Raw genomic sequence first — 218,213 nt, 5'->3', positions numbered from 1 at the left:
GGGCCCGCTCTGGAGGCAGAAGTCGGACAGGCGGGGCTGGGGCTTTGCCATTGCCAGCCTCCCCGGTAACCTCAGGCCAGCGGCTGCTCCGTCTGGACACCCGACATGTGGTCCCCAGTTCTGGACCCGGGAAGAAGGCCTCCCTGCTCGCCGCTCCTGGGCCGCCGCCGCCGGCAGCAGCCAACAGGCAGCTGGGCCGGTCTGGCCGGGCTCCAGAGGCGCAGAGCGGGTTAAAGTGTGCGCCAGGCCGGCCGGCGCGGGCGGGGGAGCGGCCTGGTGGGAAGTGTGAGTTCCTCCCCGTCTGCCTGACAGCTATAAAGGCGGCCGCCGGCGCAGAGCCGCCACTGGGCTGCGCCCCTCCCGGGAACCCCCTCTCTTGGATGCTCTTTGAAGTGGGAGAGGGAGGCGGCGCGGGGGAGGAGGGGAAGGGGAGAGGGAGGCCGGGCCGCAGCCTCTGCACTCACGCCGCCCCCGCACGCCCAGCGCACCTGGCGCCATCTGCCCTCCGCAGCGCTCGCCCCTTTCTCTGGGAGGACAACCTGCTGACCCGAAGCCAGGTAGGCCACCTCGTCCCAGTCCCCCTCACGTTGCAGCGTCCACCAGGCCAGCCCACTGCTCAGAGTGGGGCTGGGGGTAGGACCACCCCGCGCCCTCTGGAGCCGTTACATAACGTGGGGAGGCTTGTGGGGAGGGGTCGGGCCGCAGAGCACGGGGCAGGGTGGCCTCTCAGCACCTAGCCTTGTGCGCCCGAAGCTCTGTGTGCACGGCAGACCTATCTGCTGCCGCCAGCCGCTGCTTTTGGACCCCAGGGAGGGAGGGATCCCTGTGAGCGAGGCCTGGCCAGAAGCCAGCGGTGTCTGGAAGCCTTAATGAAAAGCAAGTGTGAGGCCGGCTGGCACCTGTCTTCAGCCGGCAGGCAGAGGCTGGGGCACCCGTTAGCCAATGGCACACTGGAGGGGGCTCCTGCGGGTGTGAGGCTGGGAGTACAGGTGGAGGTCTGCAGGGGAGGGAGGTGGGGGGCAGGCGGCGGGGGTAGGGGAGGTCAAGGACTCAGTCTCCCCACTCCAGGGTGCACTGCCCCATCGTCCGGGCTGCATCAGTGTCCTTGGAGTAATCCCTGAAAATCTGCAGGTGTCCAGCCTGCAGGGAAACTCTTCAAGTTGGATGGAGGCTGCTGAGGAGGGAGGGGCAGAGCCACAGTTGGCCTCTGGGCTTGCAGGGGTGAGGGATGACCTCCATGCTTTCTTCCCCTGGAACTGGCCAGGCATGGGGGTCGAGTCCCTGAGTTTGCTAGTGTCCTGCCTTGCTGTGTGGCTTTGAGCAAGTTGGTTCCCCTTTCTGGGCTCCAGGTTATGGGTGCAGGCTGTGTGGTTTCTGAAATCCCTTCTCACCTAACTCGTTGGCAAGTGACACTCAGCACCTGAGTAAGGCCTGGACAGAGGCCGTGGTGGATCCCTGTTCTTCCCTTCCACAGGGCAGGGTCGACGCTGAGGAGGGGGTGGGGAGGGCTGAGGGCCCAGAGGCTGGACAGTCCCTTCCAATGGGCTTGCTTTGACCTCTGGCAGGTGTTTTGAGCCAGGGTGCTGGCTGCTGGGAGGAAGTCAGCTGTGTGGCCCTGGACTGCTGACATGCTGGCACAAACTATACCTCCTCCTGCCCCGCCCCTCCCCCAATTCCATGTCTCCAGGGATAGGGAGGCGGCATAGGTACCTGGGTTCTGCCTCACCTGAGTGCCATCTGTTGCTGGATGCTGACTGTGGAGCTGCTCGTCTAGGGCGAGGCTGCATGTTCCCCTGGGACCTGGCCAAGCCCATCCCCATGCACTGACCCTCAGCAGCCAGTGGCAGAGGCCACTCTCCTACGAGGCCAGCAAGAGCTGAGCCAGTCAAAATCCCAAGGTGCTCCTGCCAAGGTGCTCCTGCCAAGGGGCTGGACTGAGCCCAGGCCCATTCCTTTGAGCCACAGCCTTTCCCCTCGCCTGGGTCCCCAGCCCCCTCAGCCGAGGCTATCTGTCTCCACAGCACTTCTCTAGGGGCTCGAGGACTTGGAGGCAAAGCGTGGCATGCTTCCCCGCATGCCCTTGGATCAAGGGTGGCGCAGGCTTAGCACGCACACCACCGCTGGGTGTCTTGCCTGCAGCAGGCATTGCTAATCATTCTCCAAGCTGCTTCTTGCTAAGCCTAGACGGGGGTGGGGGGTTCATCCTTCCCAACAGGGTCTGCCAGGCAACCACAACCAACTAGTCCCAGATAACCTTGAGGCCTGGGCGCTGGCTGGGCCCTGAGGGCTCTTCCCAAAGCGTACCCCGGTCATCTGGAAGAGGAGCGGAGCTTTCCTGGTGGTGACGGTGGTCTTGCTTCCTAGGATGGACGGCAGATGGCAATGTTCCTGCTGGACCTGGTCCCTGCTGGTTCTGGCGGTTGTGGCTGGGGACACAGTGTCAACCGGGTCCACAGTGAGTGTGGTGTTGTGGTCTGGGGGCCCGTACCAGTCCCCTCCCCAAGTGCTGTGGTCGCTCCCAGATGGACTGGCTTGGAGGGGGCTGTGTGGGCACATGCCCCAGGTCCCAGAACCCCTCCTGGCTCCTAGAAACTTCTTTCCAGAGCCAGTCAGATCTTTCTGTGAACAGGGCTCCTGGCTACTGTGGAGCCCCTGGTGACTTGGCAGGAGAGGGCTGAGGGGGCTGAGTACTTCCCTTCCAAGTGAAGGCCCCAGCATGGCCAGGGTGGGCTGTGTCCTGCAGAACGCAGATGGGCCCCGAGCTGCTCCAGGGAAAGTGAGGACAGTTAGGTGCAGCCCCAGGAGCTTGCCAAGACCCCAGGCCATCCTAGACCTTAAGGTCAAAGAGGCGCTCTTTGACCTGTGGCCCACAGTTCCTTGGGGATTCCCCTCAGTGCCACCCAGGAGATCTGAACCCAAGCTGCCGAGTGACCCTGCAGGGGGTCCAGCCAGGGGGCTGTGTCCTCTAGTCCCGCTGACGGTGATGTCTTCGGGCATGGGGTGGGGGCAGGCTGGTCCTGCTGGGCACTCGAGACCTCTATTATCTGGGGGTCCCTCTCATCCAGGACAATAGCCCGACGTCCAATAGCCTGGAAGGGGGCACAGACGCCACGGCCTTCTGGTGGGGGGAGTGGACCAAGTGGACGGCGTGCTCCCGCAGTTGTGGAGGTGGGGTGACATCCCAGGAGCGGCACTGCCTGAAGCAGAGGTGCGAGGTGGGGCACATGGCCCTGAGGGCTGGCATGAGGGCAGGGCAGCGGGCAGGAGAGGGCGGTTGGCCCTTCAGCCTGGTGGCTTCTCCCCCTGGGAGGGTTCTCGGGTTGGGGGCAGCACAGGCTGAGATCCTCCATCAGCCTCTGCTGGATGCAGCTATGGATGGGCCCCGGCACTGGTGCGCTGGGGTCCTTCATGCTTCAGGGCACCAGGGAAGCCCTTTCATGAGAGGGCAGGAGCCATTTTTAGAGATCTGTCCTGGAGGTGGAGAACCACCCCGCCTTCTCTTCTGAAGACCTGAGTGAGGGTCTTTAGAGAACGCCAGGGAGCCTCAGGAGAAGCTGAGGACTGGCAGTGAAAGCCTGCACTGCCAGATGGACCTGGCTCCTATCTGACCTGTGCTACCCCCTTGCTGTGTGACCTTGGGCAAGTCACTTAACCTCTCTGGGCATCAGTTTTCTCATCCATGGCATGGAGAGCATGCTGGTCCCACCTCATGCTTCTGAGAACACATGTGTGTGTGCACCTGGGCACAGGCCTGGCACACAACTCATGTGGTTGTTTCAGTTCTGTGTACTGAGCCCCCGTGCTGTGTGCCGCTGATGTAGAAGTGAATCAAATCTCGTTCTTCCTCGGCTCTGGTGTGTGTATGGGGTAGGAGTTGAGTAGAGAGGAAGGGAGCCCTCTGGGTCATGGGAATCGGGAGATTCTGGACCCCAGTGGCCGTGGGGCCAGCCCAGGCGACATTCCTGAAACTCCTCTGCAGCTCTCACTCCGAGCCTGCATCTTTCTGCCAGGAGGAAGTCCACCCCAGGCCCCGGGAACAGGACCTGCACGGGCACGTCTAAGCGGTACCAGCTCTGCAGAGTGCAGGTGAGGCCCGGCCCGGGCAGGGGCACCATGGCCTGCACTCCCCGTCATCATGCAGTTTTCAGGGGATCTTCCAGGTGGCTCCTGGGCCTCCTGGGCATTCTGTTCTGGGCCTGCTCTTCAAGGAGAGCCCAGGAGCAGGGTTGAAGAGAAGGCTGTGGGGGTCCCTGGGCTAGGACAGAGCCATCCACTGTCCAGAGCACTCTCTGTGTGCCCACATGTGCTCAGCAATGCTGGGACAGGCGGACTCACTGTGTTCCTGGAACTTCAAGTGCAGCCTCCAGGTTTGGGGTCTCTGGTCGCAGCTCCACTTTACTCACAACATTCGTGCACCCAGTGCTCACGGAGACCCAGCAGTTGCCAGGCTTCCCCGTCCCATGAAACAGTACCCCCCACCCCATAAAACAGTTCCCTGGGCTGCTCTCGGAGCCCTTCTACTCCAGCCCCCATCAGCTTCCTTGGGTAGCCGAGGCTGGAGAGGAGGTGTTGACTCTGACCAGGCAGCTCCCAGTGGGGCCTTGGGCAGTTGGAACCTGAGCACCTTTCCAAGGACTGCCGTGTGTGAGGCTGGGGCATATCGAGCTGGGGTCTGGGCCTTCCAGAGTGGCTCATGTGGCTTGCTTGGTCAGGGAAGGCGGAGCGGCTGGAGGTCTCTGTGCCTGTGTGTCTCAGGGGGCGTGTGCTCCCATGCAGGGAGTGAGGGGCTGGAGGGAGGCAGGTAGCCACAGCTTCTGTGTTGGCGTCACCTGGTCAGCTGCCCTCCTAGGATGGCACAACCAGGGGTTGGGGGAAGGGCATTTATGAGCTCCAGCATGAGAGGGACCTAGGTTTGAGCTCTGGCCCCAGCATGACTAAGCTGGATCCCCCCGAGGACGAGTCTCTTGTCTGCAAGCTGGGTTCCTCTTCATGCAGTCAGAACCACGATCTTCCTGATTTAGGCGGTGTGCGTGGCCACGGACCATGTGCCAGGCCCTGTTCCGGCACCGTGGACACACAGTCAGGGCCTGCTGAGGACGGGGGCAAGGGGAGCACCCTTGCCAGCCATAGTAGGGTCATGTCCCCTCCACCGCAAGACTGGGAGAAGGCGTGGTGGGGAATGGGAGGGTTGCGTCTAGAGTAGGCGGAGGGCTGGCGTGGAGGGCGGAGCTGCCCTTCCCAGTGTCCTTGCTCCCTCTGGAGAGTGTGTGGGAGTGTGCAGGAGCCCAAGAGGCCACCCCATGGGCCGTGGCCCCCACACGGCTGTCCCGGCTGCAGCCACTTCCTGCTTAGCCTGGACAAAAATGCCTTTGTCGGGCCGAGTTCCTCCTGAAGCCTCCCTGTCCCCTCACTTCCCAGGAGTGTCCGCCGGACGGGAGGAGCTTCCGCGAGGAGCAGTGCGTCTCCTTCAACTCCCACGTGTACAACGGGCGGACGCACCAGTGGAAGCCTCTGTACCCGGGTACCTGCCGCCCTGGGGACCCACCTTGCAGGGAGCTGACTGAGCTTTGGGGGTAGCCCTTCTGGCACCTGGGACCAAACTCGACGGGTGGGCAGGTGGGGAAATGGAGGTGGTCAGACAAGGAGCCAGGAATGAACCTGGGTCTCCTGAGCCCTGGCCCAGGGGTCTTTCCCCTCGCCCATGACCCATGACATCAACGCAGGACAGATTACGGGGCTGAGTTCCCTGTAGGCCTGACCTCTGAGGGCAATGGTGGCTCTCCCACTTACTGTCTCCTGGGCACGGTCAGGAACCAGCCGAGACGATCCCAAATGGAGACCACCCATGCGGTCCCATGGAAAGCAAGTAGTTCAGGCAACAGCTTAAATGCTTCATCCTTCTCCTGCTCACCCACAAGGGCCAGGGCTGGGGTGCCCAGGGCCAGCAGCACAGGGGTGTCGAGTTGGCTCAGACCTCCCACAGAGGGGGAACCCCAGTGTGGGTCTCAGGCGCTGCTCCCCACTCACAAGGAGGTAGAAGCCGGAACTCACGGGGTGTGGGCTGAGCCAGACAACCCAGCAGTTTCTGCCACTGAGACCTGGACAGGTCCCTTCTGTTCTCCAGGCCTGAGTTTCCCCATCGATGCAATGAAAGCTGTCTCAGAGGGAGGAAAAGGGATGTCCCCTGAATCTGGCATTTCCTGTCCTGCTGAGACCTTCTGTCTTTGTCTCCCTCCACCAGACGACTATGTCCACATCTCCAGCAAACCGTGTGACCTGCACTGCACCACTGTGGACGGCCAGCGGCAGCTCATGGTCCCCGCCCGCGACGGCACATCCTGCAAGCTCACCGACCTGCGAGGGGTTTGCGTGTCTGGAAAATGTGAGGTTGTTAAACGTTGTAGCAAAAGTACCGCCGGTCTCACTGTGCTGACTGCCTGCCCGCCTGTGGGAGGCAGTGGCGGCCCCGGGGCCTGGCCACAGCGCCCTCCCAGCAGCCCTCTCCCTCTCCCTTCCTGCAGCCCATCGGCTGTGACGGGGTGCTTTTCTCCACCCACACACTGGACAAGTGCGGCGTCTGCCAGGGGGACGGTAGCAGCTGCACCCACGTGACGGGCAACTATCGCAAAGGGAACACCCACCTTGGTAAGGCAGCAGCGTGCCCTGAAGTCCAAGCAGAGCTGGGTCTGGAAATCGAGGGTCCTGAGTGTGCTCCTGTCTGCAGCCTCCTGGGTACCACTGGTCAAGTCTTTCCCCTCTAGCGGCACCCGATTCTGCATCCAGGCCCAGGCGAGCTGGCCCGGTGATTGTAGGCCTCTGTTGGTTTGCAAAAACGGGCAACCCTTTGTTGAGGACCTACTGGGTACCAGTGGACACTTGGCGTGGGGATCACATTTGCCCTTTGAGACAGCCTGCAGGGAGGTGTTAACGACGCCCTTTGTTTTTATTTTTAATTTTTTTTTTCAGACAGAGTCTTGCTCTGTCGCCCAGGCTGGAGTGCCATGGCTCGATCTGGGCTCACTGCAGCCTCTACCTCTGCCTCCCAGGTTCGAGCATTCTCGGTTCCTCAGCCTCCCGAGTAGCGGGGACTACAGGCACATGCCACCACACCTGGCTGATTTTTGTATTTTTAGTGGAGACGGGGTTTCACCATGTTGACCAGGCTGGTCTCGAACTCCTGACCTCAAGTGATCCACCTGCCTCTGTCTCCCAAAGTGTTGGGGTACAGGCATGAGCCACCATACCCGGCTAACACCACACTTTACAAAGGGAGAAACTGAGGCCTGAGACCCATTCTCTCTGTGGATATGAGATTTGACTCTGGCATGCTGGATTCTGGGGCCTGAGTTTCAGAGGCTCCCTGTCAGCTCCAGGCTGACCCAGCCCAGACCCCCTCCTTCCCTTGGGCAGCACCTGTCCCCTTCCTAAGCTACAGGCATTCGGCCCGATGTTTGTGTCCAGCTCTGTCCCAACCCTCCTGGGGGCGTGGGCATCTGTGCATGGGACAGCACTTTCTACTTTTGGAGGGATGCCACTTGTAATGCTTGGCATTAGATTCAACACACTCTTGGGTCTGAAGAAATGCTTGAGGAATGGAACTGGGTTATTGCAACCTCCAGACCGGTGAAGGTAGGGCAGCTTCAGACCCACTTAGTAGATAGGGAAACCGAGGCCCAGAGTGGGAATAATCTGTCAAAGTCACAGTGAGACTAGTCAAGTCTGGATTAGAACCAGGCCTGTTAGGGCCACGGAGGATCCGGCGTGTTTTACAGGTCGAGGGAGTGACCTCTGCCTGCCACTGAGGGCTAACTGTGGTGTGAGTGTCAGCTCCAGGAGGTGCCAGTGGGAGAGGACTGGAGAGGATGGGGCTTGGACATGGGACCTAGGGATGGGCATGCCGGACTGACAAGGGACAGGGTTGGGGCAGAGCCACCAGGCAGGGGTGTGAGTAATGCGGGCTGGGTGCCCAGCAGGGTGAGGTGGGCAGAGGCCATTTCTTTGGTGGCCTCGCTCTAGGAGGCGCTAAGGTGTCTAATTTTCGTCCCTTCCTCCCACAAAGCTGCTTACATGGCCTCCTGCTGGACCCAGGGCATGCAAAGGGAGAGTGGGCACTGGGGCAGCATGTGTCTTACAGGGCATCTAGTGTGTGCCAGGCACTGTGCACACAGTGAGGCCTGAGAGATAGGGCTCACATTCTCGTGGAACTCAGCCTGGGGCCCAGGGACTGACGTGCAAACAACGCCCCTCATTCTGCATGCTCACAAGGTAACTCATTCATGCCTGGCAACAGCTCTACAAGGCTGCCACATTACTGTTGCTGAAATACACGGAAACAGGCAAAGAGAGGCTAAATAACTCATCCAAGGTCACACAGCCACAAGAGGCAGAACGGGGCCTGAACCCAGGCAGCCTGCTCCTGGCCTGTGGTCCTCCCAGCTGAGCCACACTCCTTCTCCGGACGAGCTGTGCTTGGTAACCACGCTGGGGGCCGTGGGATGGGCTGGGGTATTAAATGCTGAAGAATCTTGTGAGCTAATCTTGCTAATTTGAAAATTAAATACAACAGCCTATATTTAACTACATTATATTTAAAACAAAGTCACCACTTTCTAATCCTTTGACGTCTATAACTAATTTTCTTTCTTTTTTTTTTTTTTGAGACGGAGTTTTGTTCTTGTTGCCCAGGCTGGAGTGCAATGATGTGATCTCGGCTTTCTGCAACCTCCGCCTTCTGGGTTCCAGCGATTCTCCTGCCTCAGCCTCCCAAGTAGCGGGGATTACAGGCTCCCACCATCATGCCCGGCTAATTTTTTTTTTTTTTTTGCATTTTTAGTAGAGACAGTGTTTCACCATGTTGGCCAGGCTGGTCTCGAACTCCTGACCTCAGGTTATCCACCCGCCTCAGCCTCCCAAAGTGTATAACTATTTTGTCTGTGTGGCAAAAACACCATATACGGGTGTGCTGCAGCCTCTCTTCCCAATGCCACGCCCAGTGACATCGCATTGGTAGTGTAAACAACATAGCTTCAGTCTCTGCTTCAGGTTTATGTGTTGAAACCCAAAGAAGGGAAAAAAAAAGTTTTAAAATGAATTTTGAAGTTAGGCTGCCCAGTTACAGTAGTGTGAAACTGGCCACAGCAGGGGTGTTTACACCACAGAAACTGGCCAATGCTACAAGTCACAGCTCCTGTTTCCCCATGTCTCCAAAGAGCCTACTGTTAAACATTTTCCAGAGCACTGCTATCTGTGAGGGACAGGTCAGGATCTCCAGAGACCTGTAGGTGTGATGGTGTTGGGGGAGGAATGACAGGCGGGTGCTGGCCTGCGGGAGACACTAACCCCGGCAAGGAGACCCACGCGGAGTCCTCCACTCCTGGAGGGAACAGGTGAAACAAGCGTCAAGCCCCAGGAAACGTCCGACCCGGAGAGCCCCTTCTTTCCTGTCCCAGGGCATATTAAAATCTCTCCTTCTCCCAGGCTCCTCCCTCAGCCACCTGCCAGCAACACCTCTCCTTCTCTCAGCACTTCCCCTCCAGACCCTTGGCTTCTTTCTAGCTGGGAGGACTGCATGGCTGCCTCCCCACGGGCCTGGGGGCCTTGAAGGCAAGCTCTGAGTCGGCTGATATTGTCCGATCTGGACCTCAGCCTGGGGCCTGGCGCTTAGGAAGGGCGTAGGCAGAGTTGGAGATTCTATTTGCAGCTCTCCTTGTCCTTTCTCACCCACGTCTTTGAGTGTGGTGAGCCTTGAAAGTCAACGTGGTGTTGTGACAAGACAGGATTTTAAAATGGCAGTGATAATGCACGCAGGGAGCTGGGGCTCCATCGGCTGCTCAGGGTCTCCTGGGTGACACATGGCAGAACGGGACTGAACTCCCAGTGTGCTCCACATCCCTGTGGCCTTCGCTGTCCCTCGGGAGGGGTTGGGGCAAGCATGGACGAGCCCTCCCGTGGCCTTGTTAGGAAGGGGTGAGCCTGGGCAGGTGCCCAGCTTGGTTGGTCAGCCCCTGCAATAGGACGGGTCTGACCTGAGCTACCCAAGCAGGTGTGGGGTGTGGGTCAGCCTTTAGACAGCCACCACTCACCCTCCAAAAGCTGTGGAGTGGGCGAGCGCCATCCAAGGGTGCCTCTCCAATCCAGAGGGGCTCACTGTCATCCATTTGCCTCCAGGTTACTCTCTGGTGACCCACATCCCGGCTGGCGCCCGAGACATCCAGATTGTAGAGAGGAAGAAGTCCGCTGACGTGCTAGGTAGGTGCGCAGTGTCTGGCGGCTGCCTCACTGAGCTTTTGGTTGTGGGGTGTTGTGCTTGGCGGAGAAGGGGCACTTGACCCTGGACCCCTTCCTCCAGGACGGGGATGGGCCAGTGCCGTGGGCATGGCTGCAGGAGCCAGAACTTGAGCCAGCTATGTGGGTGTGGCTGAGGTGCTTACAGGGGAGCCAGCTTTACCTCTGTGCATGGAAGGACCTTGAACTCAGAGCTGCTGGACAATGGGAGGGTGGTGATGTTGGGTAGGGAGCTCCCTGTCATTCAAGAGCTTGGCACAGGCAGAAACTGGGGGCCGCTGCAGATGAGATCCCTGTGGGGTTCGAGGAGTGAGTCTCAGGAGGTGACGAGGTCAAGGTAGAACTGAGAGGAAGTCAGTGCAGAGGTAGCGTTCCGACTCAGGTCTGGGGGCCTCATGCTGATTAGTCAGTCTCCACTGGGAGGCTGGGCCGTGGGAGGGGAGTCCTCTAACCTGAGGATTCTGGAGTTATTGCCATGGTGGATGGGGTGGTGAGACCCCATCTTGGTGGCAAATTTTGAGTGTAGAGAGCCTTGGTGGCAAATTTTGGAAGGGCCCTTTGTGAAGCTGGATCATTGGCCAAACAACGTGCCATGTCTGCAGCCTTTGGGCCACAGTGGGCAGGTGCTGACGCCTGTGAGCTGCTCTGTGCTCGACCCTGCCCTTCACGGAGTGGGGCTGGCGACCCAGGCTATAAGGGGATGCTGTTTTTGGACACAGGTGTAGCCCCAAACCTGATACTACCTGGGCTTACTCCCCCCACCGCCTCCCACTCCTCCTGAGAACCAGAACTGGTGGGGTGAAGCCTGTCTCCTAAGTGGGTGCTGGAAGACAAGGCTTTGCTGAAGGTCTTCTTCAGGCTGGGACCCACCTCGGGTTCTCCTGTCCCCTCTCCAGAGCCCAACTGCCAGCCCTCTGGATGTGCCCTGGGATCTGAGTGCCCCCACCCCAGCAGGTCTGTGCTGCAGACGCTGGCTCCACCACCCAACACCCTGGGGGCTGCTCCCTGGCCTGAGCAGGGAGCTGGGCCTCTCGCCAGGTCGGTTGCTTTGTCGCTTGCTTGCTGGGAGAGTGGAGAGGCCAGGAAACTCCACGTTTTCTGAGCTGGCTGCAGAGCTCTCGCTTTTGAAACAGACGCGTGGAAATACCAAGGGTGGCCTCGGAGCGCTGGGAAAGCGGTAGGAAGGAAGGTCATTACTGTCAGGAAACAGGTTTTGGACGAGAGCCTCGGATTTAACCCTGCGCATATACCTGGAAACGGGGCTGAGACAGCCAGGCCCCAGCACACTCCCCTCGCAGAACTTGGACTCTAATGTGTGTTATCTTCTGACTTTTCTACGTTAAGGGGGTTTTTCAAGCAGACATGTCCTGCTTGTTGCGTCTGTCTGATAATAAATTAATTGCCCCGGCTCCTCTGTTCATATTGCATCAGGAATTTGGAAGTCGAACTCCTCTTCTCCCGCGGGCCAGTTCCTGGAACTGGCTTTAAGGACACCCTTTGGAAGACAGAGTGTCCCGAGCGCGGAGTCAGCCTCCTCCCTGCGTCCCCAGCCCTGGAGGCCCCCTGCCTCTTCTCACTCTCCATGGCCCCAGGGAGAATCAGTTCCCCCTGAAACCCCACCAACTCTCGGCATTTGTTCCAGTCTGCAGGTGTCACCAGGCTTCATGGGCCATTTGTTTCCGTTCTGAGCTTCCATCAGGCTGGAGTCAGGCCCTGGGAGTGCCCACCCACCCGGCCCCAGGAAGAGGGCAGCTGAGATTGCACCAGGCCGTCCTGGCCTGATTGAGCACCTCGGCCGGGCCCGGGTGCACGGGTTAACGGGTGAAGGGTCAGCATGGCCCTGCCTGCAAGGGCAGCAGGAAGTCTCTGCTCCTATGAAGAGGATGGAGCTGGCCAGCTCAGGGCGATCCCCAGGAAGGGCCTGGTGGTCAGCACCCCCCATGCTGGCCAGGCCAGGGCTGCAGCGTCACTCTGTGTGGGCAACGGGAGGGGCACCCAGGACTCCTGCTGGTGAAATTGTTCATCCATCCATTCACTGTGGCTAGCTTCCCTGGTGGACCAGCGGGGGTTCTGTGCTGGCCCATTTCCTGCCCTTTGGGAAGTCCACAGGGAGGTCGGGGCACTAAGGACGAGGCTGGATCCCTCCCCACCCCACAGTGGAGGGTTTATGCCCCTACCTAGCTTCATGTGTGCCTTCCACAGGCCACAGACTCTCCTGCTCCAGGCTGGGTCCCTTGGTCGTGGTGCGACCTCATTACTTTGCAGCGCCTCAGCTTCTTCAAAGGCAGCTGCAAGAACATGACCAAATGGGTCCCCAGCCAGCCGTGTTCAGCGTCTAGACAAGTCCTTCATTGCTGATTTTAGGCTGAGAGGAATGTGCGTTTGTGCCTCCTCTGCATTCACTGGCCAGACTGTCCATGATGGGAGTTTCCTGTTTCGGGGGCATTTGGGCTGGGGTTCTGGAGGGCAGGGCTGGTGGTGGTTCCCTGTGCCAGTGACACTACCTCCTCCCCCAGCCAGTTTGGCCCTTTGTGACAGGCGGTTTTGCCCTTCCAGCTCTTGCAGATGAAGCTGGCTACTACTTCTTCAACGGCAACTACAAGGTGGACAGCCCCAAGAACTTCAACATCGCCGGCACCGTGGTCAAGTACCGGCGGCCCATGGATGTCTATGAGACGGGAATCGAGTACATCGTGGCACAGGGACCCACCAATCAGGGCCTGAATGTCATGGTGCGTGTGCCGCAGGCCTTAGGGGCCCCCGAGGCTCCGGGCACTGCTTCCCCAGAATCCGGCCACAGGTGGGGGCTTCCAGCCTCTGACACCCCCAGGGCCACTGTGCGCGTGCACCCGGCAGCCTCACCACTCTGTGGGTTGGGCTTCACGTTCAATCACTGTTACTCATTCCCTTGTTCTTTCACTAACTCCCTCCCCCATTCATTCATTCACTCAGATTTTGGTTCATTCACAGTCTCCCATTCACTCATCAGTTCATTAATTCATTTACCCGTTCACTTCTCACTCAACCGCCCACTCTCTCACCCACTTCTTGAAATCATTCATTCATCCATCCATTCACTGTGGCTAGCTTCCCTAGTGGACCAGCGGGGGTCCCGTGCTGCCCATTTCCTGCCCTTTGGGAAGTCCACAGGGAGCTCGGGGCACTAAGGAGGAGGCTGGACCCCTCCCCACCCCACGGTAGAGGGGTTTATGCCCCTACCTAGCTTCATGCTCCATCCCCCGGGCACTATGGTGTTTGTGCTGGGTCCTTAGTGCCAGGGTCCAAGGTAGTTCCCGTGGCCTCTGCCTCTCCCCTGACATGGCCTCCCCAGGACACTGAGGGGTTATAGGGTGGGGCTCAGGACCCGAGCAGTGGGCAGGAGAGAATGTGGGCCTGTTATGCCCGGCTTGCCACGAGTTCTCCTATGGCTAGCCTCTGGAAATGGAGCCCCTGGTGGATTGGTGCCTCAGCCCCGAAAATATGTAAAGGACTTGTCTTGTCACCAAAGTCAGGTGACATTAAGATGGGCAGTTGTGGTAGCCATCAAGGCCTACTGGCTTTCCTGGAGGACGAGGGAACACAGCAGGGATGGCGCTGCGCACCCTCCCTGCCTGAGCTGTTTTGGTTTCCAGATATCACTGTCATGGGTTTCATTGCCTCACGCTGCAGGTAATGAAATGTAGGCACAGAGAGGCGAGTGACTTGAGCAGTCATGGAATTGTAAGTGGCACAACTGGGCTTTGAACCCAGGCCTGCCTGGTGCCAGAGCCTGTTCTTTGTTTAGTTGCTGTGCTGGAGGGGTCTCTAACTGGGGGTGCCTGTCTGTCTCCCCACACTGCTTTTTGGCTGAAGAGCTTTTCTGGTGACCCCGGAATCAAATGGGGGCCACATATCTCTGTGTCTATGCTTACCTGGCCCTGCCTGGAGCTGTGTCTGGAGGTGGACTGACCACCTGGCTTCGCCTCCTGGCTGTCGGGCCTGTTTTGTAGGTCAGGGTCCCCAGAAAATAGACTCTGAGGTGGGGGTTTGCATGCAAGAGGGCTTGGGGGCAGTGTCAGGAGTGGTCTTGGGAACACTGGTTGGTATGGGCAGGAGGGCATGGGACTAGACAGAGGGGGCAGCTGAGCTGTGATGCAGTTTCAGTGGGCTTCGGCCAGTCCCCCGGGAATCGCATTATCTCCAGTTGGGGCAGGAGGGCATCGCGTATTGCCAGGTGTAATTGCCTCTTGTTGGGGGCATGACCTGGGGAGAGAGAGCTCCCTCTGGCTGAGGGAAATGCCTGGAGTGGGGCACAGCTGTGAACTGTCGCACGCCCACCCCAGGCAGTTCACCGAAGGGTGAGGTCCGTGGTCCACCCCCGGCACGGCTTGGACCCATGCGCTTTGCATGAGTCTGCCTTGGCAGGGAACAGCTCCTCTAGAATTGCGTTGGTTTCTTTCTCCGGGAGCCTTACAGGAGGAAGTTTGATGGGCTGAACTGCAGCTGGTGTAGGGGCTGCAACTGACACTCAGTTTCCTCCTCCTGCGACGCGCTCTATTTCCCCTTAGCCTGAGCTAGCACCTCAGCGGGGCCAGGTGGCTACCTGGTGAGGTGACCCTGACCTTCTCAACCTGAGGCTGCTGCCTTTGTCCAGTCATCATCACAAGGGGCAGGGGGATACCGAGAGATGCCCAGGGCATCAGCGGGTGTTACATAGATTCTTTGGCCCCAGGGTCAAACAATGCCTTTCCTACTTTTTTTTTTTTTTAATAGAGAGAGGGTCTTGCTATGTTGTCCAGGCTGGTCTCGAACTCTGGGCCTCAAGTGACCCTCCTGCCTCGGCCTCTCAAAATTTTTGGATTATAGGCGTGAGCCACCTCCCGTGGCCTCTCTGCTCTTGATCATCAAGGTCGATCACCCCAAGAGGACAGCCACTCGTTTCCATGCTGCTGGTCTCTTAGTACAAAATGCCCAAACGGACCACGTGTGGCCACAGCCTAAAGCGTAATGAAACTGTTGCTGCATCTTTGGATGGAAACGTTCCTCCTGTGCAAACCAAGGCCTCTAGACCACAGACCCCAGAGCTGCAGGGATGGGGAACACACAGTCCTCAAGTGGTGGCTGGGAATGATCGCTACTGCTACTGCCTCTCCTGCGTCCCAGACCCATGTCGTCTATGTACTGGGCACATAGCACCAGGATGAGGCACAGGGCCAGAGGGTACAAGAGAGCTGTGTCAGCAAGGGACCCAAGCTCCCCATCCAAGACCCTCGTACCCGCATCCCCTTTCTAGCTCACAGCTATGGCTGTGTGTGGGGGGCCCTTATGATGAAGTAAGAGAAGAGAAAAATGGCCAAACTTGATTCAGAGGTGGGTCGGCTTGCCCTGAGGATGCAAGCTGGAAATGGGCTCTACTTCACCAAAGCCCTATCCAGGGCTGGCCTGGAAAAACGGCAGTGAAGGAAAATCCTTTGATTTATGTGGGTGGTACCTCATGGGGGATGCCCCACCCTCGCAGGTGTATGGCCTCTCAGCTGGCACCGTGGCTCCCCTCTCCATTGCTCCATCAGGCTGGCGTTTCTGGGTGTTGTAGGATACGGCAGGCCCAGTGGATCTCACAGTCATGTGCCCGTTGTGGCACGTCCTCTGATGTAAAGGGGGTCCCTTTGTCCAATGCCATGTTATTGGTATCCTGTCTCCGTCAATCAGATGCTCTGTGAGCCCTTGGGCGTTAGGGCTGGCTGAGGTTCTGGGGACAGGAAAGGCAACTTTTATTTAGGACCAGATTCGGCACTTCCCCTTCCAGGATGGAAGCGGTCTGTTGTGATCAGGTTGTCACCCAGTAGCTGAGTGGCCTCCTTGAGAGGCGATGCTGTTTAGAGACTTAGTGTTGAGGCCAGAGACTGGACATTCAGGAGTGGAAGGAGCTATGGTGGCTGTGGTGAATGAGAAGCTGTGTTACTCCACGCTGATTCATTGTGCCTGCAGTGGGGTGACCGATACCAGCGACTAGCCTGTGTCCGGTGGCAAGGCCATTCTGTCTTCTACTGGGGTGTTTAGTGCTTCTCGCATGGTGATGCTTCCTGGTACAAATTAACAAGTGAAATGAAGACCTCCATCCTTTATGCCCACTCCCTAGATCCAGCCACAGGTGCCTCCTCCAGACCTCATGGTCCCCAGCCTTCTGATCTTTCCCGTCCAGGCTCCTAACCTGACCAGCCAGCCGAGCCACTTGCCACCGCCTGCGATTCCGTTCATATTCTCGTCTCGGGCCGCCCTGCCTCCCATCACACCGATGCTCACATCACATGTGCTGCCTGAGGCCCGTGGGGAAGATTTTCCTTCATTGCCATTTTTCCAGGCCAGCCCTGGATAGGGCTTTAGTGAAGTAGAGCCCATTTCCAGCTTGCACCCTCAGGGCAAGCCGACCCATCTCTGAATCAAGTTTGGCCATTTTTCTCTGCTCTCCCTTCATCACAAGCCCCTCCCCGCCCCCCGCCACCCGCCAGCCATAGCTGTGAGCTAGAAAAGGGATGTGGGTGCGAGGGTCTTGGATGGGGGAGTTTGGGTCCCTTGCTGACACAGCGCTCTCGTACCCTCTGGCCCTGTCTGTGCCTAGCCCTGGTGCAACACTTTCACCTTATGATGGATTGCTGCTGGCGGAGCCGATAGAACTCATGTTGGAGGCAGCTCTGGCTGCGTGGGTCGCCTGATGTCCCGCAGCCCAAGCGTTCCATCTCTAGTAGGGCATCGCAGCGTGCCAGAAGTTTTTTGCAACTGATGTATATTTATTTGCTGCAGATGGCCTTGCTCCAGAACCACAGGGTTCTATGTTATGCTTTCCCTAAAGGCTTTCCAGAAATTCTGTCTGACATCTTTTCCTACCACAGATATCTCTATTCCTATAGGATCTGCCAGGTCATACGGTCCATGTGGCAGGCTGCTTGCCTCACAGCCTGGACGTGCTGCAGGGCCCCTTCCACTCAGGATTCCATCCAAAGCAGTACCTTTTTTTTTTTCTGAGATGGAGTCTCACCCTGTTGCCCAGGCTACAGTGCAATGGTGCAATCTCAGCTCCCTGCAACCTCCGCCTCCTGGATTCAAATGATTCTCCTGCCTCAGCCTCCGGAGTAGCTGGGATTACAGGCGCCCACCACCACACCCAGCTAATTTTTGTATTTTTAGTAGAGACGGGGTTTCGCCATGTTGGCCAGGCTGGTCTCGAACTACTGACCTCATGATCTGCCCGCCTCGGCCTCCCAAGGTGCTGGGATTACAGGCATGAGCCACTGCACCTGTTCAGCAGCAGCTTTTAATGTCATCCAGCAGATAAATTGAACATTCTTGGATGTAGAATATGCTGGCTCCAGAATTATTCTTCGTGGTGGAGGGTATGAGATGCCATCAATTTCCCCTTCCTTTCAAAGAGATGTCTGGCACGCCCTAACCCACTGAACCCTGACATTTCCACTAATGTAGGGGGCTGCTGAATCTTCACAGGGTTGAACCTCTGCTCCTCTGGAAGACAGGTGCTTCACCAAGACCTCTAGCGCCAGTGCCGGCTCCTCTGAGCCGCTAATTATGGCGCCATCAGTGCAGAGGACAAAGGTCAAGTTCTTGGAGTGGTCCAGATGCCTTTATAGTGTATTGTAATTGGGGGTGGGAGCAGAAGCGTAGCCCTGGGTCAAGACTGTAAACGTGTACTGTTGTCCGCCCCAGGGGAAGGAAATCGTTTCTGGTCCACCTTCTTGACAGGGATAGAAAAGAACATATTTTCCAGATCAGTGGCCACCTAGGATCAACCTGAGGCCATGCTCATCTGCTCTAGGATAGAGAACACAGCGGTCACGCCCTGGCAGTGGAGGGTGCCCACTTGGTGGAGGATGCAGTACCCATGTAGACTCAGATGGCAGATCCTCTGGGGTCTGTCTGGTTATTGTGGAGACTAAACTATTGAGTTAAAGGCGGGTGTGGGCCGGGCGCAGTGGCTTACACCTGTAATCCCACCACTTTGGGAGGCCGAGGAGGGTGGATCATGAGGTCAGGATATTGACACCATCCTATCTAACACGGTGAAACCCCATCTCTGCTGAAAATACAAAAACAAAATTAGCGGGGCGTGGTGGCGGGTGCCTGTAGTCTCAGCTACTCGGGAGGCTGAGGCAGGAGAATGGCGTGAACCCGGGAGACGGAGCTTGCAGTGAGCTGAGATCGTGCCACAGCACTCCAGCCTGGGGGATAGAGTGAGACTCCATCTCAAAAAAAAAAAAAATACGGGATATGATGGGCTGGCTATGTCTGCATCACTGTAGGTCAGCCCCTGCCTTCTCCGTGCTTCTTTTTTTTTTTTTTTTTTTTTTTTTGAGACGGAGTCTCAATCTGTCACCCAGGCTAGAGCACAGTGGCCGATCTCAGCTCACTGCAAGCTCCGCCTCCCAGGTTTACACCATTCTCCTGCCTCAGCCTCCCGAGTAGCTGGGACTACAGGCACCCGCCATCTCGCCCGGCTAGTTTTTTGTATTTTTTTAGTAGAGACGGGGTTTCACCGTGTTAGCCAGGATGGTCTCGATCTCCTGACCTCGTGATCCGCCCGTCTCGGCCTCCCAAAGTGCTGGGATTACAGGCTTGAGCCAACGCGCCCGGCTCTCCGTGCTTCTAAGTACCATCCTAGTAGCCTGGTAGCATTTCTCCCCACGTTCTCACCAATGTGCTAAATTCTTTGTCATGAGAGGATGCACCCAGCAGTTCCTGAGGGCTGGTCCTGACGTTCTGTTGGTGTGAAGTCCCTTCTCCCAGGACTCCCCGAACTGGGTGAGAATATGACTTAATCCGAGCTATTGCTCTGGTGGCCGGGAGAGAAGGGCAGGCCAAGTCCTGTGGGAGGTCCACGTGGCCGTGAAGGCAGAGGTCTCTGTGTCATCTTCAGGCCAGAGTAGTGCTGACTTTAATAGGGAGGAATGAGACAGACCCATTTTTTTTTTTTTTTTTTTTTTTTGAGACGGAGTCTCGCTCTGCCACCCAGGCTGGAGTGCAGTGGCCGGATCTCAGCTCACTGCAAGCTCCGCCTCCCGGGTTTACGCCATTCTCCTGCCTCAGCCTCCCGAGTAGCTGGGACCACAGGCGCCCGCCTCGTCGCCCGGCTAGTTTTTTTTGTATTTTTAAGTAGAGACGGGGTTTCACCGTGTTAGCCAGGATGGTCTCGATCTTCTGACCTCGTGATCCGCCGAGACAGACCTATTTTTTAGGCTCTGAAGGCTTGGGACGTTTGAGATTTGAAGTTTTTCAAGCGTGTGGACTCAGATCCCCACACCCCGAGTCTCAAGGTCCCCCTCTTCTGGTTGGACTCTGTCCTGGGCATAGCAGGCCCAGCAGAGTTGGGAGGAGCACACTCTCTGCTCCTTGGAGGCACCTCTGCCTCTCCTACCTTCCAGTTGCTTGACACGAGGGTGTCTTTCTCTGCTACTGTGCAGACCCTCACCTTTCCCGGCCGTCCTTTCATTCTTGGGGTCCTTTACTTCCACGGTCCTTTACAAGTTTTTAATCCCTACCCCTGCCCCAGCCAACTCTCAAACACTTGAGCTATTGCACCAACAGTGCCTTTCCTTTCACTGGCATTCCCTCTCAGTTCCCTAGTGGTGAACCTTGTTACAACAGCATTGTCTTCTGGGGGTCTTCGTGCTCCACCCACTCCCAGATAGACCCTCATTGCTTCTGTCAGCAGGTGATCCTCTCCAACACCTCATTTTAGAGTCTGCTTCCTAGGCCTCCCTGCTCCTGACACCAGCTGGTTTTGGTTGGAATCTCTGGAAAGAGCAACTCCTAGAGAGAGGGGCAGCAGGGGTCAGCGGAGGGAGAAGCTGGGCTGCCCCAGGGTCTTGACAGTGGCCTCAGGGCCTCAGCCCATTCCACAGGGAGCCCTGGAGCGGGAATGAGCCCTCATTGTTGTATCGAATTGAGGCGGAGCCTGGGTCTTTGTACTCCCGCGCTGGCCTGCGGGGTGGGGCTCTGGGTTGGAGGGTGATGGGAGGAGGACACTAATTACTTAGGATTTCTGGCACATGGTGAGGAGAAAATGCAGGCCAGGTTTTAGTTGACTTCATTACTTAAATTCTCCACATGCAGCCTGCCTCTTGCTACCTGTACCCAGGGCGGGCCATTCCCCCACCACACTCCCCCAGCACCCGCCCTGTTCTCAGGCTTTGACTTGGATGCCCCTGGGGCAGGGACGCTGTGTTGGGCTGGGCAAGGCAGTGTCATTCCCTGGGGGGACTCAACTGTGAGTCACAGAAGGCGATACTCCCAGCAGCTCTGTGGGAAGGGGGTTGGTGGGGAAGGGGCTGGACAGAGTAAGGAGGGGCTGGGGCCCCTCTTCTCTTTTCCTAGGTGTGGAACCAGAATGGCAAAAGCCCCTCCATCACCTTTGAGTACACGCTGCTGCAGCCACCGCACGAGCCGCACGAGCGCCGCCCCCAGCCGGTCTACTACGGCTTCTCCGAGCCCGCCTCCGAGAGCGCTGAGAGCCAGGGCCTGGACGGGGCGGGGCTGATGGGCTTTGTCCCACACAACGGCTCCCTCTACGGCCAAGTCTCCTCAGAGCGGCTGGGCCTGGACAACCGGCTGTTCGGCCACCCGGGCCTGGACATGGAGCTGGGCCCGAGTCAGGGCCAGGAGACCAACGAGGTGTGCGAGCAGGCCGGCGGCGGGGCCTGCGAGGGGCCCCCCAGGGGCAAGGGCTTCCGAGGTAACCAGGAGGAGGGAGGCATGGGGGTGGGGCCTGGGAGGCAGCCCAGGGAAGGAGATCTTGGGGAAGGGGTCGCAGGCCCTTTGCAAACCTACAGAGGAGATTCGTAAGAGCTGCCAAGTACCTGCAGATGTCCTCTGGGCAAGCGCAGGTTAAGTACTTGGGATAGGTCCTTCTGTCCATGCATTCTCTGAGGTAGACGTGGTTATCCCCATTTGATGGATGAGGAGACTGAGGCTTAGAAAGAGGAAGTGGCTTGGCCAAGTCACACAGTCCACTGTGGAGGAGCTGGGAGTCAAACCTGGGATGGTCTGATCTCTCGCCCATCCCATCGCTCATTCAGCAAGCACCTGGTCTTGCCTCAGCTCAGACACCACAGGGAGCAAAAGCTTCGGGGGCCCCAGGTGCCCCTTGGTTGTGACCGTGTCACTCTGGCCTCTGCCTTTTTCCTCACAGGCCTCCTCCTCTGTGACGGTGTCTCTGTGTGTCCCTTTCTGATAAGGATATTTCTCAGTCCACGATAATTTCATCTCAGGATTCTTAACTAATTATATCTACAGTGACCCTATTTCCAAATAAGATCACACTCCGAGGTTCTGGGGGCGGGGTATGAATTTTGAGGGGGATGCTATTCAATCCACTGCAGAAGTCCGTCAGCAAGAGATGGTCCAGGTGGGCTTCGTGCCTCTGTCTTGACCGAATTTTGTCCTCTACTTGGGCAGAAGCCTTCCTTCTGGGAGCTTCTTGGTTCAGCTTGGTGTTTCCAGTCCCCCTCGTCCAGGTCCCCTCTCCAGGGCAGCCCTTGCCCCCAGGGCTGGGGTGCACTCATGGTCGAGCCACCTGTCTCCTCTCTAGATCTCAACGTCACAGGGACTCCTCTCACCGGGGACAAGGATGACCAAGAGGTTGACACCCACTTTGCCTCCCAGGAGTTCTTCTCGGCTAATGCCATCTCCGACCAGCTGCTGGGTGCAGGCTCTGACTTGAAGGATTTCACCCTCAATGAGACTGTGAACAGCATCTTTGCACAGGGCGCTCCGAGGAGCTCCCTGGCCGAGAGCTTCTTCGTGGATTATGAGGAGAACGAGGGGGCTGGCGCTTACCTGCTCAACGGGTCCTACCTGGAGCTGAGCAGCGACAGGGTTGCCAACAGCTCCGCCGAGGCCCCGTTCCCCAACGTCAGCACCAGCCTGCCCACCTCGGCCGGGAACAGGACTCACAAGGCCAGGTAGGAGACACTTTCCTGAGCCCTGACCAGGGCCCTTGGGGGCAGGATGGGGCCGAGGCCAGGTAGAAAGTGAGGCCCCACTGTGGGGGGTCTGGCCAGAAGGGCTGGGGTCCTAGAGATAGAGGAGAGAGGGCCCTTTCTTCCTGGGGTTCTCCACTCACTGCCCCGTGGATCTGAGCACAGAGTCAGAGGCCTGGACTAGAGTGAGTTTTTGCCAAAAGTTACGTCCGTGGATTAGGATCCAGGGCTGAGCCCCTGTGTGTGCAGCTGATGCGGGGAAGGGAGGCTGGAAGATAACAGCTCTGAGCACTCCTTGTGAGCCAGGGACAGAGCTCAGCGTTTTATATGCATGGGCACATGCCGTTGTCACAACCGCCCTTAGCGGTGGGATGGCTATTGTGGGCTCAGAGAGGGCTAGCGGTGTATTCGAGGTCACAGAGCCCGAGGGCCTGGGACCCCTGAGTTCTAAGTCTGGACAGTCATGGCATACACGCCTTTAGGAGGAGGCAGAGCTCCAGGCAGCTTCCCAAGTGCAGAGTGCCTCAGCCCCAGGCCTCAGCAAGAGCTGGAGAGGATCTAGTGGGTTCCTCCACGACCCTGAAATCAGGGATGAAGAACAAGGTTGGCATTGCAACTGGCGAGGCCCATGAGAGAGTCCACCTGGGGCCAGGCCTCCAGAGCCAAGGCCGCAGCTGGGGCTACATGGGCAGCCATGTCTGGGGGCACCTGGGCAGTCACAGCCAGGGATGTCTGGACAGTCACAGCTGGGATGCCTGGGCAGTCACAGCTAGACCTGGGGGAGCCTGAGGTTGGGAGCGTCCCTGGGTCAGGGGCCAGCTGTGAGCAGGGTGATCCCAGACCTGTCCCTACTGGAGCACAGTCCCTGGTGATAAGCTCCCCCTACCCCCAGATAGAGGGTGGGCCCCCCTTGCAGGTCCCCACACTTTCTCCCAGCAACTCACGTGTGCCTGGGAGCTGTTTTAAACAGGCGTTGAGTGGGGGTTGGAGGCAGGCATGGGCCCACTGGTATTTGGTTTTATTTTCTGAGGTCCAGCCCAAGCCCCTTGACTTTAGACGCAAGCATGGCCTGAACCTGGCCTGGGCTGGGAGTGCTGACTGGGTCTTCTTGGGGCTCAGGGACTGAATTTGATGGGAAATTCAGGGTTCACTCTCGAGGTGATGTGGTTTGGGGCCACCCTTCCACCCATCCAGCCCTGGGACCACAGCAACAAAGCCAGCCTCCCTGGTGAGCCAGGAGTCCCCAGGGGATGCCTGCCCCTTTGCTCAAACTGTTTTCTGAGGCCCCTGAGATGCCTGGGGCTGTGGGGCACAGGGAGGATGTCCTGGACACTTCTGGCAGGCTCTGGGCAGAACCCTACTTTGCAGATGTGGACAGAGTGGGGCCCGGAGCCTCCTCCGGCTACCCCTCTTCCCGCAGGGGTGGCACAGGGCTGTCTGCTCACCCTTTACCCTGACACGCTCAAAGCCTTGGGTAGGTGGGGCCTCTGACTGGTTCTCAGGACTCGGGTGGGGAGTCCGGGCCTTGCTTCGGGTATAATGTCTGAGTCTGATAGGGGACCCTGGGCAAAGGACAGGAGGGACGGACCCAGACAGTGCCTGCCCGTGGGAATGGCACTGCTCAAGGCTACCAGTGTGTCTGCGTCTTCAGCGTGGGCCCTCCTTACCTCCCAGGGCGGTCCAGGGCATTACCTGGTATTCCGTGTGTGAGGCACGTGGTAAGGCCTCCTGTAAGCAGAAGCTATTAGTAGAAAATTGAGCCTCCAAGTGGCAGCAGTGGGGGGCACCTTTCAGGACCCATTGCCTGGGTCAGGGAGGCTAGCTCTCTGGCAGTCAGAGCCCTCTGAAAAGGTTTATCAGAGTAGCACCAAGACCTCACTGTGGAATTTGGCTTAAGGCATGGACACCATGTGAGTTGAGCATCTCTGTCTTCCTCTGGGCCTCAGTTTCCCCATCTCTCATTGAGGGGCTTGTCAGGGGGTGCCCTTAGGGCGCACCAGGTCAAATATTCAGTGATCCTTAGGCCAGGGTCATGGCACAAGCTTTCTGATCATCAAGCCGCTTTGTAAAGAGTCTCTCCTGCCCCATCTTGGTTGACTCTTACCCTCCCCTCCTAGCCCCCCGCCCCAGGATATATTGAATTTCCAGCGCCTGTCAGGGGCCTCAAGGATTGATCAACTAGGTTGTCAGGCCTCAGAAAGTCCCCGAGTGCTGAGATGCCGCTGCTCCCCTGACCGGCCTGCCATCAAAGGATGCTGCCGCACAGGGACCAAAGATGGTCTGGAGAGATAAAGGGCAGAGGGAGGCAGCGGGGGAAACCACCAGGCCAAAATAGCCACGTCTCGGCCGAGTTGTCCAAACACAGGAAGTCGTGTCTGCTCAGAGAAGGCAAAATCAAAGGGGCAGCCCAGAAAGGAAAGGCTATTTTCATCTTTCCAGAAAAGCTTCAAACAATCAAGGGAGGGGCCCCTGTCACCAGACTCTGACTTTGGGAACAAGCGTCTGAGACACAGAGACGCGGGGTCCCTCTCCGAAGCCTTAGTGGGAGAGAACAGAGCACTTTCTGGCTGGTGTATAAACAAACATGGTGGCTTCAGAGCTTCTCCTGCCTGGGGAGCCCGCGAGCCTGTGCCTGCCCAGGCAGCTGGGCAAAGGACCCCGAGGAGTGACAGGCGGTCTGGTGGTGACTCCACGGGCGTCACCAGCCCCAGTCTAGCAGCTCTGACTTTCACAGCTGAGAGGGGCAGTGTCTTCCTTCCAGATGGAGGAGAGCGATGGATTGGTGCTTCAGCAATTTCCTGGGTGTTCCACTTCCTTGTGCTACTTCCAAGAACGGAACCTGCTAGGCGTTGCATTGTTGTGCAAATATATGCAGGGTTATGTTCGAGAGTTGCATCTGCTATGCCCCACACGTGCTGCTGCGAAGAGTGTGTGGGCAGCCCCTCCAGAAATACCTTTGGTGCTTAAAATCCAAAGGGTTATTTTGAATCAGGCCCGCTCTCTCTTGAGTCAGGCATGAGTCATGCTGCCTGCTGGCTCAGAGCGTGTAATTAGATAAAGATGGCGGATCGCCTCCATGGGTGGGGTGGAGGGGCATGGGTTGGATCTTTTCGTTTCTTTTTGTTCTTGGGGAGAATCTAAAGCTGTTGAAAGTAGGTAGGGACCTGGTCGGCACAGTTTAGTGTTTTCTGAATCAAACATTAAGGACTGGTCTTCCAGGTTCTCCCTTCCCTAAAAGGACTTACTCATCCCGATCTGGGTGCTCTGAGTGGCCCCCATTGGGACAGGTTTCCAGATTTCCAGGAAACTTTTGTTCTGAGATGACAGGGTCTTGGGAAATCCCCCACCCAACCCCATTTTTTTTTTGAGATGGAGTCTCGCTCTGTTGCCCAGGCTGGAGTGCAGCAGCACCATCTCGGCTCACTGCAAGCTCCGCCTCCCGGGTTCAAGTCATTCTCCTGCCTCAGCCTCTCGAGTAGCTGGGACTACAGGCGCCCGCCACCACGTCTGGTGAATTTTTTTTTGTATTTTTAGTAGAGATGGGGTTTCACCGTGTTAGTCAGGATGGTCTCGATCTCCTGACCTCGTGATCCACCCGCCTCGGCCTCCCAAAGTGCTGGGATTACAGGCGTGAGTCACCGCGCCTGGCCCCCACCCCCGTTTTTAAAGCTTTAAGTTTTAAAGAGGGAGGAGAAGGCACTCTCCCCTTCCCCTCGAGCCCCAGGATGGGCTGGGACAGACTCTCCTGGCTTGAAGCTCCCAGGTGAGGGAGGCTTTGAAGAGACAAGCAGATCAGCCCCCAGCCTGCTGCCCTTCCTGGGCTTTGGTCCTCATGCCTTCTCCCTTCACTCGTCTTCTCCCTCCATGAGTTTAGGGAACCACGCCGGTGAACTCACTGCTGAAGCTCCTGTGGGTAGATCATTCCTGGGGCCTCAGATGTGTGGTCAAGGCAACGTTCATCCCCAAAAGTTCTGCCTGGCTTTGGGATCCTCCCATTCCAGTCCAAGCAAAACAGAAGAGCAATCCTCACCCACTTGCCTAACACCTTGTAAACGCCCCGTTCAATCCAAACGCATGTCTCTATCACGGAGTCAGTCCGAAAGTCTTTCTGAATATAATGCTCTAAGCCTGACCACCCCCAGGTGACTGAAGGTCCCGAAGAAGGACCTGTGACCTGGCCCACATTTCAGCCCGGTGACGTATGGCAGCTCAGGGTCATCTCTAGCCAGTCCCTCTGGGCCCAGACGAAAGTGGAGCCAATTGGTCAGGGCCCACCTGCTGCACTGTCCTGTTTAAAAAGGAAGACGAAGCTCGAAGGATCTGCTGTCCACCGTGCTGGCTTGTCCTCGTCCCTTCTCTGGCTCAGAGGCGGCGGGACTCCATGGCAGTGTCCCAGAGCAGATGCCCGGGCTGTGGAGCTGCCTCTGCCTCTGCTTCCCTCCTCCCCTGCTGAGTCCAGAATCAGCCTGCACACTGGATGTGGAGCTTGGGCCCAGGCACACCTACTGGTTCAAACAAGCAAACAGTCCTAACAATCGTTGGCTTTGGCTGCGTAGGCTCCAGCCAAGAATCATAGCTGGTGGCTGGCGGGGACCCAGCGTGCCTCCCCCAACCCCAGCAGGTCTGTGCAGCCATGGCCAACCCGAACTGCACTGTAGGCTGTGGCCACACCTCTGCCAGCAGCCGAGCTTTTTAATTTTGATCATTGGAAGCTGGATGCCTAGTGTCCCCCATTCCATCAGAGTCCCAGCTGGAGGAGGGGGTGGGAGAGAATTCTGGAACATTCTTAGCGCCTAAGACACCTTCTGAGGTCCCCTCCCCGGTGGGAAGAAGGAACCCACTAGTTGATGTGAGAAGGTGATATCGAGAAGCCTGCATGTGTGCAGGAGCAACTACAGTGCTGGGGACCCCAAATTCTCAGGCCACCCTGCCCCCCAGAAGGAGCTTGGGCAGCTCCCATGCAGTTATTGAGATGGAAAACAATGTCTGTTCGATCCTAAAATGTGCCTCTCTGGGGGTGCCTCATCCGTTCCACTTCAGACAGTGGGAACTCTGACTGTAGCGGGTGGAGAGTCGGCCTGGGGTCGACAGGTGGGTGCTTCAGGTGAACATACCCTCCAAAGAAAACACACACACCTGAAAAGCCAGCGCCCGCTGGTGAGGCGTGGAGCTTCTCATCACCTTCTCTGCTTGATCTCGCTTTCAGGACCAGGCCCAAGGCGCGCAAGCAGGGCGTGAGTCCCGCGGACATGTACCGGTGGAAGCTGTCCTCCCACGAGCCCTGCAGTGCCACCTGCACCACAGGTACTGGTCATGGGTGCCATGGGTGCCAAGGAGCAGCGACTGCCCGAACCCATTTCCACAGATGCGGGCTGGGACTGTTGGGCCCACCCACTAGCTTGCAACCCCAGACTGCTCTCAGGGTGCTTGTCTGGTGGCCTCCTGACTTGGGAGCAGTGTGGCGGGATAAGAGTTTGGGTGTCTGGTGAGGCCACCCTTGTTCTCACAGTGTGCTAGACCGTGGTCGGGTCCAGGCCCCCAGGGGGTCACCCAGTCCACCACCAATGATCCCTTGTCTGTTGCCAGTGATACCATGTTTTGTTAGGGCAAACATCCTTTGGGTTAAAAGTAAGAAATCTTAGGTAGCAGAGATTTTACTTTTGCTTCCAGCAAACATAGGAAGGGAGTCACAGGACCCTGTGATCTATGAAGAAGGGAAGTAGGCAATTTCTAGGAGCTCATCAGCAGGGGAGGAGTTAGGAGGGGGAGAAAGACCCTCTGCAGTGGTTCCTGGACAGACAGATGTGTGTGGTTAGTAAGAGCTGAGCTGGGATTTGAACCCACAGCTGTCTGGCTGCACAGCCACCATCGCCCCAAGACACTGGCCACAGCTGCTGGGAGCTGGAGCTGCCTCTGCTGCCCACTCTGGTACCCTCCCCTGGGGGATGCCACAAGGTCGGATGTCAAACCCAGGACCAGGATACAGGGACGTTGACAGGGGAGAAAATGTGGTAGGGAGACCCCAGTGCCGGTTCTGAGGTCACATTTTATCTATTCTTGGGGCTTCGTGTTTGGATGTAGAGGACACCCAGCTGCCCCTCAAAAGGTCTGATGCTCCTGGCCCCGCCCCAGTGCCCCCCATTTGCCAGGGCATTTGATGCCCTTACAGTCTCTGGCCAGTGAGGATTCCATGCAGCTGGGCAGTCTGAGCTTGGCTGCCCCCTCTGCAGCCCTGCTGGTATCTCAGGAGATGGGCCCGAGAGAGGAGGGGGCTGGGGCGACCATGCAGGCTCACACTGGCCTTGCCTCTCTGGAGCTGAAGAAAGGGCTCCATCTCCTGTTATAAGAGCCCCCAAGCAGGGCATAGCCATGGGGCATGCTGCGTTTGCCCCTGCGCCTGGCATTCTGGAGGGAAAACAAGTGCTGTGGGCGGTGTGGTGGGCACCCGGCTTGGCCAGGCTTGCGCCACCTGGTTGACCACACCACGGGCCCTGGGCAAATTGCCACATCCTTCCAAGCCCCCATTTTCCACAGGTGAACTGGGACACATATTTATGTCAAAGGTGGGTTGTGGGGATCCACGTGAAATAAGAAATAGCCTCTCCTGGTCAGAGGTCCATGGATGCTGCTGTTCTGAGGGTGGCTGCCACCACCTGATGCAGGGTGCGGCTTCCACCATGCCCAGGAACAGCTGGCCTCGGAAGTGAGCCGTGTGACCTGCCTTCCGGGCAGGCCCCGAGGGTAGCTGAGCTTGATGGTGGGGTGTCAGCAGGGGGGGTCTGCTTTGCCAAGTCCTTTACGGACCTGCCCTGAGTTCCTCCACACTTCCTGGCCAGGGGACTCCAAGCGTGTGGGCGTTGTCAGTAAGTGTCAAGCCTGTGGGCGTTGTCACTAAGTGTCTGCAAACATCTGTGATTCCTCCCAGACACATCACTGGCTGGGGAGGGGATGTCGCTCGAGACGTCTGCAGGGTGAGGCAGCCTCGGTGGCGAGGGGCCTGATGGGCAGCCCTGTATGGAAGACGTCCCCAGGGAGGACACAGCACCATCTCCCAACACCCAGAGAATGGCAGGGAGGGGTCTGGACTGGGTCTGTGCAGCGTGGCCCAAGGTGCAGTGGGGCAGAGGACAACAGGAAATCAGAAAGACAGGTTTTGGCTCTGGAAGAAGGAAGCCTTGCTTTAGAGGAGGCTGTTCAGAAATGGAAATGAGCCACCCTGAGAGACAGAGAGAGAGAGAGAGAGAGAAAGAGAGAGAGGGAGGGCAGGAGGGAGGGAGAGTTCCCTGTCACTGTGGGAGGTGCTGAATGGCACTGGGCAGAAATAATGGAGTCAGGGTCCACCCTTTTCATAGCTTGTGTCCGTGCGGATGTCTCATGGATGGTCATTGGCGCACCATCCATCCTGTGCTTCGCAAGAACCCAGGCACAGGGCAGTTCCATCAGTGGGGCGGGTCAGCCTGCCCTGAGCTTTGGCCACGGTGGGGAGGCTTGCTTTTAGATTTTTCTTTGAAGACACTCTTTTGGAGTCACGGCAACAGAGGGGCGTGAGTTTGGCCTCAGCTTGGGTCACAGGCAGAATTTTCTGCTGCCCTTTGGCGCTCCAGGGCACCGTGGTGAGGACAGTGGATCCCGCAGCCCCAGGGTTCATCCTCCCCTTTCTTTTGTTTCAGGGAGGGGCTCTGTGGCTCAGGGGGTTTGAAAAGCACCCTTTTCGAGATGGGTGTCATGAAGAGGGTGCCCAGAAAAAACATCCTGGCATTTGATTCTCACAGGCTCTCTGGAAGGTTCCCATTTTGGGAAGCAGCACGCTGAGGCCTGGAGTCTGGTCACGGTCACGTCACCCCAGGGAGGCACTGAGCTGGGACTTGGATTCCAGTCTCTCTTGACCAAGGCCTGCCGTGTTTCCACTCCATGACGAGGAGCGAATGAATAACCAGGCACTTGGCGATGGTCTGCAAGTCCCCAGCCCCGCACCTCCCTGGGCCCCAGAGCGGGTGTCTCTGAGGCCTGGAACATTCCGAGCAGACCTGGCCGGGAAGCCTGCCTCCCCGTCAGAGAAGGCTAAAGGCTGCACGGCCCAGCTCTGGCGGGAGAGGAACCGTGATTGCAGCCTGGCTCGTCCTTTACGGAAAAAAGAAAAAATCCCCTTGTCGGCTGCTTCCCAGGCTGTTTCGTTCCATCCAGGGCTGGGGCTTGGAGAGGCAGGAGCCGCTGGCCTGCAGACACGCGCCGCTGGGTGGCTGGGCTCTCTGGGTATGGGGAAACCGATTTCCTTCTGGGGGAACTGGCAGCTGCAGCCAAGACCGTTCCATGATGCCCGTCATCCCGGAAGGCTGGGTCTGTCTCCGGTGGCCACACACACACACACACACACACACCACACACACAGCAGAAGCAGCAAACCCTAACCCCACCCAAGGCCGTTCCCACTGCTGCCGGCTCTCCCAGCATCATCCTGCTCCTGGGCAGGGAGCTGGGCCTGTATGGCAGTTTGGTATCAGGTGAGGGTGTCAGGGTGAGGACAAAAGAAGCAAAAGGTGGAGATGTGGTCAAGGAAGTGGCACTGCTAGGTGAGGGCTGCCTGTCATGCACTGTGCCCCGATGGGATTAGAGTACGGGGCACCAGCAAAGACAGGCACACAGTGATGATTAAAGTTCAGGGCCGGGCGCGGTGGCTCAAGCCTGTAATCCCAGCACTTTGGCAGGCCGAGACGGGCAGATCACCTGAGGTCAGGAGTTCAAGACTAGCCTGGCCAACATGGTGAAATCCTGTCTCTACAAAAATACAAAAATTAGCCGAGTGTGATGACAGGTCCCTGTAATCCCAGCTACTCAGGAGGCTGAGGCAGGAGAATTGCGTGAACCCGGGAGAGGGAGGTTGCAGTGAGCTGAGATTGCACCATTGCACTCCAGCCTGGGCCACGGAGTGAGGCTCCATGTCAAAAAAATAAAGTTCAAGATGATGCTTCCTAAGTCTGGGGCATGCCATAGAGGGCAGGGTGCACCCAAGCCCCCACCGTGACCTCTGAGGGGGCTGACGGGGCTGGAGCGGTCAGGTTTCACTCCCACCTGCCCGTCCACCCAGCGATGGGTGGTTGCTGAACGCCTGGCGATGGGGGACACCTGACTGTGTTTGCCTCTGCACCTCCACGGGTGCCAGCTGGAGTGGACTCAAAGCCCAGACTCCGTGACGTGGGAACTGGGAGCCCAGCTGGGTTGGGTGGGGCGGGGTCGGGATGCAAAGAGAAGAGCTCGGTCCCGCACAGCTTAGACCCACAGTGCTGCCCTGATGCTGCAGTTCCACAAGCTGTGACTGATCCCCAAGTCAGAAAGCTGAGCTGAGAGGTCAGGTGACTTGCCCCAAGTCCTGAGGCCTGTCTGCTGGGCTCCAAGGTGCCGGCATGGCTTACAGGCCCTCCCCTGTCCCGAACCCAGGGGTCATGTCTACGTACGCCATGTGTGTCCGCTACGATGGGGTCGAGGTGGATGACAGCTACTGTGATGCCCTGACTCGTCCCGAGCCTGTCCACGAGTTCTGTGCCGGGAGGGAGTGCCAGCCCAGGTACCTGCCACCAGGGGCCCTGGGCAGGGGGTTGGAAGGGGGTGTGCGGGGCTCTGCCCAGAGAAGCAGTCAGACTTACCCCGCTGCCCCGTAGAGGTGCTTTGTGTGCAGGGCCGTGGGGGCGCTTTGAGGAGGGGCATAGAGACCTCACCTCTCAGAGACCTTTTGTGTCTTCCCAGGAGTTGCAGTTTAATCTGTCACTGTGCCTCGTATACAGTAGGTGCTCAGTAAATGCTTGCCACCATAGGTTCAGAAACCATTCTCAACGTTACTCTATATTACAGAGATGTCTTTGCCCCAGGTCCACTTGGCACATCTAGGATTTTTATAAACCCAAAGGGATTATTTCCACAATTCCATGCCTATTGGCTGTCCCTTGGACGTGGGTGGAGGCCTGTTTTCTTGACCCCTGGGCCTCGTCTCCTGCCTTGTGGATGCAGTCAGACTGAGCTGAGTGCATCCTACCCCTAGTGACAAGTGGGGTCCCCAGATGAGCCTGAGGGTGCTGGCCTCCACCGACGAGGATCACAGGCTCCTTGGAGGCTGAGCCCTCCTGCTCCCTGCGTACAGCCACACTGCCTCTTCTTTTCTGGGCTGCTCCATCCAGGGCCTCCCGTGTCCTGCATGTTTGCTCCTTTCTGGGAAGGGCAGAACGCCCAGTGTCTCCAGAATGCTGCTAAAGCTGGCCGGGGGGTGGGGTCCAGCAGGCCCTGTCTTTCCGCTCAGAGCCCATCAGCTTTGGACCTCTTATTCCAAGTCTATCTGCCTGGAAGACTTCCAAGTCTTGTTCATAACCCCTCCCAGCTCAGGCTGAGGGGAACAAGGTCTTTCCCCAGCACGCTGGCCAGGCCCCCTTTCTGGACACAGATCCGGAAATGTGCCTTCTGCTCACTTCCACCCTCATCAGAGTCCCATGGGGGCACAGCCACCTGTGTGACACAGCAGGGCACAAAGGGGCAGGAATGCCGAGCCCACACTCAGGGCGCCCCCCAACCACCTAGCTAAGGTGCTCCCTGAAGACCTCCAGGGCCATCATGGCCCAGCCTGCACCCTTGGGCCTCAACACCCTCCTGTCCAGCTTAGCTTGTGGCCTGTGGTTTTGGACCACATCGGGGAGGGAGGGAGGAACCGCGTTGTCTCTAGGGGTGTGGGTTGCATGGGGTCCCGGTCGCCACGGGGGGATCGCTGAAGGCCATCCGCTCCTGGGGCAGGTGGGAGACGAGCAGCTGGAGCGAGTGTTCGCGCACCTGTGGAGAGGGCTACCAGTTCCGCGTTGTGCGCTGCTGGAAGATGCTCTCGCCCGGCTTCGACAGCTCCGTGTACAGCGACCTGTGCGAGGCAGCCGAGGCCGTGCGGCCTGAGGAACGCAAGACCTGCCGGAACCCCGCCTGCGGGCCCCAGTGGGAGATGTCAGAGTGGTCCGAGGTGAGTGCCTGTGGGAGCAAGCCGGGGGTCAGGAAGAGCTGGGGAGCTGGGCTTGGGAGATGGAGGTGGCTACACCTTCACCACGCCCCCACCCCCTCCCCCTGCTGCCACAGTGCACTGCCAAGTGTGGGGAGCGCAGTGTGGTGACCAGGGACATCCGCTGCTCAGAGGATGAGAAGTTGTGTGACCCCAACACCAGGCCTGTAGGGGAGAAGAACTGCACGGGCCCGCCCTGTGACCGGCAGTGGACTGTCTCCGACTGGGGACCGGTGAGGCCTGCACTGAGGGGTGGCTGGGCGTGCGGCTGGTGAGGGGACCCAGAGCTTTGCCTTGATGTGCCTCAGTTTCCATTTTTTCCGAGGCAAGGGTGTGAGGTGAAGAATGTCCAACCAGCCTTCTCCCGTGTTACCATAGGAATCAAAACTTCTCTCCAAACACGTGACCAGCATCACCTTCCCTCTATCACCTGTTTATCTCTCTGTGTGTCTCTCTGCCGTTATCTCCCTATCTGTGTCTGTGTCTCTGTTCCTCTGTCTGTCTCTGTCTCCCTGTCTCTGTTTGTCTCCGAGTCTCTCTGTCTGTCTCCCCCATCTCTGTCTCTCTGTGTCTGTCTCTGTCTCTTTCCCTGTCTCTGTCTCTCTCATCGAGAGAGATGCTCAGATGCTAGCTGGGGTCGCCTCTGGGTGGTGGGTGCACAGCTCTTTTTAAGTGTGCTTTTCTCTGTGTGCTTTTCATCAAGCATGCATTATTTCTGTAATTAGAACAGAAAATGTTATTTAAAAAGTGGTTACCATGGCAACCGCTTCGACACTGCCTGGGAGCCACTCCTCTCCCTTGGGACTGACATCCAGGGCCCCTCCTGGCGTGGCTGCCTCTCACTCGATGTCCCCTGCCTGTCCTCTCCTCTGCAGTGCAGTGGAAGCTGCGGGCAAGGCCGCACCATCAGGCACGTGTACTGCAAGACCAGCGACGGACGAGTGGTACCTGAGTCCCAGTGCCAGATGGAGACCAAGCCTCTGGCCATCCACCCCTGTGGGGACAAAAACTGTCCCGCCCACTGGCTGGCCCAGGACTGGGAGCGGGTGAGTGCCCCAGAGCCCGGTGTCTGGAGGACATTTGGCCAGAGAGGAGAGCCAGGTGGCTGGGACGACAGATGGGTGGAAAAGAGGAATTCATTGCAAATTATGAGGGACCATTCCCTAAAAATTAGTTTCAAATACAAAAGGCTTAAAAGGTAGGAAAACACCTTTCAAGTCCCCAGATCCCAATTTCGCATGGCTCGGTGGTGTGTGCAGAATTGGCATTGTCCCCAGCCTGGGCCCCCAACTCCCTGGGATGCAGAAAGCTAGGGACGGGGGTTGTTCCGGCTGCCTGCTCCTGGCCCAGGGGCCTGTGCAACCTTTGATCATGACCAGTGTGTCTTCCCCACCCACCTGTCATCGTCATCAACTTGCCATTTCAGACGAGTTGCTCTCCACAAATTGCTTTCAACCAGCAGCTCCAGGCAGATCACTCAACCAGATAATCTCGGGCCAAATTGTTTTCTGCTAAATTGATTTTGGCCAAATCATCATTGGCCAAATTGTCGTTAGCCAATTTGTTTCAAAACAGATGGTTTTGTGCTAAATTGCTTTTGATCAAATCCATTTGGGGCCAAATGGTTATCGAACAAAGAGTTCTCAGCCAGTTTGTTATGCATTGGAGCATTCTCACCCAATTGCTATTGACCAGACCGTTGTCACCAGAGTCGCCGTGGGCCCTGTATAGGGTCCTGCTGGGCCCTGGCGCTGACCCGCTCCCTCTGCCCTGGCCTCAGTGCAACACCACCTGTGGGCGCGGGGTCAAGAAGCGGCTGGTGCTCTGCATGGAGCTGGCCAACGGGAAGCCGCAGACGCGCAGCGGCCCCGAGTGTGGGCTCGCCAAGAAGCCTCCGGAGGAGAGCACGTGTTTCGAGAGGCCCTGCTTCAAGTGGTACACCAGCCCGTGGTCAGAGGTGAGCTCCCAGCCGGCCCCTCTGAGGTTGCCTGAGGCCAGACCTGAATTTTGATCCCGACCCTCCTGCCTCAAGCCTCCTTAAGTGCTTCCTGCTCCTCCCTCCCTGACAGCCTCGGTGAGGGCTTTCCTTCCCGGGAAGGCTGCTCAACTCCACCACATCAGCTGGTGCCAGAGCCAGCACCTCCAGGAAGCGTTCTCTGATCTTGTCCCTGGGATCCCTACGGCACTCATCCTGCGCCTGGCAGCCCATGCGCCTGACACCACGGGACAGACAGACCCCAGGTGGGCGGGAGGAGCAGACTGGGCTGAGGCACACACAGGCTTGGCCCTCCGGGAGCCACAGCCAAGGCAGGAGCTTGGGATTTAGGGAGACCGTAATAGACATGCACCCCAGGTCAGGACACCGGCGGGGCCAGAGGAAAGGGCGGTAAGTTTCCTGCACAGGTCTGGCCCCTCCGAGATTCTTTGACTCTTGGGCCCCCAGAATGCCCCAGCGTCAGGATGTCAGGCAGGACAGAGCTGAGATCTTGGCTGTCTTTGTAAAGGGGAGGAGAGTCCCATCCTGGGGCCTTGAGGCATGTGTGGCCACCCTGGCCGGAAGGGTCTCCTCTCTCCCAGTAGTGCCATGAGAGGGGGTCCTTTTCCCCATTCCTCAGAGAAGAAACTGAAGTTCAGAGCACTCTCTGGCCCACTTGGGGTCCCACAGTTACTGGGGACTGTAGCAGACATTGGAGGCCAGGCCTGTCCGTGGCCCTAGAGTGAAACCTAGGTGGGGTGTGGCATCTGCAAGGGAAGGGGAGCCTGAACTAGCTCATCCTGAGGGGCCCTGGGCAGGGAGCCCCGAGGTGGGTGGGCAGCCCTGGTTTCACAGAGGGGGTGGCAAACTGGGCGCCCCCTTACCCCCAGTTGTCTTGCAGAGCAAACAGGTTACTTTCACCTCCCGTGCTGTTTTCCCCTTCTGCACCACTTCCTGTGGGGCCTCCAGGAGACTCCAGAGCCCCGCCCTGTGCCAGTGGGTGCCCCTCCGCCTTCTGGGCCCCACGGAGGCAGTCCCGTCTAGACTCCAGCTTGAATAACTCACATCGGCTGTGACATATCAGCCCTCCATGCCCCTTTCACAGCAGTGCCAGCCCTGGCGCCAGTCCCAGCTCCCTCCCACCTGGCGGTGCCATGAGCTTCTGAGAGGGGGACCTGGGGGTGTCCAGAGGGTATCTGGGAATCACTGGGCAGGGGCTGCCATAGCCAGGCTGTTTACCTGGGGTCTCCAGCTACCTGTGGCCTCAGTTTCCTCATGGGCCAACTCTGAATACCCAGGCGACAAAATAGGGGTGTCAGATGGGACTCGGGGCCTGGAGCGTTCATGTTGAGGTGCCCCACTGTGTCTCAGGCCCTGGTACCTGAGGGCTCTATGTCTTGTTCACTGTGGCGGGTGGGTGCCAAATCCTAAAGCTTATGAGTTCAAGGCAGAGAGTCCAAGAGTCTGTGAGGAGTGAGTGGGGACCCCAGTGTGGCCCTGCTCAGAGATTGGGGATCCAGGTCCTGGGCCCTCACCAGGCCCCAGGCTCTCCGGGCATGCTGGGTGGTGTCTGGCCTCCACCCTGACCCCCCAGGGCCTCTGCCTGCCCTATTGCACACATGCTTATTCAGGAGGGAGAACACACACTCACTCATTCCCTGTTGCCCACCAAAGGACACCCAAGTGAGGAGGGGAAAGGCTAAGTGTGGGCCTGGGGCTTCCTGGGGGAGGCCTGGGCAGAGCCAGGACCTGAAGGGTGAGCCAGCTTTTGCTGGGAGTCAGCTGGAGAGACCACAGTGTGCTGGGTCATGAAGGCTCCTTCTGGAAAGGCTAAGCCCGGTGGGAGGGGAGAGTGGGAAGGGGCAGGGGGACTGACTGGGGTTCCAGGGCCCCAGGGAGTCAGCCCAGGTCTGTAGTTTGGGAAGAGCACTAGCTTCAGATGGGGGGGCCACTGTGGGGCCAGCAAACTGGGACCCACTCAGTGCAGGTACCTTGCTGGGTAATGAGCCATGGCATGGAGGGGCCATGAAGGGGGGACCCCAGAAGGACAGCCTGGGATGCTGGGAAGGAGCATCCTCCTAGCCCTGATGAGGAGGTGGCAGGGCTGGATGAGGCGTGGCTGGCACAGACGGCTGGTGGGCACGTGGACTCCTCCTTCCTGGCGGCTGCCCCCTGATGCCGGTGCACAACGGTGGCTCAGTCAGTGTTTGTTCCCGAATCTGCCCAGTCCCATCCACTCCCCAGGGGCAGAGGAGCTGGCACCAGGGCTGGCCGAGAATGTGCTGCTCTCCAGAGGCACGTCCAGAGGCTCCTCGGGGCCCTGCCAAAGGCTGATTGTCCTCACGCCGTCAGCGCCAAGCCGGCCTCTCCTCGCCTGCAGACAGTGCCAGCCCCCACCCCCTGGCTCGGAGCAGGCAGGCAGGCAGCAGTCTTTCTGCCAAGTCTTAATCGGTCCTCCTGCTCCTTTGCAAACAGAAGTGGAGAGTGGGCCCCAGGGCCAGGGCCAGGGCCAGGGCCTCCCACCCCGCCCACCTCAGAGAACCGAGGGCTCAGGTCCCAGACGTGCCTGGGTGACATGGGGTCACCCACGTAGGGGGGAGTGTGAGGGAGCCACCGCCTGTGGGATCTTGGCAGAAGGATAACAGGGTGACTGGGACCAGCAGATGTCTCTGGTGTTCTGGGGAGCTCAGCGGGGTTTTCCAAGGGGAACATCTGGACAAGGAGCCACTGGAGGGGGTGGTGGCTTCGCGAGATGCATTTGATCGGCCCACAACAAACAGTCTGCACCACAGACCCAGGAAAGCTGGGGCCAGAGGACCCTTGGGGAGATGGGAGAGGAGGGACCACCCCTCACTGTGCATCTGGGGAGACTGAGGCAGCCCTGCGTGGGGAGAGAATCAGAGCCACCTGCCTACCAGCCAGTGCCCGGAACCCCTGGGAGATGAGAGAGGAAGGACCACCCCTCACTGTGCATCCGGGGAGACTGAGGCAGCCCTCGGTGGGAGACAATCAGAGCCTCCCGACTGCCAGCCAATGCCCTTTGGTCGGCATCTCCACTCAGCCCTGGAGCTGCAGGTCGGGTTTCAAATTGGCTTCCATGGGTCCTGTGTCAGCTGGGACTCACAGCCACCTGGGAAGGGTGGGGTGGGGAAGGGCGGATGTGCAGTCTCCCCGCCTCCTGCCAAGGCCCCTGCCACATCAGGAGGCTTTCCCCAGGCCCTCTGTCTCTCTCACACTAGTGCACCAAGACCTGCGGGGTGGGCGTGAGGATGCGAGACGTCAAGTGCTACCAGGGGACCGACATTGTCCGTGGTTGCGATCCATTGGTGAAACCTGTTGGCAGACAGGCCTGTGATCTGCAGCCCTGCCCCACGGAACCCCCAGGTGAGGAGCGGGGAGGCTGAGGGTGACTCTGGGGCCTCCCAGGGGAGGTGAGGACAGAATCAGGGCCTGAGGGGTGAGCAGGCATTGCTCACATTGATGGCGAACCTGGGAACCAGCTTGAGAGACCAAGGTGTGCCGGGAGTGGAGGCTCCCTCCCAGCATGGCTGAGCCCCACTGGGAGGGGAGAGTGGGAAGGGGAATGGAGGAGGCCTGACTGGGGTTCTGTGGCCCCAGGGAGCCATGCTGATACCTGTACTTTGGGAAAAGTGTCAGCTTCAGATGGCGGGGCCACTGAATCCAGGATGACTCAGCTGGAATGGCCAGGAGCTGGCACACAGGGGGCAGGGAGGGGAACAGCTGAAGCAGGGCCTGGGCATCTGGAGGAGGGACGGGGACAGGCTCCAGGGGGTGCCAGGTGCAGGGCACGTGATGAGTTCTGCTTTGGATACATTGAGTAGTGGACGTGGACTGCCCTCGTGGACCCCTTGGGGATGCTTAGGCCTCCAGGTGTGGCATCTGTAGCTCTTCTAGGCATCACTCCTCTTGGGACGCAGATCAAATCACCTGGTGTGATCTGGGACAGCGACATCTTGGGGACAGAGATGGGCCAGGAAAGAGGTGGCAGAGAGCCAGAGATGGAGACCCACCATGGGGTGGGAGGCCCACTGCACCTGCCCCTGGAAAACTGCACGTAGGGGTCCTTGGGGTTTTCACCCCTTGGGCACCTCCTGAAACTGCCCCGCTTCGCCCTGTGTTCCTTCTCCAGATGACAGCTGCCAGGACCAGCCAGGTACCAACTGTGCCCTGGCCATCAAGGTGAACCTCTGTGGGCACTGGTACTACAGCAAGGCGTGCTGCCGCTCCTGCAGGCCCCCCAACTCCTAGGCCCGGCAGCTGCAGCCCCTTCCAGACGAAGACCCAGCGCCCCTCCTGGGGCTGCTGCAGCTTCTGGGGCCTCCACAGACCCCCATCCTGCAGGGCGTGCTGGCCTGAGACGTGGCACTGAGTCTCGGCTGTCAAGAGGGGACTTCCCACAGCCCATGGACTTTTGTGCTCCTGGGGCAGAGACTCCGGCACCCACTGGCCTCCCCCAGACAGAGCCACCCGTGCCGTGGGAACCTGTCTGTGTTCCTGCGTGGATCCTGTGTTTGTGGCTCCCACTCCCCAGCCCCCAGCAGCCCCCAGCCGAGGGGGCCCGAGGCCCACAGCCAGCAGTGGAGGTGTCTTGCCCCGGGCCTGCAGCCCATGCCCTCTCTAGGTGGCAGGGCCTTCTGAAGGAAACTTGCAGGCGAGCCCAACGTGGGGGGGCCTCCTTCCCTCAGAGGCCACAGGGTGAGAGGGACATAGGCAGCCAAGGAGGCCCAGGTGTGCTCCCTCCTATAGAGCCCCTCCCGTGGAGCTCTCTTCCCGCCGCACTTTCTACCCCGGGCAGAGGCGCTTGCCCACGGGATGTTTGGGGATGGACCGCGGGCCCCGCCCCTGCAGTCAGCGTCAGTGCTCATCTACGTTAATAAAGTGGTCCTATTTATGGCGGCATCATGGGGTCTCAGTTGCTTCTGGCTGGAGGAGTGGCTTGCCTGGGGGCTTGGTGGGCCCGGGCCTGGCTGTGTGGGGTCTCTCCAGCTCGCTGAGGCCTGGAGTGCAAGGGTGGGCCGGCAGGGGCCGCAGCACCTGCTCTGAGGAGAAAGTCAGGTGCAGATAAAAGGCAACGAGAGGCGTGGGGAGCGTGCAGGGAGGGTGTTTGGGGACATTGGGACTCAGGCGCCAAAGGACGAGTGGAGTTGACATCTTGAGCCTATCAGCAACTGGTACAGGACCTGTGAGGGCAGGGGGCAGGGACCTTGGCTAAGGTATAGGGCACCCACCTCCAAGCATGTGGGCAGGAACAGAGGAGATGAGGCAGGTATTGGGGGCGTGGGGCCGGGCCCACCTCAAGCTCTAGGAAGCAGCACCGTCACTGCCGTTCCTGGAGCTCAGGGAGGACTTCCTGACCTGGACTCACGGGTGAAGGAACACAGAGGCTTCTGGGAAGGGGCTGCTTCGCTGACCCAGCAGCAGGAGCGGCTTTTCCAGACGAGACAGTGGGAGAGAGCACTTGGGAGAGGAAAAGCAACACAGCTGGAGGATGCCGCATGGGAGGAAGGACGGGGCTGTACCGCCTGGAGAGGGCCCCAGGAGGTGTTTCTGTGCACACAGGCAGCCGGGAGGTGAGTGGCTGCCGGGCTGCTTCCTCAATGTGAGGCCAGGTTGTCCTCAGACTGGGAGCCAGAGCAGGGTCCATCGTAGCTTTAGGGTGGCTTCTGAAGGACTTGGGGTTCTGGGGAAACTGAGGCAGCACCCCCCCAGTGGGTTCTCTGAGCGTGCCTGCACGTGTGTGCATTGAGGGGCTGCAATCAGGATGGTCCTTTCAATCCCTCAAGTCTGGGGGTTAGGGGCCCCTGGGATGGACTTGCTCAAGGTCACTAGCTTGGGCCGGGCAGAGCCAAGTCGCTGAGACCTGGGGGTCTGAGGCCTCTCTGCCCACCTCACCCTGTGTCCCCCCTCACCTCGCTGTTCTTCTCTCCTCCTCTCTCCCCCCATCCACATCTTCTTCCTGTCTTACTGTTTTCCTCCCAGCTTCTCCTTCCTGCCAACATTTACTGTACACTTACTGTATACTTACTGTATGCCAGGTTCTGCGCCCAGCACCTCCTCGGCTCTGCCTGGGTTTATCTTCCAAAGGTCCCCACGATACAGGCATCGTGATTACCCCATTGTGTGGAGGCTAAAACTGAGGTCCAGAGATGCTCAGTCACTTGTCCCAGGGGACCCAGCCTGTCCCACAACAACCCTCTGTCCAGGGGCTCAGAGTCCATCCTGGTAGTTCTCAATGCTGGAAGATGGATAGCCACCCAGGAAACTCAAAATCAAACGTGGCCCACTGCTGTGCCCCCCAGGCCAGAGAGCAGCTCTTGGCCCTGCCAGGTAGAGCCCTGGCCCGGCTGGCTGCATCCTGAGGGAGAAGCTGACTCTGCCTCCTAGAAGGTGGAAGAGCATGGGTGTGGATGGCCTGGACACCTGGGAGGACTGAAGACGCTGCACGGGAGTGTGGGAGATGTTTTATTGGCTTTCACTTTCCTCAGGGAGCCAGCGGCTCCCCCAGCAGGTCCCCACGGTGGAGAAGAGTGAGCTGGGAGGGTTGGGTGTTTACTTCGTTTCAAAGAGATCTACGTATCTACAGAGAGAATGGAGACCAGAAAGGAAGTGGGAAATTGAATCAGAACAGCCACAGCACAGGCCAGCTCTGGGCCCTCACCCCCACCCCACCCAGCCCACCCCCCACGCTGACGCATCAGAAACAGACTTCACGGGATGCACAGAGGAAGCCAGAGGTGTGGGCGGGCCCAGGGGAGCCAGGGCTGCGAGGGACCTCAAGGGTGAATGCCACTGGCCTATCCAAACCAGGCAGGGGAGAAAGTAAGAGGAAGAAAACAACCGAAAATATAACAATTATGTCTTCGCCAGCCGTTCCGACGCCTCTGGAAACTGGTGATTTCGTTTTTGAGTAAGGGCAAGAAGTGTCCTGCGCAGGCCACCCCTCAGCTCAGGGAAGGTCACTGCCCTGCAAAGCCTTGTCTTTGAGGACGGTGCCTTCCCTGGGCAGAGAGGGGCTGCCCCAGCCCTGGGGCTCCATGGCAGGGCCCAGAAGGAGAGGGAGAGCCCCAGGGAGGGAAGGGGGCTCCTGGGGCCAGGTTGCTGAGAGGAAATAGTTGCCTCTTTCTGGGTGAGGAAGAGCTGCCTTCCTGAAGGCTGGTGTCCCGGGGTTTGGGGCATTTCTCTGGGGTAGCCACTGACGTCATTTCCTTAGCAGCAGGAGAGCGGGTGAAAATTCCCAGGAGACCTCAGCCTGGGTGGGCGTGCTTGGGGGAGAGTGGGCTCAGATGAGGTCTTCAGATGGCAGCAGTAGGCTCCAGCTGCTTGAGGTCCACCAGGAGCTGGGACAGGCCTCCTAGGTCCTGCTGAGAAGCAGGTAGGGGAGGTGACCTACAACTCTGTCTCCCTTGGAGATCTCAGTTCCTGTTGAGACCCAGAGCCTGAAGACCTCTGTCCTCAGGGCGTCTCTGTGACCAGCCCCTCATCACACAAGATGGGCAGACTGAGGCCCAGGGGTGGGAAGGGTCAGCCAAGTCTCATGGGGAACTCGGGGTTTTCAAGCCCTGGGCCATGGCTCTGCCCAACCTAACGAGCCTCGGGCTGCCTCCGTGCACTGCCGCTTGCTGGCCCTGTTTCTGACTGAGCACTGGGTCTATACGTTTCGGCGTTGCCTCTCCCACGGCAGGTGGGCTGCGACATGGTCTCTCCCTCTCCCCATGCCTCCCTCTTCCCCTAAAAAGCCGGTCGGGGCTGAGCATCCCAAAGGCCCTGCTGCCCCTGAAAGTCTCCCTTCTAGGAGGCAACGTGTCCATCTGCAGGGGGCTCAGCACAATGTGTCTCAGCCTGGGCAGATATTTGGCACTTGAACCCTGGAGAATGTGCATGTGAGAGGGAGAGACGAGTAGGGGAGAGAGACAGAGAGGGAAAAATAGAGGAAGAGAGAGAGGCCAGAGTTCAGGGTGGAGGGGCAGAATCCTTGGTCTGCAATTGCTAGGGAGGGCCTTGCTGCAAGGCCCTGGGCCTCACTGAGGTCATCCCTTCCTTGAGCAGGTGAGAAGGCTGAGACCCAGGGAGGGGGTGACACATGGAGACCTCCTGGGATGGCCAAGTTGTTGGGCCTGAGACAGAAGCATCAGGAGTATCGGTGGCCTCCGTGCCTGAGAGGCCTGGTGCATGCCTGGCCGGCTGTATGGTCACGTGGTCCTTCCAGCCCCAGGCCCCAGCTGTGCCTCCCCCCAGGACACGTTTGTGTTCAGTGAGCCTTATCCCTGCCGCAAGCCTGGGGGCTCCCCAAGCCTGGGCCTCCCCTGAGGACAGGGATTCCAGGAGGGCTCAGCCAAGCCCCACTTGAGGCCTGGGGCCAGGTGGGTATGCCACAGGAATCTCCCCATGGTCTCAGGACCTTCCAGGCCAGGATCCCGGGGGCGGGCCTGGGTCACACATCGGTGCTGATGCTGCGGCTCCGGGCGAAGGCCTCCCGCATGGCTGAGAGGCGGTTGGGGTTGAGCGCCTGCAGGCCCCCGAAGCCCCCCGCGGGCAGCTCCACGTCCTCCTGGCTCACGCTCTTGTAGAGCACACGCTCCCCGCCGTTCAGCACGTCCTCTTCCTCCTCCGGCGGCTCCTGCAGGAAGAAGGCGGGGGGCTCGCAGTGGGAGCAGCTGCGGCACAGGGCACGGGCCTGCGGAGACTTCTGGCTGAAGGAGGTGGAGGCAGTGGGGTAGAGCGCCGGCCCGTTGGTCAGCACCAGGTTGCGGTTGGAGTGCAGTGGGGGCAGGTGTGAGTGAACGGCGAAGTCCGGCTCCTCCTCGTCCTCCTCCGACTCGTCCTTCTTGCAGCAGTAGTACTGTGGGCAGAGGGACGGTGACCGTGTGGCCGCCCACTCCCACCCCAGAACCCACACGGGAGAAAGGCTACCCCTGACTGGGGAGGGGAGACAGGCACAGCGGGAGTGGGGTGGCCCAAGCCCAGGCCCTGACACCTCAGCTGTTTAACCAGTGCTATGGGTCTGGCTCAGGCCAGGCACAGTGCTGAGCACTTCACGACGATCCACTCATCTCTTCCGCCCAGCAATGCGCAGGTGTGACTGTTATCTCATTTTGCAGGTGGGAAGACTGAGGCATGGAGGGGTTCGCAGCCCCACATCAGCAGAGCCGGGGGTCACAGGCACTGGCAGCTGTGTTGCCTCGCCCTGCCCCAATGGCTTCCCATCATCTCTCAGGGAGACATGGGGACCCTGGATGGCCTTGGAGTGCAGGTAGGAAGGGAGTGCTTACTGCGGCACCCGCTCCGGGCAGCTGGTGCCCTTGGCTAAGTCCCTTCCCGTCTCTGGGCCTCATTAAAAGCTCTGGGCACGTCTTACTGAACCCCATGGTAGGGTCCTGGCTGCCTTCTGCTGTGCATCTTCTCTGCCACAGGGCTTTCTCACTTCCCGGGCCGTGACCCTTGTGGCCTTCACGTGGGGCTCCCTCCCGAGGTAGGGGCACCCTCCGGGCCTCCCCGCCCTGTCCCCTTCCCTGCCACCCGGGAGTACCTGGAGCCGGCAGTAGCACAGAACAGCGATGATGCAGAGCAGAATCACAGTTGCCAAGATGCCCCCGGTGATGACCACGGTCCCGGCTGTCATCCGCCCCCTTCTCCATCAACAGCCTGCAACACACGCCGCCAGCTTTAGAGCATCACGCTTCCCCACCACAAAAGTCACCCGTGCTATTCTAGAGAACTGAGAAGACAAGCCTGAGGGGGAAAAAAAAGCACTCCAGGATGTGCCCGTGAGAAGCAGGGGCTCTGCCTGGGACGGGCTGCAGGAGGAGCCCTAGGCCCTGCTCTGCCTCAGCTGGCCTCTGTCCCTGCCCCTCTCCCAGACTCTCCCAGACTCAGCTTCCACATCTGTAGAAGGTGGACGCTAATAGCCCAGGGTTTTGTGACACTTTTACAAGCGTGTCTCTCCATGCTCAGCGTAGCACGCTCTCAATGAATGGCGCCCTTCCAGCCTGGCTCTACAAGCTTGCACATTTTAAAATTTACCCAAATGCAGTCAAGCCGAACATATGGTTTTGTAACCTGCTTCCCTGCATTTTCATCTCACATAGTCACCATTATTCTGTCATATCCTTAAACTTTCTTCTGCAACATAATCTCTAACCCGATTCCATTGTTTCATGTAACCGACCCCTTTTCTTTAAAATGCTTAATTGTGGTAAAGCACACATAAAATGTATCATCTTCGCCATTTGTAAATGTGCAATTCAGTAGCATGAAGTATATTTCACACTGTTGGGCAACTGATCTCCAGAATTTTTCATCTTGCGAAACTGAAAACCAGTTCCTGCCTGATGTTTGGGTTTCTTACATTAAAGAAATATTTCTAGCAATGTTTTAATAAGCATCTTTGTAGCTAAGTAATGGGAACTACTTGAACCTGCTTCAGTGGCTTTCAGGATACATTCTTAGAAGTGGGATTTCCAGGCCTAGGGACATGCCCTTTGCAAACTCCCTCTTGCAGAAAACGTCCACCAAACACAACGCAGGGAGGCTGGAGTGATGCTGTCTGTGGCTGCTGCATTCAGCTTATCCCTGTCCTGGGGTGTGCTGATAAACCAGCTCTCAAAGCACCCAGCTGGGAGCATTTGCTGATTTTTGTGGTGTAGATTTTCTTACCATGGCCAGTTGCAGTTCAAGGAAGGTTTGACAAGCAGCTTACAACATTCCTGAATGCTTCACGATCACCTCTCACAAACCAGTGGGAGCTGGCGCCACTTCCCTTCCTCAATTTCCCAAGCCTCATTTTTTTTTTTTCTTGCTGGGGGATGGGGTGGAGGAAGAGATTGGAGTATTTTAAAGGAAATCACAGAGCATATCACTTTACCCATAAATACTTCAGTGCAGAATCTGACGGAGGAGGATTTTTAAAAGATTACCCAGCCTACGTTTAGCTTTCTCCTGTCATCTTGGAAATGCCTTTTTTACAGTTGGTTAGTTCAAATCAGGATGTAGTTGTGTTTGGCTCCTTTTGCTCTAGAACGGCTCGAAACCCATTCACGCCCCGCACCCCCACGTTGTTTATTAGAGAAACTGGGTTGTTTATCTGACGGAATTTTCCATGCACTGGAACTGGCCGCAATTCCTTGCATGGCATTGAACATGCTTCTTTATCAGTGTTTCTCCCCTAAACTGGCTTCCTGTTGCATCATTTCCAGGGGCCTGATGTCTACTGTCCCTCTCATCTTGACGTCACAATCAGCTAATGGGTGCAGCTGCTCTCGGCCCGTTCTCCCGTCGCCAGGTTCCCGTGGGTCTCCCGGACCATTGCTGTAGCATCCTGTGCATGACCTGGATCTGTTACTTCACTGGGAGTTACAAAGTAGTGACTTTCCAAATGTTATCCTTCCTTCCGCGTTTATGAGCGCCAGTTCTTCTTGATAAAGCTCGAAAGCACATTCCTTTATCATCTGTGTGGCTACCCTAGCATGTGGCCTGCAGAGGGAAGTCTGAGAGGTTCCATTCCTCCCTTTATCAGGGATCAAAATGAGCTGGTGCCCTGAGGTTTGTGGCTGTGTGTGTGCCGGGAGGATGGAGAACAGGCCAGCCCAGACCCGCACCTCTCAGTGAACCAAAGGCTGCCCCTGTCCCGTTTGCAGGCAAACGGGAGGTCCCTGTTGGTCCCAGCCTGTTGTCTGCCCCAGCTTGCCTTTCTATGTGGAAGCTCGCCCAGTGCAATCTCACTGATTTTTGAAAATACATTTGATGTGTTTCAATCCACTGCAGTCATGATTCTTTTTGATATTCAAATGATCCCACTAGGGAGCAAACTGAGGCCTGGAGAGAAGTGACCTGCCCAGGCCCCAGCACCAGTAAGATGAGGGATCTGGGTCAGGTCAGGGCTGGATCCGCTGCTACCATCCACCTTGGGGCCCCTGCCGCCCTACCCCGACTGCTGAACCCCATATCTCCTCCACATGAATGTCCTGAATACCACAGCACCTTTAGGGGAGCACAGGCTGTGCTGATATCAGGTTTGGGGGTGCTGGCCTAGCCATGGCCCTCTTCTTTGTGCCCTGAGCCAAGAGGCTGGTGGCCACATCTGAGCCCTCTGCTGCTGCCCTTTGGGCCAGTTTACTGGGTTCAGGATGGACGTGCACCCCACACTGGGTCAGCTGGCCTCTCTCCTGGGAAATGGAATTAAAACCTGAGACACTGGCCAGTCCCTGCTGGTCGCTTGACCTTGGGTAGAGACATGAGTGCTCAGGCTGTGGCCAGGCTGTAGCCACGGGTGGGGTTTTCAGCCACATATTGAAGAGGCAGAAGGCGCTGGTCCCTGGAGGAAGCGAGGAAGGCCACAGCTGCGGGAGAGATTGCCATTGTGGTCCTGACTCAGGTGCCGATCCCTCCCTGACACCCGCAGAGTGACTCCTGCTGTGTTCATGTCACCTGGAGTGCATTTTTGCTATTTGCACCCAGGTAATTATGGCCCCACTTCATCAATGAGGGCACTCGCACAGCTTGGGAGGGGTTGAGGGAGGTTGAGGCTCATGCCAGAGTGTTGTCTGTGATCATGCAGGGATTAAAATTCAGCACCACCCTCCACTAGGGGCCATGGCTGGGGGCCCACGGCTGGGGCTTACTGATAGCAGTGGGGGCCACGGCTTTCCCATAGGGAGCATGTCCCTGGGTGGAGGGGCTCCCACTGCTGTCAGGCTGAGACTGCAGGGACGATGGAGACTGCAGGTGGCCGTGGCTGGGCTGAGGCGCTCCCTCAGGGACAGGTACTGGGGAGCCATACAGGACACTCAGGCTGGACCCCCAGGTGCCAGCCTGGCTCTGCCTCCAGTTAGCTGCAAGAATGGGCCTTCAATGCCTCCATTCCTCTGCCTCAGTTCCCTCCTCTATAAAACGGGAGACCCCCAGGGGTTATGTGGGACAGTAGCTGCACCATGCTCAGTGCTGTGCTGATGTGGTTAGGATCGCATCCCTCCCCGGGTCTGAGTCCTTCTTCGGGTCCCTGAGGGAGCTGGCCCCGCTCGCTGCTAAGCTCTCTCTCAGGTCTGAGATGCAGCCGGTCCCTGGCTCCCCCCGGCTGCAGCTCCTCTGGGCCCAGGTCTCCTCCAGCAGCGAGCGGCCTGGCGGTGTGACGGGAAGGGTGCCGGCTCAGGCCAGGTGCCCAGGGCTGTCAGCAGCCACCCTCCAACACCCGGGCTGGTCCAGCTGGAGCCTCTCAGCCTCACTCGGCAGATACACGCCCGTCGAGGAGCAGCAACACCCGAGACGGCGCCAGGTCCCAGGGCCAGGCATGGCCGACAGACACACACTCCGCTGGCAGCTCCACCAGCGCCCGGCCTGACATCAGCCCACAGTTCATTCCGAGCAGCTCCCAGCAACACGGCCTCCCTGGGCCCCCACCCTCCTGCCCCCTCTCTGCTCTTGCTGTGCTGCACCCTCTGGGATGCCTATCCCCCCGGGGCCACCACACCATCAAAGCCCAGCACGTGCCCTCCTCCTCCAGGAAGCCTTCCTGAACTTTAACGCACACCACAGAACTTCAAAACTTCAAACGCCAGAGCTGAGAAGGACCACATCCCACCCTTTCATTTAATGGGGGAAGAATATGGACCGCCTGCTGCCCTCCCTGAGTGCTCACCTTCAGCCTCCTCCCTGGGGACTCCAGGACTCTACTCAGTTGTGGCCCAGGTGACACGAGCCTGAGGGGCCTCCGTCCTGCTCTACTCTTGCTGGTGACCTTGGGTCAGAGGCCTCTGCCTGGGTTCAGTTTTCTTATCTGTAAGATGGGTGTGGCAGGGTTTAGACACTGATTCCTCCCGACTCTGGGGGACTTGGAGTTTTAATCGGCCCTGCCAGGAATCCAGATGATTTAGACACCCAACAAAGTCAGGATTATGAAAATGTAAACAAGCATCAAGTGATAAAGCAATAAAGCCAGATGACACCCTCCAAGGGTAGGCAGAGAAGGGGAAGGGCTACAGACACTTTGGCTCCCAAGGATACTTGTGCTCTGAGAAAGCTGAGTGCCTGAGAGAACAGGGGAGGACTTGAGTGCTCAGGGTGGTCATGGATAGGGGAGGAACCGAAGGAAACTTCCTGGAGGAGGAAGTTTCTGAGCCGGGCCATGAAGGATGGGCTGGGAGAAGGAGCGGACCTGTTGGTGTTGGGAATAGCCCAGGCCAAGCCTTGGAGGCAGAGCCATGCGGGTCAGGCCTAGTGACAGCCTGGTGGAGGCCACTCTGCCGCCTGGTTGTGACTCGGGCCACATCCCTCTTCCAGCTCCCTTGAAGCCTCCGCACTGCCAGCCAAGGCAATTTGGCGAGAATAGCGCTGAATTGTTTATCTGCCCCCTGGGACCATAATTGGTTTTAAAGCTTTATAAATGGCTTTGCTTCCCTGTTCCCACCCCGGGGTTTTTACAGGGACAGGTTGTGAGACGGGGCTCCCCTGTGCGTCCCCCACCCCAGTCCACAGAGTCTGTGGCGAGGGGGCCTGGGCGGGCAACAGTCCCCTTCTGAGGGCCCTGTCTAGTCTCTGCAGCCGGCAGGGAGAGCCAGCTGCGTTTACAAGCTTCAATTGTCTCCTGCGGCACCGGCACCGAGGAATGAATGGCGTGGAGCTGGGAGTGGGGCAGGAAACACCTGGCAGCAGAGCCAGACACCGGCCTTCACCTGCCTCCCCTGGGAGCCCCCTCCCCACACCCGCCTTTCCCTGGCAGGAGACCCCCTGCTCACCGCCATCTGGGCCACACATCCTGTGCCGAATTTCAGACTCTGCTAGTTTTCTGTCCCTCTTGCCACGTCTCCCTCACTTGCCATAAAGCCCACGGGAACGAACCCTCCAGAGCCTATTTATTTTGTGTCCCAGCCCCAGCCCTTGCCACTGCCTTGCATGGTGCAGGGCCCAGGCGACGTTTAATGAAGGCTTCTGTCTGCCTCATTCACCTGAGATGCCCAGCGCTCGTGGCAGGAGCCAGGGAGGAGCCAAGGCCTGCATCCTCGGCACTGGCTCTGCCCTCTGGCTCATCCAGCCCCACACCTTCCAAAGCAACTGGGCCCCAGGACAGGAGAGCCTGGTAAACACACAGACGCCCCGACAGCAGTGCAGTTGCACGGGCCCTGCAATCTGACAGCTTCACAAGCGGCCCCTCTAACCAGGTGAGGCGGGTGCCCACCATTTCCAGATGGGGAAACCAAGGCCAGGGCAGAGAAGGCCAACCCTGGTGGCCCAGGGCAGAGCTGGACCTGGAACCCAGGCTCGTTGCCTCACGGTCAGGCTCCTCCCCATGCTGGCGTCTCGTCGAGGGCTTATGGAGACTCCGAGTGCCTTTCCCTCCACAAACACATCTGTCTGGTTACAAAGGCGCTCCCACTACCTGGAAGCCCAAGGGCCCCGGCGTCCTCGATCGAAGGAGAGCAGCCCGCAGAGTTCCTGTCTAGACCTCCTGCACATTTGTTCCTAATTTCATGCTCTGCGGGCTCCCAGATGCCGGCGTTCAGTAATAAACAGACGAGGAAGTGCTCGGCTGCCCTGCACTGCCGCGGTTGGTCTCTGAGATGTTATCCAGAGCCCGGCTGGGAGTGGGCTGGCAGGAGGGAGTCTGGGGGCCTGGAGGGCAGTTCCCCACAGCACCTGGAATGTCTGTCTTCCCAGCTCTATCTCCAGCTCAGCTGCGGGGGGAATGGGGGCAGTGAATCAGGCCCCTGCCCACCATAGGTTCTGAGGGTCTTGGGGTCTGTCTAGGAGGCAGAAAATGCCCACAGCAGGGGGACTGGTGCTGCCAGGCTTGGCACGGAGTGGGGAGCTGGTGTTCGGAAAACTTGTCTGTGCCCAGGGTTTGCCCCCGTGGTTGCCTGGATTCCTTGAGGAGCCCCCAGAAAGAGCACAGGGACCACTGCATTTTGCTGGCCATTTCTGAGGTTTCACGGATTTCCAGAAGCTCCCCCCAGACCGCAGCTGGAGAGCCCCCTGGGGTCAGGACCATGGAGGGGCCCTTAGGGTCTGTGGTTCACTGCCTAGCAGGAGTGTGTTTGGCACAAAAGTGCAAATGGTGATGCCTGGGGGTCTCTGTGCTCTTGAAGAATGGAAGCCATTTCCACGTTGGGCCAGCTGGAGCTGAGCCGTTGGGTGGGAGTGAGGGAGGGGTGGGATGTGATGGGGAGCAATGGGTCCCTGCCTTTCTCAGGACTGTCATTCAACCATGTCGGGGGTCGTAAGAACCAGCGTGACCTCAGCCAGGCTTCGCAGGACACTGTACATTCATCTCATTTCACCCTGGGACCCCCCAGTGCAGGTGGCTTTCCCAGGTGGTGGCGTGAACTGAGGCAAGAGTGGTTCAGCCACTGTCCAGAGCCCACTCCCCAGGCCATCGGGGAAGCAGGGGGTCTGACACACCTCTGCAAGGAGATGACCTGACCCATATTTTCTAGGGAGTAAACTGAGGCCAGAAGAGTGAGAAGATCCACTGAGCAACGGAAAACCCGACCGGACAGATGCCTGACTTTGCCCTTCAAGTCTTGTTGAAGCTCAAAGCCCATCCCTGTCTGGAGTCCAAGCCACAGAGGCCCAGTCTCAAGACCAGTTTCAGCTGACCCGCGACCAGGGTGACCCAGGGCTGGAGCCCTGTCTGGCCCATCATGGGCATGGTGTGGAGCTGAGAAGGGGAGTCGAGGGGTGCTGTGGACCAGGAGGAGAGGAGCTGGAGCCAACGCCAAAGCTGTGGATGGCTGGGAGGCCCTGGAGCCATAATCAGGAAGCAAGAAGCTGAAAGGAGGAGGCGATTGGCCCCCCTGACTTGGTCCCCAGGAAATCACTGTCTGCCAACCTCAGGAACCACAGGGCGGGACAGGGAGTGTCAGGATCAGGCCTCCTGGCCTCTGTCATGGGGCTGTGCCAAAGCCTCCTGGGGGCTCCCTGGTCCTCAGGGGTCACTGCTTCCTCTGACCCAGTAGGCAGGGTCTAGCCTTCAGTGCAGTTAGAAACTGAGTCAGGTGGAGCTGAGAGAGCCCCTGCCAGGAAGGTGTGGGAGGAGAGGGGGCCCTGGCTGAGGGCTGCCTGGCTGCTCCCTGGGCCTCCTGGAGATGAGTGGCTGGGACTCCTGGGCTGGAGCTTTGGGTAGTCTGAGGGAGGTGGGGCACTCAGACCATCACCCCAAGAGTCAGGCTTGCCTCAAACCTCAGCTTCTGCCCAGTCTAGCTGACCCTACTTTCTCAGGCTAGAGTCCCTGAGGCTCTTTCCTGGGATCTCCCTGGGAGCCCCTGGAGCAGAGAGAGGGAAAGGAGACAGAAAAAAGGAAATGGTGATGGGGGAATGGGAGACGAGCCTGGGAGGGGAGGGGAAGGTGGGAGCCCAGTGCTCGCCAGGACCTCACTGCTGCCATCTGCCCAGGCGGCCAGGAGTGGCCATGGAGGCAAAGGTGAGAAATGCCCACACCCTGAGCCATGAGGTCGGGCAATGGGGAAGCTGGTGGCACTCCCTGCTTTGGCACCAGGGAATCGCAGACTCTGCTCAAAACCCACTGACCAGTCCCAGCCCCTTTCTGCTGAGACTGAGTCAGAGATGGTGGGAGATGGGGGCACCAATGGCCCTGTCGGGCAGAGCAGCAGGCAGTGCCATGGAGGGCTCAGATAGATCGTGCTGGCAGGAGGCCTGGCCTGTAGGGCCCTTCTGTCAGGCAGGCTACCACGCTACTTAAGGACCTTGAACAGAAAGGTTTGGGGAATAACTTGGAAAAATAAAGCTTGAGTTGTGGCTGCTGCTGTCAGGCCTGGAGTTGCCACCTCTGGCTCCAGGTTCTGCTTGCCCAGAGGAGGGAACACCTGGGCTGTATGGCCCAAGGAGGTGGGATCCCAACTCTGGGGTGGGGGTGGGCTCAGTGGTACAGAAGAATCTAGCATGCTGAGGGATCTAGCATGCTGGGGGATCTAGCATGTGGAGGGATTTAGCATGTTGAGAGATCTAGTGTGCTGAGGGATCTAGAATGCTGAAGGATCTAGCTTGTTAAGGGATCTAGCATGCTGAAGGATCTACCATGTCGAGGGATCTAGCATGCTGAGGGATCTAGCATGCTGAAGGATCTAGCACGTTGAGGGATCTAGCATGTTGATAGATCTAGCATGCTGAAGGACCTAGTGTGTTGAAGGATCTAGCATGTTGAAGGATCTAACATGTTGAGGGTCTAGCAGGTTGAGAGATCTAGCATGTTCAGGGATCTAGCATGCTTAATGATCTAGCATGTTGAGAGATCTAGCATGCTGAAGGATCTAGCATGTTGAGATATCTAGCATGTTGAGGGATCTAGCACACTGAAAGATCTAGCATGTTGAGAGATCTACTGTGTTGAGGGATCTAGCATAATGAAAGATCTATCATGTTAAGGAATCTGGCATGTTAAGAGATCTAGCATGTTAAGGGGTCTAGCATGCTGAAGGATCTAGCATGTTCAGAGCTGTAACATATTGAGGGATCTAGCATGTTGAGAGATCTACCATGCTGAGGGATCTAGCATGTTGAAGGATCTAGCATGTTAAGGGTCTAGCATGTTGAGGGATCTAGCATGCTGAGAGATCTAGCATGTTGAGAGATCTAGCACACTGAAAGATCTAGCATGTTGAGGGATCTAGCATGTTGAGATATCTAGTGTGTTGAGGGATTTAGCATGCTGAAGGATCTATCACGTTAAGCGATCTAGCAAGTTGAGAGATCTAGCATGTTAAGGGATCTAGCATGCTGAAGGATCTAGCATGCTGAGGGATCTAGCAGGTTGAAGAATCTAGCATGTTGAGGGTCTAGCATATTGAGGGATCTAGCATGTTTAGGAATCTAGCATGTTGAAGGATCTAGCATTAGTATGTTGAAGGATCTAGCATGTTGAGGGATCTAGCATGTTGAACAATCTAGCATGTTGAAGGATCCAGCACTAGTATGCTGAAAGATCTAGCATGTTGAGAGATCTAGCATGTTGAAGGATCTAGCACTAGTATGTTGAAGGATCTAGTATGTTGAGGGATCCAGCACTAGCATGCTGAAAGATCTAGCATGTTGAGGGATCTAGCACGTTGAAGAATCTAGCATGCTGAGGGATCTAGCATGTTGAGAGAGCTAGTGTGTTTAGGGATCTAGCATGCTGAAGCATCTAGCACTAGCATGTTGAAGGATCTAGCATGTTGAGGGATTTAGCAGGTTGAAGGATCTAGCATGCTGAGGGATCTAGTGTGTTGAGGGATCTAGTATGTTGTAGGATCTAGTGTGTTGAGGGATCTAGTGTGTTGAGGGATCTAGCATGTTGAAGGATCTAGCATGTTGAGGGATCTAGCATGTTGAATGATCTAGTGTATTGAGGGATCTAGCAGGTTGAAAGATCTAGTGTGTTGAGGGATCTAGCAGGTGGAAAGATCTAGCATGCTGAAGGATCTAGCATATTGAGGGATCTAGCATGCTGCTGACCCACTCACTGTGCAGTTGGGTGGCTGTGTTCACCAGAGGGGGGGCCTTGCCCAGGGTCACTGGGCACATCTGCTGCAGAGTGACACACAGGCCAGTCACCCTGAATGGTCATGGGCACCAAGTTGTTGGTAGAGGGGATGGGAGGAGGGCAAAGGACTCGATTTCTGGATGCTGAGCTCAGCAGCCTCTCCCAAAAACCCCTGCTCTCCTGCTCTGACCACCTCGTGGTCTGAAATATTTATGCACATCCCTGAAGAAGCTTGTGGTTCAGGCCCATCTCTCTGTCAGGCCCTACAACTGTTGACATTGATGATTTCAACACAGCAGAGAAACCTGCTCTTCAACAAGCAGAATACTCAGCAATACCCCCGGGACCTGGGAAATCCCGTGAGCTGGGGCTCCTGCCCATGCCATCCTGTGTTGCCCCACTGGGGTTCCTGAACCGTAAGTCTGAACAGGTCACTGCCTCACTCAAACACTCTGCATGGCTCTCCATACCTCTCAGTAATAATAAGGAGAGGATCCTGTGCCAAGCACCACTATCTCTGTGCCAGGAGGGCATGGCACCCTTCACCAACATCTCCTTTAATTGCTGGGACAGCCAAGGCAAGGATTATTATGATGCTCATTTTGCAAGCAAGGAAACAAGAGAGCCAAGGAGCCTAGTGTGGGGAGAGAAAAGCACAACGGCACATGGTGAAGGGTGAGGGCTCCAGGGGTGAACATGGTGTGCCACATCAAATCTGATGTCTCTCCTTTTCCTTCCATCCCCACCCTCAGCTTGCCTGTAGGGACGGGGTAAACTCACCCACTTCCCTGCATCAAACCTAAGCCCCATGAAGGCAAGAACCTGGTTTCCCACTGCAGTCCTCCGGCCATCAGGGGGCGGCATAGTGCACACACACACACAGTAGGGCGGTGTTGGCGCTGATTCCAATGCGTTGAGGGCCGCTGGGCACACTTGCACTGCAGGCCCTGAGTGGGCTGGGCTCCTGCCCCCGTGAACCCCACCCTCACCTAGCTGATCCCCAGTGTTTCCCAGGGGGCAGTAACAGCAGCACAGAGCTGTAGGCCAGGCCAGGGCTCCAGGCTGCCAGGAGAAGGCAGATGAGATGCATCAAGAACTTTCTGGGCTGCGGTTTCTCGATCTCCGGGCCGTGGGTCAGGAAATGGGGGGTGGGACGGTGGGGCTTGAAAACTCTGGGCAAGTCCCAGCTCAGCTGCCGACGGGGCAGGTTTTTTCTCTCCCTTAAAAATAACAACGTGCAGAAGTTGGGTTTGTAAAACCCTCTCTGCTGCTGGACTTAAGTTTCCTTCCTTCCTTCTTTCCTTCCTTCCTTCCTTCCTTCCTTCCTTCCTTCCTTCCTCCTCCCTCCCTCCCTCCCACCTTCCCTCCCTCCCACCTTCCCTCCCTTACTTCCGTCGTCCCTCCCTCCCTCCTTCCTTCCTTCCTTTCTTCCTTCTTTCCTTCCTTCCTCCCTCTTTCTCTCTCTCTCCTTCCTTCCTTCCTTTCTTTTCTCTTTTCTTTCCCCTCCCCTCTCTTTTCTTTTCTTTTCTTTTCTTTTCTTTCTTTTCCTCTTCCTCGAACTGAGCCCGGCTCCTAGTCCCAGCCTGGCTCCTAGTCCCACCTGGAAGGTGGACGGGAGGGAGGACCAGGCCAGGACTTGCTGGAACTACCAGAGCTCTCGTTTATTAAACAAATAACTTAGCCCTGGGGCTCCCCGGTGCTTCAGTGAATCCCATAGGCACGGCCGGCATAGATACTTTGAGCATCCTCATGCAAAGACAAGGAAATGGAGGCACAAAGAAGGAGGAAGCACAGGCTTTATACAATTCCAGGCCTTTACCCACCAAAATGGCCCAGCACGTTGAGATAATGTTCAATAAAACTCCTGGATGCTCAGTAAAGCCCTTTGTGACTCAGCCTTACGAATAGGAGCAGATGGAGTCTCTGCTCACTGGGGACATGCCTGGAGTCCCAGGAGAGCCCCGAGAGCCAGTAGACACATGGAAGGCATCCCAGACCCCAGCCAGCAACACGGGCTGGAAACCCTGCCCCCAGCTAGGAATTCCAGCCCTTACCAAGGTCTCCTCTGCCTGAGGGGCCACTGGGTGTCAAGGGGCCGACAGAATAGCATTCTCAGCCAGGACATGGGACACATGAGGCCAGGTTGAGAAAGAACCCTGGATACTCCCATTGCTTTTTGTGAAGGAAGCTTCTGGGGATCCTGAGAGAGGCACCAGCTCTGAAGCTGCTGGCCCTGCCCCCTGCGTTGGCAGAAAGCCTCTCTCCTTGGGTCCCTCAGCAGGCAGGCAGGCTCTGGACAGGGCAAGGCCCAGCTACTGGGGTATCCCGGTCTGTATTCCAAGGCCCAAGCCCAGCCCACCCCACTCACGAGCAGCTGCCTCCCTTCTGGGTCTACCTTGCACTGCCATGACTACCCCCTGCCAAGCAGCCAGCCTCCCGGGGCCGGGGCAGCCTCTTCTACAGTGGCAGGTGCCTGCTATGCTCTGGCACTGGGCCCCTGCCTCCCAACCCTCTCCATCCTGGGTCCACCACAGCGGGCTTTGTATTTACCTAGGCCAGGAACCAGGTGCTGTTCCAGATGGGGGAGACATCAGGGCCCAGCCTCAGGGCACTGCTCACCTGGGTGTTTTGGGGGGGCGGTAACTGCGGCTGAAATGACACCCACATTGCTCCTGTTGGGGCCGTGCACAAAAAAGCTCATCCCGCCCCTCCTCCTGGCTTGTCTCCCTGCAGGGGACCCTGCCTGGCCTTCTGCACAGCCAGTGTGAGCTCTCCATAGGAGAGGTTGTCCGGTCCTCCCTGGTGCCCCCATAGCGGCCTGTCCCTCACATTGGGATTGCACCAGCATCCCCCGAATGCACTGAAACCTGACTGCAGGCTCTACCCTGCAGCTTCGGGCTCTACCCTGCAGCTTCAGACTCAGGTGGGCCGGGAATATGCCTTTTTCCCAAGTGCCCAGGGGATGCTGATGCTGCGGGCATGGAGAGCACACTGGGAGAACCACTGTCCCGAAGGATGGCCCCCAAAGCAGGTCCGGCCCAGCAGGGGCTCCTCTGAGTGAATCCTCACTCCTTGGGACCAACCTGGCCCTCACCCTAGGCCTGTCCATGTGGCCTCTGCCTCAGGACGGGGACCGCTCTGGGGATGCACCTGCTGGCCTCAGGGGCTGTCCCTTGGCCTGGGAGAACCCTGGCACCCCCACTGCCCTCTCCCTTCAAGGTGACTGACTCCTTCTGGCCCTTTAAGATGATGCTGGGCCTCGCCTTCTCCAGGAAGCCTGTGTGGCCTCCCCCACTGCTCCCTGCCTGGCCCACCCTGTTCGTTTTCCTTGTTTTTCTGGAGCTACTCCCTTGGCCAGCCTCCCAAGGACACTATGACCTCGTGTCCAGCTCCACAAGGGTGGGCCCCCAATCTCACCTTGATGCACAGGCCTGGTAAACAGTGGGTGCTCCATAGATGCCTGTGGGCTGAATCACTGGCCGAGGCAGAGCCCCTGGGAGCCAAGCTCCCTGGGAGGGCTGAGGTGGTGCCATGCCCCTGTGGGACTTCTTGTGTAAGAGAGTCACGACTGCAACTCCAGGGAGCAGAGATGCACCCCTCTCTGCCATCGGGGAAGTTTTGGGAAAGTCAACCTGAGCTCAGAATTGAGCTCACTCCTGGGCAGCCTGAGAGGGAGGTTAAGGGTGTGTCCAGCAGCCACTAATGTCCACCCCACTGGTCAGGCGGACTGGCAGCCTGGAGCCATAAATGAGTGCCTTCCCTCTTCCGGGAAGATGCCCACGCTGGCTGTGCTGAGGGGCTCACACAAGACGGGCAAAGGGGTGGGGAGGCTGAGCCAGCGAACATTTCCCTCTCCAGCCAAGGGCCTGCCGACTGCTGACTCGCAGGCACCCTCCTTGCCTTTCAGCCACCACCCTGGTCCTGCAGCCTTGCAGATAACTATCAGTCTGTGCCTCCCCCAGGCCTGCCTGTGACTTCTTTACTTAAAGCACCATCAGCATCAACTAGGAGCTTATTAAACTGCAGAGTTCCAAGTCCCACCCAGGCCCATGGGGTCAGAAGCTCTGGGGGTGAGGCCCAGCAAGCCCCTGAGAGGATTCTGACCGACGCCGCTGGAGAGCAACAGGCTGATCCTGGGCTGCACATTCGAATCACCTCAGGCAGTTACATCTGCCCCAGACCTGGCAGCATCCCAGGCCACTGACGGGACAAGCTCCAGGGCTGGGCCCAGGAACCAATACGTGCATAGCTTTGCTGGTGGCGCCAACCAACGTGCAGCCCAGGCCGAGGCCCTCTGAGTGAGGAACATGGAACGTGTGTGAGTGCAGTGCGCACCTGTGTGGTGCGGGTCAGCAGAAAGCAGAGCGCCCCCTCATCAGTCTTTACAGGGACCTGGGTCATGTTGATGAAGGTTCCCCCTGTATTGCCCATTCTGCAGATGAGCCAACAGCAGGGAAGGGATTTGCCAAGGAAATGCAGCCAGCAGGAGGCAGATTCCCCCGTCTCAGCATCTCTTCTTGCTCAGCCAACCAAGCAAAGTGACGCCTGGAGTCGGCTGTTTCCTCCTGTATCTCATCTCCAGCAAATCCTGCCCATCTAATTTCCTGAGTAGCTCCAGAGTCCAGCATCTGTCCACTGCCATCCATGCCCTCTGCCACCCCCAGCCCAGGCCACCTCTACTGCCTCCTCTGCCAGCCTAGGTCATGCACCTGCTCCCAGGCCCTCACCTCCACGCCCCCTGCTCCAGGCAGCCTGTGCTTGTGCCTGTTGATACCACCTCTCCCTCCCAGCCCTGGATGCCTCTGATGCTGTGTCCACATCTGCCCGGGAGTCAGAAAGAGTTGGGCAGGAATCCAGACTCTCCCCATTAGCATCGGGGCGGCCATGGCCTCAGTCTTGTCTCTAAAACAGGAGAATTATGACAATCTCCAGCTTTCCTGCCTCCTCCCCATGGCATCTACTGAGAGCCAGCTGTGTGCCAAGCACAGTCTAGTGCTGGGGCCAGGGTCCCTACCTCCTCCTGGCCAAGGGAGATGGGCTGTCGGCAGGCTAGATTCGCACCCCAGCCCTGAACCTGACACTGCCCAGGGGCTGGCGGTGCCAGTGGCTTCGATGGCACCTCACTGGCCTCTCCTTGGAATTTCCCTTGCTAAGTCTGGGCTGGAAGCTCCAGCGCAGGCCTGTCTCAGCCACATCTACTCCCCCTCTGCCACTCCCAGATCCACGGGGCAGGCTCTCAGTGAGAGGAGATGACGGGGGTGGCCCGTGTGGAGCAGGCTCTGGGGCTGCGGGGACATTTCTGTGACTGTGCCAACTGGTAGGACTTCAATTATGTTTTGACAAGACAAGATCAGCTTGTGTAGACCACGCTGCGGTTTGGTTTCCTGTCCCAGTGGCCACGTCCAGAGCTGTGCTCTCGGAATAGTGCCAAGGTTTCCTTTGCAGTGCATTTGTTTCCCGTAAGGCGTCCCCATCAGTCCATCCAAGGAATCTCTCTGGAACACAGCTCCTGACCTAGGCCCCAAACATCTGATGTCCTGGATCCTCCAAGGTTGCTCCTGATTTACATTTCTGGCCTCACCTGCACTGCCCCAATGCCCTTTAGACTTGTCTGGGTAAGAGGTTGTTCCTCTGGCCTCCCAGCTACCAACTTTGCATTTTCTTGCTTCTGGGCCTTTGCTAGTGCTATTCCCAGGACCTTGAACTCCCCTCCAGCTCTGCATACTGAGATTTCTGGCCATCTGTCTCCATGTTCCTTGAGCAAGCCTTTCCTGATTCCCACCCCTGAAGATGGCTCCCTCTTCTGGGCTCTAGTAGCACCCACTGTCTGCACCACATGTTTGGCATTTATAGGTTATCAATAATTCAGCAGCAAATATTCCTTGAGCTCTTACTGCATCCTGGGCCTAGCTTTGGGTCCCTGCTTTTGTGGAGTTTTCAGTCTTGTGGGGGGACATGAATGTGCACTGTGATTTTGGGAGTGCAGAGAGGGAGAATGGGGAGTGTTAACAGGGGTGGCAGCCAGGAGAGATGGCCCTGAGTGAGGGGCCCAGATGCTGAAACCTGAGGATGAGTAGCGAGAAGATGGGAAAGAGCATCCTGGGCAGGAAATGGCACGTGCAAAGGCCCAGCGGTGGGCAGGGCAAGGCAGGACCTGGAGAAGCTCATCCTGCTTGGAGCATAAGAGCAGGAGGGTGACAAGACAAGAGGGGCGAGGTCAGCAGAGACCTGGCAGGCAGCAGGGCGTTGGTGCCTAAGCCAGCCTTCCTGGAGCCCTGTCCCTGCCTTCCCTGTTACAGCTTGGTGCTCCTTCCTCTCCAGAACACTTTCCGGGTCAATCTTCCTCACATTTTACGTGCATCGAGTTGCCTGGGGAGCAGGGCTGCAGGACTGTGCATTTGTTTTTGTTTGTTTTGTTTTTGAGATGGAATCTCCCTCTGTTGCCCAGGCTGGAGTGCAGTGGCATGATCTCGGCTCATTGCAACCTCTGCCTCCTGGGTTTAAGTGATTCTTCTGCCTCAGCCTCCTGAGTAGCTGGGACTACAGGTGTGTGCCAGCACACCTGGCTAGTTTTTGTAGTTTTAGTAGAGATGGGGTTTTTGCCATGTTGGCCAGGCTGTCCTTCAACTCTTGACCTCAAGTGATCCTCCTGCCTCGGCCTCCCAAAGTGCTGGGATTACAGGCGTGGGCCACCGGGCCTGTGGGATCAAACTGTCAGGGGTCCTGAAAGGATCAAACTGTTTCCCAGTAACTGAGCCGCATCCCAGCCAGGACTGTGCATTTCTAACAAGCACCTGGTGTTGCTGGTGCGGCATCCTCGGACTACACTTTGAGGACAAGGGGCTGCAGCCCTTGGCTTCTGGGACATTGTGCTCTCCCCGATTTCTCCCTCCCTCCTTGGCTGACTTCTCCTCCTCTCCTGACCTCTAAGCGTGAAGGGGCCCAGGGTCAGGCCTCAGGTTTCCCTTCCTCCCCCATATCCACCCTTCCCACGGTGGCTTCCTACTCTTTACAGCTGCCAAGCCATGTTATCAAAAATATTCCCTACTCCATGGTTACTCTCCACCCGCTTAACCTTCTTGGTTTGTACCTTCACCCCATATTTGGCATAGTATACCTTCATTTACTGCCTGTTTCTTCCCTCTGGAATTGGAGTTGCTGAGGACAGGAGCTCAGTCTCTTTATTCTGGTGCCTGGAACGGTGTCCTGGGCCCATGGTGGGCACCTGTTGACTCTCAGCTGAATGAAGAGTGAATGCATCCAGGGGAAGGGGCAGAGGGGTGCTGGCCAGGAGAGTCACTGGACCGGTTCTGCTTTTGGGAGTGGCTCTGTGGCTGCGGGTGCAAGGCAGGCACGGTGGGGTGGGTGTGGAGGCAGAGTGGGAGGAAGTTGTTCAGAGGCTGTCATGGTCAACAGTAGGGAGGAGGTGGTGGGCTGGAGAGAAGGGGATGGGGGGATGAGTGGGAGGGAGCACTAACAGGGCTTGGTGGTGGTTTGATGGGGAACAGGGAGGAGTCCTGGGAAACCAGAGGCTTCTGGCCTGGGCGGCTGTGAGTGGGGAGCCCCCGAGTTTGCCATGCTCCTGTCTGGGAGCAGCAAGGTGGGTGCCACTTGAATCCGGGCTGTGCATCACCTTGGCTAAATTTCTTGGTTCCTCCATGTTTCAATTTGATCAAATGGAGATGACAGTAGAAGTCACCCCGTAATCAGTGGGGGGGGGGGTTCACCCTTGTTGTGCAAAGCAGCATTAGCCAGAGTTTCAGCCAAGATGGGGTAATGGGGACCACGCTTGCCCTCTCGCTTGAAGGTGACACCAGGTGACGAAGGGAAGCACTCCTCAAACCATGGGGGAGAGACAAGGAGGGTCCTGTGGTGGCCCCAGCTCCCTCCAGCTGGAATCCCAGGCTATGGTGCAGGGAGCTCAGGTACAGCCCGCTGGTCTCCCTGAGTTGCAGAGAGAGATGATAGCCCAAGCAGACCAAAGTCACTGGAGGTCACAGGACACAGAACTGGGGAGGAGCCTACTGCTCCATGGGGGATTGTGGGGCCACAGGGCTCTGCAAAGGGTCCTCCATGAGTAGCTGGCTGAACAGTGACTCAAATGTGAGCAAAACTACCTGAGGCAAGAGAAAGAACCAGTTGATAGGATTCCAGGGAACAATATTTGAAGCTCTCACAGGTCCAGAAATAGTTCCTCTTCCCACCAATCAGGGAAGGTTTCTAATTCATGATGCACTGGGTACAGCGCTCAGAAGGGTTTGGACTAACAGCTGCTCTAGTCTTGCCTAACAAAGCTTAAAAGCAAGGCCTGAAAGGATCAAACTGTTTCCCAGTAACTGAGCTGCATCCCAGAACAGACCTCACAAATATGTATTGCAATATAACAATGGAGTGGAATTCACAATGTCTGGCATCCAGTAAAAAATTTACCTGGCATGGAAAGAAGCAGAAAAATACAAACCACAATGAACAGAAAATCAATTCATTGGAACTAACCCAGAAGTGGCACAGATGATAGAATTGGGAGACAAGGGTATTAAAATAGTTATTAACTGTAGCTCACATGTTCAAAACACCAGAGGAAAACTTGAGTGTATTAAGTAGAGACATAGAAGATATGAAAAAGAACCCACCAAACTTCTAGAGATGAAAACGTGACAATGCCTAAGATGAAAAATACAGTTGATGGAATTAACCTCAGACTAGATATGGCAGAAGAAAAGATTAGTGAACTTGCAGAGAGCAGTAGAAATGATCCAAAATAAAATACAGAGAAAAACATCAATAAATGAAAAAACAAACAGAACTTCAGTGAGGTGTGGAGAAGTTCAAGGAGTCTGATATATGTATAACTGGAATCTCCAAAGAAGTTGGAGCTGGTGCAAAAAACAATTAGAATAAATATTGGCTGAAAAATTTCCAAATTCGATAATATTATAAACCCACAGATCCAAAAAGCTCCACAAACCACAAACACAAGAAACAGGAAGAAAACAACACCAGGGAACATCATAATCAAATTGCTTAAAACCAGCAATGAAGAGAAAAATCTAAACACAGAGAAAAGGGCTGAATGACCTACAGGAGCCCGAAGGTAAGAATGACGGCAGACCCCTTGCTGGAGACAATGAGAGCCGGGAGACAGTGGAGTGGTGTCTTTTGAGTACTAAAAAAAGAAAGGCTATCAACCTGGAATGTCCAATCCAGAAAAAGAAAAAAAAAAAGCCTTCCAAAATGAAGGGGAGATGAAGAGCAGCATTTACACTGTCTCCTTTTCTAGACTTGTCCAGGGGACAGGGCCCAAAACCCAGCTCCTTCTCAGACACACAGGTCTGGACTTACCACTGTGGATTCTGATTTTCTCACTGGGTTTGGGTCCTAACCTGAGCCATGGTGACAACATCTAAGTGGCCAGTCTGGGGGGCTCCCTGCTCAGCCTTCAATCTCACAAAACCCAGCTTCAAGGCCTCCCTGGGAGCCAGACGGCGGGAGGTACTTTGCTCATGGGGGACTGGGTCGAGTCAGGTTTGTCTTGTGAGAGGCAGGGTTGAGGAGGCAGCAGCTCCTCAGGGGCTCTCCCCCGGGGACCCCAGCCCCTTGGACCCAGGTCCTTCAGAGCGAGCATGGGGTGGAACAAGTCACAGGGTGGGGTGCGAGGCACGTTCTGCACACCAACCCTGAACCTTATGAATCCTTACCCATCACCACAAGAGTGTGAAAACAAAAGAGACGTGCATTTTTTCAGAAAAAACAACAAGCCAAAAAATATATAATGTCTATTTTAGCTGTTCACAAGGTTACAGGCAGTTTCCATGGCTACAGCTGTGCGCTGCATGTGCTAGGGTGAGGAGGTGGGGCTCTCCTTAATCCAACAGTTGGGACACTTGGACAATTTCGGCCCGCGAGCCAGGCACCTGCTGCTGGCCGGAGAGAATGGGGGAGGGAGGGAGGGAGAGAGAGAGGGAGGGAGAGAAAGAGGGAGGGAGAGAGAGAGGGACTGCTCTCCCAGGACTGTGATGTCGGTGGTGAATTAGAATAACACGCTCATGCTCCTCGGCCCACTGTAGTTTTGGTTGAGTTCTTGGGTCTATATCTCCCCAGAGAGAGCAGCCTGAGAGTTAGAGACAAGAATCCTTATCTTACTTCACAGGTGGGGCAATGGGGACAGGGACCTGAGGCACCAGCAAACAGGTGGTAAATAAACACCTGGGCTGCTGGTTCATGTGCCTGTCACTCAGGGCTCCTTTCAGTGCCCCCTCTCAGGCTGCTCAGAGGTGCCCTGAGATCTCTACCCCCATCAGGGAGAGCCCAGGGCAGATGGAGGGGAAGGGTGCCAGACTGCCCCTGCTGGATGCAGGCAGCGCCCCCTCCCCCAGGGACCTTCCCCCCTTCCCTGTGAGTGGCCCTCGCACCTGTGCCCTGGGGGCAGCTTCCACCTGGTCTGAGCCCCGCACTTTCAGCTTTGTCTCCCACCCTCCTCCTGTCCTGCCTCTGGGCTGTAGCCATTCTGGCCTTTAAATGCCTCACCTGCACAGAGTTCGCCTCTGCCTCCTGGCCTTTGCACACACTGCTCCATCGACCCAGAACTGCCATCAACTCCTCGCATGGTCAGGTCAGGCTTCTGCTCAGCTCTCAGCTCAGACGTGACTTCAGGGAAGCATTGCTGTCCTCCCAGGCCTCCTCTGGGTTCCCCTTCCCAGTACACGGTGCTGCATTGTGCCACAAAGGGAACCTGGGTCCCGGGACCCCACTGCAAGCCTGACAGCAGCCTGTGTCTGTGTGTTTGCCTCTGTGTGTGTCTGTATATCTGTGTCTGTGGGTGTCTGTGTCTATGTGTGTCAGTGTGTAAAGGGTGTGTGTATGTGTGCATGCATATGTATGTGTCTGTGTGCATGTGTTGAGTGTATGCACGTGTGTTTCTCTGTATGCATGTGTCTGTGTGCATGTATGTGTGTGTGCATGTATCTGCATGCATGTATGAGTGTGTGCCTGTGTGTGAGCTGTGTCTGTGTATATGTGTGTATGTGTGCATGTGTGTCAGTGTGCATGTGTATCTGTGCATGTGTTCATGTGTGTGAACGTGTGTGCATGTGTGAGCATGCGCATGTGTGTGTGCATGTGTGGTCTGTATGCATGTACAAGTGTTTTTGTGCATGTGTGTATATGTGCATGAATGTGTGTCTGTGTACAAGTGTGTGCATGTGTGTGCTAGTGTGTGTGCATATGTATGCATGTGCAAGTGTGAGTGTGGTCTGTGTGCGTGTGTGTCTGTGAATGTGTATGTGAGTGTGGTCTGTGTGCATGTGTGTGCGTGTATGCATGTGTATCTGTGTGCATATGTGAGTGTGAGTGTGTGGCCTGTGTGCGTATGTGTGCATATGTGTGTGTCTGTGTGCATGTGTGTGTCTCTGTGTACGTGTGTGTGGTCTGTATGCATGTGCAAGCGTGAGTTTGTGTGTGCATGTGTGTGTGGGTCTGTGTGCATGTGAACTGTGTGCATATGTGGTCTATGTGTATGTGTGCATGTGTGTGAATGTGTGTGCATGAGTGTGAGTTTGTGTGCATGTGTGTGTGGGAATGTGGTCTGTGTGCATACGTGTGTGTGTGCATGTGTGAGTGTGGTCTGTGTACATATGTGTCTGTGTGCATGTCAGTGTAGTCTGTGTGTGTGTGTGTCTGTGTGTGTGTGTAGTGCTGAGGGTGGATGAAGAGCAGCATGCAGGGGCAAAGGTAGAGTCCAGCAGCCTGGCCCATCCCAAAGAGACTGGCTGGCCCACATGGCAGCCAGGGCAGGGCCGTGTGCCACGGTACCCCTGTTTTCCTGTGGTGTCACCCACTCTCAGTTCGGTGGAGCCCAGGGAACCTGGTACTTATAAGGGAAGCCCCAGATGGCCCCTGCAGCTGGGCCTCTAGATTCCTGCAGTTCATTTGAAGCTGGGCCCAGCTTGTTCTCTGGAGTTTTAGATGGGGTCTGCAGTGGGACGGGGTGGGAGCAGGAGTGAAACCAGAGGGTAAAAGGATGGGTGGAAGCCCAAGGACTGATGGGGCTTGAGAAGAGGTTGGTCTAAGCTCCTGGAGTCACAGGCTCCCAGAATCTTAAAGCCACATTTTAGTGTCTTAGAAAATCAAAACATGCAACCAATGGTGGCTCAGAATCTGAGACTCCTTTCCTGTTAGGTTTGGAAGGGACTTCGGAAGATAACTGGTGTAATCGTACGCTCAATGAACAATCGCAGACACCCCCTCGCAAATAACAATTCATCCAAGGCCATTCACTCAACTCTCCCTTGGTAAGGGGTAGAACGGTGCTTCACTGCCTCGAGTTCCTGGCTGAACTCCAGACATTTTGTTTCTCCCTGAGGTCACCCCAAGTTCTCTCCCAAGTACCAGCCATAAGGACCCCTGGGAGGGCCCTACCCACCTGCAAGCTGTCTGAGAGCAGGGCCTCAGAGGGCAGCAGGGCCTATGAGCTGACAACCCTTCATCCATTCCTCACTCTCATTCACTCCTCCTGGAGCCCTGACCACCCACTGCCCCGTACTAGGCACAGGGGTTACAAAGACCCACCGGACCCCCTTCCTGAGCCTATGTGCTCTCTGGGCAGGGCGCGCCTTTGGAGCCAACTCAGCCATTCTACTATAACCTGTGCGGGTAACTCCGCTGCCCTGAGCAGTCTTTGACCAAGGCTTTAGCAAAGACCCTGCCTGGAGCAATTTTTTTAACATTAATTTTCCTTTTTAAAGAAATTGGGCTCAGCCATTTTTAAACGAGTGGAGGCGTGCTATTGAAAGGGTCTGTCTTGCAGATGAGAGGATTTTTTAGAAACTGGTCGTGCTGTCGATACAAGTAGCAGCACTAACCCCAGGGGCCTGGCCAGGCGAGACCCACCCCGTCTGGAGTTCCCTTCCGATTACTGAAACCCCAGTAACTGGAGAATGACGGGTGCCACATGGGTCAGACCCAGCGGCCCCCCGGATTGCTCCTACACGCTGGCTTGCCTCCCATTTCTGGAACACTGCAAGTCCCTTCTTCCCTGAGGACATTTTGCTGGTTTTGAACATTTGAGGGAAGACCCTGATGGGGAAGACCCTGATGGGAAACCAGACGCCATCTCTGTCCCTAACCATGGGGCGTCTTGGTCCGGGGGAGCCACAGCCACGCAAAACACCCAGCCATCTGACCACCATGGCGTCAGGGCACGTCTTGGAAGGGCTGACTAAAGCTGGGACCTGGCACTGGCCAGGAGGTCCTTCAGACAGAGAGGGGAGTAGGTGGGAGGAGCCTCGGGGAGGAAGGGACACTGAGGGTTCCAGAAACAGGCAGTAGCCAGCACACGGAGTACCGCAGGGAGGACCAGCAGGGAAGCTGGGGGCTGGCAGGGTCTGTCCTGGGTGGGGCTACACAGGCTGCATGGGGGCTGGGTTCTATTCTCAGCTGGGAATGATTTTAAGCAGGGTTTGAACCCTGCCCCCCCTCCCCTTGCACACAGGGAGTTTTAGCACTGCCACAGGGCCACTTGGCAGGCCTTGCCTCCAGCCATGCCCAAGACCCCGCAATATAACAAGTTCCATCTGCCACACTTCTACCTGGGCCTGGGATCTCCCGTGGGTGATGATGGATGAGTCCTCATCACTCTGCAAGCGGGAAAGAGCCAGGCCCGTTTTCATAGACCAGGAAACTAGGGCACAGAGAGGTTCAGTAACATGCCTACGCTCACCAGCTGGAAGAGTTCGAATCCAGCTGGTGGGGTTGAGCTATGGGGTCCCACGCTTGCGACTGTTCAGAGCATCTGACTGGTTCTGTGGACGTGCCCTCCCTGCTCCTCCCTCCCCCTGCTTCCGTCCACCAGTGCTACCCCCTTCCCTTCTGGCGCCTGGGCAATGATAGGCGTTTTCCCAGGAAGAGAAGGGCCAGCAGTGAACAGGATGGCACAGCCCAGGGGTGACAAAAAAGACCACGCGAGTGATTGTTCAAGACTCTGCCTTGGAAAACAATTTTTTTTTGAAATACAGATCTGTTCAGTAATTAGAGGGAACTCTCATGTGGGAAGCTCCATGAAGGTAAAATTAAAGTTGACTACATTTTTAATTTTGTAAATGGGTTCACACGGAGGCAGGAGGCTTCTGCATAATGAGTGTTTAACCAAACAAACTCTAAACACAGGTAAATACCAGAAGCTCACAGTCGACAATGTTGCAGAGAAGCTGATATTTTTCTAGTAAAATATTGGATGCTTTTTTCTGCCTTCCTTTGAATCAGAATTGAATCATTATATCCCAGAATCAGCCCTCTTAAAGCAGTGGCTGGTTTTGAACCGTTTAGAGGGGAGACCTGAGATGGGATTCTGGCCCTAAATACGGGCTCTCCTTTCAGCTGAGTCTGCTGGGCTCCAGGGCAGAGGAGGGGCTGGCGCAAGAGGTTGGCCCAGGGAGAAAGGGCACCTGGGGTGGGTGGGTGCTCGCCTTCAGATTGGAAAAATGAACATCTTTATTTTGCCTTAGTAAAGTTCCCTAATGAATCAAGTGAGACTGCATTTGCCAACACCAACTGGAGGACTCGAAAACAGGATGTAAACATGACATTTCAAACACAAAGGTGAGGCCCTTGACAAATGCTACAGAGAAACCACTCCCAGACGCCTCCCCTCCTACTGCTGTGGGTCCAATGCATCCCCAGCGTGTCCCACCGCAGTGGGCCTTTTCCTCCAGAGCCTCAGATCACTCTTGGCAAAATAATCAGAGCTAACGCTAGGGGGATGCGTTGGCAGGAACAGCGGAGGGTCTGCATGGCTGGTGAGCGGAGTGGAGACCAGGGGATGAGAGTCGGGGGACAGCACGCGGGAGAAGCAACCCCAGCCACAATGCAGCTTGGAAAGCTAAAAGCCAATGAGATGACAGGGAAGTGGCCCAGCCTGTTCTCTCCCACCCTCAAAGGGAGTAGAGGAAATTCAGGGGCGTCTTTAGCGGGGCCACCGCTCATTAGCCAAAGTCGACAGACTAGTCCTCCTGCCTCCTGGTGATGACAGGAGCCCCCATGTCCATGCCACACCGACTTCTTCCCGCTCCATACTCATCCTTCAGGGCTTAGCTCAAGCCCCACCTCCAGGAAGCCTTCCCTGCCTGCTCCAGCCCAGGCATACGTTCCTTCGAATCTGGGTACCTGCTACCTTGCACCCATCTTCTAATCCATGGACAGCTGCTTTTGCATTGCTATTTCTTTTCTTTTCTTTGTTTTTTTTGGGGGGGGGTACACAGAGTATCACTCTGTCACCTAGACTGGAGTGCAGTGGTGTGATCTTGGCTCACTGTAACCTCCGCCTCCCAGGTTCAAGCAATTGTCATGCCTCAGCCTCCTGAGTAGCTGGGATTACAGGCGCCCGCCACCACACCTGGCTCTTTTTTTGTGTGTGTGTTTTTATTAGAGATGGGGTTTCACCATGTTGGCCAGGCTGGTCTGAAACTCCTGACTTCAAGTGATCCGCCTGCCTTGGCCTCCCAAAGTGCTGGGATTACAGGCATGAGCCACTGTGCCCGGCCTATTTATTTCTATTCACACTGCACATCCCTCGTCCAACTACGAAATCCTTCCCTGGAGTGATTACTTGAGTGGATGAGTATATAAAATGAACACACACAAAACGTAAAACCTGTGGATGGCCTACATGACTGTTTACTGACAGGAGTCCAGGTAAATCAATGACAGACTAGGGTGTCGACATGCAGACACAACCAAGACCTGTTAAGTCAAAGGACAGGGAAGAACACACATAGACTGGTCCCTCGGGGGTGCCCGGTGTGGCTGACACACACGTCACTGACACAGCTGAGCACTGGGGGGCAGGCCACACCCAGGAAACCGTGGGCTTCTACTTTGTGTAAAAACAACCAACCAACCAACCAACCAACGAACAAAAGCTGAATAGCTTGGCTTTTCTCTTACCGCAAGCATGTATTTCTTTTATTCAAACACCCTTTAATATATGAAGTTAAATATATAAGGAGCATGAAGGAGACAGTCACCCTTGCTTTATGCAAATAGAACCTCTTTTCTGCTGTGGTGGGTGGTGAGTCTCAAACTCCACGGAACACAGGAATCACCTGGGGGCTGGTTACAACAGGTCTGGGAGCCTGGGGACCTGCATTTCTCACGGGTTCCTAGGGCTGCTGCTGCTGCTGCTGGTCCTCAAACCCCATCTGGAGTAGCACAATTTCAGATTGATGTCTATAAGGTAGTGCAGCCAAATACAGCAAATGCAAATGAGGATGATTACAAAAGAGAGAGGACGGTTCTCCAGGGACCCGGGACCTGCCAGCAGGCCCAGCTCCCAGACAGGGCCAGCCTGTTGCATGCAGAAACTGTGGACCTGCTCACGAGGAACAGAGAGGGAGGTGGCGACGGTTGCACCTGTGTGTGAACACTGAGGTCAGGAGCCAAGGCCGCCCCATGGTGTGGGGTTTGCCTGTTTGCCAGGTGCAGTCCGAGGCCTGTGGGCCCTGAGGCCACCTCACAGCAGAGCCAGGAAATGAGCACGGGTCGGGGTTGCATGGGGTGCACCTGGCACCTGGCTTGGCTGGGCCTGGGCTCTTCTCCCGGTCTGCTGGCTGGGAGGTAAGCTGGCACATCTGAGGCGGATGTAATGATTGCCATTTTATGAATGAAAAACCTGGGGCCCAGAGAGGCTGAGTAACCTCATGAGGGACACACAGCTTGGATGGAAACATGGCTCTGCTCAGCTACAGAAGCTGTGCACTTGTCCACTCAGCCACACTGCCACCCTCAGTAGCCAGGGAATGTGGTGGACGAGGTGGCAGCCCCGGGAGCCTGGCTTGTTTTGGGGCCTCTGTCCCAGTCCCTGCCCAGCCTCCATTGGAGCCTCCCAGCTGGTGCAGCCTTCTTCCACCTCTGCCACCTGGGAAAACTGAGCACAAAGGCAGAGGTGACTAGTTCGGACCGGCAGGGACCCACTCCCACAGGCACGGTTCCCCGAGGGCTGGGAGCGCCCAGAGCACAGGCGGTAACGTCCAGCCCAGTGGAATGACGGCTCTGACACTGAGCTGCTGCTGAAAATAACAGTCCTCCCCCAGGCCCCTGGGGCCACATCCTCACTGCCTATAAGTAGCCCATCCTGAGTGTCCGGCACTGCCTGAGCCTGACTTAAGGGAGTAGTATAGGAGTGACATTTGGGCAGTCTTAGGCCATCTCCCATCATCCCATCACAAACATCCAGCCCCCCACATGCCTGTCACTTGCCCTCTTCTTACCACCGTGGTCCAGGCTCCCCATTGTTTCCCTTCCTCCCCAGCTTCCTGCCTGCAGGGCTCTCTCTCCAAGTCATTCCCCATGGTGCAGCCAGAGAGGGTCCCTAAAGGCCAGAGGTGACCGTGTCCCTCCAGGCTCACAGGCCCTGGTTCCTGTGCACTTCGGCGGAAAGTCCAACCACTGAGCAGGGCTTACAAGCCTGACAGAATTGGACCCCACCTGCCTCTCTGGCCTCCTCCTTCACTGATGAGGCCCCAGGGAAGGAGGAGGCACAGTCTCCATTTCTCAGCCCAAGACCTTCAGACCCAGGGTTCCACAGCCAGAAAGCAGCAAAGCCGGGCTTTGAACTCTACCTCCACCAGCCCACATCACCCCAGGGGCAACAGGATTCCTTCCTCTCTGGAGCAACCCCTAGCAAGCGGGGATTGGGCCAAGGCCTGCGGGAGGATTCGGCAGTGGAGGGAGGGAGCTGGAAAACACTGAGGCCTCAGAACTCATCAAATCCCCTCTGGAGCAAATCCAAAAGGACTGAGACACTGCAAGAAGGACCAGCGCCAAGTGTGGCAGCAGCTGGTAGAGAAGCCCCCCAGCCCCACCCTGGCCTCTGTAGGGTGGGCCCCGGGACCACATGCTCTTGGTGTCCAAAAGCCTTTCGGCCGGGCTCACGGTTGCCCTGGTGTCCCATGTGCCAGCAGGGAAGGCAGGGGCACCCTCATTTTTGCAGATGGGGATGTGGACGGATGTGCCCGTGGTCTGGCCTGGAATCCACTCTCTCTGCTACACAAATTGCCGTTTTACTGACACATAGATCAGGACTTGCTACTCTGAAGAGGGAAGTGGCAGTGGGGCCAGGAGCTGAGTAGAGGACAGAACAAGAGCCCGGCTGCTACTCTGCCTCCCCTCCTGCCCCAAGAGTTTAGAGTCAGAGGTAATTGACTGAGATGAAATAAACCTCTCCCCTCCCGAGTGCTGTAATTATTCTTCGCTGGAACCGGCTGCCAGGAGGCTGTAGAGGCAGGCCCACGTGGCAGGAGCCAGAGGTCTCACTGCAGGAGTGGGTCCGCGTGCTGTGAAGCCTCACCCAGAACCAGCACCAGAAAAGTCAGGAATATAGAGCCAGCCCCTAAATATACAAAACGGGGGTGATCACGTGAGTAGGGAGTAGGGTTGGCAGGGACTGGGGGCTTGGGCCCGGGTCAGTCCGAAGACTTCAAAACCGCTCTGCACTCCCTCAATACCATGGCAAAAAGGGAGGAACCGCACTCCTCTCAGCTTCCACACTCCATCCGGGGCTTAGATGAACACAGCTGCAATGGCTCAGAGGGGACATTAAATGATCCACTCCATAATTTTGTAGATGGGAGACTGAGGTCTAGAGAGGAAAGTGACTTGCCCAAGGTCACCCAGAAAGGTGGACAGAACTCAGCAGAGGAGTCCCGACTTCTCCATCTGTGCCTACCTTTCCCCAGGTGCCCTTGTTCATGTTTGCTGATGGCACCGGCATGACAGACGTGTGTTGGGGACTCCAGCCTCAAGGGCAGGAAGAGCTCTGTGGGGCTCCTTCACCTACTTGCTGGAGAGGGGAGGTTGGAGAAGCTGCAACACCTCTGTGTGCCAGGTTCTGAGTGGTGTTGGCAGGTCCTGAGAGTCCAGCAATGCACCCTGGGGCTCCCACTCCCTCCCCATGCAACTGGGGCACTGAGGCTGGGAGCCTGTGGATCCTTCCCAGACCCCCAAATCCTTCAGCAGCCATTTCCAAGCTTTCCGAGTAAGTCCAGACAAGCCAGGACCGTTGGAAACTCAGCTGATAGGGAACCCAGAATCCAGCTGGATCCAGGGTACAAAGACTGCCCTGTGGGTCTTTTTCATAGCGTCGTGCAGATGCTCAACAAACTGCCAGCAAGTGCAAGACCAAATGAACAAAACCCGACATTTCCTGGGCCCCCAAGCCTTAGGGTGAGATTTGTTCACAAGCTGCCAGCACCTAAGCTGTTTAGGAAGCTTGCAGTCAGTGCACCAAGAGTTAAAACCAGCTCTTGCCCAGCCCAGGAAGTGCTGGTTCTCACCTGCTCAGGTGGGTAGAGCCCTGGTCACCTCCACTCCACTCTCTATTCTATAAAAGGGAGAAGGTGGGAAGATGGGCAAAGGTGCTTTTCAAGCAACCCTGAACTTTTTTGGGGTTGGCAATTACTGCTCTCCCCAGAAGCCCTGAAGTGCCTGGGCTGGCAGGGGCTGAGGGAAATGCAGGGGAGAAGGCTGGCAAGGTGGCTCACTGGCTCTCCTGAGTTCCTACTTCCTGGGGAAGGTGCCAGGATGAATGCTGAGGCTCAGGCCTCAAGGATACTCCCCTTACCCTGCAGGAGGTTCCATGAATTTGACCCTTGAGTTTCTTGTCTCAAAGCCACTGGGGCTGCTACAGGACACACACATTGGCAGGACCACTTGTGCCCAGGCAGCCCCTGGCCGTGGGAGGACAGGACATGAGTGGGGTAAGACAGTGGAGTCCGGAGGACTCATGTCGAATATCTCTTGGGTTTTTGATGTGTACAGTCTTTTCCTTTCTGGCTGAGGAAACCCAGTGTCAATCAGGCACCCCCCCGACCTGTCACTGAAGCAGAGATTCCTAACAGACAAAGGTGTGAGGTGGTGGTGAGAGAGGCTGGCATGTTTGAGGCCAGCTCCACCACTTCCTCACTCTGTGACCTTGGGCAAGAGACCAAACTTCTCTAAGAATCAGTTTCTGCATCTGTGAAGTGGGGCCAAGGCCCCTTTCTCGTGGGTGTTGGGTGAATGGGATGGGATGAAAATGCAGCACCAGCTCTGGCGGAAGGCAAAGCTTAACAAATAAAAGTCTTTGCCCTCGGCAGGAAAAGAAGGGGGCCAGGTTTCCAGTGGGCTCTTCTGGGAAACTTTCCCTCCCCACTGTCCCCCCGCCCCCAGGCCACTGTTCCGAGGGAAATGAAGCCCCCCTTCCTAAAGTGGGTCCCCCGCCTCTCCCTAGGCCCTCGTGCCCACCTGGGTCTCAGTCTCCTCCTCAGGGAGGAGTGTGGAAACCAGGGGATGGGTGACGCCAGCTGGGTCAGGGGACCTGGTGCGAGGCAGCCGGGGCAGGCTGCAGTTGGCACTCTGGACGAGTGGGCACCCAGCTGGAGCTTTCCAGCCTGCATCTTCTGCCCCACACCCCGTGACCCGCGGCCCGCTCGGCCCTTACCTTGAAGCAAGGGAACGGCGCTGCCCCGGCCGCGAGGACTTGGGCGCACGTGACGGGGCGGGCGGGCGTCCGTCCCAGGCAGGGCGCAGCTAGCGGCGGCCGCTCATGCCCAGGCCACGGCGGTGGCGCCTGGTGGGGCTGGGCGGGCGAGGCGAGCGCTGAGAGGCCCTGGAGGCCCCCGGGGAGGCGACTGCGTGCCCGGGCGGGCACCCCTGCCAGCTCCGCGCTGCGGCCGCGACTCCGGACGCCCGGGCTGGCTCCCCGCGAGCAGCACGCGCGGCTGCAGCCTGGTCCCGAGCGCAGGGCGCGCGCTGGCGGGGAGGGCGCGCGCCCGAGTCTGGCGGGGAGCGCGCGTCACCGGCCCGCGCGCGCAGTCGTCGGGGGATGCCGGGAGCGGCCCGGGGAGCTGTCCCTGGTGCTGACGGCTCGTCAGCTCTTCCCGGGGCCGCGCGACCTCCTGGAGGCCTGGGAGCACCCCCAACCCGGCCCGCGCCCTGCGGTGCTCCCTCTGCTCTCCGCCTGTTCTTGTGGCGTTCCGGCTTCCACAACGTTGGGATCTGGAGTCAGGCGGAAGCTGCTGCTTATCCACAGTGGGAAAAGTCCCTTACCCTGGTTGAATGGCTGGTTCTTATCTTTAAAATGGGGAGTTAACATCAGCACCTTTAGGGTTGATCTGAGAATGAAATCCGATGATGTTTCGAGGCCCGGTAGGCACACCACACGCGCTTAATAAATGCTCGCTTTTGTTACTATTTATTTCCCTTCTCTGAGTTAGCAATCCTGGAGCAATTGAGAGGAGGGGCAGGGCTTAGTCTGCTCCCCGTGGGAGGGTGTTTGGAGCATGGCAGCTGCCTTTAGATCTCTCCCACATCCACGGGGGAGGGGAGCAGATCCCTTCTCCCTGACCCCAAAGCACAGAGCTAGGACCAATGGCTAGACGTTAAAGCAAGGCAAATTTGGGCTGGGTATGAGGGAGACCTTTCTGACCTAAGGCTCCTACTCCTGAGAGGAGTGCCCTAGGAGGCATTCCCCTGTTTCTGCAGGTCTTCGAACTGAGGCTGCAGTCACGGGGACCCTGAACAGAGAGAAATCTGGTGTTAAGAATGTTAGGAAGGCTTTTGTGTTAGAACATGTACAGCACTCAGAGCTGTGTCTGGTAGGAAAGCACCATATAAATATGTGCTTTTTTTTTTTTTTTGAGACATATCACTCTGTCACCCAGGCTGGAGTGCAGTGGCATGATCTCAGCTCACTGCAACCTCCACTTCGTGGGTTCAAGTGATTCTCCTGCCTCAGCCTCCTGAATAGCTGTGATTACAGGCGTGCATCACGACACCTGGGTTATTTTTTTGTGTTTTTAGTACAGACAGGGTTTTGCCACATTGGCCAGGCTGGTCTTGAACTCCTGATCTCAAGTGATCTGCCCACCTCAGCCTCCCAAAGTGTTGGGATTACAGGCATGAGCCACCACGTCTGGCCTTAAATGTGTGCTTTCATTATGATCGACCTTTAAGTTCTCTATAAAAAACATCATGATAGTAACCATAACCTTGCTTCACCCTCATTCTAGACATGAGAATACTGAGGACAGACAGAAAAGTAAAGTGCTGGGAGTCCATTTCCCTTTTACAGATGGGCTGAGCAAGATGGGTGAGCCACTTGCCCATGGGTAAGAGAATGAGTGCTCGCACCACACAGACATGCTCCAAATGTCCAGCCTGTTGCCTCCCCTGCTGGGGCCCCAGGCAAGGGCCCCTGCTGAGTTTCTCCAGGCTGGTCATGTCGCTTTGACCATAGAGAGTTTTCTTATAGCAAACCAGGCTAGTCCTCCTTCCTCTTAACTAATGGGAAAAGCTGGTCCCTGCGCCCCGTGAGTATCTTGTTCTTTTCCAAGCAGGATAATTAAACATCACCTGCTTCATTTCCTAAGGGACCAGGGGCTGTGTTTGATTCATTAATTAACTGCGAGTAGTACCTGCTCCCACCAGGCACTTGTCTCATGATAAACATCACTCATTATGTGCTTAATGCATGCCAGACACAAGGCTAAACACCGTGCGAGCATTGCCTCATTTAGTCTCAGCAATCCGATGAGATATGGATACTGTCATTACCCTGACTTTGCAGGTGAAAACTTTAGGCTCAACAGCAGCAGACCTGAGGTGGATCTGCCTGATTCTCAAGCCATTGCTCCTAATCCCCTTCTTCCAGAACTTCCACATCCTCCCCAACCAGCCCCACCTAGAAAAAAAGGATGGTAAACATGGATAGAAATTCCATATAAGGAGAGAGAAAGGCAGAAAGAGAGAGAGCCAGGAGGAAGAGGCAAACCAGTCAGCCAGTCGATGTCCTAGGAGTTGACACAGGAATCCTTTAAATCATCATTTTTAGTCAAAATCCCCATTATGACAACTGAGCAACTTGTTTTTTATTTGAGAGTTGCAAGTGTGTGCCAAGAATTTTAAAAGCAACATCACTACCAAGCCCTATCTTTATCAACCAGCTCAATGCCCTTCCACTTCTCCCCATGCTGACTTTTTATTCAAACTCTGCAGAATCCTGCAGCTATGGATTTGAGCAGCTGGAAACCTCTGTGGAACCAGCTCAGACTCTGTAGCTCTCAGCCTCTTGACATGCTGGTTTCTTTCCCGTGCTGTGCAGAGAGATGTGTTCCTGATGCCTGTGATGACGAAACCTTATTTAAAATGGAGCCCATTTTATTTGAAAGAGGTCTGAATATTACCCACACAATGTACAGTAGGTGCCTGCATTACCCTCACTTTACGGAGGGTAACAAAGGGGTGAAGTGACTTGGCCAAGGTCACACAGCCAGCAAAGAGGTGACTACACTGAACAGATTTCATTTGGATCGCAATGCCAGATGGTCACCACCAAACTCGTTATTTATGTGCAAAAGCATGTCCTGATTTTAAGCAAAAACCAATTTCAGAAAATAAAAATGGGTGGGGGGAGAGAAAGACAAGGAAGAGTCTCTGGTCTGACTTTATAAAAACAATTCATCATCAGGATTCCCTAAATAGCAAGTTCTCCTGGTGCGTGCAAAAAAAAAAAAAAAAAAAAAGGATCCTAGTTACACGCAGTCTTTTAGGTGGCCAAAAACAGGCCTGGGGGTGGGAGGAGCGACATTCCGCCGCCGGACTGGTGCTCCATCCACTACAATAAGCTGTTTAGTCGTGTGGCAACCTCAGCCAATGGCAGCTACTCTGTCCCCACCACCAGCATCGTTCCACAACGGAGCTTCATGGATATAACTCAAATTCAACAGATGGCCAAGTTGGTTGAACACCTCCCAACACATTGGTTCATGGGTGGCAGTTTACAAAGGTTCATTTACCACTTAGGGCAAACGGAGCTTGCGTAAGATCATCCTGACACTATACAAGCAGGACCTCTGCGCGCATCGGTTTCTTGGAGTCGAGTGTGGATAGCCTCATTGCTCAAAGACTTACAGCCTCCTGAAGAAGGGGCATCAGCCTTTCTTTCTCTCTAGGGATCTGTACGTGCCCAAGAGGTGCTCACTGGCTGGATATAGAGGAAAAAACAAAACCAGCAGTGGCAGGGAAACCCTGACATTCCAATCATACCTGCGCCCCATGCACAGTCCCCCGCACATTCGTATGGCGGAAACGACGTGCTTGGGAACAAAGGATGTGAGCAGCTGCTGTTGATGGCTGAGTCTAATTCTACAGAGGCAGAAAGAACAAAGTGCTCGAGGAATAAAGTTTCTGCCAGGATGTGGAGAGTCACGAGAATGATGCCCAAGAGCTTCTCCCGTTCCCTTTCTGGGAACCCTCTGGAAGGGGTGAGCTCGCCGTCTCTAGACATGTCTGGGTAGAGGCTGGCTGTCCACTTGCAGCACAGCTGGCACCCAGGGACCCCTCGGCATTGGAAGTCTGTGAGACTCCAGAAGGGGCAGCTGCTCACTGGTCTGTGTGGGTGCCCCTCGGCCCCCAGCACCGACCTCCGTTCAGCTGCTCGATGGATCTCAGGGCAATGAAAGGGGGTCTGTGTTGGGTTTTCCAAGCTCTTCCTCATATTGGTGCCAGGCCAAACTATTGAGGTGGTTGCTGTTTCCACTGGCACCTACTTATGGAAATTACCTGGGCCCTGCGGCAGTTACTAGATTAACCTTTGTTTGGTGATTGAATTGTTTCCTCCTCTTAGCCTGCAGCCATAAGACGTTCTGCAGTTGATTGACTGGGCCCAGTGACAGCCCCTTTCGTTTGTGTCACTGAACCTGAGTCCACTCAACTGCAGATGATCTGTGCAGGTCAAGGCCAAGCCCATTTAGAGAAGAGATGAAGTTTTAAAAAAGACACTGTTGAGACATGGGCAACTGCTAGTCACTGTGATTACTCTGTGATGCTGAATAGGCAGAGTGTGCCTTGCATCCCGGGGCTGTTAGATTGGATGTCTTTTAGATGGGACCAGGAGAAGGATGAGGTACCAAAGTGTGCCAGAGAAGGTGAGAGGGCTGGGCAAGAGAGGGTGCCAGCGGACAGAGTGGGAGGGTGTGCGCGGGCTCAGGTGTGCAACATGTGAGGTGTTTCTATTGCCCTGGTTTGAAAAGACAGCCTCATCTGTGTGAAAAGAAATTACTGGTGGTTTTTAATTACTGCAACATTTTAAAACGTTGTGACAGCAAGCTTGATGTGTTCGTTCTTTAAGAGCCATCGTGGATGATGGATGAGGAGGAGATGGTGCTGAGAGGCACTTGGGGACCCGTCAAGGGGTCTCTCCCAGCTCCCTCTGTGTATCACGGATCAACCTGACAAATCCTGCCACAGAGCGGAGGAGAAACGAGACAGGAGTTATGGAGGATTTATTCTTTCAGAGCCTTCCTCCATTGCAGGGATTTTTTTACTCCAGAGAAGCATTAACAGAGAGTACTCCTAATCTGGGTTTTACTTTCTCAGCCAAAGCACTTCTTCACAGCTTTGAGCAAATGCAAGCCATGCCTACATTCGTTCATTCATTGCCTCACATACTGTGGGCGCAGAGACACAGGCAAGAGGCCTCGTCATCACGAACTCAGAGGGAGGTCAGGGTTTCAAAGGTTGACGGGACAGGGCCTCTTGAGGCGGGCAGAGCGGGACAGGGACCACCCGGCTGATAGCTAGCATTTGTCTTGTGCTTATTACTGTTGAACTGTGTTGACAGCCCTGGGAGACAGGCACGATTCATTCATTTTGCCGGATTTCCAGTAAAGAACCTGAGACAGAGAAAGTGAATGACCTGCCCAAGGCTGCCTGAGGCCAGGACCCATCTGACTCCGAAGTCCACCCAGACTACGTCCTATGCCTCAGTCTATTTCAGTAGAAAATAAGAAATAAAAATTGGAGATTGCCTATCTGGACTAGGGGAACCTAATATTGAAGCAATCTTCCAATAACCTTTCTGCTTCTATTAGCACAGGGTTGCAGAGGTCGCTGAATGCTGTTCATTTTAATAAAAGGATGAAAAGAGAACACTCACAGTGACTGACACAGGCCAGCGTCAGGACATGACAATAAAATGTCACGCCAGGCTGACATGCCAGTCTTTCATTTGAGCCGTGCAGAGCAGTTCCTTCCCTCAGGACAGTCTCTGGAGCACCCATGGGGCAGTTCTGCCACCCTAGGACTCACCTCACAGACACAGTCTCCTCTTAGGCGCAAATAATAAAAACTTGGACTTACCCATTGCTCTCCTGTCAGACTCTATCCAAGCCACCAGCCCCAAAGCCTGCCTAACAATGGCAGATTTGGATGGGGGTGAGGAGGAGGAGGGCGTGGGAGGAGAGAAAGGAGAACGGCAGGGGTAATCGTGGGAAAGCAGGTGGTCGTGGCAGAGCGAGGACATGAGGCCAGTGCTGGGACACCCAGGGGCAGTGGGAGTCACAGGAAGCCCTGGCCTGGGATGCTGCCTCCCTCCCCATCTGGCTGGCTTGGGGAAGCAGAAAGAGCATCAGCTATAGGTCTGTGCAGGAGCAGATGAGCTCTGCTGCCAGGCTAGTCTCATGCTGTGAAATGGGAGAGGGGCCTGGCCCTGTCACAATGTGCCACAGACTGTGGGAAGGAGACCGGGGCACTGTCTCATCTGTTTGGTCACTCGTTCCCTGCCTCTCTGCACTGGAATGGCACATCCATGAGGACAGGAGCTTTGTGCCTCTTGTTCTCTGCTGTCTCCCAGCACCAGCCACAGCAGATGTTTGTTGAATGAATGAAAGACGTTCGAGTGAGAAAGCGTTTGCCTGCGGTTCTGTGGAGTCAGATGCAGTGTCCCCTGCAAACACAGCTGGCCCGAGATTGGCAGCCACCCAGATAAGAGGTGGCATGCAGCAGAGCCTCCCCCTGTTCTGGAAACCCCACACTGAGCCCACCGGCCATCGTGATTGGACCGAGGGGTAATCTGAGGCAGCCAGAGGCAAGCCACCGGCCAGGGGTGTAGAGATAATGAATAGCTCAGTGGTGAGCGCTGGCCCAGAGCCTCCTTCCTTGCACCACTGACTCCCTAGAGAAGGGGCAGAGCCCTACTCAGCCAATCTGCCCTGAGGACGCTTGGACCATGGCACGAGGCCCTGGGCTGAAGAGGGTGGCTTCTAGCCTCCAGCCTCCCTCTCTGCACCCTCCCCATTCCCCGCCCCAGTGCATCGACCCTTCTCTCGAGCGCCCTTAGCCAGGGCAGCCTTCCCCTGCACGAGCCCCTTGGCTGCTCCTCTTCACCCCCAGGATGGCGTCCGCCCTGCAGCCAATGTTTGAGTCCCCACAACCGCCCCCAGGCTTGTGACTCCAGCTATACCCAGACTGGCTATTTCCAAATGCTCACGCCTCACTGCCTTTAGCAGGCTGGTCCCTCTGCCAGAGGTGCCCTTCCTACCCGTCTCCATCCCACAAACTCCTACACACCCTACAAGGCACAGCTCAAATGTTGCAGCCTCCGGGAGACCGGGAAGGTCAAAGGCAGCATATAACGCGGTGATCAAAGTTCTAATGCTGGTTTCTCTGCAACTGCTTGTTTAAATCTACTTGAACATGAGCCTTTTAACCCTAGGGGCTGAGTCAGACTGACTCACACATTTATTGAGCATCTACTGTGTGCAGGTTCAGCACTGGGTGCTGGGATGCAGGAATGAACAGGACAGGAACTGTCTTGTCCTCTGAGGGTGAATGACCTAGTGGAGCTGCTGCCATCTCCTCTGAGTCAGGCCCACAATTGGGGGTCCAGATTTGGGGCCTGGGGATGTAGATCTGGGGGTGCCCGTACAGCATAGCTCCTCTGCCACATGGCAGCACAGTGGGAACATATGGACTTGGAGTCCAGCAGAATGGGGCTCCATCCTGGCCCCCTGATTTCTAGGTAGATGAACACAGCTCTTCTCTCAGCCTCTCCGAGCCTCAGTTTCTCCATGTGTGGTGTGGAGCCATGTAGGGTGGTGGTGAGGGTGACCCTCTGGCCTCTTGACCTGGCACAATGCTCCACAGGCCAGAGCTGGAGGAAAAGGCTGTGCCTGTCCCAGCAGCAGTGGTTGGCCTTCGCCTTTCCCCCCCATATCCCACACCCCTGCTTTTGTGCCACAAATCCCTCCTCTTCCTCCTGGTGCTCCCACCTCCTGCCACCAGCTGCTGGTCTTGGGAGTCCCCATCTTGCCAGCTTCATCCCAAAGGGCTCAGTGGTGGTTGGGTGGGTGGGGGACATAGGAGGGGCCTTGGCCAGACAGTCTCCATGGCCCTGATGGAGCCGGGAGGCTGAGCTGCCCACAGTGGTGCAGGTTGTCCTTCCACCCTCAGGCGCCTGCTGTGGTGCTCACCCCCTGATGGCCCTGTGGACTCTCTAGGGAGCCCCTCTGAGGATCCACTCTGCAGGCCATCCCTCCTTGCCTGGTTAGGAAGGGCTCTGCCTTCTTGGTCTTTCCCTTGGCAGTGCTCTGGCTTAGGGGGCTGGGAGTGAGAGCAGTGGGTGCCTGAGGCTTTGGGGAGAACATCTGGAGGGAAATTAGCATGCACAGGCCACAGGGAGGCTGCTTTGCTGGGTGGTCGAGTGCCTCCAAAGCAAGCCAGTTGATGCCGGTCCCTGCCACTGAGCTGCTCCCAGCATCGCAGCAGGCAGCATGGCAGGCACGGGGAGAGCCAGCTAGGACACATTCAACCCTCACCACGGAGCCTTCCAGCCCCTTCCCTCCACCGCCTTCCTTGGTCTCATCGCTGACCACTGTCACCCTGAAATGGGGTCAGAGCTCAGCACATTACAGGAAGAGAGTGAATGCTCTCTCTATTAGAGCTTCTGGCACCCCTCAAGGGCCCCGTTCTGAAAGTCTGGAGTGCAGCCTGCCTCTGCACGGGGAAATGGTGCTTGGACACCATCCTCGTTAAGAAAGTCACAGTCACACATGAGGCACGGCCTCTCTCGGCTTGCGTTTGCTTTGTTTTGTTTTGATGGAAAGTTGGGGGAGGCATACCACCGCCAAACAAATAGCACATGTCCTGTGTGCTCTGGAACCCGGTCACATTTGGGAGCTGTAGTTTTCCCCTTGGAGGAGCTAGGGAGGGCTCCCTGCTGCCCCATGCCCCTCCATTGGAGGTCCTCTGTCTGGAAAGCCTTGTGTCTGTGTATGGTGGGCAGGGCTGGGTTTCAGGGGCTTGGGCCAGAGTGGGCTTTCCTGGGGTTGAATAGCCTCCCTATCCTGGAAGCAGGCCCTGCCTCCTTTCCGTGTGATGGCTTGCAGCTCACCTGAGTGGGTAGAAAGCTATGGGAACGTGTCCGTGAGCCATGTAGGTAATAAATGAATGGTGGCTGGTTTTTGCCCAGGAATCTGTACGGATGTCACTGACCAACCCCTGGGACTTCCAGCCTCCTCCTGGGCATGGCCAATGGGAGAGAGGGAGGAAGGTGTGGGGCTGTCTGCACCCCTGGCTCCCTCTCTGTGAGGCCAGCTCCTGGGACTTCCAGCTTCCTCCTGGGCGTGGCCAATGGGAGGGAGGGAGGAAGGGGTGGGTCTGTCTGCACTCCTGGCTCCCTCTCTGTAGGGACATGTGTAGCAGGGTTGGATCTCTTGACCCAGGTCTCTCCTTCTGGGGTCAGAAACTTCTCCTCCCTCATCCCTTCAGACACAGGAGTGTGCTAACAACACCGGTTATCCACCTTCGCAGGTGCCTTTCCTTCCCTGGCCCCGCCTTGTAAACAACCTCACTTATTAAACCCTCTTGGGTGTCTTAGTTTGAATGACCCATCAGTTTCCTCCTGGGACCCTCCTCCCACCCACGTGGGACAGGGACCCTCTCCCCAAATCCTCACCATCCCAGATGTTACCAATCCGTATGGTTCCTTGGAACCCACTGGGTAGAAAATGACCTCTCATGGGTAGACTTGGCGTTTGCTGCCGGCAGGTAAGAGTGCTTTCACATACCTCGATTTGCCCATTTTGCCCCATTCCTGTGTCTCTGAGTCTGCATAGTCATTGTAGATGCTCTGATTTTTTTTTTGAGATGAAGTTTTGCTCTTGTTGCCCAGGGTGGAGTGCAATGGTACAGTCTCTGATCACACTACAACCTCTGCCTTCCAGGTTCAACAGCTTCTTCTGTCTCGGCCTCCCGAGTAGCTGGGATTGCAGGCATCTGCTACCACGACCAGCTAATTTTTTGTATTTTTTAAAATAGAGACAGGGTTTCCCCATGTTGGCCAGGCTGGTCTCAAACTCCTGACCTCAGGTGATCCACCCACTTCGGCCTCCCAAAGTGCTAGGATTTACAGGTGTGAGCCACTGTGCCCAGCCAATGCTCTGATTTTTATGTTTGGTTTTCAAACCATCTAGAATTTTTGTGGGTATGATGTGAGCTACAGGTTAACTGTTTTTGTCTCTTTTTTTTTTTGACACACAAATAACCTGTTGTCACTCCCTTTCCAACTGAGGTGCAACCTGCATTCAACCACACATCGCATTCCTCCCCGCAGGCTCCGTGTCTGGCCCTGGCCACCCTACCCACCGACTCATCTGTCCCTTCAATGATGCATGACCAATGCAGCTACCACAGTTCTACGGAGCGCTTATTATCTAGAAGGTCAAGATCCCAGTTCATGTTCTTTTACTTTTGGGGGCTTTAATTAATACTAGGTTGAACGCTAGATGACTTTGAAGAAATTCAACCTTTCAGAGGTGGAGCGGAGTGGCAGAGGCTCTGGGACCAGACCACCTGGGTTTGAATCCCAGCTCTGCCAGTCTCTAGCTGTGTGATGTTGGACAAGTTGCTTGACTTCTCTGTCTCTCAGCTTCATTACCTGTAATATGGAGTAATAATAGCACCGATGCTACTTGCAGGGTTGACAGAATGAATAAGCTAATATATATAGAGTGCATATTAAATCAGACATCATTTCTTTTAAGATAAATCATTATTGTATTTACTACTGGGAAGGAAAACAATGCTGCCAGTTAAGCTGAGAGATGCCCTTGATTGTAAAATGTATCTGTTTCAGGGATGTTTCAATGTACAAGGTGTATACCTTAGAATCCACACAGCGGGATCTTACTTTTACCACGTTACAGGGTCTTCCTATTAAGGATTGGGATTTTTATCTTTGTTTATTTAGAATTTCTATTTATCTTTATTTATTTAGAATTTCTATTTATCTTTTTTTATTTAGAATTTCTATTTTTTTAACCCTCAGCAAAACTTTGTAGAGTTCTTCATATAAAGTTTTTAGTGTCTTTAATAATTTTTAGGAAGGCAAAAGAGTCCTAAAGCCACAAAATGTGAGAACCACACGTCTGTATTCACAGGGAGGTTGGGAAACTCCTAATCATCTTGACAGATGCTGAGAAAGCAGCCAGTCAAAGTCAGCACCATTGATGATTTAAAGACACGGGGAGAAACTCACTAGCCCGCTGACGGGAATTCAATAGCACCTACCGCAGGCATCCTGCACTTGGGAAACTCCAGGAGCGTTTGCAGGAAGCAGTTGAGCCCTGCTTCCCAGCCACCGCATCAGCCACAGCAAGGGAGGGCTGGCGAACCTACGAGACAGAAGCAGAAATGAAAGACACGAATATTGAACCAGAGGAGGCAGCTCTGTGACTGCTCGCCGACACTTGGAAAATTCCACTCGGTCAACTCAAGCAAATCCAATGAAGATTTATTAGCACAATTACAAGTTTAGCAAGTTGGCCAGATACATGATAAACATTTTTTTTTAAGTCAAAGTTTTGCTCCCATTCCCATAACCCAATTAGACAGGTGATGAAAACATGGTTCCACTGGAGAAGCACAGAATTAAGCAAATACAGCAAAATAAACACATGGAAGATCTGGGAGGTGAGCAGATGAATATTGTTCATCATCGTTCTCTATATTTTTCTTATGTTTGAAATATTTCGTAAAACAAAGAAGGCAGTAGGGTACTTTCTCCCTCCCCATTGGATGCCTGGAACCTTGAATAGGGCTAAGTCCTATAGATACTAAGTTTGGAGAATAATTTCTTCTTCTTCCTTAACTTTTTTTTTTTTTTTGATGGAGTCTCGCTTTGTCACCCAGGCTGGAGTGCAGTCGTGTGATCTCGGCTCACTGCAACCTCTGCTCCCTGGTTCAAGTGATTCTCCTGCCTCAGCCTTCTGAGTAACTGGGGCTACAGGCACACACCACCACGCCCAGCTAATTTTTTGTATTTTTAGTAGGGATGGGGTTTCGCCATGTTGGCTAGGCTGGTCTCAAACTCCTGGCCTCACGTGATCCACCCACCTCAGCCTCCCAAAGTGCTGGGATTGCAGGTGTGAGCCACTGCGCCTGGCCCTCCTTCACTATTTCATAGCTAGCAGATATGTTCTTACTGTACGTCTTAGTAACCTCAGCATATGATTATTTTCTTTCCTTATTAAAAACTTTCACCTTTTCATGCAAAGACAGCACTTTATGGCTTCTTTTTGGCATTCAGATTGCCAGCCTCACTGCTCTTGTCCATTAGGACCATTACTGCGTAAAATACAGGTTATATGAGCATGAGCACTGCACTGTGGGCAGTTGTTCTCAACACCAAGATGGCTACTAACCAACTAACAGGCCAGCAGCACAGACAGCGTGGAGATGCTGGGTATGTCCAAGACATGATAGAGAGGGAACAGTGCAAGGTTTCATCGCGCCACTCAGAACGGCACACAGTCTAAAACTTATGAATTGTTTATTTCTAGAATTTTCCGTGTAATATTTTTAGGCCCCCATTGACCTCAGGTAACTGAAACCTCAGAAAGTGAAACTGTGGGTAAGGGAGTCTGCTATGATAGTGACACAATTCTTTAGACTTAGCTCTATGTTTTAAAGGTTTGTGTTAACCTCTCCCTTATTTCCTCTGTCCCTGGGCTTCCTCTTCCTTGGGTTAAGATTTTTGTTTTTTTAGAATATACCCTTGAGTAATTCTTTCAGAAAGGAAGATAGCAATAAAATTTTGGAGCTATTGCATGCTTGAATGTTTCCTTTCGCTCTCAAACTAGAATGCTGGGTTTGGAACGGCAGATTCCACAACGTTTCCTCTCACAACTTTGCAGGAGAGATTCGTGGTTTCCTGTCACCCAATGCTGCTGCTATGAAGGGTGACGTGGGTCTAGTTCCTTTCCCTCCATGGAGACCCTCTCTGCTCGCACTCATTCACATTCCCACTTTGGCCCTCAGGCTCTTGCTCTCCTCTCTCTCTGGAAGCATCAGAGCCCTTGCTCTGTTTTTGGTTAATGGGAAAGAGCCGCACTGTGTCTATTGTGGGCCTGTTTGCATCTGCTGTGTGCAGCACCTGGCGGGTTCATTGACTCTGAAGACCGACATCCTTTTGTGGCTCTGAGATTTCTGGGCACTTTCTTTCTTCCCTCTTGGTGACTCCATACTTTGGAGATGTCCACTCCCTGGGCTGGAAGACCCAAAGCTCCCCCAGATCTCCTACCTTTCCCCTCTCATTTCCTCCACTTTGCCCTTTAAGTTGAGTTCCTCGAGCAGCACCCGCCCGATCTTCCTGCTTACTAATTTGCTCCTCAGCTGTCTCTTTCTGCTTTTCAGCCCATCTATTTTAAATTTCCATGATCACTAATTAGTTCTTTTATATAAAAGCCCATTCTTGCTTCATGAATAGATAACCTCTCTTATCTCTCCAAAGATAGTAATTATACTTATTTTTAAAAGTCTTATTCTGTTGACTCAATCCATGCTGCTTCTTCCCTGGGCATTGGAGTTTCTGTTTCTAAGATGATGTCTCTCTTTTGTGGGGTTGTTTTCCTACACGCTTGGTCCTGTGGGCAGTGTGCCTCTGTCTGCCTGCACTTAAGAGTCCCGGTTCATCTGCCACTGCCTGTTCCTCTGATGGAAGATGGGGAGGAATATGCAACCAGCTGAGTGGCAGGGAGTCACTCTCCTTGGGTTGCGAGTTCCTGTCTTTCATTGAGGTCAGTAACTCTCTGGCCACTGCCCTGCTATGGTGACTACTCTGCTTGGGTTAAGGGCTTGGAGGCTCCCTGCTGCCCACCATGGTGGGGAGGAGCAGATGTTCAAGTTGCTGGCCCCAATGCAACACTCAACTCATCACCCTGACTGTCGTCCACCCACCCTGGCCATGACTGTGGAGCCGCAGGCTACTTCTGCTGCCATCTTAGAACACTTTCTGGGGTGTGGTTTCCTCCAGCATTGTTTCTTTGCATCTTTCTGTGATTTGTACGTAAGTCTGATCCACTACAAAGGCTTTTAGTGGATCTTCCTTTTTTTTACAATCAATCTTTTAATAATTTTTTTCTTATAAAATATTTTTCTGAAACTGTGGGATTTTGATGGGGGTTGGGGATATACTTAGTTTGCCATTTGACTGAAGGCCAAGAATATCACTGAACACACTCCAAAGGGCATGTTCACCCGGATGCCCAAGGAACCCTTCTTCAGGACAGGTGAGCCACTGGCAGGTCCTCTGGATGGAGCACCCACCACCAAGAGGTAGCATTCTTTCATTTGAATATTGCTTTCAGGTTGAGGCTAAAACTTGGATCTGCTTGACATTCTGAGACTACGCAACAGAAGATAATCAGGATGCTTGATATGGTTTGGCTCTGTGGCCCCACCCAAATCTCATTTCAAGTTGTAATCTCCATAATCCCCGTGTGTCAAGGGTGGGACTTGTTGGGAGGTGACTGGATCATGGGGGTAGGTAAACCATACTGTTCTTGTGACAGTGAGCGAGTTCTCACAAGATCTTACGGCTTTATAAAGGGCTCTTCCCCCTTCACTTGTTCACTGTCTCTCACCTGCTGACATGTAAGACATGCCTTTGCTTTAGTCTCGCCATCCACCATGATTGTAAGTTTCCTGAGCCCTCTCCAGCCATGTGAAACTGTGAATCAATTAAACCTCTTTTATTTTATAAATTACCCAGTCTCAGGTGTGTCTTTATAGCAGTATGAGAACACACTAATACAATGTTTAAGCCACAAACATCATTGGACAATTCCAACGCCTTTCTCTGAGCTGGGGATGTGACATCCTCTCTCTGACTGGAGCCTCCAGTTCACCTGGAGCTCCCCTTTGCCCCTCAAGATGCTGGCCTTGTAGCTCCTGTCTGTACAGATGTGGGAAAGGCTGGTTGATATTTTGGTTAGGCTGGGCATGGTGGCTCACACCTGCCATTCCAGTGCTTTGGGAGGCTAAGGTGGGAGGATTGCTTGAAGCCAGGAGTTTGAGATCACCCTGAGCAACATAGTGAGACCCTATCCCTACAAAAAAAATTTGGAAAATTAGCCAGCCACAGTGGCTTACACCTGTCATCCCAGCTACTTGGGAGGCTGAGGCAGGAGGATTGCTTGAGCCCAGGAGGTTGAGGTTGCAGTGAGCTTTGATCACACCATTGTACCCCAGCCCAGACAATGGAGAAAGACTTTGTTTCAATCAATCAATCAGTCACTAGACTCCCTCCTATTCCATATTGATGTACTGTTAATGGCAACAGATGATTTCTGCCAAAGGAGTGACAACACCAACCATACTAGACAAAGAGATTGGCACTAGAAATTCTACAAGAGGTGACCATTTACAAGAACCTGGAATGGACCAACAACTCTTAGCAATGACCACATAGTGACTGTATTAGTCTGTTCTCCCACTGATATAAAGAATTACCTGGAACTGGGTAGTTTATAAAGAATAGAGGTTTAATTGACTCACAGTTACACAGGCTGTCCAGGAGGAACGGCTGGGAGGCCTCAGGAAACTTACAATCATGGTGGAAGATGAAGGGGAAGCAAGAACATCTTCATATGGCAACAGGAGAGAGAGAGTGAAGGGGATTAGTGCTACACACTTTTAAACAACCAGATCTCATGAGAACTCACTATCATGAGAACAGCAACGGGGAAATCCACCCCCATGATCCAATCACTTCCCACCGGGTCCCCTCCCCCAACACTGAGGATTATAATTCAACATGAGGTTTGGGTGGGGGCACAGAGCCAAACCATACAATTCCACCCCTGGGCCCTCCAAAGTCTCATGTCTTTCTCACATTTCAAAACCAATCATGCCTTCCTAACAGTCCCCCAAAGTCTTAACTCATTCCAGCATTAACTCTAAAGTTCAAGTCAAAAGTCTCATCTGAGACAAGTCAAGTCTCTCTGCCTATGAGCCTGTAAAATAAAAAACAAGCTAGTAGCTACTTCCATGATACAATGGGAGTACAGGCATTGGGTAAATGCTCCTATTCCGAAAGGAAGAAATTGACCAAAACAAAGGGCAATAGGCCCCATGCAAGTCCAAAACCCAGCATGGCAGTTGTTAAATCTAAAAGCTCCAAAATAATCACCGTTCATTCCATGTCTCACATCCATGCAACACTGATGCAAGGGGTGTACTCCCAAGGCTTTGGACTGTTTCAATCAATCAATCAATCAGTCAATATACTCCCTCCTATTCCATATTGACATACTGTTAATGGCAACAGATTATTTCTGCCAAAGGAGTGACGTCATCAACCAGACTAGACAAAGAGATTGGCACTAGGAATTCCACAAGAGGTGACCATTTACAAGAACCTGGAATGGACCTCCATCCCTGTGATTCTGCAGGGCAAAGCCCCTGCAGCTGCTTTCACAGGATGGCATTGAGTGCCTGCAGCTTTTCCAGGTGCATGGTGCAGGTTGTCAGTGGATCTACCATTCTGGGGTCTGGAGGATGGTGGCCCCCTTCTCACAGCTCTAGCAGACAGTGCCCCAGTGGGGACTCTGTGTGGGGGCTCCAACCCCACAATTCCCCTCTGCACTGCCCCATAGAGGGTCTCCATGAGGGCTCTGCTTTTGCAGCAGACTTCTGCCTGGATTTCCAGATATTTCCGTACCTCCTCTGAAATCTAGGCAAAGGTTCCTAAGCCTCAACTCCTATCTTCTTTGCACCCACAGGCCCAACACCACATGGAAACCACCAAGACCTGGGGCTTGCACCCTCTGAAGCAATGACCAAGTTGTACCTCAGTCCCTTTTAGCCATAGCTGGAGCTGGAGCAGTGAGGATGCAGGGCACCATGTCCAGAGGCTGCACAGAGCAGCAGGGCCCTGGGCCTGGCCCACTAAACTATGTTTCCCTCCTAGGCCTCCAGGCCTGTGATGGGAGGGGCTGCCTCAAAGGTTTCTGAAATGCCCTGGAGGCATTTTCCCCATCATCTTGGCTATTAACATTTGCCTCCTCTTTACTTATGCAAATTTCTGCAACTTTGAATTCTTCCCCAGAAAATGAGTTTTTCTTTTCTACCACATCGTTAGGCTGCAAATTTCCCAAACTTTTATGCTGTGCTTCCCTTTTAAATATAAGTTGCAATTTCAGACTATCTCTTTGTGAACACATATGAGTATATGCTGTTAGAAGCAGCCAGGTTATATCTTGGATGCTTTGCTGCTTAGAGATTTCTTCCAGCAGATACACTAAATAATCTCTCTTAAGTTTAATGTTCAACAGATCTCTAGAGCAGGGGCACAATGCCTCCAGTCTCTTTGCTAAAGCAGAGTTTGAGAGTGACCTTTACTCTAGTTCCCAGTAAGTTCCTCATCTCCATCTGAGACCTTATCAGCCTGGCCATCTCTGTCCACATCACTATCACTATTTTGGTCAAAACCATTCAACAAGTCTCTAGGAAGTTCCAAACCTTCCCTCATCTTCCTGCCTTCTTCTGAGCCCTCCAAGCTGTTCCCACCTCTTGCCCATTACCCAGTTCCAAAGTAACTTCCACATTTTTAGATATCTTTATGGCAATGCCCCACTTCTTTGGTAGCAATATTTTGTATTAGTTCATTCTCACACTGCTATAAAGAACTACCTGATACTGGGTAATGTATAAAGAAAAGAGGTTTAATTGACTCACAGTTTTGGAGGCTGTAACGAAAGCATGGTTGGGAAGGCCTCAGGAAGATTACAATCTTGGTGGAAGGTAAAGGGGAGGCAAGCATATCTTCACATGGTGGCAGGAGAGAGAGAGGAGGGAAGTGCTACACACTTTTAAACAACCAGATCTTATGAGAACTCACTCACTATCATGAGGACAGTGTATTAGTCTGTTCTCATGCTGCTAAGAATAATAATAATAAAGACATATCTGAGACTGGGTAGTTTAAAAAAAAAAAAAAAGGTTTAATGGATTCACAGTTCCACATGGCTGGGGAGGCCTCATAATCATGGCGGAAGGCAAAGGAGCAGCAAAGTCACGTCTTACATGGTGGCAGGCAAGAGAGCATGTGCAGGGGAACACCCTTTTATAAAACCATCAGATCTCGTGAGACCTCTTCGTCATCACAAGAACAGCATAGGAAAGACCTGCCCCCATGATTCAATTGCCTGCCACCAGTCTCTCCCCCAACATTGAGAATTATAATTCAACATGAGATTTGGGCAGGAACACAGAGCCAAACCATTTCAGTGGCCTTGGCCATCCCACCATGCTGAGACACTTCAAACCCAGACCTGTTCTCCTGGGACCAAACAGGCCTTTGGCAATGCCAGCCCTTCCAAGACATCCTGTCGCTCCAGATATTGACCAGTGCCACCCAGAAAGATATCCTCATCAGCACTGTAGTTCATGCTACCTCCTCACCGCCTACGTGACACAGACCATCTCTGTCCTGGTCATTTTAATTTTCCCTTTCCCCAGGGCCTTATGGGGCCAAGTCTTTCCATAACTTGATCAGCAGAGGGGAAATTGGATCAGGGTGTGCAGATCGCTGCCCACTTCTTACTTTGTGAATGTCAGAGGCCCCCGGGCACAGAGACCTGCTCATTTCAAAGTCTCATCTTTGAAAAGCAGAAGGCGAGGCTTAGGCTTGATTGAATTTGTGTTTATGTATGTGATGCATTTGATTGTAGCTGGAGGGAGGCTGCCTGATCCAATAGCTAATTTGGCCCATCAACAGGGTTTTGAACCTACTTACCTGTTAGAAACTATTTGTTCCACAGAGGCAGTTATGCCTTTGGTTGGTGGCATAACAGCCAGTGTCTGAGCATCCCCCTTGACCAAAGGCTTTTGAACCTGGGGGTTGATTTCAATTAGGGAGCCCAATGTCCTTGGCTCCACAGCTCCTGCTCTAGGGACTGATGTTAAAGAACCATGGGTACAAGTGCATGAGGGTTGGCAGACAAGAGCAAGAGTTGCACCACTGTCACTCATAGTTTAAGAAACAAACAACCCACATATTTATCAACAGGGAGCTGGCTAAATCAATCAGAGACCATGCATACAGTGGGATACTTGAGAGCTGTCAAAGGAGGAGGCAGCACTGAGTGTGTATACTCGATATATATCCAACACGCACGTGGAAAACACCAGTGGCAGGACAGTGTGTACAGCAGGCCATTTAACAAACAGTGATGGCTCCTCAAAAATTAAAAGCAGAATTCTCACAGGATGCATCAATGCCATTTCTGGGTACACACTCTAAGGAATTCACAGCAAGGATTCAAAGAGGTATTTGCACACCCAGCAGCATGATTCACAACAGCTAAAAGATGGAAGCAACCCAACTGTCCGTCTACTGATGATGGACACGTCTAGTGTGATCATTCACACAGTGGACTCTTCTCCAGCCGTCAAAGGCCAGGAAGCTCTGACACATGCTACAACCTGGATTAACCTTGAGGATAGTATGCTCAGTGAAATAGACCAGACGCAAAGGATAAATCCTGTATGGCTCTATGTTTGTGTGGTCTTAGAGTCATCACAATCATGGAGACAGAAAGTAGCATGGTAGGTGCCCAGGGCTGGGGGAGGGGGAATAGGGAGCTGTTGTTCATGGGGACAGAACTTCACTTTTGCAAGAGGAAGTGTTCTGAAGACAGAGGGTGGTGATGGTTGCACAGCAATAGGAATGTGCCCGAAAAGCCATTGAACTTCGCATTTACAGTGGTTAAGGCGGGACATTTTACACAATGTGATAAATCAGTAATAAACATTTTTAAAAATTTCAGAGAATGAAAAACTGTTCTGAAAGACGACGTATTGAGCTGCTAATGGCAGTCATATTTGAGGGAGTCATTCTGCGTCGCGTTTTTCAGGCATGCTCGCCACCATGGAGGGAGCCCTTACTAAGCATAGATGGTCCAGCCCCTGCCTGCACTGACACAGGGAGCCCCCAGCCCGAGGACATGCGAGTGTGGTTCTGTCACTGTCCCCATAAGCTGAGGAAACAAGGTACAGAGGTTGAGGAACATGCACCTGCCTCTTTCTGCCTTTGTCTTGATTGCTTCTCTGGGATAAGTACCACGTCTCTCCCAGCGAAACCCACCTAAATGTCAAGGGACAGCACTCCTGAGCCTGAGCCTCCATATTGCCTGCCCCCGGGCAGGACCTCAGATGCCCCCTCGGCCCTGGGTGCTGAGGCCAGTGGAAGCCCTGCTGAGCCTGCAAGGCTCTGCCCTTCAGGCTCTGGAATCAGGTTTCCAAGAACACTTGGCCCTGAAATGGGCATGGGGGGCGGGATGAGGGTTGACTGACCGCTCAGACCTTGGGGCCCAAGTCCCCTGTTCTCAGCTGAGGCCCGGGGAGTCAGGGCTGGTCTGCGGGTCCTGGGTTGGGTGGCACTGGTCTCACCTGCATAGGGCCAGTCTGTGTCCTGTGGGGTGTGGTAGCCCCGAGCTCCAGGGGCTGGTGGTGAAGTGGCCCATGAGCCCTGAGCGGGGGTCTGAGGGCCGGTCGCTGGCATTGTAGCCTTTGCCAGGCAGCTCACTTGACCCCTGCCCACCCACTCTGAGGCTGCCATAGCCCCCATCTTGAGAGTCAGCAGAGCCTGCATGGAACTGCCCGGGAGGCCCAGGCCAGCCCTCCTCTCCAGACTCCATGGATGCCAGACGCCACGCTCTTTTAGGCTTACCACTCTGGAGCCACCACCCATGATCACAGAGCCCTGGCCAGTGCCACTTGTCTCTAGGCCTCGGCATCCTGAGTTGTGAAATGGTGACAGTCAGGGCCTCCGTGTGACTTGGAAGGGTTGGATGCCCTCACTCACGGGAACGCCCAGTGCCTGCATCCTTGTCTAGGGAAGAGGCAGGCGGGCTGCAGACATGGCTCCTACAAGCCTGTGGACTCAGAGGGCGTCTCAGGACTCGGGAGCCCAGACCACAGCCTGGTGACAGCCGTCCCACACGGGGCTCCCACTGCACACTGGCATGGTGCGAAGGGCATCGGCCCTCAATCCTCACCACATCCCCCATCTCCTGGGCCTGCCCAAGGCAACTGGTACCCCCACAACTTCCTGCATCTCTACCCCCTCCCACCCTAGGTTGGGCTTGGCTGTGGGAGTGGGCTTGGCCCACCAGCAGGCAGCCCCCATGCTGGGCTCTGGTACCCCAGGAGCGTCCTTCTCCCTGTAAGAGACAGGGGTGGGAAGGTGAGGGCCCCGGCTTCTTCACCCTTGATGTGACAGTTTTGGGGTGCATTCCACAGTCTCTCCAGGGTCCCCTTGGGACTGAGTCCCCACTGCCCATGGTGGAAACTGATTACGAAGGTATGGTTCACGAGTGTTCCCACTCCCCTGCCCACCTCTCTCCACATACTCTGAGCTCCCCTTCCACCCAGCCTGCTCACACCCAGACCCTTGCCTCAGCGTCTGCTTTTGGGGGAACCAAAATCATAACTTGGGGTATAGGACAAAAAGAAAGGAACACAGTCTCCGACCTAAAGAAGCTTAACTGCTGCACTTGGGGATCCCACCAGGGCATGACGGCACCAGCAGACACTGGGAGAGGAGAGCGCTCGGCCTGTGCTTGTATTTCCTGTAGCCACTGTAACAAATGACTGAATGATTTTTTTTTTTTTTTTTTTTTTTTACAGTTCTGGAGGTCAGAAGCTCTAAAACCAAGGTGTCTGCAGGGCTGGCTCCTTCTGGGGGCTCTGGGAGGGATGGGAAACTGTTCCCGCCTTTTCCAGCTTCCAGAGGCCTCCACATCCCTTGGCTCACAGCCCCTGCTCCGTCCTGGAAGCAGCCTTCTCTTCTTGGACCCCATCGCTGCATCTCCTTCTCCCTCTCGCAGGACCTTTGTGATGACATGGGGTCCACCCAGCCAATTCAGGACCGCCTCCCACCTCCAGGCCCTTAATCTAATCACACTGAAAGTCCCTTCCCCAGGTAGCCTACGGACTCGCCGGGATCTGGACGTGGCCACTGGGGGGCATCCCTCTGTCTGTCACACCAGGCACGGAAGCTCAGAGAAATTCCAGGCAGGGAGACGAGTTCTCACATTCTCCAGGAGGCTCCTGGGCCGGAGCCCTGCCTGTTGGACCCTGTGACGTCAGTGGATGCAGCAGCCCCTAAGATGGATGTGGGTGAGGGCAACCCGGGGCTGTCTCGCTAGCCCTCACTGCACTGGCCCATTCTGGGTCAACAGTGGGTCAACCTGGTGGGATCTCTGAGGTGACTGAGCTTACCGACAGATGAGCTGCAGCCTCAGGAAGAGGGTGCATGGCTGGCAGGAGCCAGCGGGGGGCAAGACCAGCAGCCCTGAGTGCTGGTGCAGGCCACGCAGGGCCCAGCCTCTGCAGCCAGAAGTCAGCGCCAGTGCCGGTCCTGGGCAAGATGGCCATTTAACAGATGAAGAAAGAAGGCTCAGGGACGTGGGGACTGTCCGGGTGGGTCACATGGCCGGCAGGTTTCAGGGCCTCTCTGTCCATCCGGGGCCTACAGCTACCCTGTGGCTTGGGTATGATCTGGAGCTACTGCCTCAGGACCCACGACCATCCTGGCAGTGTGGCCCCTTCAGAAAAGCTGGAAATACAGAAATCAGGCACAGGCACCTCCACCATGAGCTACTCGAGAGAGAGAGGAGCAGTCGCACATCCTTATGGAGAAAAGGAGAAGCAGGACCCAGAAAGGGTTTCCCTGCAAGATTCCTCAGGGCCCGGCAGACCTCAGCCCCAAGATTGAGGCCAACTTATTGGAGGTGTGTGTGTGTGTGTGTGTGTAAAACTGAGTATGCGAGCATAAGCCCAGAGCTGGGGGTGCAGGCTGCGGAGGTGTGAGGGTCCGCTTCCCCGTCTCGCTGACCCTGTGTACAGAGGAGAGATGGAGGCAGGGGAAGTGTGTCCTGCCCACGCCAGTGGCCTGCCAGTGACAGAGGGGAAGACTCGCTCACGGTGCGGCTGCTTGGGGTCACAGAAGAGTAGCCTGGCCGGCCTGGCAGCCCTGGCCCTGGAGCCAGCCAGGGACTCCTGGGTTCTACTTCCCTGGGAGCTTCTGTGGGAGTATCCCTGGGCCCCTGATACCAACCCCTTCTGGGATCAGTGGCCCCTTGCTTTTGGCACAGAGCTTCAAGGCCAGTGGGTGCCTCTGGTCCAGTAACTGAGGAAAGCTTTCGGTGGTGCTCCGGGCACCTCTGTGACTGCCCCGGGCCCAGCCCTCATGCTGATCCCACTGTAGCCACCCTACTCGGTGCCCCAGACCCTGGACACCTCAGGTCATGGAATGTCCCATGCATTAAAACTCTCATGGCCACCTACACTTATGAGCAGATACAGAGGCGTGGTGCCACCTCTGCCTCCTCAGGCAGGATATGCTTTTTGTTTGTTTGGAGATAGAGTTGTGCTCTGTCATTCAGGTTGCAGTGCAGTGGTGCAGTCATGGCTCACTGCATCCTCGAACTCCCAGGCTCAAGCGATCCTCCTGCCTCAGCCTCCCAAGTAACTGGGACTACAGTCTTGCGCCACCATGCCTGGCTAATTTGTTTTTATTTTTATTTTGGTAGAGACTGGTTCATGCTATGTTCCTCAGGCTGGTCTTGAACTCCCGGGTTCAAGCCATCCTCCCGTCTTTGCCTCCTAAAGTCCTGGGATTATAGAGGTATAAGTCACCATGCCCAGCCCAGAATGTGCCTCTTAACCTTCATACCACAGCCCCTATGCTCAGGATGAGGAGGGACATAAGCCAGCTGCCCCAGGTTCCCCCAAGGGAACAGTGCCACCCTGGAGTGGGCTCCATGGTGGACAGAGTCACCGTCTCCCAGCAGCTCCCAATCCATCCCATCATAAGCCAGGTCTAGGCACTGCCATCAGTTTGATAGTTGATTTTTTCCTGCCAAGAGGAGGTCCCTAAGAGCCTGAGCCATAGGTGAGAGACAGTGCTGTCCTGTGGCCAGGCCCCATTGTCTCTGGGGAGTGGCCTGGCCTGTTCACTTACCCAGCTCCGGTCCGCACCACAGTCACTCCACTTGGGGTTGTCACTGCCCGAGGTTAGGACGTCAGCAGAAGCTGGCCTCATGTGGCAGAGGTGATGGGGAATTACAGCCTGCAAAGGCTGATGGCATCGGAGAGATACAGGAAAGCAAAGGGCTTATTAAAAAGCTGAAATTGGTTCTAAACGAGGTCAGCCGTCGATGCGCCTTGGAGGGAAGCCAGGCGCTGAGCAGCAGGAACGGGGCTTATTTCCTGACACTGTGGCCATGACACCCTGCACCTCCCCAGCCTACTCCACCCCCACCCCACCTCTGGAGGGCAATGTGCACCCAGACACTGGAGCAGAGCCAGTGGGGGTGGGAGCAGGGCGGAAAGACCCCCGCGGGGCACCACAGGGAGGCATGTGGCCAATAGAGCGCCTGGCAGGCAGGTGTCACCTCCGAGGAGGGTGAGGGCAGGAGGAGAGCTGACCGCTGCTTCCTTGCCCTGGGGTCGGATTGCTCCCTTTTAAAATCCATTAATGCAATGAACGGTACAGCCACAGGGCCATCCGATTGGATCCGCTCCCTCCCGCCCGGCCCCAGTCTCCGCGGATTTTCTCCGTGGTTGCATTTCTCATCTGAGCATCCCTTCCTCCTGACTCCAGTGGAATTTTTCTGACCTTGGCTGCCAAGGTGCACAGCCCCCTCCAGCTCAGGGCACCCTCTTTGGGGTGCTTGACCCGGGCACTGGCCCGCCCTGTGAGCTCAGGTGCGTTGTCTCGCCTCTCTGAGGCTGCCTCTCCTGTGTCTGAGACAGGGTTGATTGCACACCCAGCCACCCAAGGCTGGCCAGGATGGAGGGAGGCAAAGCAGGGGAAGCCCTGGTGCAGCTTGACTTGTGTCTCCTGTCCCTCCTGTCCCTCCCTAGGGCTTGGTCATCATTATTTTGGAATCAGCTGAATCATTTCTATCAAATGCGAGAGGAAAGCCAGTTTTGAGTTGGATAAAGAAAATGTCTTTAGATTCCTGTTAAAAATAAACGTGTGTGCATAACACTGCTGTGTATGAGACCACACCTGCCGTCCCTCCTTAGAGCTCCCAGTGGCTGTGGGTCCAGGAGAGGAGCAAGGCCCGCAGGTATGGTGAGCCGTCTGAGGGCTGGCAGCATCGGGGGCTCTTCACAGCCTGTCACTCCACAGAACCGCTGGGTTGAAGGAAGCTGGAGGGATCAATTGTCCTTGTCATCCAACTTCCTCTGTCTGCAGATGGGGAGGAGGCGCTGGGTTGGAAAGTGCTTCTCTGAGGACGCCAGCTGCGCATTCAGGAGGGTGGAGCAGGACATGACCCCAGAGCTCTGACCCCGGAGGAGTAGGAGGGGTGCCTGGGGCCTCAATACCCCAGAGGAGAGGGAGGCACCCCCCTTCCCACAATGCAGGCCCCAGCTGGTGCTTGTTTAGCCTGCTGTCTAGCTGGAGCCACCTGGGTGGCCACCAGGCTGCTGGGAGGGCTCACCCCTGAGCTGGGTGTGCTGTGGAGCCCACGACCCCCACCTCTGCCTCTGCTGGCTTTTGTTATCCCGTGCTGGGAACACAGGTGCCTGCCCACCCCGGAGGCTCTTCATATCACCGGCTCGCTGTGGCTGCTCCCTGATCCCGAGAGCGAATGTCCAGGATGCACTGTTATCTCGATGCCAGACACCTGCTTACGTGGCACAGACAAGGAGGTTTTGGAAATAATCTGAGGCATGAAAGTGAGGTGCTCTCAGGTGAGGGAGGTGGCATGTCCTGACAGGAAAGCCAGGCCTTCAGAGGCTGAACCCTTCCCAATACTCAGCAGAGAACTCCAATAGTGTCTCCCCTGGCCTGGGAGTCAATTTCACACTATTGCAGAGGTGCGTATGCACTTGGTCCTCACCTGCCTGGGCCTTGGGTGGGGGTGAATGGTGCCCCTCTGGGTGCAGTCAGTGCGGAGGGGCTCATGGCCTGAGCTTGGCTTTGCAGGGTGTCCTGGCCACTGTGGGGCAGAGAGCTCCGCCTGCCAGGGCCAGGGGAAGGCTGGCACTTTCTCCAGATTTCATGTTCATGCAAAGACACGATCATTCCTTTCCACAGCACAGAGCTCAGAGCTGAAGCAGCCTCCAGACCTGCCATCATGGGTATTTGAGGACTTAAACGTCACTGTCAGCCTATGACATTAATGTACCCCTAAGGCTAGATTCTGGGTTTCTCCAAAGAGACGAGAAAGACGATGAGAAAAAAGGAAGGAAGGGAGGGAGGAGGCTAGGGAGGAGGTTACGGAGGAGGAATGGCTTCTAGTCCAGCTGGAGAGATCTGTCAACCCAGCCTGGGGGGTGGAGCTGGGGGGATCAAGCAGAATGTCCTGGAGGCAGTTGCGCTCAGTCTGCTTGTGGGAGAGGACAGGAGGGAGAGATGCCATGGTGAGACTGACCCTTGGGCCCATGGGTGGATGATGGCAAAGGTCCTGTGGCAGGTGTGGGAGAAGCAGGGCTGCGGCCAGCTACCCTGAAAGGCTTCAAATTCAGTCCAGATTTGCTCTGGGAAAGAGGAAGCTGTGGGTTTGGGAGCTTCAGAGACAGGGGAGCAGGCCTGTCACTCACCCTCTTTTCCTTAAAGGCTGTCACCCCCAGCAGTGCACCCTGCAGCCTGCCTATCCCCTGTGCAACTCCAGCTCCGTGTGTCCCCAGAGATGCACCCCACGCCCGTGTCCCCCACTCCCTATGATGCTCTCGCGCCTTCTGGAGCAGCCGTGGTACCAGCTGGAGGCTGTGGGAAAATTGAGAGGAGACAAAAGTGGGAACAGCAGGCCCTGGAGGGAGTGTCTAAACACGGGGACTATTTGGAGATTGTCTTATTTTTGGTTCGAAATGGGCCCACCCACTAGTATTGTACAAACGGCTCTGCTCCCTGGGCCAGGCCTGAGGTGGCTACAGGCCCATCCTTCACTGGTTGGCCTGGAGCAGCTCCTCGGACCTCAGTCTGCTCATCCATGGGTGGTGGAGGTGGTGCAGACCCCATCCCACTGGAGACTGGGCCGGACAGCCTGTGAGGCAGTCAGCCGGTGCCTGGCCAGAGGGCGTCTGAAAGGCCTCTTGGCTGCAGGGGGGATCTGCTTTTGGGACAGCTCTTTAAAGCCATCTCAGAAGCCACAGCATCCGCCTGTCTGCTTCAACTCCCACTGATGACGTCCATGTGTCATTAGTGCCAATTAGAGGAGGGCAGCAGGCAGAGTGCTTGGCCTGGGGCGCAAGCTTCTGGGAGGGACAATTGAATTCCCCACCAGACAAATGTGATTACCCATGTTACTTGGACCCACCCCATTCAGGACCAGGGCATAAATAGCCAGGTGGGACCGGAGAGCTCACCCCAGCCATGCAGGACCCCAGTCAGTGGTGTCGCTGGGCCAGCCTGTCCTGCCCCAGCGTGCGGGAGGCGGCCTTCATGTACAGCACAGCAGTGGCCGTCTTCCTGGTCATCCTGGTGGCTGCACTGCAGGGCTCGGCTCCCCCTGAGAGCCCCTTCCTCTACCGCATCCCACTGGACCCCGAGGGGTCCCTGGAGCTCTCATGGAATGTCAGCTACGCCCAGGAGGCCGTCTTCTTCCAGCTCCTGGTGAAGCAGCTCAAGGCTGGGGTCCTGTTTGGGATGTCTGACCGTGGCGAGCTTGAGAACGCAGACCTCGTGGTGCTCTGGACCGATGGGGACACTGCCTATTTTGCGGTGAGTCTCTCCTCCCTGCCAGCTCTCCAAACCCTTCCTGACCCAGCACCCCATCTGGCTGTCTTTTTTTTCTTTTTTTTTGAGACGGAGTCTCACGCTACCGCCCGGGCTGGAGTGTAGTGGCCGGATCTCAGCTCACTGCAAGCTCCGCCTCCTGGGTTTACACCATTCTCCTGCCTCAGCCTCCCGAGTAGCTAGGACTACAGGCGCCCGCCACCTCGCCCGGCTAGTTTTTTGTATTTTTTAGTAGAGATGGGGATTTCACCATGCTAGCCAAGATGGTCTCGATCTCCTGACCTCATTATCCGCCCGTCTCGGCCTCCCAAAGTGCTGGGATTACAGGCTTGAGCCACCGCGCCCGGATCTGGCCGTCTTTCTACACTCACCCTCCTTAACCCAGAAAGTTTGTCTGCACCTCTCAGTGTTTGAGCTGACTCTGCTCTGAGCCGAGTCTGCACCCTGAGCTTGGGTATCATGGGGATCTCAGTTTGAGAACAAAATAGGAAAGACATGTTTTCCATGGTCCTTAACTGCCCACCCCAAATCATGGGACCCAGCAATCCCAAGGAATGAAACTATACACAGAGGACACACACACCACACAAACTCATGCCGCTCCACACCCCACACGTGTGGGACCACAGACCCCACGACCCCTGGTCCTGTAAACAATGTCCCCAGAGCACATATGCCCACTGATGTGGGCCAGGTGGTGGCGCGTGGCCAGGCACTGCATGAGGCCTGTGCACCCATGGGATCCGCCTGACCTACTGTGCTTGTACCCATGGACTGACTGAGCAGGTGCAGACACCCTGCCCCCACCCATAGGTGTCGGACAAGCCCCACAGGGCTCAGCCAAAACTGTCAGGATGGGCTCTTGACTCCTTTCTGCCCAAATTTACCTCCACTCTTGTTTCACAGGGTGGAGAAAGGGGAAATTTTCCCTTCAAACTGGAGAGGACTTTAGGCCCTTCCATAAGCTGCAGGGGGTCCCTGAAGTGGGCAAGCCCACTGCCTGCCCTGGGTCCTGCTCCCGCCTTCCTTCCCATACGGGACTGGCCACCGGGGCTTCTTTGTGGATGAAACTCAACTCTCTCCACAGAAACAGACAAAGGAGGGACAAAAAAGTTTTATTTCCGAAGTCAGGAGGTGCCTGCTTTATCTGGGAGCGCAGAGCTGGAGCCGGGGAGCTGAGCCTGTGCAGAGCGGCCACCTACAGCTCTGTGCCTTGATCTCACCATGGGATGGTGGGGAGCTGGAGAGCTGAGTCTGTGCAGAGCGGCCGGCTCCAGCTCTGCACCTTGATCTCACCATGGGATGGCGGGGAGCTGGAGAGCTGAGTCTGTGCAAAGCGGCCGGCTCCAGCTCTGCGCCTTGATCTCACCATGGGACGGTGGGGCAGACAGTCCCTCTCTGCCTTTTTGGGTGTTGTGAGTTCATGAGGGCAGACGGTGGCCGCCGTTTCTGGAGCTGAGCTTGCCCCCTCCAGTTCCCAAGACTCAGCCAGGAGGCATTTGCCTGTGTCACTAGTGAGGCTTAGGGCCACCCAGATAGGATAGGTGGAGCTGCCTGAGAAGGGCCCTGCTCTGACCCATGGGGCTGCACAGATTCCTGTGCACAAAGACACTCTGTGGCTCAGGTTCCAGCCAAGAAAGACCTGGACAGCCCTGATTCTGAGCCATCAGCCGTCTGGAGGAGCAGCTGAACCCCATCGCTGACAGTTTGGAGTTCTTTGCAAGCCTCTGCCATGAGGCACCCTGAATGCAGGAGTGTTTGCTCCTCCCTGGTGCAGCGTCCCCCTGCCTGCATTTCCCGGCTGCTAGGGGAGCCAGAGGAAGCCAGGTGACTTTGCCTTTCCGTGCACTGGCAAGGTTAATTTGTACAACAAATTCCTACGGAAACAAATGTCAGCCTTGTTATTCCTCCCTAAGCAATATGTTCAACTAATACCTTCTTGATTTCCAGCTGAAATATCACAGGAGAACTTTCTGCCTCTGTTTAAAATGAGTCTCTCGGCAAATCAGCAGTGTCCCCGGCAGGGTGGCACTGCGTGGCTTTTTTCTCTAGGGAAAGTTTTGCAATATCTTTTGCAGATTTCTTTTTTCTCAAGGAAATGAAGAAAAGATGTTTTACCCCTGAATGTAAGATTAAAAAGAAACACAGCTCAAAGTCCTTAAGGCCAAGGGCCCGAGGCTTTCTTGAGGGTTTCCATGGGAAAGGCCAGGCAGGGCAGGGAAGCAGCTTTGTTTGGACAATTCTGGTGGGCTCTGGGTGGCTGGGGTGGTCTCTCGTTGCCTGGTTCCTGGCCCTAGGGTGATTTTAGGGTCGGGGCAATATTGGCCTGGGGTGTGAGAGTCAGGTGGAGGAGGTGGCTAGGGATATGGGCTTGGGGTGGGTTGGAAGGTTAGGAATAGGATTCTCACACACACGTGGATGTTGGGAGGCAGGACAGGTGTAAACAACTCTGGTTGTCTGTTTGAGCCTGCAATCAATTAGTAGATGCCAAATAGACAAATACGGAAACTAAGAAGGGCCCTTCTTGAGTACGAAGGGCAGCCTGCTTCTCGGGGAAGGTTCCTCACTGTCTCTCAGTAGATCTCCCTGGTGGTCTTCTTCCCTGTGACCTGGCCTGGGGCCACCATGTCCCTGCTCCTTAGGGCCCAGTGCAAAGGGAGCAGTCAGGGACAGGGAGGGCAGAAGTCACCGATCCAGATCCCAGGACGCACCCTCAGATCCACAGGGACTGAGGCCCAGCAGCCCCAGCTCAGCTGGCAATGAATGCAGAGCTCTAAGGTGAGGGGAGCAATGCCTAGGCTGCAGGATTTAAAGTGGTGCTTCAGGCTGGGTGTGGTGGCTCATGCCTGTAATTCCAGCACTTTGGGAGGACGAAGCAGGAGGATTGCTTGAGGCCAGGAGTTCAGGACCAGCCCAGGCAACATAGTGAGACCCTATCTCAAAAAAAAAAAAAAAAAAAAATCCAAAATTACATGTATTTATAAAGTAATAAAGCAGTGCTTGTTCTCAGGGTTGTGCCAGTGCAGGGTGGGTACCAGCTATCAATCACCACCTTAGACGTGGCGCCCTGGTTTCTCTCTCCCTTCCTGTTCATGTCCCACCCTGTTCCCAACTTTCCCCTTTCTGAGGCTCCGCAACTCTCCTGCCTGCATGAATGTGGGCAGCATGGGTTTGAGGCATTGTTCCCAGTCCTGATGAGGTGTTGGGAGCCTAGCCTAAGGTATCTTCTTAAGAAGCTCAGTGTCCCGCCCTCCAGGCCTGGGAATCCCCATGGCTAACAGAGCCTGTGACCTGCTGGCAAGTGAGAGCCCTGGTTCCTGGATGCAGAGGAGGTGAGCACTGTCAGGGTTCGACTCCACTGCCTCCAAGCAGAAATGGACATAGAAGGTGTGAGTGAAGCCCCAAGCCCAGGCAGAATGCTCAGATTCACAGGGACTGAGGCCCAGCAGCCCCAGCTCAGCTGGCAATGAATGCAGAGCTCTGCCGGGGAATGCCCTCTTCCTTTGTGGATTGGCCCGGCTTGGCTCCTTCATGCCTGGAGCCCAGTGCTTGTCTCTGCAGGACGCCTGGAGTGACCAGAAGGGGAAGATCCACCTGGATCCCCAGCAGGACTACCAGCTGCTGCAAGTGCAGAGGACCCCAGAAGGCCTGGTCCTGCTTTTCAAGAGGCCCTTTGGCACCTGCGACCCCAAAGATTACCTCATCGAGGTAAGGGGTGGCTGTGAGCACCCAGGAGGGCGTGGGCTGCGTGTACCATGCTGCCATCCTGTGCCAATGGCATACTACCTTTCCTGTCTCTGGTAAGTCTGGGGCCTGGGCCTGGCCAGCTATGACAGAGAGAAAGCCAAGGAGGATGGCCCAGAGGCAGTGGTGGGGTCAAGGTGCTTAGGATGGCCCAGCTCTGCTGTCACCACTGAGCCCTCAAAGCAGCAGCTCTTTGCTGACACGTAGCTGACATGGTTTCTAGACGCGCTGCGCTGAGGCCTCTCCCATTGGACTACACCTTTCTCCTGGATGTCCCTCTCCTCCTGGTCCTATTAACCGTCAGGTGGAATTCTGGAACCCAGGAGACCTGGCTTTCCATCCCGGCCCTGTCGCCAGCTCGCCGTGAGGCTCGGGACAGCTCCCCTCCTCCTTTGGACCTCACTTTGCCCATCTGTAAAACGGGGATGGGAACTAGATCATTTGTACGGCCTGACCAGCTCCGTCTGGGAGTTCATGGGAGCCACAAAACATTGCAAAAACCCACAGGCTTCTTATGCTGCTCTAAGAGTCCCCCCCCGCCCCAACCTCTTAGGGAAAGCAACCCACCTTGCCCTTGAAGACAAAACCCTTTTAACTCTAGCACACCTGACACCTTTTGTCTTGTGTAAATAATCCTTTGGTGTGGCAGTGGCCTGGGGTGGCAGCTAGTGCCAGGTCTTAATCTATGGGGTTAGCTGAGTGACCACACGGAGGCCAGTACCATTGAAAGATTGATTTCATTTTCTGAGAGAAGGTGCACCTGTGCCGTGCAGGCCCACCTGCGGAGCCCTGGGTTTGGTCAGGAGGCAGATGCGGGAGCCAGGGGAGAGCCCAGGCTTGAGGCTTTCTTGGGGTTTCCATGGGAAAGGCCAGGCAGGGCAGGGAAGTCTCTTCATTTGGACAATTCTGGTGGGTTCTGGGTGGCTGGAGTGGTCTCTCGTTGCCTGGTTCCTGGCCCTAGGGTGATTTAGGGCTGAGGCAATATTGGCCTGGGGTGTGAGAGTCAGGTGGAGGAGGTGCTAGGGATATGGGATTGGGATGGGTTGGAGGGTTGGGAATAGGATTCTCACACACGTGTGAATGTTGGAGGGAAGGACACGTGTAAACAACTCTGGCCATCTATTTGAGCCTGTAATCCATTAATAGATGCCAAATAGACAAATATGGAATCTAAGAAAACAGAACAGCTGGCTGTTTGCCAGATGAGGAAACTAAGGCCCAGAGGCAGTGAGTGGATGTACCCAGGGGTCGGGGTGTACTGGGGCAGACCTGGTGCCGGAAGAAGTGTTCTTCCAGGAGGTTGTTGAACCCTTACCCTGTTTCCCAGTGGACGAGGCAAGGGTGAGCAGAGAACCTTCCGGAAGCACCTCACAGGGAAGGCCAATGCCTGTGTGTGTTCAGCCCAGAGGCTCCAGGCCAGGTATAGGGGCCTCTGCCTGGAGCTCTGGGCGTCCTCTGCACAGGGTGACCCACCAGCCTTCCACAAACTCAAAGAGCAAATTAGACACCCACACGGGTCCGCACCCGTGGTGCCCAGAAAGCTACGAAAGGCACTTTCCATACCCGATCACCGTTTCCACTCACGATAGCATGTGAGAAAGCCAGCCCCGAGTCTTGCCTCCTGAGTCTGCCTGTGGCCTCCAGCGCCACGTAGACCCACGGAGCTTTCTGTGGTTGCTTGGTCCCCTCCTGCCAAGCTGGTGGTGACTACATAACACGGCGCGGCTCCGCAGCTCAGTGTGACTGTCCACAAGCCCCAGGGTGGTTCCTTCCTTTCATAGAGGGCACTGAATCCTCAGGCTGGGCTGCCGAGCTGACCAATGATCCCCCACACCCAGTCCCCCGTCACCTTGGGGTCGGTGGAGGGAACAAATGTCCTGGCCACACTGGCTCATGGCGGGCCCAGTTGTCACAGCTTGAATGGATGTTAAGTGAGCACAGGTGGAATGTGTTTAGAAAAGTATTTGATGATCAGTGCAAATAGGGGATCCTGGGGGTCATCAGCCCGGGATTTAGTCCCAGCTGGTGCCATGCAAGCCTCAAGGGTCCCTTATTCACAGAGATGAGAGCAAGGTGTGTCACCTGGTAGATGTGGGTGGGCAGGGATGTGGCATCCCCTCAGGAGCCCAACTCTGCGGGCTCTGAATGGGTGACCAACTGAGCCCCGTCTTGGCTGCAGAACTCTGGGGGCTCTGAATGGGTGACCAACTGAGCCCCGTCTTGGCTGCAGGACGGCACAGTCCACTTGGTCTACGGGATCCTGGAGGAGCCATTCCAGTCACTGGAGGCCATCAACAGCTCGGGCCTGCGGACAGGGCTACAGAGGGTGCAGCTCCTGAAGCCCAATATCACCTTCCCGGCCATACCCTCAGACACGTGCACCATGGATATCCACGCTCCCGATATCCAGATCCCCAACCAGGTGACCACGTACTGGTGCTACATCCACGAGCTTCCCGAGGGCTTCCCTCGGCACCACATTGTCAAGGTACATGCGGGTCCAGGACCCAGGTCCTCGCCCAGCCCTGCCTTCCTCCTGGGCCTGGGTTGTCCCTGACCCTGGAGAGCTGTCCACAGTCCTGGTCGGACCAGGTGTCCTCTTATCACCGGAACCTCAGGCACCTGCCTGAAGTCCTGCAGGATCAGCAAGTAGTCTCGGCTTCCCTGTCACTCTGCTCACTCCCCCACCCTCAAAGGGCCTCTGAGCTCCCACTTCCCTGCCTGGACCAAAGCAACCAACATCTTGACTTCTGCATCTTTCCTTGGGACAGGAACTGCTGTCTGTCTGCCAGGCCACCTCCTCCTTCATGAAAAAGCAGCTTAAGTCAGAATTCACTTGCTCTCAAAGGCCGTGGCTGTCGAGTGTCCACTATGCCCCTGGCCCTGGGGGAGGGGCGAGGTGATCCCTCATTCAGCACAAGAGCCCCCAGTTTCCAGCAGGGGAAGTAGGCCCAGGGAGGTTATGTGAGTGTCCAGAATCACACAGCAGGAAGGTGCATGGCCTTGAAGGTGCGCTCTGGGCCCGGGCTGTAACTTCAGGGCTGCCCTGCCTCCCACGGAGGCTGCAGGAGCCGGCCCAGCCATGGCCCCATATGCATGAGGACGGCTGCATCCTGTCCCTGCCTTGGCAGGAAATGGCCTGTAAGAACCTCGTTTCCTTCACTCTGGAGCTCTCTATGGGATTTCTTTCTGGGCTGATGGCTCCACCCTCATGGCTCTGAGCCCCAGAAGAGTCCCTGAAATTGCCTCGATCATCCCCCATTTTACAGATGGACAGACAGACACCTATGGAGGAGAGCTGCTGGGGAGGGGAGGGTGGGCGGCCGGTTCCCAGGCTCAGGGGGCTGCCTCCTCACAGTACGAGCCCATCGTCACCAAGGGCAACGAGGCCCTCGTGCACCACATGGAAATCTTCCAGTGCGCCCCCGAGATGGACAACGTCCCCCACTTCAGCGGGCCCTGTGACTCCAAGATGAAACCTGACCGCCTCAACTACTGCCGCCACGTGCTGGCCGCCTGGGCCCTGGGCGCCAAGGTGCGTGCCCCGCGACCCCAGCATAGTGTCTCCTGCCTGGGCCCCTGGCATCCCCACACCTCTGTTTCCCCAGCTTCACTGTCTCAGAGGCCCCAAGAAGGGGCTCCTAAGGGGGCTCACGAGGCCACCAGAAGGGCCAGGCCTGAGACGTCCCCTTCGCCTCTGTGATGTCTGAAATGCCACCTGCTTCCAGCCTTTTTACATTTTCCACAGAAACACAAGTGCCCCAGGACCTTATCCTCAGCGGGTCCTGATTCTGTTTCCCAACTGGAGTCAGGGTTTTGTGCACAGAGTGGTGCCAGGGCTGGCTGGTGGGGTGGGGCCAGTGTTGAGGCCTCCATAGGCTGAGACAATGAGGGTCTTGCCAGCTCTTGCACCCGTCCAGAGAAGGGGTTTTGGGGGCAGTCTCAGCCCTAAACACCAGCTCCTCTCCCCGACACCCTGACCCGAGTCACAGGATGTTCCTTGGGCTTGTAAAGAGATGTCAGGAGGAAGCATCGCTCTAATCCTGCCACGCCCCCTCCTCCACCCCTGAGGCTTAGGCCCCAACAGTTGACTGGGTTTGTCCCTGCCCGGACCTGGGACCCTTTCAGGACACACCCGTCTGTCTGACATCCTGCCCCACACAGGCATTTTACTACCCAGAGGAAGCCGGCATTGCCTTCGGGGGCCCTGGGTCCTCCAGATACGTCCGCCTGGAAGTTCACTACCACAACCCGCTGGTGATAGAAGGTAGGGGTCTCTGATGCCATCTTCCCCCTAGGGCTCAGCTATGTTGAGCCAGTGAGAAAATTCCACCCTTTGTCTGCCCAGCATGGCGCCCCTGCTGTGCAGCTCCTCTTGGCACGAGGCCCTTGCATCTGCCTCATCTGCTCTCCATCTTCCGTGGCTGTGGTGGGCTCCCAGGGACAGGACCTCGAGGGGCTCACTCCTCACAGCACTGCCAGGGCCCAGCAGTGGCCCCGCACCTCCCTCCTTGTTCCTATAATACTGGTGGCCATCGGCGCAGCACTGTCCGTCCCAGGGGACAGGACAAGGAGAATTTTCATAAAGGAAACTGCCAGATGCCAAGTTCCAAATAGAGGGAGGGGTGTGTGCATAAACAGGAAGGTGGTAAAGCAGGGCATATTCCAGCACACAAGGGTTCCGGCCTGGCCGGAGTGCAGGGATAGGAAGGGGAGCTGGGGGCAGCTGCTGTTGGATCACCCATACCTGAGGGTGGAGTGAGCAGGGTCAGCCCTTAGCATGGCAAGGCCAGGTGACGCTGTCTCAGAAACTGAAAAAAATACTTCCCTCTCTCTGTTGCACCAGCATCTTCCACCATATACAGACACACACATGCACACACATTCACACATGCACACACACACGTACACATACACATGCATGCACAAGTACACACATACACACACTTTTTCTCTCCCTCTGAATGGTGCTTCTTATTTTCATTTGTGCAAGGGGCAGAAGTGGCCTAAGAGATAGGTGCTAGGCTGTGCCTCACCACCTCGGGGAGGCTGGGTGGATGACCTCACCCTCTGCCTGTTCTCCCACCTCCCACAGCTATTGTGAAGCTGGAAAAGGCTCACGCACAGAACTTGCTGTGGGCACGGGGCTGTGCTCAGCTAACAGTCGCCTGTGGTTTTTTTTCCTGGCTGCATAAGTAATACCATCCGCCACTGCTGGAGTTATCTCCACATGCACAGAGAAGGGTATAAGTCAGCTTGGGCCTTAGCATGATACAGGATTTATTGCTCATTTAAACCCTGAAAGCAAATGGATTTTTGAAAACTCCTTAAGCATCAGGGAAGTCTGTCTATTCATGATTATCTGGTTGTATTTATGGATCCTTTGCCAAATATAAGGATGCTCCTGTCACTTCACCAATCTTGAGATGGGTTGCTTTTCTATAAATATCAAAATCCCACAATTATTTCATGATTTAATCCCCATCTGAATTTTAACCAATTGCAACACCCTTTTTATTATTATCCTCTGATGTAATCAGCCCGGAGATACAGGAGCCGTTTGAGTTTGGATGGTGTAGGGGTGTCGAGGGAAGAAGGCACAGGCAAGAGGAGCTGTTTTGGCCTCACCTTAAAGGAAACAAGCAGGGAGATGGTTAGGCTCCCCTGAAAATGCCCTGCACCCCAGTCCACAGCCCTGGATTTGAACCCCAGCTTGGCCGCTTCCCAGCCCTGTGGTCCTGAGCAGAGTTCAGGCTCCATCCTCAGTTTCTTCATCTGTAAAATAGGGCTGATGATTCTTACTGTGCAAAGCTCCCATGAAGGGGATAGGTTATGCTTAGAGCATTTCTGGCACCCAGGGAAGGTGTTAGTATCTGTACCACCCTCTTAGTTTGTCTGATCAGAAAGAGCAATACATGTTCACTGGTGAGAAGATGGAGAGCAGCAAAGAATGAAGAAGATGAAAGCACTCACGAGCTCCCGGCTCCCGGTTTTGAAGTCAGCACTGGTCACCCGGCTGCGTGTCTGTCCTGACTGCTTTTCTGGCCCATTAACGTTTTTCTTGTGACCAGAATTTCATATCTTTTTTTTTTTAAGTCTTCATCAGAAGCTTTGTCCCTGTGAATTAAAACCCCTTGTCAATTTCACACTCCTTGCCACCTGACATCCCTTTCCTATACGTAACCCAGGGGGTGGAGTCTCCTGCTGCGTAGCCCCTCCTGATCACCCCGGCATGTCCACCATACATCCGGGGGCATGGGGCCATGGCCAGGCCTTTAGATCCTCCCCCAACCATGAGCCCAGCCTGTATTCTGAGCCTGACTGCTGATTCACTAGGCATGGAGTTTCAGGAACGGCGGGGCTCCCTGGATGACGCCTGGTTGTGAGGATGTTCCAGTGGGTGCCAGCATCCCTGAACCTCTGTTTTTTTGTTTTTTGTTTTGAGATGAGATCTCACTTTGTCACCCAGGCTGGAGTGTAATGGCGCGATCTCAGTTTACTGCAACCTCTGCCTCCCAGGTTCAAGCGATTCTCCTGCCTTAGCCTCCCGAGTAGCTGGGATTATAGGTGCGTGCCACCACACCTGGCTAATTTTTGGATTTTTAGTAGAGACGGGGTTTCACCATGTTGGTCAGGCTGATCTTGAACTCCCGACCTCAGGTGATCCGCCCACCTCGGCCTCCCAAAGTGCTGGGATTACAGGTGTGAGCCACAGTGCCCGGCACCCTGGACCTCTGACCATCAGTTTCATGTGACCGCTGGGAGGCTGGCCCAGGGAGCTTCAGGGACTCTCCAATTAGCAAACTGCAAGGAGAACCAACAAGCATGGCCACACCATAATCAGAAGACACAGTTTCCGTGACTGGAAGAAGCACCATGTTATTCCTTTGGAAGAGGCCCTTGACTGTGGGCTGAGGCCCAGAAAGGGACAGCAAGTCATCTGAGAGCACACAGCACGCTGTTGACCAAGCGGGACCCGGGGCCGTGCATGAAGTGGGGCTAGACCTGCAACGCTGACCCTCCTCCGGGGGCGCAGATTCTCATTCAAATTGTTCCTGAGATGTCAGCGTGGTAGGTGGATTCCCTGGGGCTGCAGGACATAAATCAAAGTAGTAAAAGCAGGGGCTGCAGGGAGGATGTGCTCCTGGAATGCTTCTTGTTAACATCAACACAGAGATACACTCACACTTGCCCAGCTTTGACACAGGACCAGGGTTCTTCTACGCCAGCGGCAGATGGGAGTTCTACGCCCTCTTCTTCACCCAGACCACACCCTGCAGGTTGTCACCGTCCTGCAGGCTGATTTCCAGCTTAGGTTCCTTTGAACATGGAAATAGAACATCAAAGCACTTACAAAACAATCTGAGCACAGAATCCAAGTTGTTTATGAGTTTCCATTTATCAGCAGCATCTCACCCACACCTGATTCCATGGAGGCTTGAAGTGGCTCACCTTGATCACATCTTTCCATAGCATTCAACTAGTTTTCATAGAAACAACAGCTCTTTCTTCCCAGTGAGTGTAACCTGTTTGCGTTAATTGATCTTGTGAGCTGCCTGGCATCCACAGGCGTGGAAACAAAGACAGCCAGCTCTTGGTCTGCCTAGCAGGTGGGAGCAGATGGGGGGTGACCAGCCCTGCCTCCTGGCTGAGGCTGGCTGGGGTCATAGGGATAATCTATCGGCAGGGGGAGGTGAGAGGGCCTCCACTCGCCGCTCACCTCCATCCATCCCACCTTCTCCCAGGACGGCGCGACTCCTCAGGCATCCGCTTGTACTACACAGACAAGCTGCGGCGCTTCAATGCGGGGATCATGGAGCTGGGACTGGTGTACACGCCAGTGATGGCCATTCCACCGCGGGAGACCGCCTTCGTCCTCACTGGCTACTGCACGGACAAGTGCACCCAGCTGGTGAGTGGGGTTGGGCCGGGCACCACACCCTCCGTCTTCCCACGTCCCCCAGTGGAGGCCTGGCAGGTGGTGGCCCAGGAAGGGTGGCAGGCACAGCTTTGATTCCCCTGACCCTGAATCCCTCTGCGGTTCTCGCTCTCTTCTGTATGCAAGGGTGCCTTCCTGCTGAGAGGCCATTTGTGTGTGTGCACCTCCCTCTCCAGCAATAACCATGGCTCCCACTAGTCCACACCCACGTGCCAGGCTTCCACGCGCTGCATTTTAAAATATGCCTTCATTATGTAAGCAACACACACGTGCACTTGCCACTCAAAAGCGCAGGCACTGCAGCTAAAGAGAATGCTCCCCTCATCCGCTGCCGCCTCTCCCTGAGATATCCACTTATTGGCTCTTTGTGCGCTTCCAGACCTTTCTCCTGTGTATTTCAGGAAGCCCTTGCAGGTGTTAGAAACCTTTTGAGTTTTTTTTTAAAAAGTTGTATTTAATAGTTTACAAATTTTTCAACAAATGGAGGCATTTTTCTGGTGATTTGCCTTTTTATTGCTGCATAGTATTCCACAGGATGGGGTTTTCACCATGTACCTAACCAGGGCAGGACTACGTGAGGCAGTGAAGTGCCAGTTACAGGATCTCAGGGAGACTGTCAGGGAGACTGAGGAGCCTCAGTCTCCCCATCTGTGAAATGGGTACAACACTTACTTTGCAGGTCATTGTGAGAAGTAAAGCTACCTCACAGGAGGAAACGTTTGTAACATATACACAAACTATGAAATAACATCCGTCATATAAGAACTCCTAGAAACTGACAGTAAGAAAAACAAACCACCTACTGGAAAAACCGAGCACAGGGATGAACAGAAAATAGGAACAAATGGCCAAGAGGGAGAGGAAGAGATCCTCAAGTCCACAAACAGAAAATTCAAGTTAAACAACACTGACATGTCTTCACGAGCTTGTCCTCAGGGCTGTGCATGCTGGGTGGAGGCACAGGTTGGCACTTACACTCTGGTACCAACAGCAGGTCCTGTCCTTGGCTTCTGGCGAGATCAGGGAGTGACTACTAAAATCCCCTCCTCTGCTTGCCTTATCTTGGTCCAAGCCTGTGCTGAACTGTCTCCCTATCAATCAGTGTCTAGGCTGTTCTCAACTTTTCACCGATAGAAAGAAGCTTCCCGGAAATCCTTGTCCATGCCGGAAACCGTTTTCTCATGTAGATTTCTAGACGTGAAGTTGCTGCTCAGAGATCTGAGCGTTCCCTTGAATCAATCTTGCAAAATGCCTCTCAGAAAGCCCATCTGCTGCTTCCTCCCACACACAGGATGAGAGGGTGCCTGGTTTTACTGACCCGTTGGATTATTAATATTGTAAATATTTTCTGGCCTGGCGCAGTGGCTCACACCTGTAATCCCAGCACTTTGGGAGGCCAAGACGAGCCAATCACAAGGTCAGGAGATCGAGACCATCCTAACACGGTGAAATCCCGTCTCTACTAAAAATGCAAAAAATTAGCCAGGCGTGGTAGCGGGTCCCTGTAGTCCCAGCTACTCGGGAGGCTGAGGCAGAATGGCGTGAACCTGGGAGGCAGAGCTTGCAGTAAGCCGAGATCGCGCCACTGCACTCCAGCCTAGGGGACAGTGAGACTCCGTCTCAAAAAATATATATATATATATATACACACACACACACACACACACACACACACACATATTTGGGAGGAAGACATGTCAATGTTGTTTAACTTGAATTTTCTGTTTGTGGACTTGAGGATCTCTTCCTCTCCCTCTTGGCCATTTGTTCCTATTTTCTGTTCATCCCTGTGCTCGGTTTTTCCAGTAGGTGGTTTGTTTTTCTTACTGTCGGTTTCTAGGAGCTCTTCTTATACGACGGATGTTATTTCATAGTTTGTGTATATGTTACAAACGTTTCCTCCTGTGAGGTAGCTTTACTTCTCACAATGACCTGCAAAGTAAGTGTTGACGTACCCATTTCACAGATGGGGAGACTGAGGCTTGCTGGGATCACACTGCCAGCAGTCACGCAGAGTGAAGATTCAAATACCAGTCTGTTTGACTTTGAAAGTTGTGGCCGTGACAGCAGATTGCATTGTAATGAGGTTTACTGTGGATTTTCCTTCCCAGTAAATGGGTCGATTGGGATTTGTTCTTCGTGTGGGTGAGCCCCCAGAGCATCCCAGTCTTCCAAGCAAAGGTTCCTCGAGGCTGAAGGGAGACGGAGCTCTTGGCCAGCACGGTACCCATCGTCTCCGGCAGGAAATCAGCTCCTTTTGTCCCAGACGGGGGTGGACACTCTCTCCCACTTCCCTAAAGCCCCCACTGGTGAAGCGTGGGTCCATGTAAAAGGCACCTTGGCCAGGGTTCATGGGGAAGAGCGGCTTCCGTCCAGGCAGCACTCACTGCCCCTTGCAGAGCCTTGGGGCCGTTGACCCCGCTGACCACTGACCATGAGAACGTCTCTCTCCAGCCTCAGGAATGCAGACCCGCCTCCCCTTGCCAGAGTCCTCCACTACCTTAAGTGACAGAATGAGAATGATCAGTCTTGTCTCTCATTTAGCAGATAAAAGGGGGCACAAATTCTGCAGCCAAAATCTGGCCTAGTCTAGATATCCCAGTGAAATAGACAGGCCGAGACGAGAGTGCTGCTTTGGACCACAGTGCCCAAAAAAGCATATCCTCCCTCCACCTGGCTGACACCCGGCATCTCTGGGCCAGGGTCGGCCTCTGGGGGCCAAAGGGTCATTAGGACCCTTTGGGCTCCCAGACCCAGCACACGATGGCCCCTCAAGCCATTGCAAGGGACACAAACCTATAGGCAATGGCAAGGTCAAGGGCGGCTGCTGCTTGGGAGTGAGAAAGAAGGAGCGAAAGAAAGTGAGTCGTAAAAAGCTTGGTCATCTGGGGCCTTCAGGGACGGGGCTGTCAGGACCTTGAGCTCTGGGACCTGCTGACCATATGAACAAGCTGGGCAGAGCCTGGCAGCAGGTGGGCAAGAGGACAACTGACTCACTAAGAAAATGCTCGATTTCAGGAAACACGTTTTCTTTTCTTTTTTATTTTTATTATTTTGTTGTTGTTGTCGTTGTTGTTTTGGGATGGAGTTTCACTCCTGTTGCCCAGGCTGGAGTGCAATGGCACAGTCTCAGCTTACTGCAACCTCTGCCTCCCGGGTTCAAGTGATTTTCCTTCTCAGCCTCCTGAGTAGCTGGGATTACAGGCATGTGCCACCATGCCCAGCCAATTTTTGTATTTTTAGTAGAGGCAGGGTTTTAACCATGTTGGTCAGGCTATTCTCAAACACCTTATCTCAAATGATCCATGTGCCTCAGCCTCCCAAAGTGCTGGGATTACAGGCGTGAGCCACCATGCCCGGCATGGAAACACATGTTCTATCTAAAAATGTTAGCATTCGGTTTGAGAAAACTTTCATTCTCTGGAAGATTCTCTCAGGCCCCAGTGATGGCATGAGACCTCTTGGCCTGAGGGCTGCCATCTTTTCTGTGAGGCTGACCTGCAGCCTCAAGAGTGTCCACCTGCAGCACCCCATGGTCACATCCATCTTGGTCCCGGATGACCACCTTCCAGTTGTAGCCACAGCTCCCAGCTGTAGCACGGGGCAATGATGAGCACGCGAGAACGCAGCCTTGGCTGCTTTGAAGCTGAAAGGAAGCCACACCACAGGGCAGCTGAAGGGCCTGCCTGGCCCAGCACATAGGGGACCTGCCAAGTACCGCCTTCCGCCACTTGCTTTCCCCCGGACCGCAAGCCCTTGAGCACGGAGGCCATGCGCTCCTCAGCTTGGTGGCTTTGCCTCACCCTGTCCATGAGGGGCTCGCCTTAAAGGCCTGTTGACTGAGTGAAGATGAACCTGTCAGGCTTCGGGGGCTCAGGAGAGGACGAAGAACTTGGAAAGAAAGTTGCTCCTGAATGGGACTGGAGGCCGCTTCTTTGGGAGCCAGGGGCTGTTGTGACCACCTTGCTCTTCCCCGTGAGGTTTCTGATGGTGGCTCTAATCTGGCCGGGGAGAAAGACCTGGAAAATGCAAGTGTCCAGGAAAGCAAACTGCCCGGGGTGGCTGCTCCCTGCTGGGTTCTGGCCATGGACGGGAGGGTCCCTTCGGAGGTCAGGCCCTGACGCTGCAGCCCCCTGACCCCATAGGCACTGCCTCCCTCCGGGATCCACATCTTTGCCTCTCAGCTCCACACACACCTGACCGGGAGAAAGGTGGTCACGGTGCTGGCCCGGGATGGCCGGGAGTGGGAGATCGTGAACCAGGACAATCACTACAGCCCTCACTTCCAGGTAGGGGCTGCGCCCCACCCCCACCCCGCCCCCAAGCCCCACACCCCACACCCCACACCCCACACCCCGCCCACGCCCCGCCCCCACGCCCTGCCCCCACGAGACCTGCTGGGCCTACTGTCTCCTGACACCATAGGGATGGCCCCAGGCTGGCTTCTTTCTCCTGGGCCAGCCCCCCACCATGTGGCCTGTGCTCCCCGCTTGGGTGTCTGTAGAGAGGGCCTCTGGCACATGGCAGATGGTGGTGGGATTCAGGAGACCTGGGCAGCCCTCTGGTCACATCTGTCTTGGTCTTGGATAACCACCTTCTGGTTTGAATCTAACGCTCTCTCTGGCCAGAAGCCACACTTAGCCGGCCCTGGCTTCCACTGTAGAGGCTGGGGCAAAACGGACACCCCCAGAGGTCAGGGAGGCCTGAGGGAGGACACGGTGGCCAGGGATCTGGTCTGCAACTCTCTGAGGTCTCCTCTCCCCCAACCCCTCGGCTCTGCTTGCTCCAGGAGATCCGCATGTTGAAGAAGGTGGTGTCGGTCCATCCGGTGAGTGCCCAGCAGGAAGGCTGTCCCAGTCGCTGCCACCAGCTGGGGTGGCTGGGAGGGCTGGGGGGTGCCGCCAGAAGGAGAGGGACAGAGAAAGTGATGGGGGCAGGGGAGAGCCGTCCAGGGCAGGGGGAGGGTGCCTGTGGGTGTCTCAGGGCTGGGTTGCCTCATGGGGAGACTCACTCGGGAGTTCGAGGGACATCGGAAGTGGTGGAGCAGACAGGACACTCCCAGGGGACGCGTGTCCTCAGCCTGACTGGCTGACCACAAAGTGTCAGTGTTTGGAGGAGATGAGGGCACTAAGGCAGGCAGTGGAGCCCTGATCCCACAGAAGGCCAAGCTCAGGCCTCAGTGAGGACTTGCCCAAGTGCCTTGAGATGTGTCATGACCCACCCGCCTGCACCCCCACTGGCCTGGACCCTGTTGTGACCCACTTGGTCACAGGAGCTGATGGTTTATAACTTCCTGGGGACACTCAGCCTGTGACCTTCGTGCATGAATCTGCTGGGCTCCTGGTAGTGGATGACAGGGACTATATCCCAGAGGTGCCGTGGCATGCACAGTGGCGTGGTCCCATGGGGGCGGGGCCTCGAGCGCCTGCCAACGCCAGGTGGCAGGTGCTGATGGTCATGTTGGCTTTTCCTCAGGGAGATGTGCTCATCACGTCCTGCACGTACAACACGGAAGACCGGGAGCTGGCCACAGTGGTAAGTCACCCCTGCTTTCCCCTGCACTTGCCCAGGGCGAGTGTTCAGCCTGGGCTGTCTGAGGAAGGAGGGCAGGTCTTAACTCCTCACTTAGGGCATGGGCTCATTCCCTCAATAAGCCAGTCGTTCTCAGCACCTGCTCCCTGAACCCGCAGTGGCAGCATCACCAGGGAGCTTGGGATAAATGCAACCTCCTGGGTGCCACCCCAGGCCCACTGAGTCAGAGACATGGGCGGTGGCACTGGGAAATCCATGTTTTAACAAGCTCCCAGCGGATGTTGACCCCTCCTCAAGGTTGAGAAGCACTCACACCAAGAAACTTCTCAGCACCCAGGGCTGGTGTGGGGAGAAGCTGTAGGACAAGAGGTTGACCTCTGCCCCGTGGAGCTCAAGGTGCACAGGCCTGGAGCACCTGCTGCTAACAACAAGCAAAATTACAAAAAAGAAACTTTCAAAACCAGGTTGAGGAGCCAGAGGTGCAGGCACCTGGGAGGACCTTGTCAGAGATGTGGCTGTCACATGGAGCCCAGGGGAGAGGGGAGGAGGTAGAGGAAGGCTCCATGCAGGGGCTGTGTGCGGGAAGGCCCAGAGGACCAAGAACATTCTCAGGATGGAAAGGACAGGAGGAGAGGGTGGAGACATGGGGAGGGGTCCGGTAGTGTGAGCGTCAGCTGAGGATGCATTTTGGCTGGACTGCAGACAGTTCAAGGAGAATCTGCACTGGGGAGATCTGTTCTGAAGGCTGAGTGTGCAGGCAGCACCAGGACATGGGCAGCCACGTGATGCACCACGCAGCAGGGCTGCTTCCGGGAGCCAAAGGGGCTGCTGTTCACAATTACCTGGGTCCCGGCCACAAGCCAGGGCTGTCCTGGCACACAGGCCACCCTGCCAGTGGATCCGTGCCAGCTGCCTCGGTATCCATGGTGGGCTCCAATAATTATCCTGTGAATGGTCTGGCTCAGAGTGGAGCAGACCTGGGTTACAGCTACCAGGACACCCCTCAGTGCCAGGAACTCGGGTCCATGTCATAGCCCTATTCTTTGTGTTTTAATCCAATGTGGATTCACCTGATGTTTACTGAGCCCAGACTGCCAGTGGTTTTCTTCTTCTTCTTCTTTTTTTTTTGAGACGGAGTCTCGCTCTGTCGCCCAGGCTGGAGTGCGGTGGCACTGCACCCTCCACCTCCCTGCAACCTCCACCTCCCGGGTTCAAGTGATTCTCCTGCCTCAGCCTCCCAAATAGCTGGGACTACACACCACCATGCCTGGCTAATTTTTGTGTTTTTAGTAGAGACGGAGTTTCACCATGTTGGCCAGGCTGGTCTCGAACTCCTGACCTTCTGATCAATCCCCCCTCAGCCTCCCAAAGTGCTGGGATTACAGGTGTGAGCCACCATGCCCGGCCTCATTTATGCTTCTTTTTAAACAGCTCTACTGAGATGTAATTCACATGCCATACCATTCACTCATTTAAAGTGTGCAATTCTATGTTTTTTTGTAAATTCACAGATCCATGCAACCCATCATCGTGGTGAATTTTAGAACATTTTCATCACCCCCAAAGGAAACCCCATATCCCTTAAGCAGCCGGTCCTCATTCCCCTCCCCGCTCAGCCTGGCAACTGATCTATTTTCTGTCTCTGTGGATTTTCCTATTCTGGACACTTCATGTGAATAGAGTCACACGATACGTGGCCTTTCGTGTCTGGCTTTTTTCATAGCATGATGACTTCGAGGTTTCTCCATGTTTTAGCATGGGTCAGTACCTCATTCCTTTTCATGAATGAGTAACATCCCATTGTATGGATGGACCATGTTTTGAGTCTCCATTCATCCACTGATGGGCATCTGCGTTGTCTCCGCCTCTCATTTAGTTTTCACACCAGTCTTCCAAGGTAGGAGTGTTTGTATTTCTCATATATATATATATATATATTTTTTTTTTTTTTTTTTTGAGACGGAGTCTCGCTCTGTTGCCCAGGCTGGCATGCAGTGGTGCGATCTCAGCTCACTGCAACCTCTGCCTCCCAGGTTCAAGTGATTCTCTGCCTCAGCCTCCCAAGCCTGGGATTATAGGTGCGCGCCACCACACCCAGCTAATTTTTGTATTTTTAGTAGAGACAGGGTTTCACCCTGTTGGCCAGGCTGGTCTTGAGCTCCTCATGTAATCCCTCATGCTGGGATTACAGGCATGAGCCACAGCACCCAGCCAGTGTTTGTATTTTCACAGGTGAGACATAAAGGCTCAGAGAGGGCAGGCACTTGACCAAAGTCACACAGCTGATAGATGGCTGAGCTGGGATTTGACCCAGGGCCTTGTGCCTCACGGTTCTTACCACATCCTTCCTGTCTCCCTTGGATTTCAGGTGACAATTGCCCTGCGTCCCTGATCACAGATTCACGGTTGGGGGGAGTGAGAGTTCACCAGTCCTTTATTCTCTCTAGAGGAGGTGCTCAGTATATCACGGCCGTGGCTGATGTCGGGCGCTGGCCACAGCTCAGCACTGCTCTAATAACTCATTCTAACCACACCAAGCCTTGCTGAGACCTCTGAGCAGATCCCACCAGGAGACAGAGTGAGGTCCAGCCACTCAGGCCACACACACAGCGAACAGGAGGCAGGGCTGGTATGGGGGCAGGTGCTAACCCCAACTGTGCCGCCTCTCGGCTGAGCACCTATGCAGTGACTGAGTGAGCTCGCAGAGACAGGGCTCTGCAGGTGGAGCACCCCAGGCAGGGCCCCAGCATTGCCCCATTCTGCAGGCACAGCCCCAGGGTCAGGGACGGGAGACTGCCTATTTCCTGCCCAACCTGGCTTCATGGCGGCAGAACCCATGCCACGTCCCCGGGCATTCAGGGCTGCCAGGCCTGGTGAGCACCACTGACATCTCAGATGCTCGTTCTTCAGGTTGAGGCCCTTGGTGCCAGTGTCCCAGCGGGCAGTTCTGTGGCGTCCCTGGCCCATGCCCTCCTCTTGGCGGTGGCTACATCACAGCACCAGGCGGGATCAAAGGGAAGGGCAGCTTCCCAGGTGGATCTGAGCTTCTCATGCTCTGACAGCCCCTCACCTGCTGATCCAAGAGACAGCGGCCTTTGAAATTCGATTTCCTTCCCCAGGTGAAAGAGGAGAACAGATCCTGCACAGGGTCGGACTCAGTTCCCTTTTGATGTCTGCGGTGGCGGAGGGTGGGGAGGGACGGGAACTCACACAGGAGGCCTATCTGCCCGATCTGACGTGGGCGGGATGGATGAGAAAAGCTGGGAAAGGAGGAATCTGGCCCAGAGAACAATGCTGGCAAAACTCCGTCCTGGCCAATAGGTGCCAGGTTTGGTCTCTGGGCAGAACTGCCCCGTGTTCTTTGTCTACATGGGAGGAGGGGGCGGCAGCTGGTGTAAGCGCCACACCGAGCTTTTCCCAGTCCCTTTATTCTGCCATAGAGCAACGATTGCCTTTCTTCCCCACTAGCCAGATGAAATCCCCGGCCCACAGCAGCTTCACAAACAGCAGGGAGCCTGGATGGAGCAAGGGTGGCCAGGCCATCATGTCCCGGCCCCTGACCTGCTGGGGTCTGAGCTGCTGCCGGGGGAGCTAAATGACTGGTGGACGGCGTGGGGCTGCAGTGGAAAGGGCCTCCCTTGCAGTCCTTGGCTCCAGGCTCTTGCTGGAGGTCATGGGGACAGCTTCCAGACAACGGCCGGGAGGCTGGGTCCACTCAGGCTGTGCCACCAATGCTGTGGCCACCATGGGGCGTCCCCTTGCCTGCTCTGAGACTCAGTTTCTGTACCCATAAAATAGGCACAATAACACCCCATCCACTTGTCCTGTTTCATTTTTCTTCACAGCATCATCAGCACCTGAGAGGAATGTCCTGGTTAACTCACTCACTGTCTGTTTCTCCTACCAATGGTGGTAATTCCGTGAGGGCAGGGACTTAGTTCCCCAGAGCATGCCTGGCACGGTGCCGTGAACAGACAAATGGATGCAGTGAACACGTGGATGGGGCGAAAGCTGCTGGACGGCAACGTCTGCGTGGCATGGCCCGGGGCTGACGGGTCTTCTCCAACTTGCAGGGCGGCTTTGGGATCCTGGAGGAGATGTGTGTCAACTACGTGCACTACTACCCCCAGACGCAGCTGGAGCTCTGCAAGAGCGCTGTGGACGCCGGCTTCCTTCAGAAGTACTTCCACTTCATCAACAGGTGAGGGCTCCCTGCACAAGCTCCCTGCCCCCCGGGAGCCCCGACACAGAACCTCTGGGCCTGTCAGGCAGCTGGGCAGATTGGAGGAGTCCAGGCTAAGTTCTAGGAGCAGAGACTTGTGGCGGCATCACTCATCCCTCCCCTCATTTCCTGCTGAGTCTGGATTTGGCTTGAGAGCCTCCTCAACCCAGTCGGGAGTACCCACCCGCCAAGGTGACAGGAGAGGTGAATCCGTTGCTGGTGAAGGCAGCATGTGGGATGGCCTGGCAGAGGCAGCGGGGCTGGGGAGGAGGCGGCAGGAGGGTCTCCCCAGGGACAGGACTTGAGCTGCAGGGAGGAGTTGTTGGTGGTGCCCACTGGGGTCCCTGCCCATCGGCTGCTCCCCAGCCTGGCTGTTCCTTGTCCCCACCAGGTTCAACAATGAGGACGTCTGCACCTGCCCTCAGGCGTCCGTGTATCAGCAGTTCGCCTCTGTTCCCTGGAACTCCTTCAACCGCGAAGTACTGAAGGCCCTGTACGACTTTGCGCCCATCTCCATGCACTGCAACAAGTCCTCAGCTGTCCGCTTCCCGGTGCGCTGCCATGGGCGTGGGTGGGGCACGCAGTCGGGCAGGCCTCATGGGGGATCCCAGTGAAGGGTGATGGGCCTGCACTCTAAACTGCTGGCAAAAGGACTCGCACAAGATAATTAGAGCAAGTGCCAGGTGGTGACACACAGGCCTGGACAGACAGCCAGCAGAGAGAGGAGAGAGAGAGAGAAAGGCCAGGAAGGGAGGGCAGCCACCCTTTCCGGGTGACACCTCCACACTGGTGCCAAATGCCAAATGCCGGTGGTGTGAGCAGGGCGCACTAACCTGCCCCCTGCACCTTAAAATAAAGCGCGGGGGAAGGGAAGGTGAGAAACGAACCAGTCTGAAGCTGCAAGCTGGTTTTTTCCTCCTTATCTAAGACCCACTGGTATTCGAAGGCATCTAATTTATCCCGAGCCCAGCGGGCTGCGGTCAGGAGCCCAGGGCCTATGCAGAGTTAGTCGCATACGGTGCCACAGCCTGGAGATCCAGGAAGATGCTTCCTGGATTAATTGCTAAGTAATTCGCAATTTGGCAGCTGGATTAATTGCTAAGTCAAACGTCCTCAGCACCAAGGAAAGGAAGGGTTAATACTGGCTTCCCGAGAATAGTCTGGGGTGGACGTCTGATGGGTTGAAAACTTGGCATTTGATGCAACCTTGAGGGAAAGAGACGGTTAAAAAATATCAGAGCCTGCAGCCAGGGGCTCTGGTTGCTACATTAGGGTGAATGATTAAATTGGGTGGGGACGGAGGCAGGGAGGGGCCTGGATGACTCCCAGGTTCCTGACTAGGTGAATGGGAAGCCACAGGAGGGGGCATTTACTGAGGTGAGGACCCCCAAAAAGCAACTTGGGGGAGAGGAGTGAGTTCAGTTTGGGACAAGCTGAGTTTGAGGGCAAGAACCCAAGAGGTGGCTGGGAAGTGGCTGGGGAAGCAGCCACCCATCTTGCCACTCCAGCCTCAGTTTACCTCCTGCTCCCTTCCTTGCAGGGTGAATGGAACCTGCAGCCCCTGCCCAAGGTCATCCCCACGCTGGAAGAACCCACCCCACAGTGCCCCACCAGCCAGGGCCGAAGCCCTGCCGGCCCCACCATTATCAGCATTGGTGGGGGCAAAGGCTGAGGGGGGCCTGCTCCTCCCCCTCCTCCGTGCTGTCCCTGTGGGCTCACACTGGCACTGTGCACCCTACTCTGTGACGATCCCCATGGAACAGCCCTGCATGCCCAGGATGAAGGGGCCAGACCACGCCCCTGCCTGAGACCTCAGTCCAATGCAGCCTTCTTCCCCCAGGGTCCCCTGCATGGCTGAGAGGGTGTGGGTGCCCTGTTGACCTACCCCGGACCGAGTGGGCCATGACCTCGTCCATTTAAACCGGCTTACTCAATGCAGGGACAGCCTGCACAGTCGTCCAGGGTCCAGCCCTCCACCAGCCCTGTTCTGCCTCACTGGGTGTGGCCATGCTCCTGGGACATGCGCCATGCTGGACCGGGGCGCAGAATCACCCAGAACGCCCCCGCCCCCGCCCCGCTGCTCCCGCGGACAGTGATCTGTGCCGGTGGGCGGAGGGTGCGGGTGCTGCTTCAACATTTCCTCGCTGAGTGGCTCGCGTTTCACAGTGGGCGGCTTCCCTGCGACGGAGGCAGGACCAGGCACTTAGCTAGTTAGAGACTAGCCTGGGAAATTGCTCCATTGCCGAGTAAATAGATATTTTCGCCCACCTAAAGGAAAGCTCTAACAACAACTATCACCGAAAGGCGAGGCGGCGAGGATCCAGCGAGGCTTCTGGGCGCCGCTTCCACGGCGGGGGGGGGGGGGGCGGAGTTATTAGCACCAGCTTGCTTCTCTGGCGGCGGGGCCAGCGCTGAACAGAGCCGGGTGGAGTCAAGGCTGTGCTTCCCTTGTGGTTCTGCCACTCAGTGGAGTGTGCCTTGGGTGGGCCATTTCACGTTCCTGACCCTCACTTTTCTCATCTGTAAAACGGGGCTGATGCCGTGAGGGCTAATGAGCCAATAAAGCTCACACTTGGGCTAGCACCCACTGGAGGTGGATACGTTTGCACTCCGGGCCGTCACTCCAGGAGAGAGAAGCTTGCTCCGAGCCTCCTCCCTGTGCCAGGTGTGGTACCAAGTGCTTCCCCCCGAGCGTCCTGAAGCTGCCTCAGCCCGCCTGGGTGGGTCTCCCCTTCCTGCCCTCTGAGCTGCCTCTCAGGGACAAGTTCAGCTCTTTGATGGTTTCTGGAGAGAGTAACAGATACGGCGGTGTTCAGCCAGTTCAGCAAAACGCCGCCGAACCTCCTGGGGAGAGAGGGAGATGGATGGGCCTCGGAGTCCCCCCGCATCAGCTAAGCGGCCTGCGTCTTCTGCGAGGCACTTCATCACAGAAGGGAACTCGTGAGCCCAGGAGCTCTGCCTCATGTATAAATCACAGCTTCTTGTGGCCCATAAGTCACAGGGCGCTAGCGCTGTGAAATGCCAGGAGCCAGCCTGGAGAGCCGCCCCGGCCCTCTGTCATCTTTACAGCCTGGGTGACAGAAGACACGGAGCAGGCCCAAGAAGCCCCTTCCCGTTGATCATACCCAGTTGTCAGCCCAGAGAAGGGTCCTAGGGTCCTGCCCAAACACCCGGGGGGCACTTGCAGCCTGCTAGTCTCGGGCAGGGAAACTGACACTCCCAGATGAGGACCTCACCTGGAGCCTAAGAGCAACAGATTGGGAATCCCAGCCAGCTCTGGAAACTGACACAGCGACAACCCCACCCCCCCCCACCCCCGTGCACTCTCTCTCTCTCAGGCTGGTTATCCTCTTCCTCTTTCGGAGACAGCAGCTGTGTCCCCCGACACCGCTCCAGCAGCACCCGCATCTCGCACACCCAGATGAGTGTGACCCCATGGTCGCTGAGAGCTGCCACTTGCCCCACACTGAGGCTATGCACAGCCCTAGCAATCCCGTGAAGCCATGTAGTTTTTGTTTTCATTGAAGGAGGAAGAAGCTGAGGCTCGGAGACCTAAAGTTAGGTGCCAAGGTCACCCAGAGTAAGCCCGGGAGCTCAAAGTGTCCCCATGTCTGACTCCAGTGTCTGAACGCTCAACCTCTGTTTCCTTACCTATGAAACAGGAATTTCCCCAGGACCCTGGTGGGAGATTTTATCTAAAATAAGTTCCTTATTTGGAGGCTTAGGGGAAGTGCTTTATTACCTGAAAATAACCTACATGCTCCAAGCCAAACGGACTCTCTGGGCTCGCCTACCTTCTGAATTATTGTGGTGTGAGTCCAGCAGCCCAAATTGCTATTCCTACCCCTGCTGTGTGACCCTGAGTTAGTTACTTTCCCTCTCTGGGCTTGGGTCTCCCTATCTGTCCACTGAGGAGAGGGTTCCCCAGCCTCCCAGGGGATGGGGGCTGCTAGGGGGCACAACCCACCACTCTGAGGTGCTCAGAGCCCTGGGGTGAGGAATGCTCACGCCCATCGGTGTTGAGAGATGCGGTGGCCCTGGACCCCAGGCTCTAGCCAGCATAGGGGTGCCTGCCTGAGTGGGTCCCAGAGTGCTCCAGGGCTGTGCTGTCTGGTGGTCGCTAGTCTCATGTGGCTACTTTTGATTAATTTTAAATTAATCGAAATGATACAAGGTCGGGTGCTGTAATCCTAGCCCTTTGGGAGGCTGAGATTCGAGGATCATTTGAGTCCAGGAGTTCAAGACCAGCCTGGGCAACATAGTGACACCCTGTCTCTACCAAAAATACAAAAATTAGAGCTGGGCGCAGTGGCTCACACCTATAATCCCAGCATTTTGGGAGACTGAGGTGGGCGGATCACCTGAGGTCAGTAGCTCAAGACCAGCCTGGCCAATATGGTGAAACCCCATCTCTACTAAAAATACAAAAATTAGCCAGGCTGTGGTGGTACACGTCAGTAATTCTAGTCATCTGGGAGGCTGAGGTGGGAGAATCCCTTGAACCTGGGAGGCAGCGGTTGTAGTGAGCCGAGATCATACCACTGTGATACGAGATGGAACCTTCTGTGTTCCGTTCACACCCCCCACTTTTCACATGGCCAAAGGCTGTTTCACTGCCCAGTGCGGTATAGAGCTCTGCTGGTGACAATGTAGGCACTTTCCTTCGTTCTTTCTTTTTATTTTTTGGAGACGGAATTTCGCTCTTGCCCAGGCTGGAGTGCAGTGGCGCGATCTCGGCTCACCGCAACCACCGCCTCCTGGGTTCAAACGATTCTCCTGCCTCGGCCTCCCGAGCAGCTGGGATTACAGGCATGTGCCACCATGCCCAGCTAATTTTGTATTTTTAGTAGAGACTGGGTTTCACCATGTTGGTCAGGCTGGCCTCAAACTCCGGACCTCAGCTGATCCACCTGCCTTGGCCTCCCAAAGTGGTGGGATTACAAGCGTGTGCCACCGCACCTGGCCAGTGTAGGCACTTTCAAAACAGTTTCCTCGGAATTCCTGAGAGGCAGTACCCAGCCACAGTGAGCGTCATGGTATCAATAGTTCCAGAAAAAAAATTTAACAATAGCTGTGAAACGGTGTGTTTAGAGTCGCGGTCTGGAAGACCTGGCTCGGGGTCCGGGGAGGTGGGTCTTGTGATGTGGACCCTGGGTGGTGCGCTTGGGAGCCATGGCAGGGCCAAGATCTCTTGCAGCCCAGGGATAGAGCCCGCAAGTGGTGAGCTCGGGAGGCGAGTCACGGAGCCTGTGCTCACATCAATGCCCAGTGCCCTCTCGGAGGGGCCAGGTTCTCTCTCTGCGGGGGCGGAGGAAGCACACAGGGTACAGGGAGGGAGGCTGGGTTCTCTCTCCTTGGGACAGGGTTGGGGGCCGGGTTCTGTCTCCTTGGGACAGGGTCAGGGGCCGGGTTCTCTCTCCTTGGGACAGGGTGGTGCCGTCGCATGCGTTCCCCAGCTGCACCCACGGGAAACAATTTGGAGTGGAACCTGGGCTCTGACCTCCCCTCATCCTCAGCCTTCCCCCAAGGACGGGCCGTGAGATCAATGTGGTCACCGGGCCAATCCAGGGGTCTGTGGCCAAACCGCAGACCCGGAGGAAGCAGGCCAGGCCATCTGGGGAGCCGGCTCCCCTCCTCTCCTCCTCTGGCTCCCGCAAAGCTGTCTCATCCAGGAGCCAGGCCTGCCTGTGAGCGAGGGGAGGCTCCAGGTGTTCCTTCGGCCTGAAGCGTGTGAAAGCCAGAGGCCCCCACCCCACTCTCCAGCCGAATCCCCTTCCCCAGACTCAGGAGGCCAAACCCGCCTTTCACAGCCATCTGTTACCCAAACATCTGCCTGCAGCTTTGTTGAGCTCAGTCCACAGTGGGCCATGTGGCCTGGGAGCATCCAAAGGCAGCTGGGGCCTGCCAGGACTGCTGCCCCCAGATCACCACTTACTGTGCATGTGGCTCTGTGGGGCCCCAGCTCCACGATATCCCCAAGCATCTGCCACCCGCTCTTCCCAGATTGCAGGGCACGCCTGGCAAGACTGCGCAGTGCCACTCCGACGGGCCTGATCTGAACCTGGGCTCGGGGGCATGAGGGAGAGGACTGAGCACGTGGGATGGACAGAGATGGACACCCCTCCCAGGCAGGAGAGGCAGAGCTGCTCCTGACACACAGGCAGTTATTGGGGGGTAGAGAAAGCAGGCAGCGGAGCTACCCCATCTCAGGGCAATGTGCAGGGCAGAGCCTAAGACAGGGTTCTCCTGCAAGGGCTGGACAAAGGGGAAGGCATGGGCAGGAATTGCGTTCAAATCAACAGCAAAGACAAAGGTCACCTAGAAAGGGGGACTCCACCAGACTCTTACCCAGCAACACGCCCCTCCTGCCTGAGGCTGGTGAGCAAGGGGCTCAAGGGGAAACTGAGGAAGGAGCTTGCACTTCTGTGTGGGTGAGGAGGGCACCCATCTGAGGCCCCGCCCGCTCCCTGCTTTGGCTCCTCTGTTCCTGGGCTGCTGATTCTCAGGAGGCTTTGCCACCTGAAGAACCAGGAGGTCGAGCAAGGGAAGAAGAGCTTTCCAGCTCCTGTGCCGACCTGAGATCTGAGAGGCACCATCCTGTAGAATGGCCTTGGTCCCAGGCCTCCATGTGCACTGTGGCAGACAGTGCCAGTCGATCACTGATGGCAGACAGTGCCAGCCGATCACCGCTCTTTCCTGACCCAGACACAGCCTCATGCTCTTCAGCCAAGTGCCCCAGGGAAGCCCACCACCGATCGGTCAAGCTTGGAGTAAAAGACAAGCCTATTTGCTTCCCTGTTTTCACGTGGGGTTTTAGCAGGACTAGGCCTATACTAAGGACAGGGAGGGTCCAAGTTCTGGCCAGGTCCAGGGTCCTGGGATCCAGGGCCATTTGGGACCTGTGGGAATGGACGGACAGCATGGGATGGGGCATGGGGTCTGGGCCCTCAGTATGTTCCCTTCACCCTCTTGTTGTCAGGGTCGAAGGGAGACTTCAGTGGGCCTGGGCACCGTAGGTCACCCCCATTCTCTCCAGGGCATAGTCCCCGCTCTTCACAAAGTCCCGCGAGACCTAGAAGCAGAGGTGGGGATGAGGGTCACTATCTGTTGGTAGGTACAGGGCTCACGCCTACCTGCTTCTCTGGAGGAGGGGGTCTTGGTCTTGCTGCCTGCCCTGTGGGCAAACTCATCCCTGTGCCAGGGCCTCCTTCCCGAACCCAGGCATCGCCCCAGAGCAGGTGGAGTTCGTGTCCATGTGATCTCGAGTTAGACATGGGCATCTGGGGTCCGGCAAAGCCAAGGTCTGACAGCCAGTACGACTTCCACAGGACAACATACCTCCTGCCCTAGCGATTCCAGATGTCTGGGAAACAGCAGAAACTCGGTGGCTTCCCCGGACCCGGGCCAGAGCAGCGCCGAGGCTGGCGGCCAATCCGGCTCAAATCCCTCTGGGCAGGGGCGGCTAGAACAGCCTTCTAGACAGCTTGGCCTCTGCGTGCTCCCCATCCCACACCCTGGCTCGACGTCCCCAGCAAGCCCTCGGGAACTAGTCAGCCCCAGGTGCAGGTACTCTTAGGGCAGGAGGAGGGCGTCACCTCCGGCCTGGTGCAGCTGGTGACGCTGGGCACTTTTGCCACGGCTGCTATGAGGAGGGCAGGCTGGGCCACTCAGGGAAGCTCTTCTCCCATTACAGCAATTAAACCCAAGGCCAGGGCCACAGGAGGGAGTCTCAGGTTCTACTCTGGCAGTCAGAGTAGAACCTGACTTCTTGTTCCCGGCAGCTCAGGACTGGATGAAACAAAATAAAAAACAAATCAAGCTTTTTCTGTGACAGGAGCTTTAGGAGTGGCGCTTCTGAGCCATGTGTGCACCTGCAGGGCTGAGAGTTCTGAGCTGCCCCCTGCAGGAAGGCAGCATAGAGAGCTGGTGGACTTCAGATGTCCCCAGGCAGGCACAACTCAAAGCAGAAATTCCTTCCCCATCTCGGAGCCTTTCCCTTCAATGACCAGGTTTCCCTATCTTAGGAATAAACCTCTGCTACCACACTTGGGTGTTAGAAAATGTTGAACAACAGCTTTGGAGTAGGGCGGGCGTGACTGTAGCGTTTGCCCATTTCCATGGTGCAAATGCTCTGGACAGCCCTGATGGAGGTGCAGGAGACGTGCACCGGCAGCTCTGGGTGCATCGACTGGTTCCCTGGCTGCCCGTCTGGATTCCATTGAACCTCGGCTTCCCTGGTCACGTTGGTTATGGACCCATCCCTGACTCTGGAGAAAGGTGAGCATTACTGTTCTTTGAAGAAATGGCAACGGAGCCTCCCCTCCCCAGCCCACCCTGGCATGGAACCCATAAACTCCAGTTTGGCTGGGCCCCAGGGTTGTGGCCTCAGGGCTGTGTCAGGAGGCCCTGCCCACCGTGGGAGCCACACCATCACAATCCCCGCTTATTAAGACCCCACTCTGGGCAGTGGCCTGTATGATGGCCCTGCATGGTAGGTGAGTGTCCACATTTTATAAATGAGGAAACTGAGGTTCTAAGAGAGGATCCTTGTCCAAGGTCACAAAGCAAGTAAAAGGCAGATCCCAAAGCCTGGTGGCATCAAGTGTGTCCTGAGCCTCCTAGCTCCACCGCCGGACTCAGCCCCATGGGCTGCCACTTCCCTACAGCTCCACAGGACCATGGCCTTGCCTGAGGCCTGGCAGTGTCCCCTCCCCCTTGGGCCTTCGAGCTGGGCCTGCGCATGTTCTGCAGCTCTTGCTAAGACTGCTCTGTCTCCAGCCTACCCCTCCTTGTGGCTTCTCCCAAGCGCTCCCTCTCTCCCCGATTCCCTCTATGTGCCCAGCAGGGACTCAGGCTGGAAGGTTCTGGAGCCAGGCCAGCACCTCCTGGCCTCACTTAGGGCTTGGGCCAAATGTCAGATCTGCTCCCATGGAGAGACGTGACCCTCCTCACCGGCACCAGAGACGCCAGAAAGATGGGAAAAGGAGGTGGAGGTAGAGACCACCCCTTCCCCTTCTGGGGAGGCTGCCCACCCCCTGCCCCACCACCCCTGGCCACCCAGAGCTGTCCTGGGACTTGCTTCTAGGGGCAGTGCCTGCTCTTTCCAGCCTGCTCCTGCCTCCTGCAGCCAGGGACCAGGGTCACCTGGTGGGTGTAGGGTTGCCTGGGGTCAGGGGTGTCTGGAGTGAGGAAAGAGAGGAGGATAGAAACATGGGTCGCTGAGTCTGAGTCTCTGGTTGGTCACCCTGGGGGCCACCCTTGCACCCCAGGCAAAGGGTGGGCCATGGGCGGCTTGAGGTTTGGGTCTTTGGTGTCAGGAGCCGGAAGGTATCAGCCTGGCTGGCTGGTACCTCCTTCTAACCAAAAAAAGCCTGGAACCACCAAAGTCAGATTCTTCCAGAAAGAAAACAGAGAGCAGCTTTGGCTCTGCCCAGGCACAGCTGGGGAGTCCTCCACCTGCTGAGGCCACTTCCTCTCCCTTCTCCTTTCCCCCTCCTCCCTCTCCCTCCTCCTTCTTCCTCTCTCCCCTTTTTCCTTCCCCCTCCTTCTCCTTCCTTCCTCCCCCTCTTCCCTCCTCCCTCCTTCTTCCTCCTCTCCCTCCTCCCTCCTTTCTCTTCCCTCCTCCTCCTCTGGACCCCACCCATCCTCCTCCCTGTGCCCGGCACACTCAGGGTGCAGTGTAGGGTGCTGGTTTGGAGCTGGGGAGGAATCAGCATTTGCCTTAGCAGGGCCAGAGAAGGTGACTCACCGGCCCACCACTGGGGTCATGGATGTAACCGTAGGCGATGGTCTTGTCGATGGCGAACCCAAAGTCGGCCCTCCGGACATGGCCCACCACTTGGCCGTTCCTCCAGACGGCCTCCAGGCCAAACATGGGTACTTTGCTGGAAGAAGCAGTAGAGAAAGCTGAGGCCCCAGAAACCACAGGGTGGGGACGCGTCCACAGTGGCCTGGAGGAGAATGGGGGGGCTGCATGATGCCCATCCAACCGTGGCTCCACACAGATAGGGCTGGCCTACTAGGACCTCACTGGTCCCCAGAGCCAGCCCAGCACTTGGCCTGGACACCACGGCTCAGGCTTCGAGTAAGTAAAAGGGATGAACGGAAAACAACGAAACTAGGAGTAGACTTTGCTGTTTCCAGAAGCGAGCCCGTATATTTGGGAGATCCCCTGCTTCCGATTTCCTTCCACTGCTCTTCAATTCTGTTTTTTTTTCTTTTTTGTTTTTTGTTTTTTTTTGGTGTAGTGGTGCAATCTAGACTCCCTGCAACCTCCGCCTCCCAGGTTCAAACGATTCTCCTGCCTCAGCCTCTGGAGTAGTTGGGATTACAGGCACCCACCACCATGCCTGCCTAATTTTTGTATTTTTAGTAGAGATGGGTTTCACCATGTTGGCCAGGCTGGTCTAGAACTCCTGACCTCAAGTGATCTGCCTGCCTCAGCCTCCCAAAGTGCTGGGATTACAGGTGTGAGCCACCGCACCTGGCCAGGTTCATTTTTTTTCACAGTACAATATATACTTTATTCAAAGGACTTTACTACATGTAATACATGAATGCTCACCATAAAAGCTTAAAAATTAAAAGCAGGAAGACAAAGGAAAAAGTAAGATAAAATCAAAGAAAGGCCAGCACCCAGGGCTAACTGGGAATACTTTGTTGCCAGTCTGTAGATTTCTCCATGTGCAATGGGTTACCATGGCTGCAGCTGTGCAAAGGGGCCCCTGAATGGAAGGGCCGGGGTGAGGCTGAGGGGACCTCCTGCATCCTCACCCTGGAGTCACTGTTTGGGTCCCACCTGTCAATGGGATTAGGGTGAGGCCGGAAGGAGGTTTTGTAAACATCTTTGGTTTCACCCTAGTTTTTTTTTTTTTTTTTTTTTTTTTTTTTTTTTTTTTTTTTTTGAGACAGAGTCTCACTCAGTCGCCCAGGCTGGAATGCAGTGGCGCGATCTCGGCTCACTACAAGTTCTGCCTCCCGGGTTCCCGCCATTCTCCTGCCTCAGCCTCCTGAGTAGCTGGGACTACAGGTGCCGCCACCTCGCCCGGCTAATTTTTTGTATTTTTTAGTAGAGACGGGGTTTCACTGTGTTAGCCAGGATGGTCTTGATCTCCTGACCTCGTGATCCGCCCGCCTCGGCCTCCCAAAGTGCTGGGATTAAAGGCTTGAGCCACCACGCCCGGCCTCGCCCTAGTTTTCATTCTCCACGTGAGGACACTGAGGCTCCAACTGCCTGGAGTCCCAGAGTAGAGTGGCAGGGCCGTTCTCCGTGACTCCACTGCCAGCATCCTCTCTGCGTCTGTCCTGGAACTGCAACAGTCCAGAACCGCGGCGCAGGGCAGCGATTATGTAGCCTGACAGAAAACCCCTGAGCAGAGCGCACTGGGTCACAGGGGCTGTCCAAGGCCCTCCTAAACCCAGACATCAGGCTGCAGTTGCATCCTGGAGGGTTTGCAGAAGGTCGGGGTCAGGCAGGCAGAAAGGACCCATGGACGCTGACCTGTCTGCAAGGGGCCCCCTCTCTGGGAGCTGAGCTGATCCCAGGAGCTGGACTGATCCTAGGAGCTGGACAGGCTGTCACGTGAAAGGGAGAGCCTGACAGGCACCCAGGGAGAAGCCACAGGACAAAGACAGCACGGCCCACTCACCCTCCCTCTCCCTCATCCTCCTCTCCCTCCCTCATCCTCCCTCTCCCCTCACCCTCCTCTCCCTCATCCTCCCTCTCCCCTCACCCTCTCTCTCCCCTCACCCTCTCTCTCCCCTCACCCTCCCTCTCCTCATCCTCCCTCTCCCCTCACCCTCCCTCTCCCTCATCCTCCCTCTTCCCTCATCCTCCCTCTCCCCTCACCCTCTCTCTCCCCTCACCCTCCCTCTCCCTCATCCTCCCTCTCCCCTCACCCTCTCCTCTCCCCCTCACCTCTCTCTCCCCTCACCCTCCCTCTCCCTCATCCTCCCTCTCCCCTCACCCTCTCTCTCCCCTCACCCTCCCTCTCCCTCATCCTCCCTCTTCCCTCATCCTCCCTCTTCCCTCATCCTCCCTCTCCCCTCACCCTCCCTCTCCCTCCCTCATCCTCCCTCTCCCTCCCTCATCCTCCCTCTTCCCTCACCCTCCCTATCCCTCCCTCTCCCTCCCTCTCTCACATCCTCCTCTCCCCTCACCCTCCCTCTCCCTCCCTCACCCTCCCTCTCCCCTCACCCTCCCTCTCCCTCAACCTCCCTCTCCCTCCCCTCCTCACTCTGACACTCCTTTTGAAGGCTCCAGAAACCTGGGAGAAGTGGACGTGTTTGCAGCTGGCTGTCAGCTCCACGTCCACAGAGCCCAAAGCTGCCCACTTGCCCGGAGACCTGTGCTTCGGACCCCCACCGGCACCATGGGAGGGCCTCTGAGCAGGGCTTGATCTTCTCAGACTGCCCTGCAACCCAAGCGGGACTCGGGTTCCTGGAATCCAAACTTTCCCAGTAGCTCAGGGAGCACCGGGCTCCAGCAGCATGCTTAAAGCCACTCTCCGTGGGGACAGCAGGAGGTCAGGTCAACCTGAGGCAGAGTCTCTCCTTCCATCTCTGCCGTGTGACCGGACGTGAGTCCCCTGCTCCTTGGCACCATGTGGTCTCCATTTGTAAATGAGGATGGTGGCCCCAGCAGAGTCCCTCTCCCCCCATCACAGGGCTGTGGGGAAACTGAACCAGAACAGGATGGGAGGTCATGGCGCAGTGACTGGAAGGCCAGGCTCCCTGGGTTCATCCTCCCAAGGCCCTCAGCCTAGACCCGCCGCAGCAGGGTGGCCTGGGCTTGGCTGCACCTTTCTCTTTTGAGACCTGCATTCGAAGAGTGTGGCCTGGGAGGGACCCCAGGTGTGCAACCTTACACTGGCCTGGTTTGAATCCCAGCACTTTGGGATCCTCACGCCTGTGATCCCAGCACTTTGGGAGGCTGAGGCAGGCAGATCACGAGGTCAGGAGAGTTCAAGACCAGCCTGGCCAACATGGTAAAACCCCATCTCTACTAAAAACACAAAAATTAGCTGCGTATGGTGGCAGGCGCCTGTAATTCCAGCTACTTGGGAGGCTGAGACAGGAGAATCACTCGAACCTGGGAAGCGGAGGTTGCGGTGAGCCGAGATCGTGCCACTGCACTCCAGCCTGGGCAACAGAGTGAGACTCTGTCTCAAAAAAACAAGAAAGAGCAAATTCTCTCTGCCTTTCTGCCTTTAACAGCATGTGACCTGGCCAGATGGCCTCTCTCTTTGGCCTTGCTTTCCTTATCTGCAGTGGACTGCTGGGTGTGTTCTGGAAGAGCATGGCTGGCACATGGGAAGTGTTGGTACCAGGGGCTTTGACTGGGGGACTGAGAAGCGCCTGCCTACCCTGGCTGTCGGCAGTTGCTTCCGGGTGGGTGCGGGACGGCGGGATACTCACTCCTCCACGGTGAAGCACACCAGGCGTCGGCGGAGGCCTGCGGCCCGCTGCTGCTCCAGGGCCTCCCTCCCCAGGAAGGGCACCGGTGACTTAAGCTTGCAGGTGAAGGCCAGGCCTGCCTCCAGGGGGCTGTCGTCAGGCCGCAGGTCTGCATGCCAGTGCCGGTAGCCTGTGGGAAAGGAAACCACCGGGTTGGTGCCACCCTAAGGGGGATAAGCCCTTCAGGAGATGTATGAGGATGCTGCCTAAATCCACCCCCTCCAGCCCCTACCCACACTCTCAGAGCTGCTTAGTCACCTGGGCAAGAGGCAGGGGCATCCCCAACTCCAGAAGGTTCCCTGGGGTGACTCCCCCTCCCCAAGCAGACTGCCCATCAGCACTGCAGCCCTCTGCACCCTCAGGTGGGGGTGTCAGGGAGGGGCTCGTGAAGGGGGAGCTTCCCAATGCCCAAGCTGGGTGCCCAACACCCAGGGGAGCTGCCCAACGCCCAAGCTGGGTGACCGACACCCTGGGGAATTGCCCAGAGCCCACTCTGAGCCTCCATCCTTGCTGTGGACAAGGGTCTGGGCTTCTTTCAGAGGCCACAGCACCTGCTCCCCTGCTCTATTCTTCACAGTTCTGAGAAACCAAGGCCCTCAATGCCAACCCCGCCTGGGCCTGCCCCCCAGGTGCTGGGCAGCACCTCAGCTCTCTGAGTCCAGGTGTGTGCAGGTGTTGCAGATCCCAACACGGTCCCTGGGGCCCTGCACGAAGACCCTGGGCAGCAAGAGGGTTTGGGGAAATGGAGGATGTTGGGCGCTGGGGCGTGGGGGAGGAAATCATGGTGTGGAAAGAAGGAAACCGGGTGACAGCACAGGGAAGGTAAACAGCTTCTCGGCCTCCAGGTGTCTCAAGCGTCACCCCCCACCAGCCCCCCTCCCTCTCTGCCCCGTGCCCTGTGCCGACCAGACCCTGCACTCACCTTTCTCAGTGCTCAGGGAGTCGATGGCGCGGTACCCTGCATTGACGAGGCCGTGCTTGGCGCCTGCGGCCATCACAGCCCGGTACACAGGCACACAGGACGCCTTTGGAATGTGCAGCTCCCAGCCCAGCTCCCCCACGAAGGACAGCCGTATGGCCCGGACCTGGGGGACAAGGTCATGGCTTAGATGTGGCCATGTAAGATGGCCGAGGTCCAGGCCCACTTCCTGGTGGACAGCTCCTACCGTCACCATGATTACCAGCTGGCCCTGGGTCCCAGCCAGACTGCCACCAAGAAATGGGGTCTTGAAGAGCTGCTCCCTCCAGCTGCTCCGGAAATCTCTGAGGAGAAGTAGGGGGTCCCCTTTGGGAAGGGGAGATGGCAGGTTTGCTGTCTGGAGACCTCAGATTTTCTCCAGGACTGGGTTGGTTTCCTGTCTGTCATAACAAATGACCACAACTGGTGGCTTAAATCAATAGCAGGAAACTCCCTCTCAGTTCTGGAGGCTCAAAATCCAAATTCACCATGTGGGTGAGCCACGCTCCCTCTGCAGGCTCTGGAGACCACCCTTCCACTCTCCAGGGAGCGTCCTTCTGAGCGCCTCCAGGTGCCCCTCAGCTTGTGGCTGCGTCACTGTGATCTCTGCCTCAGCCCTACAGCCTCCCCTCTGTGTGTCTTCTAAGGACACTTGTCACTGGAGTTAGGACCTTCCCTAGCCCTACATAATGTCATCTGGAGATCCTGACCTTAATTACACCTGCAAAGATCCTATTTCCAAATAAGGCGAGTTATAAGGCAGGTTCTGGCGAGTTAGGATGTAGACATATGTTTTGGGGGTCACCATTTAGTCCATAGCAGTGACCTGGGGCAAGCTTCTCTCCCTTCCTTTTCTGTACGACGGGGTTGGGAGCCCAGTTTTATCTGTTTCAGAAGCTCTGAGACACATCTGCGAGGAACAGGGGGAGGCAGCAGCCCAGCTCAAGGGACACCACCCTGGCTGCGCTCGGTGGGGACAGAGGCATCGGGGAAGGGGACGGCCAGGTGCCAAGCCCGTTGTCCGAGGAGCCCATCAGCCACCATTCTGGTCAGACTCAGCCCAGCACAGGGCTCTGAAGACAGCCATAGCCTCTGCCTTTCAGGACTCAGCTCGGCCGTGAGCACAGCCATGTTCTGGGTGGGGAAGAGGCCTAAAAGCAAGGCCCCTGCCTGGGATGCCAGAGCAGGCTGGCAGGCAGAGCACGAGACTGCCATCGCAGATGGACCTTCCAGGTGAGGGTGCAAAGGCCAGGTGCTGGGCAGCGGACATGGTGGGAGGCAGGAGAGAAAGGCCTGTGGGGCTGTGGATACCTGACTGTGAAAGACATGGTGACCCCAAGCCCTGCAGAAGTGACAGTGCCTATTATGTGCTCGTGAGCTAAGCTTCATCTCGTCCCTCCGTGGCCCATGCAACGGTGGGAACACTGTCAATCATGTCCATGGACTGAGGCAGACACAGAGGCTCCCAGAGGCACCGAGCCGGGCCTAGGCACACCCAGCTCTGCTAAGGACAGCTGGTGTCTTTGGGAGGGTGTGTCCTGCACATCTGCACATCAGGCTAGCACTTGGCTCTGTGGAGGCCACAAGCAGCATGTGGGGCTCCTTGCACAGGAGACGGGATTTTCCTCACACACTTGGTTCGGGTGCATGGCACGTTCACACCCAGTAACTAGCGTCTGCGTCCTCACCTTCGAGCAAACCCTTGAACCCACTGACTCCCATGGGAAGGCCTGAGTGCTCAGCCCTGGGACCACAGAGCTCACAAAGGAATGGGGAGAGCTAGGCTGATTGCAGGATCCCAGACAGTGGAGGAGCTGATTCCACCGCTGTTCTGAGCGGAAAGGCCCTCCCCGTACAGCTCCCGCTGGGATACATCTGTGGGAGGGAGGGCAGAGGCTGCTCTCCCAACCACAGGGGGCAGCTCCTTATAAACCTGACACTTGAATCACATGGCCTCCGAGGGGCTCGATTCTAAAAGCTTTGGAAATAGCGCAAATTGCTCTAGGTTGCCATTTGCCCAGGCCTCCTACAAAACTCCAAATTGACACAGAAAATGTACTGTTGACATTCCCCTGCTTCCCTGGTGCAAGCCGTAGGTCCCTGACAAAGATTGCCTTGTCAACGGGGTTCTAATTTTAGACAGCCTATGGAGGATCTCAGGGCTCAAAGCCAGTCACATTTTGAAACAGGAAAAATAATTTTTAAAGTGCACCTATCCACGGCCCTCCAATTGTGGATCCCTGTTCAGACAAAGACCCGTCACCCAGCTCAGTGAGAGGGTTGGCGTTCACGGGTGGAAGGGAGGGAGCGGTCCCATCCTTCCTGGCTCCAGCAGCTCAGCAAGGATGGAGTCAGCTGGGTCCGGGTCTCCATCATACCCCGTGCACAGCCTGGCCCAAGAAACAGTCCTTGAATGAAGGAGGAAAACGGGGACCACACCTGCTTCCCGACAAAGTGAGGGAGTCTGGAGAAATCTAGGGGCCTCTCTAACATCACAGAATCACTGGTTGTTGAGGCATCTTGCATTTTTCTCCACCAAAACAGTGGAGTGGGATTGGTCCCCAGTTCTTTGAAGTGGTGACCCACAAGGAAAGGGACAGGCCAAGTGAGGACATCCGGAACATGGGCTCCCAGTCAGCTGGGCTTGGGTGGGCACAGCATCTCCCAGCGCCCATGGGGGTCGGCCCACTCGGCCTCAGTGCCCTCGTCTGACCCATCAACCAGGGATGGCATGTGTGCACCAAGCACATGGTCCCAGCAGGTGGCCCTTGGCCACTTTGGCTCAGGTGGGCTCTGAAAGCCCCAAATTGCAAGATGGAACTCCTGGCCGTGGATGGAGTCACAGAATTGTGGAAGTTCAGCCGGAAGGGCCTTATGTCAGGTTTTGTTTAAAACCTTTCCACATCCCGAAAATTCCACGCAAAAAATCCTGCTGAAAATATTAAACAGTCAGCAAAGTTGCAGGAAGCGAAGTCAAATGAACCGTCACGTACGTGTTCACACGATTTCGACAAGGGCGCTTGAAGCCACTCACAGGGAAAGAGTCTCCAACAAGGGGTGCTGGGAGGATCCGACAGCCATGTGCAGAAGCGTGAAGCTGGTTGCTTACCTTACATCACGTCCAAAAATTAACTAGACATGGAACAAAGACATAAGGGTAAGATCTGTAGCTGTACAGCCTCTGGAAGAAAGCATGGGGAGTTGAAAATGGCAAGGGTTTCCTGGAGAGGACACTGAAAGCACAGGTCACAAAAGCAAAAGTCAGATGGAAGGACATTCATCACAAGCACTTTCGTGCATCAGAGAACACTAATAGAGAGTGAAAAGGCAACCCACGGGATGAGAGAGAACATTTGCAAGTCTTATATAGGATAAGGGCCTTCTACCCAGACAGAATAAAGAACTCCTACAACTTAATAAAAAGTCAAATACCACCATTAAAAATGGGCAAAGGGGCCGGGTGTGGTGGCTCATGCCTGTAATCCCTGCACTTTGGGAGACCAAGGTGGGAGGACCATCTGAGGTCAGGAGTTCGAGACCATCCTGGCCAACATAGTGAAACCTTGTTTCCATTAAAAATATTTTTTTTTTGGCTGGGTGCAGTGGCTCAAGCCTGTAATCCCAGCACTTTGGGAGGCCGAGACGGGCAGATCACGAGGTCAGGAGATCGAGACCATCCTGGCTAACACGGTGAAACCCCATCTCTACTAAAAAAAAAAAATACAAAAATCTAGCTGGGCGAGGTGGCGGGTGCCTGTAGTCCCAGCTACTCAGGAGGCTGAGGCAGGAGAATGGCATGAACCCGGGAGGCGGAGCTTGCAGTGAGCTGAGATCACGCCACTGCACTCCAGCCTGGACTACGGATCTCAAAAAAAAAAAAAATTTTTTTTTAAAATTAGTTGAGCATGGTGGAGTGTGCCTGTAGTCCCAGCTACTCGGGAGGCTGAGGCGGGAGAATCACTTGAATCCAAGAGGTGGAGGCTGCAGTGAGCCGAGCTTGTGCCACTGCACTCCAGCTGGGGCAACAGAGCGAGACTCCATCTAAAAAAAAAAAAATGGGCAAAGGACTTGAATCAACAATTCCCAAATACAAATGCAAATGGCCAGCAGGCCCAGGAAAAGATGCTCCACATCACTACGCATCAGAGGCACGCAAACCCAAGTCACAGTGAGTTATCACTTTGTGCCCATGAGGATGACAATTATAAAAACAAGAAAAAGGAAGTAACAAGTGTTGGTGAGGATGTGGAGAAACTGGAGCCCTTGTGCACTGTTGGTGAAAATGGAAAATGGTGCAAGCACTGCGGAAAACAGGGTTTTAAAACATTAAAAATACAACTTCCATGTGATCCAGCAATCCCACTTCTGCGTATACACCCAAAGGAATTGAAAGGAGGGATTCGAAGAGGTATTTGCATACTCATGTTCACAGGGTTATTCACAATAGCCAAGAGGTAGACGCAACCCAAGTGTCCATCAATAGCCAAGAGGTAGACGCAACCCAAGTGTCCATCAATAGCCAAGAGGTAGACGCAACCCAAGTGTCCATCGATAGCCAAGAGGTAGACGCAACCCAAGTGTCCATCAATAGCCAAGAGGTAGACGCAACCCAAGTGTCCATCAACAGAGGATGAACAAGTGGGGCATGGTGGCTCACACCTGTAATCCCGGTACTTGGGGAGGCCAAGGCAGGAGGACTGCTTGAGCCCAGGAGTCTGAGACCAGCCTGGGCAACACAGGGAAGCCCTGTCTCTACAAAAAATTTTAGAGTTAGCTGGGTGTGATGGCGTGTGCCTGTAGTCCCAGCTACTTGGGAGGCTGAAGGGGGGAGGATCACTTGAGCCCAGGAGGTTGAGGCAGTGAGCTGAGATCGCACCGCTACACTCCAGCCTGGGTGACGGAGTAAGACCCTGTCTCAAAGAACAAAAACAAAAACACCAAAAACAGATGATGAACAGACAAAATGTGTTCTATCCGCACGAAGGAATGTTATTCAGCCTTAAAAAGGAAGGAAATTTGGATGCATAACGCAATGCAGATGAACACATTATAAACACATCATGCTAAGTGAAGGGAGCCAGTCACAGAAGGACAAATCCTGTCTGATTCCACTCATATGAGGTCCCTGGAGTCACCAAATTCATAGACAGCGAGAGCAGAATGGAGGGCACCGGGGCTGGGGAGGGGGAAAGGGAGTTGCCTCAATGGGGACAGAGCTTCAGTTTCACAAAATGAAGACATTCTAGAGGTTTGTTTCCCAACAATATGAACATACTTAACACTACCGAACTGTACACTTAAACTAACAAACCAGCCAACAAACCAACTCCTTTTCTTCATGGGAAACTGAGGCTAGGAACTAAGTGACCGGCACTTTCTCGACATCCTGGGCCACAGGAACAGAGGAGCCAGGGGAGGCAGGGGGTGCAGACACAGAGATGGGAATTTGGGGTATGTGAGGGAATGGCCGCAGGCCAGATAGGAAGCTGCATCCTGTGTCCAACAGAAGGTCAAGGAGATACCAGAGAGACCAGGCGGGTGGGGAGCGGGGGAAAGGCGGTACTTAAAAAGATAACAGTAGAGAATGCTCCAGAAGTGAAGATGGTCGGTCATGAACTGTCAGATTGCAGAAAGCACAGTAGGTACCAAATGGGAAAAACACCAGTGAATCCCTGCATGGAAAACACTGGGGCATGCACAGGCATCAGAGTGGGCAGGGTGCAGAGGGGGTAGGTGGGGAGGAGAAGGAGGGAGAAATGAAAGAGAAAGAGAGAGAGAAAGAGGCAGAGAGAGGCTGGGCGTGGTGGCTCACGCCTGCAATCCCAGTACTTTGGGAGGCCTAGTTGGGCGGATCACTTGAGGCCAGGAGTTTGAGATCAGCCTGGCCAACACGGCAAAATCCCATCTCTACTAAAAATACAAAAATTAGTTGGGTGTGGTGACGGGCACCTGTAGTCCCAGCTACTTGGGAGGCTGAGGCAGGAGAACTGGCTGAACCTGAGAGGCGGAGGCTGTAGTGAGCCAAGGTCGCCCCACTGCACTCCAGCCTGGGCAACAGAGTGAGACTCCATCTCAAATAAATAAGACAGAGAGAGAGGCCTGAAACCTTGAAACCATCCCTTGGCATGGCTCCAGTAGATGCTAATCTACTGTAGAACAGTATCTTTGAAGCACAGAGCTTCCAACATAACTGTCAGCCTGGAAACCCACATCCCCCAGGACTGTCAGCCTGGAAACCCACATCCTCCAGGGGTGAGAGGAGTGAGGTGAACTGACAATGTTCTCAGATCCAGACAGAGTTTATGACGCACGATTCTTGTTGAAAGAATCTGTCGGGGTGCACCTTCAAGCCTGGGCCCCTGATCTCACCTGGGTGCAGTTTGAGGGTCAGACCAGAGCAGATACCTGGCCAGGTGGGGGTTGAGCTGGGAGGGAGGAAGACCAAGGTGAGGCGAACTCTGCCTCCTGTTTAGGAATAGGTGCTTTGGAATCAAACCCATGAAGGGTGGGGCACAGCGGACCTCTCCACCCATGGAACTAATCAGTCACCTGGAGTGACATGTCTGTTATGAGCAGATTTAGCTCTGCAAATAAAGGGTTGGGGCAGGGGTTCTTTGTGACAGCATGGACCCTGCTGGGAGCTGAGCCCCTTTCCTGCTTGGCCCCGGCTGGGGGCGAGGGCTCAGGACCCACAGGACTGCCTGGTGCCAGTCTTCCCAGTGGCCAGGCACTGTTCCCAGCCAGTCAGCCTGGACAGGAGGGGAATGCTTCCTGAAACCTGCAGAGCCACCTGCCACTGGTGTCGTTTGCTAGGGCTCAGACTCCTGGACTGTAGGTTGTGATGAGAGAGGATCCCTCTGTGGAAAGAGATCACTTGGGGCGGGGCTGAGGCCCATCGAGTCCCCCACACTTACACAAACATCATTACTATGACCATGGCTCTCTCCCCCCAAATTGGCCTGAAGACCCTCTCTTTTTGGAAGGTTCTGGAGATCAGACACTTCCAGGCCCTGCAGGGAGTTCTGTGGGATGTCATTGGTCCCCAAGGGTGAGAGGAACCCGCCCTGCCTGTCCCATTCCATTCAGGCCACTTGGGTGGCAAGTGTCGGTCAGTGGACAGGGTCAGGAGGCCTCCTGCCCTGGGCCACACAGCACTGGTACCCATTCTCGCCAGCCCCCACCACAGTGGCCAGCAGGCTCGAGGCTCATCTGCGGCAAGGGTTCTAGGATTCAGACCATGATCCCCCAAGCAGGGCACCTGGCATGAGGACTCGGGACTACAGGAGACCAGAAGGCCTCCGGTGCAGCCCAAGTCTCTCTCCGACCTCCTCCTCCCCTCCTGTCTCCCGCCCTCTTTCTCTTCCACAGCAAGTCACAAAAGCCACAATTCCTCTTTCCCCAGGTGGGTCATGGACAGTAGAGGCCCTCTCCCCAAAGCCAGCCACGGGACCTAGAAATACAACACAAGCCTTCCCCACCTTTCTGGGGAGCAACTGGCCCTAAAGATGTTCTCCGCCCACCTTGTCTGACTGTGGGTCATCAGACCCTAGCTCCAGGGATCCTGCCCCATGCCTGGGAGTGAGGAGCATTGCACGGAGAGACCAAGGGGGATCTGCACGGCTGACTCGCTGGCCTCCCCGCAGTCCATCCCCACAGGCATCCCCTGCCATCCGACACCTGTCCACATGCCCGTTCTTCACCGACCCTGAGCACCAGAACCGTCTTCCCTGGGCCTCTGGGTCCCCCTTTCTGATGGCTCCCGTGTCACATAAAGCTTTGATTAAATATATCTGGTGTGCTTTTCTCTTGTGAACCTGTCTTTTGTTACAGGGCTGTCTCCCATGCCCCTGATGATGGCTGAGGGGAGGGATCACACTTTTTCTTTCCTTACAAGGGCAAGATGAGAACCTGGAACCGATTGCCCCTGAAGCCTCCGAGGCCCCCAGCTCAGGGCCCTCTGCACCCAATTCTGCATGAGGTCAGTTGCCCCAGACAAAAGCAGCAAACCTGGGGCAGGTCGAAGCTTCCCACCACCCACTCCACAAACACCCTTGCTCCAACCTCCCCTTGGGGCTCAGGCACTTCACACTGTCAAGGCAGCAGCTTAACCCGTGACAGGAAACATGGCTCCCCAGCCTGCGGCCACCAGTCTCTCTGTGCTGCATCAGGGAGCCTGCCCATGACATTGGGTATCTCTCAGGCCTCAGCAAATCTGCACAGGTTCTGTAAAGTGAGTGTTTAGGCAGTGGCCGGAACCCGGTTGGTCTCCGACTGGCATGTCATGGTTATCTAATGTGTGTGGGTGCAGGACTGCTCCATCCTGAACTAATCAAATCCTAATAGTGCCACAACTAGGACTTCTCGCTGTCAGGAAAAGAGATTCAATTTCCTTTCGAGCTGAAATTAATTTTCAGAGAAAATCACTTTATCGCCGTGCCCCACGGAGTGCTCCCAGCCCAGCGTGCTGCTTCGCAGCGGGGCCTGTCCTCAGCAGGGGCTCTGGGAACACCGCGTCTGGCCAAGCGGAGCTCCAGGAGACACGCCGGGAGAGCACCGACCCACGGGGAATCTTGCTGGCCTCGAGGCAGATATTTGGGGAGCAAGGACAGCTGGTCTGCTGGCTGCTGAGAGGACAATAACTCTCCCCACCCTGCTTCTTCCTCTAGCAGTCCAGGGATCGTGGCGGCCTGGGTCAGATCCCAGCCTCTCAGAGAAGAATCAGGGCAGAAAGCAGCAGTGCTCAGCTGGGAATTGCGCCCAATTCGTCTGGTGGTGAGGAGGGTCTTTGGGCAGTGGCAGGCACCCGCTCTTGTACTCGGGTCCTGGCTCTGCAGCTCTGGCCCTTGTCCTCATCGGCCCTTGCATCTGCCTTCAACCCAGAGGTTCCGCTGACGGTGCAGGCACACACATTCCTCTCCTGCATCTGGTTGGCTGGAGCTCAACTGATCGCCTATAAATACTTGGCTCAGGTCCACGCTCCAGCCCAGCGTTTCTTCACGTTGAGGGATATGTCATCAACACATTTTGAAGCCAGCACAAGATATTATTTAGGAGAATATGAAATTCTCCCTGGATTCAGAGAATCCAGAGTGTCTGGACAGACTTATGGAATGGCCCGGAAAGAATTTCAGACATTGTGCTAGACTTTGTGCTACAGGTGGGGACACTGAGGCCCAGAGAGGCGTCCCGCAGAAGGATGGGGCAGGATGGGAAGCCAAGCTTCTGGCCTGAGCTCCACGGAGCCTTGGGTAACATGGACGCTTTGGTTTCAAACCACCCCCAGGGTCTGTGGCTGACTCAACTCCCATCTCTCACCTACCTGTGAGGGCCCCCTACAGGGGGAGTTGGCTGTGGCCAGTGGCTGTATCCCCATCTGTCTTGCTGGCCAGGAAATGGGGAGGGCACTGTGTCCCAGGCTGGGGCCACCTGGGAGTGCATGGCCCTGGCCACTTTGAGGGACAGCCCCCAGGTCAGCAAAAACTGTAACATTGACACTAAGGACCCAAAACCTCTGCTCTCCTGGCCCACACCTCCCCGGGGCCCTCAAGAGAAGGCAGAAGTCACTGAGGGCAGGATCCCTGGCAGCTCTGTCCTCCACACCCTTGGCGGTGCCCACTCCTCGAGTCCCTGGCCCCATCTCATGGGAGCTGGACCTACTGGCCACCTAGCAACTTCGAACCCCTGAGGGCCGCAGTCGTCCTCCAGACACACACAGACCTGGCCGCCAGGCCCATAGTGGCCACTCCAGAGAGCTGCCGGGAGGACAAGGAGGGAGGAGGATGAGAAGCCAGTGGGGCTGTGCTCAGTGCTGGGCATCAAGGTCTCTAGGTGAAGATGGTGAGCCCCAGCTCACCCCCAGCCTGTCCCCGACAGACCCCGTGGACTCCAAGAACATGAGCATGGGAGTGACCCCACAGAACCAGTCACTCAGCCCAGGTGACAGTAAATCTGTGTGCGCTAAGGCCGTCCGTCTCCCTAAGGAGTGTGGCCCTGGGGCACTGGCTGTCAGCAGGAACGAGCTCCTGGCTAGGGCTGTTGGGGGATGAAAGCCTGCCCTCAGCACCCGGGGCGTCTGCTGCCCTGGTCCTGCCATGGGGGCCGGGAAGTGTTGGGATGGGGCCTGCAGAGACGGGGAGAATGCTAGTGGGTAGCAGGTGGAGCAGGGGCAGCTGATATGGGCTCCCAGCCAGCTCGTCCACAGGCCCTGGGGTCAGTCCCAGGGCAGAGCTCCCCAACACGGGCCACACTTTGTTCTCAGCCCAGAGGCAAGACACTCGGGGCCTTGCCCCACCCTGTCTGTTTCTTGCCAACACTCAGTTCTCTGTGGCCATCTTTGTGGGACTCTCGGTTCCATGAGAACCCCTTGGCCTGTGGTCACCACTCACCCTGCCCAGGACCTCTCTCCAGTACAGGATGGGCTGTGGCTGCAGGTCCCTTCCCGGGCCCCAACCTCACTCGGCCATCAAGGGCAGGGGCCACATCTTCCATCCTGGAACCCCAGTCCAGCACCCAGCAGGCTCCCAGGTAGCATGTCCAGAGTTCACTCCAGAGCCCCTCCAGGGCCGGTGAGGGAAAGGGCGAGAAGCACAGCACTGGGAACGGATCCTTACGTTTAGTAAAACACTAGTGCTTGACTGAGAGTCCCAAGTGGTCCAACGTGAGCTGACGGTGCTGGGAGGTACGCCACGGATAACCGCCATGGCCGGCGCATGGCGTGTTTCCCGGCAGCTGAGCCTCCTTACGCGTGCAGCACCTCCCCACCGCCTGTTTCCTGTGTCCCCAGGATCGCGCACGCCAGCTGATGCTCATGTCCCGCCTCCCCTGTGTTTCCCCTCCCACCCATCCCACAGGCAGGGACCCCGGCCTAGAAAGCATCATGCTTCTCTCCCACTCTGCCTGAGACCTAGGGTAGCACCGGGCAAGCGAGGGGCGCAGAATACCGACGGACAGAGAACAACGCCCCACAGAGTGACTCAGAAGGCTGGGACCATGAACCGCAGACACCTCCAGCCCGGTGGGTCCAGCTCTACCCTCTCTCAGACCAATAGTCAGGGTCTATTGGGAGGATGGTGTTCAAGGGAAGTTCCTCCTGGGGCCACTTCCAAAGCAAAGAGGTGGGTCCCGTGTGAAATCCATGCCCAGGGCACTGGAGATGCAGCTGAGGGTTCCAAGTGGTTCTCGGAGAACGTTCAAAGGAACAGGAAAACAGTCACGACATTCGGGAGAATAAAGCAGTGTATACAGACTGCAAGGGATGCCCTGATTACGTTTTAAAATCCACAGACAGTCACAGATGACGGGAAGAAGATAGCAGGCAACGCACTCCACTGTCAACCCTGGTTTCTCTGGGGATGGGATTAGAGGGGTTTTCGCTAACTCGCTGGCAGGCTATGAATGTCCCCAACAGTCCTCTGAGATGCCACTGACCACCATGTCCCAGCCAGACGAGCTTCGTGCAGCAGCTCACCAGACCTGCCCACAGACCCAGCATCCTCGCTCTGAGGCGGCAAGGATCGTGCCCAAAGTGGGCTTGCTAGAAGCGAGGTCTGCACTCAGCCCATGTGCTGAATCCTATGTGCAGTGATGGTTGGAAACTGAGCAATGAGCAGTATTTTATGCAGTCGTGACGTGTTTGTATGACACCAGTTATTTTACGCCAATGAGCAGGAGACTGTGGGGAGAAGTGGCCCCTGTGACCGTCCCTGCACCCCCTACACCCCCAATGCTGTGTTTGGCCTGGCCTGTTCCTCTGGGGGACGTCATCCTGGAAGCAGAAACTTTGTGTCAGCTTAGCAAGCACCTGGCCTGGCCTGGATCCTAGGCCACACAGGTGGAGGTGGACCCAGGCAGCCACGGTCCAGGCTTGGGGAGGCCGCCAGGGCCAGGAAAGGGCCAGCCCCAGGGGAGGGGAGGCAGCTGGAGCCGCCTGTGTGAGAACAAGTCCCAGCAGCTTGCTGGAATGGCCGTGCGGGTGGGGGCGAGGCTGCTGGGCCTCACATGGGAGGGGACGTGTTCCCACCTGGTTGTCTCCCCCTCCTGTAGCCAAACCATACAGAGGCAGCACCTATGCCAAGCCTCAGCAAGGTGGGAGAACCCATGGTTCCCCTCCCCTTCTGCAAACCAGAGCCCAGCTGCAGACAAAGCTGGATGCTGTGTGGACCCTGTGGCTGGCCTGCGGGAGCTGGAGTCGGGCCGTCTGAAGGCCATGTGGCCTGGATCCAGCTGTGCTGCTCTCTCTCAGCGCCCACCCTCTCTGGTCCCAGCAGGCAGCTTCGCACCAGAGGCAGGAAGCAAGCTAGACACAGCCAGCCCTGCTTCCTGCCCCTGTGCAGCCTCTGGAGAGGGGAGGTGAGAGCAGAGCCGCCGGGATCTCCCTGGTCTCTGGCTGCCTCCTCCCTGACAGTCATCGCCACGTTGTTTATCTGCTAACGGAACCCAGATCTGTCTCCCAGGACCTCCAGTCCCTCCGCAGGCCAGGACCTCGCTCCTCCCCAACCTTCCTTAGCATTTTCCCCACCCAAACCCCAGACGAACATACAGGAAGGAGAGACAGGGAGCTGCCTCCAAATGCGGCCGTGCACCCGCCCACCCCCTCCTGAAGGCCACATCCGTGTCACTGACACATATTGGGGGTTTCTGGGTTTCTGTAGCCGGGTGGCCCTGAGCAGCCTCTCTGAGCTCCATCTGGGTAACATTCGTCACGCAGGGCAACATCTCCTGCAGCAGGAGTGCTGGAGGGCTCTGGAGGCCCGGTCCCTGCTGCTGCTACATGGCTTACACCCCTGCAAACAAGCAGGGTGGTCATGTACCGAGGTTCTCAACGGGTGATCCTGCCCCCAGCGGACCTTTGCCCATGTCTGAACACACTTGTGGCTGTCACAACAGTGGGTGCCACTGGCACCTAGCGGGCGGCAGCCAGGGAGGCTGCCACACACCTGTGTCACACAGGAGGGCCCCCAGAGCAGAGAGGATCTGTTCCACCATGTCAGTCGTGCTGAGGTTGGGAGATCCCGTAACAGAGCCTTCCGCGCTGCGGCGAGGATTACATGGGGAAGCGTGCTGTGATGTTCCCGGAACAGTGTCTGGCACACAGGAGGCCCTCAGCAAACACACTGCTGTGTTTACCATCCACGCCCCATCTTAGCCTCGATAAGTCAAAGTAGATGCCAAGATGCCTGTTTTCCAACAAGGAAAGGAAGCCCAGAAGAGGGACGTGCTGGCCCAGAACTAGAACCTGGGCCCCGATCCTGGTCTCTGAGGGAGCCTCCTGCCTGGGGCCGGATCGCATAGAGTCCTGGCACCGGACACCACCACCACCACCTCAGAAGGGGTGGGCCCTGGCCCTCAGGATAGAGACTTTCTCGAGCTGGCGGGGGATGTGTGGTGTGCTCTTTGGGGACTGGCTGTGCTCCCACCCCAGCAGCCCCTCCTCCCACGCCAACAATGGCAGCTGGGAGGCTGCCACATGGAGACCTCCGGAGCTGGCTACTGCTCAGCAGAGCTCGGTCCTCCTGTTTCCAGGGGGTCACTCGGCCTCGGGAGGGCTGTCCTGCGCCTTTCAGGAGGGGATACAATAGGTGGTGATGAGGGCGGTGAGGCCGAGGCCCCCTTCCCTGAGACTGAGTCCCTGGCACGCACCAGGCACTGGGGATGGATGGAAGACGCTGTGACTTTGATCCCCATGACCTCTCCAAGCTCCCAAAAGCCTGTGGGAGGGCTGCCGGGTCCCATTGCCCCCCTTCACAGTTGGGGACCGAGGCCAGGGAGGTAAAGGAACCTGCCCGAGAGTCCCCAGCCCCCAGATCCCCCAGGATGCCCCTCACACCATGCTGCCACCTATGACCCAGAGGACGTGGCCAGCTGGAACCTACCAGGTGCCCGCGGCTCTCAGCAGCTTGTGGGTGGAGAACGGGAAGGCCTCGTTGCTCAGGTCTGCGTCCAGCACCTCCTGCAGAATGGCCCGGCTGCAGGCAAGAGCAAAGTCGCTCAGTCAGCAAGTGCTCACGGGTGGGGCCTGGGCAGGAAAGGCCCCGGGGACCTGCCATGAGTGGGACAAGTCCCTGTCCTCATGAGACAGACAACAATAAACATGGAGTAATAAAAATACACCAAGACAGATGTATATTCCAAATATACACAAGACAGCCACCCTTCCAGCCGGGTAATGCTAGGGCTAGCAGGACCCCTGGGGAAGCAGACTTGGAGACAGCTCTAATGGGACTCATGATTCTTAGATGGGGAACTGAGGCCAGAATGGTTATCTAACCACAGAATGCCCCTGAAGCCCACAGGCCAGGAGGAACAGAGTCTGGGCCAGGTCCACCATCCACATCGCCAGGTACCTCTAGGTTTCCAACTCGTCAGAGGCCAGAGGGGCCTCAGCTGCTGCTTCGGTAGCCACAGCCCGAGAGAGGAGCTGGCTATGGCGGCCTCAGTGCTGCACAGAAGAGTAGAGTAAGGCCAGGGGCAGTGGCTCACGCCTGTAATCCCAGCACTTTGGGAGGCCGAGATGGGCGGATCACGAGGTCAGGAGATCGAGACCATCCTGGCTAACACGGTGAAACCCCGTCTCTACTAAAAAATACAAAAAAACTAGCCGGGCAAGGTGGCAGGCACCTGTAGTCCCAGCTACTCGGGGGGCTGGGGCAGGAGAATGGCATAAACCCGGGAGGCGGAGCTTGCAGTGAGCCAAGATCTGGTCACTGCACTCCAGCCTGGGCGACAGAGTGAGACTCCACCTCAAAAAAAAAAAAAAAAAAAAAAAAAGAGTAGAGTAACTTGCCCAAGGCAGAGCGGACTGGAGCAGATTCCGGCCTCCTCCCAGCCCCCTGCAGAAAGTGCTCTTTCCAGACACCACCCTGCTCTGTTCCTGGACCTAACCCTCTAACCGGGCACCTCGGCCCCAAAGTCCTCTGCCTGACATGGGTGTGAGACGCTGAGGCTGCAGACTTGGAGGAGGCAGAGAGCTGGGCTTAGCACCCAGCAGGTGATAAGAGCCATTTCAACCTCCTAGGCGACTGTCACCTACCGAGGGCAGGGCCGCACCCCAGCGCCCATAGTGCAGCTGGGAATGTTCCTGAGCGCTGGACACTCAGTCCATACTCGACAGTTTGCACAGACTTGCTGGGTTCACCCCTAGTTTATAAGCTCTGTGAGGGCGGGGGTTCGCTCCCCACTTCCCCAGCACCACATCTACTCTCACACTTGCCCAAGTACCGGAGACCTCACTGGGGCCAAAACCCATGGTCTCCAAGGAAGCCCTCACCTCCTGGGCATGGTGCCCACCTCCAGGTCTAGCCTTCTTGTGCCCCTCCACATTATCACCCCTTCCCCTGTCCCCACTTAACCCTTTGTCATCCTTCAGCTCTTGGCTCAGCTGTCACCTCCTCCAGGAAGCCCTCCCTGATTCTCTAGGTCTTGGTCAGGTACTCCTTGTCCAAGGTCCCACAGTCTCCTGCCAGGGTGTCTCTCACATTGGTTGTACCCACTCCCAATACACCTACCCCCAGGAGGATGAAAGCAGAATCCTCCCATCCCAATGTGCCTGGCACAGAGAAGGCTCTCGGTAAATAGGACTGACTATGAACACCCTGGCTTGGCACAGCAGGGTGAGGCCCCCATTGCTAGGAGATGCCCCCCCTTCTGTCTCTCAGGGGTCCCAGCAGGTGTTGAGGCTGCAGGGAGGGCTGCCCAGAAGTGCTGCTGACTCTAATCCCATTCGTCAGGGTATTGGGAGCCGCCACCCACGTCACCCTGAGGTGCTCAGCTGTGGTGCAGTTGGCCAAGACCCTTATGTAAACACCCACCGTCCACGTAGTGCAAAGCCCTGGAGAGTGATACCAGCGCCTCAGACCTGACGAGCACATGCTCTGTGCAGCCTTGAGTGGCAGCCACACAGAAGGGACCCTGGGGCAGGAGCCTGGAGCTGCCAACTGGCCCAAGGCTTTGAAGGGCTCTGACCCAGGCTGTGGGCTCAGCAACCTCAGGGGAAGCCCAGCTCCAGGGGTCCAATAGCTTCCCAGTTAGTGGCCCCGGTTCTAGTCCCAGGCCCCATACTTACCCCTCACCCCTACCAAGCCCCAGTCCCTCATCTGTGATGCCATGGGCCATTGTGAGGAACCAGCAAGAAAGCACATGCAAAGCCCTTGGTGTTAACCATGACCACAGTGATGGCCACTTTTGGGCTGCACAACACTGTCTCTCCCAGCCATGCAAGGATATTGGTTTTGGTTTGTTTTGTTTCATTTTGGTTTGAGACAATGTCACCCTCTGTCACCAGGCTGGAGTGCAGTAGCATAATCACAGCTCACTGCAGCCTTGACCTCCTGGGCTCAAGTGATCCTCCAGCCTTGGGCTCCCAAGTAGCTGGGACTACAGGTGTACACCACCATGCCCAGCTAATTGAAAACAAAAATTTTTTTAGAGACAAGGTCCCACTATGTTGCTCAGGCTGGTCTCAAAGTCCTGGACTCAAGTGATCTTACCACCTTGTCCTCCCAAAGTGCTGGGGTTGCAGACATGAGCCACCCTGCCCAGCCTCCACCAGCACATGAGGCTATTTGAGTTTACATTCACTAGAATTAAAAATGCAGTCCCACTAGCCACATTTCAAAGGCTCAGTAGCCACACAGGGCTTAGTGGCTGCGTGTTGGACTGCTCAGTTATGGAACATTTCTAGAAAGTTCCACAGGGCATCAGCTTGCACAGCCCCTGCTCTGTGGTCCAGCAGGTGTACTGAGCACATCCTGAATAACAAACTCCAAAAGTGCAGCCTTCATCAGCAGCACCAGTATTATTATTCATCTAAGAAACTTTGGGTTATTTTTGAAAGATAGAGGACATTTTGGAGGAGAAAGTTAAGAAATTACCAGGAGGCAGCGAGCTCCTCTTCCCGCTGGCTGCCTCCCCCACCGCCGCCTGGAGTAGCTGATAATGAGGCTGGGCGCACTGGCCGCCTCCAGGCCGCACCTTGATCTGTCCATCTGCCACCTCCTCCCTCCACGGCCCACCTGTCTCCCCCACACTAAAAATATCCCCACTCCCTGTCTAAGGCTGGCGTGGCAATGAAGCTGGAGGATTCCAAGGACCAGGCCTTGACATGCCTCCTTCCGCCCCAGAGATGTGGAGGTTGGGGTCACTCAGGTGAGAAATTGGAAGCACATAGCATTGCAGCTGCCCATGGGCCAGGCTGGGGCCTGCATGATTCCACCGCATCCCAGTCTCTTTCCCTGTCACTGTGGCTGGTACCCTCCACTACTCATCATGCACATGGAAGCTGCCTCTGTTCCCTCCCCTCCCCCTGACCCTCTCAGCACACCCCATCCACTGTCGGGTGCTATGAGCTTTGCCCAGTCCATGGGAACCACCACAATGCCAAACCCTCGCCCGTGAGTCATACGAACTCAGCTCATCACTCCCTCCTGGACATCCCTGCCTCCTCGCCTGGCCTGGGGCTCCTCACAGGCCTGCTGGTCCACTGCCCCCTGGCCCAACAGCAGAGACCCCCCACCAAAGCCCAAGCCCAACCATGTTCCTCCTCTGCTCAGCACCCCTCCCTCAGAGGAGCAGCCACTGGGCCTCCAGGATCTCACCCTGCTGCCCTCTGAGCACTGCTCCATCCTAGCCTCCATATGTGCCTCAGACAAACGTACTTGCCTGCCACAGGGCCTTTGCACCTGCTGTTGCCACTACCAGGAGCAGTTCCCTGAGAACACCAAGGCTGGGTCACTCCTTTCCTGCAGGGCTCTGCCCAGCGACTCCTTAATGCATGTTGCTTTCTATGAGCAGCCTCAAGTCAAACTCTTGGCGGAAGCCAGTTAATGTTAAAGCACTCGACCCTCTCCGATTCTATCCCTTCATTCAGCAAGCATGCGTCTACCGCATGCCTCTGAGCACCGCAGTGCATACACTTGGACGGACAGCAACAACTCAGTCCCTCGCAGCCTGAGAGGGGAGCGACGGCCCAGGACTCAGGGAGAGGTGCCAGGGAAAATGGACCCTGTGGCAGGGTCTGGGCACTCCAGCCAGAGGTCTCGGCAGAATCCCAGGCTGACAGGATATCACCCGGACACAGCCCTGCTACGTCAAAGTGCTCACCTCAGCGACCTGCAGGCTGGAGACGCCTCTCCCCCCACCCCTCCCCACCTCTCCATCTCTTCTTTCTCGTCCTCGCCCCAAAGCTGCCCCCGTCATTTTCCAGAGATAGATCACCCCTTTGACACTCTCCATGTACCAGAAGCAGTGCCCTCATCTCGTGCCTCTTCCTCTTGCCCAGTCCAGCACAGTCACCCTGTCCAGCCCCGAGGCAGATGTGGCGGCAAGAAGTACATTGAGATGAGTGTCCTGGCCCCTTATCCCGGGGGGTTACCAGTGGAAGGCCTAGACTAGGCTGTTTTCTCACAGAGGGTTTGTAACTCTTGAAAAAGGTTGGCAATGAGCGTGTGCAGGCTTCTGAGCACAAAGGGGGACGCTTCCCCATCAGCCCTGGCGCTGACCAGCTGTGTGACCTTGGGCAAATGTCTCCACCTCTCTGTTTCTCAGTTTCTGCATCAGTAAAAATAAGAACAATTATGACCACCTCAAAGGGCTACTATGGGGATGGAAGATGTTGGCTCAGGCTTGGCAAGTCACAGGTGCTCCACGAGTGTCTGCTAACACGACTGCCCTTTTCCTCTGTCCCCCACCCCTAGTCCCTTCTCCCAGCCTCTGAAGCACAGTCAGAGGAGTTTGTCCAAGGTGCACACCTGCTCAGCCGTCCTTTTGCCCAAGACTCTTCTGTGGCTGTGTGCATGAGCCAGCAGCGGAGGGTCTTCCCGGGTCTTGGTTTCTCATGGGTGGGGAACACAGCCTGGCAGGTGTTTATAGAAGGAACGCATGCATGGATAAGCCATGCAGACACCTTGCCATGGGAGGTGTTTCCGGAGGAGCCAGGGACTCCTCGGTGTAGGATATTATTCTGCCCATGTGATCCAGGTGGCATACAGAAATTGCCAGGTAGCAGGGCGAACCCTGGCCTGGGTCTGCCCACTTTGGGATGGTGGACGGTAATTCCTAGACTGCACGGGGGACGCAGAGACTGTCCTCCCCTCTGGGATCCTGGGATCCTCCGTGACTGAACAACTACAAAGTTCAGTCTGACTCATGTTACGGGCTTATCCGCATTCCAGTGCTTTCAAGATATTTATTCAGAATGGCATCTCTGATTTACCAGAGCGCTTCACTATTCAGAATGGCCCATTCTGGAGAAGCAGTTCTGCCCAAGGGCCTGTTGGAGGACCTGGGTCCAGGGAGCAGGTGTGCCCGGGGCGGGCTCCCGGTCCTGTCTCACCTGGCTGGGCCCTGGATGCTGACCATGCCCAGATCCTCGGAGCTGTCGATGAGCTGGCACCGGAACTTCTGGTCCTGCAGCACGGTGGTGATGTGGGACCAGTTGTGCTGGGCCACGGCCCCGCCCACGGCCAGGTAGTAACCGTCCCCTGGAAGAGAGGCACCTGGACTTAGGGCAGGATTTCAGGGCCTGGGAGGTGGGGACAGAGAGGGTGGCCCAGGGGTCTCCCGGCTGAGAAAACAGATGCAGTCTCAGGGGCCTGTGCCTTCATAGTGCCCAGGGACCGTATCTGTCCCTCCCTTGTTCCCCCAGGGCCAGGCCCTGCACAGAGTATCCTCTGAGCCACAGGGGTTAGGAGAAGGACCTGCTTCTCAACCCCTACCACCCAGCCCTCCGCCCACACTTCAAAGGGATGCCCCCACCCTAGCAGGACGGTGTCTTGGGAACACACAGGCCTAGGCCAGCCGGGCCCAGATGTGGCTCACCGGCCTCTCTGAGCCCCCATTTTCTCATCTGTAAAAGGGGTAGACCCACAACATCTGGCCCCACAGAGCTATTGGGAGCACCCCTTGGATGAGCGACCTCTCAGGGCCCGGTGCAGGCCCCAGCCAGGCTGCTCCCTCCCTTCCTCCTCTTGACACCATGAGCACAAGAGAAAATGAAGGCAAAGACAAGCCAGTCCTCAAGGGGTTCCCCGACCCCTGGGCTGGGGCCGTTTCTGGACAGCATCCTCAGCCCTATGCCAGACAGACACCCCACCTCACCTCCCTCAGCACACACACACACACACACACACACACACACACAGCCACTCTCAGGTCCCTGGCTCCTGGGTGGCCCTACCAGTCTGCAGCTATCCCAAGCCTCTCCCAGGAGGGCATGAGAGCTACTGAGGCCAATTGGTGCTCAGGGAGATGGCAGTTGATGGGCCTGGCCTCCTATGGCCCTGACCATTCCTGATCAACTTCCCTGAAAACAAAATGTCAGTCCTGAGGCCAGCGGTCAGTCAGCCCAGGTCCAGGCCTGGCCTGCAAAGCTGACATGGCAGAGAACAGTGAGAAAGCAGGGTGGCCGGGGGACTTGCGCCGTTGGCACTGGGTGTTGGGGGAGCTGTGGGCTGTGCACCTGATTTTGTGCTTTTCAGTATCGTCGGAATGGTTCCCAGGAGCATGTATCCTTTTGTAATCTTACAAAAAGATCAATAAAGATCATCTAAAATTACTTTTAAGATTGACAGCTGCTTTGTACACCACCTTGATCACATGTAAATCATCACATTCTCTCGGCTTCATGGTGATCTGATATAGTATGGGTAGGTAGCACATGTATTCAATACATGCATATTTAATGCCCATGCACATTCATAACTCAAACAGTGTAGTTTTGAAGCCTGAAAGTAAAGCAAAGCCCACACGGTGGTTTTCTCCTGTTGAGTGGTGTCCCCAGGCCCTGCAGAGTGCTGGGGGATGTGACTCACTGTGCTAACTCCACACCCACCAAGTGCAAACCTTCCCAGCAACCAGCACCACCGATCCCCAGCCCTCAGCTCTAGGAATCCACCAGAATCCTCTGGAAAGCTAATTGTGCACCACTGGGAGATGGCTCAGCTTTCAAAGCACTTTCCTTACAGCTTCCCCTTATGAGGGGGGACGAACAAGGTCCTCAATTCCCCAGCCAGAGAAAATGAGGCTCAGGGAGGCTGGTCCCCAGCCCCCCCAGCACCCCCAGGCTCTGACACAATTCTCTATCGCAGTTCCGGGAGGCACGTCTTCCTGACTCCATTTCACAGATGAGGGAAACTGAGGCTCAGTTCGCTGAGCCAGGCAGTGGCAGGGCCTGGCCAAGATTTTGGTGACCTGTGTCCTCATTTTGGCCCCTCTACTGTCTCCCTAGCTAGACTCACTAAGTCTGCGGTTACGGGCTGTGCCTGGGCAGCCCCTCTCCTGGGGGCTGATGCCCAGCTCCTTACGGGCATCACTCCTCTCAGCTCAGAGATGCCATTTTGGCTGAATGACCCAGAGAGGACCAGCGATGGGCAGTCACACTGGTTCTCACCAATACACCCTTGTAGCCAGCAGCTCCTACCCATCCTTCCAGACTCAGGCTGGCCATCTCCTCCAGGAAGCCTTGCTCATCCCAGCTCAGCGGCTTCACACGGCCTTCCCTAACATCTCGCTCTTTCCCATCCCCTTGCATGTGCCCCTCCAGGTATCACAGAGCCCTTCCTGTCCCCGTCTGCACATACAGCCCACTATGGGGTCCCTGAAGCCGCACCGGTCTCCTTCAACTCCTTCCAGCTCTGGCTGTCCTGGCGCTGCTGTACAGTACAGGCTCCGCAAGGACCGTTGAGGGAATGAGGGAAGGAATGAGCTCATGGATCCATGAAGCACAGGCGCCCTGGCTCAGCACATGGCTCTCTCAGCCTCCATGTCACCGACGGCAAGACGGAAGGGGTGGGCAAGCTCTGTGCACCCCACAGGACCCCTCGCTCACACATGCAGCCTCATCTCTGCCACCAGCCTCGAGACTGCAGCGCTCACCTCACTACTCCCTGCTTTTGGCAGAACCCCAGAGGCCCAGGAGTCCCCGCCAGTCCCCAGCCTCAAAGACCCCCTGGGCAGTGAGGAACGTGGTCTTGCCACCCTGGCCCCCAATATCCCACCCGCTCTGGTCTTCATTTTTCCTCTTGACCCATCTTACATCCTACACCTTCCACTTATTTTATTTTTTTTAAATCCTGTTTCCTCCCACCAGAGATAGAAACTCCACATGGGCCATAACCTGCTGTGCTTGGTTCATTGCTGGGTTCTCCCTGCCTCAAACCGAGCCTGACCCACAGTCGGTGCTCAAGGAATGCTGCTGAAGGAGCGGGTTATGAGCTGATCATGAATGAACCCCTTTCTCCCCTTGCCTCTCTCCCCCAGTGCCCAAGCTGGGGCTCGACACTGACCGAGTCCCAGTGAGGAAACAACTACATTTGCCAGCAGCACGGAGTCAGGTCAAGAACCAGGAGATGCCAGCTTTTCTGAATGGGCTGAGCCCTCCCCACTGACTGCGCCCCTGCCCCAGGGACAGCACAGAGAGCTGCACAGTCAGCACCTTCCCCTGTGCAAATTCCGTCCCAGAGGCGACAATGCCCCTTCTTGGAGAAAGAGAATGTTTCCCTCTCTGCTTCTTCATCCCTCATGGGGATGGGTTACAGGACGAGAGATCAGATGGCTCCTGTGTGAACCCAGGGCAGGATCAGGGAGCCGAAGGGACAGGAGGCAGGTCCTGGCTCTGGGTAACAGGGATGAGCAAACAAGGCATGAGGGTACTGAGCTACCCGTCACGGAGGGCATGCAAGCAGACACGGAGGGACTGCAGAGGGCAATCAGGCAGTGGCGTGGGCCCCGAGCCGGACGTTTTCTAAGGGCCTATCCAAGCCCCAGACTAGGGGGTCACACGGGCCTGAGAAGTCAACCCAGCAAGGATGTCAGTGGCAGAAAGGAGCCGACTGCTCGGAGTGGGAGGCATGGCCCAGCATTGGCACACTCTGTTCCGGGCAACCGAGCTGAGCACGCCCACGCTGCAGCCACTCCGAAACGCAGCAGTGTGGACAGGTTCAGAGATGCAGTCACGGGGGAGAGTGGGCACTGGGGGAGACAGGCAAGGGGAGAAAGGGGTTCATTCATGATCAGCTCATAACCCGCTCCTTCAGTAGCATTCCTTGAGCACCGACTGTGGGTCAGGCTCGGTTTGAGGCAGGGAGAACCCAGCAATGAACTAAGCACAGAAGGTTATGGCCCAAGTGGAGTTTCTATCTCTGGTGGGAAAAAACAGGATTTTAAAAAAATTCCTGAGTACTGGGAGCTCCAGGAGTGCCGCCTGAACAAAGCCCGCAGTTAGCCTGAAACGAGACCTCTAATCTCTCAGCCCTGACCACAGCGGGCACAACAGCTAACGACAGGGCTGCCGTCAGCAGCTCATCCCGTCCATCCCGCCCTGTCCACAACCATCAGTCCACAGAGCAGGCCGCAGTCACAGCGCCCTGCACACAGAGGCATCCCATACCTTCAAAGGCGGGGGCCAGCGGGGAGGCCTGGTGGCTGGGTGCCAGGCGGCTGACAGTCAGGTCACTCTCGGTGCCCCCACGGCGGTTGAGCATGCAAGTGTACACGGTGGAGCCTGTGAGAGGGAGAAGGAAGCCGGGTCTGTGCTGAGGCCCCAGCCAGGTCTGTGCTGCCTCAGTTTCCCCAGGGCGGCTCACAGGGGCAGCTCCTCGTCACAGAGGCTGGATAACTCCCAGACAGGATGCCCTACCTGGAGGTAACCTGGAGAGCCCCTCAGCCCAGGGATGCCATTTGCAGCTGAATGACTCAGAGACGACTGGCCTTGGGCAGGTCATCTCATCACCGTCATCCTTGTGGGAAGGAAACTTCTTTCTTCTTAAAATGCCTTGGCACTGGCCCCTCCCACCCATCCACCACCATGCTGAGAAGTTTCTAGGGACAGGATTCATGTCCCCCATTCATTCTGGGGCTCCTAGCACCGTGCCTGGTACCGGAGAAGACTCCATAAATGTCTGTGGCATAAATTACTTTGTGGATGGAGGATGGATGGACAGATGGGAAGGTGGGCAGATGGATGGGAGGAAGGGAGTGGGTGAGTAGAAGGGGGAACAGATGTATGGCGAAACAGGGATGTGTGGGCTGGTGGATGGGTGGATGAAAGACTGTGTGGGTGGCTGGATTAATGGGAGGTGAGCAGCAGGTGCCTAGGAGTCTGGGGAGTGAGTTTGTTGGTTGGCTGGCTGGAGAGATGATGTTAGGGGTTGAATTGTGTCCCCCCTAAAAGATACGTGAAAGTCCTCACCCCAGGACTGGGAATGTGATCTTATTTGGAAATGGGGTCTTTGGATATGTGATCAGGTTAAAGTGAGGTCATTAGTGTGGGCCCTCATATAATCTGACTGCTGTCTTTGTAAGAGGAGAACACGGCCGGGTGCGGTGACTCACACCTGTAACCCCAGCACTTTGGGAGGCCAAAGCGGGAGGATCACCTGAGGTCAGGAGTTTCAGACCAGCCTGGCCAACATGGTGAAACCCTGTCTCTACTAAAAATACAAAAATTAGCTGGGCGTGGTGGTGGGTGCCTGTAATCCCAGCTACTCAGGAGGCTGAGGCATGAAAATCACTTGGACCCAGGAGGTGGAGGTTGCAATGAGCTGAGATCACGCCATTGCACTCCAGTCTGAGCAACAGAGCGAGACTCCATCTCGGAAACACACACACACACACACACACCAAAAAAAAAAGAGAACACCTGGAGAAGGCCTTGTGACACAGGCAGAGACTGCAGTGATGCAGCTGCACACCAAGGAAGGCCAAGATTCCCTGCCACCACCAGCAGCTGGAAGAGCAAGGAAGGGTCCTCTGAGGAGGGTCAGGTACAGACACCCTCATTTTTACCTCCAGTTTCCAGAACCGTGACAATAAATTGCAGTTGTTTTAAGCCACCAGGTTTGTGATCCTCTGTTCTGGCAGCCCAGGACACTCATGAAGACGGGGATGCGTGAGCTTTTGGGTGGGTGGGTGACAAAAAGGCAGATGAATATCCCAAGTATGTCCCAAATATGGCTTGGGACATACCTACATTAAAAATGAGTCATTATGTATCCAAAATTCCAATGTAGCTGAGCATCCTGTGTTTCTATTTAATTCTGGCAATCCCACCTGTGAGAGCATGGCGGGGACTGGGCCCCCCAGTCCCAGGAGAGAGGTGGCTGAGGGCCAACTGCCACACATCCTGTCTGGAACAGAGTAGAGAGGAAGCTGGAGGTGGGGAGGAGAAGGAGGGTGGGAGGGAGAGGTGGAGGAAAGTAATGAGGGCCTGGGGTCTGGGATGGGGCAAAAGGGGCCGGACAAGGGGGCCCAAGGCCAGGTGAGGGCAAGGAGCAGTGTGCTCAGGGTGACCGAGGGGACAGGGTGGCTTGCCAGTTCGTCTCAGTGCCTGAGGCTGTGCCCAAGGAGTGACAGGAACATGCCCCCCAACCCCAGACTCCATACCTGGGGGTCGGCTGACATCTGCGGAGAACAGCCAGTCGGCAGCCTTCCTTGCATCCAGTCCCACCAGGTAGAACTTCCCAAAGTAGGACATGTCAAACACAGCGGCAGCCCCTCTGCAGGCCAGACACTCCTTCTTGATCTGAAAAGTTCCAGGGAGGTGCGAATGCCACGGGGGCCTTTGGGGTGTGCTTCTTCCTCAAGAACGTGGAGAACGGGGGCTCTTTCCAGCACACCTGTACTGAGCCTCCCCTCCCTCTCTTCCAGCCCAATCAAGCCCTTCTCAGCTCAGGTGCACACTGTGACACATGCTTCTCAAGCACAGGACATGCTCCCCAGGATAGATTATATGCTAAGCCACAAAACAAGGCTCAATAAATTCAAAAAGGTTGAAATCATATAAAGGATGTCCTCTGACCATGATGTAATTAAATTAGAAATCAGTAGCTGAAGAAAAATTGGAAAATTCACAAATAAGTGGAAATTACACAACACACTGGTAAAGAACCAATGGATCAAAGATTCACAAAGGGAGTTAGAAGTTACTGAATTAAATGAAAATGAATGCACAACACAAAACCACTTATGAGATGCAGCTAAAGCAATGCTCACGAAGGAATGTCTGCTTGTATGTGCTTGTATTACAAAAGAAAACCTCAAATCAATAGCCTGATCTTCCACTTTGAGGCACCAGAAAAAGAGCATAATTAAACCGAAAGCAAGCAGAAGGAATGAAATGTTAGAACAGAAATAAGTAAGAATAGAAAAACAGAAAAAACCAGCAAAACAAAAAGTGGATGTTTTGAAAAGATCAACAAAATTGACAAACTTCTAGCTAGAGTGACAGAGAAAATGAGAGGACTCAAAGTGCTAAAATCAGGAATGAAAGAGAGGATATCATACCTACCCTAGAGAAATAAAAGGGATTCTGAGGGAACTCTATGAACAATCGTATGCCAACAGACTAGACACAAAATGGACAAATTCCTAGAAACACACAAATTACTGAAACAGAATGAAGACATCACAAATCTTAATAGAACTAAAACAAAAAAGAGATGGAATTTGTCATTGAAAAATTGTCCACAATCCCAGGTCCAGATGGCTTCCCTGATGAATTTTACCAAACAGTCAAAGAACTAATACCCATTTTTCCCAAACTCTTCCAAAAAATATGAATAGGAAATACTTGCCAATTCACTCTAGGAGGCCAGCATTACCCTGATGCCAAAAGCAGAAAAAGATACTATAAGAAAACTACAGACCAATATTTCTTACAAATATAGACACACACAAAAAAAATCCTCAACAAAATACTAGCAAATCAAATCCAACAACATAGGAAGAGATTACACACCATGATCAATGGGATTGGTCCCAGGAATGTGAGGTTGGTTTAACATTCAAAAATCAATTGATGTAATGCAATGTATTAAGAGAACAAAGGATAAAACCATCTGATCCTCCAATAGATACAGAAAAGTATTTGACAAAATTCACCTGTTCATGATAAATACGCACAACAAACTAGGAATATAAGGGAGTTTCCCTCACCTGATGAAAGACACCTACAAAAATCACATAGCAAACATGATACTTTATGATGGAAGATCAGCAACAAGATGGGGGTCCATTCTTGCCACTCTATTCAACATTGTACTGGAAGCTCTAGCCAGGGCAATTAGGCAGGAAAAGAAAAATAAGAGGCATCCTAATCAGAAAAGAAGAAATAAAAACATCCCTATTTGCCAATTACAGTATCTTGTATATAGGAAATCTAAGGAATCCACAAAAAAAAAAAAACAAAAAACTGCTAGAACTAATAAAATAGTTCAACAAGGTTGCAGGACAGAAGGTCAATATATAAAAACATACAAAAAAAACTATTGTATTTCTGTATTAGCAATGAACAATCTCAAAAGGAAGTTTTTAAAAATTCGATGTATAATATCATCAAGATAATAAAATGCTTAGGAATAAATTTAATTTAAAAGTCCAAAACTTATATTCTAAAACCTAAATTTTTTTAAATAAATGAAAGAAGACCTAAATAAGTGGAAAGACATCCTATGTTCATGAAACAAAAGACTTACTCTTGTTGAAATGATAATAAACCCCAAACGGATCTACAGACCTAACACAGTTCCTATCAAAATTCTCAGCTGGTTTCTTTGCAGAAATTGACTAGCCAATCCTAAAATTCATATGGAGATTCAAAGGGACCAAGAACACTCAAAACAATATTGAAAAGGAAAAATAAAGTTGCAGAATTCACACTTCTTGATTCCAAACTTGCTATTAAAATACAAAGCTATGTAATCAAGACAGTGAGGTACTGAATAAGAATAGACCTACAGATCAGTGGACTAGGACTGAGAGTCCAGCAATAAGCCCTCATCTTTACAGTCAATTGATTTTCAACTAAGGGTGCCAACTAGGGATGCCAGACAATTCCAAGGGGAGAGCAATCTTTTCAACAACTAGTGCTGGGCCAACTGGGTAGCCACATGCAAAAGAATGTGGCTGGACCCGACCTCACGCCATGCACAAAAATTAATTTTCATGGACCCTAGACGCAAGTGTAAAAGTGAAGACTATAAAAGTCTTAGAAGAAAACATAAATGTTTTTTACCTTTGGTTATGTTCTTAGACATGATACCAAAACCACAAGTGACAAAAGAAAAATATAGAGATGAACTGGACAGCATCAACATTTTAAAAGCTGGAAACAATGCCACCAAGGAAGAGACAGGACAACCACAGGATGCGGAGAGTGTGTGCACATTACAGATCTGATAAGGGAATTGTATCTAAACCGCATAAAAACATTTGCAACTCAATCATAAAAAGACAGTCGGGTGTGGTGGCTCACACCTGTAATCCCAGCACTTTGGGAGGCCGAGGCAGGCAGATCACCTGAGGTCAGGAGTTCAAGACCAGCCTGGCCAACATGGAGAAACCCCCATCTCTACTAAAAATACAAAATTAGCTGGGCATGGTGGCGCACTCCTGTGATCCCAGCTACTCAGGAGGCTGAGGCAGCAGCATTGCTTGAACCCGGGAGGCGGAGGTTGCAGTGAGCCGAGATCACGTCATTGCACTCCAGCCTGGGCAACAAGAGTGAAACTTCATGAAGAAAGGAAGAAAAGAAGAAGAAGAAGAAGAAGAAGAAGGAGGAGGAGGAGGAGGAGGAGGAGGAGGAGGAGGAGAAGGAGAAGGAGGAGAAGGAGGAGAAGGAGGAGAAGGAGGAGAAAGAAGGAGAAAGAAGAAGAAGGAGAAGGAGAAGAAGGAGGAGGAGGAGAAGGAGGAGGAGGAAGAGGAGGAGAGGAAAAAGAGGAAGAAGGAGGAGGAGGAGGAGGAGCAAGACAAATAACCCAATTTTAAAAGGGACAAAGGATCTGAACAGACATTTCTCCACAGAATGTATGCAAGTGGACAACAGGCCCATGAAAATGTGCTCAACATCATCAGTTGTTCCAGAAATGCAAATCAAAACCATAATGAAATGCCATTTCACACCCACCAGGATGGCTAGAATCAAAAAGTCAGATAATAATGAGTGTTGGCGAGGATGTGGAGACACTGGAACCCTCTTGCACTGTGGTGGGGAATGTAATGTGGTACAGTCACTTTGGAGAACAGTTGGCGTTCCCTCAAAATGTTAAACAGGGATACCACTTGACCCAGGCCTAGTTACACACCCATGAGAAATGATAACATACATGCACACAACACCTGGTACATGGATGTTCACAGCAGCACTGCTCACAGGAATTCAAAAGTGAAAACAACTCCGACGTCCACCAACGGATCAATGGATAAGTAAAATATGATGGGTTCATACAATGGAATATGATTGGGATAAAAAGGAATGAAGTGGCCGGGCCTGGTGGCTCATGCCTGTAATCCCAGCACTTTGGGAGGCCAAGGCAGGTGGATCACCTGAGGTCAGGAGTTCGAGACCAGCCTGGCCAAAACGGCAAAACCCCATCTCTCCTAAAAATACAAAAATTAGTTGGGCATGGTGGCAGGTGCCTGTAATCCCAGCTACTTGGGAGGCTGAGGCAGGAGAATTGCTTGAACCTGGGAGGTGGAGGTTGCAGTGAGCCGAGAGTGCACCACTGCACTCCAGCCTGGGCAACAGAGCAAGACTCCATCTCAAAAAAAAAGAGGAATGAAATGCTGATACACACTACAACATGGATGTGCCTTGAGACTATCACACTAAGCGGAAGAAGTTGATCACAAAAGACACATATTTTATGATTCTACTTGTGTGAAATATACAAACTAGATATATCTACAGAGACAGAAAGTAGAGTAGGGTTGTCCTGGGTTAGGGATAGGGTGGGGTATGGGGCATCTTTTTTTGCTGGGAGATTAAAACGTTCTAAAACTAGATCGTGGTGATGGTTGCACAACTCTGTGAACTCACTAAAAAACATTGAGTTGTACCCTTTAAATGAATAAATTATATAGTATGTGAATTAGATCTCGATAAAGCTGTTTTTAAAAAAAATACCACACACACACACACACACACACACACACACCCCATCACTCCCTATTTCCTTCCCCAGATTTACAAATGCCTGGGTGAGGTTTGCAGAGTCTTCTATTCTTCACTGTATTTTCTACTTGGTCTTCCCCTTCAGGGCTCAACATGCCCCCCCCACTGCTGAGCAGATGTGCCCACCTCATTGTTATTATGGGAAAAAATAACCATGACAGCAACAACCACAGCTTCCTGAACAGTTGCCGTGTGTCGGGAAGCTGCTTCATCTCCTCCCAAACTCCCTATGCGTTTCCACAAGGGAACTCATATTACCCCTCATGCACTCAGGGAGGCCAGGGATGGTGGCACAGCCGGGCAGTGGCAGAGCTACGGTCCAGCCAGGCTGTGCAGGGGTGCACTGACCCTGAGAGCTGGTCACGCAGAACCCTGCCCAGGTCCGCATTCAGTGATGCCTCATTGGCGGACTGGATTGAAATCAGCCACGGAGAAAGTATTTACATTAGGGAAATTGGCCAATGCTGCAGAGCCAGCTTCTGCCCCTCTGCCCCAGAGAGCTGGTTGTTAAGCTGTTACCAGCACACCACTGGGACTGTCTGCCTCCTGAGCTTCTCCAGCCCCGGCAGGCATCACTGTCCTCAGGACATGGCTCCCCTTTGTTGGTTTCTGCTGTACCTTTGCTGATGCCACTGGGGCTGCAGACCAAAACCCTCAGCAGTCTCCCGCACTGGGCTCCTCTAGCGGGCCGGGGAAGCTGCCAGCCAAGAACAAGCACGTGTTTCGTGCTTCAGGACGGCTTCAGGCATGTTTGCGGAGGCTGGATGAAGCCACAAAGCCAAGTTGGCATCTCCCCCGAGCTCCCACATCCTCGAGGGCCAGAGTCCCACAGGCTTTAGAAGCTGTGGGTGCGGAGGTGCCAGACGGAGCCCCGAGCACTCGCCGGGAGGCAGCGACGAGGGACTCGGGCACTGAGCCGACCCTGCTGCTCGGGCGTTTCATGACACACACGCCTCCTCCTTCCTGCAGGCGTCTTCCGACGCCTTGAACAGATGTTCTGCCACTAGAGCAAGCTTTGGGGGAGATGGTGGAAATGAACGGTTTCTTCCCTTCAGGACTGGCTACAGAACCCAGTGCGGGACCCAGTGGGGCCCTTGTTCAAAGACCATGAAGAATGTCAAGGCACTGACAGCAAAGCATGAACACAAGCTGGGCCCTTCAAGGCAACGGGCGACCCCCGGGTCAGACCCTACTGAAGCCAGGCTTGTGACTGTCCCAGAGACCCCAGGAAGGAACCCCCTCATGGATGCCTCCTAAGCTGTCCCTGGGCTCTGAGACTCTGGGCTCAGGCCTGGGCTCTGCTCTTATGTCAGATTTGTGGTGAGATGTCACGCGTCTCCCTGGGGTGCTCCACCTGTGAGCGCTTTACCACACGGCTGGGCAGGCCAGGGCAGACGCTGGCCCCGCTCCTTCCGGGACAGCTGCCAGGGAGAACGCCCCTGTGTGGTGCAGGCTGCTGCAGGGGAGAAGACCCCCAAGACTCCTCACCTCCACCCCCTGCACGTGGGAGCCAGGTCCCCAGGCAGGGGTGACAGGCTGCCAGCTGTCCCATGTGACCAGCCTCGCCTGCCCACTTTGGAGCAACAGGAACAGCAAGCAGACTCCAGGCCACGGCCCTTTCGGCTCTGGTTCCCTCTGCTTGTCTCTTGGAGGGGCCCATACGGGGCCTGATGCCCAAGAGCCTCCAGTCACCTTGTCCTGGCTCTGCTCTGCGCTGGCTTCCCGGAAAGAGAAACCCCTTCCCCCACCACATCTCATGCCAGCCTCAGAGCAGCTCCGGAGAGTGGGAGAGGGAGGCTCAGAGCGGTGCAGCCCCGCCGGGCCCCAGCCCATAGTCTCAGCCCCCACCTCACCCCATCCCCAGCAGCACCACTTCCGCTCAGGCCTGGCTGCTGGCAAAATCTCGGTACAGAGGGAGGGAGGAGGGGGGAGAGGAAAACGCATGATTCCTCCTCAAAATGGAGTCAGCCGAAAAAAGCATGAATGCCGAGCCTGAAGAGACTCCTGGGGGAGGGGAGCCCCTGCAAGGCCAGACTAGGGCCTGCGCGATGGGAGGCTCATCTGAGGGACAGGGAGAGAGACGGACCCCAGGTACGCACCGTGTCGTGGTGGGGCGGAAAGTCGAAGGTGTACTCGTCCGCCAGCAGCCTGCCGTAGGCGTAGTCCTCGTGCGCGCGGCTCCCATAAGCCCCGTAGTAGTCGTACTGGAGGACCTGGGAAGAAAAGACGTGGTCCTCAGCCTCCCTCTCTGGTCTTTCCTGGCTTCCCTCCCCAGAGCGGGGTCCTGCTAGGGCTGTGATGGAGTCAGGCCTGGCCCTGTCCTCAGAGAGCCCTGCAGTAAGTGCGAGTGTGTTGTGGACACGGGCAGGGGGCTCCCATGAGGTCCAGGCAAAACAGCAGCACAAAGGAGGCAGCAGTGTTGCCTGGTGGATCTGAGAGCCCAGCCAGGGCCCAGGAGGCTGGAGGAGAAGCTGGATGCACCCAAGGTGGGGAATGACAGGGAGAAGCGGTTACTCAGGACCTCAGCCAGGGCTGCTCCTGGGAGCCATCACAATCCCAGGCCCAGCTCCTGCTCTGGGCCAGGCCCTGCGGGAAGTGCCTTATGCTCCTACCAGGGATGCCCCTTTCTACAGATGAGGAAACTGAGGTGCAGAGAAGTTACATCTTGCCCAAGGGCACAGACAAGTCCCAGACGGGGCAGTGGCATGAAGCCAGGCAGGTGCGTGGGCTCCAGAGTCCAGCTTCTCTGCCATGGCCCTGGCCTCCCTGGGATCTGCCTCTCTCTCAGACACCCCACAGCCCCATGCCCCTCCCTGGCTTCTGCTCCTGCAGAAAACCCCCCACCTGCCCTCCTAACTGCTGGCACGGCACAGCTGTGAATGCAGGTGTAGGCAATTCTTGCCTCCCAGGGCCGCCAGCCCTGCCCGCCCGCCCAAGCCTCACCTCCTCTTCATACACAGGTGGGAGCCAGTGTGAGGTTGTAAAGGAGTAAGGCTTTGCTGGCATCTCCACGTGGAGTCCCCTCCCTCCCCAGCAGGGACATCCCGCCCACTGCAGCCCTGCCAAGGTGTCCTGGACACCCAGGCTGGCTCCCTGGTAGGGGTGCAAAATCTGCCCATCTTGGGACCTGGGGTGTGTTCCTGACTCTCCTCTCCTCACCCAAGGACAGGGGAGAGGGGCTTCCAGGGCCAGATCTGACTGGAACACAGTGGGCTGCGCTTTAAGAAAGGGTCTGCCCAGACCCCTCCTCCCCGCAGGGTTCATGAGGACTGCATGTCCCCAGGGGCCAGCAGAAGAGACGAGGACTGGCAAACCTCTAACCCCAGAGCCAAGGCCCCATTAGCCAGCTCTGGCTCCCGTCTCCCCTCCAGATGCCCTGGAGCTCTGGAACCTGTCCTGGGCTGTGGGTTGCCATGGGGATGGAAAGTGGGTGCACCAGAGGGGACTAGTGAGATGCAGCCCTGGGAAGGGGATTTTGATTTCTGTAAATCTGGATCAAATGCTACCCCTCAGCTGGCCTTAAGGCCTCGCATCACCTGCTCCCAAGCGCCTGGGTCCCAGGTTTCACAGCAGGACTGCCTTTGTTCCTCTATCTCAGGACCCAGGTCCGTGGGAGGCCCCAGAGGACACCCAGAGTCCAGGCCACTGTGAAACCTCCATTGGGAAACGGAGCACCATGGGTGCATCAACCCTCCCACTGCCCGCCCTCCTACGGACATAAACCAACAGTCGGAGTGGCCAAATATAGATGCATAGAATTAGGAGAAGACGCTCCATTCCTCTTGCAACCTGAGGGAGTCTTATTGCTGTCTCCCCACCGCGGGACACCCCTTCTGCTCTGCCCACAGCCCTTACCACTTAGGACACGGAAGGCCTGGCAGTGGCAGACGAGGAGTGGGGTCTGCGTGAATGGCACAAAGAATGCACCGAGCCTTGGGGGCAGGTCGGTGGGGCTCGGCTTCCTGTGTGCAGAATAACTGATCACGACAGTGGAGCCACCTGGGGAGGCGGGGTACATGGAGGGGCAAGGATGGGGTACGCAGAGGGGCAAGGGGGTTGACAGGGCAGGGCCTCCCAGCAGCACAGTCCAGCAGGCGCTACTCACCGGAGCTGGGCCTTGGGGATGAAACCATCCCGGTCGCTCCCAGCCATGCCGCTCCTGGAACACGCAGCCTTGTTCAAGGAGTTCCTGAGCAGGAATGGGGAACAGGCATCCGTCACAAAGGGCCCGATACCCCTGCACAGGGCAGAGTGCCACATCCGTGACTTTGCACCCAAGGGTGCGGAGAGCAAGGAGGCCCTGACTCTTAGAACCAGGTCCCCAGCCCAGTGTTTGCAGCTACCCTCACTGCCTCACCCTGAGAACCCCTATGCATAGAATTACCACCTGCCTCGTCTGCCCTCGTCCTGAGAACCCCCATCTATAGAATAGCACCTGCCCCATCTGCCCTGGCCCCGATAACCCTCATCTGTAGAATTACCACCTGCCCTGATCTGCCCTTGCCCTGAGAACCCTCCTCAGTAGAATTACCATCTGCTCAGGACGGAATCACATCCCCACATAAATTCATATGTCAAAGCCCTAACCTCGACGTGACTGTATTTGGAGATGGGATCTTTAGGTTAAGTGAAATCATCAGGGTGGGTCCTAAGCCCATACAGCTGGAGCCCTTATAGGAGGAGGAGGTGACGCCAGGGCCTTCTCCCCACTCCATGAGGACAGTGAGAAGGCGGCCGACTACGAGCCAGGAGAGCCCTCTCCAGGAAGCCATCGGCCGACACCTTGATCTTGGACCTCCTAGTCTCCAGAAATGTGAGAAAAAAAGGTCTGTTGAAGCCTCCCCACCTGTGGCCTTTTGCTGTAGCTGCCCTAGCGGAAAGATGCACCGTACGACCCAGCAATTCCACTCCCAAGTACGCACAAGAGAACCGAGAGGAGGGTTGCAAACAAATTCTGTTCACGCATGTTCACTGAGCTCTATGCACAACCACCAAACAGGGGAGAGAACCCATGTGGCCCTCAGCGGATGAGTGAATCAAGAAAGCATGGTCTGCCTACACCGTGGAATATTATTCAGCCATAAAAAGCAACAAAATTTGGACACGTTTTATGACATGGATGAACCTTGAAAACATGCTCAAGGAATGAAGCCAGACACAAAAGGTCATGTATTGGATGATTCCCTGCATATGAAGTGACCTGAACAGGCAAATCCATAGAGACCAAAAGCAACTTAGTGGTTGCCAGGGTTGGCGGGAGGGAGATGAGGAAGGGCTGTTTACGGGGGATGGTGTTTCCCTGTGGGGTGATGAGCATGTTCTGGAACTGGATAGTGGGAATGGTTGCACAGCACTGCAAATGCACTTAATACCACTGAATTGTACACTTTAGAGCAGTTAAAATGGCTCATTTTAAGATCTGCCTACTTAATCACAACAACGAATGCAATGAACACACTAGAGAAACAGAGTGGGAGATTTCTTTAAAAATAAATTTGGTTTGGGGAAAAAAAAAGAATACCCACTCTCGGGTTTGGAAGGGCCCCTACCCAGGGGCCACCCCCTCTGACTGGAATGAGGACCCAAGCCCAGGGCTGAGAGGGCCTCGGGGGCCGCATCTGGTTCCAGATGGGCAGCTGAGGGCCTGTCCCAATGGCGCCTGCCCTCCCCTCCACCCCCGAGGTCCTGAGAAGGAGGAGGCACGCCCAAGGCCACAGCATTCATCAGTAACATGAACATGTCCTCCCTGCCCACCTGGGATTCCGAGGGGGCAGCAATTGAGGGCAGAAAATCCGCCCACCCCTCAGTGAACAATGGGGACATCCCATGGGCCACCTTTTCAAGGAGGGAAACTGTTCATCTCAAGAGCCCATTAAAAGAGGGCAGGCTCCCCTCTTTATAAAAGAAAGAAAGAAAACAAGCGGCTGTCAAGTGTCGCAAGAAGGCTGCTAACTAAGAAGGGAAGTCGAGGCGTGGGTGAACGAAGATTTCCCTGGGGGCAGGGGCGTGCTTCAGCCCTTGCCAAGTTTCTTTGGTAGAGCTGCTCAGTTCTGAGGAATTCGTCTGAGCTGACTGCAAGGGGAACAAACCCTGCAAACCCAGGGCGGCTTCTGAACTGTCAAGACTGGCAAGGGGGTGATTACTGATTATAGGCCCCGGGGGCATGCTAGGGAGACCCCAGGGCCATGTGTGGCCTCAGATCATAGCTGGTCCACCAAGCCAGACCAAAGGGCCAGGGCAGTCTGGGAGCCAGCCCTCTGACCACTCTGGGCCTCTCCCCAGGAGGTGCAGCTAATACTGGGATCTCTCATGGGGCCAGACACTGGAGTCTCAGGTGAGGGAAGCCCCTTCTCCAGTTTAAACGCCACCTGCTCCCTGAGCCTGCCCTCTTGCCTCCCCACCTATCCGTCTGTTCAATAATCATCCCCCAATCACCCCAGTGCTCAGGAAGCAGAGTGCCTAGGACATAGCCCCTGTACCCCAGTAAGCAAAGCGTCCGGCACGAGATGGCCAGGGAGGGGGAAAGAATAGAGACAGGGCCTGGGAGCCCAGGGAAGGAGCTCCTGGGTCTTTGGGGACCCAGGGGAGGGCACGGGGACAGACCTGAGACAGGGGCACCTGACAGTGGGTTTCACTGAATGAGTTGGAGCTCACCAGGGTAGAAGAGCCTCTGCAGCAGGCTCTACAAGCAGGAGCCCCTCTCCCAGGTACGCAGTGTTCTGGCTGCTCCCCCTCCATATGGCTGCATACACCCACAAGACCCCGCCCCCCAGGACCCCTGCCTGTTGGTGTTGCTGCCAGCAGTTGGCAGGGGGGCGGTTCCTGGGTGCGTGTTCCTGCTTCTCCACTAGAATGGAAGCCATTTCCACTTTATTCCCTAACGTCCCTGGCCCTGAGCACTGCGCCCAACACATGGCGATGCCGGGTTACTACCTGGGGAATGACAGATACCTTGTCACTGTGCCTGACCTGCGGTTGGGGTATGCCTTGCATTTTCTGTAATCCTGCTGCCCTGAGGATGTCCCAGACCCTAGCTGCCGGCCCCCAGCAGGAGCTGTAGAGCGTTACCTCGTGCAGCGGGTCTCTCCTCATGTTGCGCCCGGCCAGCGGCTCATCGTAGGGGAAGACAACGGAGTAGTTCTTGGCATAGGACTCATGGCTTCGCTCTCGGATCCAGCGGGGGTGGTCCGTGAGCGAGTGATGGAAGCGCCTGCCGCAGACAAGGGCATGGGTCACTGCTTTGGGGACGGCCTGTCAGGGAAGGGCTGGCCTAGGACCCAGGGCAAGCCTGGACCCCGGACCCCTCCACCAGAGTCCCCTTTTCGGCTCAGCACTGAGCGGGCCCCCGACTCTCCATTTGCCCCGCACCTGGGTGAGCCTGGCTTTCTCCCCCAGAGTCACCCCACCCCACTGGCCCTCAGTGAGTGGGCACTGCGGACAGAGGGTCCAGCTGAGGCTCTCATCCCCCACGGGGCATGGGGCTCCGGCCTCGCTCTCCACGCATTGCTGTTTGCTGCCTAGGTTCCAGTGCTGGGGAGCCGTGGCACCCCCTCCGTGACTGCGGAGGGAGCAGGCCCTGGGAGGGATGGGCTTAGATCCCTGGAATGCTCTGGGGAGGGTCCATATAAAGGGTCTTCAAAGTTTAGCCTGGTAATGCATCAGAACACCAGTGTCCCCCTCCTCGGCAAGTGACCCCCCTTTCCACCCGCCAGCAGGGGAGTGGGGGCAAGGGTGGCCACCTGTCCCATCAGGGCCCCCAAGTCTGTGATTCCAAAGCTGGGCCTCGTCTGTGGGTCGGACCAGGGACCCAAGAGGTGCAGAGTCTCTGGGGCGAATCCCAGCTGTGTCTGGGGAGCAGCTGCGGAATCCAGCCCCTGGGACCAGAGAGGATGCGGCTGCGATAGTTTTGGTTTGTTCCTTCGAGGCTGGGGACCGTGTGCAGCCACTGCAGCCCCTGCTGGTGTCCAGCGCCAGCCCGGCGGGCCCCACGCTATTTCTCATGGAGCTATGGAGCTCTGTGGCCACACCTGTGGCCTAGGCCTCTGCTGCCCCTGAGTGGGCAGAGCAGCCAGTGCCCCACGGCTTGTTCCCTGGTCTCCTCAGACCAGCCGCCGCTCCCGAATCAGACAGTGTGGAGCTGCTGGCTGGAGTGAGACCTGGGCTCAGCTACATCAGGGCCCTGCAGCCGCCTCCTGCGCACAAACCTCCCTCTCAGCTCCCGGCTTTCCCAGGGCCCCGCCTCCCCCTCGTGCTCCACCTGCTGGAACCTCACTCATCACTCAAGGCCTGCCTCAGGCGCCACATCAGAGGCGTTTCTGTCCTCAGTGGCACCTGTCAGAGCTGATTCTTAGTCTGCACGTAATTTTAGCAAGCAGGATTTTCTGACCTGGATGGATGGAGAGTAGAGGTGCAGACGTGAGGATTATTATTAATGATATTATCATTAACAGCTGCTGTTGCTCATGACCCCCAGCTCCAGTGCAGGCCCAGAGCTGAGTGCTGTCGTGGGAGGAAATCCTCTCTGTCCGCAGAGCTGCCTTCTGCACGGGACCCAAGGTTAACTCTCTCACGTGAGAGGGAAACTGAGGCTCGGAAGGGTCTCACAGGTGTTCACGGTCACACGGCAAGGCCACGGCAAAGCCAGCCCAAACCTGTGCCGGGCTACGCTGACCAGGAGCTGAAGGAGGGAGTGATGGAGCCGGTGAGGGTCTGGGAGGATTCCTGGGGGCCAGCAGTGAGGTGCACGTCGGGCGGCAGGTGCAGCAAGTGACATACAGGGATGCAGCTGCCAGTTCTGCCTGTGAGTAAGTGGGCAGAGGGACCAGGCGGGCCCGGGCCACCCTCTTCATGTAAATAAAGAGCTACTCTTCCCTGGCTCACCCGGTCCCCAAGGAATTTCCCTGAAAACACAGCCCAGCCTACACTCTGGCTCTGGCTCTGCCTCTGTGGGGTACTGGGCCAAGCGTCCACACACATGAGCCTCAAGTGCACGCCAAGAGGGTAATACATTGTTCCCATTTTCCAGATGGCAAAACTGAGGCTCAGAGAAAAGGGACTGACCAACCAAGGGCCATACAGCTGACAGATGTGGGGCTGGGGTGACTGCCTCTTATCTGATCTCAAAAGGAACTCACGCGCAGGGCAGCTGCCACGGCCTGGAAGCTGCCTGGTGCCTGGCCAGCCCTGGGACCCTCATGCGCAGCCTGGAGCCCAGACAGGCCCTGGACCCAGGGAGGACTCTGGCTGCCTGGTCTCCCGGGACGCCCCCTCACTGTGCATGTCTCCCATGTGTAAGATGAAGGACGACCCAGCCGTGTTCTGGCTCTGGCCTGAGGGGAGCAATCAGGAGTCTCTGGGCAGGGGAAAGCTCCGTTCTGGTGCCGGCGTGCTCTGTTCACTTTCTTTTCTGGGTCTTTCAACGACTCTCTCAGGCACCTCCTTCCTCTCCTTGCTGTGTCTCTCTCCCGAGGGTCTGTGTCTTGTGTCTGTCCCCGGGCACAGGCCCGAGGTAGCAGAGCATCACATGAGTGCTACAGCCCCTGGGGGTCAGTGGCTGGTCCTGCTGGGGGCAGCCGTCCACTCTGGCACACTGAAGGGGTTTGGAAGCCCCACATCGGTAACGGCTGGGCTGAGGACGGCATTAGCCTATGTGTCCTGGGTGCCAGCAGCCAGGCTGCTTGGCAGGGGTCTGGGACCAACAGGCTGGGTGCTCCTCCCCCTGCTGTACTCCAGCTCTCAGGGCTCCCCACCTGTCCCCTTGGCTACCAGCCCCAGAGCAGCCCATGGCACCCTCCCGCCAAAGTCCCAGTGATGGAAGGAAGACAGCTGACCCAAGGAGGCCCAGGCCTGTCCCCAACTTGCCAGGGGCCGCCTCAGGGCCTCTGCCAGCCCATGAGCAAACATCCTGCCTGCTGAGTGTGGGACTAGGCCCCAGGTCAGGAGCTGGGCAGGCTGGGCAGATCCATTTTGCAGCCAAGGACACAGAGGCACAGAGAGGCCACACAGTGCCACTGGGTGGAACCCTGGCTGGTCGGGTTCCAGAGCTGGAGTCCCCAAGGGAGGCCAGGGCATGAGGACTGTCCCTCCTGGGGAGGGAGCTGGGTCCCTACCTGGCTCTGGTTCAAAAGTCGGGTGACTTCAGGCAAGTCACCTCCATTTTGCTGTTTGTAGCGGGGGGACCTGAACTGGCCCTTCCTTGAAGTCCTTTACAGCTTTATCATTTCCGGAACATTCCTCTCTTGGGAGAGTACAGGGGCACAGGCCCAGATGGGCTCTGAGTCAGCCAGAGGAGGCTTCACTGTGTCAGGTGCCATGGAGAGGTAGCAGCTGGGGGACCTCAGTGCAACTGTCTCCATGGGGTCAGACATTCCCCCTGACAGTGGGTGTAATGTCTTCTTCAGACCAGAAAGGACTGGGTCAGCAGAGGTGAGGGGCACACTGAGCTGAGCCAGGCCTTCTCCCTCCAGAGCCCACCCCACCTACTGCCTCCCCAGGGAGACTGTCCACCGGCAGCAGCCAGGAGCAGAGTGGGCTGGAGAGACCTGGAGGCTGGCCTCCCTCCAAGCGGCCCTGCTTCGCCACCCCTCAATGCATGGGGTGCGGCCCGGGCCACAGGCCCTGCTGTGTGAGTCAGAGAGGCCACCGCCACGGGTATGAGACACAAGAAGAGCCTCTCTCCTTGCTGGGGAGCACCTGCACCACTGCCCTGTGCTCTGCAAGAGATGGCCGTGACTGGCAGAAGGCCATCGGGATAGGCTGCCATCACCGGCTCTGGCTGTCAGCACCCCGGTCCCTGCCTCAGCTGAGGATGACTTAGCGTTCCCGTGTGCGGACCCCATGCCAGGCGCCTCACCAGCACAAATGTCCTCCCTGCTCCCGAAACCTCTACAGCCCCTCCCCACCACCCTGCGTTATAGACGAGGAAGTGGCTTGCACCGGGTCTCATTCCTGGCCACTTTGTCAGTGTACGATTGAACGGGACAGCCAGGGCTGCCTGGGTGCAAGCCGCGGCACACACAGTCAGCACAATTTTCCCAGCTCAGCCCTGCTCCCTCCTGCCCCCAGGCCTCAGTCTCCCCATCTGTGAGGGGATGATGCCATCCCACTGATGACTCCAGAGCTGTCCAGGGGCTCAGGCAGGACCCTGGGACAAGAGATCTTGGAAGCTATAAAGCGGCGTGGACCTGCCCCCCAGCCACCCCCTCAGCACTGCACACCTTCTACTGGTAGCCTTCCTCCTTCACTGCTGCCTCTTCCAGGAAGCCACCTGGATTTCAGGGAAGGCTCCTTTCTAAGTAGCCCTCACTGTTTACACCACCCCACCTCTCCTGAGTGGGGGGCCCTGCCCTTAGGTCCCAGTGGACACTTACCTGATGTCATAGCCATGCATGTCCTTCTCCGGGCGCCCATGGATGATCCAGTGGGCCAGCTCCTGTCCACAGCCACCACCCAGCATCATCCCTGGCAGGAAGAGAAGTGCAGGGCCGCGGTCTGCCCCCCAGGGTCCCCCACCCATGTCCAATCCCATGCCCCCATCTCCACGGACAGCACAGACACTCCAAGCCCCGCTCTCCCCAAACCTGGGGTGCTGCACGCCTCCCAGCTGAACTGCTGCTAGACTGGACCCTGGCAAAGGTGCATTCTCTGGGGAGCAGGCAGGGCTGGACTCCCCAGCCTCTCCTGTCCCTACCACTGTCAGCGGCCACAGTGCTCCTGTGCCCACCTCCCCCAGAGCTCTGGGAATGGCAGGACTGCCCTCTCGGGGGCCAGGAGGACTGCTGCCCAGACTCACCTGCGCTGTTGAAGCCGCAGCCCAGGAAGAACCCTCGGACCTCAGGTGCCTCCCCCATCAGGGGCTTGTGGTCAGGCGTGAAGGATTCTGAAAGGGAGAGAGAGGCCTAGAGTCCCTTGCAGTGCACGCACTCTTGGGGTGGGGCCTTCCCAGAGAGCAGTGATCAGGCAGGGGTCTGCAGGCGCCCCTCCACCCAAAGCCTCTCCCTCCTCTAGGTCCTGCTCAGTGCCACTTCCTTATGGAGGTCTCCCCGCTGGCTCCTGCTCTTGTTCTCCGAGCCCCTCCATGTGTGCTGCCAGAACCAGCTGACGGCGACCTGGCTGGGTTCTGCCTGGTGGGGTCCCGCTCTGTCTTGTGACCTTTGTCCTGCCGACAAGGAGCCCTTCTCTGACCCTGGAGACCATGCCACGGCTCCCCCACTGCACCAGCATCCTGCTGTGTCCCTGCCAGAGACTTGTCACTCCTGCCCACTGGACCTTGAGAGGGCAGGGACCAGTTTTCTCACTGCACATCCCCCGGTCTAGCACAGGGTCAGAGCCTAGCAAGTGCAGGTGCTTGATAAATGTCTGTTGAGCCAACAAAGGATCCGAAGTTCTGCGGGGGAGGAGACCGATGTCCTGCTCCAGCGGTCACTGCTGAGCCTCAGACAGAGGCCAGGACACGGTGGGACAGGAACCCTGGCTCTCTGTGGCCACAGTCCTGGATTCAAACCCCGCTTCACTCCTTCCTAGCTGTGTGGTGTTGGACAAGTCACTTTGTCTCTCTGAGCAAGGCTTAGTGTCCTCGTCTATAAAACTGGGATAGCAGAAGCTCCTTCAGAGGGCTGTGTGCCCGCCACCTACAGACATTCATGTCCTGGGTCTGGCTCTGGGAGGCAGTGCTGAGCAGGACATGTCCCAGCCGTCGAGGAGCTGACGGAGGGAGGGAGCAAATATTTAAATAAGCAAAAACAGACGTTCTGGTAAAGAAAACACGAGAAACTGAGGGCCACGCGTCACTGACGTGCCAGCTGCTGCTGTTGGCGCCCTAGCACCAGCCCATGTTAGATTCTAGATGAGGAAGCAGCGGGCCCTGGCCTGAGGGACCCCAGGGCAGCAAGTCTGGGGGACCATCCTCTGCATGCAGACCAGAAGCAAGCGCCGTCCCGCTCCCTGGAGGGCGATCAGGGCCCCCACGCTAGAAGCTGAGGGGGCAGAGAGCCACGGGGAGCCTGGGCTGAGAGCCTGGCCAGGAGAGGCAGAGCTCCTTGAAGGGGCAGGGCCACTGCAGGGGAGGGTGGAGGAGGCAGGCGAGAGGGGCAGGGCCCTAGGTGGAGGGCCTGGGTTATCAGGGCAGAGGGCAGAGGCCAGAGCAGCCATCTGGGTGAGAGACAAGGAAGACTCCAGAGAAGATGATGATGAGGCAGAAAGAGTGAGCTGAGGCCGGGTGCAGTGGCTCACGCCCGTAATCCCAGTACTTTGGGAGGCCAAGGCAGGCAGATATCTGGAGCCCAGTTCAGGACCAGCCTGAGCAACAGAGTGAGATGGGATCTCTACAAAAAAATCAAAAACTCATCCGGATGTGGTGGAGCGAGCCTGTAATTCCAGCTACTCGGGAGGTAGAGAAGGGAGGATGGATGGCTTGAGCCCAGGATGTCGAGGCTGCAGGGAGCCACAATCACACCACTGCACTCCAGCCTGGGTAACACGGCGAGACCTTTTAAAAAAGGGGGTGGGGGAGGTAACCTGGGCTGGGTTTGGAGATGGCCCAGGGAGCATTTTGGGAGGGCTGGAACTATTTCCAGGCCCAGGGCAGGCAGGAAAGAAGCTCTGAATAACCTCACAGGGCATCTGCGGGGAGCGCTAACAAGAGCTAGCAGAGGGGCAGCTGCAGGGAACAAGGGTCTCTTGGATGTTTCACAAATGACTCAGGCGGGTTGAGCAACCCGAGGACGCATGGGACCTCCAGGCAGCATGGCCAGGGGCCAGGCCTGTGGCTCCCACCCTGACCTTGGTGAGCTCCACCACCCTGGAATGAGAGCTCTGCCTGCCCTCTGGGGCGCTCCCTAAGTCATGGGGGCCTGGGACTTCCCTGCTCTTTTCTGGAGGCCAAAGGCCATCGGCCATGCCTGGCAAGGAGAAATGCTGATTCCCCACCAGTCTCCCATCCAGCCGACAGACCAGATCCAAGATGTCCTCGCCTGCACATCTTCCCCAGAATAGGGCCTCGTGGGGAGTACCGGCTCCCCAGGCTAATTAAAACGAGACAGAGGAAGAGAAAGAGAGAGAGACAGAGAGACGCCTGGGGTTATCTGTGCTCCTGGGATTCTTCCGGGCCTGTGTTTCTCGCTGCCAGACCCACGCAAGCTCGGGGGGGAGTTGCAGGGGTGGGGGCAGTGAGTCACGGTCGTGTGCTCCCACCCTGCACGCTGCCCCGGCCCCTGGGGCTCCATCTGCTTCTCCCTGGGGCTGCACTTCGCATGGAGCCAAATCCATGAAAGTAGCCCCGGCCGGCAGCTGAGCTGATGCTGAGCGTGCCAGGACAGAGGGGGCTGGAATCTCCAGTGGGCCACAGCCCTTCTGTATTGGGACTCTTCCCTGTCTTTAAGGTCGTCGTCCGCTCCCTGCATGGCCTGTGGAAGTCCCTGGGCTCCCCGCTTCGTGCCGCTCCACTCTACTCAAATGCTCTCTACAGCTGCTGGGCCTGACCCATGCCCTGCACCGCCCTGTGGCTTCTTGTCCCTAGGCCACCCTGCCAAGTTGGTGCTCCGTCACCATCCCACAGATGCACCTACTCCAGAGGGCACCCACTCCTGTGCCCTTCACTCAAGGCACAGAGGGACTCACCAGGCTTCTGACACGAAGTTTCCCTGGGGGCAAATCTGTGTCTCTCTGAACCTCTCTCCCAGCCCTGAAGCAGGGCTAGAGCTCCCCCTACCAGGAAGCAGTGGGGAACACCCATGTGATTCTGCAGGAACCCCGATGTGGGGGAATCTCTGTGCCCATCTGGTGCTCCCCTGCCCAGATCACGTATCCGCGGCAGGCCCAGCACCGACTCGCCCTCCAGGGCCAGGCTGGGCTGCCCCCGCTCCTGGCCGCCCGTCTGTGTCCTCAGGCGTGGCCACCCAGCCACTCCATGCCTCCTGTCAGAGCACCCACCCACGGGCTGTGGTCAGTGACTTGCATTGGGTCTCCCCTGCCAGAAGGAGGGCGCTGGCCTGAGTGGGCCTGCCTCCAGCACAAACGAGGTACCACTTAATGTAGAATGAATGCCCTCATGAAGGAACGTTGGTGCTCTGGGGTCACTGGTAGCTCCCGGGCTGCCCCACACTCAGCTTGGGGACATCTGGCTCAAAGTCCTGTGGCTAAAAATACCAGGGTGCCAAGGCCAGCTCCAGCCCCCTCCTGCCTTCCAGAGAGTGCACCTTTGCCAGGGCCCAGGCCAGCAGCCTCAGCCCCCACACCCGCCCCCTGGGGCAGAGCCTTCCGGGCTCCCCAGGCCAGCAGGGTGGGGCAGGGCTGCGCTGCGCTGCGAATGACCCACGTGGGGCATCTGGGAGCTGAGCCCACCTTTTTGCTCCCGCCTCCTCCAACTCAGTTCTCCTGGGGCCAGCGAGGAGGGCCAGAGTTAGGGGAATCTTGGCACTAGAGCCTTCCCCCGCTGAGCTGGCCTCCGGGTGCAAGCCGCCAAGAACAGTGGGGAGGCCAGCAGCATGGGGTCCTGGCCAGGGCAGTGCTCTCTGGGAGCGGTGAGGGCTGGGGCTGGAGGCAGAACTGGGACTCACAGCTGTATAAGCCTTGCATCAGGGAAGGTCTCAGCCCTTCCATTCCTCACTCAGCCTCACAGGGTGCTGGGATGCGGCCCGCTATTCCCGTTTTACAGATGAAAACACAGAATTCCAGAGAAAAGTCGAGTCTAGGGATGAAGAAGCCCAGGTGGGGAAGCCAGGACGAGCCACACTTGAGGCAGGAGGAGGCCCTGGCCTCGTGCTTGGGGCAGATGATGGCCCTCACGAAGCCCAGGCCTCTCACCCATATTGAGGAATAAAGGCCACCCCTAGCACCCAGGGCTGCTGGAGTCATGCAGCCAGAGGGCCCGGGGACAGCCCTGGGTCCCCTGTGGGACACAGGCTGGCCTCAAGGGGCATCACTACCAATAGTCGTCAGACGCAAAGACCCACGGACGCCCACCCCAGCTCCGAGGCTCTCACTCACCAGGGCCACAGACCGTGGACTTGATTCCTGTCTTCTCCAGCACGGGGACCCGGTTGATGGCACCTTCAATGTGCTGGGTGAACACCTCCCAGTCCAGGTCAAAGAGGCCGAAGGCAAACTTGTCTGACACCTGCCAAGGCAGCGCAGGGGGAGTCTCCTTTATCCCCAAGAAGGCCATGCATCCCCATGCAAAACCTGCCTTGTGATGGCTGCCAGGCCAGCCTCTGCTGAATCAGATGCATTAGAGGGCTGGTGGTCACCCACACGTCCCGGCAGTTTGTCTCCCCTACCCACCCACCCATCAGCAAGGCCTGTCTGCTCCCCCTCCCCACCGCAGCCCAGGCCTCCACCTACTCAGCCCTTGATGGTTGCCGTGGCCTCTGGCTGGTCACCCTATTCCCCACCCTCCCTCAGCCCACTCCCCTAGATCCCACCATGCCCCTTCCCTGCTCACAAGCCTCTTCTGGCCCCCTGAGGCTCATGATGGCCCCAAAGTCCTGCATGTACCAGCCTGCCTACCTCTACCACTGGGCCCGCCACCCTGACCTTCCCACAGCTCTTTGGGAAGAGCCAGCTTGTTTGAATTCAAGGCCTTCACCCCTCAGTGGCGCAGTTCTTCGCCCAAACCTGGTACGCTGGTTTGTGGTCTCGGTACAGGGCTCTGCTTGGATGTCCCCTCCCCAAAAAACCCTGCCCTGACCACCCATCTAGAGGATATCCTTCTGCTCTAGTCTCTCCAGGCTGATCCTTAACCTGCTAATTTTATTCAGTGCATGATCACCTTCCAGAATTTCATTCCTTGTTTGTTTGTAACAGAGTCTCACTCTGTCGCCCAGGCTGCAGTGTAGTGGTGCAATCTGGGCTCACTGCAACCTCCATCACCTGGGTTCAAGTGACTCTTTTTTTTTTTTTTTTTTTGAGATGGAGTCTCGCTCTGTCTCCCAAGCTGGAGTGCTGTGGCTGGATCTCAGCTCACTGGAAGCTCCGCCTCCCGGGTTCCCGCCATTCTCCTGCCTCAGCCTCCCGAATAGCTGGGACTACAGGCGCCCGCCACCTCCCCCGGCTAATTTTTTTGTATTTTTTAGTAGAGACGGGGTTTCACCGTGTTAGCCAGGATGGTCTCCATCTTCTGACCTCGTGATCCGCCCGTCTCGGCCTCCCAAAGTGCTGGGATTACAGGCTTGAGCCACCGCACCCGGCCTCAAGTGACTCTTGAACTCAGGCCTCCCAAGTAGCTGGGACTACAGGTGCCCGCCACTACTCCTGGTTAATTTTTGTATTTTTAGTAGAGATGGGATTCCACCATATTGGCCAGGCTGGCCTCAGACTCCTGACCTCAAGTGATCCACCCGCCTCAGCCTCCTGTAGTGCTGGGACTACAAGTGTGAGTCATCTTGCCCAGCCGTTTGTTTGTTTATTGTATGTCTCCCCACCAAAATACAGGGATCAAAAGTCAGGGACTTTCATCTTAGTTTCCCTCTTTCTCCAGAAATTAAAGCAGTTTTTAGCGCAAAGTAGCCACTCAGTAATTCCATGTGTGGACTAAATGCATACACACATAGAACGGGGCTGCAGGGCTGCCCTAACCCCAGAAGCAGCCCGGGGAACAGCCCAGGCCAGGGGAGATGTTGCTGCAGCAGCTGGCTGGGAGGGCAGTGTCATTTGCTGAAAGACATGGGACTTGTGTGCTCTCATGCCCTTCTGAGGTCATCACTGCGCACTGTGCAGCCCTTCACTGTTGATGTTTTGAGGCAAAGCCCTCCAGCTGCCCCAGTTCTGGATTTGATTGCCTGCCAGGACCCTCAGGGTAAGAGCAAGATGGCTTTGAGCTTGGTGGGGCCAGGGGACCTGCCACTTCTCGGGTGTTCCTCTGAGGAGCTTCAGGAGGGTGGTCTTCCTGAAAGAAGCCCTCTCAATGCTGAGATGCAGCCTTGACTCCCTCCCATTATCCCAGGGCCTTGGCATCTTACCTCCTCCCAAAAGATGGGGTTGGCCTCATAGCCACCCACAGACAAGGCATCCCCTTGGAGGCGGAGGTAGACAGAGGCATCGTGATCACGGACGTTGGGCATGTTCTGGAAGGCAGAGAGAGAGAGGCTTTGGCATCAGCCAGAACGGGGTGGGGACTTGGTTCCCCACGCCCCATGGTGGGCCAGCACCTCCACCCAGGGTCACCGGCCCGAGATGGTCCTCCTCGTTGTGGGACCCTGAGGACAGAGTGGACATGGGGTCTCGAGTTACACACAGTGAACGGGTCACTGCCATTCAAGCCTCTCCTTCCCCAGATCCCACAAAATAACAGCAAAAGGGGAAGAAGGAAGAAGGAACGGATGGAGGAAGAGAGCGAGGGAGGGAGGGAAGCAAAACGTATAACCCACAAAGACGAGAGAATAGGCAGAGGCAACAGCAGAGGATGGGAGATTCCAACCAACCCTGGAGGATGCAGAGTAGATGGAGGAGAGGTGAGCCTTAGCTGGGGCTGGAGGAGAGGGAGACTGAGCAAGACAAGCCAGTGTGCCCCTCCTGCCTCCTCCTGCATCTTCAGAGCTACCCCAGGTCCCTCTGCAGGGGGTGATGTGCTTGCTCATGTATGGAAGGATCTTCCCCTGGAGATGTGGGTTCTGAGAGGCTCCAGACGTGGGGAGAGTGGACGGCCGTCCCCCCACCCCCCATAGCAGATTGGAGACTCTTCTGTGAGACACTGAGAGGCCCAGTGAAGGCTTGAGATGCTGACCCCAGGGTCCCTCTAAAAGAGAAGGGCTTGACGCCCAACCTTCCTGAGAGGCTCTCCAGTCCTCCCCTTCAAGCCTCCAATCAGACTGCTGCTCACTCTCTCATAAAAATAAAACCACGGGGTCAGACACGGTGGTTCACACTTATAATCCCAGCACTTTGGGAGGCTGAGGCAGGCAGATCACGAGGTCAGGAGATCGAGACCATCCTGGCTAACACGGTGAAACCTCGTCTCTATGAAAAATACAAAAAATTATCCGGGCGTGGTGGCGGGCACCTGTAGCCCCAGCTATTCGGGAAGCTGAGGCAGGAGAATGGCATGAACCTGGGAGGTGGAGCTTGCAGTGAGCCGAGATCGTGCCACTGCACTCCAGTCTGGAGACAGAGTGAGACTCCATCTCAAAATAAGTAAATTAATTAATTAATTAAATAAATAAAACCACAGGCCAGGCGCAGTGGCTCACACCTGTAATCCCAGCACTTTGGGAGGCCAAGGCGGGCGGATCACCTGAGGTCAGGAGTTCGAAACCAGCCTGGCCAACATGGTGAAACCCAGTCTCTACTAAAAATACAAAAAATTAGCCAGGTTTGGTGGCACGTGGCTGTAATCCCAGCTACTCAGAAGGCTGAGACACGAGAATCTCTTGAACCTGGGAAACGAGGGTTGCAGTGAGCCAAGATTGCACCATTGTGCTCCAACCTGGGCAACAAGAGTGAAACTCTGTCTGATAAATAAATAAATAAATAAATAACCACAAACCACAACAAGAACATCAGGAATACAAGAAGATGGTGTATTAGTGTGTTCTCACACTGCTAATAAAGACATACCCAAGACTGGGTAATTTACACAGGAAAGAGGTTTAATGGACTCACAGTTCCACATGACTGGGGAGGCCTCACAATCACGGTGGAAGGCAAATGAGGAGCAAAGTCACGTCTTACATGGCAGCAGGAAAGAGAGAGAGCATGTGCAGGGGAACTCTCTTTATAAAACCATCAGATCTCCTGAGACTTATTCACTACCACGAGAACAGTATGGGGGAAACCACCCCATGATTCAATTATCTCCACCTGGTCCCACCCTTGGCACTTGGGGATTATTATGATTCAAGGTGAGATTTGGGTAGGGAGACAGCCAAACCATATCAGAGTGAACGACAGTGCTATGAAAAAGGAATCTAAGATGAAGAAAGAGGTCTTTAAATGAGATAGGATAGTCAAAATTTACAATTCAACAGAAGGGCCAGATAAGGCTGGGACCATCATCCAGTGATTAGGCTAAAAGAAAAAGACTACAAAACAGAAATCAGGAGTGGGAAAAAAAATAAGAAAATCAGAAGGTCCATCTTGAAAGTCCAACATCCATTTTACGGGGGTTCCAGAAAGAAAAGACAGAGAAAAATGGAGTCGAGGAAAATGTCAAAGCAACAATCCAAGGAGAGTCCTCAGATTGAAAATCACGCATTCATATGGAAGGGCCCAAGAGTGCCCACCAAGCCCTGGGTCTGGACAGAGGCCTGCATCAAGACCACACCATAGGAAACTGAGTGGCCGGGACACAATACTGGGTGGCCAGGAGGGCCATCAACAGGGGACCACATTGCTGGAGGCTGGAAGACATGGAGCAAATTCTTCAAATGTCTGATGGATGTTTTTCAACACAGAATTCTAGATCCTGTGAAGCCATCAATCAAGGGTAAGAAAAGAATGAAGGCTTTTTCAGACATTGATGAACACAAAACATGTACTTCTCACATACTCCTTTGCAGTAAATGGCCAGAGAACACACTGTGACAAAAGAAGGAAAATAAACCCAGAAAGAATAAAAGCCATGGCTCCAGGCAGGGAGGCGTGAAGAAGGCACTGGAGTGACAGCTTAGACCATGCAGTGGCCAGTCTGAAAGGGAGTGGAAGATCTGAAGGCAGCAGGAAGTCCTCCAGGGGAGGGAAATGGGACTTAGAGGCATTAGGTGGTTTATCTGATGTGTGTGCATATTCAGAAAATAGTATCAATAGGTGTTTGACAGATCCCTTGACATAATTGGGGAAAAATAGTAACAGTTATGTACACACATGCAAATACCCTCAGCAAAACAATAGCAAACTGAATCCAGCAACATACAAAAGGGGTGATACACCATGGCCAGACAGGACATGGTGGCTCATGCCTGTAATCCCAGCACTTTGGAAGGCCGAGGCAGGAGGGTCACTTGAGGTCAGCAGTTCGAGACCAGACCTTGGCAACATGATGAAACCCCATCTCTACTAAAAATTCAAAAATCAGCTGGGTGTGGTGGCACATGCCTGTAATCCCAGCTACACAGGAGGGTGAGGCAGGAGAATTTGCTTGAATCCAGGAAGCAAAGGTTGCAGTAAGCCAACATCACACCACTGCACTCTGGCCTGGGCGATAGAGTCTCACTCTGTCTCAAAAACACAAAACAAAACAAAACAAAACACCATGGCCAACTGGAATTTATCCTAGGAATGCAAGGTTGGTTTAATGTATGAAAACCAAACAATAAAATACACTATATCAACAGAGTACAGGACAAAAACCACATAATCATTCCAGTAGATGCATAAGAAGCATTTGACAGAATCCAACATCTTTAATGATTAAAAAAAAAAAAAAGCCTCAACAAACACTTAACAAATTTGGAAGAAGGGAACTTCCTCAAAGTGCTGAAGAGTATCTACAAAAACCCACAGCAAATGTCATACTTCAAGGAAGAAGGATGACTGATTTCCCCCCAAGATCAGGAATAAGAGAAGGATATCCATTCTTACCCCTTCTACCCAACATTACATTGGAGGTTTTAGCCAGGGCAGCAATTAGGCAGCAAAAGTAATTAAAAGACACCCAGATTGAAAAAGAAGAAGTAAAAATATTTCTATTTGCAGATAACAAGGTCTTGTATACATAAAATCCTAAGGAACCCACTAAAAAACTACTAGCTCTCTCCTCTCTTTCTCTCTCTCTCTCTCTCTCTCTCTCTCTCTCTCTCCTCTCTCTCTCTCTCTCTCTCTTTCTCTCTTTCTTTCTGACAGAGTCTCACTCTATCACCTGGGCTGGAGTGCAGTGGTGCCATCTCAACTCACTGCAATCTCCACCTCCTGGGTTCAAGTGATTCTCCCACCTCAGCCTACCGAGTAGCTGGGATTACAGGCATGTGCCACCATGCCTGAGTAAATTTAGTATTTTTAGTAGAGACAGGGTTTCACCATGTTGGCCAGGCTGGTCTCGAATTCCTGACCTCAAGCATCTGCCCACCTCAGCTTCCCAAAGTGCTGGGATTATAGGCGTGAGCCACTGGGCTCAGCCAAAAAACTAATGTATTTCTATACACTAGCATTGAATAATCTGAAAAGGAATATAAGAAATAATTTCATTTACAATACCATCAAAAATAATAAATACCCTTAGGAACAAATTTGACAAAAGAATTGCAAAACTTGTACTCTAAAAACTAGAAAATACGCCAGGCACGGTGGCTCAAGCCTGTAATCCCAGCACTTTGGGAGGCCGAGATGGGCGGATCACAAGGTCAGGAGATCGAGACCATCCTGGCTAACACGGTGAAACCCCATCTCTACTAAAAATACAAAAAACTAGCCGGGCGAGGTGGCGGGCGCCTGTAGTCCCAGCTACTCAGGAGGCTGAGGCAGGAGAATGGCGTAAACCCAGGAAGTGGAGCTTGCAGTGAGCTGAGATCCGGCCACTGCACTCCAGCCTGGGTGACAGAGCAAGACTCCGTCTCCAAAAAAAAAAAAAAAAAAACTAGGAAATACTTTTGAAAGAAATTAAAGAAGACTGAAATAAATAGAAAGACATTTCATGTACATGAAATGAAAGACTTATTTTTGTTAAGGTGACAACACACCCCAAATTGATCTATGGCTTCAACACAATGCCTGTCAGAATCTCCACTAGTTTTTTTGAAGAAATTAAATAGCTGACCCTAAAGTTCATACAGAGATGCAAAGGACCAAGAATACTCAAAACAATTTTGGAAAGGAAAAACAAAGTTGGAGGATTCACACTTCTTGATTCCAAACTTACTGCAAAGCTATGTAATCAAGACAGTGAGGTACTAAATAAGGATAGACCTACAGATCAATGAATTAGAATTGAGAGTCGAGAAATAAACCTTCTTCTTCAGAGTTAACGATTTTCAACAAGGGTGCTAAGACAATTCCTTGGAGGAAAGCAGACTTCTCAAAAAATGTTGCTGGGACAACTGGATAGCCACATGCAAAAGAATGCAGTTGGACCCCTACCTCACGCCATGCACAAAATTTAACTCAAGATGGATTACAGACATAAGTATAAGAGCTAAAACTATAAAAGCCTTAAAAGAAAATATTAGAAGTAAATCTTTATAGTCGTGGGTTGGGAAATGTCTTCTTAAATATGACACCAAGAGCACAAATGACAAAAGGGGAAAAAAAGAGATGAATTGGACATTATTAAAATTTAAAACTTGTGCTACAAACCATACCACAAATAAAAGTGAAAAGGTTATGTATGACTTCTGGATTCTGAGAGAAAAAAAGAAAATGAAAAGACAACCACTCAACAGAAGTTTCAACCACTGAATAGAAGAAAATATTCATAAATCATATACATAATAAAGGACCTGTATCCAGAATATTTAAGGAAATCCTATGCAAAGATTTTTTTTTTGAGTCAGAGTCTCACTCTGTAGCCCAGGCTGGAGTGCAGTGGCCAGATCTCAGCTCACTGCAAGCTCCACCTCCCAGGTTCACACCATTCTCCTGCCTCAGCCTCCCGAGTATCTGGGACTACAAGCCCGCCACCTCACCCGGCTAATTTTTTGTATTTTTTGTAGAGACAGGGTTTCACCGTGTTAGCCAGGATGGTCTTGATCTCCTGACCTCATGATCCTCCTACCTCAGCCTCCCAAAGTGCTGGGATTACAGGCATGAGCCACCGCACCCAGCCAAGCAAACCTATTTTTAAATGGGCAAAGTGTCTGAGTAAACCTTTCTCCAAAGAAGATATACAAATAAATCAATAAGCACAAGAAAAGATGCTCCACATCATTAGTAATTAGGGAAATGCAAATCAAACCCACAGTGAGACACCACCTCACACCTTCTAGGATAACTGGCATTAAAAAAAGACAAAAAATAACAACAGTTGGTGAGGATGAAGGGGAACTGGAACCCCTCAGTATACTTCACTGGTGGGAATGTCAAATGGTGCAGCTTTTTTGGAAAATAGTCTGATAGTTCGTTGCAATGTTAAAGAGAGTTACCATATGATTCAGTAATTCCACTCCAATGTATATATTGAGTGTTCCTTATCTGAAATGCTTGGGAACAGCAGTATTTCACATTTTTTACTTTGGGGGATTTTGGATATTTGCATTATTGGATATTTGCACGACCGGTTGAGCATCCCCAAACCAAAAATCAAAATCCAAAATACTCCGGTGAGCATTTCCTTTGAGCATCATGTTAAGAGTTCAAAAAGTGTTGGATTTTGGAGCATTTTGGAGTTTTAGATTTGGGGTGCTCAACGTGTATAAACTCAAGAGAAATAACAACATAGGTCCCCACAAAAACATGCATATGGCTGTTCACAGCAGCACTATTCAAAATAACCAGAAACGAGAAACACCAATAAATAAAGTGCATTCTATCCATACAATGGAATATTATTCAGCTGCAAAAAAGTATGAAATACTGATACATGTGTTTCATACATTGTATTTCATACGGTGATACAATGTATTTCATACATTGGTTAAATCAGCAGTTCCTGTCTACAATATTATGATTTTGTAAACATTGGCTTTTTGTTTGGTTGGTTGGTTTTGTTTTGAGACAAAGTTTCACTTTGTTGCCCAGGCTGGAGTAGTGGCACAGTCTCAGTTCACTGCAACCTCTGCCTCCTGGGTTCAAGCAATTCTCGTGCCTCAGCCTCCCATGTAGCTGAGATTACAGGCGTCTATCACCACACTCAGCTGATTTTTTCATACATGGACAAATCGTGAAAACACACAACGTGAAAGAAGCCAGACATCGCACGATTCCATTTATACTAAATGTCCAGAACAGGAAACTCCATCAGGGCAGAAATCAGATTTGGATGGCCTAAGTCTGGGGATAGGGTGGGAAACGGGGAGTGATTGATAACAGGTATGGGTTTTGGGTCATGAGGATGATGTTACACACACACACACACACACACACACACACACATATAACAGTTACAGAGGAAACTGAGCAACTGAGGCAAAAACTATTAATAACTCCAAGAAACACAAAAAGTTGGACACTACTTGATCAGGCATTAACAATGTTTACATAATCAGCTGGGCATGGTGGCCCACGCCTGTAATCCTAGCACTTTGGAAGGCCAAGATGGGCAGATTGCCTGGGCTCAAGAGTTCGAGACCAGCCTTGGCAACGCGGTGAAACCCCATCTCTACTAAAATACAAAAAAAAAAAAAAAATCAGCTGAGTGTGGTGATGGACACCTGTAATCTCAGCTACATGGGAGGCTGAGGCACGAGAATTGCTTGAACCCAGGAGGCAGAGGTTGCAGTGAGCTGAGACTGTGCCACTACTCCAGCCTGGGCAACAAAGTGAAACTTTGTCTCAAAACAAAACCAACCAAACAAACAAAAAACCAATGTTTACAAAATCATAATATTGCAGACAGGAACTGCTGATTTAACCAATAAACAAACCAAACAAAACAAGACGATTTAGAAAACAAGCAGGCATGACATCCACCGCCACTGCGGCTCCTCTGCACGCAAAGAACAGCCTTCTCTCAATCCCTCTGTCTCCTGCCCCGAACTGGAGATGAGCACAGGAGATGTGACCCCTGCCCCGCCTCTGAGAGCAGAAAAGGGGATTTGCAGACCAGAAGGGACATTCTGGCAGATGCTCCCCCCCTCTCCGGGGGGATCCCAGGAGTCCTGTTCATTGGAATGAGAGTATCTGCATCAAGGGATCATTGTCAGGCAGCACATAGAAGTTCCCAGTAACTGAGCACTGTTTAAAAATAATAATAGGCCGGGCGCGGTGGCTCAAGCCTGTAATCCCAGCACTTTGGGAGGCCGAGACGGGCGGATCACGAGGTCAGGAGATGGAGACCATCCTGGCTAACACGGTGAAACCCCGTCTCTACTAAAAAAATACAAAAAACTAGCCGGGCGAGGTGGCGGGTGCCTGTAGTCCCAGCTACTCGGGAGGCTGAGGCAGGAGAATGGTGTAAACCCGGGAGGCGGAGCTTGCAGTGAGCTGAAATCCGGCCACTGCACTCCAGCCTGGGCGACACAGCGAGACTCCGTCTCAAAAATAAAAAATAAAATAAAATAAAATAATAGCCGGGCGAAGTGGCTCAAGCCTGTAATCCCAGCACTTTAGGAGGCTGAGGCAGGAGGACCGTTTGAGCAGTTTGAGACCAGCGTGGGCAACATAGCAAAATCTCGTCTCTATAAAAAATACACAAATTAGCCAGGAGTGGTGGCACGTGCCTGTAGTCCCAGCTACTCGGGAGGTGGAGGTGGGAGGATTGCTTGAGCCCAGGAGGTTGAGGCTGCAGTGAGCTATGCTCGTGCCACTGCACTCCAGCCTGGGAAACAGAGTGAGACCCTGTCTCAACCAATGATAATAATAATAGTCATATCCTAACCTCTACCAGCACTACTACTTTAAAAACAAAGCCGGCCCCGGAGCTCCATAGAGTAGGACAGTGGGGACACCTGGTGGCCGGGGAAGCCCCTGACGCTTGTCCCAGTAGGATCCATGTCTGGACTTTCCTGCCCCTTGCACAGACCCTGCTACCTCTGAGCACCCAGCGGAGTTCCCAGTTCAGCATCAGCGTCCAGTGGAGCCCTGGCCTTTCTCTCCAGGCAGCAGCCTCCTGCTGTGGCTGTCTCCAGTCTGGCCCTGGTGCCACTGATTCCCTGCCTCCTGACCTCAGCCCATGCCTTCCATCTGCCTCTTTCTTCCATCCGAGCCCTGCCTTATTGCTCCTGTCCTCTGCAGTCTTTCTCCAAAGCTCCAGCTGGCAACGACTCCACACCCCTCTGTCCTTGTCCTTGTCATCGCACAGCTACCTCCTCACCAGCACCTGCTGTATGCCAGACACCACGCCCAGCTGCATCCCTCTGTCCTTCCCACAACACAGCCTGAGGCAGTAGGGATGGTTATTACCCATTTTGCGGAAAAGGGAACCAAGGTTCAGAGTGGTGACAGACTCGTTCAGCCTGGGTAATGGAGGAGTCAGCGTTTAAACCCAGCACCCGGGCTCTTACCCACGACTCTGCCCCCTGATGGAGAAGCCACTCCTTGCTGCTGCCAAAGGATGCCGGAACACAAATGTGAGACCGCCTAAGAGCACCCGGGCCACCTGCTTCAACGACAGCTCAGAGGGAAGAGATGAGCCCTGGCCACAAAGGAAGCTGTGGGCAGCGTTCTCTAGGACCCAGGCCTGGGACAGATCCTCAGAAAAGGGAGATCCTTGAGGCCACACAACCCTCTGGCCAACCAAGAAGAAAGATGAACCATGCGTGAGACCTGAGCCCTCACCTGCCAGCCGGAGCCCCCAGGCCTCGATGTGTGTGGCTGTGTCTGATCAGGGTGGACAGTGTCCGGCTGCACAAGGCTGCCACACCTGGAGAGCTTCCTGAGCAGATGGAAATGGGCTGCACAGGTGGCATGCACCCAAGACAGGGCCCCCTGCCTTCTTCTGTGGCCCACCCAGGGATCAGGCCACAGCAGGTGGGCAGGTCAGGGCCGGCGGCCTGGCTCCTTCCTCAGATTCACACCAACTGCCCAGCGGCAGCCTCTGGAAGGGCCAACTTCCAGGCACCTGCACGTGGCCAGGTGTCAAAGGAACATGAGGGGCTTTGTGTGAAGCCCCATATCTCTACTTTTCTCCTACCAGGTCTCAGAGCTGCTGGGGCTGGTGGCCCTTTTCCTGTGCTCTGGTACCAGAGGCATGCTGGGATCTGGACTGGCTTTGTAAGTAACACCTCCTAGCTTTGCTTGAATCTTGACATATACAAGAGGAGGCAGCTGCAGGGACCTAGGCCAACTCTGCCTTGCTTCTTCCCTGGAAAGGCACCTCAAAGGCAGGTCTTGGGAGGAATTAGGGATGGAGGATGGAGCCACAGTCCTGGGCTTGGTGGACACTCTGTGGCCACCCTCCCTGAAGTCCCAGGACACAGCTCTGCCCGCCCTCCAGGAGCCCACTGCAGCCTGAGCATGACCCCTGGTGGCCACCTAGGGGAAGAGGCTCTCCCCAGGGACCCGGAGCCAGGGACGAGGCCTCAGCACTCAGCTCTGACACCCACCGTGTGACTACTCTTAGTCCCTAACCCGGCACGTGGCACCAGCCACCCGCAGTGAACGTTTGCTGGAGTTAGACTCATTCTATGAATAAGGGGTCTTGTGTCCAGTGGGGCGTGGCTTGCCAGTGCACTGGAGTCAGAGGCAGGAGCCCACTGGGACCCAGGTTCTGGCCCCATTTCCCCACCCTCTTCACCGCCCTGGTCTACGAAGCAACCAAGCCTGGCACCTCCCCGGTGACCACAGGGAAGCCAGGCTGGCAAAGGGTGGTGATGGGTAGCCCCCAGGGATGAAGCTCCCCACTCAGGGGCCCAGGCTTCCCTCTCACTGGCCCTGACCCTAAACAAGGGCAGTCTGTTCTCACATTGACCCTGCCCTACAGCCTCTGGCCCTGGCTGTCTGAACGATCTGCAGGTCCCGACTACCATGCACCCTCTGTGCACGCTTCTTGTCCACCATGCCACCCTCAAGAGCCTCACCTAGATGCAGCCACCTCCTCCAGGGAGCCTCCCCTAGTCCACTAGGGCTGGGCATTCCTATAGCCCCTGAGTCCCCATCAGAACCCTTATCAGCATGTTCTGGAATTGCACGTATACTTGTCTGTACCTCCCCCCAACTCTACCCAGCAAGAATTAGATCCCTGTCTGTGTTATGGCCACAGCTTCTAAAATAGGGTCTGAAACACCGAGCTCACCCCATCGATGTCTGATGCGGGGAGGGTTCGATGGAATGTGAATGGTTGGATTAATATGTAGGTGGATGCTGGAGGAAGGGCAGAGGGAGAGATGTGTGGCTAGAGGGAGGGAGGGATTGATGTGTAGAAGGTTGAGTGGGTGGGTGGATGGAAGGATATATGAAAGAAGGGATGGACAGGTGAACATGTGGATAAATAGATGAATAGATGGATGGAGAGATGGAGGAGGGAAGAATGGATGGAGAGATGGCAAGATGAATAGAGGGAGGGAATGAGTGGAGGGAGGAATGGATGAAGGGAAGGGAGATGGGTAGAGGGATGAGGGAATAAATAGGAGAAGGTGCGGATAGATACAGGAATAGATGGATGGAGAGATGGATGGAGAGATGGAGGGCTGGACAGAGAGAGGAATGAGTAAGGAAGGGTCACATGATGAAAGAGGACAGTCAGTAACAAGGTGGCAGGAAGCTCCCAGCCACCACCATGGGAGGGAGGGGTTGAGGACAGGAGAGAAGAGAGAAGAGAGGGCAGGAGGCACCCAGGTGCCAGCAGGTGCACCCAGGCCCCCAACCTCCCTCGGCAGAAGGCTCTCAGAGAGGTTCTTCATGCCAGGAACCAGCATCCTCTGAGACAGGCACCCCAGGCACACTGGGAGTGTGCAAATATTTGGGACTTCTCTGAAACTCCTGGGCATAGAACATGACAAAAAGCTAGGCCTCCTGCACCACGCAGGAGAGGCTGGGCTATGTTCTGGGCATCAAGGAGAGGCCAGGCCCTGAGGAACAAGGGGGTCAGCCCCATCAGGGATACCCCTGTGCTCCCTAGTTTAATCTTCACACCACCTGGAAACACTCCGTGTTACAGTCCCCATTTCACAAATGAGGTGACTGAGGCTTGGGGCAGTGAGGGAGCCCACTAGGGTCGCACCACCTGGGTTCAAGCTGGGATTCAGAGCCAGGTCTCTGTGCCCCCCACAGACTGACACAGAACCCAGGGCTGTCCACCTACCTGAATCCCCTCGATGCGCTCGGTGACGACATAGGCATGGTGCATGGCCACCAGCGGGACCTTGACTCCAGCCATCCGGCCCACAGCACTTGCCCACACTCCTGCGGGCAGAGCACAGACAGCTCAGCTCTGCTAACATCTGGTGGGAGCTGCCTCTCAGGTGTGCACAGGCTGCCTCTGCAGACCTGTCTGCCCTAGCAGGGGCTCCCCACCCCAGAAAGAAGCCCTGCAGAGGTGGGAGCAGGTTTAGGGAGCAGCCAGCATAGCCACACAGGAGTCAGGAGAAATGCTACTCCCACCTGCACAGTTGACCACGCAGGGCGTCTGGATGGAACCGTGTTGAGTCTCCACACCTGCGACCCGCCGCACTCCAAAATCATCTGTCCACACACGAATGCCGGTCACTGGGCAGTTCTCAATGACCTGGGGTTGAGAGGAACTGCTTCTAAAACTCCACGGGACTCCCTGGGGGGAGTTTACCCACCCCCCTTCAACCAACCTCTCCTCCCAGAGGGGAGCTGAGGACACTGTTGCTGCTAGCAGCAGGCCTCCTGTGATACTGTCAGGGAAACGGGATGACCAGAAAACTAGACCCACCCATGCCTTGACTTGGAGAACTTGAAAGTTGGGCAAATTCTTTCACTTGACTTGGGGAAACCCTCTTTTCATAATGTGAAAAAGTAACTGACTTTTTTTTTTTAAAAAAAGCAAGATATTTGATTAATGGAAAGATGTTTGCAGTCTACTGTTTGGTAAAGAAAAAAAAAACAGTCACAAAACAACAGCAGCTTGGTTCTATTTTGTATACATATATATTTTCATAGAAAAATATTTGGAGTAAAACATACTAAAATGTCAATACTAGTTACTGCTGTGTGATTTTGACTTCTTTTTTGCTTATGTGTGTTCTTAAAATTGTTCTACAAAGATGTGCGGAGTTGAGATAAATGTAGATACAAATTATAAGAAGGGCTTTTGAGACAATTTGCTTGTGCAGCAGAGGAATGGGTGCACCCAGGGCATGACCTGATGTCTGTGAACAGACCGAAGGCATAGCCTCCCCTTGGCAGGAGTGGACCAGAAGGCTCAGAGAGGTCCTCACTGGCCCCAAGTCACACAGCAGTCAGAGAATGGCTCCTGTTCTCTTGCCTTCTGCTCTCAGGGTTCTAAGGCAGGAGGAGTGGGCTGGGAGCAGGAGACCCAGAGCCGGGTGGCCATCAGTACCTGTGCTCCTCGGGCAGAAGCTGCCCTGGCGAGGGTGATACAGGTGCCAGCGGGGTCCATGGTACCGTCGTGCGGCACATACAGGGTTCCGTAGAGGTCATCCACATTCATCAGCGGGTACAGAGTCTTGGTCTCTGCCGGGCTCAGCACGTGGGATTCCACACCATACGCCTTGCCCAGCTGGGGGGACCCAGGGAGATTAACTGAGTCCGTGGGAAGCAGACCCCTGGGCCACTCCCTCCCCAGCTGGGCATCCACCGCAAACCCCAGCCTCACTTTCTCCCAGAAGCCTTAGCTGGTCCCCACGGCTTCGGAGCCTGTCCCTTGAATCTGCTTCAGCATAAGAGTTAAGGAGCAGGGGATACTCCACTGAGGCAGGCTCCCGGGCCAGGCCCCCTGTGCCAACCCGACCCTCACCAGCTGTGTGACCAACCTGGGGCAAAGTCGCTTCAGGCTCACCCAAGTGAAGTGGGGGTGAGAATAGTGTACGTCACTGACAAAGAACTTAGACCAGTGCCCGACACAAAGTGTCTATTATATAAAATTAATAACCCCACGAGTCTAATACTTTGGGCCTGAGAAGTTTCCCAGTTTCAGACTGTCAGATAGACCACGCCCCCACATTTGATTGGCCCAAGAACAGCCAATCAGTGTCCTCAGGCGTGGACCACTGGGACAGGGAAGAGCTGAGCCAATCAGATTCTCTGTCTGGGAATTCTGAATGAAACCTGGCAAAGTCACTTTCTCCAGGTGGCACAGCCAGCAAGGGCCAGCGCTAGGGCTGGAACCCAGATCTGTCACCTGCCGGGGCTTCTTCCCTGTGGCATGTCCTCTCTCTGGTGACAGAAGGGTGCCCACCGACGTGAGCCCCACCCCCAACCCCACAGGAGGCAGATTCATCCACACGAGCCCCCCACCCCCAGCCCCTCAGGGGATGCGCACACGGACATGAGCCCCCGTACCTCCATCCTCACAGGGAGCCCACCCAACCCCCCACAGGGGGTGCACCCACCAATATGACCCCCCAAGGAGTGCACTCACCCACCCAAGCCCCCCTCTTTGCCCCCCGCAGGGGAGCACACACCGACATGAGCCTCTTGTATTCATCCAGGCGCTGCCGGTTGGACGCGATGAAGAGGCCCCCGTTCTGGATCCAGCCCGTGTGTAGTCCCGTCTCCTCCTCCAGCTCCCGGCTCACCACACGCCGAGTGTGGGCCAGAAGCTCCACCTCCACGTCACTGGGCCGCAGCTGCCACAGCAAGCCTGCCCAGGAGGGTGGGTGCTATCACTCCCCAGGGAGGGGACTGCACCTACTTCCCCCCTACGAATGTCTGGGGATACCCTGATATTCAACCATGGGTGTCTTTCTCTGTTCTCCAGACCCCTGGGGGGCCTGGAGAGGTTGTTGAGCAGGAAATAACGGGACCAAGATGAATGTGAGGGAGGTCTCGCCCTTGGGCAGAGCAGAGAGTGACATAGCAAAGGCCCTCATTTTTGGAGCACCTACTGTGTGCCAAGCCCCGTGCTAAGCCTGTCGTCCTATGAGGAGGGCGTGATTCTCTTATCGATCAAGTTCAAGTGGCACCAACAGTTCTGTGGCCAAGGTCACAGAGCAGGTGAGTGGGGGCACCAGGACACCAACCCACTACTGAATGAAGCCTAAATCTGCACTCTTCCCAACAAAGGCTGCCCTCCAGCAGCTGAGTCTGAGAGGTGGCAGGCCAGGGGTGTGGCTGATGAAGTGTCAGGGAAAGGGCTATGACAGCCCAGCTAGGGGCCGGTGAGAAGGCAAGGGCAAGGGTTGGAGCAGTGGCATGTGGGAGCCGGCTCGCATCAGCTCTCAGGAGCCCAGAGAAGCCCAACTCCACAGTCAGTGACTTCATACTGGTGGCTTGCTATTGGCCAGGTGGGAGTGTTTATACCACAGAAATTGGCCAACACTGCAAGTCAGGAGATCCAGTTTACCGGGACACCCATGGTTGAAAGGGTGAAGGCAGAAGGTTGGCTGTCCTGGGACATGAACACCATGGGTGCTTAATATATGCCCACTGGCTAGTTAGGAGAATGAGAACTGTAGAAGCCTCTGGTGCTCATGAAGGACACAGGTCTGCTTCACCCCCAAAGGTCTCTGTCTGTCCTCCTCCACTCCCTGGGATACCCTCAATCCTGGTGGCTCTGTCCAGGAAAGGGGCTTCTGCCCTCTGGACAGCTGCCTCGAGTTTCCAGCCTTGGTCCCAGCTTCACTCTCCAGGCCACACAAGCAGCATCTACTTCCTCCTCCCACCACAGCTCTTGAGAGACTCAGAGGGCAAGCGGTACCCCCAGCTCCACCCATCTGCAAATTGGCCAAGCACCCTTCCCCAGGGTCTCTTCCCCAGGCTGGTGGTTGTGAACCCAGAACTGTCCCAGCTAGCAAGGGACTGTGGCCCTTCGCTATGTCCTATCCCTCAGTGCCCGTACCTGGCCCCTGATCCCTACCTGCCGTGTGCCAGGTGGTCCCGGAGGTCAGCCGCTCCCGCTCAAGCAGCACCGCCCCACTCATGCCCAGCTTGGCCAGGTGGTACAGGGTCTGGCAGCCCAAGCTGCCTCCACCAATGACCACCACGTTGGCTGTGCTGGGCAGGGGTCGGCTCGGGCCTTGGGCCACCACCGAGGTGCCTTGTCCCTCCTTCAGGGTCCGCTGATATGGCACACTCTTCTCGGCTGTGGGGCCAGATGCGCTGGACAGGTTGCATGGCCCCAGGCCCCGGGTAGGGCTCTGGTGAGGGCGGGCAGCAGCCACACGTAGGGCTCGGCTCAGTGAGGCCATGGGGGCTCCGGGTCTCAGCACAGCAGGGAGCTGGGAGAGAATCAGAGCTGGGTGGGGTGCAGAGGGGACATGGTGGGGGCTGTGCTGAGTACCCAGGGGAATAAGGGCCCTACGGTGTTACCTCCCAGGGCCTTCCTCCTGCCGCTTCCTCGTGTTATGCATGCATTCATTCATTTATTCATTCATTCATTCTATGTGTATTTTTAAGGACCTGGTATGCAGCAGGCTCTGTCAGTGCCCAGGGGCAACCATGGTGAGGATAGGTCTCTGCCAGCCCACAGAAAAGACAGGGAGCGCCAAGCTCTGGGTAGGAGTGGGGGTCGGGGCCACAAGGGGAGGCAGAGAAGAGTGGTTGACGTGGCTGGCAGAGGTCCAAAGTGAGACCTGAGGAAAGCAGGCTGCCCCATGAGGCCGGGCAGGGAGGACGGGGAGGGGACTGAGGACAGAGGACCAATAGCTGGAAAGGAGGAGCTCTGGTCTCAGGGATGCTCACCTCCAGGTCGCAGAGAGCGACAGGCCAGGGCTGGGAGGGGGTCTCGAGAGCACTTTCAGAGTTCAAGATGCTTCTGAGGGACCATGCAGCCCTGGGACCCCACAGGTCTGTGCTGGGGCAGACCCCAAGTCCTGTGGTGTGGGGATGGGACCTGGGGGAGTGCCCAGAGAAGGCAGTGGTGGTGGCACAGTAAGGCAAGGTGGGGGCTGTGTTGAGGGATGGAGTCACTTGCACTCCCAGACAGAGAGCCAGGAGGAGGGAGAGGCATTGTGGACGCTACAGCAGTGGCCACAGGATATTAGCAGGCAGCCTTGAAATGGGGCACCCAACCCCAAAGCCTAGAGCCAGTACTTCCTCCTGGGCAGGCCCCTCCCAAACCCAGACAAGAGGTGTTGCCCCCTCATCAGCCCCAAAGCTTGGTGGGACTTAAGGCAGAAGCTGATGAAGGATGTGGTGTCCGGGCTCTGCTCCCTTGGGGCCACTGGGATTGCAGAGTAAGGGCTCAGAAGCTAGGTTAACAGGCCTTCCTCCCCTCTGCTCCATCCCAGCTGAACTACCCCAAATCCCTCCTCCTTCAGCAAGCCCTCCCAGATCTCCCCAGCCAGAAAAATCCAATAACAATGAGAATGCAAGAGGGAGCCCTCCTTCTCAGGAGAGAAGGCACTGATGAAAACGGATGTCTCCTTGGGTGCGGGTGAGGCAGGACAGGCAGTCAAAGGAGTCATCATGTCCTGGGGACGCAGCAACCGTGGTGACTGTGCAATCAATACAATCAGCCTCCACGTTTGTGTGAGCTCGTTCAAGCAAAGCTGTCTGCAGTAGGGCCTTTCCCCTGGAGAGGGCATGCGCGCATTGATTTCACCTGTCCTCAAACTGACCCTTTGCTCATTCTAATAGTAAAAAACACACCCCTGGGTGGAGATTTTAAGATGCTAATGAGGCCGGGCTTGGGGGCTCATGCCTGTAATCCCAGCACTTTGGGAGGCCAAGGCAGACGGAACACCTGAGGTCAGGAGTTCGAGACCAGCCTGACCAACATGGAGAAACCCCGTCTCTACTAAAAATACATTAGCCAGGTGTGGTCGTGCAGGCCTGTAATCCCAGCTACTTGGGAGGCTGAGATAGGAGAATTGCTTAAACCTGGGAGGTGGAGGCTGCAGTGAGCCAAGACTGCGCCATTGCACTCCAGCCTGGGCAACAACAGTGAAACTCCGTCTCAAAAAAAAAAAAAAAAAGATGCTAATGAGACATGTGGCGTATGAACAAGCATGTACAGCTACCACATGTGTACCCAGAGGACCCGTCATCACATGTTTCCTAGTAACCTCTCTTTCCACCCGCTTATGAATAATTGTGGAAGACTCCCTGAAAGGAGGTTTCTCCAGCAATCGTCAACGCTGCTTCACCCTTAGGAGCAGTCCCCGCAAATCCTCTCTCTCCCAGGGAGCTGCACTGTCTTTTCCGCACCTGACTTTCAAAATGTTCTTTTTCCTTTGCAATAAATCGCTCTATGCTGCAGCTCTTTTGCTGTGTGTCTCATGTTTAAATTCTTTTTTTTTTTTGAGAAAGGGTCTCACTCTGTCATCCAGGCTGGAGCGCAGTGGCATGATCTCAGCTCACTGCAACCTCTGCCTCCTGGGTTCAAGCGATTCTCCCGTCTCAGCCTCCTGAGTAGCTGGGATTACAGGTGCCTGCCACCATGCCTGGCTAATTTTTGTATTTTTAGTAGAGACAGGGTTTCAGCATGTTGGCTAGGCTGGTCTCGAACTCCTGACCTCAGGTGATCTGTGTGCCTCGGCCTGCCAAAGTGCTGGGATTACAGGCATGAGCCACTGTGCCCGGCCTAAATTCTTTAAACTAAGAAGTTAAGAACTGAGGTCTCACAATAGCCATCAATGGAGGGGTGGGGTGGTGTCCTGCCCAACATGGACCTCCACTGCCCTCTTCTGGGATCTGCAGGAAAAGTGAAAGGGATGTGGCTGTGATCCGAGGTGTGAAGTGCTGTGCCACCTACATCAGTGTGAACGATTGATGTAATGAGCTAAGAAAGTCAGCCTCCTTTTTCAAGAGTGGACCATATGCTATGCACGTTCGTTCACTCTCGTTGAACACCTATAGACACTTACTTCACAGCGGGGGAGTCTGACACATGGAGAGGCTCCCTGAGGTGACCAGAGTCACAGGGCCTCCATGTGGCCGTGCCAGGGACTGTCTCCTGCCCCCTTTTCTGACCATCCCAGGGGGACTCAGGACCCACTGCCACACCCTGTCCCACCTGAACTGTGGGCACTGCCCAAGCCTGACGAGGTGCAGAACCCTGTCCTAGGTACAGTGGGGGATGTGAGGGGGATCCCAGCTCTCAGGCAGGTCAGGGCGGCCCTCTATCCCCTGCCCCAGCGCCCTATCCCAAGGGAGGGAGCAGGGAGTCTGCTTGGAGTGGCGAGGGGAGTGCGGAGGGGTTGGAGCTTGTCCTCAGCCTCTCAGCCCTCAGTGTGTCAGCCTGTCTGCCTCCTGCCTGCATAGGTGGCCCCAGACAAGGAGGCATGCCCCCTGCACGTGTCTGTACATACCTTCAGTACTTGAAGGTCCACAGTCTTCCGGGGCCCCAGAAGTGGTGCCCTACCAGGGGAAAGCCAGCTTGAGTGGCACCGAGGAAGGTTCTCCAAGGCTGAACACCCCCGCCCCACTCCCCACCACGGTGCTGCACGGCACAGTACACCTGGTCAGCTCTGGGCAAAAGTCTCTCTCCTCCTTCCGACTGTGCCCAACGCAACGGCTGCTGGTGCCAGAGGCTACCATGTGCCCCTTCACCACCTGTCTGGACAGTCAGGGCTCTTGGGACTGCCAGACTGGGGGCTGGGGGCTGGCAGCGGCCCCAGTGGAGACAGCCCGGAGCCCCTCCTGCCTGCCACCTCCCTGGAAACAGCTGCCTCCACATTAACCCGCTCTCCTGCCCCCTCCAACTCTCTCCCACCCCTGAGTCAGCTTCCCAGGAGTGAGGGCTGAGGACAGCCCTGGGCTTGGGATCAGACAGACGGTGGGGGTTTTGTCACAGGACTGGGGCCTTGAGCAACAACTTAACCTCACTGCAAAGCAGGGGACCCAGGAACGCCCTCCTCCGCCCAGGCTCAGGGGGTGGCGGGAGTCAAGCGAGGAGAGCGCCTGGCACCTTCGCCTGGTGCGGGAAGGCAGACTGTTGTGGGGAGGAGCGGCGGGGGGCGGGGAGGCAGCTGCTCATATAGTGAATCCTGGTCCTGCTCACCCAACTGGATGGTCCCTGCAGCCACCGGCAGAGGGAGATCCCAGCCAGCTCCGGCCAGGCCCAGCCCCGCCCACATAGGGAAGGCCCCAGCCTTGTCCCTCCCTGGGGGTGTACCTCCAAGTACCTCTTGTCAGCTGCAGCGCCCCTCGGCCCTAAGAGTGCTTGGCCCAGCGGAGGTGACTTCACCTTCTTGCTTCCCAAGCAGTGGCCTGGCCGGAACACCAGGCCTCCCCCGCCCCCTGGCCTCGCTGCCAGCCCCATGTCGCCACCCAGGATCTGGGCGGAGCGTACCGCCCACCGCCGCGGCTTCTTAGCCAGCTCAGTGGGGGCTTCTAGGCCAGGCCAGTGGGCAGCTCCCTCTGAGGGTGGCAGAGCAGGGCTGTAAACCCCATGCCCCATTACCCGTAGGCGACTTGGCAGTCAACCACCCGCTCCAACCCTCATTTCCTCGTCTCTGAAACAGAGGCCTCAGGGTTGCTGCAGTGAACCCAGGCACTCCTGCCTGCTGGAGCCTGCCTGAGCTCCCCACGCCCAAAAGGAGCTATGCACAGGCAGGGTGGGCAGGAAAAGTGGGGTCAGTAGCAGCTTGGGCCAGGGGCCTGTCCATTGCAGGGAGGCTCCTTTGGTGACATCATCTCAGCACATGTCCCAGTTTGCTCACCCCCAGGGACAGGGCACTCGCTGCCTTCAGAGGCAGGTGAGAAGGCCTGGGTCAGCTTCCCAGGGACAGGGGCTCCTGTGCTGTCTGTGTCCTGCTCTCCTGAGCTCCCAGATCCCTCCCGTGTTTGGGGAGAGGCCCGGGAGCCACTGGCTCTTTTACTGCGCGGTACGTAGGCCCCAGGGCAGGGATTCCAGCCTCCAGTGACTGTTGGGGACAGCAGTGCTCAGGGAGGGGGCCACACAGCAAGCTGGTGGGGGAGGCAGACTGGATGCTGCTGCCTGACTCTGGGCTGGGGCAAGTTAGCCATTCCCAGGCAGAAGTGGACACCCAGAAGAGGGGTGCGGAGGAAATCCAGAAAGAAATCCAGAAAGAATACACCTCTGGGCCGGGCTCGGTGGCTCACGCCTATAATCCCAGCACTTTGGGAGGCCAAGATGGGCGGATCACAAGGTCAGGAGATCGAGACCATCCTGGCTAACACAGTGAAACCCCGTCTTTACTAAAAAATACAAAAAACTAGCCGGGAGCGGTGGCGGGTGCCTGTAGTCCCAGCTACTCAGGAGGCTGAGGCAGGAAAATGGTGTAAACCCGGGAGGCAGAGCTTGCAGTGAGCTGAGATCCGGCCACTGCACTCCAGCCTGGGCGACACAGGGAGACTCCGTCTCAAAAAAAAAAAAAAAAAAAAAAGAATATACCTAGGGATGCCCAAAGAATCAGAACAGGTGCTGATGTAAAGTAAGATCACCTCCTCACACCGGATCAAAGACAGGGGTATTTCAATGGCAGTCTGTTAACACTGTAGTGATGCCAGTTGCCAATACCGGAAGTGATCATACACTAAACTGCTGTAATTAATACCAATCCAATCGGTGTGTTCTTATTCGCACAGAGGATGCCCGACTGTCTTGCTGCCAGCTTGTCTATCCTCTACATTTACTGAATGCCTAATGTTTACAAAGCACTGCTGGGAAACCGATAGTGACATCTAAGATCCAGCCCTTGCCCTCAAGGGGCTCAGGGTTCACGAAGCAGACAGATCCAGGGAGAGGCACGACACCACGAGGCTGGCTTCCTTCCACCAGGGAATCCAGGAGGACCTCTTAGAGGAGGGGGCCTGGGCTCTGGGCCTGACCACGTGCTGACACCATTCTCAGTCCCTGCCTCAAAGGTAAAGGGCCCACTGGCTTAGGCCCCTGGCTGCCTAGTGGAAAGCTGGCCCCACCAGTTGGAGGCTTGCCTGGGGTGGTGTGGGGGTCCTGGGGCAGAGGACCTCCCCTTCAGATGGTGTGGCTTGCCCAGCAGCCTGAGCTAGGGCTGTGCTCACCCAACAGGGTGACAAATGAGCTCAAGAGGGCAAGGAAGGAGCATGGCCCAAGTTCTCCCAGGAGCCCTGGACGTGCAGGTGCATGGGAGAGAGACACAGCAGACACCGCAGCCCCAGGGCAGTGGCCAGGTAGCCCACACCTCTCCTGTCCCTGCCCTCAAAGACAAGTGGCAGCTGTTGCAAAATTGTTACAAGCCAAGAGGGCAGCAGAGTGACCCTGCACTTTGGACAAGGGGTGGTGGCTGGGGGCTGGCCCTGACCTGTTAGCTGTCTATTAGCATCGTAGGATTTTCATCCAGCAGGACCTGTTAGCACCCAGCTCAGGTCTGGGAGAGGCAGAAAAGCTGTCTACCCCCCAGGGACTAGTAGTCACAGCTCTGGAGGGGCCAGGGTCGGGACAAAGAGGCCAAGACAGGGTCCTGTATGATCTCGGGCTGGTCTCATCACCTCTCCCTTTGCTGAGACTTAGTTTTCCCATCTTAGAACCAGAGGTTGGAAGCCCTGCCATGTCAGTTTCACAGAAGCCTTGTAAATTTCCCTGAGTAAATTTCCTTCAGTGTGGCTCTAGACCACACCAACAGAGGGACTGCCACCTCAAAGAAGTCACCTCCACCAGGGATAAAATCCACTTGATCATGGTGCATGATCTTTTAAATGTGCTGTTGAATTTGGTTTGTTAATTTTTTTTGAGACGGAGTCTCGCTCTGTCGCCCAGGTTGGAGTGCGGTGGCGCAATCTCGGCTCACTGCAACCTCTGCCTCCCCATTTCAAGCAATTATTCTGCCTCAGCCTCCCAAGTAGCTAGGATTACAGGCACGCACCACCATACCCAGCTAATTTTTTGTATTTTTAGTAGAGATGGGGTTTCACTATGAATGGCCAAGCTGGTTTCGAATTCCTGACCTCAAGTGAGCCCCCCATCTCGGCCTCCCAAAGTGTTAGGATTACAGATGTGAGTCACCGCGCCCAGCCGGTTTGCTATTTTGATGAGTATTTTTGCATCTATGTTCATCAAGGATATCGGTCTATAATTTTCTTTCTTGTAATGTTATCTGGCTTTGGTATCAGGGTAATGCTGGCCTCGTAAAATGAGTATGACTCTCTGTTTAGTGCACTCTGAAGAAAACTGTGGTGCAAATCAAAGTCACAGTTGACGCTACATTCAGGAGTGAGGGGCTGCCTTCAGGTCCACTGCCCTCCCCAGCCTCCCTGCCACCGCTCCGGTGGGGACTGTGATGGACTTGTTCCTCTGCCCTCATGGCCTGGACATACTTGGGCCAACCCCAAGACTCTTCCTCTGGCTCAGGCTGGCCCTCTCTGTAGGCCCCCACTAGCCCTTGGCCCCTACTTGCTGGCCAGGCTTCCAGGACAGAGGGAGGAGGTACCTGCAGGCTGCCCTCTGATGGGTCAGAAGTCCAGGGAGGAAGAAGCAGAGGCACTGGGGTAGGAGGCTCCTCCACCAAGCTCTGTGTGCAGCCCTGTGAAAGAGGACATGAGCAACAGTACCCCAACCCAAACTATAACAGCCAATATCACCACTGACCGGGAGGAAGGCAGTGCCCCTGTCACCTCTGAGGGCCTCCTGGGAGTCAGGCGGTGTGCTAAAGGCTTCACACGTGTCATCTCAAATGAGACAGCAACAACTGCTACCCATTGTGGAGCTGGGGAAACTGAGGGAGAACACAGCCAACAGGTGCCAGACCCAGGTGAGTCATGGGCCAGGGAAATTTCCAGAACAATTTTCAAGGGCTGAATTGACACTGCCAAGATTTTATTTTTTCAATAAGAACCTCAAAAAGAAAACTACCACTGAATATCCTCTGTTTTCTATCCTCTGTCAAAGTAGAAGAGATGCCCTCCCGGGGTAAGAGTGGTCCTTCCTGAGAAGCAGGAGGCTGCCCCCATCTGCCTGACACCGACGCACAGGGGCAGGTGGAAATGGCTCCAGGTCTGAAGCCATCTGGACACAGGCATTCCCAGGAATGAGCTACTGAAGTGACCCCCACCTGGCAGTTGCGGGCCGGGTAGTTGTGGGCCGGGCAGTTGTAGGCTGGGGCTCCTGAGGGCCCGAATGCAGACCCACATTCCCTGGAGCACCCTCTCCACTCCATGGCCTAACATTGTTTGTGAGTGAAAGAAACATGATGGATGGAATCCGCGGTGGAATCCATGGAAACATGGTGGATCCCGACGGCTAAGCCTGTGCCAGGCAGGTGCCAGGAGTGCTTCAAAAATCATCTCAGGGCCGGGTGCAGTGGCTCACGCCTGTAATCCCAGCACTTTGGGAAGCCAAGGCGGGCAGATCATGAGGTCAGGAGATCAAGACCATCCTGGCTAACATGGTGAACCCCAGTCTCTACTAAAAAAAAAAAAAAAATCAGCCGGGTGTGGTGGCTGGTGCCTGTAGTCCCAGCTACTTGGGAGGCTGAGGCAGGAGAATGGCATGAACCCAGGAGGTGGAGGTTGCAGTGAGCCGAGATTGTGCCACTGCACTCTAGCCTGAGACTAGACCTAGACTCTGTCTCAAAAAAAAGAAATCATCTCGGGACACTGTGTCCCCGGCCGCAGGCACTCCCACCATCTGATGGGGACACAGGCCATGCAGCTTCAGAAAGACTTCCTGTGCACAGTGGGGCAGGTGTAGGGCCCCAGTCTGCACTGCGGGTTTGGAGAGAAGGATGGAGAAGCAAGAGTGAGGGCAGAAGCTGGAAGCCTGGGCTCAGCCAGGGTCTGAAATCCACAAGCACCACCCAGACCCCTCGGCGGGTCAGCCAGACCTTCCAGGGCTCTCATGCCGCCTGCCCAGGAGCAGGGGACTCCTGGCATGACCCATGCTGTGCTTTGTGTCTTTGAATGTGTCGCACTAGAAACTTCCTGTAAAAATCCAGATTTCCAAACTTCAATCTTGAAAAGCTGGCCACATGGGGCCCAAAACCCATTGGACACACTTAGGTGGGTCACTCCTAGTCCAGCTGGCCACAGTTCTTACCCTGCATTTTGCCCTTTTGCATTTCCCGCTGGCATCTGGGAGCTTTGCCTTTCCAGCACTGACCAGGACTCCCAGCACTGACCAGGACTCTCCATCCGGCTGGAGGAGCAAGAGTAACCCTCAAAGGAGATCCTGGTGTTGGCTGGGCAGCCAGGGAACTGTGGGTCTTGCACAGAACGGAGGGTGGGAGGACTGTGCAGTGCTCTCTTTGGGCCCCAGAATCTGAATGCCCTTCCAGATACTCAGGTGAGGGCAGCAGCCCACCACTGGTCACCTCCAGGCTGTCAGGAAACACCGCCCCTGGTGGCCATATGTGAGTATTACAACCTGGGGGAGCTGGACCCAGGCTCAGAAGGGGACTAGCAGGCAGATAGGGGCTGATCTCACACTGGCTGGGAATGACAGCCTAAGGTCAGTCTGGCTCTTATCTTCCAGACCACACCAGCAGAGAGGCTGCCACCTCAAAGAAGTCACCTCCGCCAAGGATAAAATCCACTTGATCACGATGCATGATCTTTTTACTGTGCTGTTGAATTTGGTTTGCTAATATTTTGGTGAGGATTTTTGCATCTCTGTTCATCAAGGATATTGGCCCATAATTTTCTTTTCTTGTAATGTCCTTCTCTGGCTTTTGTATGAGGGTAATTCTGGTTTCATGAAATGAGTTTGGAAGTGTTCTTTCCTCTTGAATTTTTTGGAAGAGTTTGAGAAGAATCAGCATTAATTCTTTCTTAAATGCTTGGCAGAATTCACCAGCAAAGGCATCAGATATCTTGGGCTATTATTTTTTGGGAGGCGTTTGATTACCGATTCAATCTCCTTACTCATTATTAGTCTGTTCAGATTTTCTAGTTTTTGTTTGTTTTGTTTTGTTTTTGTGTGTGATTTTTTTTTTTTTTTTTTTTTTTTTTGAGGTGGAGTCTTGCTCCCATCACGCAGGCTGGATCTCAGCTCACTGCAACCTCCACCTCCCAAGTTCAAGTGATTCTCCTTCCTCAGCCTCCTGAGTAGCTAGGATTACAGGTTGCACCACCATGCTTGGCTTATTTTTGTATTTTTAGTAGAGACGGGGTTTTGCCATGTTAGCCAGGCTGGTCTCCTGACTTCTGGTGATCCACCCGCCTTGGCCTCCCAAAGTGGTAGGATTACAGGCGTGAGTCACCGTGCCCCGTCCAATTTTCTAGTTTTTTTGTGAATCAATCTTGGTTGGCTGTCTGCTTCCAGCAATTTATTCATTTCTAGGTTATCCAATTTGTAGGCATAGTTGTCTATTATAATCTCGTATATTTCTTTGGTATCAGTTGTAATCTTTCCTCTTTCACTTAAAATTTTATTATTTATTTGAGTTTTTTGGTTTTTTTTTTTTTTTAGTCTAGCCTAGGGTTTGTGGGTTTTGTTAACCTTTTCAAAAAAACTCAACTCTTAGCTGTGTTGATCCTGTCTCTTGTTTCTTAAGTCTGTATTTCATTTATTTCTGCTCTGATCTTTCTTTCTTTCCTTCTGCTAACTTTGGGCTTCATTCGTTCCTCATTTTATAGTTCCCTGAGGTGTGAAGTTAGCTTGTTTATTTGAGATCATTCTTAATGTAGGCATTTATTGCTCTAAACTTCCCATCTAGAATCACTTTTGCTGCATCCTATGAGGTTTGGTTGTTGTCTTTCCATTTTCATTTGCCTCAAGATATTATTTTATTTCCCTTTTGATTTCGTATTCCACTCATTAGTTGTTCAGGAGTGTGTTGTTAAATTTGCACATATGTGTAAAATTTCCACTTTTCCTCCTGTTATTGATTTCTACTTTTATACCATTGTGGTTGGAAATGATACTTGATACGATTTCAGTCTTCTTAAATGTGTTAAGACTTGTTTTGTGAGCTAACATATGATCTTTCCTGGAGAATGTTCCATGTGCACTTTACAAGAATGTGTGTTCTGCTGCCATTGGATGGAATGTTCTGAATCTATCTGTTAGGGCCATTTGGTCTGTAATGTTGCTCAAGTCTCCTGTTTTCTTATTGATTTTCCAGCTGGATAATCTGTCCACTGTTTAAAGTGTTGAAATCCTCTACTACTATCGTAATCTATTTTCCCTTCAGTTATGTTAATATTTGCTTTACATAGTTGGGTGCTCCCATGTTGGGTATATATATTATATATGTGTGTGTGTGTATATATATATATATGTATATGTGTGTATTGTGTGTGTGTGTGTGTGTGTGTATATATATATATATATATTTTTTTTTTTTTTGAGACAGAGTCTTACTCTGTCACCCAAGCTGGAGTGTCATGGCCTGATCTCGGCTCACTGCAACTTCTGCCTCTCTGGTTCAAGTGATTCTACTGTCTCAGCCTCCTGAGTAGCTGGGACTACAGGTGCGTCACACCACACCCAGCTAATTTTTGTACTTTTTTAGTAGAGACGGAGTTTCACCACATCGACCAGTCTGGTCTCAAGCTCCTGACCTTGTGATCCACCTGCCTCGACCTCCCAAAGTGCTGGGATTATAGGCGTAAGCCACCGCGCCTGGCCTAGTATGTATATTTTTTGAATTGTTATATCCTCTTGATGAATTGATCCATTTATCATTATATAACAACTGTCTTTGTCTCTTGGGACAGTTTTGATTTAAAGTCTATTTTGTCTGATATAAGCGTAGCCACTTATGTTCTCTTTTGCTTCCCATTTGGATAGAATAACATTTTTCAGCTTATCTATGTCCTTAAAGCTAAACCAAGTGTCTTGTAAGCAGCATATAGTTGGATTTTGTTTTGTTTTTTTAATCCATTCAGCTGCTTAGTGGCTCCTGAGTAGATAATTTAATCCATTTAAAGTAATTATTAATAGGTAGGGACTTAACTACTGCCATTTTGTTAATTGTTTTCTGATTGTTTTGTAGTCTCGGTCCTTTATTCCTCTCTCACTGTCTTTGTGAGATTTTTTTTTGGTAGTGGTATCTTTGATTTCCTTTTATCTTCTGTGGGTCTACTACAGTTATTTTTCTTTGTGGTTACCAGGAGGTTTACATACAACATTTTATAGGTATAACAGTTTATTTTAAGCTGATAACAACTAAACTTTAGGCACATACAAAAACTCTACACTTTAATTTCTCCTCTCTCACATTTTGTGTTATTGGGGTCATACTTTACATCTTTTATATATTGTGTATCCATTAACAAATTATTGCTGTAATTATTTTTAAATTTTTTATCTTTTAATTTTATACTAGAGTTAAAAATAACTTATGTGTCACCATTACAATATGCTATGCTTTGGATGTTTTTGTCTTCTACAAAATTCATATTAAAATTGAATCCCCAATGCAACCGTATTGGGAAGTGTGTCCTCTGGGGTGTTTAGGCCATGATGATTCTGCCATTATAAAAGGGCTTGATGGAAGAAGTTTTTCCCCTTTTGCTCTTCTACCCTCTGCCTCTGCCATGTGAGAATGTAGCCAGAAGGCCCTCACCAGACACCAGATGCTGATGCCTTGATCTGGGACTCCCCAGTTTCCAAAACTGTGATAAATACATTTTTATTCTTTATAAATTACCCAGTCCGTGTCATCCTGTTATGGCAGTGCAAAATGGACTAAGACACAGTGGCAGAGTACTCCCAATTTGACTATATTTTTGTCTATACAGAGATTTTATACTTTTGTGTCTTCATGTTGTTACTGTCCTTTCATTTCAACTTGAAAAACTCCCTTTAGCATTTCTTCTAAGGCAGTGATAATGAACTCCCACAGTTTTTGTTTATTTGGGAAAGCGTTTATCTCTCCTTCATTGCTGGACATCTTTCCCAAGGTTGACAGTTTTATCCTTTTCAGCCCTGTGACTATATGATCCCACTCTCTCCTGGCCTGTGAGATTTCTTTTGAGAAATTCACTGATAATCTTCCAGGGGTTTTCTTGTATGTGATGAATTGCATTTCCCTCACTACTTCCAGAGTTATCTGTCTTTGACTTTTGAGAATTTCTCTTTTTTGAAGATTTCTTTTATTTTTAATTTCTGTGGGTACATGGTAAGTGTATATATTTATGGGGTACATGAGCTGCTTTGATACAGTTATGCAATATGAAATAGGCACATCATGGAGAATGGGGTATAAATCCCCTCAAGTATTTATTCTTTGAGTTACCAACAATCTAATTACACTAAGTTATTTTAAAGTGTACAACTAAGTTAATTTGACTTCTACCTTTCCCATGTGGATACCCTTTACATCTTTCTCTTGTCTGATTGTTCTAGCTATGACTTCTAGTACTATGTTGAATAAGAGTGGTGACAGTGGCATCCTTGTCAGGTTTCAAATTTTAGAGGAAAGGGTTTCAGTTTTTCCCCATTCAGTATAATCCTAGCTGTGTGTCTTTTGTATATGGCTTTTATTATGTTGAAGTATGTTCCTTCTATCCCCAGTTTTTTTGTTTGTTTGTTTTTTGAAATGGAGTCTCGCTCTGTAGCCCAGGCTGGACTGCAGTGGTGCGATCTTGGCTCACTGCAAATTCTGCCTCCTGGGTTCATGCCATTCCCCTGCCTCAACCTCCTGAGTAGCTGGGACTACAGGCACCCACCACCACATCTGGCTAATTTTTTGCATTTTTAGTAGAAATGGGGTTTCACCATGTAGCCAGGGTGGTCTCGATTTCCTGACCTCATGATCCACCCACCTCAGCCTCCCAAAGTGCTGGGATTACAGGCATAAGCCACCAAGCCCGGCCCTTCTATCCCCAGTTTTTTTACTTTTATTTTTAATTATGAAAGACGTTGAATTTTATTAAATGCTTTTTCAGCAGCAGTTGAAATGATCATGTGGTTTATATTCTTCATTCAATGTATCACGTTGACTGATTTGTATATGCCGAACCATTTGCATATGATGTATCCCACTTTGTCGTGATGAATGAGCTTTCTAATGTATTGCTGAATTTGGTTTTAGTATTTTACTGAAGACTGTTACATCAATATTCATCAGAGATACTGGCCTGTAGTTTTCTTTTTATGATGTGTCTTTGTCTAGTTTCAGTATCAGGGTAATATTGGCCTCATAGAATGACTCTGAAAGTATGCTCTTACTGAATCCGCCCCTTTATCATTATATAGTGACCTTCTTTGTCTCTTGTCTCTTATTACAGTTTTTGTCTTGAAATCTATTTTGTCTGATATAAGTATAGCAACTCCTGCTCTTTGGTTTCCATGGAATATCTTTTTCCATCCATTTATTTTAAATCTATGTGTGTCTTTATAGGTGAAGTATGTTTCTTGTAGGCAACAGATCAATGGTCTTGTTTGTTCATCCATTCAGCCAGTCTACGTCTTTCGATTGGAGAGTTTAGTCCATTTACATTTAATGTTATTATTGATAAGTAAGGGCTTATTCCTGCCATTTTGATTTGTTTTCTGGCTGTTTTGTGGTCTTCTCCTTCTATTTTTACTCCCTGTCTTCCTCTAGTGAAAGTGATTTTCTCTGGTGGGGTACATGAGCTTGCTTTATATATGTTGTGTATCCATTGTGTGTTTTTTGGTTTGAGGTTACCATGAGACTTGCAAATACTATCTTAATCTTATAACCCATGATTTTAACCTGATAACAACTTAACACTATCTGCGTAAACGAGCAAACAAAAAGAAAACTAATAAAAACTCTGTGCCTCAACTTTGTCTCCGTTTTTTTTTTTTATAACTTTTTGTTGTTTCTATTTATATTTTATTATACTAAGTATGTCCTGAAAAGTTGTTGTAGTTATTCTTTTTGACCGGGTTGTTTCATCTTTCTACTTAGGGTAAGAGTAGTTTACACACCACAGTTAACAGTGTTATAATATTCTGTGTTCTTCTGTGTACTTACTATCACCAGTGAGTTTTGTACCTTCCAGTGATCATTTATTGCTTATTAATGTCCTTTTCCTTCTGATCAAATTACTCCCTTTAGCATTTCTTGTAGGACAAGTCTGGTGTTGGTGAAATCCCTAAGCTTTTGTTTGTCTGGGAAAGTCTTTCTCCTTCATGTGTGAAGGATATTTTCACTGGATATATTATTCTAGGGTAAAAGGTTTTTTTTTTTTTTCTTTCACCACTTTAAATATGTCATGCCACTGTCTCCTGGCCTGTAAGGTTTCTACTGAAAAGTCTGCCACCAGACGTATTGGAGCCTCATTGTATGTTATGTGTTTCCTTTCTCTTGCAGCTTTTAGGATCTTTTCTTTATCCTTGACCTTTGGGAGTTTGATTATTAAATGCCTTGAGGTAGTTTTCTTTGGATTAAATCTGCTTGGTGTTCTATAACTTTCTTGTACTTGGATATTGATCTCCTTCTCTAGGTTTGAGAAGTTCTCTATCATCCCTTTCAATAACTTTCTACCCCTATATGTTTCTCTGCCTCCTCTTTAAGACTAATAACTCGTAGATTTGCCCCCTTTGAGGTTATTTTCTAGATCCTGTATGTGTGTTTCATTGCTTTTATTCTTTTTTGTCTACTCTGACTGTGTATTTTCAAATAGCCTATCTTCGAGCTCACTAAGGCTTTCTTCTGCTCGATCAGTTCTGATGTTAAAGGACCCTGGTGCATTCTTCAGTACACCAACTGCATTTTTCAGCTTCAGAATTTCTGCTTGATTCTTTTAAATTACTTCAGTATCTTTGTTAAATTTTTCTGATATAATTCTGAATTCCTTCTCTGTGTTTATCTTGAGTTTCTTTAAGTTTCCTCAACACAGCTATTTTGAACTCTCTGTCTGAAAGGTCACATATCTCTGTTTTTCCAGAATTGGTTCCTGGTGCCTTATACTTAGTTCATTTGGTGAGGTCATGTTTTCCTGGATGGGGTTGATGCTAGCAGATATTTTTTGGCATCTGGGCATTGAAGAGTTAGGTATTTATTATAGTCTTCTTTGTCTGGGCTTATTTGTAGCCACCCTTCTTGGGAAGGCTTTCCAGATTTTGAAAAGACTTGGATGTCATGATCTGAGCTGTATCTGCTTTAGGGGACACCCCAAGCTTACTAACTCTGTGGTTCTTGCAGACTCGTAGAGGTACTGCCTTGATGGTCTTGGAAAAGATCCAGGAGAATTCTCTGGATTATCAGGCAGAGACTCTTGTTCTCTTCCCGCACTTTCTCCCAAACAGAGTCTTTCTCTCTCTGTTCTGAGTCACCTAAAGCTGGGAATGGAGTGGCAAAAGCACCCCTGTGACCACCACCACTATGACTGCACTGGGTCAAACCTGAAGCCAGTACAGCGCTGGGTCTTGCCCAAGGCCTGCTATAAACTCCATGACTATTGACTATGTTCACTCAAGGCCCTGAGGCTCTATAATCAGCAG

At 55.1% G+C, this 218,213-nt stretch overlaps 4 protein-coding genes across 15 annotated transcripts; 2 read left to right on the top strand and 2 right to left on the bottom strand.

Annotated features, from left to right (window-relative positions):
• Nucleotides 1-233: 233 nt before the first annotated feature.
• On the top strand, nucleotides 234-40,171 carry ADAMTSL2 (ADAMTS like 2). Of its 4 annotated transcripts, XM_033238655.1 has the most exons (20): nucleotides 234-285; nucleotides 484-557; nucleotides 2,365-2,455; nucleotides 3,066-3,208; nucleotides 4,011-4,086; nucleotides 5,419-5,521; nucleotides 6,242-6,387; nucleotides 6,522-6,645; nucleotides 10,168-10,248; nucleotides 12,841-13,016; nucleotides 20,647-21,004; nucleotides 21,860-22,232; nucleotides 27,457-27,554; nucleotides 31,686-31,812; nucleotides 33,024-33,237; nucleotides 33,351-33,506; nucleotides 34,149-34,319; nucleotides 35,054-35,230; nucleotides 38,488-38,632; nucleotides 39,399-40,171. In XM_033238655.1, the coding sequence occupies exons 3-20, from the start codon at nucleotides 2,366-2,368 to the stop codon at nucleotides 39,515-39,517; spliced, it is 2,877 nt and encodes a 958-aa protein (XP_033094546.1). In that variant the 5' UTR covers nucleotides 234-285; nucleotides 484-557; nucleotide 2,365; the 3' UTR covers nucleotides 39,518-40,171. The 4 variants fall into 4 exon arrangements, with proteins under 4 accessions (XP_033094546.1, XP_033094547.1, XP_033094545.1 ...); XM_033238654.1 differs by lacking the exon at nucleotides 234-285 and having other exon boundaries at nucleotides 344-557; XM_033238656.1 differs by lacking the exons at nucleotides 234-285; nucleotides 6,522-6,645 and having other exon boundaries at nucleotides 343-557; nucleotides 6,242-6,382.
• A 1,544-nt stretch (nucleotides 40,172-41,715) lies between these two features.
• On the bottom strand, nucleotides 41,716-75,524 carry FAM163B (family with sequence similarity 163 member B). Of its 3 annotated transcripts, XM_033238650.1 has the most exons (4): nucleotides 75,205-75,524; nucleotides 48,900-49,037; nucleotides 44,796-44,911; nucleotides 41,716-44,108 (listed from the first exon to the last, which is right to left on the bottom strand). In XM_033238650.1, the coding sequence occupies exons 3-4, from the start codon at nucleotides 44,886-44,888 to the stop codon at nucleotides 43,701-43,703; spliced, it is 501 nt and encodes a 166-aa protein (XP_033094541.1). In that variant the 5' UTR covers nucleotides 44,889-44,911; nucleotides 48,900-49,037; nucleotides 75,205-75,524; the 3' UTR covers nucleotides 41,716-43,700. The 3 variants fall into 3 exon arrangements, with proteins under 3 accessions (XP_033094541.1, XP_033094542.1, XP_033094543.1); XM_033238651.1 differs by lacking the exon at nucleotides 48,900-49,037; XM_033238652.1 differs by lacking the exons at nucleotides 48,900-49,037; nucleotides 75,205-75,524 and having other exon boundaries at nucleotides 44,796-45,796.
• Nucleotides 75,525-102,213: 26,689 nt separating this feature from the next.
• On the top strand, nucleotides 102,214-126,613 carry DBH (dopamine beta-hydroxylase). Its single transcript, XM_033238649.1, has 12 exons — nucleotides 102,214-102,564; nucleotides 106,141-106,287; nucleotides 108,554-108,811; nucleotides 109,682-109,858; nucleotides 110,488-110,590; nucleotides 114,069-114,235; nucleotides 118,408-118,551; nucleotides 119,052-119,090; nucleotides 119,738-119,797; nucleotides 123,868-123,995; nucleotides 124,408-124,567; nucleotides 125,557-126,613. The coding sequence occupies exons 1-12, from the start codon at nucleotides 102,217-102,219 to the stop codon at nucleotides 125,686-125,688; spliced, it is 1,863 nt and encodes a 620-aa protein (XP_033094540.1). The 5' UTR covers nucleotides 102,214-102,216; the 3' UTR covers nucleotides 125,689-126,613.
• A 2,327-nt stretch (nucleotides 126,614-128,940) lies between these two features.
• SARDH (sarcosine dehydrogenase) lies at nucleotides 128,941-206,177 on the bottom strand. Of its 7 annotated transcripts, none has more exons than XM_033238642.1 (23): nucleotides 206,041-206,138; nucleotides 205,225-205,273; nucleotides 204,539-204,607; nucleotides 201,831-202,191; nucleotides 200,437-200,615; nucleotides 199,353-199,532; nucleotides 198,428-198,551; nucleotides 198,129-198,229; nucleotides 186,325-186,429; nucleotides 184,355-184,484; nucleotides 180,162-180,248; nucleotides 179,740-179,830; nucleotides 175,439-175,580; nucleotides 172,476-172,559; nucleotides 170,470-170,583; nucleotides 163,804-163,942; nucleotides 161,810-161,923; nucleotides 157,757-157,904; nucleotides 152,301-152,393; nucleotides 138,394-138,556; nucleotides 137,433-137,601; nucleotides 133,765-133,966; nucleotides 128,941-131,088 (listed from the first exon to the last, which is right to left on the bottom strand). In XM_033238642.1, exons 3-20 carry the CDS (start codon nucleotides 204,545-204,547, stop codon nucleotides 138,466-138,468), a joined length of 2,292 nt encoding a protein of 763 aa, XP_033094533.1. In that variant the 5' UTR covers nucleotides 204,548-204,607; nucleotides 205,225-205,273; nucleotides 206,041-206,138; the 3' UTR covers nucleotides 128,941-131,088; nucleotides 133,765-133,966; nucleotides 137,433-137,601; nucleotides 138,394-138,465. The 7 variants fall into 7 exon arrangements, with proteins under 7 accessions (XP_033094533.1, XP_033094532.1, XP_033094536.1 ...); XM_033238641.1 differs by having other exon boundaries at nucleotides 128,944-131,088; nucleotides 133,765-133,900; XM_033238645.1 differs by lacking the exon at nucleotides 204,539-204,607 and having other exon boundaries at nucleotides 128,944-131,088; nucleotides 133,765-133,900; nucleotides 201,831-202,208; nucleotides 206,041-206,144.
• Between the last annotated feature and the right edge of the window lie 12,036 nt (nucleotides 206,178-218,213).

Source organism: Trachypithecus francoisi, unplaced genomic scaffold (assembly GCF_009764315.1).
Source record: "Trachypithecus francoisi isolate TF-2019V2 unplaced genomic scaffold, Tfra_2.0 Lachesis_group16, whole genome shotgun sequence".
In the NCBI taxonomy this organism is placed as follows: Eukaryota; Metazoa; Chordata; class Mammalia; order Primates; family Cercopithecidae; genus Trachypithecus; species Trachypithecus francoisi.
This window is presented reverse-complemented; position numbering and strand designations above follow the sequence as displayed.

Bases quoted from the DNA above. Each gene is read 5' to 3' on its own strand.
- FAM163B (XM_033238650.1), bottom strand. From the start codon at position 44,888: ATGACAGCCGGGACCGTGGTCATCACCGGGGGCATCTTGGCAACTGTG. The intron at 44,109-44,795 runs GTACTCCCGGGT...CTCTGCCCACAG, and splicing joins TGTGCTACTGCCGGCTCCAG to TACTACTGCTGCAAGAAGGA.
- SARDH (XM_033238642.1), bottom strand. The intron at 198,552-199,352 runs GTACTGATGGCC...TCTCAACCCCAG, and splicing joins CTTCTGCCCGAGGAGCACAG to GTCATTGAGAACTGCCCAGT. The intron at 198,230-198,427 runs GTGGGAGTAGCA...CTCTGCCCGCAG, and splicing joins CTGCGTGGTCAACTGTGCAG to GAGTGTGGGCAAGTGCTGTG.
- DBH (XM_033238649.1), top strand. From the start codon at position 102,217: ATGCAGGACCCCAGTCAGTGGTGTCGCTGGGCCAGCCTGTCCTGCCCC. The intron at 119,798-123,867 runs GTAAGTCACCCC...TCCAACTTGCAG, and splicing joins ACCGGGAGCTGGCCACAGTG to GGCGGCTTTGGGATCCTGGA. The intron at 124,568-125,556 runs GTGCGCTGCCAT...CCTTCCTTGCAG, and splicing joins CCTCAGCTGTCCGCTTCCCG to GGTGAATGGAACCTGCAGCC.
- ADAMTSL2 (XM_033238655.1), top strand. From the start codon at position 2,366: ATGGACGGCAGATGGCAATGTTCCTGCTGGACCTGGTCCCTGCTGGTT. The intron at 2,456-3,065 runs GTGAGTGTGGTG...CCTCTCATCCAG, and splicing joins CAGTGTCAACCGGGTCCACA to GACAATAGCCCGACGTCCAA. The intron at 34,320-35,053 runs GTGAGTGCCCCA...CCCTGGCCTCAG, and splicing joins TGGCCCAGGACTGGGAGCGG to TGCAACACCACCTGTGGGCG.